This window comes from Vulpes vulpes, chromosome 13 (genome assembly GCF_048418805.1).
Source record: "Vulpes vulpes isolate BD-2025 chromosome 13, VulVul3, whole genome shotgun sequence".
NCBI lineage: Eukaryota > Metazoa > Chordata > Mammalia > Carnivora > Canidae > Vulpes > Vulpes vulpes.
The window spans coordinates 151,529,740-151,807,485 of record NC_132792.1 but is presented as its reverse complement, the minus strand read 5'-3'; the positions used below and the strand labels follow the sequence as shown (position 1 = coordinate 151,807,485).

Here is a 277,746-nt window from a genome sequence, read left to right as displayed (position 1 = left end):
CTCCATGAAACAGGCTGGCCATCTCAATAGTGAGGTCCTCAACGGTTAGTGCCCCACTAAGGAAGCCGCCTGCTGCCGGGCGAGCAACTCTACCCAGGTGTCACACTCGCCGCTGGGACCAACAGCTGCACTTGCTGGTCCCTGACAGCCCCTCACATCAGGTGCAGAATGACACATTCCTGGGCTGCTCCTGGCCAAGCAGGCATGGTCTTCAGGCTTGGGCCTCTGCAGCTGGCTGTGACCAGGTGGGAACTAGCTGCGGCTGACAGGGAAGGAAGGCAGTTTTGCCGCTTGGCTGCTTTGGAAGCTGTACTGAATTCCCGCCCATCTGTTCTCCCAACTGAGCCAGGGCCAGCACTATCTACCTCTTGGCAACTCAGGGAAGGACATGTAGATCGGTGTCCTGCCTGCCCTCTGCAGCCCGTCTCAGATGCCAGCGTGACTCCCTGCAGAGAGACGGCCCTGGGCCCACAGCTGGTGTGTGCCCACAGATGTTCACGGGTTTCTGCTTTTTGCAGTTGCCGTCATTTTTCAAAGCTGGCCCTGAGCGGGATGCTGCGACTGACGTTGCTGACCTACTGTGGCTCTGCACGGGTCCCACCGTCCCTTCTCTCCTCTTTATAAAGTAGGAAAGGATCCTGCTGGCCTGATAGAGGGACATGGGAGGATGTGGAAGAGGCTGCTGTTTGCTCTGTAGTCACGTCCTACTTCCTAGGAACAGGACCCTGAATTTTATTGGGGTGACAGTGCCCAGCTACAACTACATTTCCCAGTGCCCCTTGCAGGTGTGGCCAGGGAAAGGAGCACTAACCATTGCTCATGTGAGGAGAGCTCTTTAACACTTCCCCTTTGCCCCTTGTTCTTCCCGTTTGCCTACCTGGAACACAGAAGTGATGAATGAAGCTCTTGAGAAGACGGTGGAGCAGAAAGAGTGGCCTAGTCCTCTGATCGTACCCTGAAGGTGCCGTACCAGTCCTACGTGGCCTCCCTTTGCACTTGTAGGTAAAAACCTAAAGTCTTCATTTATTTAAGCCACTGAGGCCAGGCCTCTATGATTAGCAATTCCTAACTGATAATAGAGGACAAAAATGGGATCACAGAGTCCTGAAGTCCAGAGACTTTACCTCTCCTTTCTTCTGTTCTCTGCAGGGTCCCACATGGGGACTGTACTTCAGGGTTAGATGCCTGGCCACTCCATGACAGTGGGGAGTGAGCGCCAAGGTGACTGTGCTATCACTGCTGTCCCCTGCAGTCGACACTGGATCCATGTCTTCTTGTAGGATTTAATGGAATTTTGATAGTAGAGAAATAATTGGCAAGAAAACAGACTAGCTCTCTAAAAGCTGGTGATCACCTGCCTTTTATCTGTTCCGCTGTGTCTCAAGGCAAAATTAGGTAATGAATCAGGATCCCCAGTTGGGTAGGAAGTCAGAGGTCTCGTGACCCAGTCTGCCACTTGACTCCTGTGTCTGTTGTCTGTAGATCATCTCTGAGAGGCCGTCTGCAGCCTCTATGTGAATGCTTCCCAGGATGAGGCACTTCTCTCTCTCTGGCTCTTCTGATCTGCTCCGATTAAAAACCAGAACTCTGAAGCTTCCATCCATCCGTCCTGGTTCAGTTTCTGAGGTCAAACAGCACAACCCTTTCTTCCACTTGAAGAAACCCTTTCATCTATTTGAAGACCTTTACCATGTCTTCTGTGAGACTTCTTTGTTCCAAGTCAGTCTTCATTCCTTCAATAATTTTTCTTTTTCTTTTTTCTGGAAAAGGTTGCACTTTTGGTCTTCTTATTAAAAAACAACCCATAGGGGCACCTGGGTGGCTCAGTGGTTAAGCATCTGCCTTTGGCTCAGGTCGTGACCCCAGGGTCCTGGGATCGGGTTCTGCATCAGGCTCCTCGTTAGGGAGGCCTGCCTCTCCCTCTGTCTCTCTCTCTGTGTCTCTCATGAATAAATAAAATCTTTAAAAAATGTTTGTGTACCTGTTTGAAGTATAGGCAACGTTATTTTCCCTGTTCTGTCATAAAGGAAATTAGGGTTTAGAGATGTGAAGTGACTTGCTTAGTAACACAGCTGGGATCTGAACCCAGGTAGTGTGATCCCAAAAACCTACAATCGTTTTTCACTACAGATCTTCCCAGACTTAGAATGGAGTTATGTCCTGATAAACCCATCATAAGTTGAAAATACTGTAAATTGAAAATGCATTTAATATGCCTGCCCACCAAATACAGGTTAGCTTGGCCTATCTTAAACGTGCTCAGAACACTTGCATTAGTCTACAGTTGGGCAAAATCACGTAACCCAAAGCCCATTTTATAATAAAGTGTTGAATTTGTCATGTAATCGGAAACTATACTGAAGAGCCACGCAGTTCTGTGGGCACAGAGTGGTCATAAGTGTGTTGATTGTTCACCATCATGATCGTGGCCTGACTGGGCGTTGTGGCTCAGTGCTACTGCCCAGCATCACGACTGGGTAGTAAGTAGCTCAGGAAAAGATCAAAATTCAAAATCCAAAGTATGGCTTTTACTGAACATGTATGGCTTTCACGCCCGTAGTAAACTTTAAAAATTATAAATCGGGTCATTGTAGGTCAGCGACTGTCTGTAGATAATCGTTTCTCTAAAATGCAAAGCGAGCACTCAATAAGTAGTAGCTATAATTATCACTCTTCCTAAGGGAGAAACCTCCTGACTTGTTGAATTCTTAAAAGCACTGAGGGGATTATAATATTTTCTTGGGGGGAAGCTATTATAAACAAACACTAATGAAGTTGTTTTGAATACCATCCTTCTGGATTGTATGACATTCTTAAAGGTAATCAGGGCTTCTGGAAAGCTTAATGTCTCATATAGCAGAGGATTATTGAAGGCATATTTTTAACTTCTTTGCTGCTCTGTTTATCCTTGGTCCACCAAGCTTTACACAGAGAAATTAAATTCTTAATACAAAAACTATCTTTTCTTGAAACACACCAATATGGAAAAGCGGCATAACGGTGGTTAAAATCATGGGCACGGCAGCAGAGCTGCCCTGGTTTAAATCTTTGTTAATTTATTTTTTTTTTTTAAGCAGTCTCTACACTGGGCATGGAGCCCAACACGGGGCTTGAACTCACAACCCTGAGATTAAAACCTCAGCTGAGAGCAAGAGTTGGACGCTTAACTGACTGGGCCACCCAGGCACTCCTGCTTTGCTGCTTTAAGGCTGTGATTTTTGGCCAATTCATTAGACTCTGCGCCTCGGTTGGCACATCTGCAAAACGGGCGTGATAATGGTAAGACCTGTCTCTAGAGCTGTTACAATGACGAAGTTACTTAGCCCACGCTGGGTGCTACGGACACTGCCCAGCACGTAGGGCTCGGTCTTGCATTACACACAGACCTTCCCTTCCACGTTACAAAGCTCAGTGAAAGCAAAGGGAAATCAGCTGTTATTTTGGACTATTCTTGCTTAGAAGACTCCTACTTTCTCAAGTATAGGACAAAGAGATTCTGAGAGAGAATGCTTCCCAGGGTAGCTGGGGGGATCTTACTCCGTAATGTTCAGCTCTTTAAGGATGAAGCAGCTTGAATTTTCATGAGCCGTGGGCAGCAGGTGGCGCTGTAAACAAGCGCAGTAGCGGCTTCTCCCCACCCTTCTGCGGCCTCCGGGTGGCTGCTGTCCTGTGCTCGGAGCGGGAGGGACCCAAGCACCCACGTCCATCTGTCTGTCTGCCTGCCTGTCTTTCTTTCTTTCCCTTCATCTTCTCCTCCCTCTCTCCCTGCCTTCCTTCCTTCCTTCCTTCCTCTCTCTCTCTCTCTCTTTCCCTCCAACACATGGGAAATTCAAAGAGGATTCACAGAGATTCAAAGACAGTTGCAAAAACTTGCGGCGTGATTTAACTGTTTATAAGTTAACACTTTACAAAACAGTCCCAGATGCTGTGTTTATCCCCAGACACGTTTGTAGAGCAGTGGGCATGATGTCGTAAGAAATGGGAAATCTCCTAATAGGTGCAAGGCATAATGCAGCTTGCGAATAACTTTCAGAAGGTGACATTTTTTTTAAACCCTCAAGTATAGCAACTTTATGGATAACTTGTTTTGGAGATACAGCCCCATTTGTACGCCTGAGTCCCAAGCCACGTGGAGCCCTGGCTCCCCTTTACCACGCACTGGCAGCACCTTTTCAGTGGAGAAGAGACTGACCACAGACTTAGAACTTAGGGTGCTTGTCTGCACCGTCATCCCAGAGGGGCCAGAGTGTTCCTCGCCGAGAGGAGGGTTTTCCCTGCTGCATAGTTCCCTAGCCCGTCGTCCCTCCACGTGTCCCAGGCCTAGTTTGTCACTCCCTTCTGTCGTGACACTGTCCACTACAGCACCTGCACCAGGGCAGATGTCCCCTTGACGCTTCCTCCTTTGGTCTTCTCAGGAACAGTATTGCCCAGGTCAAATGACCTCAGGAGGCCATGGGAAAGGCTAAGTCAATTAATACTGACTGAACACTGTGGGCGGGGAGCCGTCTGGGTGCCTTCCCTACACCATCTCAGGACAACCTTAGAGCTAGGATCTGTCACCGTTGTGGGGGATGAGGAACAGATGCTCCGAGGTGTTAGTACTTCCCCCAAAGTTAAACAGCCAAAGCCATGTGTTTTTTTCTGTCATCCCCATGGGACTGGCTCCAGGCAGAAGAGAGGTCAGGAGCAGCCCCTGGGATGGAGAGGATCTGCACAGGGATTTCTCCCCTTCAGCCTGGCCGGGTCCGGTCGGGTTTATCAGTGCAGTGCCTCCGAGCCCGAGCTCCTCCCTTCCTTTCCCTTTCCCTTCCCACATTTTTACTTCATTCAGGCCTTTATTGCCCTTTTCCTGGTATAGTCCAGACTTTGGAAGCTGCTGGCCTAGGCTTTGATCCTAGCCTGCCTTTTTTCCGGGTGTGCAGTCTTTGGAAAGTGGCTTTGGAAAGTGTCTGACCTCAGTTTCCTTATTTGCAAGTCACAGATAACAATGCCTTTTGGGGGCACCTGGGTGGCTCAGTGGCTGAGCATCTGCCTTTGGCTCACGTCATGATCTTGGGGTCCTGGGATCAAGTCCCACATTGGACTCCCAGTGAGGAGCCTGCTTCTCCCTCCACCTGTGTCTGCCTCTCTCTGTGTCTCTCTCATGAATAAATAAATCTTTAAAAAAATGTCCTCTTGGGGAGTGATATTGTTAAGGATGGAATGAAACCACATACGTATTTATGGAGCTTACAGAAGTCCCCTTCTCTCCCTTTCGCCCGGATTGCCCATTGATTCATTTGTTCTACAAACATGTACGTGCACTCATGATGCACCAGGAACACTTCCAGGCACTTAGGACACAGCAGTAAGTAGGACAGACCTGCTCCCCGCACTCAGAGAGTCCGATTCATGGGGGAGACAGGAAGTAAACAATAAGCTACATAAAAGTATAATTGCAGATGGTGCTAAATGCTGGAGGAAAATAAAGCAAGGCTGGAGATCTCTGAGCATCCTGTTTCCTGTGCCCAGAGTGCCCAATCCCCATTTCTGCCCCTGTTCAACCCTTGCCCCCATTATTATTATTATTATTATTATTATTATTATTATTATTCATGAGAGACACAGAAGCAGAGATACAGGCAGAGAGAGAAGCAGGCTCCAGGCAGGGAGCCCAATGTGGGACTCGATCCCGGGTCCTCGGGATCACACCCTGGGCCAAAGGTGGCACTAAACTGCTGGGCCCCCCAGGCTGCCCCCCTTCTTGCCCCCTTTAGACGATCATCTTTGTGAAGTCGGCCCGGTTCGCCGTCACACCTCCTCCTCATGCCTTCCTTCGACTTTCCCATCGGTTTGTCTAAATGTGGCCGTGAGGCGGGGGACAACCACTTCCTCTTGCTCATTGTTGCATTTTTCCAAACCATTGTCCATCATGGAAGTTTCTTGGATATTCTGAAGGGGAAAACTGACACCCTCACCCCCCCACGCGACTGCCCCATGTGCCAGTTCCCAAGTGGCAAACAGGGGGAGCACTGAGAGAATGGGGGGCAGGGGGCGGGCATCCCGGCACCTCCAGGGGATCAAAGGAGCAAACTTCCAAACGAATGACAAAATGAAACATCACACCGTGGGATGTGCGCACGCGCGCGTGTGTGTGTGTGTGTGTCTGTCTGTCTGTCTTAGCGGTAGCAGTGAAGGCGGGTAGGGGAGGAAAACCGACATTTCCTAGCAGGAGGGATACTGGTTCTTTTTCCTCTAAGAAGCCCCAGAAGGCTTCCTGCAGGAGGCCACATTCCAGGGGCCGCTGGAAGGAGGGCTGGGCATCAAGGGGACGCGGTGGCCGGTGAGCCAGCCAGGCCCCCCCTGCGCCACCACGAGGGCAGGCTCGCCCTTTTCATCAGACACTCAGGGTCTCCCTGGGGTCCTTATCAGTCCCTGAAAAGTAGCCACGCCGGCCCCTGGAACTGGGTTTTTGGACTCCCCCACTGCTCCATCTCCACGGGGTGAAGAGGCGCCGGTGGGCCGGGGCGAGTGATGTGTCGCACCTGCCACAGAGCTCTTCCCAGCCACCGGGTGGGCAGGGAGACTTCTCGGTTCTGCTCCATACGTCATGCCACCTGAGGCAAAGACTAAATCTAGCCATGCTGACTTAGCTCCCAGGTCGCGGGAAGGGGTCACCCAGCTGCCGCCGGGCCCCCCGCAGGATCCGAGCTTGCGGGGAATGCCAGCTGAGTCCTGTCCTAGCTCCTACCAAGACAGAGTTCCAGCTGTCCCCTGTAAAAAGACAGCTCTGTGAGTGAAGGGAGTGTGGTACTTTCCTCACGCGCCATCAGAACAAAGCCAGGTGATGCTACTATATTGCTAGAATGTTCCTGCAAATTCCCACCAAGCAGTTAACCAGCCCTTTATGTTGTCCTTCCTTGGGGAGCTCCTGGGGGAAGGCAGAGCAAACCGTTTCCAGGAAGAGAACGTTGATGATTTATTCTGGATTTGGAGGATATTGAGGCCAGGGTTGGAGAAGAGGCAACAGCAGCCAAAGGGAAAGCATTCTGAGGGCTTGTTCTTTCCAGATTGGAAAAGGTATGGCAGTGACGCCCCCACCTGCCCCCACACAGGCTGGAAGCAACGCCACTGCCCCCTTCAAGGGCTCACACGGGCCTGGGAAACGAGCAAGTCAACAGGCCAGAGTAACTGACAGCCTTCCCCTAAATATCGTAGGCTCTAGAAGACCCCAGGATCTTTGCACGAACCTAAGACTGGCACTGAGCTTCTAGTCAACTAAGGAAGGATGAGGTTCAGAGCAGATTAAACCTATTGTGGAGAAGTAAAATGAAATATGTTGCTCATGCTCCTAAATTTTATGGAACAGGACGTATATTTGAATCAGAATATAGGTCTAGCGCCCCACACACTCACCCTGGGAGTAAACTAGAGGGCAGAACTGGGCAGCAAACCCCCAGGCAGGACTCCAGTCGCCTTCTTCTCAACCTTCTAAAAGGAAGGTGGGCATGAGTTGGAGGAGAAGGATGGGGGGCAGCATTCTGGAATGGGGAGTGTATTCGTTTGCTGCCACAGCGAAGTATCACAGGGAAGGTCACTTAAATAGAAATGTATTTTCAATTCTGGAAGCTGAAAGTCCAAGATAAAGGGTTGGTTTCTTCTGAGGCCTCCCTCCTTGGTTTGCAGATGGCCATCTCCCCTGTGTGTCTACAGATGGGCTTTCCTCTGTGTCCTAGTCTCTTCTTACAAAGACATAAGTCATAAGGGGTTAGGGCCCGCCCGAAGGACCACATGTTACCTTAATTGCTTCTTTAAAGGTCCTGTCTCCAAGTTAGTTACATTCTGAAGTGCTAGGGGTTAGGGCCTCAACTATGGACTTGGCAATGGGGAAGCCACAGTTCAGCCCTTGACAGGCAGCCGAACCCCCTTTCTGCTCAGAAAGGATTAAGATCCTCTTTGGATTAAGATCCAAAGACGGATTCACCAGTTTATCTGGAGGGAGCCACACCTCCAGGAGGAACTGACTTCTGGAAGAATTCAATACAGGCCGCCGTGGGTACAGTTACTAGAAAATGAAACTGAGAATTTGTCTCCACATTTACTTTTTGTTACTCCTGCAGCGGGTTGTAGCACAAGGGCGCCACCCCATAAGTCAGCCCTGTTTGTCTCCACCCACCCGTTCCATTCCGCTGCCTGTGGAGAGCCTGGGAGAACCACTGTGAGGTTTCACTGCTCTCCTTCTCCAGCCACCCTAAGGAAATGTTTGGGGGAGCGTCCTTGCCAAGGGCTGCAGTATTTCGCAGCATAAAAATACCCAAATCTCTTCGTAAGCAAATAACCTTCAAGACCATGTAGTAGGAAAAGCTGGCCCTAGGAGAGTGGGAGGGGTAGCTGGTCCCCATAAGAGTTATTGCCTCCGCCCAGGGGGCTAACCTGGATGGACTACATCTATGGCCCATCAGTGGGTGGCTCAGCTTCCCTGTGGGTTCTGATGAAGGGGTGGGGGGTCCCAGTAGATGAGAAGTGATCAACAGGAGGCGTTCATTCTCCTGGTGCCTCCCTGCTGGGTGCAGGTGGGCAGCAGGCCTTTCTCTCCTGCCGCACCCCACTGCCTGGGTTCCCTTCCCCCTTCCCTTGCCCATGGGGCATTCCACCTTGCAGGTTGCCCCTAACCACCACCTACCTTTGTGAATAGACATGTTTTATTAATCTCGCCTTAACAACTCATTCAAACGTGCCATCTGTTCCCCCCAGGACGACTCCGAACTCTCCTACATGCCAGGCAGTGTTATGAATATAAATCTTCTGGGCTGTGGTTTCTTTTAGAGCTTTATCAAGATAATAATTTATCGGACAGCCCGGGTGGCTCAGCGGTTTAGCACCACCTTCGGCCCAGGGCGTGATCCTGGAGACCCGGGATCGAGTCCCACGTCGGGCTCCCTGCATGGAGCCTGCTTCTCCCTCTGCCTGTGTCTCTGCTTCTCCCTCTCTCTGTGTCTCTCATGAGTAAATAAAGAAAATCCTTTAAAAAAATAAAAGTAAATAATAATAAAAGGATAATAACTTATCTATTATCCAATTCACTCATTTAAAGTCAACAATTCGGTTGGCTTCAGAACATTCACAGATATGGGCAGATGTCACCCCAGTCAATTCCAGAACATTCGCATCACTTCGAAAGGAAATCCCATTTCCTTGGGTACCAACGCTCTCCCCTCACCCTCCCCATCCTCCCCCCTCAGCCCTAACCACCACTAATACATTTTCTACCGAATGCCTTATTCTGGACATTTCACATGGACAAACTCATGTTGCGTGGGGTCTTGTGTGCCTGGCTTCTTTCACGTAGCATCACGTTTACAAGGTTCTTCGCATTATAGCGCTTGTCAGTACTTCAGGCCTTTCTGTGGCTAATAGTCCCCGACACGGGTACACAGGCTTTCACTTATCCATTCATCAGTTGATCCATTCTACCTTCCGGCGGTTACAAATAATGCTGCTGTGAATATTTAGGTACAAGTCTTGTGTGGACATATGTTTTCCTCTCTCCCAGACTGGAATTGCTGACTCATAGGGAAACTATATTTAGTCATTGGAGGAACTGCCAGACTGTCTTCCAGAACAGCTGCACCATTTTATGTCTCTGCTGTAATAGAACTGGAGGGTTCTGATTTTTTTTTTTTTTACATCCTCACCAATACTTGTTATTATCTGAATTCTTTATGCTCTCCATCCTAGTGGGTGTGAAGTGGCATCTCGTCGTGGTTCTGATTTGCATAACGGTGGCAAACATCTTTCTCTGTGCCCGTTGGCTTCTATGTCTTCTCTGACGCTCCCAGCTGCTTCGTGGCACAGGTGGGCTATTCCCTCCATTTTACAGATGAGAAGAATAAGGCACAGAGAGGTGAAGCGGCTTACCTAAGGTTTACAGCCGAGGAGGGCGAGGCTAGAACATGAACTCTAGGGTTGGCTTCCACGCTCCTACGTGCTATGCCACCTGCCTTTGCGTAAAACAAGAGGATTTGGAGAATAGCAGAGCAAAGAGGCTGAGGGGCTCAAGGCCTTTCAAAGAGAAGAACTGATTATCTACTACTCACTTTTATTATTTTATAATTTGAGGTTTTTATTTTTATTTTTTTTAGGATTTTATTTAAATTTCAGTTAACATGCAGTGTCATTTGAGTTTCAGGTGTACAATATAGTAACTCACTTCCATACCCCACCTGGTGCTCATCCCAGCAAGTGCACTCCTTAATCCCCATCACCAATTTCTCCCCTACCCCACCCACCTCCCCTCTGGTAACCATCAGTTTGTTCTCTATAATTAAGAGTCCGTTTCTTGGTTTGTCTCCTTCTCTGTCACTTTTTTCCCTTTGCTTATTTGTTCTTAAATCCCATATATGAGTGAAATCATATGGTATTTGTCTTTCTCTGGCTGACTTATTTCACTTGGCGTTATACCCTCCAGGTCCATCCATGTTGTAGCAAATGGCAAGAGTTCATTCTTTTTTTATGGCTGAATAATATCCCATTGTGTATATATACACCACATCCTCTTTATCCATTCATCAGTTGATGGACACTTGGGCTGCTTCTATATCCTGTAGAAGCTTCTATGGTAGATAATGCTGCTAATAAACATTGGGGTGCATAAATCTCCTTGAACTAGAATTCTTGTATTCTTTGGTCAAATACCCAGTCGTGCGGTTGCTGGATCAAAAGATAGTTCTATTTTTAGCCTTTTGAAAAATCTCTGTGCTGTTTTCCTCAGCGACTACACCAGTTTGCATTCCCACCAACAGTGCACGAGGCGTCCTTTTTCTCCACATCCTTGCCAACACGTGTTGTTTCTTGTGTTGTTGATTTTAGCTATTTTGAACAGGGGTGAGATAATATCTCATTGCAGTTTTGATTTGCATTTCCCTGATGATGAGTCATACTGAGCATCTTTTCATGTGTCCGTTGGCCGTTGGTATGTCTTCTTTGGAGAAATGTCTGCTCATATCTTCTGCCTGTTTTTAAATTGGATTATTTGGTTTTTGGGTGTTGAGTTTTAGAAGTTCTTTATATATTTTGGATACTAACCCTTTATTGGGTATGTCATTTGCGAGTATCTTCTCCTATTCCATAGATTATATTTTAATTTCGTTGATTGTTTCCTTTGCCGTGAGAAGTTTTTTTATTTTGATGTAGTCCTAATAGTTTATTTTTGCTTTTGTTTCCCTTGCCTCAGGAGACATAGCTAGAAAGAAGTTGCTATGGCTGATGTCAAAGAAGTTACTGCTTATGCTCTCCTCTAGGAGTTTTATGATTTCAGGTCTCACATTTAGGTCTTTAAACCATTTTGAGTTTATTTTTGTGTATGGTATGAAATAGTGGTCCAGTTTCATTCTTTTGCATGTGATTGTCCAGTTTTCCCAACACCATTTCTACTACTCAGTTTTAAACGGTTTATGTTGCAGGGCGCCTGGGTGGCTCAGCAGTTGAGCATCTGCCTTTGGCTCAGGACATGATCCCCGAGGTCCAGGGATAGAGTCTCGCAGGGAGCCTGCTTCTCCCTCTGCCTGTGTCTCTGCCTCTCTCTGTGTCCTTCATGATTAAATAAATAAAATCTCTTTAAAAATTAAATAAAATAAAAATAAACGGTTTATGTTGCTGCATATAAATCTCCTTCATCTCCATGTTTGAATGGTTATTTTGTGGGGAGGGGGCCAAGTTCTCCCACGCTTGGGTCAAACCCAGGGTGAGAAGAAAGGAATGGCCGTTAGATATAGGGCAGAGAACAAGGACTCAGCAGGGCCAGAACGTTGGTGCCAGAGCCGAACAAGATCATGTAGGTCCCCTAATAACTCACAGAAATTTGGGAAGAGGGGTCTAGTTTTTGAATAATCCATACAGTTCAAACAAACCTGATTTGGATCTGAAGGGGCCGGGAGACCCCAGCTGGGTTTCATCCGTAAAGCAGTTTCACAGAAGTGTGGCCAGATTTGCCTGCCCCTCCTCTCAGCTCCACCCCACCCAGTTCTTAGCCTCTTATCCAAACAAACACATGGGTGCCAAAGCCCTGTCCTTCCTCCTTCTCTGCTTGTTTTAACACCGTATCCCCTGGCCTGCTCTCTGACCTTGAAGAGACCGTAAAATCAGCATCACGCCCCTCAAATATTCCTCAAAGATGGGCCTACAAGATTTCGGAGGTTAGAGGACAGCCTGTTTAGGAGCTTTCTCCCCCAAACTCATCCCAGGAATCTTCTTCCTTTTACTCTGGGTGCTGCCCCCGCCCACACATGCACATGCATACACACGTGCGCACACACACACACACACACACTCCTCCTGGCTCACGGCCACAGCGCCTGATGATTCTCTCTGATGTGAGAAAAGAAGGCAACAAGAAGGACGGAATGAGTCTGTGAATCAAGGCATATTTTCTGAAATTCCATTCTGCATCCCCAACATCCGTCCGCCGATTCATCAAGAGGAGCAGCGAGAGTTTAGGAATGATGGACAGTCCTCTGAGGAAGCAATGCCAGGAGCATGATGAGCAGAAATGCTGAACAAGATGCTGGCTGGAGGGGAAATCAATCTCCCAGGCCGATGAGTTTGGGAGAGCGCCAAGACAGGCAGAAACCTGTTACGGCCACAGTCATCCTTCTCCCTACCTTTTCTTCTAGAGCCTAGAAAAAAATCAGATAAGCTACCCGGTCTGAACATACCAGAGCAATGTCTCAACACAGGTGACTATTATTAAAAACTGCGCTTGACTCATCTCCCCAGGTGGCCTGGACCATATGTTAGGACAGGGGCCGTGACCTTTCTTCTGTCATTCATGGACTAACCAGGACAACCCGGAGCGCAAAAGGTCACCAAGCAACTTGCTGAAGTGAATCGGCTTCGAAGTAGAAATGAAAAGAGCTTTCTTTTATTGTTTATTATTATTATTATTATTATTATTATTATTATTATTATTTTTAACACAGAGACTTGGTCTAATCTGTCAGCCGAGAAATGAAAGCCAGATGAGTCCAATTCGTTATGATGCATGGAAAATAGGACGGCTAACTGCAGACAGGGAAGCCACAGTGAATCTGGGAAGAGGGGTTTCTCTAGAACGTTAGAAACGTGACTCTCACACAGACGTCTCGTCAAAGATTGATTCAGTTCATTAGTGAGGGAGCCAGCAGGATGCCGAAGCCGAATCAAGGGAGGATGCAAGAGACTGTTTTATGTGATGCTGAAGGAAAGGGTACGAAAGGAGGTTCTGGAAGTCAGATAAAACTGGTTAACATCCTACGAGTGGTAAGATCGGACCCTTTGGGGTTATGCCGGCTATTTGATGACATTTATTTGCATTTCTACTGAATAAACGTCATCTGCAACTTGGCGGTGTTCTCAAGTTAGCACTGAAGTCTGCAGAGCCTGAAGTTTGCAGAGCCGGGGCCCTCAGCTTTCGTCATTAGTAGATCCCAGTTCCTCCCCTGGAGCACTGGGGGGGCCTCAGGTGGAGGACACATGGGGTGGCCCAACATCAAATGGCACACACAATAATTTTGGCATTGTTTCCAAGTTTGGGATGATTTTCCGTAGCGCGCAGCTCTGTGTGTGTGACAACATCGGCTGGTGAAGAAGTCACCCTGCCCTGGGCACGTGCAAGGCCAGCAAATGGTTTTCAGAAGAAGTTTCCTCACCCAAACCGCAAAGCCCGCTTACTCTTCCTCCCTGCCCTCTTTTGCCATTTTTAACCTTCCTCCATGTACCCCCGTTGCGTGGCAATAACCACCTACAGGGAGTGGATAGACTCCCCTCTCTCTGACTTATTCTAAGCCCCCGATTTATAAGCCAGTGTTTTCTAGCATGAACGCACTTGTTTAGCATGTGTTTGTCTTCCTTTTGCTTCATCCCTCACAGGCCAAAGGCCTTTTCTCTGGGCCCCAGTCAGGTTTGGGTTGGCCGTGCCAGAGCCACCCACTACAGCGGCTGTGTTTATAGGCCAGCGGAATCTGCTTGTTGAATGACTTGGAGCACATCCCTGCCCTGTTGAACTGGGGTTAATAAACTCAGCAATGGAGCTTTGGAGGCTTCACCGTCCACCTCTGAGGGCATGGCTCGGGAGGGGCCCAGACTCACCTCGATGGCACACTCATGCTGGCACCGGGAGGAGAGGATTAGCACTTGAAGTGTCATTGCTACCTGCTGTGCCAGCTGGGGATAAAAAAAAAACAACAACAACAACAACACAACAGCATTTCAATTGTTGAGTCCCATGAGCTACTACGAGCCCTCCAGCCCCTTCAGAGTCCTCTCTGCTGGTTCCAGGGCACCGCAGGAAGCATTTCACATGGGTATCTAGAATCGTCTTCTGGGTTATCGCTAGCATCTGTCCTTAATCTCCAGTCCTGCCCCAGCTTGCTGGGCTGAGCTCTATTAGAGAGCTCACCCGTGTCTGCAGGGCCACGTGGAACAACTGCAGGCCACCATGCACTGAGCCAAAGTCACCAGCGGCTGGGCCACACGGCTCCTGTGCTGTCTTATGCCCTCCAGGCCCTTGCCCGAACCCACTCAGTCTGCATTCCTTCCTTATTGCAGCCCTTCCTCTCGAGGACTCAGGCACGGGTCCCTATTGCCTGGGGAGGGAGGACCACCTGCCCCTCTCATGGGAACCCAGATTGGTGCCATTCTACACTCTGCTCCTTAAGTGAACTCTTTCCTGGAGGCTCCTGGGAAAGGCCCCTTAGGAGGCCCGTGCATGATTCTCCAAACATGCCCCAGGTCACCTGAATGCAAGGGGACAAAGCTTTGATTCAGGCTGAGACCCTGTCACTCCTTCAAATAGACATGTGTGGAAAAACATGACTTATCCATCAGCTCTGACAGGGAGCTCAAGAATATTGATTTAGGGCAAGCCAGGTAGCTCAGTGGTTTAGCACCGCCTTCAGCCCAGGGCGGGATCCTGGGGTCCTGGGATCGAGTCCCACACTGGGCTCCCTGCATGGAGCCTGCTTCTCCCTCTGCCTGTGTCTCTGCCTCTCTCTCTCTCTCTCATGAATAAATAAATCTTTAAAAAACAATAAAATAAAAAATAAAAAAAGAATATTGATTTGGCAAAGCAGAGGAACACAGGAGATGGTTTCCTGACTTTTCTGAATCAGATCCTCAGAGTGAGCTTTTGTTTTACAGGCGAAGAAAGAATGGGCTAGTCAAGAAGAGAAGCGACCTTGGAGACCTAGAGTACCGTCTCAGCTCTATGGGTAGAGTCTGGGCAAGTCACTTCCTCTTCCCGGCCTCACGTTCCTCACATATAAAACCAGACTGCTGCTCTGTCTAGACCAGGGATCAGCAAACCTCTTCTGTAAAGGGCCAGAGAGTAAATATTTTAGGCTCTGCAGATCATATGGTCTGTGTCACAACTACTCAGCTCCATAGTTGTAGCATGAAAGCAGCCACAGAAGATGTGTTGTTGTGTTCCAATAAAGCTTGACTCATAAAAGCAGGCGGTAGACTGGATTTGGCCCAAAACTGCAGTTTGTGAAGCCCAGGTCTAGATGATCTCCAAAGGCCCATAAAGTCTCAAGAATTTCCTTAGATTAAATTTTTTTTTTTTTGTAAAGATTGTATTTATTTACTCATGAGAGACTCACAGAGAGAGGCAGAGACACAGGCAGAGGGAGAAGCAGGCTCCATGCAGGGAGCCCGACGTGGGACTCGATCCCAGGACTCTGGGATCACAACCTGAGCCAAAGGCAGACGTTCAACCGCTGAGCCACCCAGGTGCCCGAATTCCCTTAGGTCAGAAGTGAATTTCTTGGACAGCACGCATACAGTACATTTAAATATAAAATCTCAAATATAACAGTTTAGTCGTTATTTTCGATAACGTCTTTCCTTCTCTCTCCTCCAGTGATAAATTTAATTTCAGCATCTTATCGAGAGCCTAGAACGTGCCAGGTGGTGCCCATACCGTTGGGGAATCTAACAATGCACACGACGAGATCATACACCTCAAGTTATTCACAGTGCAGGGAAAGAGGCATGCATGGAGCTCCGTAATTGCAAAACCCTTACAGTGACTGCTGTGATCATGCCATCATCAATGATCAAGACTTAGGTTCCATCGCATCCCAATTTCAGAGGCAAGAGGGCACCAGGGTCAAGGACGTTGCAGGGAAACATGTGTAGGTTATACAGAATGCTGGGGGAGCATCTGAAGTGCCTTTCTGTGAGAAGTGATGGGGCTGTGACCTCGCAGAGAAGTTGTGACCCAGAGAGGGACTGGTCCTCGGAGCAAGGCCGTGACAGGGTGCGCTTGAATCCGGACTGGTGGTCGTTTGTGCTAAAAGTCAGACCTTTGTTCCAGTGCAAAGAAGTGAAGAGTAGCTTGTGGCGCAGAACTGATGCAGAAAGCACTGGTCCTGCAATGCGGTACGTGACATTCCGTGTGAACAGGACACACCAGGGACAGCCGTCTTGTCACATTCCCACAGCATGGCCCCCACCTCCACAAAGCTTTGCGTTTCTTGGTATATTTCTTTTTTTCAGGAAGGTGAAGAGACTGGTAGAGGAGATGCTTTGACCACTAGCAAGTCACTGTGCCTAGAGTTTGGTCCTTGACACATTTATTCCTAAAATGTCATCATGACTTGATATATCCTTCCCCTAAAAGCCTGCAGGAAACGCGAACTTCCTTTGACAATGTGGCTGGCTGGAGCCAAAGGCTCATCTTCGCCAAGTCTTGAGTAGCCACATGGATTGGAGGAGCAACAGTGCAGTTAATTCAAAACACTCTCAACCTATTTCTAGTCGCCTTTGGGAGGTAGTACATTTATGCAAGAGTGAATTTACATTTTTCCTATTTATAGAATTGCAGAAGCTTAGAGTTCTACCAGGCCCCCTCATTTTACAGATGCTGTGAAAGGAACATTTAGAGAAGGGACATTAAGAACTTCCTTACGGTCACAGAGTTCATGGAAGAACCAAAATTAGAACCTAGGTCTTCTGATGCCAAAGTTAGAACTCTACGAACCACGGTAAGGACTGCGTCTTACACTGTGACTCGGTGTGTGTGCAGGGGCACCCCTACGAGTATAAACTGGCATTTTCTGTTCTTTGTTCCTCAATTGTTTCCTTTTATTTTATTTTTTTATACATTTATTTTTTATTGGTGTTCAATTTGCCAACATATAGAATAACACCCAGTGCTCATCCCGTCAAGTGCCCCCCTCAGTGCCCGTCACCCAGTCACCCCCACCCCCCGCCCACCTCCCCTTCCACTACCCCTAGTTCGTTTCCCAGAGTTAGGAGTCTCTCATGTTCTGTCTCCATTTCTGATCAATTATTTCCTTTTGGGGAGTGCTAGTCATGGCCCACTCGGTTGACTTCACAACCCACTGAAAGATTTCGGCTCAGCTCAGTTTTTGATTAACCCTGCTTTCTCATATGCCGTTAGAAGCATACACCAAATGGGAAGGAATACTTTCTTACCACACTGTGGACAAATATTTCCCTTTGAAAGATCACATTTCTGTGCCTCTTTTCATAGGTGAATGGGAAGAATTTGTGGCTATTTATTTGGTTTTCTTGGGGAAAAAAATTTAAATATGCATACAGGGAGTCACAGATCTGTCAAATATTTTCAAACCATGTTCCAAACTTGCTTTCTCCACAAATTCTTTCCAGTCTAAACCCATCAGGCTCTGATCCTCTCAACACTGATATGCGTTTTTTGTTTTGTTGGGTTTTTTTTTTTTTTTTTTTTTTTTTTTGCGATATATTCCATCACTAATCCTAAACCTTATCCTTAGGCCTTTCCTTTTAAGAAAATTTGGGGTAAAAATCCCATTGGTGCCTGGGAGACTCTTGCCCTGATTGTCCCGAGTCTAGGAGTGGGGATGGAAGCTTATATGCATGGTGTAAAATGACATGTCATCCATACAGATCAAAATTCTGTATATCTGAGTGCTAAAAATAGGAATGCAACAAAAATGTCAAAATCAAGCTGCTCCAGAACGGGGCCCAGGCTTTGAAAAAACATACATAATTCGATTTCCAGTGCAATTTTAGCAACTTTTCGGCCTCTGGACAGTAGAGCCCCAGCTGGATTCAGTCTCCTGCTAGTCCTCCACTGCAAACGTCCTTCAGAGTTATACACTCCCAGCAAGGATACCTTCGAAATTCATTTTGTTTTCTCAGTCACTGGGGCTGCAGGAGGTCATGGCTAGGGGCAAGGAGCAGAAGGGAGAAGCACAAGAAGCAAAAAGTTTGAAAAATCCTTGTACTGGAAACTCCTGCTACAAATTGAAGAATCACAGCCTGAGACCGTGGGTGGACTCACAGAAGACCCTAAAAAATAGCCCTTGGGCCTGATCTGTCTCCTTTCCCCGCTTCAACTGTTCTTTCCTAGGGTGCTTTCAGTTTCCTCCTTTACCAAGACACAACAGCAGAAAGAAGGGAGCCAGGAAGGCAGAGGCCAAATGCTCTTCTCAGCGGCTGCCCCAGCCCTGCTCTGACAACTAGCTGATGAGAAAATGGCTCCTAATTAAATCACTTCATAAAAAAGAGACCATTTTCCATCTGAATGCACTCCACAGTTCTCATGTCGGGTAATTTGTTGCTCAAATAAGCCAGAGAGGTTGAACTCCAAGATTGCAGCGGCTGACGGTCCACAGAAACAGGGACCATGTTTTGGCAATGCCCTCACCCCGGAGAGGGTAGCGAGGAAAACTGACAAATGATAAATCTCCTTATAAGGAGTCTGCTCACTGGAGACCTGGGGGCTGAGATTTGTGTTTCCCAGTCTGTAGGCTCAGCATGATTCCGTGCCACTAAGACAACATAAAAACAAAAACCAGAAAAAGCTCTTTCGCCTTTCAGTACCTGAAAAATAAGCAGGAGAGGACTTCCCTTTTGCAGATCTGGCTGTGATGGAGAAGGAGGGTAGGGTGCTCCTTCCATCCTATTTGGACAGAAGCATGGAGTATCTCCACCTTCATTAAGCCCCATGGTTTAGGACAATCAGCCGAGCGATGACACCCAGTTAGAGACTGTGGGCTCTGAAGGTAGACCAAGTGTCCCTTCCAACTCTAACGCTTCCCAGCTGAGTGACCTTGGACAAGCTGTGGCAATAGTCTAAGCCTCATTCTTCTCATCTGTCAAAATACAATAATAATATCTACCTCTTGGGGTGCTGGTGAAGAGTAAAAAAGATCCTATGTGTAGAGCACATATGTCTGGCAAGAGAAAGCCCTCGTGAAACAGAGAGAAAAAGTGTTTTCTACTTTACAGTTGAAGAAACGAAGGATCGGAGAGCTGAAGCAGCTGGCCAAGGTCATCAAACCTGTGAGTGCTAAGGTCAGGATTCTGTTTCACCCTAAATCCAGCAACACAGTTCCATTGTTGGTACAGATGGAAGCAAGCATTTAAATGCATACAATGTTGAGGGACCTTGGGTGGCTCAGTCGGTTGAGCATCCAACTCTTGATTTCAGCTTGGGTCATGGTCTCACGGTCTTGGGGTCGAGGCCCATTGCAGGCTCTGCACTCAGCAGGGAGTCTGCTTGAGACCCTCGCTGTCCCTCCACCCCTCCCCTTGCTCCAAGTCCTCTCTCTCTTTCTCAAATACATAAATAAATCTTTTAAAAATTCACACAATTTTATTGGCTGTGGACTGAGCAGAACCATTTCTGACATACTTGTCTAGGGCAGGGCAACCACAGAGTATACAGATTATACTCCTTAACGTATGTCTTGGCAAGGATGAGGCCAATTCCTTTGGTTCTTGGGCCGATCTTGCTCAAGGATTCCATTCTTCAGACTGCCTGAGCCCCTTTCTCTCTGAACTCCAGAATTTTGGTCTCTTGGGTTCCACAGCCAGCCTCTGCTACTTTAGCATCTAAAAAAGATTCGCTTATTTTCCTGAGACCCGAAAGAAAATTGGTGGTCCTGGCTCCCTGCCTTCTGACCTCCACTTCTCTCTCTAGTTTCCATTGTGGTTTGGTTTCAGTGGAAAATTCCACTGCAGCCTTGTATGGATGAATGCAGCCTTGTTAATTATATTGAATCTACAGAGATCAATTTTTATAACTCTAACAGGGTTAGCCCCTGAGTTCCTGTGACTGTTAGATGATCATGGCCCCGTTCCTCTGGGTACAGGGGCCCCTCAGGGAGGCTAATTGATGGAGACCAATCATCTGTCATGGGTCATTTCTATCGTGCTGGAAAATAGAAATGTATGGCTTTGATCAATGTCTTTCCTTAGGGCTCAGCATCTCCTGGCTCCCTTCTCCTGTTGGCACTCGGAGGCAGCAGCATTTTCCCCCTTTCTATTGGAATAAATTCTTCCTTGCCACTCTTTCTCTGAGGGCCTTGACTGCAAACGAAATCAGAAACTATAGCACAGTTTGGGCTGTGTATTGTTCTCTTTCTCTCTCATTCTGATTTCCTTGCTCTCTTCTTCCTGCCTCTCTTTCCTCCTCTCCTTCTTATCTTTTCTCTCCCTCCACTTTCCTTGCTTTCTTCATCTTTCTTCCTCCTAGCCTTCCTCCTTCTGTCTACCCTCCTCCCATCCTCTGTGTGTTGAATTCTCCTCAATTAAATACAAATTGATTAGGTACCCACTTGATCGGGTAAGGTAACTAAGCACTCAAAAATGAGCTAATCTCTGCCTTCAAGGAACCTATGGCTCAGTAGAAGCTTCCTAGTAGAAACTTCCTATATTGCTTTCTTGTTCCCAATTTATATGGAGGATTGAAAAATCTAGATATTATTTGGGGTTAGTAAAGACTGTCTTGTTGCGACGATTGTGTGTGGATTAATCATTTACACTTACTGTGAATTAACCAATAGAATTGCTTTCTTATATAACAAGCAGCTGTTGGGCAGCTGCCCTATAAGAATAAAGATTCTGGTTGGAAAAGTAGAAGTAGAGAATTTGGGATCATAAAACAATTTTGGAGGTTGGCAGCCTCAAGAAAGCACTTTGAAGAACGTAAAGACACTGTTCACTAAGATACAGATTCTTTTCACCCAAGGCTTATCAAACATCTCTGTGACCTATAGTTGTAATTTAAGCCAAGGCCAAATCAGAGTATTTCAAGGATTAGAATTTTTTATTTCTTCTGCTGTAAAAATCTTGGAGCCTACTCTCAGCAACAACAGTGGAACTTGCTTCTCCTGCTAGACTGTAAGGCCCATGAAATTAGGACCTGTCTTGTCCCTAACTGTGCTCACTGCCCAAAACAATGCCTAGTCTACATATAGTAGGTGTTCAATAGAGAATGAATGAATGAATGAATGAATGGGGTGACAGTAGGGTATAAATGCTACAGGGGTATAAAGGAGGAGAAATTTCTATCAGTTGAAAGATTTGGTTTAGAAAGAGCTTCATGGAGTAGGTAGCAACAGAGTCAGTGGACTGTTTGCCTGGAGCTCAAGGACAACTGGGGAGGAAAGTAACTTTGCTGAGAACAACAGGGAACATAACCAGCTAGAACAAAAACACTTTGTAAGCATGAACACTTTCACAATTAGCCCTTTCTTGAACACCATGGAAAGTACAGTCAGATGTGTGCATATGTGTGGGTTGGTAGGATGATTTTACCTACTTTCTGACCAGTCTGGGAACTGTCCTGAAAATGGAGGCAGCTTCAGGGCAAGAATAGATTGCCAGGGGCACTTGCCTGGTGGGTCACATCATGCTCCACAGGACACAGCCACCCACCGAGGGCTCCACTGGTTACTGGAACTCTCACAGAGGATGACAGGTACTGTGTTTCTGAACGGTTCTCATTTCTCCAGTCCAGGAACCCTCCCTAAATTTGTTCTAAGGGGTTGTGCCTCCCCAGAATGAGAGATGGAGGTGACCATGCAGCTCTTCTTTCAGGAAAGTCTTCCCAACCCAGGGTGCCATGGGTGTGGGTGGGGATGATTCAGCCCCAAGGCAGGGAGGAGACCAAATGTCCTTCAGGGAACCCATTTAGCCTGAGAATCCAGGATTATCAAGGGCGAGTGGCTGCATAATGATGACCTATTTTTCAGCTCCCTGAGTGATGGCAGGTGTAGTTAATGCGGCAGTCTTTCATCTTCTGCTGTGTATCACCATCCCCGCCCCCCACCCCCCCACCTAGACCTAGAGATTATTCCTTCCTTCCTGGTGTCCTTTTTCTTTGTCTCAGAATTAACGAGATGTCATGAGTCTGCCATACATCACCCTATCAGTAGCAAGTGGTGACTTCTGATTAGTGGGATACTACAGGAGCAGCGGGAGGGACCATGGCAACACTGGCTCCTCTGCCCGGCAGCCCTGTCGTCCCTTGGAGACCGGCATTCTGTCTGTGTCAACAAGAATTTGTCTGGGGATTATTCATGTAGCTGGACCTAATGAATTCAGCTGTTTGCTAGAGCAGCAAATGGGTTTTTTGCCAGTGATATTAGGATCAAGCTGAGTAATAGGATGTGTCCATACCAGAGTAATGTCCATTTATTAGCTTCTGTGGGAACACACACATTAAGGAAATCACATTTTGCATGGCTCTGTAGCTGAGGGAGCTGCTTGTTAAAAATTTCCACTCAAGCAACCTCGAGCTAAGGATTTGTATTCCAAAGAGCTGGACCTATTTCACCAAAAATATTTACTTGAGAAGTAGAAAAATCCTACAAGCATAATGAGCACGAATGACTGCCTTATATAAAATCTCTATATGGGAAAGTTAACCTCAGTCGAGGGGAAAAGCTGTAGGTCTGCGGAGAGGGCAACTCGGAGCAAATGGCTGACACATGCTGTCTCTCAACACAATGTCAATTGGCTTTTTTTTAACAGTGACCTCAGATCGACTTTAATGGCCTGTAAGGTTACACTGGGAGCAAGAAGAGATGTCTAGGCCATTGGGAGCAGTAGCTGCCTACTTCATTGCAGGGTCCCGGGGACGGTTCCTTCCATTCTCCTCAGACATCTCTTTTCTGCTTCATTGATGATGAAAATCCCACCATTTCAGGTTCATTCCTTGGCTTGAGCTTTGTCCTTGTCCAGTGACAGATATCACTAGGAAATGCCACACATTAGGCCTCTTGGAATTGTGCAGCACCAAGCTGGAAGGCTTTGGGAGGACCTGGTGGAGAGCAAAGAGATTATAGGCTGGAGGCCTGGGTGGCTCAGTGGTTGAGCGTCTGCCTTCAGTTCAGGATGTGATCCCAGCATCGAGTCTGGCATTGGGTTCCCCGCAGGGAACCTGCTTCTCCCTCTGCCTATGTCTCTGTATCTCATGAATAAATAAATAAAATCTTTAAAAAACAACACAAGGAGATTATAGGCAAGGTAGAGAGAGGATAGGTAGTAGTTCCAGAAAGGTAAGAAAAAATGGATTTGAAGACAAGGTTTGCCTACTTTGTAGCCTTACAAAGGAAAATTTAATAAGTAGAAGTCCCAATCTCTGTCATAAGGGAGCTTGTAAGTCTAGGATGCTTTGTAAGGTGCATCTCATGCAGCGTAGACATCAGGTCTCCACAGAGCCAACGTGATAGGCTTCAAAGTGTCCTCACGGTACATCTTTCTCCAGCTGGGAATGAAAAAGGAGAAATGAAGGGAAGATTCTCAGGTGAAACAAACTCACCTCTTCTTTCCCAACACAGAGGTCCTGAGGCAGTCCTGGGGGAGGGGATACTGAATGATTCCTTGTTCCACCATGAGCTTTCAAGCCATGTCTACCACAGGAGGAAGCCCCCTTGGCAGCAATGGCATTTGTAGCAGTTTTGTGCGATCTTATGAAATTATCTAAATTCCCTGGAAGACAATAAGACAGTGCCTTCAGCTCAGAAAACACAGGGGTCTACTGTCAGGCAAGCCCTTCCCTCAGCCCAGCTCCAGTAGCCCTGGTTCCCCTTCTGTCATCTTCCAGGTGCTCCTTCAGGGACCAGCTTGCCCTCCCCCTTCACAGACATCCCTTGTGCCTATTCAACTTCTCATCCCTCTTTTCTCCTCAAGACTAAGTTCTGGGTAGCTTAGTAGCTCATCACCTACACTCTCCTTTGCTAACCCTCAAAGACAAACCCAGAGGCCTTTTGTTTTTTTAACCAGTTGCCACCAGGAACCGCCAGCCGGGATGCCAAGACGTTACAAACATGGGAAGAACCCCAAAGTCCTAGAATTTTACTCGAGCTTCTGGTCACTGTCCCGCACCCCAGGCCCCAGCTTATCTTCCCTGTTACTGCTCAGTCCTTGGTCCTCTTTTCTTCTTAGAGCTGGACAATCACATGATCCCATTTCATCAGCCATCTCTAGCTGGACTGCCTAAGTCTCCGTCTTTGGAACCAACTCTTTGTCTCAGCGTGAAATTCCCACATCCAACTGCAAGATCAGCAGTCTCGCTTCAGTGTTCTCCATCCTGGGCCCACTCAGCATGTCCCAAATGGAATTCATAAAGACTTCCTCCGGAGTCTGCTCTTCCACCTGAATTTTTTTATATTGGCTTCAGCAGCCACCCAATCACTTAAACTTCAAGCCTGAGAAACTTCTCAGACAGCTTTTCCTCCTCCTTCCCTATGCCCCCATATCTACCCGCAAAATCTGACGCCTTCTTACCATCTCTGTTCTTGAGTCCTCCCTTCTCTACGATTGCTCCCCATTCCCATGCCAGTTAAGCCTTCACCATTTTTCTCTCATTGCTCCAATAGAAAGAGTTTCCTTGATCCGTTTTTGTTTGTTTGTTTTGGTTTTGGGTTCTTTTGCAGTGTTACCACAGAATGGTTCCCAGGAGGCAGATATGATCCTGCTATCCTCCTGATTAAAATCTTCAGCATACAGGGGTGCCTGGCTGGCTGAGCGGAAGAGCGTGCAACTCTTGATCTTGGGGTCATGAGTTCAAGCCCCACATTGGGTGTAGAGATTACTTAAATAAGCCTTAAAAATAAAATCCTCAGCCTACAATCCAAGCTTCTTAGGATGGCCTGTGAGGTAGCCCACAAAGTGTCTCTGCTTAACACTCCAACTTTATCTCTGTGAAGGCCCCTCTTTGCCTCATCCCACTTCCCTCTTGCCATATTCCAGGCTAACCACACTTCTTTATGCTTCCATACCTTATTTATGGCCTGCCCTCTGCCACTCATTGGCCCCACTAAGTCACTTAAAAAAAAAAAAAGGTTTTATTTATTTATTTATTCATGAGAGACACAGAGAAAGAGGCAGAGACATAGGCGGAGAGAGAAGCAGGCTCCTCATAAGGCGCCTGATGTGGGACTCGATCCCAGGACCCTGGGATCATGACCTGAGCCAAAGGTGGATGCTCAACCACTGAGCCACCCAAGTGCCCCACTGAGTCACTTTTTAATAAGAGGACCTCCATTTCTAGCAGGTAGGTCAGAAGTTAGAGTAGAACAATAATTGTGATGTAGTTGGCCATAACTCAAGACAGTTCAACAACCATCTCCATCTAAGGTCCATTATGGCGGTCTGACATAATGAAGGTGGACTGACCCTGTATTTTTAGTCTAAATGGAAATACACTTTAATATGAAGAGCTTAAATAGATAAAGAAGCAATCTCTGGAGTCAGAGTGCTTGGGTTTCTTTTTTCTTTCTTTCTTTCTTTTTGTGCTTGGGTTTCTAATGCTCATCATTTAACCTGTAGTTTCCTCATCTTTAAAATGGAAAAAATAATAATACTTGTCTCACAAGGTTGTTATGAGAGTAAAGCGATTAATAAAAGCAAAGATCTTAGATCTTAGAACAGTGCCTGGAAGAGAGTATGTGTTTGCTAAATATTAGTCATTGATGTTGTTATTAGCAGAATAGTAGAAATATTTATAGAATCCATGTTCCTTATCAAATCATCAGAAGGATTTTACCACCATCACCATTGGAAAGATTATGAGACTATGGGACTCAGCAGTTAAGTCTGCTTTCCAGGTGGTGGCAGAAACTGACAGGTATTGCTGTGCAAATGAAAACACACAACCCATTCTGCTTCACCCCATCCCACTTTATATTTGATAAAGGGAATCTGTGGCTTTGTAGATCTGATACTGAGTGAAAGCACTTCTTGCCTCTGTTTAGGCCTATGCCACCAGAGCCTTCCACAACTCAGCCAGAATCCGTGCCACTGCCAATCGCTCCATGGCCCTCCATCCCTGTGGGCTACAGTTTTCTCTTTCTTTCTTTCTTTCTTTCTTTCTTTCTTTCTTTCTTTCTTTCTTCTTTCTTTCTTTCTTTCTTTCTTTCTTTCTTTCTTTCTTTCTTTCTTCTTTCTTTCTTTCTTCCAAGGGAAGTGCAGAGGGAGAGGGAGAGAGAACCTCAAGCAGACTCTGAGCTAACCGTGGAGCCCGACAAGGGGCTTGATCTCATGACCCTGAGATCACGACTTGAGCAGTAACTAACAGTTGGATGCTCAACCAACTAAACCACCCAGGTGCCCGTGGGGGCTACAGTTTCTTTTTTTTTTTTTTTTTTTTTTTTTTTTTTATTTATTTATGATAGGCACACAGTGTGAGAGAGAGAGAGAGGCAGAGACACAGGCAGAGGGAGAAGCAGGCTCCATGCACCGGGAGCCTGACGTGGGATTCGATCCCGGGTCTCCAGGATCGCGCCCTGGGCCAAAGGCAGGCGCCAAACCGCTGCGCCACCCAGGGATCCCGGGGCTACAGTTTCTAAAGCACTCCCACCTGCATGATCTCCTGGGCTTCTCACAGTGGCCCAACCCCACCTGCAGACTGTCGCATGCCTCCAAAAAGGCTTTAGTTTCTGCCATTGAGATGGATGCTCATTAAACAGCTTTTTTTTTTTTAATGAAAAATAATTGCGTTGGCGATTTTGTATAGGCACAACCAGAGAGACCATGTGCAGAGAGGCTTAACCCAAGCCAGTGGCAGGGAACATACCTGGGAATTTGGCCTGGCTTTATAAGAAGAACCATAGTTTTCAGCTGAATGAGACAAATCTCAAAAAGTAGAAAAAGGAAGGAAGGAAACTAATGAGACATCTCTTGGCTCACGGATAATGTGGGCCGCTCACCCAGTGGTCTGCAGTGGCCACGCAGCATCTTTCACACTTCGGTGACAACCGAATTACTTGGAGATCATGCAACCATGATGAGACCCGAGAAGAAATGAACACAAACCCAATCGCAGCCAAATAGCACTGCTATCTATTAACAAATGATTATAGGCTGAGGCAGTCTTTAATGAGATTTTAACAAAAGAAATCTAGCCGTGTTCCTCTGGGGCAAAGAGATTTTATTATGATGTGAATGATGAAGCGGGCAAGGGGCCCTCCCTTGGAGCTTCAGGAAAGAGGGGAATGTGTATGAGGCCTGTGTCTTAGCTCTCCGAGGGCTCTGACTCCCATTGAAGATGAAAAGCTCTTGGAGAAAAGGACCCACATGACATACTGTTCCACAGGAAGTTTCAGTTTGGTTCCCAGCCTGGTGAGCCAAGCAAGTCATTTAGGAAAATTGTTCTAGGCCCGTGTGTTGTGATTCCAATACTTACTTCATTGTGCCTTTGGTTATCCTAAAGGGCGTCATGGCATTCTCCAGAGCTTCTCATCAGAAGGAATAGAGCATTAATTTGGAAGAACAATGGGGTGGGCTAGAGTCGGGGACCCGGTAAACCCGCTGGGGTTTCAGAAGAGAAGGCGATGTGAGTCTAATGGTTCAAGAGAGGAAGGAGAAAAGAGGCTGCACAGAGTGGGTCAGAGGGACAGAGGAACAAAGTGCAATTCTGGGAAGCCAGCGTGCCCTGCTCAGGAGCGCTGCGCTGCTTGCATGGAGTGGGTTTTCCTTTTATTACTTTCCCTACACCTTTCATTTATCCACTGAGTGCAATCTAAGAAATATCAAGGAGAGAGGTCACAGATCCTGAAGGAAACTGAGGAACAAATTCCAGTGATGGAATGATGCTTGGACATTAAGTAGTGTCATTCCTTAGGAAAGGGCCATGGGCACATAGAAGAATGACAAAGCAAGGCCGGGAGGTGGTCTCCCTCTCACAAAAATTCTTTTCTGACTAGTCAGGTTCCTGGACCTTCTCCCTAGGCCCATCCATGCACTTCTTGGTAACATTTAAGTTTAGCAAGAACCCCTGGCCCTTGACACCTGTTCGGGTTCCTCATCCTCTGCCATGGCCATCCCCCAGGTGGTGTTTGATCACCCTGGGCTTCCTTCTGCATGAATCCTGTTAGGTCATTTGGCCAGAATCCCCAGGCCCCTGATGTTTCTGCTAGTCATTGTCCATCCACCCACCCCCACCCTGCTCCTAAATTCCCACTTGCCCATGCTATTTTTGGAATTGAGCCTGGTTCTACACTGAGGTCTCTTTTTCCCTTTTTAAAATCACCCTGAATAAACTCTGTCTAAACCACTTTAATTATGTTCAGCTCTGGTCTCCTTTGATGCCTGAGGATGAGTCCTAAGGGTCCCTGGCAGCTGGGGCACAATATAAGACTATGGCCATAGACGTTGCTGGTGATATTCCCGTTGGGACCAGCGGCAGACACTGGCTGTTAAAATATTTAGTGTCTGATAATATATGATGAATGAGTAAAGAGTATAGTAGCACTTCCCTTAATGGCTCACACTAGGAAGGAAATTTAATAGAATTGAGGATGAACTTTAAAATGACACGGAAGATAAATCTCCAGAACATACATCTTTGGGATAGATAGCTCATTTTGTTAGACTATAGCACTATTATTGCTACTAGCTAACATTTATTAAGCATTTACTAAGTGCCAGGTGCTATTTTAAGGGTTTTGAACATGTTAACTCAATGCTTCCCATAGTGTCTGTGATGATGAGTAAGTACGTTTTTAAATTTCCTCTGTTATGGACGAATGCTTTTGTAAAAGTCAATAAAAATCAATTAGAAAAGTTAAATTTAAAAAAAATGCAAAATTCAAGATCAAGTGTTTGGTTTTTTGGTTTTGGTTTGTCTTTGTTTTGTGTTTACTGCTGGATTTAAACAGATTTAAAATTACTCTAGCAAATGGCTATATAAGTTTCTAAATGCTTCTTCTTAATTGCTATACTCCTCTCCCCATGGACCAGTAACAAACCTTCACAGACTGGTACCCATCTACAGACTGTATATTAGGAGTTGTATTACCTCATTTAGCCCTCATAAAAATCCTATGATGCAATTAATGCCTCCATTCTGCAGGTAAGGAAACTGAGGCACAAAGTAGTTATCTTACTAATGAGGCCAAATTAGATCCTTTAGCAGTCAATTAGCTTTGCAAACAGAAACATCTCTATTTTAGGACCATAGAAGTATAGCCCATCTACTCCCAGTAAAATCATGAGTAGCTTAAGAAAAGCCAGCTTTAATGAGAAAGTATGGGGTTGTGTGGGTTTTTTTTTTTTTTAATTTCATTTATTTATAAGAGACACACAGAGAGAGACAGAGACACCGGCAGAGGGAGAAGCAGGCTCCCTGCGGGGAGCCTAATGCGGGACTTGATCCCAGGACCCCATGATCATGACCTGAGGCGAAGGCAGACGCTCAACCACTGAGCCTCCCAGCAGTTCCAGTATGGAGTTTTATAATCTGGGCCTCTGTTGGGAAAACTGTGAAAGAAATAGCCAAACATTTTAGGAGTGTCATCTTCACTATATTGAGCAATATAGTGAAGTGTTCCAGAGTGGGCTTAGGAGCAAGGCTGCTCGTGTTTGTCTCCTGGCTTGCCTGTGAACTGCTGTGTAAACTTACTAGTTTCTACCTACAAGGATGGTTGGGAGGAATAATAATTGTTTAAAGATAGATAGATGATAGATAGATAGAACTTACTTAGAGAAATGCTTAGCACATAGTAAGTGCTCAATAAATGTTAGTTATTATTTTTGCACTTGAAAAACAATCCATTGAAAAAATTTTGGATCCTGTAAATGCCTTAACCTACAACGGCCTGACTTCAGACTGAACAAATCAGTCCTCCCTGCCTTAAACTGAAGCTACTGGTAGAACCTGACAATGCTGGGCGCCTGGGTGGCTCAGTGGTTGAGCGTCTGCCTTCAGCTCAGATCATGATCCTGGGGTCCTGGGATAGAGTCCTGCATCAGGATCCCCATGGGGACCCTGCCTCTCTCTGTGTCTCTCATGAAGAAATAAATAAAATCTAAAAAAAAAAACCAAAACAAAACAAAAACAAAACCTAACAATGCTCCAGTGGCTTCTCTACTGTGGCACTGCAGACATGTGTTGGGGCTGTTGTGTGCGCTGTAGGGTAGCAGCATTCCTAGCCTCTACGCACTAGATACCCGTATCGCTTCTTTTTGGTCGTGACAACCAAAAATGTCTTCAATCATTGTCAAATATCCCCTGGAAGGAAAAATCGCCCCCATCTGAGAACCACTGGTACAAAGGAAAGACAATATTAATAATAGTCCTACATAGGGGCACCTGGGTGGCTCAGTTGGTTGAGCATCACGCACTTGATTTTGTCTCAGGTCATGATCTCAGGGTCATGGGATCCAGTTCTGCACTCAGCGGGGAGTCTGCTTGAAATTCTCTCCCTCTGCCCCTCCCCCTGCTCATGTGCAGTCTCTTACTCTGTTTCTCAAATAAAATCTTTTAAAAAACCATAATAGTCCTGTATATTTTTACAGCTTTTCGGTTTAAAAAGTTTCAGATGTTTTTAATTGTGAAAAAGAAAAAAGAGAAAGGATGAAAAGATTTAAAAAAGGGGAAGAAAGAATGAAAGAAGGAAGGAAAGGGGAGGGAGGGAAAGCCTAGAGCACAAAGAAAAGAAAGGGCAGGACTCAGAAATGAAGGGATGACTGGACCCACGTGTGTTTGTGTGATCTCCCACCAGGGCATCTACGTTGACATGTCCGGCCAGCCCCTCAAATTCAACATGTTCAGATCTGAACTGAGGTTACCCCCCAAATACATGCCTTCTTTGCTGTTCTACTTTCTCTTAGTGACCTCACCATCCACCCAATCTCCCCTGTCTAGAAATGTGTGTCTTCTTGAAAGGACGCCTCCTACCAACCTTCCCCCTTCTCCAGCACTGGACTGACTACCAGGTTTGCTGATTATACTTCTGTTAGCTCTCTCAGGGACAAAGAGTCACATATTCCATTCACCTGATGTGGGCACTGGAAGGGACCTCAGAATCACCCACCACTCTGACTTCATAGATGAGGAAACTGGCCCAAAGTGGTCAAGGGCATGACCTTGGACAGATTACTCTGAGTCTAGATTCTTTGATTGTAAAATGGGGATCATACCGCAGGCCTTACTGGGTTGTGAGCTGACACAGACCTGATCTATCACCCGTGTTCCCCTTGTCTCAGGTCTCAGTCCGGGGCTGGGACCCAGCGCTCTTGCTCCTTCACCACACTGCCTCCTGGATCACGGTCCTGTCCCTCTTCTGTACCCAGTGTTCCTGTCCATTTGACCCCACCATCCTGCCCCTGTTGCTATTGCCCCATTCATGGCCAGCCCTCAGCACTGCGCACCTAGTATGTTGTGAGAGTCTTCTCCTTGGACTGGCTGGCTCCAGGCTCTCCCCAGGCCAATCATGGTGCACATCGCTGTCAAATTCCTGTCTTAAAAAAGCACTTGACACAGGGATCAAGTCACTTTAATTTTTAAATCCTGCACCATTCCCCATCACAAAATTTAAACTTCTTGGCCTACAACTAAATGTCACTCTCTCTCCCTTCTCCCCACTCTCGATTCCCCCTCCCCCTAGACTATCTTCCTACTCTTCATTCTACATTTTGCTTCTTATTCCTTATAAAATGAAAATGCGGTTTCTTATATACACCCTATGCTTTCCCGCCTCCGCCCTTTGCTCCTATTCATCTTCCTGGGATTCCCTTTCTAAATCCACACCCACGTCCTATTTCTACCCATCCTTCAAGACCTGTATCAACTAATTTCCTTCATGAAGTCAAATCTCATCTTCTCGGTTAATGTGTACTCAATCTCTCTCTTCTCTGAACTCCTGTACTACTTTATTTACATCTATCTGTAGCATTTATATCTTCCCACCTTGCATCATAAATATCTATGTACTTAATTTATTTCCCCCCCCTAAACTGGAGGCTCCTTAAAGACTCAATATGTACAAATTGATTTATCTTTGTATCTTCCATGGGGTCTAGTACAATAAATATCTGGCATATTTGGGCCATATAAATGACATTAACTGTCTACTTATTTATCCCTTATAGGACCCCTATCTATTTATTTATCAAACTAAATTTGACAGTGGTTAAAAAAAAACCCCTAGCATACCATAGCAGCATGAAGAGAATCCCTATGACAACAGAGATTCATAAAAGAAGCACGTGTAAGTCAGGAGATTATGTCAGATGAACAGCTGCACATGTGTGTGGGCACGGGCATGTGTGTGTGCATGCATACATGCATAGTAGGGTTTTGAAATCACACAAGGCTGGTTTCCAATCCTAGCTCTCTAACACTTTATAGCTATGTGACCTTGGACAATTTATTTTGCATTTCTAACTTTATTTTCTCACTTGCAAAATAGAGATAAAACATACCTGACAATGGTATAATGAGGATCATTTATTCATTTCATCAAACAACTATTTTACTAAGTCTTCACAATGTGCCAGTTTCCTGGGAGAAGCAAAATAATATCTATACTGTATTTACCAGAGGGCCTGTTATATTAAATAGTTTTGTGTGTTTAGTATTTTAACATTAAAGCAATTAGAGGACTCTTAGAGCCGCTACACCCTTGCTCATACGTGTGCCTATGAAGAGAGAAAGCTGTAGGTCCCAACTAAGAATCTTCGTTTTAAAATCTGGACAGAGGGATGTACAGTTTCATTCTTTATCCAGAATTTTTCTTCCTCGGGTAGCTTGAAGATTTTTTTTTCCCTATATATTTTCTTAATCTCCATACCTATGGAAAAATCAAGAGCTATTAGTAATGCTATTTGTTAAGTGCCTACTATTTGCTATCACTCTTTTTTTTTTTTTTAAGTAGGCACTACAACCAACTTGGAGCCCAATGCAAGGCTTAAACTCACAACCCTGAGATTGAGACCTGAGCTGACATCAGGAGTCAGGTGCTTGGGATGCCTGAGTGGCTCAGCGGTTGAGCGTCGGCCTTCAGCTCAGGGCTGAAGTTCCTGGAGTTCTGGGATCGAGTCCTGCATCGGGCTTCATGCATGGAGCCTGCTTCTCCCTCTGCCTATGTCTCTGCCTCTCTCTGTGTCTCTCATGAATAAATAAATAAAATCTTAAAAAAAAAAAAGAGTCAGGCGCTTAACCTACTGAGCCACCCAAGGTGCGTCTCTTTCCTATTACTTTTCCAACAACTCTCTAAGGAAGACAGCTGCTCTGCATTTTTATGAGCGAAGAAACAGACTTCGCGAGGGTAAGTAGCTTCCAAGAGGCACACAGTTGTGAATAGTGGGGTCCTCCTCCAAACACCACACTTTTCTCCTGCTCAGGGGTCTGCTGGTGAGATGTCCTAAATACTAGGCCGGGGTGAGGAATGATGATTTGCACCATCGATTTCTCAGAAGTTTTATCATTACTTCTCCCGGGTCCAGAATTCTCAGAAATATTGAAATAAGATAAGTTTCAAATCCTGGCTAAAGAGAAAAAGACCTCTTCTGTTGGAGGGAGAGTTCATATTACTCTCCCTCTGTTCCTACCTATTCCTAGAGGAAGTGATGCCCAACTGTGTGAGTCTTTACTCTCTACTAGTTCCTCCCCAGTGAGGGAAAAATGATTAATTCCTGACGTTTCACAGGGAGCAGGGTTATTGGCCTCAAAAACAGGAATAGGCCTAGCGGGTCATCTGGCATAGGCTTCCACTTTCTTTCTTCCTTCTGGGGTGGAGGAGAGCCCATTGAGTTTCCCTTTTCCATCCAATACAGAGAACTGGGTTTACCCTGCCCATGATGATGTGTGTGATCTACAGTGTTCAACCTTATAGCAGTTTGTTTGGCGAGTGCCCTTCAGACCCAAGCCCCCACCCCACCTCCTGGGATGGCTTATCCCAAGGCCCAGCATGGAAGTGAGAGGCCCACTTTGGCATTGGTTCTCAGCAGACTTCTCTTTTCTTAGTTGTCCCATAGATCCTTACCCTTGCCAAGTCACTAATAAAGTTGATATTTTCATTCCCTTTTGCCTAGCAGTTCTTATATGTAATATCTAATGGTCAGAACCCAGAGGGAGAAAGAGGGTCATTTTAGGGACAGAACCACTGGCTCTATTACTAGGTCAGGGGCGTTCCGCAAAGCTTTTTGCTTCTTTGTTCTACATCAAAGCTAACCTTATTTTCATAGATCAGCTAACCTGCAGCACTCTTCAGAGTGATTTTAAGCCATATACATAAATGCTGTCTAACAATCTACAAAAGATGGCCTGTCCCTGGAAACTTAGTCACTTTGCAGTTGACAAAGAGTAGGAGGATGGAGACTCTTTTGTTAACTTTTGTGTAAGGGCCCAGAATATAAAACTAAAAACTGTTTAATTTTGTCAGGAATAGCTCATACACATTAACCAAGTTAATTCTGACAAAAGTCAGTCTAGGCAGCTTTCCTTATATTTCTATTTACCATCTTAAAAATAAAGTTTTAGCCACAACCCACCCCCAAAGCCCTTCAACTTGGACAAAGTCTTCCTCTGGACCTCAGTTTCTCCTCTAAATAGTGGGTGTTCTGATCCAGACCATTTCTGACACCATTCCTTCTCTCACATTCTACTCATATTCAGAAGTTAGTATTTGGACCTGGATTGCCTTCAGGGGATATTGTTGGTTCTGAGAGGTTTTGGGAAATAAGGGAGTCTAAAGGAAAAATCTAATAAATAAAAAGGGAGAAACTTGCCAGATGCAAAGTGGGAGTTTATTCCAGGCATATTAAATTATCATGAAACACATCCATCTGCATTTATTAAGAACAGGAAACTCATCTCTGCTTGCCTAAAGCTCTCATTTCCAAAGCATTAACAAATTATTCATTTCCTTCATAAGTTTGTTAGTCCTTGGGGTATTTAACACCAGGAGTTTGACCATATTATCACTTATCCTCATAACATGTGATAAAAACGATACTAAATATTTAACACAAATGAGAGTGGATATGGCTTATGGATTCTCATTAATTTATTTTGCTTTTAGCATAATAACTTAATACTTTACTACAGACCTTTTTTCACCCAAAACTGAGGAGATATGTCTCAGATTTGCAGTATTATCATAGATAAATACCATACTGACCACATAACAAAAAAATTTCCCTTTCATGCAAATGTGTGTGAAAGATTATTGAAATGAGAAAGAGTTTTACTTTCTTAGCCCCTTGGAAAACAAGATCTGAAAGCAGGCCATATCACTATTTAGCTTTATTAATCTTCTAATGTTGCTGCATAACATATTGCCACAAACAGTCACTCACAGCAACAATTCAGTTATTAGCTCATACTTCTGTGGGTCAGAAGTCTGTGTGAGCTCTCCAGGGTTTTCCACCCAATAAGGCCAAAATCAAGGGTCGACCAGCTGGCTTTTGTGGTTGGGGGGGAGGGACCTGGGGAGGAATCTGCTTCTAAGCTTGGTTAGATTGTTGGCAGAATTTAGTTCTCATGGTTGTAAGACTAAAGTCCAATTTCCTTGCTGGCTGTTGGGGAGGGGAAGCTTTTAGTTCCTTCATGTCTCCACATCCTTGACACATGGACCTTTCCTTCTTCAAGCCAGCAATGGTGTGACAAATCCTCTCCATGCTTCAAATCTCTGCTTTCCTCTTTTGCAGCTCACTAGAGAAAATCCTCTGCTTTTAAAGGGCTCATCTATTGGGTCAGACCCACCTGAATAACCTTCATATGTCAAGGTCAGCTGACTTGGGATTTTAATTACATCTGCAAAATTCTTTCTTAGCTCTACCTACACTAGTGTTGAATGAATAACCAGGAGGCGAGAATCTTGAGGAGACATTTTTAGAATTTTGTCTACCACGTATTCTAACACGATTAAGCAAGCTACCTAATCTCCATAGGACTGAGGTTTTTCAGAATGCTACTCTGATACCTTTGATGACTAGACCTACAAAGGAATTATATTTACTATCACTTGACAGCACCAGCCAATTAAAAACAAAACAAAAAATATGACAAACCAAAAAAACCTTCTCAGACTGGGTCTACAAGGTGTCCAAGCACATGAATGAAAAAGAATCATATTTAATTATTATTAGTTTAGCTCAATGCTATTTCCCCAGCCTTTACAATAGCATCTGGCACAAAGAAGTGCTCGTTAAATATAGCGTTTGCTGAATGAAGGCATATACAGCACTAATCAGAGCCCTTTAGTTAAGTCTTTATCAGATGCCTACTGCACACAACACATTTGTGCCAAGTTTAGTGAAGAATACAAAGACTCATAAAGCTCCATCCTCTCCTATGAAGATTAATTTTATATGTTAACTTAGCCAGGCTTTGGCGTCCAGCTGTTTGGTCAAACACCAATCTAAAATATTGCTGAAAGTGAAAGTATTCTTTAGATGTGATTATTTGAATCAGGAAACACTGAGAAAAGCAGATTACTTTCCATAATATGGATGGGGTTATTTGAATCAGGAAACACTTTCCATAATATGGATGGGTCTCATCTAATCAGTTGAATGCCTTACAAGAAAAGACTGAAGTCTCCCCAGGAAGAGAAAGTTCTATTGACAGGCTACCTTCAGACTTAAGACTATAGCATTAAGAGAGAGAGAGAGAGAGAGAGAGAGAGACTGCAATATCAACTCTTCTATGGGTTTCTAGCTTGCCAGATTGCCCTGCAGAGTTTAGACTGCCAGCCTAAGTCATGTCAGACTGCATGAGCCAATTCTTTTTTTTTTTTTAATTTTTTCTTATTTTTATTTATTTATGATAGTCACACAGAGAGAGAGAGAGAGAGAGAGGCAGAGACACAGGCAGAGGGAGAAGCAGGCTCCATGCACCGGGAGCCCGACATGGGATTCGATCCCGGGTCTCCAGGATCGCGCCCTGGGCCAAAGGCAGGCGCCAAACCGCTGTGCCACCCAGGGATCCCGAACCAATTCTTTAAAATAAGTTTCTTTCCATGTATCTATATCTATACCCCTATCTCTATCTCTATCTGTATCTACACATATATATCCTATCAGTTTAAGAAGCTAGAGTAGCATTGGGAAGATTAAAATGTGTACAAGGAAAGTAATGAATAGCGGGTGATTACTCATAAGTGGAGAGGAATAAATTGTCTTGGATTTAATGAGGATGGGTGATCAAAGGAGGCTTTATGAGCAAAGTGGGGTTTAATCTGGAGCCTAAAGAATAGATGGAACAGGTGGAAAACAGGGGGTGTTGCACAGAAGCAGACCTGGGGAGGTGGGCAGAGAGTATTAGGTGGTGTTTACAAGGACGACAAGAGCCCAGCTAAAGAGTCCTAAAGGGTAAGCTCTTGGCTCTCCAGCTTTGCTCCCACCTCAGAGCCACCGCGCTGGTCCCCTCTGCCCATCAGGGCCTTGCCTCCGGTCTCCACATACTGGAGTCTCTTGTCTCAGACGTTGGCTCAGCCGTAGTCTTCTCAGAGAGGCCTTTCCAGACCACCAGCTCAGACACTGCCTCCTCCAAACCTGTCCTATCACCGTCATTTACTTTGTCTACAGCGCTTCCCAGTGTGCAGAATTATTACAATTGCTTTGCTTCTCAATTCCCAGAATGTGGTGTAAGTCCCACGAGAGCAGGATTCATTCCCTCATGGGATTCATTCACCTCCGGGGCTCCAGCCCCTTGAACGGTGGATGGTGCGTGTTGGCTACTCCCTCTCTAAACACGAACCGAATGAAGAAATGTTGACTTTAGGACTCGGTGTGTCCTGGCTGTGTCCCTGAAAGCAGAAGAGAGATCAAGAAGAAGGAAGATGCAGTTCATGAGGTAGAGCAGGGAGGCCTACAACCTGTCACGTCTGGGCCCGGAGGCTTGTTCTCTGTCTCCTTTCCCTTTCTCTCCAAAGCAGCTGCCTCCGGTGGCCCTGCTGAGGGAACATCTTGCTGGAGAAAGGGCCCTCCTAGGCCCAGCATCAGCCGCTCACTCGATTCCCCACGTTCCCCACAGTGTCAGCTTCAAACCAAAGCGCTCTCCCAAAGACGACAAAACCTGATGCTCCTCTCACCCAGAGGTCTCTTACCTGAAAGACTGCCCCTCTCCCCCCAATCCTGGCTAAAATGAAGGCTCAGCTTTGGTGGCCTTTGCTGTCCTTTATCACCTGTGGCCTTTGCTGTCCTTTATGACCAAATGTTTTGTGTTCTTACATTTTGTAAACAGTTTTATTGGAACGCAGCTATGCTCTGTCCTGACCAGTCATGGTGGCTGCTTGGCTGCTTTCGAGCCATGATAGCCCAGCTGAGAGGTTTTGACCCTGGATCACCTGCAAAGCTATATGTGTCCAGAAGAAGATTGTGGGGGAAAAAATTTTGCAGAAAACTTCACAGGGCACCTGGGTGGCTCAGTGGCTGAGCGTCTGCCTTCAGCCCAGGGCGGGATCCCGTGGTCCTGGGATCGAGTCCTGTATTGGGCTCTCCACAGGGAGCCTGCTTCTTCTTCTGCCTGGGTCTCTGTCTCTCTCTCATGAATAAATAAATAAAATATTTTTTTTTTTAAAAAAAGGAAGAAAACTGCAAAAGGAGTTGGCATAAGGCTGAACATGAATCAACAAAGGAGTTGAATTTAAGGGAGGGGTTTACTGCATTTATTTATCACGAATCTCATTTTCCCCTTTTCTGCCTTAACAGATGTGTTCCACTTTCATTCAGAGATTTCCCTCTTCACTTGGTCTCCTCACCCCTTCCTAAGTGACCTTTCCCTGCCTCCCACACCCTTCACGTGGCTGCCCAGGGATCCTTATGAAGCCACACCTCGTGTGGCTTTCTTGCTCTAACCCCTTCATCGGCTCCTGGAACTCAAATCCCCGGGTGGGGCGTGCAGGGCCCACCTGGTAAGCAAGGTGAGCTCACTTCTTCAGTCTGATTTCTTAGGCCTCCTGGACTTAAACTGGTCCCAAGGCACATAGGACATAAGTCATCGCCTGCAATTTTAATGAAGTGGAGCTGTTGGCCTGCCGCTGTGACAGTCAGACGTTTGACCACGGGGGATCTGGCGGAAAGGCATTCTGGAAGAGCAAAGTCCACTGCGTTGGTTTTATTTTTTTCCAGGATCAGTGAAGCCACCCTGTAGGGAGTCCGAATCCTGTAAATTCTTCTTAGCTGGCTATCCGTTTGAGTGTAGGCGTGTGACTGCGTTACTGACTACACAAAGCCTCTGGAATCAGGGAATTTATTTTATTTTTAAAGATTCTATTTATTTATTCATGAAGGACACAGAGAGAGAGAGAGAGAGAGAGAGGCAGAGACGTAGGCAGAGGGAGAAGCAGGCTCCAGGCAGGGAGCCTGATGTGGGACTTGATCCTGAGACTGCGGACCACACCCTGAGCCAGGGGCAGGTGCTCAACTGCTGAGCCATCCAGGTGGCTCAGGGATTTTAGATTTTAGAGCTGTCCATTGTTTTAAATGAGCCCAAGCCCCCTCTCTCCTCTCTCAGTACGAGTACCTGGAAACTGAGTGTTAGATTTGCACAAGGTGATAAATTCGTTCAACAAACATTGAGCAAATACTCAACTACTTAATGTATGCTACGGAGGCCAGCAGAATACACCGCTTTGGTGTATTGATGATATTGAGCTAGAGGAGCTTGAAAAAAAAAAGAACAGACACAGGGAGCACCCTGACTTCCCTCTTCCCTTCCTGAAAGCAGGGAATCAAACACCCATGTGGAAGATGCCTTTTTTGTACCAGAAGGAAAAGAACATTCTTATCATCAGAGACGGAGAGTTGAAGCCAAGAGCAGCCTGTACAACAGACCTTGTCAAAACCTTCTCTCCCTGAGGCCTTCCCATATATTTTTGTTACTTTACTTATTACCTTTTTGTTTAGTCTAGGACATAAACATTTAGGCCTAACTGCTTTTTTGGGGTCTTCATTGTCCTGTGAAGATTCCCATGGAGATGTAAAAATAATAAGAGTTGTATGCTTTTCTCCTTTATCAACTTAATTCTCAGGTCCAGTCGGAGACCCTAAAAGGGTGTAGGTAACGTGCTGCGTCTCCTACACTATGTGGAGATGCTCAGAGTATAAGAGGGGAGTAAAAACACGTACGTATCACTATTTCAGAAGAAGAGTCGTTATAATAAAGGCCTGCGCGATATTATCCGCGGGGAGGGAACAGAGAGGTGATGCCTCTATCACAATCTAAAGAGGACAGGGAAGGCTTCGTGGAGGAGGTTCCAGGACACAGAGGCTATGAATTCAAGGCAGGGCTAGAAAAGGAAGTAGGTTTTCCAGATGTTAACTGTATTAGGACTAAATTTGAGTAATATATTAAAACTTCACAATGGAACACTTTTTTTTTTTTTTTTTTTTTTTACCTTACTAGAGCTTTATTGCAGGCCAATGGGCCTGTGGAACACATTTTTCGATGCATTACTTTGGTTGTGCCAAGCGATCACTGCATGCTTCCTATTCCTTTGATCAAAGGGTCAACAGAAATCTGCCAGCAACAGCTAAAAGAACGGTTGCAAGGCATTGGTGTATCAGGATGGAGTTTTGATTTTTTTTTTTTTTTTGGAGTTTTGATTTAGAGAGACATTCAGGTCGTGCTGAAAATGGCAGCCTTGAAAGGTGGTGGCTGCACTTTAGCTAAAGCTGTGAGACAGAAGCAGAAGGAGACGTGGCAGGGCGAATGGCAGGAAAGAGCCCGGAGCACACCTCATGCTAGAGAGTTATGGGACTGGAGCCAGAGTCACTGAGGGAATTTTAAAATAGCGGATCCATCACGATGTTTCTGGAAGAGCACCTAATTCAACTGGAAGAGCCCATACACTTATAAATTATAGGGTCACACCATATAGACAAGGAGTTAGAGGGAAAGTGCCTTTTGTTAGAGGTTGGCTCCGCACCTCCTGTTCACCAATATGCCTCCTGCCTGGTGCATTTGCAGGACTCAGGCCATAGAGTCAGAGCAAGAGCACGTCCAACAGGGCATTGTGGGTCAAACCCATCTTGTTGCCAAAGGACAACATCTGGAATAACTGCCCCTAAAGTCATCGTCTAGGCTGGTAGAGGCATCCTGGACGTTCCTAACTTCTTCCTGGGAATTTCAGCTTGAAAGTATTGAATCAAGAGAAGTAAGCATTTAACCTGTTTTTGATAGCGACCCCACACTGCTGTGTCAGTCGCAGTGTGCGTGTGTGCCACCCTCTGGCAACCTCAACTGCGCTGCGAGGAGTAAGGTACTGAGTGAATAACTGATGGTTGCATGTATGGAAAACAGTACCTCAACGCTGGCTTAAGACACACTTCTTTGATTGCTGGGGTTATCTCCTTGGGTTGGCACAAAGCCACGGACAAGTTTCAAGAGGGGACGAGGGCATTTCCACTTGAATGGGGTCCCCGTTTAATGATTCCTCCCTTCTCTTCTTCATCCTCCAGAGGAATCAACATATCCAGTCACTGAGCTCTCTCACTCTTTCTTTTAATTCCAATTAGTTAACATACAGTGTAATCTCAGTGTCAGGTGTACAATTTAGTGATTCGACGCTTCCATTCAACACCTGGTGCTCATCAGAGCAAGTGCACGCATTAATCCCCATCACCTGTTTAACCTACCCCCAGCCCCCCCTGCAGCTCCTCTGGTAACCGTGTTTGTTCTCTGTAGCTAAAAGTCTGTTTCTTGGTTTTCCTTTCTCTTTTTTCCTCCATGATAATTTGTTCTGTTGCTTTAATTCCACATATGAGTGAAATCATGTGATATTTGTCTTTCTCTGACTGACTGATTTCGCTTAACCAAAATTCTCTCTGGCTCCATCCATGTCATTGGAAATGGCAAAATATCTTTCTTTTTATGGCTGAGTAATATTCCATTGTTACATATATGTGTGTGCATATATCTCACATCCTCATCCATTCATCAGTCGATGGGCACTTGGGCTGTTTCCACAATTTGGCTATTGTAGATAATGCATTGGGATGCACATATCCCTTCGAATTAATATTTTCATATTCTTTGGGCAAAAACCTAGTAGTGCAATTGCTGGCTCGTAAGGTTGTTCAATTTTTGACTTTTTGTGAAACCTCCATTCTGTTCTCCAGAGTGGCTCATTTAATTCCTTTTATTCTTTATTTCAAAAGGCCCTTACCCCTGTCTAACCCATTATTTTTAATTCCCACTACTACCATTGGTACAGTTCAGATCTTTAAAACTTAAATTCTGTGCTCTCCCAACGGTCTCCCACAGGTCTCCAGTCTTTCCCATGGTAATAATCATAACTCATTACTGAGCAGCTACTATGAGTTAGACTGCTAGGAGTTTTATAGACTTCATCTCCCAAGGCAACCCCATAAGGCAGATATGATTAACTCCATTTTACAGACGAAACGGAGACCCAGAGAATTAAGATAATCACCACAATTCACAACCACTACGAAGAAGAGCAGAAGTTTAACCTGAGTCTGATTCCAAAACCCGTGTCTGCATTGGGACACTTCTCTCAGAAGTCTTTAACCCATCTGTGCATCTCTGTACCTGTTATTACATCACCGTCTCCAAGCTCCAGACCCACCCTTTTATGCTCTTGCTTTGTGGGCCTGGGGCTGGGAATCCTGCAAACCGTATTCTGCTTTGCCAGCCAGCCTGGTGTGGGGCTCCGACGGTAAGGCAGTAGACGGACAACCCAAGGCCGGAGCAGGGAGGAGGGACTTTCTCCCTCCCACCTGTAGTTCCTGTGAGCACCAGCCTCCTGGTGCTTCCGGCAGCAGCAGTTTCTTCCCATCACAGCAGCTGAATTCATTTGGCAGTTTTCCCAACAATTACAGAAAAAGTTCAGCACATGCCCTGGGGATTCCAGCATTAGCCAGCAAGCACCGCTTTTGTGAGGTTCGAGTCTGAGCCCCACAGAGGCCCTCTTCCCAACTCAGAGACCCCAAAGTCTGAGCTTTAGATCCTCAGAGTGGCTCCTCTTCTGTTCCTAAGATTTAATGGCCCCCAACCTCTTCCATTTGCTCCTTTAGCAAATGGTGATTGCTCCTTGGTAGCAGTTCCTGCTACTGCTAACCCCATAATACCTTATAATTCTCTTTTGCTCTTCCAGGTACCTAGCGAACACCTTCACACCTTTTAATTCTGGAGAAGCTCTGGCCATGGAGAATTTACTCTGGGAAGCAACTGAACCTGAGTGATGCAAGGAGCAAACCTGAACATTGCTCCTGCCAGATGCCCTCCTCTGGGCCAGAGCAGGCATCTTCCAGAGGCCAGGAATATCCACTGCTGATGTCTCAGAATCATGGGCCACAGGGAAAGTGCCTCCAATGCAGGGAACTACCATGGTCAAGCCTGCATCCCTTGCTAGGGGTGGCTCATGGCCAATGACTGGCTGAAAGAGGGGATGTAAAGGCTAATCCCCCTTGTCTCCCTGTAGGGTCAGCTGATTCTCTGGAGCTACCTTGTCATGGGTCGCTTTCCCCCTCCGCACGAGCCTCCTTTCCTCAGTTTCTCAAAGCTCTGTCTCCCTAGAGTACTTCCAGTAAATCTGGGGCAACTGTCCATCTCAGTTTTTCTTCCAAGTATTCCCCATATGCCAACCTAAATGAATGATGCCTGCGGCTCTGGGGTCTGCGGAAATTCAGGGGCACACCACAATTGAGCGAGGAGTGGTGGAGGGCAAGTGCTGGGAAAATACAGCTGTAGGGACAGTTCATAACTGCATTGCCATAAACCCAAAGCAAAGCAAAAACAGGGTATAGGATTACAATTCCTAAAACATACCTGATGCATGGAGGGTGTGGGTGCTCTCACACTATGGCACTGGGGGGGGATTTCTGTTCTCCTGCATTTTCACCTACTTTTTAGCTTTAAGAAGTCAAATTGCCTCACTCCCCTGAGGCCAATCCAGAATGCATATGCCAAATTGGCACTGCAGAAATAACGCATCTTATTTTTCTTTTCCAGTGCTGATAGTTCTATAAATAAAAGGAAAAACAATGTTTGAGATTGCTATTTATTTTCAATTCACATTATATAGAAAAACATTAACTTCTGGTGAGAAGGAATCATTTTAAATTATTAAAACCCTAAAAATGCTAATGAACAAAATAGTCATCTCCCATAACATTATGTATTTTAGAAAGTTGCTACTTGAGTTTTTCGAAGCCTTATTCATGGGCTGATTATCTTAGTCTGCAAACAAATATAAGTGTTCACAAATGCCATTAAAGTTATATCCTACCATTTTAAAATGATATCCAATTAGTTTTTAATGAAAGGATATTTATACAAAGAGGATAAAAAATTCTCCAATTTATAGTATGGCCAATAGCCCAACAATGAATAAAGCTTCCTTGGGACACTTTTCATTCAAGAGAATGGACTATTTTTATTTTATTTTATTTTATTTTATTTTATTTTATTTTATTTATTTTTTAAAGATTTATTTATTTGTTCGAGAGAGAGAGAGCACACTCCTGGAAGTAGGTGGAGGGGCAGAGGGAGACAATATTCAAGCAGACTCCCTGCTGAGCATAGAGCCGGATGCTGGGCTCAATCTCATGGCCCATGAGATTATGACTCAAGCTAAAACCAAGAGTCAGACACTCAACTGATTGAGCCACTCGGGTGCCCCTAATTTATCTTAAATACAGTTATAAGTTATAACTATGTTTTGTTTCAGAGATATAAAAGCTTATATCAAATAAATATCTGGCTAAATTAACTTTGGTTATTTGACCAAATTTAGGATGAGGAGTGTTTAAAATATCACTTAAAATGAAGGACTTATTGGGACGAAGTCTCAATTAAATCCCAGTATAATGATAAATTCCATGCTTTAGCCCAATATGCTATTACTAGAAACTTAAGGCCTTAAAACAGTGCTATGAAACAGTCTAATCCAGGGATACTTGGCTGGCTCAGTCAGTAAAGCATGAGACTTTGGAGTTCAGGGTTGTAAATTCAAGCCTCATGTTGGGTATGGGGATTACTTAAAAAGAAAATCTTAAACAAAAAGTAACGTTCTAGTCTGCATATTTTTATAAAATCTGCATTTTAGGGGCACCTGGGTAGCTCAGTCAGTTGAGCATCCAACTCTCAGTTTTGGTTCAGGTCACGATCTAAGGGTTGTGAGATTGAGCCCCTTGATGAGCCCCACACTGAATGTGAAGCCTGTTTAAGATTCTCTCTCTCCCTCTTCCCCTTCCAGCCCCCCCACCCACATATGTATGTGCTCCGTACTTTCTCTCTCTCTCAAAAAAAATCTGCAGTTTTTTAGGATATATTTTATATGCACTTTTTTATACCAATGCCCTGGAGATTTCCATTTTATTTTATTTTATTTTTTAAATTTTTATTTATTTATGATAGTCACAGAGAGAGAGAGAGGGAGAGAGAGAGAGAGGCAGAGAGAGAAGCAGGCTCCATGCACCGGGAGCCTGACGTGGGATTCGATCCAGGGTCTCCAAGACCACGCCCTGGGCCAAAGGCAGGCACTAAACCGCTGCGCCACCCAGGGATCCCGAGATTTCCATTTTAAATTTGATTGTAAATCTCCTCCTAGTAATAGTTTCTTGATTTTCCTCTTTTCCATTTCTTTCCATTTTCTCTTCACAATAACCTCTCACTCTCTTGCCTTTGTGGACAGTACAGACAAGAAGATGCCCTGAACAAAGGGCCGGGGAAGGAAGGAATGAGAGTCCCGACAGAGGCACAGTGGCCAGTGGGGGATTTTTTTCCTACTCTTCAATGTCCTCACAAGCATTGAGAAAGGTGTGAAAAGGCGGCTATTCTTTCAGAGTAACGAATTAAGAAGGCTGACTACATATTAGCTTAGTTTCATATTTTAACCACGTGAGCCAAAGCTTCATGTATTAACCATAGTTTCATATTTTAGCCCAGTGAAAACTTAATGTATAGACAAACACAAGATTAATATGATTACTTGTTAATAGGCCCCATAGCAACTTAAAGTAATACAATTACTTGTTAAAATGCTACATAGCAAGTAGACCTAGCTGCTAATTAGTATATGTAAGTAACTTGTTTGAATGGTGTTGACTCCTTGAACTATATTTAAGACCCTCTCATAGTATTTTGTATGTATGGGTGTACTTGGGTATGTCTGTGTTTATACTGCTCTTCAGTCTACAGGAGACTTGAGGAGCCTTTCCAGAATCATATATACACTATGGAAGAGAGAAGTTGAATTAAACAAACAAAACAGTGTGCTGGCATTTGCTGGCTGCACAGCAACTAGCCCCCTCTATATATGTATACGGGTATAATACATGGGAATGTGGGTATAATAATATATACATGGTATTTGGAATCAAATGATACAGCATGTGCTAGGTGTTCAATAAATGATAGCTATGTTATACTCAACTAAGAAATAAAAATTCACAGCACATCCCCCCAAGGCCCAAGGATTCCACTGGTGGAAGGATTATGACCAACAGGAGGGATAAGATCCCATGGTTACTCTGGTTGTCAATTAGTAGGGTTATTGCCCTGGAAAGCAAAGTAGAATTTGGGGACAAGAACTATAGGACCAATGAGTATGGTGTGAAGCTTTTCTAATATTTTATCCATTTCTTAGAATACAGCTACACACATGTGGAAGACATATTGTCAGAATCTCCTACGACTACACAGTAGGGTAGTTTTGGTTCATTATTTCCATGGCAAAACATCTTATTTGTAGGTCTTTTATTTATACGCATATTTGCCAGAGAGCTGTAGATGTTAGCAGAATGAGGAGGAGAGGGAATACTTGGCACTGATGCACTGTTGTTTATTTTTCTTGCTGTCATGGTATAAATTGCTAAGGAAAAAAGATAAAGACGCACGTCCAAGGAGAATGTCTTAATTTTTCAGTTGTAGTGTATGATAACAACAGATCGCAAAGTATTCAGGTAATCAGAAGAATATTTATCAACAGGGAGCATACCTTTGTGATGTATATTGCAAAGACGATTACTTGGCCCCCAAATGTTCGCGCCCCTCTTATCATCAGAGTGTTTTGAAGAATTTCCTTTGTAAAATGTATAGGATGTAATTAAGTAAGCTCATGAGAAGAATTTTTAGAAATATTAATATTTTAGAGAAAATTATCAGAAAAAGAAAAGTCACAAAGAGAACAGAGTAGTGGCAGGCCTGCTACAGTGGCCCGTTCCAGCAGTTAGGAGTAGCACAGGTGCCACCCACAAGGGGTTATTCCCTCTATATTAATGTATAGACATTACATTACCCTGGCTGCTAGGGTAATCACTAGGCTTCAAGTCTAGTATGCTCAGTTATGGACATATTATACCTGAAAAGGGAAGAATGAGATTATACCTCGAGGAAGCTGCAAGAATTAGTGAGCATATACTGGCCGGTGCCATGGTGCCTGATTAAAGGAGCCAGAAAATAAGACTAGACAAGCAAGAATTCATTGGCTTGGGGCTACTTCTCAGAGGCAGAAGGGTAGCTCTTAGACACCTGGAGAAAGTGGTGGTTCATACTTGAGAAGTTGAAATGCCCAAGTGGCCATGGCAGATGGTGGCAGAAGAGATTCAAGAGCTCAGGAAGGTGAGCATGTTGGAAAATATATATTAGGTGAAGCCAGAAGACTTGCCAGAGGATTATGTTCTACAGAAAGACCTAGAAGTCACATCATTTACCAAACTATCAGGAATGTGCTAGCCAAGGTGAGTCCTGGCTCTGCTCTGTAAGCCAGGGCTGATGGTGGGCGATGCAGTCACAGAACTGGACTCATCAGTAGCAGTGGGGATGATGGGATTCTGAAAAAACAGAGGCCAGTTGGTGGCCCTTAGCTTCCAGAAGCCAAGGGAAAACAATTATGGTAATAATGACCAGTAAATATGGAGAGAAAGCTAAGGAGACTGAATCAACAAGGGACCTGTGGAGATGATTAAGTGAACAGGGCATCTCTAGGGATAAGATAAATGGGAACCCAGCAAGGGTGTTGCTTCATACAATGAGAAGAAAGAAAGAATGGGTGAGCAGAAGGCTAGGGCATTTGCCCCACTAAAAGTTGTGACCCTTTGCTCAGTTCCTAAATCACTTGGGCCTATGCCAATAGACCTGAAATCTATTGATTGCAAATGTGAAAAATATACGGTAAAGATTCTTCTAGTCCTTCCCCAAAGGACCTTCAGGCATTTAATCAGAGAAAGGAGAATGCCCAGACATTTTGGGGGATTATTTGGCACAAGAAGATAATCTGGGAAGCTAAAGTGTCATTGTGGCCCTCCTGTTACAGTGGTGGCATAGCCAGACCCATCAGCACACGTTCAACATGGAAGGGACCCCAGAACTGGCACAGGGGGCACATGAACAGAGTGAGAGTGGTGTCAGAGATAGAGTTTGTGCATGAACTCAGGAACATGGGGTCCTGCTTACCAAGGCCTATCTACCTACTACTGATTCTGAATGTCCAATCTGCCAGCCACAGAGCGTGATATTGAGCTCACAAGATGACACTATTCTTTGAGAGACCAATTTGCCACTCAGCTTAATGTGTAGTACACTTGCCAGTGATTCATTCTTACATGATAAGAAATTTATTATGGTCATAAATTTGCCTTTCCTGCCTGCAGAGCCTCAGGCAGCACCATTATTGACATTCCTTATGGAGATCCCAATTAACAAGCATGGAATCACTCACTGTATCCATGTGACGGGAGGTCAACTCATCATCTGACCAGGGGAGCAACTTCGCAGCAAAGGAGCTGCAGGGGGTGGGGGCGGGCACGACCGTTGGATCTACTGGTCATTTCACTTATCATACCATCCAGAAGCAGCAGGTCTGACAGAGCACTGGAGTTATAACTGAATGCCAGCTCGGAAACACACTTTGGAAGGATGGAGTATATGTACCCTAAGACGCAGTATATGTACTCATGTACACTGAATCAGGTTTCTATAAATGGCTTGGGAACCATGAGTGGAAGTGTGAGTGACTCTATTTACCACCATTTAAAAAAAACTCCAACTATGATTACATTCATTTTCCTGCAAATTAAAGTTTTAAATCTTCTTAGTTCTCTAGGTGCTCATCACTAATTCAAGACCATGTGTCTAAATACCCTCTTGGCACCCTGATGGCTCAGTTGGTTGAGTGTTCAACTCTTGTTTCAGCTCAGCTCATGATCTCAGGGTTGTGAGATCAAGCCCCACATTGGGCTCCGTGCTCAGCAGAGAGTCTACTTAAGATTCTCCCTCTCTGTCTGTACCCCCTGCCCCGTCACTAGTGTTTGTTTTGAAAACAAAAACAACCCTCTCAAGATGTTGAGGCACATGATTTGTTCTATCACATTCATCTTCACGAAGAAGTCTTTCTCTAGGAGCCTCTGACTTGGCCCATTAGAATTCATTAACTTCTATGCATGGTGTCCAGATGGCCTCCTGATTTTTAACATCCTTCTGGGATTCCAAGAGTTTCTCTTGCATGTTCAAGCTCCTGTTTCCTATCACCTGTATCTTTCCCTTTTTATGTTTCTTCAACGACTATGTTGGAGAACGTTCTCAAATAACTCTTTGAGAAAGGGTGCATAGGAAGTGAGATTTTTTTTTGAGACCACTGATATCTGGAATTGTCTTTATTACTCTTTCACTTTATTTTTAACTTGGTTGGATATAGAAGCTTAAGAATTAATTTTCCTACAGAATTCTGAAGGTGTTGCTTTATTGCCTTCTAGTTATAGTTTATTGAGCAACCATTATGTATCAGATTGTTCTACGTTTATCCTTGTGATACATCTGATATCTGATCTTCTTACCATTTGAATATTCTAAAAATTCATGAGCTGTGTTTTGGTGTACAAGGCCCTCAATTGTACTACGAACTCAGAGTAGCCTTTCAATCTGAAAAATCTTGGCCTTCAAATATGGGAGATTTTCTAGATTTTTTTCTTTGATGATTTCTTCTTCTCTTCCATTTTTCTGCCACCCTGTTTATTTGTACACTGGAACTTCCATGTCACCTTATCTTCTTTTCCTATTTTCTACAGCTTGGTCATTTTACTCAATTTTCTGGGAGATATCTTCAACTGTATCTTTCAGCCCTTATACTGAATTTCAAATTTATATTACTTTTAATTTCAAAAATGTTTTTTTTTTGTATACTCTAAATGTTCTTTTTTATCCTGTTCTTGTTTCACTGTTGAAATATCTTTTATCTCAGGACTAAATTAAGACTGGGAACAGGGCAGCTCTGGGGATGTTGGTATCAAGTTAGTGAACTTCATGCTAAACTCTAAGCTGATAGGTCCCAACTATGATGGTCTTTTTCCTTCTCAGTTCAAATGACAGAAGGGGGTTGGTTGGAATTGATTGGTCCTTCTAGATTAGGTAATACCTCAGCCCAATCAATTAGAGCCAGAGATTAATTACGCTATACTTGACTATACCATGCTTGCCTATACTAAACATGACTCCTAGAGTCTCACTATTAATAGTTGGGGAAACTATTCTCAGGGAGGGGAGATGTACCATAAGCAGGAAGATCTGTTTCCCAAAAGATTAGTTTCTCTGATGTTCCTTCTTGAGATACTGGGAAAGTATTTTTCAATACTTTTTATACTTGAAACACTTCAGTATGTGTTCAATTACTGAACTTAAAATCATCTATAGAGGGGGAAACACTCTGCATTTAAGATCAGTCTTTTCGGAGTAAAGCTTTGTTCTACGTAACAATCCCCTTGGAGGGGTTGCTTTTTAAAGATGTGCATTTCAGGCCCTAGCTCTAAAGGGTCTTACTCATTTGATAAGAGATGGAGCATAGGAGTTTGTGTATTTAACAAATCCGGGATGGTACTGATATAGTATTAAGAACCATACTTTGAGAATCCCCTGCAGAGAAAGCTTTTTTTATGCTTGTTACAAAAAAAGAAATCTGATTTTATTTCAAGAGTCAAGAAAACACATGAATTCATTAAGGCAGCTATATAAAAGAAAGACTTGGGGGATGTTTTGCTTAACTCACTAGTTTGGATGGCCACCAGAGTAAATTCTTCTTGGCAAGAGTTATGAGGTTGCTGCCAAAGGTTCTTAGTGAAAAATTCAAATTGAGAATTCAGATCAATGAGGGCACGGCACAATATCATAATTATCACAGCCACCTCATCACCTACTGGCCTAATCAATTTCCTGGGAAAAAGGTTTCTTACCTCTTAAAGAGGAGGACTTCTCTTTAAGAGAAGTCATGTATTTTTAAATTCTCTGTGTCCTCAAATGTATTAATGCTATAACAATGACATTGGACTTAAATTTTATGAGGCAAGGGCCTTATATGCTGTCATGTGACTCAGAAATGGGATTTGTGGAAGAAAATTTTTAAAAAATTAATCCACATTGAGTTAGCTTTAGAATGTGTTAGCATTCAATTTCTTCCTCTTCGTAGGTTTAACAACTATAATGACACATTGATAGGACTTTTTCCTGCTCTTCATTCATATTATGTTAGATATGTGAAATTATTACTTAATTATAACTTTGTTGTGCCCTACACACATACACACAAAAATGTTTATAATACATGCTTGCTTCTGTGTTGCTTAACCATCATTTTGGTTTTAATCTTGTTTAACCTTTGTTACCACAAATAAAAATACAGTTAATTTGAAGTAATTACCAAATTACATTAATGAAGGATGTGTGTGCTAGTAACAATTTCATATAGGCTATGCACAAAATAAAAATAGAGGAAATGGTCATCTTATTACAGTGTAAAAGCCCTATGTATTACCTTGGTAAACCGATTTTACATTCCATTTTCAAGTAGCAAGTCTATGTAGTATCTACATCTCATGCCTAAGACCTCTCACTAAGGTTCTGATTTTACTAACCTCAGTAATCTGTAGTACATTTTGATTTGGGTATCCTGTAGTGACTGAATCATCTTCCATAAAAGGTTTTTATCCCCATATTTCTGGTCTCTTGTGCTTATAACATTAGAATTAATTTGGTTTTTCCTATACTCAGTCCTATATCTATTTTGGTACTACGCTTATTAGTTAGGACTCTTTTTGTTGCAAGCAATAGAGTTTCCAATTAGCTTAAGGGAAAAAAAAAAAAGGAATTTGCTGGGGTGGGGGATGGTCTAAGGGTAGTTCCCAGAATCAAAGAAAGAGTTGCAAGAAGTGGAATAGGTCTAGGAACCTCTGGAATTACAATCAGCAAATTGATGCCGCTATAATGTGCTTTCTCTCTAGATGATAACTATACTTTTTTGGTATTTTCCACAAGGTTGAGAACCAGTAGAAGCCTTGATGTCACACAACTACAGCTCAATGTGCATAGGGAAAAACTGAGTTTGGCCTCCAGCTTAAATTCAACCAGTCTTAGGAAGGCATTCATATTGGTCTAGCTGGGGTCATATGCCTAGGACCAAGGTCATATTCCTTGGACCAATCGCTGTGGCTCGTGGGGTGCTGTACTCTGTTTGGGACTGGAAGTTGTGCTGGTTCATGCACTCTAAGAAGCAGATGTCCAAATGGGATTAGATAGGATTTTATTTGGGGGAAATGCCTTTATGTAAAGGAAGGAGCTGGAAATGACTGGGAAGCCATTGAGCATGATGCAGCCTGACCCTCAACAAAGGAGAGAGAGAGAGAGTGAGTTGGGCCCAGATTGCTGTACAGTCTGTGGAAAGTTCAGCAAGGCTATCAGGTGGTTCTCAAGCCAAAGTTGGCTGAAAAAGGAGTCTTTTGTCTCCTTGTCACCCAGGAACAGATCTACCTTGCTATTCCAATCATATTCACTCAGTGGCAAGAGCCCCCTGTGGGAAGTGTGGCCTCCATGCAAATACGAAGATGGATTCAGAAATGCAGCAGCTGGAGCTCTTAGGCAATTGTGCCCCCTGTAGTAGGAAGTCCATGAAGGGTATTTTCATGGCTTCACCTCCATCTTCTCCAGGATTGTATGGTTGGAGTGAGGGATGGGAAGATCCTCAAAAAAAAGTTGTATTTTTGTGGACAGATAAAACAATAACATCTAATGCATCAAGTATTGTCAAAACTCTTCTAACATGTCTCTACAACCCATCTCTTCCTTTTTATTCCCATAGCTGCTGCCATTGTCCATACTTCCATTATCCTATTCTTGGACTACCAGAGCATCTTCCAATTAGTTTTTGTCTTTATTCTCAACCTTTTCTCAACCAGTTCTATACTTGACTTCATAATTTTCTGACTAGAACATCACTTTGAACATATCACTTTCTTAGTAAAAAGATTTCAGGGCATCAGCCTTGCAAATTCTCAGTCTGGCATTCAGGACCTTCTAATATAATGCAAACTCTTCCCTAACGCAACTCCTGTATCTTGCAAACATCACCATCCTTCAAGCACGTCGCGTTCATGTGCACCCCAGCAGAGTTTTAGAATCATGGAGTCTCAGAGATGAGAAGTCTCATATGAGTATCAGTTGGTCTCTATTCTAGCTTTTTGACTCAGTGAGACTAGAGGTTCATCTTTGGGAATTAAAGCAAAAGTATAGAAGAAGAGAAGGGAAATAAGAGAGAGACAGAGAGGAGAGAGAGAGAGAAAGAGAGAGAGAGAGAGAGGCAGTGAGAAATGAAGGGGGTGGGATAGTGCACGTCTAAGGTCTGGTCCGTGGAACAGAACAGTATGTGGTCCTAAGGATTTTGAAAGCAGGTGTCTGGGATGAAATGAAGGCTACTTGGGGAGCTAGACTACGGGAGAAGGAGGGATGGAGAGAATACGGAATGGGTTTCAGAAAGGAACCCTTTAGAGCAAAAAGAAAGCTCACCTGGGAAAACCTCATCATTTCCAACTATCCCAAGGTCCTCCACCAACACAGGATTAAAAAAAAAAAAAAGCCAAGTGAGTATAAGGGGAAAGGGATGGAAGAAACGAGGGATGGCAGCTTCCCAAATCTTCCTTCCATCTAATGTTTCTGTTGACTAGGCCTGTTAGCATATTTCTGTTCCATTAGAGCTTGCATGTAGGGTATGATTACAATCTGGTTTACTGTGGTAAGAAATCCAATTATCTCACACACTAAACCAAGAGGGATTATTTGTAACAATAATAATCTGGGCATCAGGGTTTAGAACAAGCCAAGATGTGTTTCTGTGCAGCTGCCACCCACTGGTTTTGGCTCTAACTCTTGTGACCATACAGAATAAGCCTGATCCTTTTTCATCTGGCAACCATTCAAATATTTGAAAGCAATTATCATGGAGCCCATGAGTCATTTCTCTTTCAGACTAAACATTATCAGCTTTTTAACCTTTTCTTGCAGAATGTAATTAGAAATATCTTGCTGCTGAATTCACTTCAGGCATTTTCTTACTAGGTCAGAGGAGAGTGGGATTCCTGCTTGCTTTGTGATAGATAATAAACAACTAAAATTACAGCAAAAATCATGTCAATAATTTTAGTAGGCACCCTATATATGAAAATTAAACTTACTTGCAATGAAAACTCCATTCCTTTCCACTTGGGCTGCTCCTCACCTAGGTCTTCTTTACTGTTTTCTTTCATTTATTGAAGGACTTTATTGAGGACTTCTCGGTAACCACATTTTTACTAATGAGAAACCACTGTGGGCTTGGCACTGGGAGTGGGAAAAATTGATCATTATTGGGATCCTCTCCTATTGCTGTGATCTGAGGAAGCTGGAGATGGAAGGATCCTGGGTCAGGAACTAAGAATGAGGTAAGCGAAATGTCTAGGGTACAACATGTTAGGAGGACTCACTCTCAGGTTTGTACGAGTATGGTACAGGCAGTGTAGTACTCTGGACAGAGTTCTTATCCACTCTCTAGTTTGTTGCTTTGGATAATCTGAGCACATAGAGCAGGTAGGTTAGCTCAGGTGTTGGTCATTTTAACTACAAAACAAAGTTTTAGAGTTCATACTTTTATATCCAGCCCAAACAACACGTATGTCCTCTTATTGGTCTTTTATATCCAGCCCAAACAACACGTATGTCCTCTTATTGGTCACCTGGGTGGCTCAGTGGTTGAGTGTCTGCCTTTGGCTCAGGTCATGATCCTGGGATCCTGGGATCGAGTCCTGCATCAGGCTCCCTGTGGGGGCCTGCTTCTCTCTCTACCTGTGTCTCTGCCTTTCTCTGTGTGTCTCTCATGAATAAATAAATAAAATCTTTAATATACATATATATTCTCTAATATATGCAAGGGAATATGATAGTCATTATGTGGTATGTGGTCAGAGCGAGGGAGTTCAGACTACAAGATTGGGATTTTTCTTGGATCTTCCCGTGACAGGAAGGAGAGAGAGGAGAAACATACAAATCCAAACCTTGTCTCCAATTTGGACATTGCAGGTGTTTATACTCATGTTTCCTTTGGGCTGTGAATCCTTCCTATCATTGTCCAAATTTTTCTTTAAAATTATCCCCTGGCTCTAAGTCTCCCATTCTGCAGAGATGTAGCTGAGAACACAAAGTGATTTCCCAATGGCCAGCATCAAAAGAAAAGCTCTCCATGGGAGATCTGGAGAAAATAAAGAATTTCAGCTGTGATTATATAACTAAGCCTTAGACATGAAAGGAGGCTAAATCAAAAAGGAATGGTCCCTAACAGAGAGCAGTGAAACCCTTTCCAGGAAAACAAAGTAAAGGGAAGCACAGACAAAGATGGGTTGAGTGCATATTTCCTCCCTCAAGTTAGCTTACCCTGTTCAGCTTGAACCAAATCTATTTGAGGAATTCTCTATTTTAGCTTTCCTAGTGAAAGGGTACCAGGAAGATGAATGAAACAGGTAAGTATTTAGGACTCAGTGTAGGATCTATTCAGTAATGAGGGGATACTCTAAATTTTCTAATATTTGTAAAGGCAAAATGTCAGGAGAATCCTTACCTCTGATTGGGGAAGAGAGGGTTGGACAGAATCACAGAGGGGAAGGAGCCATTTGAAGCTTTATTTTCAGATAATAATTGTATACTTTCAATCTTAAATGCCACTCTTGATAGTTGTGAAAAATTCAAAGACCATGGAATGATAAAATATAAAGCAAAAGTCTATTCCATGCTTCTGGCCCTCCAGAGGAAATGACCATTAACAGGTTGGTATATGTCCATCCAATTCTGCCTTAAAAATGTATTAGTATGTTTGTATTAGGGAGATCCATATCTATATATATTCTCTTTATATGTATGGGGAGACAGGGAGGGATTATAAGGAATTGGCTCACATGATTATTAGTCCCCAGTTCCCAGATTATAGCCTTTTTTTTTTTTTAAATGTCTTACAGTTGTCTATCTGGAGACCCAGGAGAGCTGATAGTTTAAGTGCCAATCCAAAATCTGGCAAACTGGAGACCCAAGGAGAGCCAATGTTTCAGTTTACATTCAAAGGCAAGAAAGACCGATGCCCCAGATCAAGGCCGTCAGGCAAAAAGAGTTCCCTTTTATTCAGCTTTTCTGACTGAGAACTCCAACTGTTTGGATAAGGCTTTGCTCAGTCTACCAATACAAATATTAATCTCACCCACAACCTTCAAAGACACCCCACAATAACGTTTGACCAAATATCTGGCACCCCATGGCCCCGTCAAATTGACACATAAAATCACATCACTCATATTTATCATATATAATAAATAGGTTCCTAGACTATAAACTGGCTAATAATCTATGTGCATTATGGCATTGACATTAAGAACATGGGCTTTAAAAAGAAAAAAGAAAAAAAAGGAACATGGGCTTTAGAGTCAGTGGGTCTAGGTTTGAGTTGTGACTTTGATAAGTCATCAAATGGTTTTGAATTTCTATTTCCTTATTTTTTTAAAAAAATTATTTATCTATTCACGAAAGGCACAGAGAGAGAGGCAGAGACAGGCAAGGAGAGAAGCAGGCTCCCTGCAGGGAGCCCGATGTGGGACTCGATCCCAGAACCCTGGGATCACGCCCTGAGCCAAAGGCAGATGCTCAACCACTGAGCCACCCAGGCATCCCTGTTTCCTTTTTTATAATACTGACCTAATAACATAATATAACTTACAGAATTGTGATGAGAATTAAATATGTTGCAAATAAAATTGTCTACTGGAGACTAAGCCCTAATACACTGTGGATATTGTTGTATGTCAATAAATGTGGCTCTGCTTCACCGATTTTTGGTAAATGCATAGTATTCTATTATAGGGATAAATCCTAATTTATTTAACTAACTCCTTTTGATGGACATTTAGATTATCTCTAATTGTTTTCTCTTCTAAACAAAAAAGAGGTCTTCCTGCCAACTTATTTCTGTAGGAGGAATTCATAAAATTAGAATGGATGTGTCAAAAATATACTACATATCTTTAATTTTGATTAATATTGCCACATTGTTCTCCAGAAATGTTGTAGTGGTTTATCCCTGCCACTCCCTGCCCCCATTCCCACATTTGGGAGCATATCCAGTTGTCCATACCCTTGCCAGACCTGAGCACTATCTATCACTTACATCTTTGCTGATGATATTTAAGAGGAGTCTCATTTGTTTTAATTCCATTGCTTTTATAAATGGTAAACTTGAGCAAATTTGCATACTTAATGCCTATTAGTATTTATTCTCTTGACCCTTGTTATCTGTAACTTCTTTCCTAGTAGGCGCTAATGGGTTGTTTTCTTATTTTAAGTGCTCTTTAAAATCTTCAACAATACACTAATATCTAAAATGTATATGCCACTTAATAAATGCCAGGTACTGTTCTAAATGCTTTACAAATCCTAATTCATTTATTCCTCAAAAACATCCTATAAAGTTGTACTATTATTATTCCCATTTTACAGATGAAGAGACTCTGAGGCACATGCAAGTTAATGACTTGCCCAAGATCTTGCCGCTGGCAAGTGGTGAGTCAGTTGTTAGTAGGAATTGGTGAAAAAAAAAAAGTTGTTGGAGTCCATTCTGTACCCATTTCCTCTACTGCCTTCCAACCCTTTGTCATATATGCTGCAAATCTTTCTTTTCCCAATTTGTATTCCTCCTTAACCTTTGTTAATAGTGTTTTTCTTCCATACAGAGGTTTTAAATTTTTATGTAGTCAATTTTTTTTCTTTTTTAAAACGATTTCCTGCTGATCTTATTATTAAATGATGATTAGAAATTTCCCCAGCCAAGTAGATTCCTATTTTCCATCTTAAGACAGAAAGATAATCACATACAAAAGACATGCATGAAGGAATGAAAGAGCAGGTCACATTCAGATATACGAACTCTGAGAGACAAGATTAAAAAGGTCATTGGACAGTGGAAGTGGGAGCCACTTATTTTTTTTTTTTTTCAAGCAAAGCAGCAGAGGGAGTGGGAGAAGCAGGTCCCCACTGACTAGGGAGCCAGACTTGGGGCTCCATCCTAGGACCCTGAGGTCATGACCTGAGCCGAAGGCAGACATTTAACTGAATGAGCCGCCCAGGCACCCCATGTTTTTGTTCTTAACAAAAGTAAAACAGTCATGTATAGAATGGCATAAAACAAAATAAAAAGAAATATTTTCCAATTCGAACTCCCCACACACCTTGCATATTCCCAAGAGCTTCTTTTATGTTTTTGGTTTTGGTTTTTGCAACTATCACCATAATTCTAAAGAATATACTTATAATTCTATTTTTTTATTTGTAAGTTTAGACACCTATTAATTCCAAGTTATGAAAGAAGAGGAATTTAGTTTATACATACTATTTCCCACCACTTCTCCCTTTCCCTCTCCTCTTAAATATATATTCGATGCTATACCATATGTAAAAATGTTATTTAATACTATACTTATATATATACTTATATACTTATATATACTAATATATATACTTATATATAAAATAAGGTTTATTATATATGAACATGATATATTGTATATGAACAATATATGTATACATTCTATTGTTCATTTATATCAATTAAAATATATAAGGCTTCTATTTAGCTTCCATCAATTTTAAAAATAACGACTAATTCCTCATTATATAAGATGAGAGAAATTACCATCCCTAAACCATTCTTCACCTCTCCTCCCTTTGCTTCATTTTTTTAGCCCCTGATGGCTATATTCTTTCTTTGATGTTGTTGAGATTGGTAACATTTACATTTTGTTCTGTACAATATGGATTCCATACTTTTTCTAATACCTTGGAACACATAATATTATGATTAAATAAATATTATTTACTGTGATAAAATTGTATGATTAGAATTCTAAATTGGAAAATGGAATGCTATGTTGCTAAATCAGTGCTGACCCAAAGAGAATATTCTTTGGTCAAATGGATTTTCTTGTCTGAGACTCTAACAACTACTCAAAATCATGCCATATTTAACTTGTTTCATGTGTAGGCCATATGGATTCCCTCCCTAGAATATCTAATTGCCTTTTTTCTAATGAGGGAAGAAATATATGCCCATTTCATGATAATAAGATCTTCCAGCTTTGTAGCATATTCGTTGTTGAATGGAAAGAATTTTCTTCCTGAACACTTTCTCTAGACTTTTGTTTCTAATTTGAGTGTGTTGCTTTCTAGGCTTGCTGCCCAACTGTCATCCTATGATTTCTTTTCATTGTATTCATAGGTTAGTTTCATTGTTTCTTGGATCCCTAGCTTCCTGTTCCTTGGATCCGGTTCTCATTTTATTAGGCTATATCATCAAGTTAAAAAAAAATCCTAATTAAATGTGCATGAGAGTAATGTTTTTGAATTCATGCATTCCTTAAATGACTTAATTTTGCCTCATTCTTGATTGAGTTTGATTTGACATAGAATTTGAGCTTCATAATCATTTTTCCCTCAGTTCTCTGTAGGCTTTGCTCCATCCTTTCCTAATATCCGCTTCGCTGTTGAGATTTCTGATGCTAGTTTGAATCTCATTTTGGGGGAGTTGATTTTTTTGCTTTTTATGTACCTTTATTCCATCTCTGGAAGCTTTAAGAATCTTCATTCTTCCTTTTCTGAAATTCGGTGGGTATGGTATGTCTGAATATGGGTTTTTATTGACTCAAGAGCTTCCTTAGCTCTTGGAGGGCTCTTTCCATCTCAAGTCCAGAGGCTTTCTTTAGACCTGAGAAGTATCTTTCCAGTATTTAACTGTCGGTGCTTCATACCATCTTTTCTTTCTCTCTGAATTCTTATCAGCAAAACACTAGACTTCCAGGATTGACCTATGAATTTTAATTTTTTTCTCATATTTTCCACTAATTTGCTTTTTTCCTCTTCTATCTCTTGTTTTCTTCATATTCTATTTTTTCTTTTATTTATTTATTTATTTATTTATTTATTTATTTTTATTATAATTTTTTGTATTCTATTTTTTCTTTGTTCAAATACCTTTGTTGAAGCACATTTAACAAAAAATAAATTGCATATATATTTAAAGTGTATGGTTTGATAAGTCTTTGACATGTGAATATACCCATGAAACCATAACCACAATCAAGATAAGGGACATATCCATCACCACCAAAAGCATCCTTTTGTCCTCTCTCCTTCCTGCTCCTCCCTAGACCCCTCTTTCCCCTCTCCCTCAGGCAACCACTCATTTGATTTATGTCACTATAGATTGTCATTTGCATATTTTAGACTTTTATATAAATGGAACCACACAGTATGTATCCTTTTTTTATCTCTGAATTCTTTCACTTAGCATAATTATTTTAGATTCACCCATGATATTGTGTATATCCATAGTTCATTTCTTTTTAATTGCAAAGTGTTATTCCATTGTATGGTTATGCCAGAGTTTGTCTATCCATTCACCTACTGATGCACATTTCAGTTGTTTCAGTTTTTGGCAAATAAAGCTGCTATGAATATTCATGTACAAGTCTTTGTATGCACATATGGTTTCTTTTCTCCTGAACATGTATCTAGGAGAGGAATGACTAGATTGTATGGTAGGTATATGTTTAACTTTTCATGAAACTGCCAAACTGTTTTTCCAATGTCCTGGTGCCATTTCCATCCCTTCCAATGAATCTTTTGTTTCAACAAAGCATTTTTTTAAATGTCAATAAGACTTCTTTGTTCTTGGATTTTTCTCTGCTTATTTTTTCAATAGCAGTCTTTACTTAATGGCTTCTAATACCTTTCTGAAACTCTCTGAGTTTCTCTTGTGATCATTTATCTGGTTGCTCACTTAGGCCCTTTCCAAATGTCTAGAGACCCTGACTCTCTATTCATATTTTTAAATAAAGAACCAGGTTGAATAATATAGGTAGCTAGTGTATCAAAATATCAAGGGTTTATCTTGGGGTATCAACACTAGGAGCCTTATCCCTTCCTAGACAGATGTTATATTTCTTTAGAGTCTTCTGATTTTATCCTAGGTACAAATTCTACCTCTGGAGTTAAACTGGATAAATATTTAGCAATATAGGAATAAACTCAACCAAGTATTTTTTGGTTGGAGGAAGAGTCTGAATGGAGGAGAAAAAAGACAGGGCTTAGCATCTGAAAAAGTATGTTTTTCCCTATGTAGACTGATCACAATAAAATGCAGTAGACAGGAATTAGTAGAAGTGGTGGGTACCTTGATAGCTATATCTATTATTTGCGTGTAACCGTTTCTATTGAAAGTTTAACAAAATATTTGTGCATATTGTTTTAGGAGAGAAATTGGGTTATTTAAGGAGTTACTAGCAAATGTGTTTTAAATCAGATTTTTGTGGTGTTTTTTAAATTTAGTGAGCATCTTCATGAGATGAAACTTTAAGATAGCAATTGAAACCCCCCTATGATAGCCCCCCCCTAAATTGTGGGGGCTCCTGAGATGAAACTTTATGATAGCAATTGAAACCCCCGTATGATAGCCCCCCCCTAAATTGTGGGGGCTCCTGAGTGGCTCAGCCAATTAAGTGTCCAACTCTTGATTTCAGCCCAGATCTTGATCTCAGGATCATGAATTCAAGCCTGAGGTTGGGCTCCATGCTGGGTGTGGAGCCCACTTAAAAAAAAAAAGAAAAGAAAAGAAAAGAAAAGAAATGTAAATTGTGTGTAGGGTCTCATAATTCACTTCCAAACCTGAGCATATCATGTAAAACTCAGAAACTGTACTCTTACAAATCACTGTCCTATATTTGATTATTTTGGCCCATTTTTTGGATCCTCAAAAGATGTCCCATAATTCCATTAAAAAGTTGCTCCATCATAAAATTAAAAAAAAACTTTGTGGACTTTTTTTTAATGTCAGAGCATGGCATGTTATACGACACTAAACTCTGGAAATTTCTCCTTTCATTCATACTAGTATATGTTTAAGCAAAGAAAAAGTCTATACTGGGGAAACATAATTGGGAAGGTAAGTAGAAACACTATGCTAGATAAAAAGTTCTTTGAGTTTTTTTAAAAAGCTCTTTTACGTTTCTCTTTGCCATAATCATCAATGATGATTTTGACATTTTATCAGATTGTTATACAGATGTACATATTAAAATACAAAAACTAATATAAAGGATCCATGATACCTAAGCCTGTTACCATTTATTTATTCACTTGACAAAAATTAATTATCTATTTTTATACAAAGAATTGTACTTGGCATTCTTGTATTTGATGAGTTTAATAAGCAATAAAAGCTCTTAATGACCTTCTCTGAATTGGGCCCACACATTTATAGTTATATAAACTAAGGAGATTTAAATGACATTTTCTAGCATAAGACGATTTTCTCATCTAACTCAGATTATTCATTGATTTTTTTAAGTGTAGTATTCGATTTCCTTCCTGCATTTGTACATTCTTGAGGCCTTCTATAACTTGCCTCTTTCTACATGAGAGATGGCTGTATTTACTGGTGTGTGACATATTTATGGCATTTAAAAGATTTGTGGCATACTTTTTGACCTTTGAGTGAAAATTGTTATATAACTGTCACTTGTCATTATGGGAACATCCAGCTGTGAAAAAAGGTCTTAAATATAATCAAGTACTCCTACGTAGAACGAAATAATACATTTCTTTGTTGTGAATAAAAAGGTTTAGCTATTGCAGCTTGTATCCTACTAAGCATGTACTCGTTGGACATTTTGTGTGAAATTAGACTCTATGATTGGAAGTTCTAGTCACTTCTCTACTCTGACAGGTAAGTATTGTGCTGTGCTGCAGCTGTCTCAATAAACCACAGGGGACTACTCTGTGCATTTAGCCAATAGCAATACCTTCATTGATCAATAGGAAATTATAACAGAGATTACACAGGAGCATATCATATTTAGAGAGGAAAAGGAAAAGGGTGTAGGTGGCCCTTCAGTATGCATAAAAAGTTTCGAAGATAATAACGGCAGGAAAGTATAGGGTAATAATTAGTGTCTGTGCTATTTGCTCTCTTCTTTCTTTTCTCTGGTAGGGCTTCTGCTCTCTCTAAAGCTTTAGGTGGCATGAAGGAAAACTACCATTTGATCTAAGTGAATAAAAACAATTCTAGAATATTCCATGTTTAGTTTTTCTTGTAGCTATTATTGTGCTGCCTATGGTGGGGTAGGGGACAAATCTTGGGGAAAATAATTACTGGAGGAAGTGAAGGAGCAGAAAGAATTATCCTGATTTCTGTTTATTTTTACCTTTATCTTCCCATCTCAATCTTATTTACCTCCACATGGCATGATGGGTACATTTCTTACTGTACCAGGTCATAAGATAGAGTATCCACACGTGGGAAATTTCTACTGTCCTCCTGCCATCAGAGACATTACAGTTTATCCCACCAAGTACCCATTAAATAATCTTCTTTGGCAGTCCCTCCCTGCACACCACCATGTCACTTCCGTAGCTCTCAGGCCGTGTGGTCCAATAGTGTAGGCACTAACCACATGTGGCTAGTGGCCACTGTAGCACACAGCACAAATACAGGAGGTTCAGGAAGTTTTCATAGCCACACTCAGTTCTTCTGAACACCTATGCTTTAAGGGAACCTAAGGGAAACGTGCTGAGGTAGAGTACCCTTGTAGTCATCTCTTACAATTTCCCAATATGAGAATCCTCTACTGGGAACTATCTCCCCACCCCCTGTCATCCATACAGGTCCCATGGGGACTGCTGTAGTCTTCTATGACCCTGTCATTATGGCCACAGAGGATTTTTTTTTTTGTCAGAGGTGTGCACCTGATCCAAGCTGGGTCAATTTTAGTTCCTGGCCTCCTGATTGGTCTGGGGCAGGATGCTTTATTTAAATAGTGTTAATGACACCCCACCTTTTTTGGGAATTTATGGACTTAGGGGCCCAGAAAGTTGCCAGAATCTGTAAGCCATAGAGCTTGGAATTTCTCAGGTGTCATGTTTTCCACTGTAGGGAAAACACATGGTGAGCCAGAAAAATGAAACCAACATGCAGAGAGGGGTAGAGAAAAGAGGCAGAAATTGTAGTGATAGTATTCAGGTTCCCAAGTGCAGCTGATACTGAGGGCCAGGTTTATTTCTATACTCCTATCTTTATAATTATCTTTCCATTTCCCCTAAGCTAGTTCAAGCTGAGTTACTTTCATTGGCAAAGTTACCAGAACAAATAAGTAATATTATAACTGTTTCCATGACAGTAAGATTCATGAAAGAAATGTAATATTAATGGTTGTAACTAGATTTTTCATTAGATCCTTATATCCAGCTACATCTCAGATAATTGCTACGGCTAACAAAGCTTAAAGTTTAAAAATGTCTCTCTTGCTCAAAGAGTCAAAATCCCTGGGTAACATAATTTAACACCTACTAAATTTTCCAAAATATAAGTTTTTGTATAGGTAATTGTTAAGTGTCCTTTTTTATATATGCAGCTATATGTTGCTAGGTAGTATTTTTTCTGTTCTTTTAGTGGCTTTGGTCTTTTTCCATTGAATAGCTTAAATTATATAAAAGAAGGTTCCAACTTTAAAAAATTTTTGTTTCTAAAACGTAAATGCGAACTTTTATAAATTGGAATATATTTTCCATCAAGATATTATTGCTATTAATGGTGGTAGGTTATTTTGGTCAGCACACGAACATTACTTTACTAATGAAGGTGAAATTACCTTTCACTTACCCTTTGAGTTGACCTTTCCACATAATTCACTTTCAGTACTTTCTTACTAATGTTTTAGCCACACTGCTCAAAGGCACACGAGCTTTCTTGTGCCTGGAAGTCAACTATCATCTTAAATAATATTTCTGTGAAATATTAAGCTGAACCTTAAGTCAACTATCATCTTGAATAATATTTCTGTGAAATATTAAGCTGAACTTTAAAATACCAACAACATATTTCCATTACCAAATCACAAGAAAGGGAATGATTTTGACTTCTTTTAATTTTCTTTTTCCCATCGCAGCCCCTATCTCTGCAATACATGGTGGGAAAATTGGGTAGTTGCTTGAACTACATGTTTGGAAACTATTTTGCAAATAATTTATTAATAAAGAAGAATGAAGAATATACAATGCAGCAGTTCTTGAGTTCCCCTTAGTGCATATAGGTGTATAGACTAAACATATTTTAGAGATATGAGGTCAAAATTAGAAAAAATAATGTCAGTAGGTAGGATGAGTAATTAATAAAATGTAAAATATTTACATTGTAATTATATTATTACCCAAAATTAAGAACATCAAACCCGTAGCATATTTTAGAAATATGAGTATATATGCATAAGAAGATAAATCTCAATTCCAAGTGGCCACTAAGCAAATTTAGCAGCTATATGAAATATTGGAAAGTTAAAGTAAGCCATATGGTATTGTTCATGACTAATCTCACAGAAAACTTCCAATTAAAAATTTGTAAATTTGCCTGGGTGGCTCAGTGGATGAGTGTCTGCCTTCGGTTCAGGGTCCTGGGATCAAGTCCCACATTGGGCTCCCCATGGAGAGCCTACTTCTCCCTCTGCCTATGTCTCTGCCTCTCTCTGAGTCTCTCATGAATAAATAAATAAAATCTTTAAAAAAAAGTTGGAGAGGGACGCCTAGGTGGCTCAGTGATTGGGCATCTGCCTTCGGCTTGGGGCGTGATCCTGGAGTCCCGGGATCGAGTTCCACATCAGACTCCCTGCATGGAGCCTGCTTCTCCCTCTGCCTATGTCTCTGCCTCTCTCTCTCTGTGTCTCTCATGAATAAATAAATAAATAAAATCTTTTAAAAAAATTTGGAGAGCACTTTTTTTTTTTTTTTTTTTACAGGTAATGTTGGCAGGGGCAGTTCTGTATTCTAATCTGAGGGAAGATGTCATCACTACTGAGTAGCCTTGATCTAAATTCCCAGATCTGACAAGTTTGAAACTGAGGTTCACTACACATACACAAATTAATTTTCTGAGCAAACTGTGGTGATATTAAGCTGGATATGAAAGCTTAGATAGCTTGGTCATATATACAGTAACTTGTGTGTTGGCGATGAAATAACAATAAAGTTTTTCTGGCTTTCAATATGGAATTCTTAAAAAGGTTGAACAATCGGATTACTCAGAGCCAACCAGAAACCATGAACTCAGAACTGTCAGTTTCAAGTTCAAACTAATGCTTTGGAGTTTAAGATTTTTTTTTCTTTATAGGAGGTTACCTAGAGAACGTATCTTTGGCACTATACATATTTTATCTGCATCTCATAGATATCTAGGGTAAACACACACAAACACCGAGCTTTCCTGAAATGAACATTTAAGTTTTTTCTGGGTAGAATTCATTGGTTCCTTCAATAACAACTCTTGCTTATAACCGGCGTTTAGCACAGTGCCTGGTTCCACAAATATTCGCTGAACTAATGAAAATGGTAAAGAATGAATGTCTACTGAACATAAGCCATGACTGAGGAAGAGATTACATAAAAGAAATGAAAGACAGTTTCTGCTCTAGATTTACAGTCCAACCTCACTTACATAAGTGCAAAATCTTTTCTTCTTGTGTCGTCCCCAATATAGCTACTTTGCACTAGGAGTTAGCATTTTGTCTGCCTGGTGGAATCAGTAAACTCCCCATTCCTCAGTGTGGTGGATTGTCCAGATCCTCAGAGCAACCAAACGAAGTTGTGAGTTGGGTAAATGGTTGAGTGTGCCAGGTAGCTCAGGCAAAACATCAAGGGGACCCTCGAGGCCAGTGGTCCAGGCTGGCCTGTGACTGTTCATGACACCCACAGGTCTGCCAGTTTAAAATCTGTCAAAGCTGGGATCCCTGGGTGGCGCAGCGGTTTGGCGCCTGCCTTTGGCCCAGGGCGCGATCCTGGAGACCCGGGATCGAATCCCACGTCGGGCTCCCGGTGCATGGAGCCTGCTTCTCCCTCTGCCTGTGTCTCTGCCTCTCTCTCTCTCTGTGACTAGTATAAATAAATAAAAATTAAAAAAAAATCTGTCAAAGCGTCTGTCTGATCCCTACTTTCGCATGGCCTCAAAGGCGTGCTTGCAATGGGCAGGTAGGTGTCCACTCCTGTTTCCAAGGGGAACAGTGAGCTCGGGCTGGTGGCCAGCTCTATCAGGAATCTGTGTGTGTGTGATAGGGAGACAGAGAGAGAGATAGGGACAGGAAGCCGCTGTCCTTAGGACGCCTTTCTCCTGTTTGCCTTTTGCCAACTAGCTGGCCCCGGAGCAGGGGTCTGAGGCGGGTGCTGGACTGATTCAGGCAAAACCAGCGCCAGAGAGGCTGGGACGCGGAGCCCGGGCTGCAGCCTTCCAGGGGAGACCTGTCCGTGGTCCTGAAGCGCATCCCCGGCCCGGAGGGGGGGCCGGGGCCGCCTCTGCCCACCTGGGGCGCGGGGCCGGGGCTCCCGGGCTGGGCACCTGTTTCGAATCCGGGCGCGAGGCGCCGTGGGGGTGGGGGTGGGGGTGGGGGTGGGGGTGGGGGCGGGGGCGGGGGCGGGGGCGGGGGCGGGGCGGCGTCACGTGCTGGCGGCCGCGGCGGCGGCCCGGGAAGGTTCCATCGCTCCGGCGGCCGCAGTCGGGCGCTCGCGGGGGGTGGGGGGCTCCTCCGCCCCGCCCCGGCCCGCCCCGGCCCTCCCCGCCCCGCCCGCGGCTCCCCTGCGGGGCCGGCCCCGCCCCTCTGGCTGGCGGCCTCGCCGCGTCCTCCGCCCGCCGCCCCCGCCATCCCGTTGGTGCGGTCCAGGGCGAGCACATCATGGCGATTGAAGGTAAGTGGAGGCCGGCCGCGGCGCGGGAGGAGGGGCAGGCGGGGCGCGGGGCTCCGAGGCGCCCGGAGGCCGCGGCGGGGGCCGGGGGGGCGGGGGGGGGCGGGGGTCCCGCCCGCGCCTCGGGCCCGAAGGTCGCTCGCTCCGGCCCTGGCGGTCCCGGCGGCCTCGGCCCGCGGCCCGGCGCGGGGAGGAGCCGGTGCACGGGCAGGTGCGGCGCCCGCGGCGCGGGGGGGCTCGGGTGCGGGCCTGCGGAGGGGCCCGGGAGCGGCCGGGCAGCCCCGGGCACCCCCTCCCCGCGCCCCCCCCCTCCCCGCGCCCCCGCCCGCGGGCCCCGCCTTGCCGCGCACCGAGTCCAGCGTCGCCCGCTCCCGCTCCCGCTCCCGCTCGCGACCCTCCTTGGTCCCTTCTCCGGAGCCCTCGCTGCGGGGCTCGCTCCGTCCGCCCCTCCCCTTCCTGTGGTGCTGTAGGGCGGCCGGGAGATCTGGCAGGAGGTTAATTTCTCAATTTCCTCAAGCGTTATCCCTCCACCCCCACCCCCACCCCCAGCCCCAGCCCCAGCCCCAGCCCTCAAAACTGCTCCCCCCGCCCCCCCAACTAAGAGAAGTACATACACCCTGAATAACACGCGCACGCTCGTAGCACCCTGCAGGTAGGGCCGCTCCGCCGAGTGGTACAGTGTCAGCAGCTCTCAACAGCTTCAAAAAGTACCTTGGTTGTTGTTACCTAGCCACATGAGGTGCTTGGCATCGGGGTGTATCTTTCTCTTGTTGCAGAAACATACTATCAGTCCACTGAGTGTTACAGTGTCAGCAGCACTCAACATTTTCAAAAAAGTAGCTCGGTTATTTGTTACCAAGCCGGATGAGCTGGTTGGCATCAGGGTGTATTTTTCTCTTGTTGCAGAAACATACTATCAGTCCACTGAGTGGTACAGTGTCAACAACACTCAACATCTTCAAAAAGTACCTTGGTTGTTGTTACCTAGCCACGTGAGGTGCTTGGCATCGGGGTGTATCTTTCTCTTGTTGCAGAAACATACTATTGCTCCACTAAGTGTTAACAGTGTCAACAACACTCAACATTTTCAAAAAGTAGCTCGGTTATTTGTTACCTAGCCGGATGAGGTGGTTGGCCTCAGGGTGTATTTTCCTCTTGTTGCAGAAACATACTATCAGTCCACTGAGTGATACAGTGTCAACAACACTCAACATTTTCAAAAAAGTAGCTCCGTTATCTGTTACCTAGCCGGATGAGGTGCTTGGCATCAGGGTTGTATTTTTCTCTCGTTCCAAAAACATACTATCTGGAAGGAAGCGTCTGTGTTTTTGCTTTGTTGTTAAGGAGGATAGTGTAGACATTAACATCACACGTCTAGGATATTTATGTGAGAGCCTGCAGCGTCTTCCAGCTCCTGTCTCACTTTTAGCTTAACTCAGACAGTGAAAGTAGTCTGTAAAATTTACCTGTGTGGGTGCACGCGTGGATGGATTCACATCATCTGTACAGATGTTCATGGTACCTTTAGCTATATCATTATTAGCTTAATAATCCTTCCTTCCAAGTAAAACTTTTCAGAGGATTTCCTATCTTGGTGACTGGCTAGAAGGTAGGTAGCCTACCCTTCTGGAGGTTCCTTTTTGTCAGGTCCTGTGGTCTCCAAAATAACTTTAGCTGAGTGTGTATTTTTATTTTAAGAGACTGATTACCTGTTACATACAAGACACACATTCAGACACATTTCAGATCACTTCTTTAGCTAAAATGATGGGAAAGCACTGGAAGCAAGACCTGCTTCTAACTTTTGATAGTCCTGTTACCCAGAGTGGTACTTTCAAACTCTTCTCCTTACTGTATTTTTAACGAGAAGTTAAAAATCCAGAAACCAAATCACTAGTTAATTTTTTTTTTTTTACCTTATTTCTACAACCAGTCTGCGGTAGTATTTCTTAATGATGTGATAAAGCTAAAAAGTTTATGCAGAAGGTGAGGAAAAATTATCCAGATAGCATCTGGATCTGACCATATAACTTTTAATTTCTTGGGGTATTTTGCAGTTTTTTTTTCTCTTTTTCTCAGTCCTCTCCTCCCCTCCCACTCTACCCCCCCCAACCACCCAAAGTTCAATGTGATCCATTCCTTTTTTTTTTTTTTTTTAATGTCAACTGCTGGCTCTTTGCATGCCTATTACCACTTGTATGTTTAAAGAACAAGATTTTTGAAATTCTCATATTCTCTAGATTCTTCTGTGTTTCACATATTCACATCAGTTTTTTAATACGTAAGCATTCATTGAAGTTTTCATAATATAAAGATTAGGAATTATATGTTTTCTAGTTTGGTAAGGAGAATAAAGTTAATTTTAGCATTTCAAATAAAAATGTTGGGTCAGGTTAGTCTAACTGTGCTGTTGATCACATACCAGAGCCCATTCTATATACATACCATTCCCTTGCTGTTTGTTATGAAGCAAAATGAGCTCTTGATGAGGACTTTGTACTGGGGACACCTTAGAATTTTAGGGGTTCAGGGGGGCATCTCATTCAGCCTTCTTCCCAGTGAAGTGGCTCTTAAAGCATTCATTCCTTTCATTCACCTGTTAGTTCTGAAGATATTGAGCGCTAGCTGTACTCCGTGTTCTGTGCAGATTCTGTGGGGCCATAAAGATGAGTAGGACCACACTCCTTCCCTCAAAGCGCCCATGCAATTATGAGAGCACATGAAATTAGCCATGCAATTATTATATAGTGTGAACAACAAAAGATGAATCATCTTTTGTATAGAAACGTTCAATGGCACATGAGTTCATGAAACTCATGTGCCAGTGAACACTGAACAGTGTCTGCCAAGTGGAACTATTATTCTTACAGTTCACGAGATCTTTCAATCTGACCAAAAACCTGCCATTCAGTAACTTGTCTATCTACTTATCCTAGGTCTGCCTTCTGGAGCGAAAATTAAAAGTCCACTATTCCCTGTGTTTATGACATCCCTTCTACCGTCTGAAGACAGCTTTTGAGCATTTTCATTTATAGACAAAATATCCAGTTCTTCCTCTGGATGGTGTACAGTTGTATGTTCTAAAGTTTGAAATATGGCAATGAGCCATTCCATTCCAGATGTGTTATTGAGTAGCAAACATTTAAAACTGTTCTATCATTTCTTGTCTTGTGCACAATCCGATCAATGTAGCTTAATATTAGAATGGCCTTTTTGGAACTACATATTGGCTTAAGATGAGGTTAAAATCAACAAAACCATAGAGTCTCTTCCCCCTGAACTACATTCAAATTAGATGTCTTCAGTCCCCTGAATAGCAAACCAATGTTTTGAATCAAAGCACAGATGATTTTTATGTGTTAAGCATATTCTTATTAGCTGTGGCCCAACATTTTAGCCCTTGAGTTTAGATTTTTAAGTATTAAGAGTTACTTTTATTTCCTCCTCTGTGTAAAACCCATATTTTACATACTAAGTAATTATTCACTTCCTCCTTTTATCAGATAACTACTAATCAGGACTTCAAACAGATATAAGATGGTGGTGTTCCTGCACTGATCTAATATAATTCCAGTCAGAGGTGAAGAAGTTAGCTCTATCTTGGGTTAAGGTACAATTTTGTAAAAGTATTTTGAAATACTGAGTAGTTTACAGAGCCTTTTTGTTACCCTAGAGGTCTCGTGATAACTGGGTTGGGAATCATTGCTCTGCCCTTGCCTCTCAAGACCTGTAGTTGTCATCTAGGGTATTCACTCTTGTAATGTTAGCCTGGGTCAGTCTGACATTGTTAGCCATTTCCTGTTATTTTTTGAAATTTTCTCCTTCTCCCTTGATCACTTACTTCTCAGTCATCTTTTCATCTCCTTTGCCTAATGTTCTTTGTGTTTCCTTTCTTAACTCTGTTCTCATCCTCTTTACATGCTGCTATATAATTGCACACATTGGTAATTTTATAGTCACTTATTTATAATTTGTCTTCCCTGTCAATTTCTAGACAGTAATGTCTTGTTTATTTTGTACTTCTTAAATTTTGCGAAGTTTCTAAATATAGTATTTACTTAACAAATGTTTTTCTTGAATTGTTATAGTGGAATTCTATATATTATCTATGTTGATTGCATCTGTTGCCTGGATGTATTTGACCAAAAATCTGACATTCGGTAGCTTCTATCAATCTACTCACCCTAGTTCTGCTTTCTGGAGCAGTAAATTAAAAATGCACTATTTTTTTTAAAAAGATTTACTTATTATTTTAGAGAGAGAGAGAGCACATGTGCTGAGTAGGGGCAGAGGGGGAGAGAGAGAATCTGAAATAGATTCCTCACCTAGCGCAGAGTCCAGCTCGGGGCTTGGTCTCACAATTCTGAGATCATGACCTGAGCCAAAATCAAGAGAGTTGGTTGCTCAACTGAGCCTCCCAGGTGTCCCTAAAAGTGCAATATTAACACTTACAATGAGAACCAAGTGTTGAATGGAAGTGTTGAATCACTATATAGTATCCCTGAAATTAATACTACACTGTATGTTAACCAACTGAAATTTATATAAAAACTTTTAAAAAGTACACTACTAATAAAATTATGCAGAGTTTTCCTAATTTTTGTTTTCAGGTAGTAGCTAGATATCTTGAATGTTCCACAGCAATCCAAAACCTTCTACATGTCCCAAACTAAAGTTGTCATCGCAGCCACCAAATCCAGTCTCTGTACTCCCTACTGCATGCAGATTTACCATCTGAGTGGTATTTTTACATAACCGGATATCGGAGCCTGAAATCTGGAAATCAGTCCTGTCTTAAACTCACCCTCCCCTACCCACATCTTGTTGATCAGCCGTCTGCATCTCAGTTTATGATGCTCTGTGCTTACACTTCAGTTTATTCCCTCTCATTAAGAGCCTTGTATTACTTTCCTAAGCTGGTGTTGTGTTGTCGTTAGCACTAGTTTTAGGGTTCCTTCCCATTCATTTCCTGAAGTATTGCTGGTTACCCTCGTAAAACGCAAAGCTAAAATATAAACCCTCAGGATAGCGATCTTGAATGATCTGACCTACGCTCCTTCATTCAGTCCACATTTTTCTGACTTTTCCATAAGAATATCAGGACACTCCACAAAAACTTGTTTGCCCAAGTGAAAATATTCACCTCTGTTGTTAATGTGCTGTGTGTTTACTTAACCTCTCTGGGTAGCATTTTTTAAAGTTGTAAAAGAAGACTACATTAGAAGAAATCTGTGTTTGTGTGGATATGTGTGTATACATACCTATGCTCTTTATTCATAAGGCACTTTGTCATTTACCACACATTTCCAGGTACATATTTTTTAAATAATCAGTACAATTCTGAGGTGCTCTTAAAGACTTGTGGTGACTCTAAGATTTCCATGGCAGGATTTGGACTTTTGAAATATTGAATTAAAAAATCTCATACAAACATGTTACAGGATGAGTCTGGAGGGAGAGCATCACATCCTTCCTGCATTCCATGTTTCTGTTAGAGATCATTAGGTTGTAATTGGCAGCAATATAATGAGAAAGGCCTGTCTGTCCACTTTCTGTGGCAGAGTGGGGCAATTTATTGAATAGATTTTTTTTGGGGGGGGGGGATTTACAGTTTAGTCAGTGATATTCCTAAAAGGGATATTTTGACTTTAAGCAGGCATAATATTTCTAATGTTTTGCTGAGGGTTAGGATCCATTGAGATACACAGTATTTTATTCTGAGACCTGTCTCTAAGTACTTTGGAGTACCTGACTATCTGTTTAAGGATCCTCTCCTCATTCACTCAACAAAATTAGGAAAAAGGAGGGAAGGGGATCCCTGGGTGGCTCAGGGGTTTCACGCCTGCCTTTGGCCCAGGGCGCGATCCTGGAGTCCTGGGATCGAGTCCTGCGTCGGGGTCCTGGCATGGAACCTGCTTCTCCCTCTGCTTGTGTCTCTGCTTCTCTCTCTCTCTCTCTGTGTGTGTGTCTATCATAAATAAATAAAAAATAAATCTTTTTTAAAAAAGGAAAAAGGATGGAATAGAGAGATAGTTGTATGAAGAAATATTTCATATTTTGTGGTTTTGGGTAATATTAGAACGCAACAGTGCGTGCCAGGGTAGAAAGCAGGAGAAACACATGTTGGCTTGTTTATTTGTTGAGTAATACTGTTTGCATCATTGCTTACTTTAAAGTGATTATAATGTTTGTCCATAGCATATGTGTAGTGGCATAGTTGACTGTCTTCATGGATTTGGTTTCCATCTAGCTGACTTCATTCTTTTTTCCACTCCCAAATCCTACCTAGTTTACACCTAACGCGAAAGTAGTGCCTGTATAGGGAGAACGTTGGATTGAACAAACCGCTATCAGTGAGACACTCTAAACTTTTGAGTAAAATAATCATGTGCATATTTGGTATGCAAATGTAAAATCTTAATTGAAACCTAATAAATTGGAACTCTTGATATACCTTTTTTAAGAAGGAGGAAATAGCCACCTGGGTGGCTAAGCAGTTGAACATCTGCCTTTGGCTCAGGGTGTGATCCTGGGGTCCCGGGATCGAGTCCCACATGGGGCTCCCTGCATGGAGCCTGCTTCTCCTTCTGCCTGTGTCTCTGCCTCTCTCTCTCTCTGTGTCTCCCATGAATAAATAAATCTTAAAAAAAAAAAAAGGAGCCAAAGCTTTAGAGCTACATCTTCCTTTCTCTGTTTTCCTCTTTCTCTCTCTGTTCCTTATCATTAAAAAAAAAAAAAAAAGGAGGAAATAGTGATAATACAGCAAACTATCATCAGGAATTTATTTAACAGACTTCTAGGATTCATATGTGCACTCAAAAGAGTTTCTTTCACATTTTAGGGCCATATTAGAATTGATATTCACAGTAATATTCTGCATCCTCAGGAGAGAGAGGATTTTAATGAAAAATTGTCTTCAGTATTCTGAACTTACTAATGTAATAATGCATATTAATAGCTTTAACAAATGATCTGGTACAGTCGTCAAAACAAAAGATGTTCTCATTTAACTACAAAATTAAGTAGAATACTTTTTTATGAGCATACGTTTATTCAGTTTTATGGTATGATCTTAATGAGCTTCTAAAAGGTCCAAAACATAATTAGCTCAAAAACTGAATTAAAAGTTGCTCAGAAGTAGGAAAAATGGTGTATGTTCATGAATAATAAGTTTATTTTTAAGATAAAATTTGCACCTCTTGGAAAAAAATTATTGAATAAATTCATAGGAATTATACTGATCAAAAGATAAGACTGTATTTAGCTCATGGTTTGCAAATTACAAAGTACGCTAAGGTATTTTTATGAATAGAGGTATAGTTGGTTATTCTGCATGATGCTGGGGTGGCGGCAAGTATGTCTCAGAATTCAGGCTATTATATAGGAATATGATATATTAAATGACTTCGTAAAGGTAATTCTAGAGAGTACTTATTCAGATTATTTTAACTCTAGTAATTGCACAGCAACAACAAAAAAGTAGAGGAATTCCAATTTGGAAGGATAACTCCCACAGGACTAGAGGCCTAAAAGTTGTTTTTTTGGGTTTTCTGTTTGTTTTTTTAAGAAAAATTCTTTTTTTTTTTTTTTAAGATCTTATTTCTTTATTCATGAGAGAGAAACAGAGAGAGGCAGAGACACAGGCAGAGGGAGAAGCAGGCTCCATGCAGGGAGCCCAATGTGGGATTCGATCCCAGGACCCCGGGATCACGCCCTGGGCCGAAGGCAGACACTCAACCGCTGAGCCACCCAGGCGTCCCTCTAAGAAAATTTTAAAAAGGGGCCCCTGGGTACCCAGTTGGTTAAGCACCTGCCTTCGGCTCAGGTCGTGGTCCCCCAGTCCTGGGATCGAGGCCTGTGGTGGCTTTCTGCTCGATGGGGAGCCTGCTTCTCCCTTTCCTTCTGCCCTTTCCCCCTGCTCATGCTCTCGCTTTCTTTTTATTTTTTTATTTTTTTTTAATTTTTATTTATTTATGTATTATTATTTTTTTAAATTAATTTTTATTGGTGTTCAATTTACCAACATACAGAAAAACACCCAGTGCTCATCCCGTCAAGTGTTCACCTCAGTGCCCGTCACCCATTCCCCTCCAACACCCGCCCTCCTCCCCCCTTCCACCACCCCTAGTTCGTTTCCCCGAGTTAGGAGTCTTTATGTTCTGTCTCCCTTCCTGATATTTCCCAACATTTCTTCTCCCTTCCTTTATATTCCCTTTCACTATTATTTATATTCCCCAAATGAATGAGAACATACACTGCTTGTCCTTCTCCGATTGACTTATTTCACTCAGCATAATACCCTCCAGTTCCATCTCGCTTTCTTAAATAAATAAGTAAATAAATAGATCTTTAAAAGAAAGAAAAATTCTAAAAAGAGGACAAAAGAAGTATGAGAAGATTAACATTTATTTGGAAATGTTTACACAGGAGGAGAGTGTTTGAAATTAACTGATAACTAATGCTGTAGAAGAGAGGAAAACAATCTTTCCTGTCTTCAGGCTTAAATCTAAGTTTTCTTTGAATTTCATATTCTTCTTGTGAGGAGATGCTCACAATGGACCAGGCATCATCTCTCCATTATCTCAATCATGGAGAGCAAATGCATGGCAACCCTTCTCCTTCTTTTGACTATAGCAGACATCTGTTTTGTTAAAGTATCTTTTTAACATCTTTCCCTGCCAAATGTGGACTTGCTTTCAGAATCCTTCTCAACATTGCCCTCCACCCCCATTCCAGCAGCTACTTTTAATCCCCCAGAATTGGTATACAGAATGAAAGCTATTTTCCATCTTGGGATAACTATTATTACTATTTTACAAGTGAATTTAATTATTTTAATTTTTTCTTAACAAGCACAAAGTTCATAAAGACAGTACTAAGTGAGACTGTCTTTAAAATTGAAGCCTGGAGGTGCCTGGTTGGCTAGTTGGTTAAGCATCTGACTTCGGTGCAGGTCATAATCTCAGGGTCCTGCTCAGTGGGGAGTCTGCTTGGCCCTGTCCTGCTACCCCTCACCCATTGATGCTCTCTCTGTCTCTCTCAAATAAATAAAATCTTTAAAAAAAAAATTAGAGGCTCGCTCAATTCAGACCCCATGATCTTTCTATAATATGCTGCTTTCAGTTAGTTACTAAAATTGGGATCATTCCTTGAATGACTTAATTAGGGTCAAAACTGAAAGGTACCTGGAGATTAGTGACTATGGTCTAAATGGGCTAAACTGGTTGGTTGGGGGTGGGGGGAATTGGCAACATTAATAGGAAATATTTAATGTTTCACGCTTGTTATGTATAGTATAGGTGTCTGCTTAAGAATTAGCTGTAACAGAATTTATCGGTATAAAAGACACAGTTTCATTTTTGACTATTTTAGGGCACCTGGGTGGCTCAGTTCGGTTAAGTGTCTGCCATTGACTTGGGGCATGAACCCAGGGTTCTGGGGTTGAGCCCCACGTTGGGCTCCCTGCTCAGCCTGGAGTCTGCTCATCCCTCTCCCACTACCCCTCCCTCTGGCTCGTGCTCTGTCTCATGCTTTCTCTCTCTCTCAAATAAAATCTTTTTTTTTTTTTTTTAAGATTTATTTAGTTATTCATGAGAGACACAGAGAGAGAGAGGCAGAGACACAGGCAGAGTTGAGAAACAGGCTCCGTGCGGGGAGCATGATGCGGGACTCAATCCTGGGTCTCCAGGATCATGCCCTGGGCCCAAGGCAGGTGCTCAACCACTGAGCCACCCAGGCGTCTTTCAAATAAAATCTTACAGTTTTTTTTTTTTTACTACTTTCATGCATATGTTTTGCTGATAGACCTTTAGATAGGTAGAATTTAAGTTTTTTTTTTTAATTAGTTTATTTTTTTTAGAGAGAGTGCAAGAGTGGGAAGGTGAGGGGAGAGAGACAGACAGACGGAGGGAATCAGAGTCCTCATGGAGCAAGGAGCCTGAAGTAGGGCTCGCTCCCACAGGCCTGAGATCATGACCTGATCTGAAACCGAGAGTCAGACACTTAACCCACTGAGCCACCCGAGCGCCCCACATTTAAGGTATTCCTAAAGTAGCCTTGTGATGTTTGAGAAGAAATGAATAGAGCCTGTGAAGTATGGTGACTTAGTTTATTAGTAAAAATTAATATGGTGGAAAAAACAAAGTCAGTTTTAAAAAGGACTCCTAGATCCGTTTCAAATGAAGTAAATCTTTAGGTTTAATTCCATTTTTTGCATTCCCATTTTTTGATGGGAATGTAATATCACTGTGTGTTTTTCTTCTGTAGGCATCTGGAAAAGTACATACTTTATAAATCTCTACCACCCCCACGGCCCCTGCTTAAAAAGAAATTCCCATTTCCCAGGCACCCTCTCAGTCACGTGCATCCATACACAAGTCCACACATGCACACATTCATAGCATGTCTGTGTGTGCCCACACACATCTATTTCCTCTTACAGCATGTACTTAAGCCAATTGTAGAGGATCCTGCCAGTTTACATTATGCTCCTACATGGGTTTGCCTGAGGGAAAAGATGGTAACTTCGACTAAGCTTGTCATTTTCTATCTATTTCTCATTTCCATGTTGCTGAGATGATTATTTCAAATGCAATGCTGGTATTATCTCTAAGAATAGTTTTGAGAAATTGACTTTTATTTAAATTACCGTAGATTAGAAAACAATTTCATAATTTTTTTTTTCGTGAAAATGAAGAAAAGTCCATTTTTTAAAAGACAAGTTCATTTTAAAATTTCTTACTATATTAACTCTGGTGTCCTAATTATTTTTTTCTGGCAATAAACTAGTGACCCTGGGCAACTTAATGTTTGGTGCCTCAGTTTGCTTATCTGTAAGGAGCTAGACAAGTTTATTTCTGACCTCTGGTCGCTTTTTATATTCTACCATTCTCTTGGTCTCCAAGTCTTCGTTATTGTTATGTCTTTGAAGTAAATTTGATGTGTGAAAAATTGTATTTGTATAAGAGTTTCTTTGGGGGAGGATTAATCGTCTTAGTAGAAGACTTAGCTCTTTCCAAAGAGATTGACTAATTTATTACTTTAAATAATCATTCCCCCAAATTGATTCAGCCACTGTGGAAAACAGTATGGTGGTTTCCTAAAAAATTAAAGATAGAATTACCATAAGATCCAAAAATCCCACAGCTGGGCATATACCTAAAGGAAATGAAAGGAAAATATGGAAGAGGTATCTGTGCTTCCATGTTTATTGCAGCCTTATTCACAAGAGCCAAGATATGGAAACAAGATAAGTGTCCATCAGTGGATGAGTGGATAAAAAGGTGGTATATGTGTATACAATGAAACATTATTCAGCCATAAAAAGAAGGAAGCCCTGGCCAGTTGTGACAACATGGATGGACCTTAAAGTCATTATGTTAAGTGAAATAAGTCAGATGCACATGACAGACAGCATATTTTGTCACTTAAATGTGGAATCTAAAAAGGCTGAACTTGTGAAAGCACAGAGTGGAATGGTGATTACCAGGGTCTGGGAGATATGAGGGAATTGGGGAGATGTTGTTAAAGGGTAAAATCTTGCAACCAGTAGATAAATGCAATATAATGCACAGTATAGAGGTTATAGACAGCAATACTGTGTTATAAACTTGAAAGTTGCTAAGAGACTGGATCTTAATTGTGACTACCCCAGACAGGAAATGATAATTATGGGATGTGATAGAGGTGTTAGCTAATGCTATGGTGATAATCATGTCCTGATACATAAATGTGTCAAATCAACATGTCATACACTTTAAACTTACGCAGTGTTATATGTCAATTATGGCTCAATAAAAATAATCAATAATCATTCTATGTATTTGATATGCATTTTTGTTATACATGTGCATCAAATCATCTCACTGTGCACTTTAAATACCTTAGACTTTTATTTGTTCAACTTTACCTGAATAAAGCTAAAATAAAGAAGATCATCCTCTTGTGCATTATACTCTTAAAATCAGTAAACTGTTTTTTGAATTGCCACCATATCTCAGTCAAGAAATGCTTGCAGTGACTTATCTTTTGCTTACAATTTGATTCATTTGGAAACTTCAGATTTATTTTTAGGGATTTTAAAACAAGGCATGAAGTTCATACAAAGTTCACTGTGTCTCTGATTGAAAAAGTATTTAAGCCTTTTGACTCCCAAACACAATACATTAAAATGTATACAGTTAACATACAGAATGCATTTTTTTTTTCCTTAACACTCTTACTGGTCTCTGAAAGGATCGGGGACAAAAGGAATATTGATTTCAGTGTCCAATAATATAATAAATTTTATTTAACTTTCTGTATGTCTTTTGTACTTTTAGTAGGAAGATTTTTTTCCTCCTGAATTTTACTTTATTGCCTGGCATTTATTTATCCTTAATATTCCTTTTCATTTCAGTAATAATAGTGATTGTTACATGTACATTATTGAAATCTCACTTAGTTAGAATTTTTGGAACAAATAACCAGGAAGAGTAGAGCACAGTCTTGCTTTTTTGAGTTACATGGTTTTTGTGCATACTTTGACAAATTTGACAATTATCAATTGACTCTAATCTAAAAAAAAAGTAATTATTTGACTTAGCTTTAATCATCAGCTTTTATGAAATTCTTTCATTTGATATAGATAAATTGAACACTTTTAAAAGTGGGAGTTAGCTTTCATGGACATTTTGTAGAGAAAAGTCTTAGAATATAACAGTTTTTATTGTTATAATTAATACTAAGCCTGTATAAACTATGCCCTTACATTTAAGATAAGATGTGTTTACCAAAACCTAACCAATTTACATTAAATATGGGGCAAAGTCTAGTTTTAATTACAGGCTTTAAAAAAGTACAGTCTTATTAACATGAATTAAGTACATAAAGCAAACTACATTATAAGTGTAATTTTCTGGAGAATAGGCCTTAATGACCATATAAGAAATATTTTTATGTAGCCTCTGAAAACATCAGTGATGGCATTAGTGTATGTTATGTTATTGTTAATTATATGATTCTTCCAAACCCCTTAAAAATAGTTTCTTCTGTAATTTGGTAAATTTTTTTCCTTCTAGTTTTTGTGTAGAGTCTTCTCAATATTAAAGCTATGTAGTATACAGTTGTAGCTCATTCTTGCCCTTCAGCAAGTGATCAGCGGTTGCCCATTGGTAATACTCCAGTTAGTAACGTCTCACTGTTTTTACACTGAGGTTTGCTGAATAATAGTTGTTTTGTAATCATAGCTTTAAGGTAGGTATTTCTTCTTGCTAAGTGTATCTTCCTGATAACCAGTGATGAGTCAGTAGTGTTGATGATAATCACAAACCTGGCGTTGTTACAACCAAGTTGAAAATGTAGATCTAACCTACTTTAGCGATAGAAGTACTGTTTTATAGTTTTTTGGCTTCTTTCTCAGATGACCTATTTTTTTTTTTTTTTAGTCGCTGTCATGGTTTTTACCTCTCATGTTACTGCTCTAAGATATTTCTTTTTTTTTTATAGCTGTTATAAGAAATACACTTAAACTGTTCACAACTGTTCATAATCTTCTGTAATGAATTGATTAAATTATTTAATATTTCTATCATGCAAACTTTGAACATAATTCACAGCATAATTATAAGGTCATCGCATATATAGAATACTACAAAGCTTCATTTAGCTTACATTCATATAAAGCAGTGGTGGGAATCCCTGGGTGGCACAGCAGTTTGGCGTCTTTGGCCCAGGGCACAATCCTGGAGACCCGGGATCGAATCCCACGTCAGGCTCCCGGTGCATGGAGCCTGCTTCTCCCTCTGTGTCTCTGCCTCTCTCTCTCTCTCTCTCTCTCTCTCTCTCTGTGTGACTATCATAAATAAATAAAAATTAAAAAAAAATAAAGCAGTGGTATTATGTTTCAGAGTAAAGGAAATATCTATTTCTGTAGAGACTAATAATATTACTTTATTTTTTTGATATTTTATGATAGAGTAGTTTTTGTAATTTTAATCAAAGTAAGCTTTTGGCTAAATTTGTTTTTATCATCCAATCTATTTATAAATTTTGTCTTTTTTGCAGATGTGTAAGTGTGGGTAGCTGAAGAACAGGGAAAAGATAACATTTCATTTTATACCATATGAGTATATATGTGATAAAATATAAATAGTGCCTTTACAGGATTGACCCTTCCATAGCAACTGTATATATTAAACCTCAGATACAAAAGTGGCTTCTTTCTTACAGTGTTTCCTTCTAGATGATGTGAAGAGGTACTTAGGAAATGGTGATATGATATCTGCTCTTCCTCCCCACCCCCCATGATATCTTCTCTTGAGAAGATTGTCATTTAAAAATAACATGCTTGAGGGATGCCTGGGTGGCTCAGTGGTTGAGTGTCTGCCTTTAGCTCAGGGCGTGATTCTGGGGTCCTGGGATGGAGTCCCCCATCGGGCTTCCGACAGGGAGCCTGCTTCTCCATTTGTATATCTACCTCTCTCTGTGTGTGTCTCATGGATAAAAAAAAAAAAAAATCTTAAAAAAATAAAAATAACATGCTTGAATGAAGCTTCTTCATTCCAAGACTTTCTAAGATCTTAGTTTATGGGTTCAGGAAAATTCTGGATATCAAGTTATCATATAGTTGAGTTTAAGGTTAGTTAGGAAACATTTTTTCCTGAGGTCATTGGTAAAGGCTGATTTAAAACAGTTCTTTGTAATAGTCAAACTCACATTATTTCCTCTTTTTAACTTCTAACAAATTTTTTTTTAACAGGTGGAGAAAGAACCTGTGGAGTACATGAACTTATCTGTATTAGAAAAGGTAAGTCAATGCTCTGCATGGATATTTAGATACAAAATGAACACTTCACAGTGTCTGTTAATTTTTAGTAAGATGGCAGATAATTTGGATTTAGAATAAAATTTAATAAATACTAATATTTTTTTATTTGTATTATAGACTTAAGCATCCATAAAGTGCATATTGTTTATTATGTGGTTATTGAGAGTTGTTACTTTATATTGAGTTTTGTTGGGCTGATAAAGCCTGGTTTCTAGCATATTGGTTATTAGACATGGTGAAGAGGCAAAGAATGGAGGGTTTGATTTTTGTTCCCTTTCAGAATCTGGAATCTGAGTGCATGCTGACCTCCCATTGACTTCTGTTCTATTACTGTACCCCATCAGAGAGATGTGAGGAGTTGGTTGAATTTCAAATCGGGATCATGTCCAAAGACCACAACATCCTTTGACACCAACAACTGTCTATGCTTCCTTAGAAGGAGCCACCTGACAACTGGGTGGTTCAACAAGGTGGCCCCAGGAAAGGTAATTCAGTTATTAGGTGGGAGGCAAGGAATCAGGTATTCTCTAGATTTGGAAGAATCAGGAGAACCTTTGGGAATCCCCACATTCATGAGTAATGAGAAATCGGTGGAATGATGTGAAGAAAGGAGAAGAGACACCTGGGGAGATCAGGGGAGGAAATCCCTCATAAATTTAGTACTCTTTTCTATTTTTAAACTTGAGATACTTTATTTTTCTTGCATCTCTCTTGAAAACTGATTTGGCCCTCCTGAGTCTGGCCAGAGAACAGACTTCTCTCCCTAATATTTCACCCTAAGGAGGTTTGAGGCGGTGTCAGTATTTGTGATACATGAGTCTGATTGGCACGCCAGGGAAATGTCAGCATATTTTCATAAGTCTTCAACAGATCTGAAAAGCCTCAGCTTCTTGAGAGTTGAAAAAAATTTCTGATCCTTCTTAGGTGAACTTATGTGACCATTATTACATGGTCATACTGTAGTTGATGCGTCACTACCTGTGATTGCTATACATTTAAAAACAATCTCCCTCCTTGATTAGAGGGTAGTTTATCCATATACCTTTCCTCTGATAAAACAAAGGAGAAAATTGAAGTCCATTCCCTGAAATCTCAAATTTTTGGTTATGATTTTCATGCTATAACCATAGTTGATTTGTACTTCTTGTTTAAAACAGGGAGAGAGGGGGCAAACGTATACATTGTTTTCTTCCTTTATGTAAAGATTTCTGAAACTTCTTCTATAATATATTAATCCAGAATTATTAAAAATGTTTTAAAGAATTTTATAGTTATTAGCTTGTCCCACCAAAACTTTTTAAAACACAGAAGTTATTTGGTGGGACAGCAGAAGACACTGTATGAATTACTTGGAATCAAAAGTTGTTAAAGCTGTGGTTAGGTGAAGTGGGAATCAAGACAAGAATAGAGATAGCTAGAAGGGAGGGACATAAATGTGCAGAGGATCTCTTGTGGCTACAATGGGACCATAAAGCTACAGTAAAGAAAATAGTATAGATAGGGGTAGATGGTGATCTGAACATACCTTGTTATTATGGCTCTTCTTATTATTCTGTATTGCTGTCTTAATTCCTCTCCAGTAGTTCACAGATAATGCCTTGCCCACATTTCTATTAATCCAGCTTTTCCCCTTCCTTTCCACTTTTCTATAGAATTTTAAATCTGTGATTACAGTTTAAAAAAATTATCATACCGTAGCCATGTCACAGAAAGGTTTCCGAATCTGTGTATGCCCTCAGCATTCAGTATAGTGTCCTGTTCTAGTGGATGGATGTTCTAGACATATTTAAGCATTTCACAGTTAATGCTCAGAGCTAAAGCTTTTGCTTTTTAAGCTGAACTTCCACAGATTAGAGCATATGAAGGTTATATGAAGTCGAATAATCGTGATTATATCAGAGATTCTGGTAAAATAGCTTCTCCAGTGACACATCTGGCTTCTGTTTTACTTGTTTGGCTGTTCCTTCTCTGTCTCCTTTGCTGGCTTCTCTTTGCCAGACCTTCACATACTGGAATGTATCAGTTTGGTCCTGGCCTCCTTCACTTTTCTTTTTCCTCTGTTTGATTTTATTTAGTTTTCTCTTAAATGCCACACAGATTTATAAATCCAGCTCTGAGCTGTCCTCGAGCTCCCTGCTCCTCTACCCTGTATTTACTTGATCTTTCTCTCTGTTCTCTGGATGTCCATCAGAGCACCGATGTGGTTTGTCTAAATGGCACGTCTTGATTTTCTCACAGGTGCCTGTACCTTCCTCAGTCTTCCCCATCTCTGCTAATAAAAAGCCCAGTCTATCCAGTTGCTTAAGTCCTAACTTAAGGTTAGCTGCTTTTTCACTCATTCTGTCTTTCCCATTTCATTTTTAAAAATATTTTATTTATTTATTCATGGGAAACACACACACACACACACAGAGAGAGAGAGAGAGGCAGAGACACAGGCAGAGGGAGAAGCAGGCTCCCTCCAGGGAGCCCGACATGGGACTCGATCCTGGGACTCCAGGATCATGCCTTGGGCCAAAGGCAAATGCTCAACCAGTGAGCCACCCAGGCGTCCCCCAGTGATCTTTTAAAATACAAATCAGGTTTGCGTGTATTACATCTATATCAGGTCTTAAGCCTGTGTGCACTTCTGTGGATTCCTGTTCCACCTGGAATAAAATCAAAGAGCCTTACCCTGATCTACAAAGCCTTATGTAGTAGCATCAACCCAAAGTCCAAAACATCATCTAAATATCAACTCCTCATCTGAAATCATTTGTATCAGGTATGGCTAAAACTCTGGGTATGATCTGTCCTGGCTCCAAATTCCTTTCCTATGTGCAGATCTGTGAAACTAGCAAACACGTCACCTGTTCTCCAAATACAGCAATGGAAGAGGCCTAGAATAACAGTTACAGACATTTCCACCCCAAATGTGAGAAAATGCAAGGAGGAAAGGACTCATTGGTACTTAGCAATTTTGAAACTTGGAACTGGGAAAAAGCTTTAGGTTTCAAGGCCTGGGAATCATACTGTCTAGCTCTTGATCCGGAGGTCTGAAGCTCCACCTCCAGCTTTAAGACTCTATGCTTAGAGTCATCCTTCCTTTTTCTCAAAAGGTAGTGTATGTTTGCACCGATTTTTCTGCCTGTAGAATTTTGGTGGTCTATGAGTCTTTCTTTATTTCATCCTCTGAATCCTTTCGATTCAAGCTGACAGTGTTTATATATAATATTCTCAGAAAACTCGTGAGTATCCTCTGTATGTCATTGGGATTCATTCCATTAGACAAGATCCTCCTCCACAGGTCTTTCCTGGATTATTCCATCTCTGTTTTTGGCTTTTGCTCAGATGGGGGTAGGGGAGAACCAAGAGTAGGATATCTAATTTCTTCAGAGAGCCCTCTGTGTCATTGAATATTTGTTCATCTTGAGGTACTGGCAAAGGGATGTCTAGCTATACCGTTGGCTCCAGAGTGTGTTTTCTTGATGTTGATTCTCTAATTTTAGCATAATTTACAATCGAGATAGGCCAAGGATTTTCCAAATCATGAAGACAGAGAGAACACAAACAGAGGGAGCAGCAAGCAGAGAAGCAGGCTCCCCAGGGAGCAGGGAGCCCAATGTGGGGCTTGATCCCAGGACTCTGGGATCACGATATGAGCTAAAGGTCATCCCTGAGCCACCCAGGTGTCCTGAAGTCCTGGTGCCTTTTTACTTAAAAGTTTTTCTCTCAGTTTATACATTTCCTCCCAAGGCTTACTATAAGCAGCACAAAGAAACCTGACCACCCTTTCAGCACATCACTTGGAAATTTTAGCTAAATATCCAAGTTCACTGTAATTTCCATTTAACTGTAGGACATAATTTAGTCAGGCCTCTGCCACTGGGTCACAAGGATCTTCTTTCTCTAGTTTCCAGTAATCTGCTCTTCCTTTCTTCCTGACTTCTCACCAGCAGCACCTTTAACATTTATGTTTCTACAGTGGTCCCTTTATGACTGTTTAGTTGGGTCTTCTAGATCTAAGACAGTATAGGGTTTTTTTTTTTGTCCTACTTTGAGCCTTATTTTTTTCCTCAGTCCTCACTAGCAGAATCATTAACACCTATGTTTCCTTTTTTTTTTAATAATAAATTTATTTTTTATTGGTGTTCGATTTGCCAACATACAGAATAACACCCAGTACTCATCCCGTCAAGTGCCCCCCTCAGTGCCCGTCACCCATTCACTCCCACTCCCCTGCCCTCCTCCCCTTCCACCACCCCTAGTTCGTTTCCCAGAGTTAGGAGTCTTTATGTTCTGTCTCCCTTTCTGATGTTTCCACCCATTTCTTAACACCTGTGTTTCTACTAAAAGGCAATAAATATTCCTCAAGGCAATTTAGGCTTTTTCAAATGTCATGCTCCTCAAAATTCTTCAGACTTCTCCCCGTTACCTCATTTCAAAGCCACTTCTGTATGTTAGGTTATAGCAGCACCCCACTTCCAGGTACTAAAATCTGTATTTGTTACCTATGGCTGCTATAACAAATGACTACAACTTTGGTGGCTTAAAACAACACAAGCTTATTCTTCTACAGTCCTGGGAACCAGAAGTCCAGAGTCAGTTTCGCTGGGCTAGGGCCCAGCTTTTCTGCCAGAGGCTGTTTCCTTATCTTTTCCATGTAGAGGCCACCTGCATCCGGTGATTTATGGTCCCTTTCTCCCATCTTCAAATCTATCACTCCACAAACTCTGCTTCTGATGTTTTATTTCTGTTTTCTCCTACTCATTCTGATTGCCTACCTCCCTCTTCTGAGGACTTTTGTGATTATATCAGGCCTAGCAGGATATCCACTCTAATCTTGCTATCTCAAGATCCTTAACACAATGAAGTATGCAAAGACCCTTTTGACATTTAGGATAATATTTACTGGTTTTAGGGGTTGAGACATAGATATCTTTCAGAGGCCATTACTCAGCCTGACACATAATCTGAGCCCTGGTCACTTCATGCTTTTTGTTTTTTGTATACTGTCGCTTACCCACTGTGTTTCAGCTACACTGGTTTTAGTTTTCTTCATTAAATGTCCAGGCTTGTTTCCGACTAAAGATGTTATTACAGGCTATTTTCTCTGCCTGTAATTCCCCCCCCCCCCCCCACTAGCTCTTTGAACGATTGACTCCTCTAATCCTTTAGGTCTCATTCCAAATGTTATTTTCTCAGTAACAGATTTTTTACCATATCTAAAGTAGCCCTTTGTATTCTTTAATCTTAATTATATCATTCTATTCATTTAGTAACATCTATCTTAATTGGTACTTATCACTTGTATAGTTATTTACTGTTTTGCAAGGAACTCTATGTCCCTCCATCAAATATAAGCTCTTATTGTGTAGGAGCTTGGATTGATTTGTTCACTGATATATTCCCAGTGCTGAGAATTACAATAGGACATATGGTAGGTACTTAATCAATGTTTGTGGAATTATTGAATGAGTGATTGAATTGGATTTAGCTGAATTGATCTTGAATAATTTTATTCGATGCTTACCAGTTAGTTAGGCATTTATTGAATACTCTCTCTATGTAGGTACAATTCTAAATGTAATGACAAAGATTTCTTTTTTCAAGAATGTTTTAAACTAGATAATTTAAAATTTTCCGCAGCAAAACACCTAAAAACAGTGGAGAAAATATTAGAGTGTAGGCCTTTAAATGCATTTTTAAGCCCTTAGAAAAGTTAGGGAACCATCAGAGTTAAAAAATATGGAGGCTCATCAGGGAAATACAAATCAAACTATGTTGAGATACCATCCCACCCCCAGTAGGATGGCTAAAAAAAGACAACCAGTATTGGCGAAGCTGTAGAGAAATTGGAACCTCACATGTTACTGGTGGAATTATAAAGTGCTGCAGCCACTTTGGAAGATAGTTTGGCACTTCCTCAGAAAGTTAAACATAGAGTTACCAGATGGCCCAGAAATTTTATTCCTAGGTATAACCAAGAGAATTGAAAACTTATGTTCACACAAAAGCCTGTATTGTAATAGTCATAGCATCATCGCTCATAATAACCAAAGTAAGAGAAACCTAAATGCCCATGAAGTGATGGATGAATAAACAGAAAGTGGTATATCCATATAATGGAGTATTATCCAGCAATTAAAAGGAGTGAGGTATTGATACATGCTCAATACAGATAAACCTTGAAAACATGCCAAGTGAAAGAAGGCAGACATAAAAGGCCACATATTATATGATTCTATTTATATGAAATGTCCAAAATAAGCAAATCCAGGGAGACAGGAAGTAGATCAGTGGTTTCCAGGGGCTGGAGGAAAGAGGGAATGGAGAGTGACTGCTGATGGGTACAGAGTTTCTTTTTGGGGTGATGAAAATGCTCTGAAATGAGACAGTGATAAGGTCGCACAGCTCTGTGAATGTACTGAAAACCAGTGAATTGTATACTTTATTTTTATTTTATTTTTATTTTTTTTTATTTATTAGAGACAGAGAGCGAGAGAGAGGCAGAGACACAGGCAGAGGGAGAAGCAGGCTCCATGCAGGGAGCCTGAAGTGGGACTCGATCCCGGGTCTCCAGGATCACGCCCTGGACTGAAGGCGGCGCTAAACCGCTGAGCCACCCGGGCTGCCCCTGAATTGTATACTTTAAAAGGATGGAATTTATGGTGAATTATATGTCAATAAAAGTTAAAAAAAAATGGGAACTGAAACCTAGAGCTATAGATTCACAGCCATTGACTTCCCATATGGTGGCCAGTAGTCTAACAGGTAAGGGTAGATACTGTGTGACTTTTTAATCTACCCTTAGATGGAAGCGCACCGTATCACTTCTGCTGTACTATATTGCCACAAGCACTTGTAAGCCTGCTTGGGTTCAAGGGGAGGAGAGTCTTCATGGGAGTAGTGCCAAAGAATTTGTAGCCGTTAAAAAAAAGTTCAATATCCTATATGCTTACATTAGAAAAAAATGAGATTTATGAGACACGAGTTTAGTGTAAGAAATTAGAGCTATCCTCTCATAAGCTCAGAGAAAGCAGAAAAGGAATGACGAAAGATAACAAAAAAATTAATCAAATAGATTAAAAATGCCAGTAAGGCTTTTGGAAAGGCTTATGAAATAGTTGACTCTCTCATATGGCTAATTAAGAACATAATACAGAAGCCACAAGTAAATAATGTTAGCCTTGTAAAAGGAGTATAATTGCACTCACAAGTGAGCTTTCAAAAATCTTAAAAGTATTAACGACTTTTTTGATAGTAAATTTGAAGTCATAGATGACATGGACAATTTCAGAGAAAAATATAATTTAAACCAATAGTAAATGATTTTTTTTTTCAGGCAACTGCCATTCAGTCTTCAAAGAAAAAAGGACCCAACCTTATGAAAACTATTCCAGAGATTGAAAGAAATGGAACATTATCCTAAATTACTTCATGAGACTTAGAATATATAACCTTGATACTAATCCAGAGTAGTATAATAGGAGAGGGAAACACATGCTGATCTTACTTAGAAATATAAATGTAAGAATTAGCAAAACAAATCCTGCAGTGCTTTGAGGAAAACGTACAAACACATGACAAGTTGGACCAACCATCCCAAGAATGTCGCATGGGAATCTATTCATAAGGTTTACCATGTTGATCATGTTGATTGTGTGAGCATCTCAGTAGAAGCATTTGATAAAATTTAAAAGCTCTAATACTAATAATATATAGAAACTTCTTTAACCTAATAAAGCATATCTGTCAAAAATAGGTGAGAAACTAAATACTTAATGATTAAATATTAGAAGCATGAATGTTGCTGTTCAGCATCATACTGGACAATTTAGCCAGTAGTAAGCCAGGACAGAGAAATAGAAAGTACCAGTTTAAAAAGGAAGGTACAAGGCTAATATTATTCATAGGTGAATTTGATTATCTACGTAGAAAGTCCAAGAGACTTTGTAAACAAATTAATAGAATCAGAGACTTCAGTAAATTTTGTTAATGTAAGATCACTATATAAAAATAAGGCACATTTTTATATGTAATAGGCAACAAACAATTAGAAAATGCAATAAAAGATCTCTTTTAGAGTATTGTGGTGTCTTTAATATGCCTGGGAACAAATTGAACCAAAGATGTGTGACTTGTATGGAGAAAACTTTAAAAAGCTTTATATACAGACATAAAAGAAAACATGTAAATGAAGAGATAAATAATTTTTATGAGTAAAAACATGCAGTATGTTTAAATTGGCAGTACTCCCCAATTAAGCTATAAATTTAACGGAATTCTTTTTTTTTTTTTTTTTTTTTTAAATTTTTATTTACTTATGATAGTCACATAGAGAGAGAGAGAGAGGGGCAGAGACACAGGCAGAGGGAGAAGCAGGCTCCATGCACCGGGAGCCCGACGTGGGATTCGATCCCGGGTCTCCAGGATCGCGCCCTGGGCCAAAGGCAGGCGCCAAACCGCTGCGCCACCCAGGGATCCCAATTTAACGGAATTCTAATCTAAATCCCAACAAGAATTTTCAGGGAATGAAATTATTTCAGGGAAATAATTCAAGTTATTTCTTAAATGTATATGGCAGAGCAAATAGCCAAGAATAACTAAGATAGCTTTGAAGTAAAGGAATGTGGTAGGGGGGTGGTGTGTATTAATTAAAATTTTCATTTGGTTGCCTTATCAGAGATACTGAACAAGAAAGGTTTATTTCTGGGGCGCCTGGGTGGCTCAGTCAGTTCAGCATCTGCCTTTGGCTCAGGGCATGATCCCAGGAGAGCATAGCGCTCCCTGCTCAGGAGGGAGTCTGTTTCTCCTTCTGCTTCTCCCTCTTCCCCCGCCTAATGCTCACTCTGTTTCTCTCTCAAGTAAATAAAATCTTTTTTTTTTAATTTATTTTTCTCATAATGTAGAAGTCTAAGCTGATAGGCAGGATGGACTTAGCTGATTCTACTTAATGAATTTCGTTTGTCTTGTCCTGATGTGTCCTAGGATGTTATCTCCCTTGGCATGTTTGAGGTTACCATGTCCACATTCCAGTTGCCAGAAAGGGAAGGGGAGAAAGGAAGCTCTTTTTAAGGCTGTGATCCAGAGTTGCAAATACATGACTTCTACTCACATGTCATTGGCTAGAATTTAGTCACATGGCCAGTCTCAGTTTACAAGAGAAGCTGGGAGGTCCCCCCCGCCCCCCCCCCAAGCTAAATTTGGGAAGTTGATTCCATAACTAAGCAAGCGAGAAAGAATAGACGTTGGGTGGCATTTAGCCATCTGTGCTTCCGAGATTTGCCCTGCTGATATCCAGAGTTTCTTGTCAAGTTACGGTAATTAAAATACTATAGAATTGGCCCAGATATAGGCAAATAGTCTAATGAGACATGATAAAGAGAACAGAAGCAGATACTCATACACAAGGAAGCTCAGTTCACGTGAAAGGTGATACCACAATCCAGTGGAATAAAGATGGACTGCTTATTCAGTGATGCTGGGAAAATTGGTCACCCATATGGAAAAAATAAAAGTAGGTCTGGGTTTCATGCTATAAAGCGAAATACTATTTGGATCGACTTTAAAACGTTTAAGAGAATATTTGAAATCACTCTGATTTCAGAGTGGGGAACAAGTTCTCAAGTCACAGAAAGCACAACCTCTGAAGGAAAAGATTGATAAACTCTACCTTTTTAAAATTTGAAACTTTTATATAATAGGAGCTACTATAAGCAGGATAAACAAGACAAGTCACAAAATGAGAGGTGCTGTTGACACTGCGTATGGTCAGTGAAAGGCAGGGTTCATGGTACATAGTGGCCCCTGGTGTATACTTGGAGTTTACTTGTGTGTGTGTGTGTGTGTGCACGCGCGTGTGGCCCTGTTACCAGTGCTGGGAGTAGAACATAGCTGCCTTAGTGGAGCTTACCTTCTAGAGGAGGGAGATGCTAAAAAATAAGGAGAGTGTACGTAAGTGAAGCATGTAGTTTATCGGGAAGGGATAAGGGATATGGAGGAAGATAAATGATGAAAAAGACAATTATAGGGCTTGCAGCTCACCTCTTCAGCAGTTCAGGGTGGCCTGGGAAGACCTTTCTGAAAATATGAAAACTATGTAGTGATTAGAATAAAAGGAATAAGCCAAGCCAGTGTCTGAGGGGAGAATGTTCCAGACAGAAGGGATAAGTTTGAAGAGCCTGAGGTGGGAATGATCCTGGCTTGCCTGGAGAGAATAGAAAGGCCAGTGGGTGGCTGGAGCAGAAGGTCAGGGAAAGGAATAAAGGCACACAGTAAAGGATGAGATGGAATGGGGTCTTGCAGGTCATAAAAGTATTTTGACGTTTTGGAAGTGAAGCGGAAGCCATTGAAGGGTATTAGTATGTCTTGAGTTGTTGTATTTCCCCTTCATTCATTATGAAAAGTTTCAAACATACAAAAAAGAAATTAGATGGGGAGTCTCTGTGGATTCACTCAGAGGAGAAATTTAGAGAAATTCAAAAATTGTATTCATTTTCTGTGTTTGCTTCAGCTGTGTAGACTTTTTAAGAGACTAACCTAGTAGATTTTAGAATGTTCCAGTTCTGGATTTGTTTAATTGCTTATATATAATATAGGAAGATATATAACATATATAATAAGTATATATAAGAAATATACATAAGGCATATGAATAAGAATTATATGTATTATTTCTCCTTTCTACAAAAGGTGAAATATTATATATATTTGGTGTCTTGCTTTTTTTCCCCTTTAAACTACTTGTGTACCTCAGCATGAAATTTAAATCAGAACACAGAGATCTCAGTCTTTTTTCTGGCTGCATTGTACCTCATTATGCTAACATACTGTGATTTATTCAACTCTTTGCCTACCAATGGAAATTGCTTTGTTACATAATTTTTGCTATTAAAATAACGTCACAGTGAATAACTCTGTGCATGTGTTACTACTTATTAGTGGTCTATTTTTAGGTAGGTTCTGAAAAGTGGGGTTTCTGAGTCAAAGAGTAATTCTTACATAACTGCATTACAAATTGCAAAAATCCTGTCCTTATGCGTTGTACTTGGTGACTTTGAGATACCTATTTATTAAAGATATCTGGTGGAAGTTAGTTGGTTATCTGAATTTGGAATTCAGGGAAAAGATCAGGACAGGAGATATAAATTTGAGAGTACATAGTATTTAAAGCCATGAGGTTGGTTGAGATTGCCCAGGAGGTGAGCATAGGTAGACAATTGAAGATGACCAAGTATAGCATTAGCATGAATATAGGCTTATGTATGAAAATTAAAAGATATTTAAGTTATAGTTGTTGAACATGATTCGTATTGTTCCTTAATGAGCTTATTATCTTTGGAATTAATTAAAAAAGACAATAGTTGTCTTGCATTCTGCTAGGGATAATTGATTTTTGAATGACTTTCTCAACTACAAGTATCTTGCAGGAATAAATAATTGTTCCCAGTTGATTTTAATATAGTGGTTTCTTTTAGAGATTCTGACAGAGAGTAGGCAAGGTAACAAGCTAAGTCTATATACAAAGGGAATAGAAATGGTCTAATTGAGCACACCTCAGAGCGTTCTATTATACAAGGAGCTTGTATTAGTTTGCATTAGATCCACTTTTAAAGTCTAAACTCATGCAAAATTATGATGTAACGTGCGTCTTAATGATCTCTTTAACAATGAAAGCTCTGATATTTAAATCAAAGTACTACTTCTTACATAGTTACTAAGCGTTCCCTTAGCCCTCCCTCTGTGCCTCACACCAGTCCTGCTTCGCAGAGCCAAAGGCCTTCAACCTTTTTTAGCTTTTTTTTTTCCTGCTTACCTTCATGTTCTAAATAAAATTTCTCTGGTATTTCTTGATTTTGAAAATCTTTAGACATCTGTGGTTTTTCTGCTATGGTAGATAAAAGTTCTGGTAAATCGGCATAATGATTAGGTATGTGGTTCTCAAGTCAAGACCCTGGGTTCTATATAATGTTTCTACCACTTAACTAACTTTGTGACCTGGGGCAGGTTACTGAGCCCTTCTGTATCACTGTTCTCATCTATAAAAAGGGATGACGGTATTGTCTTCCTTATAGATTCTTATGTACATTTATTGAGTAAAACCAATCAAACTAAATAATAAAATTTAATAATTGGAAAAATTAATAATTGGAATTCTAACAAGAGTAATAAAATAATTACTTCATCCTCATTCATTTGTCCACATCCCTTTTCTCTAGTATAATGTATTTCAGTTTTGTTTAATAAGTCAGTTTTCAGAATTTATATTTTTATGATCAGTATTGTTTACAGTAAAAGTATTGCTTGCAGTAAAGCGTTGCTATACAGCAATTATGTTTTCTGTACAATTTTCACTTCTCTTCTTAAAATACTATCTCTCTCTCTCTCTCTCTCTCTCTCTCTCCCCTCTTTACTTTTGGGCACCCGCTTCATTAATCTGGTCCTCATTAACCAGAGTTCAAATCCATGGTGATTTCTCTGTCATTCAGAGTTTATTTCTGCTACCACCCTTCCTCTCATATTAGCATATACTTCTTATATGTTACATATCATTAGTTAAAAGTTTTCCTGCTTCCCTAGGAGATAACCAGCCAGCGTATTACTTATAGCGTTGTTAGCTGCTATACCAAGCAAACCCCAAACAAATAATGACTTGAACGGGATAAAGGTTTATTTTTCACTCGTGTGAAGTCTAAATCAGATATGTCAAATAGCCACATGGCACTCCTTTGAGCAGTGATTCGGGGATCCAGGCTCCTTCTTCCTTGTGACTGTGGCATCTTCAGTGTGTGGCTTCAGAGGTTGCTGGATTCATCTGCACCAGCAGATGGTAGAGAGGAGGGACTGGGAAAGGAGAATTGGGTCTGAGACGTTGTTATAGGCTAAGCCTGGAAGCAGTGCACATTCCCTGAGGTTCATATCCCATGTCAGTAACCCAGTCACGTGGCTACATCTAACCTCAGAAGAGGCTGGGAGGTGTTAGTGAGCCAGTGAGGCCCAGAAGTACAGAGAGGTACATTCTCTCCTTTGTCAGGTAATCCACCTTGCATCACGTGCCCACCTTTTCCTAGTCTTACATGTTTTGTTGATGTTAATGGTGACCATCTGGGTAAATGCCCTCTAGATGTAGTTGTGTAACTGCAACATGTGATTTCAGTGAAAGACTTGCAGGCTAGGGAGAAGAGGCTGATGTGGAAAAGATAGAGTTTTCGTTGTATTTTGGTGTGAAAGGAATTGCAAATCCTCTGTGGTTCTCTTGTCTTGCTCTACTCTATCCCACTTTCTTTTTCCCTTCTCCACCCGATTGCCAAAAAGCCTTCTCTCTCTGCATTTTTTTCTTCTCCAGAAACTATGAGTTACAGAGACTGCCCTGTTAAATCATGCTTCCCCCTTTAACCCACGTGCACTTTGAAGTTCTTCCCCTCTGCTACTCAAGTACTTATTTTTTCTTTAATGTTTTCAGACTTAGGATGGACTTACTTTCTGACAGTAGTTTTAGATCAGCCTTTGCCTTCCCCCATTGCTGTCTTCACTTTTCTGTCTTCTCAGCAGTTTTTGTTTTCCTTTGCTCACAACAAAACTTTTCAGCAAGGTTGGAGTGGGTAGGAGCATGAGAGGTTATGCCCTACAATTTGGTAAGTTTTGTATTTTTACTGTCAGTTATTCTGTAGTTTCAGCATTCTTTGTGCTCTGGTTAATTCTGAGGACATAGCTTTTATTTAGATTTACTTTTGTACAGTTTTACGGAGGACAAATTAGGAGTGGAGCCAGGTGGCTTCCATTTTCTTTAGATACTCAGAAGTGTCTATGAATAAAGTGTTGATGAATAAAAGTGTTAATTTAATCTGATTTCTAAATATTTTGTTTCTTTTCATTCTTTTTCTAGTACTCTTTTCTAGCACTCTAGCATTCTTTTCTAGCACTCTATATGTCAATAATATATTAATATGTCAACAATATATTATTGTCAATAATATATTATTTTTAAAAGTTTAATGTCTTACCCTAAACCTTAAAGTCATATTTAAATTATTGACCCATCTGAAATTAATATTTTATTTTATTTTTTTTTAGAGATTTTATTTATTTATTCATGAGAGACATAGAGAGAGAGGCAGAGACATAGGTAGAGGGAGAAGCAGGCTCCATCCAGGGAGCCTTATGTGGGACTTGATCCCGGACTCTAGGATCATGCCCTGGGCTGAAGGCAGGTGCTCAATCACTGAGCCACCCAAGCATCCCTTAAATTAATATTTTATATCCTTGAAATAAGAACCCAATTTCACTTTTTCTTTATGGATAACCAGTAGTTCTGATACATTTACTAAATATTCTAATCATTTCTCACTGACTGGCAGTGCCACCTTTGTTATGTGTCAGGTTTCTATTTATATATGGGTCTATTTCTCTGCTCTTCTTTTTGTTCTATTAATCCACACTTATCTATTCCGTAACTGTACCTCCCTATTCTAATTCGTAAAGCTCTTTGTTCTTCTTGTCTATTAGGGCAGATTCTCCTTATTTTTCTTCTTCATTGGTGTCATGATTATTTCTGGGTCTTTGTTTTTCCATATAAATTTTAGTGTCCATTTGTCCAGTTTCTCAAAAAGATCCTTTGAAATTTTAATGGGGGTTATATTGAATCTTTATATCAGTGTAGATTTAATATCATTATAATACTGAAACTTGTTTTTCTTAAAGATGGTGTTATCTTCACCCTTGTTTAATGCTTTTTGATAAAGTTTAAAATCTTGCTCTATAAAGATACTGCATGTCTTTTGTTAGGTGTTTGTACTAAATATCTCATATTTTTGTTGCTATCATAAATGAAATTTGATAGTCAATTAATTTTTGTGTACTGATCTTATATCCAGCCATATTGCTGAATTATTTAAATATTTCTATAGATATGTTGGATTTTCTGTGTAGATAGTCATGTCATCTGTAAGTAATGACATATTTACTCCTTTCCAGTTATACTTTTTACTTCTTTGGCAGCTTCTAATGAAAAATAAAATAGAGCCCAAAGGACATTGTAGTCCTCTTCCAAATAGTTGACTAAAGATGAACGTAAAAATTGATAATAACAAATGTTGGTGAGGTTATGAAGAAATTGGAATCCTTATGTATTGCTGGTGGAAATGTAGAATGGTGCAGCTTCTTTACAAAACATGTTGACAGTTCTCTAAAAAGTTAAAAATAGAGTTACCAAATGACCCAGCAGTTCCACTCCTAGGTGTGTGTATGTGCAAGAGAATTGAAAAAATATGTTCATATAAAACTTGTACACAGGGGGCACCTGGGTGGCGCAACAGTTAAGTGTCTGCCTTCTGCTTGGGTCATGATCCTGGGGTCATAGGATTGGGACCCATAACAGGCTCCTACTCAGGAGGGAGTGTGCTTCTGCCTCTCCCTTTGCTGCTTCTCCCAGCTTGTGCATGTGTTCTCTCTCTCTCAAATAAAAAAATAAAATCTTTTTTTTAAACTTGAATATGAATGTTCATAGCAGCATTTTTCATAAGAGCCAAAAAGTAGCAACAATACAAATACCAATTAACTGATGAATGGATTAAACAAATTATGGTGTATCTGTAAAGTGGAATATTATTCATCCATAAAAAAGATCGAAGTATTCTTACAAGCTACAACATGGACAAATCTCAAAAACATCATGCCAAGTGAAAGAAGCTAGACACAAAACGCCATATATTGTATGATTCCTTTCATATGAAATGTCCGGAAGAGGCAAATTCATAGAGGCAGAAAGTAGATTAGTGCTTGCCAGGGTTGGGAGGTAAAAGGAAAGGAGGGCTGTTGCTCATGGGTATGAAGTTTTCTTGAGTGGTAAAAATGTTCTGGAATTAGGTAGTGGGGATGGTTGCACAAGTCTGTTAATATACTAAAATCCAATGAATTATGCACTTTAAAATGGTGAATTTTGTGGTGTATTTTATCTCAATTTAAGAAATAAGCTGTTGCTTACATTGTGTAATTTTAGCCTTGTAGACTACTCTTTTTATGCAGAAGTTTTCATCATCTGAAATTCTGTTCCTTTGATGTTTATTCAGGTATTTTATGTCTTTATGAACTCCTAATTAAGATAATGGTATGCCTGTCATAGGTGAATATATATGTTAATATGTCCAAGTCATATTAACCTGGAGGGTGGTGTCTAGTTTTATGAGGCAGGACTCTCTGTATCATCCTATATATAGTATTTTCTATATATTGAAGGTATCTTCATGGCATTACTGAATATACTGAATGAGTGTACACAAATCAACATATAATATCCCAGCACATTTGTACAATCTGTTTAGGAAATTATAGGAAAAAAATTCTTGTAGTGGCTAGAATAGGAGATTACTGGTGAACTTTATTTTTTTTTTAACCTTGAAAAATGAAAATGCCTTTACTGAGTTCATAGAGAAGATGAATAGATGTTAGAATTTGTTACCTGCTATATTTTTTCTTGGCTAGATAAAATCACTTATTTAAGCTAGTAAATTATAAATATCTGGTCATACTTGAGAAATAGTAGCAGAGATAACTTATTAATCTTTCATCCCATTTGAACCAGACTGTCTTAAAGTTGTCACCTGGGTTGTGTCCTGCTCATTACTGGCCTAGGTGACCTTTATGATTTCTTACAGATATAACCCTAAATAATAATAACTTAACCTTCATCAATTAGCATCTTAGGGAGAGTAGTTATCACCTTACATAATTGCTGGCAGAGGATTGTGCTTAATAGCCGTAGGTTTACAAAGTATGGGCCTGGCTTACATAGTATCTTGAATCTGTTCAGTTCTGATAGTTTCTTATCCTAATACAGTTGTAAAGAGAATAACAGCCATCAGAGATGAGGAGAATTTTGAGAAGACAGCTCAAATGATTACAGTTTAATAGAACTAGCAGGGTATCTGAACATGGTGCTACTGACACTTAAAAGAGTGTTTCTGTATGTGCTATTCCTCGTTTTTTGAGGTGGCTGCTGTTGCTTTGTGCATGATGAATAATGATCCACTTAGGTTTTCATCCTTTTTACCTCTGGCCTCAGATTCTCCCTTTCAGCTGGTTAGACCTGTTCTCTTTCTCTTCTCCCCAGTGCATCCTGGGCTTTCCCCTCTTTGAGGTGGTGTTTTTAGCTGTCTCTTGTTGGTGGATGTTAGATACCTATCTGATGATATCGATGACATTTTTTGAATATAGAATTTGCACTCCCCAAGAGAGTGAACTTTTGGGGGGCTGGTATAGGGTAGGAATTTTTTGGTTAGTGACCAAACTTTTAAACCTTTTTTGGTTCTAATGATCCAGGGTAAAAGAATAATAAAGTACTTTTTCTGATTTCTGATCTATGGTAGAACTAGAATCTAGTAGAAAGAATACAGGATTTGGAATCAGGAAACTTGGCCTAAGTTTCCTGGTCGAGTGCTCCATCTAGGTATGACAACTGAGTAAGTCACTAAATTATTGGAGTCTCCTTTTCCTTATAAAAATAGTGGAGATACAGTTAACCCCATCTATACTAATTTTACAAGACTTTATGAAGACCAAATGCAATAAAAGTATATGAAAGCCTTTGTAGCAAGTAAACTGGCATATACATATTGTTATATCTTACTGAAGGAGATAAGGGAACACTCTTGGAACTTGTAGAGATGGGCCTGATGTATTCTGTACAAATCTGGAAGGTATGTTCTCATTGTTCCTATTGCTCATACTTTCAGTAGTGTGACATTTAGGAGTTTGGTGGTTTGGTTTTTTTAGGATTTTAAATGTGTGAGAATTACTAGTGAATTGGTAACATGAGCCCTCCAAGGTGTTCCAGTAATTCATGTTATTAGTGTTAATGAATTGATGTTAGTTGATGTTAATGAATGTTGGCATATAAGCCAACCTCCATCTTCAATTTCTATGCAAATCCAGTAAAATTGTTATTCTTCTATTGTTAGATCAAGCTCAAATATAAAGTACTGAAAATCATGTAAAAACCACAAATCTGTTCTCTTCCTCTACTTTACTTCTTTATTGTGATTACATAGTGTATTATAAATAATGTGCTCTTTTTCTAAGTATATAATTTAGTTTGAATTTATTTTTTTAAAAATATCCAGAGTTGTAATAGTCTCCCCATTTGTACTGTGCTGGGTGAACTGAGAAGACCCTGGGCTCTGGGGCCACAGCCCAACCCATCCCAAAGATGTCACTGAATGTTCTTGGTCTAGTCATGAGAAGAATTCAAGAACAGGCACAGCATAGCAAAGGAGAGACACAAGCAGGGAAAGTTTATTAAAGCAAAAGTACAGTCTCAAGGTGAGATGGGTAAGAAAGAGTGTGTGTGTAGGGGGGCTGTGCACATGCTGTGTGCCCTGGGTTTGGATTTCTGTCTTTTTTGACAGTTTTTAATTAGGGAGTGGAATATTCATTACTTGAGGCAGGGTTATCTTCGAAGCAGGTTATCTTTCCTTACCTTTTCTTCCTTATTTGGAGAGGGGTTTACTGTCATGGCACCTGCCACTTGGGCCCATCTGGTATGATATGGCTTCTTGTGGAGTGTTGCCGGGACAGGCTTCTTTGAGTTTCCCAGTATCTGGCCATGACTTCCTCTTCGCTAGTTTCCTGTTAGAATCTAACTAACTTCCTGGTCTAACAATATTATTTTCAATTTTTCTGGTTCTTAAGATAGCTAATCTTTCCCTTTGACATATAGCTCAGTGATTTCGAGAAAGTGCCAGTAAGAGTCTTGAATTAAGGAGACCAATAGATTTTTGTAGCTGCTCTGTTAGAATGTATTTTAAGCTTTTTTTTTAATTCTTTTTTTTTTCTGGCTCAAGAATTTTCAATTAGGTTGTGAATTTATAGAGCCTTGATGGTAACAAAGAATAGGGCGTTTGCTACTATAATTACAATGACACTTTCATTTACAATTTAATAGAAGGTGGAAATCATGGCACTATATTTTCTTTGATTCATTCTCAGCTTCCTTGAACTTCTTAATGAGAGGTTTATGTGCACCCAGAGGGAAAAGAGTCTACTGCATTGACTCATACTTGTTATTTTTAGTTTTATATTCCAAATTGAGACTGCTGCACATTAGTATCAGCATTAAGTCAGTAAGGCAGACCCTCAGTATTTGAAGAGGGGCCTGAATTTCAGGAGATAAAGGGAAAGAATATATTCTGAAGGTCATAGGAGTACAAGAATATGGAGTAATCATCATAAAAAGGAAGAGCGAAGTCCTCATGAAGACCATGCGAGAGCCAGTCCTGTACCTCACCAAGTCCTACCTTTCTCTGAAATACTTCTGTCTACATTTTCTCTCCTCTCCCCTTATTTCTTTTCCTAAAGCCCATGTTAGTTTGGGAGTCCTGCGAGTATAAAACTAAAGCATTTTAAAGAGTGATATCTGTGAACCAACTTCAGAAAACTAAAGCCTATTTTAGATTTTCCTAGCTCATAAGCATTATTCAGCTGTGTTATGTACTCTCTAATATCTGACACTGAAGAAGGAAAAGAAGTTCACTTACTTGGTGCCAGGACAAAAGGACCGGAATGGTTTTTGCTGCCCAACTCTTGGTGCAAGGGAAGTGGTCTTTTCATACTTTTGCTCAAGATAGATGTCTCATTGATCTGAAACTGGGATGTCCAGAGTCTGTGTACCTATGTTTTTTTTTTTTTTAAATCCTTGAGAGAAGAGGATTAGGGATGGATTTCTGATATTATCCTGATATAATTGATGTCTTACATGGTGGAGGTTGGATATATACTAATTAATTTAATGTTGGTTTAAGTACTTATTTTACTTAGACAATTTCACGCATAAAAATATGTTATGGCTGCATTCTTTTGATCAATAAATTAAATTTTCTGGTTATTTATGCTGGCCTACAACCATTTTCAAGAGGAGGGCCAATATCCACAGAGGACAGTCTCCATACATCAGCAGAAATATGCTTCATCTTTTGCACCTTTCAATCCCAGAAAATAGATAGCCACAGAGGAATTTTTTTAAGAAATGTATCCACAAAGTTAGAGTAATGTATTTGGTGATACGGGTTTTTGTTTGGAGATCATTTCCCTAAAGAATCAGTTGTTCAGCTCAGTGAATCTCTAATTAGTGTAAAATATGAGTGGGCATCTTTGGTCCACCTGGAATTTACTTCAGTCTATGGTGTGAAGGAAGGATCCAGCTTTACATTTATCTATATCTGATTAAACAGTTATACAAATACCAGTTATTGAATAATTCATCCTTTCTTTGCTAATTTGAAGTACCACTGTTATCATATACTATATTGTACATATTTGGATCAGTTTCTGTATTTAGATTTTTTTTCTTTCGCTTTTCTGGAACAACTAGTACACTGCTTTTATTGTTGTGGCTTTTGTTATCTGGTAGAAAAGGGCTTCTTGCATTGATGTTTGTTTGAAAATTTTCCTGATTATTCTGTTTTGTTTTTTTTTCCCAGATGAACTTTGGAATCACCTTGTCAAGTTTCCTCTCCTATGACTTATGTCCCACTCCCTTCCCCTAAAATAATCATAATGGGATTGGGTTAATTCCTAAATACATTTATCTTTCCATTCTCATGTATTTTCCAGTTCAGTTTTATAGGCATACACACTTCTTACTGTTATTCTGATTGCATTTTACATTGTTTTTGTGTGTGTGTGTGTGAATGGGACCTTTTATTTCTATCTAGTCCTTTTTTGCATAGAAAAGAGTTAATGATTTGTATATTTATTTTGTAACTGACCATGACTATGAATGAATACTTGGTTTAGTGAGGGAAACTAAACAGCATGTTACAGTGTTGATTTAATATTTTTTGTGTTATAAGATATTGAGTGTCCATAAGACCCACCTCTGTGTTTGAAGATTTGCTAGGACTCAGACTTAGCCTGTAGTTGCACTCATGGTTAAGATTTATTACAGCAACATAACAAAGATGCATAGTCAAATCATAAAGAAAAAAAGGACATGAGTAGAATTTGGGAGGATCTATGTGCAGCCTTCCTCCTGGAGGATGTTCTTTGCCCAGCAGAGAATGTGTGGCAACTATGTGCGATGTTTCTTTTTGCCTATTAAAAACTCCAATAAATATTCAGAGCTCAAGTTTTTATATGGGACTGGTCACATAGGCACCTTCTGCCTAGCATGTAGCAAAATTCCAGACTCCCAGAAGGAAAGCAGAAATTCCACATAAAACAGTGTGTCTACGCAAATAGTTAATTGTTGATTGGGAGTACTCTGAAAGCCAAGTTCCCAAATGCCAATAAAAGGCCAGTCTTGCAAGCAGATCTTTCTAAGGATAGCAGTCTTAAATCTGCTATGTTAGCTTTTTTCTGTTCAGAAAGTCAGTGCCAAAGAAGGGCATATTTTGAAGAAAGCCGTTTTGAGTTAATTTTTGTATATGATGCAGATCAAAGGTCATCTTTTGCGTATGGATATCCAGTTGTTTCAGCATCATTTGTCGAAAAGACTTGTCTTTCTCCATTGAAAATGCCTTTGTTCCTTTATAGAAAATAAACAGACCCATAAATATATGGGTATATATATATTTATATGGGTATATATATATTTATGGGTCTGTTTCTGCATACTCTATCTTGCTCTATTGATCTATTTGTCTGCCTTGTTGCTGATACTAAACTGTCTTGATTATTGTGGTTTATTATTACTCTTTTTAAAAGTTGTTATGCAATTGATATGTAACATAGTAGTTTCAGTTGTACAACTTAATGATCTGATAAATGTGTATATTGTGAAATGATCACCACAGTAAGTCTGAACGTCTTTTACCACACATAGTTAGAAATTTTTTTCTTGTGATGAGAACTTTTAAGATTTGCTCTCTTAGCAACTCTCAAATATACAATACATCTTATTAACTATAGTCCCCATGCTGCACATTACAAGCCCCCCAGAACTTTCTTATTTTACAACTAGAAATTTGTACCTTTTGACCACTGTGACCCATTTTGCTTGTCCCCTGTCTTGCCTCTGGCAATAATCTGTTCTCTGTATCTGTGCATTTCTATTGTTGTTGTTTTCTGTTTTGCTTTTGTTTCAGTTTTTGATTCTACATATAGTCACCATTCTGTGCATTAGATCTCCACAACTTTTCATCTTATAGATGGAAGTTTGACTAACATCTCCTCATCTCCCCACCCCCCAACTCCTGGCAACCACCATTCTGTTCTCTATTTCTGTGAGTGTGGCTTTTTTTGGATTCCACATGCATAAAATTATATATTCATCTTTCTCTGTCTGTTTCACTTAACATAATGCCCTCAGGGTCCATCCACATTGCAAACGGGAGGTTTTTCTTTTTTTATTGCTGAATAGTATTCCATTGTGTGTGTTAATATATACATATGTATACACATATATATACACACACACACATATACACCACATTGTCTTTATTCATCCGTCGATGGATACTTAGATTGTTTCCATATCTTAGCTGTAGTAAATAATGGTGCAATGAATATGAATGTGCACGTATCTGAGTTAGTGTTTTCATTTCCTTCAGATAAATACCCAGAGGTGGAATTGTTGGATTATATGGTAGTTCTATTTTTATTTTTATTTTTATTTTTTTTGTGGAAATTTCACACACTTTACCATGGTGGCTTCATCAATTTACATTCCCACCAGCATTGTACCAGAGTTCTGTTTTCTTCACATCTTTGCCAACACTTGTCACTTCTTGTCTTTTTGTTAATAGTCATTTTAGCAAGTATGAAGTGATATCTCCTCGTGGTTCTGATTTGTGCTTCCCTAAAGATTAGTGATGTTGAGTACCTTTTTATGTACCGGTTGGCCATCTGTATGTCTTCTTTGAAGAATGTCTATTTGGATCTTCTCCCATTTTTAAATTGGATTGTAATTTTTGGGGAGGCTATTGAGTTGTAGTTGTTCTCTCTCTTTCTTTCTTTATATGTGTGTATATATATATATGACATATATAACATGTATATATATACACATATGACATATATATGTCATAGATATGATATTAACTGTTTATCAGATATATTATTTGCAAATGTTTTTTCCCATTTGGTTGTTTGCCTTTTCATTTTGTTGATGGTTTCCTTTGATGTGTAGAAGCTTTTTAGTTTGATGTAGTTCCACTTGTTTTCACTTTTGTTGTCTTTGGTTTTGGTGTCAGACCCAAAAAATCATTGCCAAGATCGTCAAGGAGCTTACCACCTAAGTTTTCTTCTAAGAGTTTTATGGTTTCAGTTTTAATGTTCAAGTCTTTAATCCATTTTGAGTTGATTTTCTTGTATGATGTGAGACAATGCCCCAGTTTTATTCTTTGCATGTAGCTGTCCAATTTTTCCAACAGTATTTATTGAAGAGACTATCCTTTTTCCCATTATGTGTTCCTGGCTCCATTGTCATGAATTAATTGGCCATATACAGATGAGTTTATTGGCCTTCTATTGTCTTCCACTCATTTATGTGTCTCTTTTTATGCCAGTACCATACTGTTATGATTACTGTAGCTTTATAATATAATTTGAAATCAGGAAGTATAGAGCTTCCAACTTTGTTCTTTCTCAAAATTGCTTTGGCTATTTGGGCTCTTTTGTGATTCCATACAAATTTTAGGATTATTCTATCTCTGTGATAAATGCCCTTGGAATTTTGATAGGGATTGTATTGAATCTGGAGATTGAGCAGTGTGACATTTTAACAATATAATTCTGCTATTACATTAGCATGGAATATCTTTCTTTTTAGTTGTGTCCATTATTGCTCAAGTAGAATAAGTCCTCCAGTTTTGTTCCATTTAAAATTCTTTTGGTTATTCCAGATCCTTTGCACTTCTATATGAATTTTATTATTAGATTTTCAATTTGTACAGAAAAGCCTCATGGGTTTTTGAATACGGTTGTATTTAACTTGTAAATATGGGAAAAATTGATATCTTAATATTGAGTTGTCTGATCTATGAACATAGTATATATCTGCATATATTTAGCTCATTAATGTTTTTTTCAGATAATTTTGTAGTTTCTGATGTACACATCTTATGCATATTTTATTGGATTTGCCCCTAAACATACCATAATTTTTAATTTTCTTGTAAATAGAATTTTTAAAGTTAAATTTTTAGCTGTTCATTGGGAATATATAAGAATACAGTTGATTTTTGCATATTGTTTTTATATCCTACAACCTTGCTAGCTTGATTATTAGTTGTGGTAGCTTTTTCATAGATTCTAAAGGAATTTCTGTGTAGATGATCATGTCAGTGAATGAAGATCATTTTACTTCTTCCTTTCCAACCTGCATGTCTTTAATGTATTTTTCTTGCCTTACTATAATGAGTGGAACCTCTAGTACATTATTGGAGTAGAAGTAGTAAGAACATGTCTTTGTGATTATCCAGCTTGGAATTTCGTGACCTTCTTGAATGTTGCATTCATTTATTTCAACAAATTTGGGAACAGATATCTTTGCCTTGTGTTTGGGAAGTTTTTGGCCATTATGTCTTCAAATATTTTTTTCTGTCCCTTTCTCTCTCTTCTTCAGGAACTCCTTTGATATGTATGTTGACATACTTGATAGTATTCCATAGGTCTCCCAGGCTCTATTCATTTTCATTCTTTTTTTTCTTGTTCCTCAAAATGAATAGTACCAATTGTTTTATCTTCTCATTGTCTTCATCTTCAAAATTAATGCTTGTTTTCTTTTAATAGTTTTAATCTTTTAATTGACATTTTGTACTTGTTCATACATTGTTCTTCTGATTGTTTTTAGTTCTTTGCCCATTATTTCCCTTAGCTCATTGAGCATACTTAAAACTATTGATTTATCATCTTTGACTGGTAAATGAGTATATTTAAAACTGTTGATTTATCTTTTTTTTATGTTTTTTTTTATCTATTTATCTTTTTTTTTAATTCATGAGAGACACAGAGAGAAAGCAGCATAGACAAAGGCAGAGGGGGAAGCAGGCTCCTTGCAGGGAGCCTGATGTGGGACTCAATCCCAGGTCTCCAGGACCAGGCCCTGGGCTGAAGGCAGCGCTAAACCGCTGAGCCACCGGGCTACCCGATTTATCATCTTTGACTAGTAATCTTTGGGCTTCCTTAGAGTAATTAATGTCAAAATATTTTTTTCCTGTGAATGGACCATATTTTCCTGGTTTTTTTTTTATAGTGTTTTCTAATTTTTTGTTGAGAACTGGACCTTTTTTATACTGTAATGTGGTATTGAAATCAAATTCTCCTGCTTTTGAGGGATTACTGACTTTTGCGTGGTGGGGGCTGCAGTTGTTTATGTAATGCCTTTCCCAGACTATTTTTAAAAAGTCTGTATTCCTTTTTATATATGTCACTGAAGTTTCTTTTTCATTATATGTGTAATCTGGTCAGCCAGTGACCTTACAGAGTTTTCCTTATATGTCTGTATCCAAAATACCAAGCAAAACAAAGATGTGTGTATCTTCAGATCTTCCCAAAACTGTTGTCAGGAAAGTTGCTGTAGCATGAAGAGGCCAAAACAAAGATAAGCATCTATGCTGGTCCTTCAGAGAATTGCTAAAGTGACTAAGATTTGTATAACCCCAACTGTTTGGAGGACAGGGTCCTTCCTGCTAGCCCTAGTACCAACCAGCTTCTCTCCCCACTGCCACAGTTGGGCTGAAGATGGGGGATGATAAGTGGTTTGTGCACGGTGCTCAATGTAAATTAATTAAAGGTGAATTTCAGAAGCTTCTTCCCTCATCGGCTATGTCTCTGGTTGCTGTAATGTCCATTCAGATTTCAGAATATAGAAGTAGTTGATTCTGATCATTTTTTTTTCCCACTTAAAGGTTGTTTCAGTGGAAAGACCAATCCTTGAAGCTTCTTAACTCACATCATTTTTTGTGAGATTACTCTTCATTATGTTCTAAAAAATTTTAAATAACAAGACAAAAACTATATTTACCCACACATTTACAATTTCCAGTGCTCTGTATTCCTTTTCTGTAGTTGTAGGTTTCCATCTGGTATCATTTTCTTTCTGCTTGGAGGACTTCAACAAATCTCATAGCAGGTTTGCTGGTGACAAATTTTTTGGCTTTTATATGTCTCACTTTTTTGTTTTGTTTTGTTTTATTTTTGTTTTTCAAAGATATTTTTACTGGTAAATGATCCTAGTTAACATTTTTTTTTCCTTCTTTCAATAGCTCTACAGATGGTGCTCCATTTTTTCCTAGCTTGTGTTGTTTCTGAAGAATAATTTGTTGTTAACCTTATCTTTTTTCCTTTGTACATAATTTTTTTCCTGTTTGCTCTCAAGATTTTATCTTTATAACTAGTTTTAAGCAATTTGAGTATGATGTCTTTTTTGTAGTTTTCTTCATGTTTTTTGTACTTGGAGCTCACTAAGCTTTTGTTGGTAATTTGAATTAAATTTGTTAACATTTTGACTATTAATTCTTCAAATATTTTTTTGATTCTTCTTTCTCTAGCTTCGTTTTTCATGAACTCCAATTACACATATATTTGTTCACTTGAAATCCCACAGTTTATTGATTTTATGTTTTTTTCCTCAATCTTTTTTTCTTTATTTCACCTGCTTTTTATTGCAATGTCTTTTAAGTTGACCAATATTTTCTTTTGCTATGTTTAATCTGCTGTTGATCTCTTCTACTGTATTTTTATCTTGGGTATTGTAATTTTCATCTTTAGAAATTTGAATTCAGTTTTTTATTAATTTTTTTGAGAGAGCAGGGGAGGGGCAGAGAAAGGGAGGGAAAGAATCTTAAGCAGGCTCCATGCCCACTGCAGAGCCTGACACAGGACTTGATCTCACAACCCTGATCATGACCTACATTGAAATCAAGAGTTGGATGCTCAATGAACTGAACCACCCAGGTGCCCCTTGAATTAGATTTTTAAAAATGTGTTTCCGTGTCTCTTCTTGACACAGTCTTTCCTCTAGCTTCTTGAACCCCAAAATGTGTTTCCATGTCTCTTCTTAACACATGCAGTCTTTCCTCTAGCTTCTTGAACATCTTTCTGAGTCAATTTTCACTGATTTATTTTTCTCCTCCCCACCTTCTTCACATGCCTGATAATTTTTTATTGAATGCCAGACATTGTGAAGTTTCCCTTGTTGTATTTGGATATTTTTATTTATTTCTTGAGCTTTGTTCTGAAATGAGTTGTTTCTTAGGAAAATATTGTTCATTTTGGTCTTACTCTTAAATGTGTTAAGGGGAAACCCTACCTGTATGGTTAATTTTTCCTTTCCTCTGAGCAAGATCCTTCTTAGTACTGTAATCAGTACCCACATAAGGTTTGAGATTTTAAATTTTGGCTATTGAGAATAAGCACTGTTTTTTGTCCTATGTGAGATTGGATCACTCTTCCCTCTAATTTTTTTTTGGGGGGGGGTGGGAGTTCTTTGCCCAGCCTCTGATAGTTTCCTCACATGAATGTCCTGAGCAATCCTTACCTGTATATTCATGGGTGACTCTGGAGATATCTGGAGTTTTGTCTCTGTACAGCTTTTTATTTTCTGGGTTTCAGCCATGCAAACTTTAGCCCCCTTCTTTCTACTCCCAGGTTCATCTCAGCTCAGGGAGATCCCTGGGTTCTGCTTGGGTTCCGTCTCCCTTTGCTGCAGCCTGGAAACTTTGTCCAGGCTGGAAAATATTTTTTTTTTCAGTGTCTTGGTGTCATTCTTTCATATATTTTGTCTGATGTTTAGTGTTTTTGGGTGGTAGAGTAAATCTTTTCCCTGTTATTCTATTTTAACAGGAAATGGAAAAAGCGATAATCAGAATGAGGTCATTTTTGGTATGTAAATAGATGATACAAAAATCTGGAGCAGAGGATTTTAGGATAGAAACCAGGAAACTGCACTTTAAATTGATTAAGAGATTCTGGATTAGAGAACAAGATATGATGATATCTAGCTAAGAAGGGTAGACAGAAATTTGATTATTAAGAATTAGAAACTGGACAGTGTAGTTTTATGAATGAAAAGTAAAAAAATTATTAAAGTAGAAAATTAGCTTTATCTTACACTGACCTTAGAGGAAGACATTCTCTAGTCATCTGACCTACAACTTTTGAATCATCGTCTTAGAACATTTCAGTTTGATTTTGGGATGGGATTATTTACTTTAAATAATAATTTTCCAGAAATAGTGATACAAATGTAGTTGTCTATATCATTTTTCTTTATTTTAAAACTTAAATTTTAACCATGATAAGAGATCACGTGTATCATATGTACTTCAAAGTTAAATATATTTCATAATACGTTTTAAGCATGTGCGGAAAATTAGTTTAGTATACTAAACTAGGTTAGCTAATAGATATATGGTGCCATCTAATGGCTAATATGAAAATCTGTTTAGTAAATAGCATAATGCTTAGCAGTTTGTTTATATGCTGACTAAATTTAACGCCAAAATCTTCGGTGCTTTAAATGTTCAGGGTACAATTTTATTTATACATACACTAAAGTATATGTATAGTTTCATTTCAATTTATAGTATTTTTAAAATTCAACTACATCAGTTCTGATTTTCCTCCCATATGAAAGCATATGTATAAAATGAGCATATCTTAAATTATATTCAATATAAACTAAACTTATACACGTAAAACCAATTATAAGAAGCACGTCAAGTTTTTAGACCTTCCCATTTGCTATCGTTTTAAATTCTTGTTCCCTCTTCCTAGTCCCAATATATACTTACTAATTAATGCCTTATAGAACCTCACTTAAGCTGTAGACAGAATTTGTTCTTCCTCCTTCTCTCCCTCTTTTCTTTTGTATATTTTATAAAATATATCCAGAACAGGAAAAGAGTTGATTATATTGGCAGTCTTCAAGTGGTTCTCCAGATTCTTAGATTTCTGTGGAGTTACTAGAGGCTGTCATGGAGGTGGCTAAGGTTAGAAAAATTAGCAGTTTGAACCTTTAGAAGTCCTGCACTGAAGAAGACTGTTCAGTTCTGTGCAACCCTGCATTTCTTAAATATATTTCATAATAGACCCCTTGCTTTCCTTTTTAAAAAAAAAAACACATGTTAAAATCCTGTTGATTTTGTGTTCTTTAAACTTACTTGGGAATTGTGTTTCTATATTCTCTTTTTAATAATGAAGGGATCTTTCACATATATACTTATACACATATGTATCACAGGTTTCTTTTTGTGTTACCAAAATAAAATTTTTTGTTTTTTTCTGGTCATATAAAAATACTTTTTCATTATCAAAAATTTAGAAAATGCAGAGAAAGATTTAGAAAATGTATAGGACACATAATTGCACCTTCCCACAAGAGACAAATATTAATATTTAGAATATTAACATATAGCCTTTTAATATACATATATATGTAATTTAAACAAAATAGGTATCAAAATCTGCTGATTGTTTTTTATCTAGAATTTTCACCTACCTAATATTACATATGACCATTATTTTTGACCATTTGTCATTTTGTTTTATTGTTTATCTGATTTTTAATGATGGCATGGTTTTCCATTGTATGAGCACACTATTTTTTATTAGCCAATCTATTTTTGGACTTTTAAATTTATAAATTCTTGTACTATTACTAATAGTGCTTCAGTGAGTACAAAAAAATTATGATGTTTCTAATAGCTGTGATTATTTCCTTAGGGGAAAAAAAGTCTATTATATATACAAAAAATGTGTGGAAATAGCCTGTCTGGGTCAAAGAGTATCCTCATTTTTAAGGTCTTTTATACAGTTTGTAGCAGTTTACATTGATAATAATCAGATACAAAACTTTTTTCATTACTTGGTTAAAAAAATCTGTGAAATTAGTATCTGATTATTGTATATTACATTTCTTTGATTACTGTGAGGTTGGATATTATTCATGTTTAATGGTGACTTAGAATTCTTTGGAAATTACTCTTGTGGTTTTATTAATTTTCTTTATTTAAAAATATTAAAGATATGTCAAGAGTGATAACTTTTTTGGCCATATATTAGTTTTAGCCCTTCTTTGTTGTTTAACTTTGAATTTTGTGTTATCTTTTGATATACAGAATTTTCATATTTGTATGTCAGAAAAAGCTGTTAATTGGTTTTATTTATGGTTTGTTTTATGTTTATAAATTTTACTTAAAATAAAATTCCTTTTCTGGTTATAAAACAGCTATATATTCATTATAAATATTTGGGTAACAGATTAAGAAAAAATTAAAAATCACATGTAATCTCTATACCCAAAGATGACAGCATTGTTTATTGAGTAACCAGTAAATTTATGTTTACTTTACTCATTTGAAATTCCTTCTTCATCATATACAAACTTGCTATGTGTACTGGATTATACTTTTTATCTAGTCTATTTGGTTAATGTTCTACTGTATAGTTGCAGTTTGGTAATATATTTTAATATATATATTTTTAATTTTTATTTATTTATGATAGTCACACAGAGAGAGAGAGAGAGGCAGAGACACAGGCAGAGGGAGAAGCAGGCTCCATGCACCGGGAGCCTGATGTGGGATTCGATCCCGGGTCTCCAGGATCGCGCCCTGGGCCAAAGGCAGGCGCCAAACCGCTGCGCCACCCAGGGATCCCGGTAATATATTTTAATAACTGGTTTAGTGAAGCCTCATTATATGTTTTAACTATTTTCTTTCTGTGCCTTACCATGGTTCTTACAAATAAGCATCTTATATTGGGATTCTTGGATGGCTCAGTTGGTTAAGTGACCAACACTTGGTTTGGGTTCAGGTCATGATCTTAAGTCCTGGGATCAAAGCCTTGCTTTGAGTGAGTGCAAAGCGTGCTTATCCCTCTCCCCTCGCTCGCGCATGCTTTCTTTTCCCTCTCTCTCAAATAAATAGAATCTTAAAAAAAAATAAACCTCTTATATCAATAAATATATCTTCACAGTGCTCTGAATGAACAATCTTAATCCCTAGTAACCACTAATCTGTTTCCTAGTCTATAATTTTATAATTTCAACATACAATATGAAGAAAATTATATAGTATGTGACCTTTGTAGACTGGATTTTTTCACTTAGCATAATGCCCTCGATACCCACCTAGGTTGTTGCAGGTGTCAATCATTTGTTCCTCTTTATTGTCAAGAGCATTCTATCGTAGAGATGTACCACAGTCTATTTAACCATTTGGTATTTGAAGGACATTTGTGTGCTTTCTAGTTCAGGGCTATCACATTTAAAGCTGCCATGAAAATTCTTGTACAGATTTTTGCATGTACGTTGTGATTGTTAATTTTATGTGTCAGCGTGGCTAGTCTGTGGTGCCCAGCTGTTTTGTCAAACACCAGTTAAAATGTGAGGTGCTTTAAAAATATGATTGATGTTTAAGTTGTAGTCTTTTAATCCACACAAATTACCCTTCATAACGTGGATGGGCTTCATCTAATCAGCTGATGGCCTTAAGAGAAGAAACTGAGGCCCAGCTGAGAAAAGAAGGAACTGTGCCTTCTGACTCAAGACTACAACATCAGCTCTTCCCTGGGTGACTTGTCTGGATGATCTCACAGTTGTCAGCCCTGTGATCATGTGGTCCAATTCCTCAAAATAAAGCTCTCTCTATAAATATATCCTGTTGGTTCTGTTTCTCTGGAGAACCCTGACTTTTGTTACTCAGAGTGGTTCTAGAGGAATAGAGTCTTAAGAATGATTTTTCTAAATTTGTTCAGGGGTTTTGCCAGTTGGTTTCCTAATCTGACTTGGTTTAAAGCTACAGACTCTATTTTCAGTAGTTAAGAGAACATTGAGAGTCCATGGCATGATATGGCCGCAGTGATATGCAAAATCTCACCAATGTGTACTCAGATACTTTTGAGAGGCAAGGTTCTGGATGACCATATATTTTGATAGCTTAGAAAATCTTTATAATTACTGCATATAATGACATTGGCTTATTGCTCCTAAAGTGAGGAAAGAAAAGGATAAATTTAGGGATTTGAATTCTCAGCTTAAGTACCACCTAGATTACCACAGAGTTCCTATGTCTTCCCAGAAAGAATCCCTATCTTTTGTAATCAGAGGTTGTGCTTGCTGAAAAGCATATCCAAATTCACATCCTGTGAGTAGCTGGATTACAATGCAAATTGGATTCCCAACTTCATAGGGTGTCTGTTGAAATGAAAACATTGATTGGCAAGGAAGGAGATTCTGAAAACTAGAATGGGGACTTATGGGAAAATTCTGATGAGGTTGGGGCATTGAACTCCTACATTCTGCTGAGTCTTCTTTGTTTAGTAGAAGCAGCTTTTCTACTGTCATCTGGGGAGATTAGCCCTGCTTGGCCTGAAGAAACTGTAATGGCCTCTCCTGAGGTGGTTGCATTGCACGGCACTCCTGATTCTCCTTAGGATCCACCCTCACCATCCCGCTTTATTTCTAGACCTATAACTAGACTCAAGTCTCAGCAGGCCCCTAAAGGTAAGATGCAGAGTGTGACCCATGAGGAGATGCTCTATAAGAAAAAAAAAAATCCTTATGATTTTTCCACTTAATACAAACAAATCTAGGGAATGTCCACGGTAATGGATAAAGGTGTGAGATAATGGTGGAAGGAACATAAAGTTGAATCAGGCTGAATTTTAAATCTTGCTGGAATTTTGATAGGAATTAGAGTAAATCTGTGTATCAACTTGGGAAAAATTGTCCTTTTTACTATGTCGAATTTTCCAATTCATTAACATTCTCTCCATTTATTTAGATTTTAAAATCTTTCAGCAACATTTTGTATGCAAAATTTAAGTCCTGTTATGTATTTTGTCACATTTCTAAGTAGTTCATATTCTTTGGAATGATTATACATGGCGTTGTATTTTACATTTTGGTTTCCACGTATTGCTAGGTAATGGAAATATAATTGATTTTTCAGTGTTAACCTTGTGTCCTATGACTTTGTCAAACTCACCTATTGTAGTAGGTTTTATTTTGTCTTGGTTTTCATTTTGTTTTGTTTTGGATTTTCTATGTAGGTTATGTCATCAGCAAATAGGGACAGTTTTATTTTTTCTTTTCCAATATGTATGCCTTTTCTTTCCTTTTCTTTCTTTATTGCCCTGGCCAGAATTTTCAGTTGTATGTTAATAAGAGCCGTGAGGGCAGTTTATTCTTGCCTTCTCCCCAGACATGGGAAATCATTGAGGCTTTTACTACTAGCTGGATAGGGTTTTTTGTCTTGTTTCTTTAAATCAAGTTGAAGATGTTTCCCTTTTTTCTAGTTTTTTGAGAGTTTTTAAATCATAGATAGCTGTTGAATCTTGTCTGATGCATCACTTGTTAGGATCTTGTGATTTTTTTTTCCTTTGTAAGTTAATATAGTTAATATATTCTGTTTGATTTTTGAGTATTGAGCTATATTAATGGTGTATAATTCCTTAGAGATATTGCTAAATTCTATTTGCTAATGTTTTGTCAAAGATTTTTGTGCTTCTATTCATGAGGGTTATTTGTCTACAGTTTTCTTTCTTTTACTGACTTTGTCTGGTTTGGTATTGGGGCAATACTAGTATAAAATAAATTGAGAAATATTTTATCCTCTTTTGTTTTCTGGAAAAGATTAAGTAGAATTGGTGTTAAGTCTTTAAATGTTTAGTGTTCTCCAGTGAAGCCTTTCTGGACCTGAAGATATCTTATTCAATAGCTTTTTAAATTATGAATCAATTTCTTTAGTAATTAAAGAGCTATTCAAATTATTTATTTTATATAGTGTATAGTGTGTACCTTTTTCACCATGTTGTGAAATTTAGGTTTATAGCATTGTCTGCAGCATGCTTTTTATTGTCTTTTCGATGTCTATAGAGCATATAGTGATACCTGTTTTCTGTCCTGATAATGGTAATTTGAGCCTTCTCTCATTTTCTATGTCTGATCATACTCTTTTATCCAATTAGAATCACTCACTTATTTTACCCAGTTGACTCTGAATGTATTCAAGTTTTCACCCCCTAATTTATAATGTTTTGTAGGGTGCTTTTCGTCCAGTTTTGGTATCAGAATCAGGCTAACTTTGAAAAATAAATGAGGAAACTTTTTATCTTCTGTCCTGGAACGTATTTGGAAACTTCTTTGTGTATCCTTTTAGGCCTGTTACTCTTATTTAAGGTAGTTCTTCGATAATTAAGATTTATATTTTATTCTGATTTCATAGACATTTGGAAAAGTATCTGTGCTGAGGTGTTCAAAGTATTAGTCTTTACAATTTTAAATATCTCCGTGGTTATATTCTAGTTCTCATGTATAGTATTCTGGAGTTTATTGGCTTTTGTTTTTGTTTTTGTTTTTGTTTTCTCGTATTCTGTATTTTTAAGTGATATGTTGGTTCAGGCAGTGAGATCCCAATTAAATAAGGTTTTGCTTGAATCCTGACTGTGCCACTTAACAGTCCTGTGAATACTTCACAGGGTTGTGAAATTATTCAATTCATCAAGTTTTAGTTTCTTTTTCTTCAAGGGCAGGGTTGTTGTGAAAGTTGAGTGAAATACTACCTGTAAAATACTTGGCACAGGGCATGATTAGAGTAAGCCGTGACTTAATGTTTTGTTGTACTCATTGATTAGACTTGCTAAAGGTTTGTATATTTTCTTTTAATCTCCCTCCCCTCCCCATACACCCAACAAAATCTAGGAACTGTTGCTTTTATGGATTAATTGATGCTTTATTTTCATTTTTTCCTCCTCTTGCTTTCTTTAGGGCTGTTTTATGCCTTCTTTTCAAAATTTCTTTAGTTGAATACTTCATCATTTTCATCCTTTTGTGATTAAAAGCACAGCATTTAAGACTGGATTATGTTTCCATTAGCCTCCAAAATTGTCTACTGTCATAGAAGATCAATGATTCTTCTTTTCACTGAACCTCAAGAAGACTAGAAATTAATGTTTTGAATCTGAGATACCCTAGGATCTCTTCTTCAATTCTGAAAAGATGCAGTGGTAGTCAGCAGCTTTGCTATGTTCCTGATTTTAAAGTGAATACTTTCGGGTTGTAATGTATTATCATTCGTTTTGTTTGCTATATATTTTTGGTGGATTCTTTGTGTCAACTTTGTCTTGATGTATTATTTCTCCACGCATTTCTGGATTTGGTTTTAATATTAATTTTTTACATTTATGTTTGTAAGCGTAGAGATCAACTTCTGCTGCAGTAATGCTGCATAACAATCCATCCCAAATCTCATAAAAAATAAGCATTTGTTTTCACAGATATGAAAATATCTGTCATCTTGTCTTTTTGGTGCTTACATTCTAGTTGGGGAAGAGAGACAATAAACAAAGAGCAAAATTAAATTACTTGGTACTTTTGAAGTTATGGAAAACAGAACAAGGAAAGTGGGAGGTGTGGGTGGTAATGGATTGCATTTTTAAATAAGACTGTGACAAAGTTGCTCTCATTGAGAAGGTAACATTTAAGCAGAGACTTGCAGGAGGTAAAAGAATTATCTATGTGAATAGCTTGGAAAATGCCATGCAAGCAGAGCTAACAGCCAGGGAAAAACAAGCTGGCTAATATTTGAGGAATATTAAAGCATCCTGTGTGACTGAAGCAGAATGAGCTAGCAGGGAAGTGGGAGGAAATGAGGTCAGAAAAGTAATAGCCAGATCATAAGATATGGGAGCCATCCCAAAGTTTTGAGCAGAGGACATTTAATTCTGAGTTTTGAAGGGCTCGTTCTGGATCCTGAATTAGAATAGACAAAGAGGTACAGGATTGGAAGTAGGTAGTCCAGTTAGGAGCTCTTGCAGAACTGAAAAAAATTATCTGGTATCACTATAACCCCTATAAACTGCCCCTAAGGACTGTTCGTTGTGTCAGTTTTCTTCTTATTTGAAACACAATGGACGTAAAAAATAGTATTTAAAGTAAAGACTGACATAAAGTAGAAGGCTGCTATTCCTCTAGGAGTCCCGCATAAATGCACTTCCTGGTTACCACCCCCTACCCCTCTGCTCTTATGGAAATCACTTCCTGTTGTTCTTCATGGTTTTTACTACCTGTCAGTTTTACCTGTTTTTAACTTCATATTGGAATCTTGCAGTATGCACTCTTCAGCCTTATTTTTCCTCAGCCTCATGGTTATGTGATTCATTTTGTTGCATGTAACAGGTTCATTCATTTTAAGGCTGTATTATATGAAAAAAAAGGCTGTATTATATGCTCATATGTGGATATATGGATCTTCCTCAACGTCCGGTGGCATTCCATCCCAATAAACCCATCATAAGTTGAAAATATTGCAAGTCAAAATGCATTTAATTACACTTAACCTACTGAGCATAGCTTACCCTAGCCTGCCTTAAATATGCTCAGAACATTTAGAGTAGCCTACAGTTGGGCTGAGTCCTCTATTACAAAGCCTGTTTTATAGTAAAATGCTGAATATCTCACATAGCTTACTGAATACTGTACTGAAAGTCAAAAACAACATGGTTGTGTGGGTACAAAATGGTTGTAAGTTATCAGTTGTTTACCTTTATGATCATGTGCCACTGGCCAGCATCATGGGAGAGTGTTGTACCATTTACCACTAGACCAGGAAAAGATCCAGATTCAAAATTCAGTGCAATGCTGAGGTGGGCACTTGACGGGATGAGCACTGGGTGTTATTCTATATGTTGGCAAATTGAACACCAATAAAAAATAAATTTATAAAAAGCAATAAATCTGAAAACAAAACAAAACAAAATTCAGTGAGATGGCTACCGAATGCCTATCACTTTCATACCACCATAAGGTTGAAAAATTGTAAGTTGAACCTTTGTAAGTCAAGGACCGTTTGTACCATGATTTTTTAAAAAATATATACTAGTCATCAGACTTTTACCAGTTTGTAAGATTTCCAGCTGCTCCACTTTCCTGTGAATACTTGGTATTGACAGACTTAAAGTTTGGTCATTTTGGAATAGTGGTAGTGCATCATGGTTTAATTTGCACTTTACTGATTAATAACAAAGTTAAACAGCCATTCTTAATGTTTATTGGCCATTCTTATTTCACCCCTTGTGATAAGCCTCATCAAGATTTTGTCCACTTTTTTAAATTATATATTTATGTTACATATTATATGTATAAATTTGTAGGCATTCTTTATATATTTTAGACATGAGCCTTTTTTCCTTTATATGTGTTGCAAACATCCTATTCCTCAACTTGCCTTTTCATTATATGGTATCATCGATCAGAAATTGTAAATTTTAATGTAGTCAAGTTTATCAATATTTTCCTTTGTAGTTCTCTTTGTATCTTGTTTAATAAGAAATCCTTCTTTACCCTGGGGTTGTGAAGACGAGTCTTTGTACATTTTTCTAAAAGACTTATTGGCAAAAGCTTTTCACATTTAGATCTATAATCTATGTGGAATCAATTTGTATGTAAATTCATTTCCCCCCTCATATTTCCAGCACAGTGTATTAAAAAGATGATTTATCCCCACTGCTGTGCAGCCATCTTTGTCATACATCAGAATCCCTACGTGCATGTGTCTCTTTCTGGCCTATCTATTCTGTACTATTGGCCTGTTCTGTTGTCTATCCCTGTACCACTACACTTCATTTTAATTTTAGTTTCAAATTCTTGATGTCTGATAAAGCATCACCAGATAGGCTTTTATTCTGTGCTCACCACACAACTTTTTAGTTTCAGGTTTTTTAGGTACTCTGATACCAAGAAGATGAGTGTCCTGATTTGACATTCTATAAACATTCCTAGTATTCTAAAAGAGTTTTTGCCAGTGTAAGTTTTAAAAGTTGTTCAGATATCCTATCCCCATGTGAATTTGGCTACTATGTACCAGAATCTAAAAGATAGATTGATCACCTCTATGCCTTTGATTTTTTTCCTCATACAGGACCTCTAGGTCCTGATAAAAGACAGGCTTTTGACTTCTAAAAATGAGCACAAGATATTAGACAGTGATAAACTCCTCAAAGATAATGCTATCCTGGAAAGCTGCTTGTTGACCAATCACTTTCTGGCAATGCTCCTTAACTTGCTTCCTTTAAACCATTACATTATACTTATCAGTTTCAAATATGTAAGTAAAATGTGTGAATGTGAATTTTTTGAGCATAGATTGTAATTTTTTTATGAAACAAATTTATGCCTCATTCCTAAAAGAAATACTGAGTACTACCACTATTGTACTCCGCATTCAGAAGGGAACCAGTGACATTTTGGAAAGTCCTTGCCTTCATGGAGCTGTCTTGGAGGAGACATGTAAACTTGGAGTTTGATCCATTATGATATGTGCTATGAAAGCGTCATGTTCAGGGCACCATGGGAGTGTATACTTAAGACCTCTTGCCCATCTTTAAAGTCTGAGAGGCCTTTTTTTCTTTCTTTCTTTCTTTCTTTCTTTCTTTCTTTCTTTCTTTCTTTCTTTTTTTTTTTTTTTTTAAGATTTTATTTATTTATTCATGAGAGACACAGAGAGAGAGAGAGAGAGAGGCAGAGACACAGGCGCAGGGAGAAGCAGGCTCCATGCAGGGAGCCCGACGCGGGACTCAATCCTGGGTCTCCAGGGACCAAAGGCAGGCACTAAACCGCCGAGCCACCCGGGCTGCCCTGAGAGGCCTTTCTAAGGGAGTCCACTTACGAGCAGGATCCTGGAAAGTATGAGATTCAAATTGGCAAAGTCAAGTGAAGAGGGAAGGATGGCAGAGGAGAGCAGTTCAATCTCAAGTATGTGGGAAAACTTGGAGTGAAAGAAGAACTTGAGACGTATTGCAATTACTATGACAATATAAATCAACAACACTATCTTAGAAATTACGTTTCATGGGAGAAAACGTTTGCAAACAACATATCTGATCAAGGGTTAGTATCTAAAATATATAAAGAACTTATAAAAATCAACTCCCCAGGAAATAACCCAATTAAAAAATGGGCAGGGCACCTGAGTGGCTCAGTCAGTTGAGTGTCCAACTCCTGGTTTCAGCTTGAATCATGATCTCAGGGGTTGTGGGATCAAGCTCCACATCAGGCTCCATGCTCAGTGGAGGGACTGCTTGAAGGTTCTCTCCCTTTGCCCCTCCTCCCACTCTCTTTCTCTCTCTTTTAAAAATGGGCAGAAAACATGAGCAGACATTTCTCCAAAAAAGAACAGACTGTTGGTTACAGGATGAGGTGGGGTGGGGTGGGCGAGTGGGTGGAGGGATGGGTTAAATAGGTGATGGGGATTAAGGAGCACACTTGTGATGAGTGATGTTTCGAAGCGTTGAATCACTATATCGTACACCTAAAGCTAATATAATACCGTACATTAACCATACTGGAATCGAAATAAAGAACTTAAAAAAGGAATTTTAATTAATCAAAAAAGGTAAATATAAAGGATAAATTGAAAAAAATTATTCCCGATTAGAAAGTAACCAGCAATTGATCTTGGACAATTAGTAAAAGCTGTTTTTAGTTTTTAACAATGATTTTTCAGGGTCTCTGATTCTCTTCTTTTAACTGTAAAGACTATTTGCATATAAAACATACAAAGGAATTACTATTCTATTACATACCCCAATCCCTTTCATCTCTTGATCTTTTCACTCTAAAGATCTAGGAGGATAATGTGGCAAACTTCATTAATAATTAACTTCAGCCATCCATTTAACTAAAAGATAGTGACTAGTCCAAAGTAATATTCTAAAAAGTATCAAAGTTAATTAAAATCTAGTTCTCAGAGACATCCTGCTTCCTTTAGGAATGTTTTAACTGAGTTGAAGCTAAAGGAAGGCCTAGTGGAAAAATACATAGTCTTTGTGTGTTGAGAGGAGGAAAAAAGATGGGAAATAATTTTCAAATGGTTTTATGAGGTTTGACTGTCATTCACCTGAATTTGGAGAAGAATGAAGGGGAGAGACTTCAGTAAAAGAGGAAAGAATGAGACGAGGAGGTTGATTCCCTCCCTTTCACCTACTGGTCAGAGTTGTTAATAGGCCTGACCTGGCCTCCAGGGCTTTGTACCAGCAGAGATCTAGAACTTCGCTTAGACTCCCAGCAGCGGGTATTCAAAATTGCAAAACAAGAAATGTTTAGCAGGATTTTAAAAGTTTCTGTAAAGGGAACCATTCTATCTATACCCTACCCTGTTTGTGTTCTGTAACGTCCGAACCAGTTTCCCCTAAAATTCAGTAACTATTGCCATATCCTTACAAATACCAGTTTTCTTTATTAAAATATTTTCTTTGGTTAACTCAGTTTCATTGACAAATGTTTTTTTGTTTGTTTGTTTGTTTTCTTCTGCCTTTTGATTTGTTCCTCATTGTGAAATAGTCTCCAAATCCATTGTGTTCTTTCATTTTAACTTTTCTGAGTTACTGGATCCACTTTAGTGTTTTTATACAATTATAATTATCACCCATCACCAGTAATTTATTTCTCAGTTTTGAAAATTGTCAAAATTCCTTTATGAATATGCACTTTTAACCTTAGCCATCTGGGATTTAAAATAGGATCTCCTTAGCTTTTCTCTCAAGCAAATTATTAATCGGAGTCCTATAAATGTTATACTCCTCTGGTTTTTGTGGATAGCCTGTTTTAATTTTTAATCCACAAGGTTAAATAGTATTTCTGTAGTCAACTTTTTAGACTATCATTAAAGGTCACTGTCTTTTTTATAATCTCAGAGTTCTGTATTTTGTCCAGTTGATCTGTATATACTAACTCCTTTGATAAACACTTTACCATTTTTTTCTGCAGTATAAAGTAATTTCACCTTTGGCATAAGGCTTTTAATATATGTATAGTGAACTTAATTACTCTTCTCTGAACCTTTTTAGTGTTCTCGATTATATTTTGAATTTGGAGACCATACTGCTTTAATAGAAATCTGATAGTGTAATAGAAGGCTTAATTTTCACCTGTTAGAAACCTTTGTTCCTGATACATTTTACTGAGCCAGTATTTTCATTAACCTTTATCAGTGTTTGGCCCCTAGTGGGGTAGTAACTTGCAATTATCCATATTGATCTTCTTTTTGTTTTGATGTATTACTTTGTTAATATGTATTTTTGTTTGTGTGAATTAGCAACTGTGCCCAGCCTAGTTTGTAGGACCTTCTACAAAATTAATGAACATATTCTCAATTCCTTCATTCAGGTTAGGTAAAGGTATTAAGTAACACAGTTTTATAGAGTGATTCTCTTTAAACTAATTATGAGTCCTTGAGCTTGGAATGTAATCTTCTGTCCTTTTGTATAGTATATTCATTCTTTCAGTCTGTCTAAACAGTTACATACACAGCTGTTTGCTCTTCCCTGACTTCAAGTTGCTTCTCCAGAAAAAGAGACAAATTAGGGAGGGAGTGACTCACATGGCCTCTTTGGCATTAGACCTAGATACCAATAAAGCCAAATGTGATAACCCAGAAAGGTTGGCACAAGGCAAAAAGAAAAAAAAAAAAGTGCAAAACCAGGTCTTATACAAGTGCTTGCCTGAGAGAGAGCCTATGTGGTATGGCCTACCATGAGGTGACTTCCTTGATGGACTTTCAAATCTTTCATCTGAAATCTAGATCTTATCTGTAAGTTTGTTGATTAAACTGAAATTTCATTTTAGAGAAAATTGTGAGAGTTATGTAAGGAAGCCAGACATCATCCGTGTTTTCCTTGACAAACATGAGTCATTCTTTCACAGAAAGAAATTAACAAGTTATCTGATATATTTCGTTGAGACTCACAGATCGCTCCTTAGTATCCCATGTTTTTCTAGATATAGAAAGTTGGTATTTTGATAACTTGTGTTAATATTTTCTTACATAACTGTCATGGTTGTTCTTATAAAACAATAGTGTTTGGCATTTAACCACAATCTGTATTTTACTTGCTTGAATATTAATCTGATTTTTATACAGGGAAGGTTATTTGGTAAAGCATGTGTGTGGACTTCTACCTTTTCTTTAAAAAAAAAAAAGATTTATTTATTTATTTATTTATTTATTTATTTATTTATTTATTCATGACAGACACAGGGCGGGGGTGGAGGAGGCAGAGACACAGGCAGAGGGAGAAACAGGCTCCATGCAGGGAGCCTGACGTGGGACTCGATCCCGGGTCTCCAGGATCATACCCTGGGCCAAAGATGGCGCTAAACCACTGGGCCACTGGGGCTGCCCACTTCTACCTTTTTAATATATTCATAAAATCAATGAGTACTTTATGTTATGTTAGATGATAGTGATACAATGCCATGAATTGGAAGTTCTCTCTTTGTCACTTGAAATAGAAGCATTAATGGAGCAAATACAGAGAAAGTTTTTTAAAAATTAATATAGGACAGGGGTGCTGGGGTGGCTCAGTCATATAAGCCATCTGCCTTAGGCTCAGGTCATGATCTCAGAGTCCTGGAATCAAGCCCCACATCGGGCTCTCTGCTCAGTGGAGAGTCTGCTTCTCAGATCTCCCTCTGCCTGCTGCTCCCCATGCTTGTAGTCCCTCTGTCAAAGGAATTTTTAAAATCTTTTAAAATTTAAATAAAAATTAATATGGGACATTATATGTCTGTTTTTATATTTCCTAGTTTGTATATGTGAGACAGCCTAAATAGTAGGCTCTAAGAAGAGCCCCTCTCTTCCAGCCTGTTTAGTTGAGGCACCTAGCATGTCAGGCTATCATCACTTCTTACTTGGGTTACTGCAGTTCATAAACTGCCTCTTACTAGTCCTTCATTCCTATCCTTACTTGTACACCAGAATTATCTTATCATTTCCATGCTTGAAATATTTTATTGAGTCCTCATTGTCTTCAGGATAAAGTTCAAACTCCTTAACAATTTTTCTAAGATCTTTCATGATTTTGCTCTTGTGTACTCTCCTGCCTTATTCTCTTCCCTTAGCTGTGTCATTATCTCTTGCTTCTGGGCCTTTTCACTGTCAATATTCTTCTTCTCCACCCTCTGGCCCCCACTTTGCCCCTTTGCTCTTTCTTATTCTAGATTCTTTATATTTTAGTGTAGGAGTCACTTATTCCAGGAGGTCTTCTCTTATCTCCTTAGTCAAGGTTAGGTGCCCCTTTATACTTTCTTTATTAAGTCTCTGAGTTCAGGAACCACAGTTGTCTTTCTCAGGCTTCATTCTTATTGCTTAGTATTTATTGAATACATTAATGTACAGTTAGTACTTCTCAGACTTTTCCACTGGTAGAAAAGAGAACATCTATCTCTCATGAACACACAAAGATACTTGCTAAAACCAGGAAGGTTTCTTAAAGTTCTGCATTTATTTTTTAAATTTCAGAAAATTTTATTTTGCTTTATTGTCAATTTAATTATATATTTCCCTCAATCTCCCACTAAAATAGACACTTCTATTTGATGTGTCAATGTACAAATGTACAAATGTACAAATTCTATTTTTCAATTTCATCATTCCATTTCTTATCTTTTCTCTTTCTGGTTGGCAATTTATTTCTTCAGCTATGTGATTAATGCTGATTTTGTTATAGGTCATTGGTTCATTTGCAGCACCACTCCTTATTTTATAAAATATTTTAAGTTGAGGTTATTATCTACTTTAATGAGTTGAAATTTGTATGTACAACCTCTGAGGACCAAGACTCAGACTGCTTCCTACTTGATTCTGCCCCAGAACTGCCATGCTTGTTCAGTGGTTGTTCAGTAACACACTCTGCAGCCAAAAGTAGAGGAATGTGTTAGAGCTCTTTTGCAAAGCTTTTGGAGTAATTTTCCTTTAAAATTTCAAATATTGGGATCCCTGGGTGGATCGGCAGTTTGGCGCCTGCCTTTGGCCCAGGGCTTGATCCTGGAGTCCGGGGATCAAGTCCCGCGTTGGGCTTCCGGCATGGAGCCTGCTTCTCCCTCTGCCTGTGTCTCTGCCTCTCTCTGTGTGTCTGTCATAAATAAATAAATCTTTAAAATAAAATAAAATTTCAAATATTTTTGCTGTCATTATATCCGGGGTGTGTGTGTGTGTGTGTGTGTGTGTGTGTGTAAGGGTAGAAAGAGATCACCTTGAAAATGGGGCTCCACATTTTTAATTCAATTATTCAATATACATTGAGAATGCAAGTTAAGGATTAAGTAATCCTCAATCCTTAATTAAGTAATCCTTAACTTGAAAATTGCTTTATGGAAATAGGGGCACCATATGATGATGAGCCCTTATTACCACTAACTGAAGTGTGTGGGGCCTGTTTAGTAGTACTAAGAAAACATTGCTGTTAAGGCAAGTGGAATTTTGATTGCATACATATGTATTCAGACACAGTAAATCCATGTTTTAAACTGTATAGTGTTTTTGGAAAAGGCTGTGTCACCTCAAACTGGATCAAGTTTAGGGTGAACAAAGCTTTTAGGATGAACAAAGGATGTTTCATCACTCCAGGAAGAGATGTAGAGAGACCAGTATCAATAAGATGAGGGACTAGGAAATCCCAACACTCACCCCCCTGACAAAAACAATGATTAAACAACTTTTGATGCAAATAACTTTAGGACAGTAGTAGAGTACAATAGAGAAGCTGCAGCTGTCCAGTGGAGCACACAAACTGAGAAGAGTCACAGAAAAGTATAGGAACCATTTTACCTCCTCTTCGGCACAGCTTGCCACCAAGAGGGATCTTTTCAGCTGGTACCTCCCCTCAGGGGTGAAAGAAGAGCAGGAAGATGTCAGCAGCTTTCACCACTGTCAATGAAGAACCCTGTAGCTCTCACCACTGTCATGGAAACATCCAGTCTTTGCCATTGGTGACCTCCAAAATCTGGGATCCCTGGGTGGCGCAGCGGTTTGGCGCCTGCCTTTGGCCCAGGGCGCGATCCTGGAGACTCGGGATCGAATCCCATATCAGGCTCCCGGTGCATGGAGCCTGCTTCTCCCTCCGCCTTTGTCTCTGCCTCTCTCTCTCTCTGTGACTATCATAAATAAATAAAAATTTAAAAAAAAAATCTTTGTCACCAATGAACCCAGCTAATGAAGCTGCCCAGAATTTACACCACCAAGTCCTCTCAAAGGAGTCATCCCTACATCTCTCCCTGAACCCCTGGAAATAGAGCCATCTCTTTGCTCCTACCCCCTCCCAGACTGGGGTCAACACCTCCGTCTTCCTCACTTCCCCATCCTGGTGCTCCTGTGTTCATGCACCAGATTTTGGCTCCATATGTATTTGGACACTGGTACTGCAGCTGATCTGCCTGTACCTGTATCCTAGGCACTGGCACTGCCATGTATATGGTAGGCACACCCATGTCTAGGACACTGGCACCACTGCTGTAGTCATGTATGCCCCAATGCCAAGAGATACCCTTGATTACAACTGCCCCACCCACCCACCCACCCATTGGGGTAAATGATAGCAGGAAGACTCCAGCAATATTTGAAATTGCCCAGTAAGAAGAAAAGAAGGGGAAAAAGGATGATTGACAGTGAAGAAAGTCTATAGGATTTATGAGACACTATCAAGGGAAACAATATACTCATTACAGGTGTTCCATATGGCAGAGGGTGGGAAGTAGAGGTGGTACAGAAAGCTTATTTAAAGAAATAGTGACTATAACTTTCCAGTTTCCAAATCTGAGTAGGGAAATGGACATCCAGATTCATGAAGTTCAGATGTTCCCAAATAGGATCAACCCAAAGAAGACTATACTGAGACACATTATAGTCAAATGTCAGAAGTCAAGGACAAAAAGAATTCTGCATACAGGAGAAGAGAACTCCCTCACCTATCCACCTATCCACCATAGGTTTCTCAGCAGAAACTTTGCAGATCAGGAGAGAGTATGATGTATTCAAAGATCTTAAGGAAGAAAACCCTGCCAACCAAGAATACAATACCTAAAAAAAAAAATCATTCTTTAAAAATGAAGGCAAGATAACGTTTTTCTTGGACAAGCCAAGGAAGTTTGTCATCACAACATCTACTATACAAGAAATACATTAGGCAGTTCTTCAAATTGAAACAAAAATTCACTAAGTATCAACATAAAAGAATATGAAAGCATGAATAAAAATTTTGTTAATGGATACACTATGTAAAAATCAAAGTCTGACTTTAAGAACACAATGGGAGTAAAAGTGTAGGGTTTCTGTATGCAATTGAAGTTAAATTGTTAATTAAAATAGATGATTCTGCTATATATTTTATGCTAGCTTCAAGCTAACCACAAAGGTAAAACCTGTAATAGATACACAAAAGATAAAGAAAAAAATGAAAGCAAATTACTACAAATATAATCAGATAACAAAGGAAGCCAGCAAGAATGGAAGATAAGGATAAAATATCTGCATAATAGAAAAAAATAACAAAATTTCCATAGTAAATCTTTACCTGTCAATAATTACTTTTAATGCAAATGGGTTAAACTCACCAGTCAAAAGACATAGAGTGGCTGAGTGAGTAAAAAGACAAGATTTTGCAGTATGCTATTGACAAGAGCTTCACTTTAGATTTAAACACACATACAGGCTGAAGGTGAAGAGATGGAAAAATGTGTTTCATGCAAATGGTGAGCAAAAGAAAGCAGGAATGACTATACTTAGATCAGACAAAATAGACTCTAAAACTGCCTCTCAACACAAATTTCATTATATAATGATAAAAGAGCCAATTCAACAGAAAGAAATAACCATAAATATACACACACTTGTACATCGTTAGTGGGAATATAAATTGGTACAGCCATTATGGAAAACACTGTGAACTTTCTTAAAAAAAAATAAGCCTGAAAATAAGCATACTTGACTTACTTGACTTCATAAATTGGCTTTAACTAGAAGATTCCTCTGCAGTTGGTGTTGACTTTTCAAAATCTTACTTATAGTAACTCAGAAATGAAGATCTTACTGAAGAGGGAGAGCAAAGAATCATTGGCAAAGGACATAAAAATAAAACCACCCTATGATCCAGCAAAAGCAATTCTGAGTATATATATCCAAAAGAAATGAATCCAGAGTCTCTAAAAGACATCTGCACTTCCATGTTCATTTCAGCCTTACTCATAACAGCCATGATATGGAGACGACCTAAACATCTCTTGGTAGATGAAGTGATAAATAAAATGTGATGTTTTCATACAATGGAATATTACTCAGCCTTAATAAAGAAAAAAAATCCTGCCATTTGTGACAATATTGGTAAACCTGAAGGACACTATGCCAAGTGAAATAAACCAAACAGAAAGGCAAATACTGCACGATGTCATCTATATGTGAAATCTAAAATAGTCAAACCTGTAGAAGCAGAGAATAGAATGGTGGTTGTCAGGGGCTCAGGGTGGGGGAAAATGGGAAGATATGGTACAAAGTCTCAGCCATACAAGATTAATCAGTTCTAATGGACAACAGTGTGACTAGAATTAACTGTACAAAGTATCTTAACATTGCTAAGAGAATAGATCTTAAGCCTTCTCACCACAAAAAGGAAAAAAAAGGATACCTATGTGAAGTGATGTATATATTAATTACCTTGATTGTGATTATTTTACAACCTACATGTGTCTCATATCATCAAGTTGTACCTTACATGTATGATTTTCTATTGTTACATCTCAGAAAAGTTTGAAAAAAATGTATAAAAACAAAAAAGTTTTCAAAGAACAGAGCTAGTATTGACATAACATTAGAGTGTAGGAGGAAGGTGGTGTCTAAGATTAGAGAGAAACCAATTTCCATTTATCAGAATTTGGTGGTTTAGCATTAAAGCCTGAAAATAAGCATATCTGAAACTTGACTTCATAAATTGGCTTTACCTAGAAGATTCCTCTGCAGTTGGTGTTGACTTTTCAAAATCTTACTTATAGTAATAACTCAGCAATGAAGATCTAACTGAAAAGGAAGAGCAAAGAATCATTGGCAAAGGACAGAAAGAAGTGACCCTCTATTTGCCTGTACCATTCATCACTCAGATAATTTTGGAGGAATTCATACACATTGAATAGACAGTGAAAATTTTGAGGCAGTTAACCCTAATTTATTGTTCAAAAGAATGACTCTGCTTTGCTCTATGCAAATTTTTTTAAAAATTTATTTCTTGGAGAGAGAGCATGCAAGAAGTGGGGAGGGGCAGAGGCAGAGGGAGAAGCAGGCTCCCGGCTGAGCAAGGAGCCCAACTCCAGGCTTGATCCCAGGACCCTGGGATCCTGACCTGAGTCGAAAGAAGGCACTTTACCAACTGAGCCACCACAGCACCGTTGCTCTATCCAGGTTTGCCAGGAAAGTAAGTTTGTCTGAATCTAAACTTCATTGGAATTGTAATTTGAAGCCTTCCTTAAACAAGAGTATATTTGAAGAAAAATAACTTCCAGAGAATGTTTGAATTTTAATGTGAAGTATTTGATTTAATATATTGTGTTTATTGAGTGTACGTTTAAGTATATTATTATCAAGTCTAATTATGAGGCATATGGTTTAAATATATTATGTATTTGGTTTCCATACTTAATAAATGTTTGTGTTTTTTTTCCCAATTTTTTAAAAGACTGATTTAGGATTTTTCACTGTTGTGATATTTGAATGAAATTTCAGTGTTTTGCATGGTACTTACAGGAAATATTGGTTCAATTTATTGATAGTTTGACATTTAAAACAAGGTGGATATCGTCTGTTTCATCAACCTTGTCAGATACCTTTCTCCCAGAGGGCAGTCCTTTTGTTTGTAAGATTTTAGGCAGTGTCTCACATCACGGCCATCTGTGCCTTCCCCTCTTACCCCTTAAAGTTACTCAGCAGGGAATTATGTCACTTATGAGTAAATGCTTTTTTTCACTTTTTACTGTTAGATTTGTTAATGAAATCTAAACTTAACAATTATGTATCATTCCAGTTTTGTGTTATTTAGATTGTAATATAAAAAATTCTAAGGAAGGCTTTATCTGTAGAAGCAACTGAGATATTCTAAAAGGAGATATAAGCATATCAGGTTAATCTTTTTATTTTCCTACTTTGTTTCTTAGAAATACTGATAAATGTTTTATTTTATGTGAGATTTTTCTGGTTAGAATATCAGAAAAAATATTCAGGACTTATTAAATAGTAACCAAATATTTCTTCTAAAATGAAAGTTGACTTCTTGTATAATTCACATTTTATTCAAGAGATAGAATTACATCTATTAAATGAATTATTAAGGTCTCCATGACATGTAATTAGAGGACTAGTGTTTCATGCCAAGTAAGACAGATCAGCAATACAGACCTTATAATACAAATTGTAAGTGGTTCTCTTTAATCCTTCTTTTTTAAAGAATTATAAGAAGCATGGGTACTTTTTTGTTTAATTTTGCATTTAAAATATGATTAATAGAATGGTTTTATAAAATTCAACTTACAAATATAAATATAATATTTGTAATTAATTTGTTTTGGTACAGATAAACTTAAGAGCACAAATAACTTAATTGAAAATACAAAAGTTCAATAAATAAGTATCTTCCTTATACTTATTTTTATGTATATACTAGTATTTTTCTCATAAAACTTACAGAGATGTTTTCTTTGTGACAAAATGGAAAGCAGAATTTAAGTGAGTTCTGCAATATATTCAGAGCCAAAATGGATTTGCTCCTGCTTTTACTTTTTAAGACTAATTTAATCATTTTCCTCCTATGACCAATTTATCTGTAGAAATTTAAATGAATTGTATTGCTATTATTGAAACGTGAATTTTGACAAAAGCGTCTTTTGTAAATATATATATTCATTTCTAAATGTATAGTAAAGATAACCATAAAGCCAGTTAACTATATATAACATTAGTAGGTAATCATTAATCTTGGACAAGCTAAACTTTTTGTATTTCCTGGTGAGATATTATATGTTTTAACGTTGCAGTATAATCTTTACATACTTCATATAGGGGATCATATAGCTCACAGAGACTTTATAGGACTATATAAAAATAGTATATACTTCTAATGACCATTGCTAATGAATATCAAGCTTATTATTCTATAGGATACATTTAGTTTTTAACTTTTCAGACATGGCATGTAATAGGAGGATGTACCATTGATTTTGGTTTCTAAGTATAGTTCTATAATTAATTTTAGCATATTTAGGAAAGTATCTTGAATAGAAAAATTACTCCAGTTTTATAATTTATGTTTACTTTGAGAAAGCTTGAATCAGTTGCTATTTTTTAACCTATATAAAATCTAAATCATGAAATATTTTCTCTTAATGTATACAGTAAGCTGTATTACTATGATCACATAGCTTTCCTTTATATTTTATATTGCAGGTTGGCATGTAAAGAAGCAGTATTGCTTGATGTTTAAGAACATGGGTTCTGGAGTCAGAATGTCTGGGTTCAAGTCCAGATTCTACCATTTCCTATATTTGTGACCTTGTTAGACAAGCTAATTAGTCTCTGGGCCTCAGTTTACTAATCTAAAGACTAAGATGATGTATAGTGCTTACCTATCATAAAGTTGTTTTGACCATTAAATTTTAAAAAGAGAGATTATAGCAATGCCTGGCAAATAGGAAGCAATAGGGGTTAGTGTTTGAGACTTTGGCTCAAGAGTCAGTATGCCTGCCTTCAAATCAAGATTCTATCACTGAATAATAATTTTAAGATCTTGAAAATCCTGCTTAACTCTTTTTAGCCTCAATATCTGTATCTGTAAAATTGGGTTATATTAAAGAATCAGCTGGATAATGCTTGTAGCTCCTAAATGAAATGCGTAAAACGAGCAAAGGGAAAAAAGAGAGAAGAAAACCAAGAAACAGACTTAACTGTAAAGAACCAACTGATGGTTACCAGAGGGGAGGTGAGTGGGAGATGGGTGAAGTAGGTGATGGGGATTAAGGAAAACATTTATTGTGATAAGCACCGGGTGATATATGGAAATGTTGAATCACTGTATTGTACACTTGAAACTAATATTACAGTGTGTGTTAACTAACTGGAACTTAAATGAAAACTTAAAAAAAAAACAGTGCTAAACAAATAATAAGCACTCTTCAATATTTGATGTTGCTAATATTGTTATTATTTGATCTTAGTTTTATTGTTTATCACATGTGAATTTTACAAGTTTGGATTATGGGAAAGTAATGTATTAGTGAATTTTTGAGTCATTGATTAACTCAAGTTAAATTTGATTCAGTAAAAATTAAATTCCTCAAATGTATAATATTAACCTAAACTAATTATCTGTTTGCTGTTAAATAGATTTTGAAGGTCCTCCTTAAAAGGTAATATGCATTTTGCAATAGCATTTACTTGCTTGCATTGGCTAATCTAGAATTTGGGGAAAGAGTGGGTTTATTTACAGATAATTTAACCATAACCCTAGGAATACCTTTGCAGACTAGCTTTATAAGCATATTCATAATATAAATAAGATTTTAGGGGTAAATTCTTAAACTGAATGAAAATATATTTTATATTAGTGCTATCTAAGTTAGTGTAATTTTATTTCTTTTTTTTGTTTTTTTTTTTGGTTTTTTTTTTGTTTTTTTTGGTGGTGTCTTTAATTTCAGTGTATCTTCTATAGCAGTTTTACATACAAGTGGCCTTTGTCAAGTGTTTTGAAGTTTAGAACTGTTATGGCCAATTTATGGTATCATGTCACTTAAAATAGTAAACATTATTCTAATCCTGAGATAAGGATAAAAATTGAAGTCTGAAACTTTTTAATATTTTCTGTTAGAAAAGTTTTTTCTTGTCTACAACCATATTACTGTTTTAAAATTTGAATATATGAAATATCTTCAAAGAATGTAGAAAATGGGCATTTAGTCATGCAATGGATAAAAAAGGAGTTGTGTAACTAGTATATTTACTTGAGGCATCTTTCTCCTTTCTCTAATGGGGAAAGATTTTTTTTTGTTAAAAATTTATCCAAATTCACAGTATATATTTATCTAAAAACTTGTAAAATAAGATTTACCCATAATGTGCCAGTTCTATTTGTGTGTAGTCAGTGAAATCTTTCATGTGGAATAGGATGAATAAAGGAGCAAAACTCTTAAATCTTGTATAAGTAACCCAGCCATTCATCAGGATGAATAAAGGGCAAAACTCTTAAATCTTGTATAAGTAACCCAGCCTTCATCAGAGCACTATACTCATACTTCCCTTTTTTATTAGGTGTCCACATTGAAATAGTCTGATGTTTCTAATGTAACGTATAAAAAACTAGACTCATTATCTGCCTCTCTTTCCAGTTCCCTCTTAGCCCTCACACCCCAAACCATATGCCTTTCCTTTTACACTCTTTCATTTTGGCTCATGGCATAGCCATTAACTCGTTCACACAAACTAGAAACTTCTAGAATTATCTGCAACTTCTCTTCATCTTTACCTAATGCATCTGATCGATTAGGTTATTATCAGTTTTCCTTGAACAAAAACTAGAGTTCTCCACTCTTCTCTGTCATTTTAGAACTCATACTCCTAATCATAGGAAACAAATTGAGGGTCGCTGGAGAGGAGGAAGGATGGGGGGATGGGACAACTGGGTGATGGACATTAAAGAGGGCAACATGATGTGATGAGCACTGGGTGTTATATGCAACTCATGAATCACTGAACTCTACCTCTGAAACTAATAACACACTATATATGTTAATTAATTGGATTTAAATTTAGAAAAAGAACTCCTCGTGGATTACCACTAATCACTCCCTGCTCTATTCCAGTTTCCTAAGTGTCTTAAGCAATGTAGTTCTGCAAATACAAAATCTTTAGGATGGTATTCAAGGTTCTGTGACATTTTGGATCTTGCTTTAATCTCCAGTCTCCAGTCTCTCTCTGGTATATTTTGGATCTCTCTTGAACTCACGTTCATTCATTGATTGATTTACAAATGTTTATATAATGTCAGCTGTGTGGCATTGTGCGAGGTGCTTTGAGAACGTGGAAGCGAATAAGACAGACATGATCATTGCCCACTAGTGCTTATGGAGTGCCATGCACATTGTTTTTTTATCTTTTACCGTGCTATTTCATCAGCCCTTGCACTGTCTGATAGAGTTGTATTAATCTTTCATACCCTACTCGAGTGTTATCTCCTCTCTGTAGCATTTGTAACTTCTCCAGGTAGTGTTTCTTGTGTTCCAGTAATACTTTCTACTCTTACCTCTGTTGTAGCACTTACTATATTATACTTCTTTATAGCTGGTTCCCCACCCCCACCCCACCCAGGTTAAATTTTCACATGGGAGGGAGGGAGATGAAAAGAGAAACATAGAAATAAGGACTGAGATGAGATAGGAAGAGCCAAGAAGGGGAGAGAAGGAATACGGGAGAAGCAGTAGTTAAAAGCACAGGCCCTGTAGCCAGGCAGCGGTTTGGATCCTGACTCTTCTACTTTACAAGCTGGGCACATGATTTAATATATCTCCATATCACAATTTATGATGGGGATAATAGTATAATTGTGAAGATTTAAGAATTTTATGTAAAGTGCTTAAAACAGTCACAAGTATATAATATATATGTATTTGTTGCTATTTTTATCAGCAATAATTAGCTTTCTTAGGTGAGGCGAGCTATGTTTCCTCTCATTTGGTCTTTTAAGAGATGGGAGATATTCAGGTTGCATATTATCTAATAACCCTGTGTGTTTACTTAAATGTATCAAATTTGCAAGTCTATTTTGGACCAGGGGCTAAAAGGGGAGTTCCTATACATATGTGCTTACAGTGTAATATTGAATATGAGTTTATTAAGCATTTTGCCTTTTCTTATCAGATCCTGTCCTGCTTCGGACTTTCCTAGCTATTAGAATTGCTGATGATAATTCTTCTGTTTTCGTTTTTACCTTATCCTTCAGGCTTGATGCATGCCACTGCTTTTGATAATACAGCTTAGATTTTTAAGTTAAAATACTGGTTTCCCCCCCCCCCCCGCCCCCCCCAACTATTCTCTAACCTGAAAACGAGAGTCAGGGCTTATGTCTGGGCATAACTTCTTGTTTCTAGTAGCAGGATCTGTTCCTCGGCCTTGATGTTTAGACTGCATTTCTACTGTTCAGTCCCTTTTCTTCCCTGACAATGTCATTCTGCTCCATCCTCTGTCACAATACAGACTATATAGACTATGACGTTTTAGACTATAACGTCATTATCTGTTCTACACCTGGGATGGCTGACTTTGACAAATAAGGAAAAGTTAGGAGATGAAAACAGTCCTTCATTGGACTGGTTGGTGCCTTCATTTTAAACAAATGAGTTATAGATGCTAATTGCCATGGCTTTTCTGATTAGAGAAAGAATCTTGAAGGAGATGACATTATAGCTGCTGCTGGAGCAGTGGAAGAAGAAAGAGTAGATTGTAGGTTGTAGAGAATATTTGAGGCTTAGGATTCATTCTCAACTAATACTTGAGATTTAAATGTAAGGCACGAAGGATAAAAAATACAGTTCCCGTTTAACTCCAAATGACTGGTATGGTGACAAGTAATGCTAAGGTTGAAAGAGAGATTGCCTGAGGATTGAAGACGTTGCAGATTTTGTTGTTGTTGTTCTTACTATACAAAATCTCCATGTATTATTTCATGTATTCTCTTGAGATCAGATTCTCTTGAGAATCTGGTTTATTATAACAAAGTTCCATTGTGTTTCTGGAACATACAGTAATCTCTTTCTCTGGACCTTTGCACTTGCTGTTTCTCCTCCCTGGATGGTGTTAACTTGCTAACTCTTAATAATTCTTAGAATATAATCATAGAGCCCATAACTTTCAGAAAAGCCTACTGGATGCTTCAACGCTGGCTTAAGTGTTTCTGTGGTCTCATAGCTCCTGTTCTTCCCTACTCATATAGCCTTTGTTCCACTACTTGTAAACACCTTCACCAGACCATTCATAGAAGATAGGAGCTGTATACGTGATAGTGCCTGGTGTATGGCTGCTGGTCCAGAATGTTTGTTGATTGAATGAGTGGGATATCGTAGAGAGGATATTGTCATTCCAGGCGAGGGGAAGAGGTGAACAGAGACAAAGTGTGTGGTAATGCACATAACTGATTCTGAGACAGTGAGTGGCATCGTTTGATTGGAGTGTAATATTGAAAAGAGGGTGGAGCTTTGAATGCCAAGAAGTCCAGAGTTCATTAAATAAAAAGGGCCATTGAAACTTTTAGAGATAATAATAATAATATGTGTTCTCATAAATTTTGCTAAGATACCTGTGCATGGGAAATAATTTTTTCTAATTCTTGTGCTAAAGTTTTTGTAATTCTCGTAAATGGATTAAATATATTAATTTTATTTTATATTTTATATTTTATTTATTTTATAGATTACTGTCTTTTAAGATTGCTCCAGTATAATTTATACAGAAACTTTTAGATTTGAATAAGTACTGTTAAATGAATTGAACAGCTCATTAAGCAGTGCAGCTTGTTTTTCTTATAAACCTATGTAAACTATGACAGTTAAAACGTATAATTCAACTAAGGCAGTAGTCTAACATATGTGTGAGGGTTTCCTTCTTATTTGTAGCTTGGAGAAGAAGAAATGCTTACCGCTGTGACTTTTTTTTCTCTAGTATCTCCAGAGGCAGTTGGATTTTTGTCAGCTGTTGGGGTGTTTATTGTCTTGATGCTGCTCCTTTTTCTCTATATTAATAAGAAGTTCTGTTTTGAAAATGTTGGCGGGTTTCCAGATCTTGGTCCAGGCTCCATCACAAGGAAGGACTCACAAGGTAAAAGCTGTAAGTATCATTACTGCTTTTCTTCTTCGTTCTGTTTATCTATACCATTCTGTTACATTATTTTTTAAATATATATGGTAAAATATATATATATATATGACATTCTGTAAACTAACATTCGAACCACCTTTCTGTGAGTAAAAAAAAACTATTAAATTATGTTCAATTTTCTTTCTGTTGTTCATGAATGTTAATATATCACACAGTGATGAATTGTATACTATCAGAAGATGACATTTTTATTTTTCATATCTAAGGCATGCTTTTGAGACTGTAATGTGAGTCTATATGCTTTAAGAAGAAGGAAAGAACTTTCTGCTCTGTATAGCTTAAATCTTACTGTCCAGATAACTCTAGAGAGCTTTTCTCCCATATCCCCATAAAAGGCTTTTGAAAGTATTCACTCTTTTTCTTTCTCTGCTGTTGTATTCTCAGCTGGTGGATACTTTTACTGTGGAGAAAGTGGTATAGATAAAGTCTGGTTATAAAAGTTAGTGTTCCTCTCCCTCCCTTGGTACTATGGGCATTATATCACCTTCTATCACTTATTACTACTAGATACTAGGAGAGATGAGGGCTGTAATTTTGTTCTTTCTTTCATGTAAAGTGTTCTCGGAGTTAATTTTTTTTAAAAGATTTTATTTATTTATTCATGAGAGACAGAGAGAGGGGTAGAGGGAGAAGCAGGCAGAGGGAGATGCAGGCTTCCTTCAAGGAGCCTGATGTGGGACTCCATCCTAGGACTCCAGGATCACGCTCTAGGTCGAAGGCAGGCACTAAACCACTGAGCCCCCTAGGGATCCCTGGAGTTAATTTTTTTATATTATTTTAAGAGTTCTTTATTTGCTGTTTCCAAAGACAGGCTTATATAAATGGTAGCAGAAGCAAGTTGAGAATTATAAAGGCAAGGTGTTTAATTTAGAACAATGTTGGAGAGCATTAGCAGAAAAACCTGGCTTTTCTTCTCCATGTACTGTTTTGGAGAGAGGTTTTTTTGTACTTCTGGTAAATTAGAAAGTTTATAAAAATCTGTTGGTTATTGAATTACATCTATGACTTTTGCATCAGGAAACTCTAGTGCTTTTGTGATTTTGATTTAAGCTTAACATTTATCATAGTTCAGTCTTGCTTTTTTTGATCATTTGTGTAGAGTTGAACTGGTTAAAGGTATCTCTTTGGGCAGCCTCCAGAAGTCCCCTCGTTTAGCATTTCTGGTTTTTCTTTGGTCTAATGACTCCTTTACAGTGTTAAAAATTATTGAAGACCCCAAAGAGCTTTTGTTTATGTGAGTTATAGCTATTGATACATACCATATTAGAAATTAAAACTGAGAAAATTTAAAAATATTCTTATCAATTTATTTGTTTTTAAAAAAACCCACTGACATGTTGTGATAAGCACTGGGTGTTATACGTAAGTGATGAATCACTAAATACTACTCCTTAAACCAATAGTACCCTATATGTTAACTGACTAGAATTTAAATAAGAACTTGGAACAAAAAACCCACAAAACCCCAATAAGCCTATTACATACATGTTAAACCTAAGTAATATTTTTAACTTAAAAAACTATATATTTTCTACCTCCCCCCGCAAATGGTGTGAAGAATGCCACTGTTTCATATTTTTTGCAAATCTCTTTAATGACTGGCAAAGAAGAACCAGCTGTTATTCTCCTATCTGCTTCTGCATTCAGTCTTCCGTGTATCCTCTAAAAAACTTCAGTTTTCATTTATGAGCAAATGAAAATGAAGAAGTTAAATATCCTCTCACTGTTATTAGAAAAATAATTCTGGTGTTGAGGATCCTTTTGGAGACGTTTTGGGAATCGTCTTTCTTTTTCTGAGCCTTGTTTTTTTTTCACTTATTAAATAGGAATAATATTTACCTCTTAGAGTTGTTGTGAGATCAGGTATGATAAGACTTGTAAATCACAATGCCTTGCATTTGGTAGCCACTCTGCAGATGTTTACTCTCTGCTCTTTCCTCTATTCTGACCTCTGTGCAAATTGCTTAGATATTTCCCCCTTAATAGTTGTCTTAATTTGAAATGATATTGGTAGTTTGTTAATAATATAGGGTAGTTCCCCTATGTAGACTCTTAGTAAGTAAACTAAAAGTCCATAATAAAAATCCTTTTTATACTTCTTCTTGCAGGTATAGAATAAAAAACCAGTAGTATTTGAGGGGAAAATATTGTCTTGCTGCTGTTATGATAGCTATGGAGTGGGAAAAAATGTCATTACATTTAAGCCAAGTGGTTTGATTTTTTTTTTTTTTTGGAAGAGTCTTTGCTTCGACGTGTTTCTTTCAATGCATAATGCATTTACAGAAAGATTAAAAGCCACAATGCACAATAATAATACTGAGCTCATGAGTAACAACATTTAAGTCAATTTTAAATTCAGATTCCAAAGTGGTTGATATTTTGAGAAGAGGAAATTCCATTATCACATCTGTTAGGAATAAGGGATTAGAAAATGGCATTTTTCAAAACTTTCCAGCAGAATTTGCCTTCAGTGTCTTCTCTGGTGGACACGATCAGTAATGCTGTAGAGGACCTAACCGCGGCTGTCGGGGAAGTCGGCTACACTCTAACTGACTCGGTTGCTGAACAGGTAACAAATATGATAAATGGCTTTCGCCCAGAAGAAGAAAGCTCTGCAGTAGCAGAAGTTGTAGCAGATGCTTCTGAACAAGCAAATGCTGTGTCACCAGAAGTCTCCAAAGACACTAACTGTCAGAAAACACAGTCCAGTTTAGAGCACAGAGCAAATCGAAGCGGTTGTTACAATACTTCAGTTTCACAAAAGCAAGATCAAGGAATGAATGAAGAAAGAGTATTCACACATATTGATGGTAGGCAACAGTCTCCACCAAAACCTCAAGACAGCAGTAATGCTGGTAGTGATTCTTCTTTGAAAGGTCACTTGAGTGATGGTGGGATCTCAGTTATCAAGCAGAATGCAAGGGCTGGATCTGCTGCTCAAGAACTTGAACGTACTGACAGATGTAAAAAAATTGGATTAGGAATTCCTGATAATGGTAAGAATTTAAAGGAGGTAAGATCTCAAGAAATGAAAGAAAATCATTTAAAGAAAGCTGAAAAACATATTAAAAGTAAAGGATGCAAAGGGAATGAGTGGTCAGGAAATGAGTGTTCTCCAGAAGATATTTTGGCAAGCAACAGACATACGATACAGAAACCCACTATGAAAGAAGACATACATCCAGCACTATCAGCTAATTCTCAAGATAAGTTACACGGAAAAATCAAAGAACAAATAAATCCAACAGCATATTACAAAGTGAAAGGAGACATAAAAATAAAGAAAAATGAAGCCATTTCTGCCCACAAAGGAACAGCAAGGAGTAAAGATGAAAAATATTCTAAACTAATACCAGGAAAAGGTGAGGTCTCCTAATGTGGGTTTAAGTGATAAACTTTCTTCTTGATTTTTTAAGTTAAAAAAGCATCCAAATTTCCAAACTCCTCTACATGTGTATATATCTAATTTAAGATTTTCTTGAATCCTCTTATTGGGAGATGCTTTTAAGGTCATTCTTTTTTTTTTTTTCCTGACAATCAGTTTGAAAGCATTAATGTTCTTTGTACACCACTAAAAATTTGGTCAGTTTTTCAGTGACCCTAATTTTTCTTAATGATTGTTTATTATACAACCATAAACTACATAGTTTTCTTAAGTAGTACGCATTCTTTAGTTGGAGTGTATTTAGTATGCTATAGTTGAATTTTAAAATTTTATAATTTTGTTAACTAACCCCTGAGACCTTTATACTATTTTGCCCTTTGAGTCTATCCCAATAAGAATCTGTATCAAGTGTTTTATATTTTCCCTTTAGAACAATAGAGTTTATTTTATTTATTTATTTTTTAAAACTTTATTTATTTATTCATTTGAGAGGGAGAATGGAAGCAGAGGGAGGAGGAGAAGGAGAGGAACATGCAGACTCCGCGCTGAGCTTGGAGCCTGGTGTGGGGTTCAGTCCCCTGACCCTGAGATCATGATCTAAACCAAAATCAAGAGACAGATACTCAACTGGCTGAGCCACTGGGGCACCCCTAGAATTTATTTTATTGAATAACATGCTTCAGATTATGTGTCTATTCATTTAGCCACATATTAAGGATTTTATATGACTTCTGTGTTACAGTGAGCATATGTGAACAATCTATTATTTTTCATGAGTTCTCTATGTAGAACTAAGATTCCATTTAATCATTTATAGTTTTCAACCACAATATTTGTGACAGTTTTCAAAATAATGAGCTAACAGTTATTTGGTTTGGTTGCAGAATTGCTTTATACTACTAATGATTACTCCTGATAATCCTTCACTTATATCCATTTATTGTCGATCTGTTCAAAAAGCCAAAAGTATACCAGCTTTTACTTAAAAAATATGTATCTGACATTGTTCTATAAGTTTAGATTCTTATAAAAATAGAAATAATCTGAGTGGCAGTAGAAATGAGGAAGATTTTCAGTTCTGCATGACTTCATACATAATCAGGCTCTGCTATTTATCAATTATATAAATGATTTTTAAGTGATATTGTAGAGGCTGATCCGGGATGGATAGACTAATTTAAAAAGAAAGCTAGTTTTTGGAAATATGTCCCTGTTGGAGTGAGTCTATTCTTCTAGCAGTTTTTCAGTTATCAAATTCAGTGGTTTTGGGTAGCGTTGGTTTGGTTTTGTTAGCCTAATTATTTGAAGTAGCAAGAAGAAAGAAATAAACAAAATAAAGTAAAATACCTATTTTATTCAGAAAATAACAGTAGAAAGTAGTAATAAATGCTACACAAGTAGCAGTATAGAGTTAATTTTGTTTTGATTTGTTTTCATTCGGAAGCATGCTGGTTCCTAAAAAAACCCAAGTATGTCTCAGGTATTCTGGATTATGGTCAGTACTAAACTTCAGCATATTATGTTCTAAAAATCATTTGGAAATCATTTGACATGTAGATTACTTCTTCATATAGCTGAACTATAGTAGTATCAGTATTACTAGTGTTTGTGTTCTAGGTTTGTCCATAGAGCTCTCTATGAGAGAGAGAGAGAAAAGTTTCCTTCTATATTTCTGAATGCAGGACTGCTTTAGGTAACATTTTGTGGTAGACGAAGTGTGACAGCAGAATTTCTAATTACCCTTCTTAGAGCTCTCCTGCTTCTTAGAGACCACCACCATGGTAGCCCACAAAGTGCTAAGAGCTCTCAGCTGGGAGTCAGCATGCCCAGGTTCTACACCAGACCTGCCCAGGTTCCAGACCAGACCACTATCTAACAACACTTTCTGCAATGATGGAAAAGCTCCATATAGCCCACCTGGTAACCAGTAGCCACACACATCTATTGAGCACTTGAAATGTGGCTGGTAGCACTGGGGAAACTTTGTTTTAAAATACATTATTTTAAATTGAATAGCTACATGTAGCTAGTGACTGCATATTGGGCAGTGCAGAATACGACACTGGTCACAGTTTGACCCTTTTATGGCTTTCTCTTACTGATTAAAAAGGAAGATTTAGACTAGTGACATCCAAGCTTCCTTTACTTCTGACTCTAAATAGACCATTTCTCTACCATATTGTAAAATTACTTATTCTTTGTCATCTCACCTGAATTTCAAACCTTGATCCCTTTAGTATAGATGATCTCAAATGTTTATAAAGAGAAAAGTATCTAGACTGAACTAATAAGTCTACATGCTGTGGTTTCTGTATCTTTCAGGGTTGTTTATCATTCTAAGAAGGTTGCATCTTAGTTTAAATGAACCTCAACATAGTGCAGCTTCAGAATTTTTACTTGAAAAAAAATGGTAGCAACTCGTTGTTATTATTATACTAGTTTACTATTATTTTAAGAGTAATATAAGTTTTATATGTCCTGAAAAATTTCTTTTAAATTTGGTTATACTTAAGTAAAATTTTCTTAGTAATTCCCCCTTTCACACAAAATAAGCTTATATCCTTCCACATATTTTCATATGTGCATATGAACATACACTGCATGTGTCTTTGTGTATTGCATGTGGGAGTGTGTCTGTGTGTGCTTACATGAGAATATAGGCACACCTTCTGTTTTATAACTTTCTCTTTTCTCTCACCATGATGTTTTAGTTTTTCTACCCTGTGAGTACCTGTAAGTTCACCTCCTCATTTGCAGTGACTGTATACTACATCATTGCATAGATATATCATCATGTACTCAACCAAGGCCCAGTGACGGACCTTTAGACTGTATTTTATTTTTGTTTTCTATTGCTGTTTAACACAATGCAGTGAATTGTCTGAACTATATATCTTTGCTCACCTGTTAATTCTTAGGCCGAATTCTTAGAAATGTGATTGGTTAATTCCTAGAAATAAATCACAGAATGTGCAGATTTAAGAGTTTGTAATGCATTGCTGAATTAATCTCTGTAAGAGTTGTACCAGTGATATTTCCACCAATAGTATATGTCTGCTCATTTCTCTGTTCTACCACTCCTAGCACAAAGCATGATCATTCTTGAGAATTTGGACCCAGATGATAACCACAATGTCTCTAGTAACATGAATTATTTGAATCAGGGCCATATGTACTGGCAATACTTCTAAGTCTCTTTGTGTACTACTGATCCTTTAAAAAAAATTGTGTAAGGTGGTGAGTTCTGTTATTTCCTTGATCTCTAACATGATTGGAAAATCCCTGAGATTAACATTTTTTATAATTAGAATATACAAATTTATCTTTTTCTATTAAAAATATTAAAATATAAAGCTTCAGGCTTCTTAAATAAAAAAATTATACTTATTTAAATACACTTCTTTATTGTGTATGTATATTCATGTGTATATGGAAAAATGTGACATCTATCTCTTTGTGTGCATATGTGTGTGTGTATCAAAATCATTATACATTATTGTCTTAAAATTTTGATTTGCTCTCCCTGTCATTCCAAATAGATAATTCCTACATGGACAAAGATGAGCATGGTTCATCCTCTGAAAGTGAAGATGAAGCACTGGGTAAATATCATGAAGCCTTGTCTAGAACACACAATTCCAGACTACCATTGGCTGACTCAAGACAAAAGAACTATGCTTGGGAAACAAGACAAAAATACAGTCCTCTGTCTGCGGAGTATGATGGCTACAGTAGTGAAGCATCGATAGATGAAGGTAACACAGGTTACTTACTTTATTATTTTTTTTTTAGATCACACACTATGGTATTAGATTACTTGTGCCTAAAATTCTAGGCATCTGTGGCTGCATGGTGAACACGAGATAAACAGGGTCACAATTCTGTGAATATAATTTATTGAAATTTAGATCTTTGGACTGAAGCCCAAACCCAAAACACCTAAAAGCAAAATACCAAATAATTTAAATATTTAAATAATTCTGTTTCTCTTTACACAGTGTAAGCATGAGGCAGAAGGTGTGAATTTGCTGTTCTCACATGAAATCAGGCTCTAAATACCTGGCATAGGAACTCACAGAATCTAAGTATTTATAGTGTTGAATGTCAGTCTGGTGTGTCAATGTGTGCTTTTTCATTCAGTGTGGCCCCTAAACAGAAGTCAAATACTGGATGTGGCACACAGCAGAAGAAATGGTGATCTGGTCTGGGTAGGGGGAAAAATGACCAAGGTGGATTGAGAGCTGCTACTGTATTATATTTTGCTTTAAGGATCACCTAAGGAATTTTCAAGGATTATTTTGTCTCTAATTGATTTTTGCTTCATGTACTGACATTGGTATAAAACTCAACCTTTGTGGAAGATTCACATCCACTCCGACATGTTTTTACATTTTTCTATAAGGGAAATAAATTGCCGTTAATTAGAGCATATTTATTTCCACATTTTCAGTATGTTGCTCACATGCTTGATACAATCTATGAGTACTCCTAGTAATTATTATCCTTATACTCAGATATGAAGAAAAGAGCAATATATCTTGGGATTTTTATTATTACATCAAATGCAAACTGTCCTTAGTTTTATAGCTGTGGTTTGTATTTAAGGGCCTATTACTATTGATTAAAGTCTTACACCAGCATGTACAGTTGTCAAAGGAGCTAAATCATCTTTTTTTTTTTAATTCACCTTAATGCTAGCTAATGGTTGATGTACCTTCTTTTTATTTCTACTAGTACACAATTTATAATAAATTAGTCAAATGCTGAATATTACTATATAGAAAGCTCATTATGAAATACAAGGGAAGAAATAAAAAATATTAGACTCTACCCTCAAAAATACCTTACTCGTACTAGAGAAAATCAAACATGTGCTTACCAAGATAACTGAGTAATGTAAAGCAGTAAAGCCAGTGCCCACATATGTATACCTCTTACACTCCTGGCTCATGAATAGTAAAACCGAAAGAGAATGGGTTTTAAACCTGATCTTTGTTCACATTCTGGCTCTGCGACCTAACACTTAGTAGCTACAGACTTTGGGCAGTATAGTTATTAGTTTTTAGGTTTGTTTCATCATCTCTAATATGTGGATAATACCTTGCTAATAGGATTGTCATGAACATTAAGTGGTATAGGTGGCAGTTTTCAGCAGAGTTCTGGCCCCTGTGGGTAAGTGACCTGTAAATGGTAACTATAGCTGAGGGTAGTGAGAGCAGTGCTGGTGATGAGAGTGAGCAGTCATGAGCAAGTCCTGCATTTGTCGTTTGTGTCCCTAGATGCTTCCCTTTTTGCAGCTTAAGTTTAGAATTTTTATTTTTTTCCTCCTCACTGCTTCATCTCCCTCACTCCCTGCACTTCTGTGCTGTCTTGATTGCTTCCCCATAGTTCTCTTATTCTAGCATGGCTCTATTATCTGGGCGAGAAGTGATAAGGAGAGAAACATAGCCTCAGTGGCTCTTGTGTTCTTGCCCTAAGCTCTGGAACTGGTGCAAATGTCCTGGAGTCACCTTCTGTTTTCATTTTACCTGTATATTTAGGATCTATCTCTACTTTCCTACCATTTCTACCCTAACTTAATTGATAAGATACCGAGGATAGATTGATTTTCGGCATTCTGAAATTAGATTTATTTCATAAACATTTGTCGAAAGCTTTTTATGTGCCATACTGTATACTGTGGATGTAAAGATAAATAAAACAAAGTTGTTTCAGAGAGCCCACAGACTAGAGGAGGAGGACCATTTGACTATATGTGTAATATCATATGATAAGAGGTCTTTTAGTTTCATGAACAAAGTGCCGTAGACATACAGAGGAAGTGCCTCAGTTCTTGTTTGGGAGGTGGGGAAATTTACTGTAGTCTTTACAGAGTTGGTGAACTGGACTTAAGTAAACTATTTCAACAGCCATGGAATAGTGACTGCATGAGAGTAAATGGGAATATATTTTAGTGTCTTTAATTCAGGATCTGTTTGGAGAATGGGCAGGTAATAGGATTGAATGCCATGCTTGGGAGCTTATTGTATTATAGGAAATAATACAGTCCTGGAAAGTTTTTCAGCTGAACAATGTGCACTTTTAGAAATGTATTTAAGGAAGATTTAAATAAAAACTCTTTAACCATAAAAAAATAAGATTATTTAACTGTTGTAACAGAAAATGAATTGAAAGTAGGACTTTCGGAGTTAGAAAGGACCAATGAGATAAACAGTGATGAGATCTTCATTGGCAGTGAGTTTGGGGACACAGAGTTTGTGGATTTAAGGATGGTTTCAGTATATCTTGAATGATCGAATGTGTGCAGTGAGTGAAGAACCAAGATTTTTAATTAGTTCATAGAGCATTAGAGAAGTAAGTTTGTGTGGGAGGAAATAATTTAGTTTCCATCATGCTAAATCATAAATGTCTGGAACATCCAGGTGGAGATGGATATCCTTATTATTAAAATGCTGTAATTGGGATTTAAGATGGAGAGATGACCAAGTGTTAATGTAAGAAAACAATAGACTAGGAGAATAGTTCTGTATCAAAGGTTATTGCTTATTGAAAAGTCAAAGTCTCTTTGAGCTCAAAATAGTTTTAGTGGGAGTAGGGGAAGAAAGGAGAATTTGATTAGAGGGGGAGATTTTAGAGCTCTTAAGGTCTTAGGTAAAAGCAGTTTCAAGTGTTAATAAATTTTTAACATGCCCACATACAAAGATGCAGAAGTATATATAAAGTTCTAAAAAGTTTTGAGGAAAGGAGTAAATATCATCTGTTGCAAAAGTTGTGAGAGTACTTTAGAGAAAATGGCATTTGAATTTAACTTTGAAGAATGGGTATGAAGTTGGTGAAAAGACTAAGTAGAGGTATTTTAGATGGAACTTCATAAACCCCAAAGTACAAAGTGAAGTCCATTTGGCTCCAACATGGATGGATGGATGGATGGATGGGTGGGTGGATGGGTGGATGGAGACAGAGACAAGAATAGGAAGCAAAACTGAAAGAAAGATGTAAGTCTAACGTCTGGAGTACCTCCCTGACAATTGGATTTAATTTGTTAGCCAGTAAGAACTCGCTGGAAGTTTTTCACCAAGGAACCATAATCAGGGATGTGCCTAGAAAGATTAACTTAACAATAGGAAGACTATAGAGAAAGACACCCAATTATGGAGTCTTTGGAGTAGTTTGTGTGGAAAATGGTAAATATCTGAATTACAATAGTGATAATAGAAATACAGTAGGATAGGAGAGACATTATAGAGGTAGAATTTATCAGATTTAGGAGCTGAATGTTTTTGGAATGTTAGAAAGAAGGGAGGGTCAAAGATGACACTGGGTCCTAGCATGTGTGACTAGGAGAATCATGAGGTCATGAATATAAATAGAAAGTGCAGAGAAGGATCTCTTCTTTTGGAAGTAGGGGCTTGGGGGTGGGACATAGAAGTGGTTTTATAGATATAATGAAGCAGGACATTTAAGCAGTTGGAAATGACCATGGAGCTTGAAATCATGAATGGGTTTAGGGAGAAAAAGAGGTTCTCAGATGATGCATGCTAAGAAAGTAGAAATCATGGGCATAGATTTAACTGTTGAAGGAGGATGTATGGAGAGAAAAGATCAGAGAACCATTTCCTTTAATAGGAATCACCTCCTTTAACAGGAGAATTAAGAGTGTCACTTGAAAGTAAAGGCAATAAAATGGAGAATCAGGAGAATATTGTATTTTATCAGCCGTGGAAGGAGAGTTTTGAATGCTGCCTGTAGACTGGGGAGGATAAGAATTCAAACAAGCCCCCTTCTTCAATAGCAGTTGGTCAGTAATGTTCAATTAAAAATCTAGCTGCTTAAAATAACAAATTAGATCGAATGTTGTTAAGAAGAGAATAAGTGATCAGAAAGCCTACATTTGCTGCCCACACTTTCTTACAAACTACTCTTTCCTTTTCAACTTGCAGAATTGAGGAAGAGAGGTAGTGGAAGGGGGTTGTAACCATAGTGTTCACCTTCTCCAGCCCAACAGTGGTAACCCTCCTCTGGCATATATTTGGGAAGGAGATGGATTTGGTTTCAAATACACATTTGAGCCTCCAGCAGGTGGTTGTTCCTCTGCGTGGCTAACTCAACAGAAACACTGTTCACTTCATGGCTGGCCACCTAAGAGGACTGCTGAGTGTAGTTCTCTTGGTAGGATTTGGTTCATTTTTCTGAGGTAAGATGTAAAGGGATAGATATGGTAGGTTATGTTTCCTTTTGTTCTGCATATTATTCTGTTAAGTTTATAAGATCAAAGTTAACTGATACATAGATTGAGGGTAAGTAAAGGGAATTACAAAGGTAGAGGAAAAATATTCTTAAATGTACCATTTTTAAAAGACTTCATTTATTTATTCATGAGAGACACACAGAGAGAGAGGCCAAGACATAGGCAGAGGGAGAAGCGGGCTCCCTGTGGGGAGCCCGATGTGGGACTTGATCCCAGGACCCCAGGATCACTCCCTGAGATGAAGGCAGACACTTAACCACTGAGACACCCAGATGTCTCCTTAAACATACATTTTTTTACATGACATACTATTACCTCATTAGCGCTGTTAAGGAGCCATTAGTTCATTTCTCAGTATTGAATAATTCTAGTAGAGAAGCTTTGAAACAGCCAATACTGAAAGTATCTGTAAAATCAGAGAACGTCAGGGAGGGCCTGGATAGGGCTAGGAGAGAACAATGCAGAACTTTCTGACCAGGTAGTAAGAACTACCATATTGAGCTCCTTACTGTGTTCCTGACTCTTAGTTTCTGTATATACCATACTATTTAGTCTTCATTGCAAATCTTCGTGGTAGATAAGATTATCCCCATTTTACAGAAGTGAGAAGAGATTTTAGATTGAGTAGATAATTTTTAACCAAAGGTTACATGGTAGGTTATAAAAACTATATTTGTCATGTCCACTGCAAAATGAATGTTGTTTTAGCTTCTGTTTCAACCTCTTCAGGTGAGTCCTTTAGAACAGTTTATATACTATAAATCTGAAACACAGATACTCTAGAAAAAAGGTAAGAAAATGTGGTGGCATATTTGTTATCATGTTTTCTCCTCTAGGTGGCCATATTAATCTTCCAGTTTTGTGAATTACAAAAGGGAATGATATCTGTAAGAAATTTTTCCAGGAAAAATAAACATTAAAATAATATATCCAGTTTCCTTTGTTCACAATTTTAACTGTATTTTTACTGTGTTGTTCTTAAAATTAAAGACATTTTCTGATAATCCTGTTTTATTTTTAAAAGGCTTCAGAGTTAAGTGGTAGGCTGTGGATATCTTGTTTAAGAGTTGGTAAATATAGACTAACCTCTGAAATTCCGTTCATGCTAATTAGTGCTTTCCATTTCTATATTAGAAAAGAGAAGCCAATTAAAGATCTAGAGCAAATTCAGTGTAAAATTATTAGAATGTCTATTTTTTATAGCTTTTCATTCTTAGTTCACTATAGAGATTGCAAACTATTTTTACATATTGTGGCATAGCTACATAACTAAATCATAATGTTATTTTGGGGTGAGTTAATTAAAAATAGTATGTGAAATAATTTTTGGCATCACTTATTTCTTAGGATATGTGGCCCATACATAGACACACCTGACATTCTCTTTCTTACTGCTACTCTGCAAGCTTCATGCTATTAATTTTGATGTTATCTTAAAATTAGGGGCATTAAAACATATTGACTTATACATTTTTATTTAAATGTTACCTTTAAAATAATACTTAATAATGATAAATTATGTATACGTTAGATGCATTTTAACTGCTTTATAAAGATTATTCTATTACTATTCACAGTTTCTTTGTGGAGAAGGCAAGCATAAAAAAATTCTTTTTTCCAGATGTCTTCGCCACAAAAATGCTTAATGTCTTAGAACAGTGAAAGTTATATATATTAATGGTTTGTTGAGATTCTTGGTAAACTTTTTCTTTGATTTCAGGAGTTGTTTATGTACATTTTTTTTCTCTGAAGAATTTGTGTGTGTGTGTGTGTGTGTGTGTGTGTGTGTGTGTGTAGCTTTAAGTATGACCAGTTTGAAGAGAAATTGATCTTAAAGACTTCTGCATCTTTGTGTTTTGGAGATATTTTTATGTGATGAGATCAGTCGCTCACAGTACTGTAGTGTTCATTTATAGGGCTACTTTTGCAGGCCACCATTGACCTATAAGATGAGATGTCTTTGTGCAGTTCAGGTAAAGGTACAGCCTGCTGTGTAGACAGGTTAGAAAAAGGTATTGCCTTTGTGCAGACACTGCATCATGAGTGGTTAGCATCTACATAAGAGGAAAAGGCATCCCTTCTTCCAGTTGTAAGATTTGGCAAACCCTCAGGAAACTTTTTGCAGTGCACAGACTGCACAACCATACACAAGGCCCTGAGCACCTGTGTTTATACATTTCCAGTCTTAAAATGAATTGGTGGAATTCCTGTGTTTTCCATGGTGAAACTATTGATCCTTCACTTTTCTTTTTTGTCTGAGTACTTGTCTGGTAGTCGTTAGCTAGAATGATAGAAATTAAGTGATAGTCGTTAAAGATATCTTTGATTGATTACAATACAAAACTGAAACCCAGAGACATGTGATTTTACTAAGATTATAAAATTCATTAGTGGCAAAACAGAAGCTGTAAGTGTTGGAACAGGTTGACACCGTTAAAACGAGTTATTCCGACAAACGAAAAAATGACAACATAAAAGAAAAATAGGATCATAAATATGAAAAAAACAAACCTAGTAATTACCAGAGGGGAAGTGGATAGGGGGATGGATGAAATAGGTAAAGGGGATTAAGAAGTACAGACTTCCAGTTATAAAATAAGTAAGTCACAGGGATGAAAAGTACAGCATTGGGAATATAGGTAGTAATGTAATCACTTCATATGATGACACATGGTAACCACACTTCCGGTGGTAAGCATTTCGTAATGAATATGATTGTTAGCTCACTGTGTTATACACCTGAAACTTAATATAATATATTGTACATCCAGGCATCTGGGGTGGCTCAGTTAGTTAAGCATCTGACTCTTTTTTTTTTTTTTTTTTCTTTTTGAAGAGTTTATTTACTCATGAGAGACACACAGAGAGAGGCAGAGACACAGGCAGAGGGAGAAGCAGGCTCCTCCCAGGAAGCCCAATGTGGGACTCGATCCCGGGACCAGGATCATGCCCTGAGCCAAAGGCAAACACTCAATTGCTGAGCCACCCAGGCATCCCAGCATCCAACTCTTGATTTTAGCTCAGGTCACGATCTCAGAGTCTTGAGGTCGGCTCCACATTGAGCATGGAACCTGCTTAGGATTCTCTTTCTCTTTCTCCCTCTGCCTCTCCCCTACCCTGCTCATGAGGCGCTCTCATTCTCTCTCCAAAAAGTATGTGTGTGTGTGTGTGTGTGTGTGTGTGTGTGTGTGTTACACATCAACTATACTTAAAAATAAATTTTTAAAAGAGAGGTATTCGGTAAAACTAAGTGAATAGATAAGAGATGCACTATGAACTGAACATAGGCTGCATCCCTTGCTAGGGGTTGAGGCACGTCTGCTAAGTAGAGGAATAATGCTCACAGCAATCTGGCCATTATGAAGGCCTGACACTTTCTCTACGGGCTTCTGTTAGCAAAGCCCATAGGAGCACAGTCTCAGATTTGGGGAGCATGACATAGAGTCAGAAATGAACTGACAGGAGGAATCTTATTGCCCGAGGGCAGCAGTGACGGGAATATCTGTACTCACTGTCAACTCAAGCTTACCAATGAAGTAGATCTCATAGGAAACTGTCCCTAACGAGGGAGGCACGAGTCCATTTGTACTCCAGCGTGTGAGATAATATCCTTAGATGGTATAATAGAAACTTGAAGCTACTTCTAAAGACGGTGCCTAACATGCCTATCAAGTCTAGAGCCTGGGGAAGACCCTCACTGCGTTAGAGGGGAGTGGAGTTCTGGATGACAGTACAGTGGGTAGGCCTTAAGAGGAAGGAGCCCTCTAGCCAGAGGGCTGTTGATTATCGTGACTGTTGTAACATTTATTTTTATTGTCTTTTAGGCGCTGCTAAAGTCTTCACGTAGAATATTTAATTTTTATCTTCGCAGAAATCTTTTTATTTTGTTATTTATTTATCTAATTAATTAGTATTCCAGTTTTGAGAAAACCAGCAACTCGGGGGCGGGGGGCAAGTTAGCATGCCCTCATTTACAACCGCTCCAACAGCTGGGGTGCAAACACAGGTTCAGTTGCTTCCAGAGCTCAGGTGCCTGACCACTATAGCACACCACGTCAGGTGCTCTCCTACCTGGTATAAGGATAAAGAAACTATTTTTTTCTTCCAAAAAATAATGTCCCGTTGTTCTGAGAGAATTTTGTGACGCCTATGGCCTCAAGGGAGAGAAGGAATCCTACCACTGGGAAGGATCCAGGGTTTTGGTCTGGGGCTCCAAGATGAAGCAGTACTCGTGCCAGCTGTACGTAACCCAAGCCTTGGGCAGCCCTTCTGCAAGCTATACAGGGCAGGCAGTAAGACCGTAGAGCTGATTTGTGGATTTCTTATCCTCAAACCCAATACAGAAAGTTTGGGGGAAAACCAGTGACTTGTCATTTTATCTCTAGCCTTCTTCCAAGAAAAGCCAGCAGGGGCTTATTGAGATACTACAAAGCTTTTCCATGGTGGACTCGTGTTAGAGTTCACTTAGATAAGAAGAGAGATGTTAGGAGTTGGTTCGCATGGGAAGTATTCCACCTGGGATACAGGAATCCAGAACTAGTACCCAGTCACCTTCAGATCTGATCAGATTAAGGACACCACAGCGGGAGCGGAAGGGCCAGCCCAGGTGACTTGCCACATGTGCAGTGTCACACTTTAGTTTTATTGTTATTTTTTCACGTCTTGGCAGAAATCTTAACCGTAGACCTTTGATTTAGACTTAGGAAGCCCCATCTAATATTTTTAGTCTTTGTAACAGTCTCAGCAGTACTTAAAGATACCACTACCACCAGTATGATACTCAAGTATAGTTCCAGGTGCAGTATGAAAGCAGCTTTTGTAAATATGAGCATCTCCAGTAGCATTAACCAGTTTATTGGTTAATAAAAAGCTACACCTTACTTTTCAGTGGACTGGCAGGCACTTCAACAAATTACAAAGAAGTTAATGGCATTCACTCATGTTCATACCACTCACAATCAACCACCATTCATCCTTTAGCATTCTTCTTTCCAGAATTTTCTATGGCTGTAACTTAAAACAATTTATACAGTAATATGTAATACATTTTCCTTCAAAAATTTAACCTGTTAGAAAATTAAATGTTTCCTTCTCTTGATCCTTTCCCTCATTCCCAGAAGCAACCTTTATTACAAGTTTGGTATATATCCTTCCAGTCTTTGTTTTCATACTTTATAAACATGTTAGCTGCTCATAGAAAGTATATTTTTGTGTGTTTTTAAACTTACATAAATGGTTTTATCAGAGGCTTATTGAAGATGTAATGGTCCTTTTTCCTTGGGGAAAAAGGGAGTGAAGTAGACAGTGAGTGAAAGGAAGTCAAGAAATATCAGTTAACAGAATAGGCTGAGTAAAATTAAAATCATTCCTTAGTCCTCAACTTCTTAAGACCAGGGACTGAGTCTTCTACTGTTAAATTTCCTTTTCCTCCCATTTCCTCATGCATAACATCTGATTAAAGCCATTAAGTAATTTTCTTTGGTGAATTTATATCTTAAAGAGATAATTATTGTCAATTAATGTAATTTGTGGACCAGTAGGAAGATTCTTGACAGTTAGAAGTTTCTAAATTATCAGTCGTTGTCTTTCCAAAAAAAAAAAAAAAAAAAAGTTGAAAAGGAAAATGTAATCATTGTTAAAACATGAAATCATAAATGATAAATGTTTGTGATGTTAACTCCTCATATATTCTTCTTTCACTTTATTTTATAAGTGATAATGACTCCTTATACTGCTCAGTAAAAAAAATCTATCACTGAGGAAGAGAATTCTTATAAATGGACACTGGAAAGGGGAAAGGAAAAAAGATGAGTGGGAAATATCAGAAAGGGAGACAGAACATGAGAGACTCCTGACTCTGGGAAACGAACTAGGGGTGGTGGAAGGGGAGGTGGGCAGGGAGTGGGGGTGACTGGGTGATGGGCACGGAGGGGGGCATTTGATGGGATGAGCATTGGGTGTTATTCTATATGTTGGCAAATTGAACACCAATAAATAAATTTATAAAAAAAATAAACTGGAACTGAAGAATGTATTGATGCTATTGGTTTCTTATTAAAAGCTTTAGTGTGAAGGTGATTATTAGAAATTGATTCTATGTTTCTCACCCTGCACATTGTTTTTATGATACAGACCTAACTAAGCATCTGCACTGTTTATTTACATACTCTCTAAACTTGTTCACAACACTCCTGAAATTTTAATGCTTTTCTGTTTAAAAAAAAAAAAAGAAAAAAAGAGTTTGCCTTAATATTGAATCACAGTATGAGATAAGATCACTCAAATATATTTTCTTTCCAGTTTCTGCTGTAACTTGAGCTGGAATAAGAGTTAAGAGAGGGGAGAAAAAAACAGTTAGGACCATGAAAGAATGAACCAAATTGTTTACATGATAGTATCAGAAGACCATTTCCTGTCTGCTCCATGTTTGGGCAAATGTGAATCACGCTTTAGGTTTTGAGAAGCAAAAGGAAGAGGCCTGATGGATGCAAACTTACACTGGGCAATGGGGAGAGACGATGAAAGGTGAATTTAGAGATACAGTGGTACAGGTTACACACCATGGAATGTAGATATTCCTGCTTCATTCTTGTTAAATAATTACTGAGCTGTTTTCAAAGAGGTAACAACTTTATTAACAGTTTTTTTGGTAAAATGAAATTGAGATTCTATTTTAATTTTAAAATTCTGAAAAATCTCTCCTGTAAGCAATCTTGATGTGGGGCTCTCATTTTGAGACTTCCTGCCTGTGAGAAAATAAATTATGTTAAAATCTCTGATGAATGAGTCAAAAATTACCTTCAGAAGCTGAGAGATATTCTGATGCCTTGGCATATCTTTTCCCTTTTCTTGGTATGTACTCATAAAGATAAATATTTTCTTAGAAAATTTGATTATATTTAAGTCATCGAGGTATTCAGTAATGCCATCAACTAAAACTAAGATAATTTAAATGGATTTTGAGAATTAGTATGGTAGTTATTTAAGGCCTAGATAGTTATGAAGTCCTTTGCCTTCTACAGTTTACACAATCTTTTACTCATTGTGCCTGTTTGTTAGTTAAGGGGAAAACATTAAAGGATTTTGGTCAGTGGTAACTTGGGAAATGGTTAAGTATAAATTTAAGCATAATGAATACCTTTTTCAAGATGATGGATTAAAATATTTTTGAAGGTAAAAAATCTGTATTTCTCCTACATTGATAACAGGTTAATTACAGTTCCATAGACACATGAGCTATAATACAATGAATGATGATAAACACTATTCTGAGCACTTTACATAGATTAAGTCTTTTAACCTTCACAGTGACCCTAAGACACAGACAGGTTTTGTTGGTGTCCATATTTTCCAGAGAGGACACTGAAGCACAGTAAGGGTAACTTATCCAGGGTTAGATAGCAAGTATGTGAGGGAGCCAGGATTCAAGTACCAGTCCTCTGTCCTCAGAGCCTATCCACTGAACTCTCTCCTGAGAAACCTTGGATGATGTTCTGTGAGAAAATCCGTTTTTTTTAATGTAATTTTTACACCTAAATAAATTCTTTATTGCTGTTTTTAATGTGTAAGTAATACATGTTCTTGATAGAAAAATCAGAATTTATGGACAACAAAAAGAATAATTACTAAAAAAATAAATAAAATAAAATAAATTTAAAAAAAGAATAATTACTCATATTCCCATCATGAGAATTCTATTGTTTCTATTTTTTTGTATCCTTTCATGGACATTTTTATTTGCATACATATTTTTTAATTAAAATGGATTTCCTACACAGTGTTGTAATCTGCTTTTGTTCTACTCAAAAATATACCTTTTCTTGCCAACATATGCACTTCACAACATCACATATATGGATTGTACGATATAACAGTGGATTGGTGCACCAGAGTTATTTAACATTTTTTAGTTACTGATATTTAATCCGTTGCTGATTTTTCCTATGGATATGATTTTTCTTAATAATATCTTAAAATGATTTATTTTCTACCATGTTCTCTGGCATTTTTTGGTTTCTGATTCAAGAGTCTGACTTGAATCTCTGATCAAAGGAGTTCTTTTCATCTTTTAATAAGAGGTCTGGATGTGATTTGTGCATGTTTGTGTTTTGTATTCTGTAAATAATTCAAGGGGTTATACATTTGTGATGGCATTTTCTAGACTCAGATGGTATTAAAAATATTGAACTGGTATGATAATCTAATATATAATATCTATCTATAATATTTTTATATAATCTAGCTAATATATGAGTAAGGAGTAATTAAGTTGAATATATTTATTTGTTCTCTTGCTAAAGTTTATCTATAATAAAACTAGTTGCCAAAGGATATAAGTTGTAGGAAAAACTATCAAACTCTTCTAGAGATTTCAAAATCATTTAATTATTTTTAGAAACTGCTGCTGTGATCTTTGATTTGCTGCCACTGCTAGCTAAATGATACTCTTTTCTGAGCCATAATTTGACATTGGGAACTATTTCAAGCTCATCCAGTTATTTTTCCATTCAATTTGTAGTCATTAGTTGACTTGTAGTGACAATAACTAGAAACTTTCTCAAATAGTAATGATATTGTTTACAATACAGAATCCTTTATCAGCTTCTGCTGAACTGAACAATTACATGAAAATGTTTTCTAGCTTGCCATGCTGACAGGTGTTTTTATATATTCACTATCTCTGGTAACATCAAATGCAAAAAAATATTGGAATTTCATATTTAATAAGGTTAGACTTAATCCTTCAGGATAGATAAGAGAAAGAGAAAGTTAAAAAAAAAGGGGGGGGGTGGTGGTGAACCTGGGCTCTGTTGTTGAGCTGCCCACGTTTGATTCCTGACTCTCTGTGCTAATATTTTCTTATCTGGTAAATGGACATGATGATAATATAATAGATAATACCAAAATAAGCTAATATTTATTTATTACAGTGTCATTCACTGAACAAATGATAACTGTCATTTTTATTGATAAAATTAATATGATGGTGCTGACGTTAGCTGGACGTTCAGTGAGTTTGTGAAACTCAGCAGAGTATCAAAAAGGGGTTCCCTCTCCAGGGCATCTTCCCAGTCTCAAATCTCCAGGCTTCCATGATGTCCATGCTGTAACAGGAGCACTTGTGGTACAGCACCAAGACAGTGCCTATGGTGACTTCCATTACCACCCACTCCTCTGCAGTCCTTATATCCCAGTCCTGTAGAGGCTGTGGTCACTCTAAGGAGCAACATGAAGGGAAGTGGATAGGCAGCAGGTAGCTACAACCTGGCTAGACCAAATGGACTTTGAGCATTCATCCACTGGGCTGCCAGTGTCAAGGCTGTCTCCTTCTGTGGTGTCTGTGAGCCTATGTAAGGATAAGGCCTGAGCACTCGTGGGTGCTAGGGCAGCTTTAACCCAAGGAGCCAATAGGAGGCCTTCAGTCAACCCTCTTGAGTTATCGCAGTGCCCAGGAGGTGGGACTTGCGGTAGCTCCTTGCTTAGGCACCAGCCAGCCTCAAAGAAGCTTCTAAATGAGGAAACTGAAACCATACCGGTACTGGATGGCTGAATGTCAGCCCTGAGCTGATCACTGATTATAGTTTGATAATTGGTGGAATAGGTGAAGGCCTGTAATTTACCAAAAAATTAATTCCCAAAGAAGAGTGTTTGTGTGGAGATGTGTGTGCGGGCAGGGTGGTGGTATGTGCAGTATATGAATGCTTAACATTTACTCTTCTATTGAGAAATATCCAGCATATATTCAGTGGGGAAAAAAACCAAGGTGCAGAAAATTTTGTGTTCTCTATGATTTCTTATCTAAGAAAGAGGAAGTAGGTTTGTATTTGCTTATGTTTAAAAACAATGGAAGGCAAACAAGAACTTCTAAAAATAGTTATCTGTGAGGGAAGGATGGAAGCAACTTCTCTGACAAACCTTATTTTACATGAATATAAGGAAATTAAATTTGGAAACACACTCTCTAAAAACCAAAAGCACAGTGAAACAGAGGAAACTATGTATTGTTACCCTAACTATACAAAGAGAGATGATGTTTGGTTGTTTTTTTTTTTCAAAAGGGGAAATCGTGCTGATAGGAAGATGCTGTTACTATAATCCAAGCGGCATGTCATAGTTTTCTCAACTGCAGAAGTAGCACGGGATAGAAGTAGGGAGATTTAAGACATACTTTGGAAAGAATATCAACAAGTTTTAGATTCGGGGGTGGGGGTAAGAGAAAGTGAGAAATCCAGCGTAGATTCCTGAGGCTTTGGATGATCAGTTAGGAGTATAAGAAAGAGTAGGGCAAAAATAAGGATTTTGTGCACATAGACAACTTTGAGATATCCACTTAACACATTGATCATTCACTGGATGAGTCTGATTACTTAGGGGAACAGTCCAAGTTACAAATTATGATTTTGGGAATCATTATTGTATACAGATGGTATTTAAAACCAGAGACTCTTTTAGGTATACTTGTTTATTATATATTACACTGCAATCAAATCTGCCTGCCTGATAGATTATTCCAGATTTTTTTTTATTAGGAAAATATTGACAAGGAATGTGGATATGTAGTGTGCTAAAAAAAAAAAACAAAAAACAAAAAAAAACACACACCTTATACTCTTTGTTTCTGCTTCTCAATTTATTTATTTATTTTTTATTTTTTTTTTAATTTTTTTATTTATTTATGATAGTCACACACAGAGAGAGAGGCAGAGACACAGGCAGAGGGAGAAGCAGGCTCCATGCACCGGGAGCCCGACGTGGGATTCGATCCCGGGTCTCCAGGATCGCGCCCTGGGCCAAAGGCAGGCGCCAAACCGCTGTGCCACCCAGGGATCCCTCTGCTTCTCAATTTAAAGCATTTCTCCCTTCTCTGGGAACTCTCTCTAATTTCTGGGGCTGGACCCCCAGTGGTTCTGTGTGTATTTTCACAACCTTCCCCTTGCTGTTGTGCTTAGTTGTTTCAGTGTTCTGAAGAGGAGGTACATAGACTTCTACTTTTGGGTCCCTGGAAGGGTCCTGGTTAATGCCTTTTTAACACTTAGTTTTGCAATTATTTCTAGGATCATGTTACATAAATCCTTGTATTTTTCTTATACATTCATTTCCTTTGGCTTCCAGTAGCTCTGGTTGGTTCCTGTTGCTAATTAAGACAGAAATATTTGTAGTAGTCTTTTGTCTTTTAGTATATGAATCTGTAAGGAATTTAAGATAATTTTTTTAGATCATTTAGAAATTGCACATGAATCCCCTCCCCACCCCCCATTTAAGCTATTGCTGGACTGTATCCTTTGTAGAAATCTTCTATTGCTTGGGATGGTCTTTTAGTGGATCAAGGCCTTAGGATTCTTTTCTTTCACTTTTAAAACTTACCCAGGGTGCTGCTTCTAACAAATGTGATAGATTTATTCTTTCCAGATCTAATAGTGTTGATATTAAAGATATTCTGCTGCTCAGACATGTTCATTCTAAGGAGGGATAAAAGTATCTTGAAAATTTTCCCCTTCCTTAGAATTTCCAGAAAGCGATTCCCTTACTAATAGTGCATCTTCTTATTGATATTTATTTTTTATGTATTTCGATTTTAAAATAATAAGAGCATTCAGTGCTGCACAACATTCAGCTGAAAGCTTCTAATAACAGTAAAAATTGTAGAAGTTAATTTCATCAGTGTAAATTAGTCTACAAAATATTTTCCTAATGTATTATAAAACCTTGTTAAATGAAGATCGGTTTATTCAAAATAATGCTAAATACAAAGTAAATGCTTTTCCCAAATTAATTAGATTTCTATAAAAAATATATGAGGTGCGTTGAATGCAGTTAATTTGAAGTTCATTTACTTCAGAACCTTACATTTCAAATTAACACATTTTAAAATTTATAAGTTTAGTGTACTTTAAGGGAGGACATATTCTGCGTGTGTTTGTGTGTGGTTTTCCTTTTTTGCATTCAGATAAAATGTACTTTAAAGACTGATTAATGCTACGAGCAATACAAGGAATACTGTTTCCTCTGAGGTGAAGCCTTTGAAAAAAGCTTCCTCTGGCCATTTCACATCTCTGAAGTAATGGTGAAGTTACATTAATAAACAAGAAGGATTTTTACCAAGTGAAACACAATTTCTCATCTTCTGATCTTTGGTTTAGAATAGCATTTGGATGAAATCTACGCTCTTAATAAAAATGTCTTAAAGATCTCCTGTTATTGTCTTAGCACAAATAAAGGGAGGGAAGGGATGGGAGCAAAAGGAAACTTTCGGAGATGGTGAATGTGTTTATTACCTTGCTAGTGGTGAGTTTCATGGTGTATTCATATGTCCAAACTCATCAAACTGTATCCACTAAATATGTGCAGTTTTTAATATATCTGTTATACCTCAAAAACTTTTAAAAAATTAAGATTAAAATAGCATTGATAGGTAGCATTTTGGAGATGTCATTCTCCATAATAAATAGTGGGCTCTGTATCTGAAATCAAATTAATGATAAATGAGTAAAGTCATGTTATGTTAAAAAAAACTAGATTTGGTAAGTTTTTAAAAAGGAAATATTTTATATTTTGTTTCTATTCTAGGTAGAACATTTTCCATATGATTTTAGAACTTCTGAGTCTTTAGAAAATAATCATATCTTGATTCTCAAATATGTAGCAAATTTTATGTTCTGTTTGTTTTTGGGAAATATATCATTTATATATTTTATTTGTTAGATAATATAAAGTAGGAAATTACTTGATTTATCCTAAAAAAGTTATTTTCACATATAAAATGTGAAACAGTTTTCTTGAAGTTTTTTACAGATAAAATTTACTCATATCAAGTGTATAGTTAATTCAATGATCTTTAGTAACTTTCCTGAGTGGTACAGCTACCACTATCATTTCTGGGAAACTAATTTAATTCCCCAGTAGACCTCATGTACCTACTTACAGGAGCCCCGATTCTCCCAGTCTCAGGCAATCACTAACCTACTTTCTATAAATTTGCCTGTTCTGGACATATACAAATGGAGCCATGTATGTATGTCTTGTGTATGGCTTCTTTCAATCAGTATGATACCTTAGACATTCATCTGTGGATATAGATTTGTCAGTAATTGATTTCTTTTTATTACTGAATTGTACTTCATTGTATAGATTTACCATGTATTCCCTATCCATTGATCCATGGATGAACATTAGCACATTTCTAGTTTTTGACTATTACAAACAGTGCTGCTATGAACATTCTCTTGCAAGTCTTTGTGGTTGCCAGTAAGTAAAATCTTTTCATGTCCATTAATACATTTAATCTTTACAACATCCCTGTAAGTTTGTTTTAGCATTCTCAGTTTACTCTTTTAAAAGATTTTATTTATCTGTTTATGAGAGGGGGGCACATGAGTGGGGGAAAGAAGCAGGGGTGGGGAGAGAACCTCAAGCAGACTCTGCATTGAGCATGGAGCCCAATGTGCGGGTCCCAGAACCGGAGATCATGAGCCAAAATCAAGTTAGACGCTTGACCAAGTGAGCCACCCAGGCGCTCCATCCCCATTTTACTTTGGGCCCAGGATTGGGCCAGGCAGCTTGATTCTAGATCTCTCTCTCTCTCTCTCTCTCTCTCTCTCTTTTTAAGGATTTTATTTATTCATGAGAGACATAGGGAGAAAAGCAGAGACATAGGCAGAGGGAGAAGCAGGCTCTCTGATGGGAGCTCGATGCGGGACTCGATCCAAGGACCCCAGGATCATGACCTGATCTGAGCAAAGATGCTCAGCCACAGAGTGACCCAGGCATCCGTAGATCTCCTATTCTTAATCATTATATTTTCTACCTCTGTAATTGATCAATTAAAAAAATGTTTATTTTATATTACTGTGGCCTTATACTGATTAATATAAATGATGATTCTAATGAATTTAGATCCACCAGTATATAGTCCTTTTAAACCAGATTTTAGATAAATATTCTTTCTCATTGGATTTATTATGATTTGGAATTTTTATTAAAAGAGTAAATGTGCCAAGTACTTTGCCATATTCATCCTTGTTTGCTTGGCACCTGTTGAAGAGATTAGCACAATAGAAAGGTATCCTATGAATGTGCATTGAATTAATGTAGCCAAATAAAAATTTTAAATTGTTTAGATTTTTCTTCAGCTTTAGGTATAGTTTTTCTGCCTTTATTATGTATTCACCTTTTTTTCCCTATAAATCCTAATTTGAAATATTTAATGTAAATATTATTTTCATTAGGTTTATTGTTAAATATATTGAGAATGTCGGATATTTTAAAATGCAAACATAGGTCAGCAAGCATAGGTTGACTATATAGCTCAGGAATTGGGAATGCTAGTTACTGTGGTTATTTATCTACTTGGAATAAATGTTCGGTTCATATTTTTTGTTTCTGTTCTGTTTTACAAAAAGAAGTGTGTGTGTTTTGTTATTTCCCCTTTGTTGTTATATAAAAGGTAGGATATTACATATGTGTGTATGTATTTTGTGTGTATATGTATATTTTTTCTTTTGCATCTTCCTTTTGCCACTTAATTATTTTGGAAATCACTCCATGTGAGGTCATAGAGATCTTCCTTCTGTGTAAGATCTAGGGAAGGAGCACCTTTTTTTTTTTTAAGTTTATTTATTTATTTGAAAGAGAGAGTGCAGGGTTAAGGGGCAGAGGGGAGAATCAGTGACAATCCCAAGCAGATTTCTCTCTGTGTGTGAAGCCCGACTCAGGCTGATCTCACAACCCTGAGATCATGAGCTGAGCTGAAAATTAGAGTCAGCCGATCAACCCACTGTGCCACCCAGGCGTCCCAAGGTACCCTCTTGAAAGGAGGAGATACCTTTCAGACTACTTTCTGTAGAATATTAATCTCAAATTTCTTTGAAAGACTAGTTTTATATGTTACTTTGTTTTCTTCGTATTTAATAGAATTAGATTATTAACTATATAGTTGATTTTAACAGATTAACTTTTCTGTTATGTATGTTAACTTTTGAATCCTTTTGCATTTATATAGTCAAATTTCTTGATTGATTTGTATTCTAAACTGAAATTCATTAGGAGCATTGTTTCAGACAAATTGTTAACAATGACTTACTGAATTCTTCCCCCCCCCCACCCTCTAGCAACCCTCAATTTCCTGTGATTAAGTGTCACATATGGTTTGTCTCCCTCTCTGATATATTCTTGTTTTATTTCTTCCTCTCTTCCCTATGATCCTGTGTCTTATTTCTTAAATTTTACATATGAGTGAGATCATATGATAATTGTCTTTCTCTGACTTATTTTGCTTAGCACAATACCCTTTAATTCCATCCATGTCATTGCAAATGGCAAGATTTCATTGTTTTGATGGCTAAGTAGTATTCCATTGTATATATAGGCTACATCTTCCTTATCCATTCATCTGTCTATGGACATCTGGACTCTTTCCATAGTTTTTATATTGTGGACATTACTGCCATAAACATTGGGGTGCAGGTGCCCCTTCGGATCACTACCTTGTATCTTTAGGGTAAATCCCCAGTAGTGCAGTTGCGAGGTTGTAGGGTAGATCTATTTTCAACTTTTTGAGGGACCTTCATACTGTTTTCCAGAATGGCTGCACCAGTTTATATTCCCAAAAACAGTGTAGGAAGGTTCCCCTTTCTTCACATCCTCGCCAACATCTGTCATTTCCTGCCTTGTTCACATTAGCCATTCTGACTGGTGTGTCATACATTGAATGTATAGATTACTTGAGGTAGCTTAGACATTTTAACAATATTTGTTCTTCCAATCCATGAGCATGAAACATTTTTCCATTTCTTTGTGTCTTCCTCATTTCCTTTCATAAGTGTTCTATAGTTTTCTGAGTCAGATCCTTTGCCTCTTTGCTTAGGTTTATTCCTAAGTATCTAGTGGTTTTTGGTGTAATTGTAAATGGGATCAACCCCTTAGTTTCTCTTTCTTTTGTCTCATGGTTATTATATAGAAATGTACCTGATTTCTGTGCATTGTTTTATATCCTGCCATTATGCTGAATTTCTGTATGATTTCTAGCAATTTTGGGGTGGATTCCTTTGGGTTTTCCACATAGAGTATCATGGCATCTGTGAAGAGTGAGAGTTTGACTTTTTCTTTGCCTTTTTGGATGCCTTTTATTTCTTTGTGTTGTCTGATTGCTGAAGCTAGGACCTCTAGTACTATATTGAATAGCAGTGGTGAGAGTGAACATCCCTGCCCTGTTCCTGACCTTAAGGGAAAAGCTCTGTTTGATATTCACTGTGGGTTTTTCATATATAGCCTTTATGATATTGAAGTATGTTGCCTCTATCCCTACATTGTGAAGAGTTTTAATCAAGAAAGGACACTGTACTTTTTTTTTCTTTTATTTAAATTCAGTTTGCCAACACATAGTATAACACCTAGTGCTCATCTCATCATGTGCCCTCCTTAATGCCCATCACTTTGTCACATGCTTTTTCTGCCATCTGTTGAGAGGATCATATGATTCCTGTCCTTTCTTTTATTAATGTAGTGTATCACATTGATTGATTTGTGGATGCAGCACTCTTTGCAGCCCAGAAATAAATCCTACTTGGTCGTGGTGAATAATCATTTTAATATACTGTTGGATCCTGGTGGCTACATCTTGGTGAGAATTTTTGCATACATGTTCATCAGAGATATTGGTCTATAATTCTCCTTTTTGATGGGATCTTTGTTTGATTTGGGGATTAAGGTAATGCTGGCCTATAGAAAGAGTTTGGAAGTTTTCCTTCCATGTCTATCTTTTGAAACAGCTTCAGAAGACTAGATATTAGTTCTTTAGATGTTTGGTAGATTTCCTCTGGGAAGCCATCCATCCCTCGACTCTTGTTTGTTAGGATATTTTTGATTACTGCTTCAATTTCCTTGGTGGTTATGGGTCTGTTCAGGTTTTCTATTTCTTCCTGTTTCAGTTTTGGTAGTTTATATGTCTCTAGAAATGTATCCATTTCTTCCAGATTGTCTAATTTGTTGGCATATAGTTGCTCATAATATGTTCTTACTGTTCTTTGTATTTCTTAGGTTTTGGTTGTGATCTCTTGTCTTTTATTCACGACTTTATTTATTTGGGTCCTTTCTCTTTCTGTTTGATAAGCCTGGCCAGGGGTTTATCGATCTTATTAATTCTTTCAAAGAACTAGCTCTTAGTTTAGTTAATCTGTTCTATTCTTTTGGTTTCTATTTCATTGAATTCTGCTCTAATTTTATTAATTCTCTTCTCCTGCTGGGTGTAGGCTTTATTTACTGTTTTTCTCCAGCTCCTTTAGGTGTCAGGTTAGATTGTATATTTGAGACCTTGCTTGTTTCTTGAGAAAGGCCTGTATTGGATCGCCTTTGCTACATCCTAAAGGTTTTTGAACAGTTGTGTTTTCATTTTCATTTGTTTCCATGAATTTTTTAACTTCTTCTTTAATTTCCTGGTTGACCTATTCATTCTTTAATAGGATGCTCTTAAGCCTCCATGTATGTAAGTTCTTTCCCAGTTTCCTCTTGTGACTGAGTTCCACTTTCAAAGCATTATGATCCAGAAATATGCAGGGAATCACAGTCTTTTGGTACCGGTTGAGACCTGACTTGTGATTGATTCTGGAGGATGTTCCATGTGCATTCGAGAAGAATGTGTATTCTGTTGCTTTAGGATGAAATCCTCTGAATATATCTGTGAAGTCCATCTGATCTAGTGTGACATTCAAAGCTCTTGTTGCTTTGTTTATCTGCTTAGAGGATTTGTTCAATGTGTGAGTGGGTATTAAAGTCCCCTCCTATTATTGTATTATTATCAATGTGTATCTTTAATTTTATTATTAATTGGTTTATATAATTGGCTGCTCCCATGTTAGGGACATAAATATTTACAATTGTTAGATCTTGTTGTTGGATAGACCCTTTATTTATGATACAGTGTCCTTCCTCATCCCTTATTACAGTCTTTGGTTTAAAATCTAATTTGTCTGATATAAGGATTGCCACCCCAGCTTTCTTTTGGTGTCCATTAGCATGATAAATGGTTGTCTGTCCCTTCACTTTAAATTTGGAGGTGTCTTTGGGTCTAAAATGAGTTTCTTGCAGGCAGCATATCAATGGGTCTTGCTTTTTTATCCAGTCTGATACCCTGCATCTTTTGCCTGGGGCATTTAGCCCATTTGCATTCAGAGTAATTATTGAGAGAGGAATTTAGTGTCATTGTACTACCTGTAAAGTTACTGTTTCTGTATATTGTGTCTGTTTCTTTCTGGTCTATTTTACTTTTTGGCTCTCTCTTATTTTAAAGGATCTCTTTTAATATTTCTTGCAAGGCTGGTTTGGTGATCTCAAATTCTTTTAGTTACTGTTTATCCTGGAAGCTTTTTATCTCTCCTATTTTGAATGACATCTTAGCTGGATACAGTATTCTTGGCTGCATATTTTTCTCATTTGGCACCCTGAATATATCATGCCAGTCCTTTCTGGCCTGCCAGGTCTCTGTGGACAGGTCTGCTGCCAGGCTAATGTTTCTACCCTTATAGGCTTATAGATCTCTTGTCCCAAACTGCTTTCAGGATTTTCTCTTTGTGATATTTGCGAGTTTCAGTATCATGTCAAAGTGTTTACCTATTTTTGTTGATTTTTAGGGGAGTTTTCTGTGCCTCCTGGACTTGAATGCTTGATTCCTTCCCCTGATTAGGAAACTTCTATACTTTGCTCCAGTATACCTTCTGCCTCTCTCTTTCCTCTTCTTTTGGCATCCCAATTATTCTAATGTTGTTTTGCTTTATGGTATCACTTATCTCTCGAATTCGCCCCTCATGATTCAGTAGTTGTTTATCTCTCTTTTTCCCAGTTTCTTTATTCTCCATCATTTTGTCTTCTATTTAACAAATTCTCTCTTCTGCCTCATTTATCCTAGTAGTTAGAGCCTCTATTTTTTTAATTACATCTCATTAGCCTTTTTTATTTCAACTTGATTAGATCTTAGTTCTTTTATTTCTCCAGGAAGGGATTCTCTAGTGTTATCTATGCTTTTTTCAAGCCCAACTAGTATCTTTATAATCATTATTCTGAACTCTTGTTCCAACATCTTACTTACGTCTATAGGTCCCTCCCTGGTAGTCAGTATTGCCTCTTGTTCTCTTTTTTTGAGACGAGTTTTTCCATCTTGTCATTCTGTCCAAAGAAGAGTAGATTAATGAGAGAACAGATTAATAAAATGGCAACAACGACCCCAGAGAAATATACACTAAACAAATCAGGAGAGACTCAAAACCGAAAAAAATATATAAAAATTTAAAAAGAGAGACTGAGAATATTATCAGACAGGTGGACAGAACAGAGCAATACACTGAATCCTGTGTGTATTCTGTTTGTTAGAAAACTAGAGCCCCAAATTGTAAAGAAAGAAAACATATATATACAAAAATAAAACTCAGTACATTGGAAAGATATAATGTAACTGTAAAGATGAAAATTTAAAAAAAACTTTAACAAGAACAACAAAAATCGAACATGATCAGACAGGTGAAGAGAACAAAGCCATACACTAGATTCTGGTTGCATTTTGGTCTGTTTGTTAGAAGAAACTATACCCCAAAATTGTAAAGAAAAAAAAAACTTTTATATATATAAAGACAAAATTAAATGCAATGAAAGGATGGAATGTAACTGTAAGAATGGAAATTTTTAAAAAGGATTTTAAAAAAGAGTTGATGAAATAAAAAAATCATTGAAAAAGGCAAGAGAAAAAATTAAAATTGATAGACTAAGGAATCATGGAGGAGAAAAACATCAGTTCTATGTACTGTTTTTCCCTAGTGCCAGAGGCTTGCAGTTCTCTGTGATTGGTGAACTTGCTCTTAGCCAGATGTTCTTCTAGGGGAGGGGCCTGTTGCACCGATGCTCAGGTGTCTTTGCCTGGGGCAGAATTGCACCGCCCTTGCCAGGAGGCGAGGCTAACTAATCTGCTCCGGGTTGTTCTATATGGCCCTTGTTCCCGGAAGGCTTTCTGTGCAGCTTTAGGAACAATTTATTTGAATTCTAATTATAGAATTTTCAGTATGTTCAGAGTTTGGAGTCCTCCTCATGGTAACTACTTGGAACTAATCTTAGGTATTAAAACTCGTTAAGCACAGAAACAATGGCATTCATAGGTAATTTTAAAAATATTAAAAAGTTGACAGGCAGGAAGCATTCTGAATGTTTAGAGATCCATTCAACAGGTTCTTAACAGGAAATTAATGGGATGTGTTAATTTAAAAAAATAGTTCCATTTGTCTATTTAAAGTTTATGTATTTCCCTTTTTAAAAAATTAAGTCCGTGTGTTACTTTTGTTTTAGGTGCATCATTAAATGCCTTATTCTCCCCTCTTCTCATTTTCTTACAATCTGCAGTGTTACAATTTTGTACAATATCTGCATGACTACAAGCCTTCCTTTCTTTATTTTCATATAAATACATAGCCAAGATCAAAAATGCCAAATTATACCAAAATGGAGAAATTTTATATCCATACATATACTATTTAAAAAAAAAAACAAAAACACTTGAGGTGCCTGGGTAGCTCAGTCAATTGAGTGTCTGACTCGGTTTCGGCTCAGGTGACTGAACCCAGGGTTGGGCTCTGTGCTCGGTACAGGGTCTGCTTCGATTCTCTCTCCCTCCCCTTCCCTGCTCCTTCTCTCTCTTTCTCTAATGAAGAAATAAAATCTTTCAAAAAAAATTTTTTTACTTAACTTTAACTTTTTTATGTTGATACATAGAGGGTATGATTATATTCTAGCAGACTCTTTTTTGCTCTTTTACTACAGTGAATCACTAATTTATGCCACAGTATTTTTTGGAATGCCAACTGTGCTGTGCACAGAGATGGGAAAAAATAGCTTTTTAAGAGAAAATGAACTTTCTGCTGAGTCTGAGAAGCAGCAGGTGGTCATGTGTGGCTGGAGTAGCAGTAGTAGTAAAATATGAGACTGCAAATTAAGTTGATACAGATCATTTAGATCTTAGCTGCTGTGCAAAGCGGTTTGGACTTTTTTTTTTTTTTTTTGCACTGAAGAGAAATTAGAAAATTTTTTAAATGGGAGCATTACATGACCTGACATTTGTTCTAGGAACAAGGTATATCAAGAATGGATTAGACATGTGAGAAATTGGAGAGAGGAAGAAAAGTTAGCAGTTCAGGCAAGAAATTTTTATGGTTTAGTTCAGCAGTAATAGAAATGTTGTCAAGTTGCTAAATGTAAGAATTCCCGCATTCATTCGGCAATTCTGTGGATTATGTCTATAGAATGAGTCCTTAAATGTTCAACTTCTGCTACCAGTCTCACTAAAATCTAAAGCATTGACCATTATTCTGACCCTGGTCTTGTCATAAGAGCACCTTTTTAGGTTTTATGAAAGTAATTCATGTAGATAAGTACATAAAAGATCAGCAGTCTTTTTTTTTTTTTTTTTTTTAACTTTCTCCTTTTGGTGTAGGACATATCTTCCAGTAGCTTCCAGAGAATTATTACATTGAGGGCAAGCCTTTTGAAGTACTCTGCTTGTGAAAATATTTTAATGCCAACTTCCTAATTGACTGTTGGTTTGGCCAGGTACAGGATGCTAGTTTAAAAATCACTTTCCCATGGGATCCCTGGGTGGCGCAGCGGTTTGGCGCCTGCCTTTGGCCCAGGGCGCGATCCTGGAGACCCGGGATCGAATCCCACATCAGGCTCCCAGCGCATGGAGCCTGCTTCTCCCTCCGCCTGTGTCTCTGCCTCTCTCTCTCCCTCTCTCTGTGACTATCATAAATAAATAAAAAATTAAAAAAAAAAAATCACTTTCCCTTAAAATTTTGAAGACATTGCTCTGTTTTGTCTTTTACAGCATTGCTTTAAGAAGCTTCTGCCACTGGGATCCCTGGGTGGTGCAGTGGTTTAGCGCCTGCCTTTGGCCCAGGGCGCGATCCTGGAGACCCAGGATTGAATCCCACATCGGGCTCCCGGTGCATGGAGCCTGCTTCTCTCTCTGCCTATGTCTCTGCCTCTCTCTCTCTCTCTCTCTCTGTGACTATCATAAATAAATTTAAAAAAAAAATAAAAAAAAAAGAAGAAGCTTCTGCCACTTTAGTTCTCAGTCATTCTTAGATGACTTATTTTCTCTGAAAATGTAAGCATATCCTCCTTTTCTCCTATGTTGTAAAATTTTGTAACGATATACCTTGGGCACAACTTTATTGTAATTTATAGTCTCTGAGGCCATTCAGTCAATTTTTCAGAAGCCTCCATCATCCTTTTTTTTTTTTTTTTTTTGTAGGTATGTGGCATATATTTGAGGCTAGCAGTCTTGGAACTAAGGAATAAAACATAGCTAAGCATCTCACCATTCACCATATAGATTTCTACTTAATTCTCTGTTTTCCATAGGATGCTTCTCCTCCTTTTCCTATGCCTGAGGTCCCTCTGGATGCTTGGATGCTTAGTATGGAGGATGCGATTTAGGGTCTGGAATGTTGTTAATTGCTTATTATCGAAGCTTTCATCCATCCACCTTTCTTGTTTTTAGCAGACACACCTCACCACCTTCCATAGTACCTGAGCCTTTCTGGTGCTCTGTGGAATGAATTGGTTTGTTTCTTATCATATTCTGACTTAGTCACATAGTCAGGAAATGAATACCCTGTGGAAAAACTGAATTCAAATCCACCCTTGATTATGATCATCTCTGTGACATAATTAACTTCACTGAGTTCCTTTTGTAAATGTAAAACTTAGCTAATAAAACCTACTTTAAAAAAGCTAATAAAATCTACCTTTAAAAAGCTAATAAAACCTACTTTACTGTGAGGAGTAGAAATTCTGCGTATCTTTGGATATAATGATTCTGAGTAAATGTTTGCTATTAAACATATTTGCATATATGAAAGGTCTTTACATGTATAAAAATTAAATCACATAGTTACATATTGCTCATTTGTTGGCAAAATAGAGTCTGTAAACTTTGAACTACCTTAAAAGCATCATGACTGTCTTTTTATTGATATTAGTCCAAAGGACAGAGTATCTCATTTTTTCCCATCCCTATCACAATGTTACTCTTAAAAACAGAATCGTCTTCCATCCAAAAAGTTAATTCCAGTCACAGCTACTGGTTAGATAGCAGTTAAAGTCTAAATTGAGCTCCCAGGGACTATTGCTACTTGACCTCTGACAAACCTTTCAGAAACTATTTCTAAAAATGATGTCTCTCTGCATACAGAATATTTAAACACGCTGTATAAATAAGATTTTTGATGCTGTATTTAAAAAATGTTTTTACTCTTTTGCCTAAGAGTAACCTGGGTTTTGGTAAAAGCTCTGTGATTAAACAGGTAGAAGCAAAGTTTGCTTATTTTCAAATCACTTAAAACATTGACTTGTTAGACCCAGAGCCTTATTCTCATGAAGTTTATGTTCTTTAAAAGTACATTTGATGACATCTTTGTATTATGAACGTTGTACTGACAAATATTGCCAACATTTAGCATTATGGGGCTGATGTGTCCCAAGAGCTTGCAATGAAACCATGAGTAAAGGAATCTGTTAGGGTATGATAAGAATTGGAATGACTGGAAGCTAGTTGAGACCCAATACACATTATAATTTTAAACCTTTCTTCATGAATGGGTCCTATAGATCCTTGGTAGTAGTTTCCCTAGGAGTAAGATAAAATAAGGCATGGGGAATAAAATGAGAATAGAGATCCAGCTTCTTTATCTCTTTCTTCTTTTTTCTTTCCTTTTCTCTTTCTTTTTGTTTAAATAATCACTTTGATGTGGAGTCTAGAAAGCGAACAACCAACAACAAACAAAACAGGCTCTTTACTATGAGAACAAACTGATGGTTGCCAGAGGGGCGGGCGATCAGGTTATGTGTCAGATAAATGAAGGGAATTAAGAGGAAAAAAAGAGAAGAGTGCACACCACATTTTGTCTCCCACTCAAAGTTCCATGAGCAAAAGTGTGGTTGGCATCCTTGGGAGGGAGTTCTAGTGCTTACTATGTAACAGGCACTGTTTTAAGCTCTCCAGCTAATTCATTTAATCTCATAACAGCTCAGTGAGCTATGGATTGTTATTAACTCTCCTTTACAAAACTTAGGTCTAGAGTTGACATTTGAGTTTGGCCTGGGGATAGAGTTTTAAAATTCTACTGGCTTGAGATTCTTTACTCACGGGAAGTGACCAAGGGTATCTGAATTCCACCCCAAGGTCAAATCAAGGGGATGATGGAGAAATTCAGTCTTATACAATCAAAAGAGATTAGAGTGAAAATTAAGCTGTTTTATGTCCTAGGCCACTGAACTGAGACTGTTGGATAAACTACTCACATATTTAAAGTCAATGGGAGTCAACTTTAGTATATTTAAAATACATGTCATATATATAAACATACATAGTATATCATGAAAAATCAGCTGTCTTAATCTAAAATTAATGAAGTACAGCATTAGAGTTATAGAGAGCATCATTTTCTTAATTTGTGAATGAAACTGGGAGTTCAGACTTATTAAATTCACCCTTGCTAACCTGCTGACAGAAATTGTGCCTGTGTCTGTGTATACTTGTATATAGATATCCAAAACATTGACAAGTTTCTTCATCATATGAACCCAAATAGAATCGCATTAACATTAATGTTCATATCTTAATGATGCCAGCTCTGTCTATTCACAGAGCCTCTAATCTCTTATATACCCCATTCCTTCAACTATTTCAGGGCACTCCCAAGGGGTGCCATTCATCAACTCACAGATTAGTCCAGCTTGCTGCTCCCTGTCTTGACCGGTGTTGCTCTAAACTGTCCTTCATTCACTAGTTGTGCCACCCAAGACGTTGTCCACACTGCTCTTAAGCGTTCTAGTTGGCCTCTCCCACCATGGCACTAGGTTATCGTTGAGACGTGACAGCTCAGCATTCTCTTGTAAGCGAGACAGAGAATTCTCCTTCTGCATTAGGCTTCATTTGGGGAATTTTCTGCCAGAGTTCTGGGTTCTGGAGTGTCCAGAGAGTCTAAAGAGGCCCTCTTTCAGTTCACGCACAGCGTGTTGTCTTCCCAGAATGGGAATACATGGTCACAATAATTTGGCAGGATGGCTTCATTTACTTGTCCTCACCTGCATGGAAGCCTCTCGTTATCTCTGGCTTCAGGCCCCACAGCTTAGAATGGCTTTCTCAGGAAGATACCTCCTTCCCTTATTGTGAGTGGCAGGAATCTGATTGCTCCTTTCAGAAATTTTGATTGTCTCAGGCACTTTCTCCTCTTATACACCAGACGTGTTTCCATTTAGTCTAGCTGAAGATATTTTCCTGGGAGGCTTCTCAGCCTGTATATAAATCACTATATAAATCATGGGTTGCAGGGAGATATATGTGGTTGTGGAGAGTGGGAGTTGAGCAAGTTGGATAATAAGGGGTGTCAACTAATTTCACCTATAAACTGTACCTCAATCCTAGCTCTAGTCTAACTTTGGCTTCTGTTATATCTGTATTACCATTAGAACTTTACCTGAAGCTTCTTCTTCTTCTTTTTTTTTTTCTTAAACCTACTTCAGGTGAGTGGTTCGAACCACCACCATGTATGGTTGAACAGATCTGTACCCAGCAGCCTCATAAGTGGTAACCATGGCTTCTAACCATACCCTTCCTATAAGCTCTTACTCTGGGCACATCACAGGCTCTCTGTGCTTCCGTTTGCAAAAAATGTTGGGCTTGGGCAGATTGACCTAAGGTTCATTCCAGATCTCACATTCTGAGTTCATATGTTCCTAAGTAGAACTCTTAAAATTTCATTTTATTGCCTTTATAATTTTCAGTATAATATGTAAAGTTAGTTGTGAAAAATAATTTATGTATGCAGTTTATAGTCTGTAATCATTCTTACAGTTCTTTTTTTGTTGGCTACTTTGCTAAAACCTATCATTAGTCTCTATGTCAAAATTAATATGAAAATACTCGGCTCTTTGAACTTTATGCTCTTTGAACTATTGCACTATACCACAACTATTCTCCAAAGTAGATTTGTAAATAAAGGAAGAAAACTCTGACCTATAAATGATTTTTCTTTGGAGAGCCTTAAAAATGTTACATGGTGGTAATTTTGTGGGCAAGAAGTATGGAAATTTAAAGGGACATATCCAAAAAATAAAAAAATATAAAAAAATTAAAAAAAAATAAACGGACATATCCCCAGAGGAAGGGAAAATATTCAGTCCATGGTTCATGCCAATATTATTGCTTTGTGAGATTGAACTTGCCTTCTTAGGACAGTTTTTCATTTGCTATTACTTTTATAATACTGAATTTCTGTGAATCAATTTCTTTATCACTAATTGGTAGTTGAATTGCTATAAAACTTTTTTTTTCTACTCCTTTCGTGCAGAATAGTTATTACACTGACATGACTAACAGTGTTATCTATATGCTCTGAATTAAATTCAAATCTTAATCAATGAAGACATCTTTGACTTATCCACTCTGTCATCCGAACTTTTGTTTAAATTTTCTATCTCTACAAGAAAACTGAAAAGATATATTCTGTGTACCTGAACTAGATTCTCTGTCTTCATTGGAAGGACTTCCATGCCTTTACCGTATTTCCCAAAGGTCTGCCATTTAATCTTTTTTTTCATTATCTTAGATACCATTGAATCCTTTCTCTCTATCCCATTAATTTCATCCTTCATATTACTGCACCTTGACATTAATAGACTGTCATTGTAAAGGATATTATGTTTGGTACGCCTGTGATATTGAATAGGACTAATACGAAATTTTCATAATTGAGCTGCCCGAGCAATGATGTCATTCATATCTGGAGGGTTTCTTTAAATGACGAGTCAAATCTGAAGCTTCCAAGAGGAAAAATTATCAAAATATAATATAATTTATTCTTGCCTATGAGAATTTTAATCTGGATCAGTTATGTGTTACATTTCAAGTTATTGGTAAACACTTATGTTTTTAGAAGCCTTAAAAGTAGACATTTGTAGATAAGACTCAGGATCTTTATTTTCTTATTTTTAAAAAAAAATCAGATCTCTACTGTAAAGGTGACAGAGGCTAGAGTCTGGTATTGTAGGTATTCTGGGCTGTATCTCAACATACTTAGCCAATAAACCTCAATTTACATTTGGTAGACTCAAGCTTTTCTAGACCTAAGCCATTTCTAGACATATGACTAGTTATAGAAATTCAGTAGTGGAGTTTTTATTTAAGGAATTTAAATGAAACTTACTTTATAGTTATTAAAACTGTAATCTGAATTTAAGTGTAAAAAGAACTTTCATTTCACAGTGTAACTTAGATCCTTGGTTTTGTAATTTTATGTACATTATGGTTGTTGGCAAAACTTCATATAATCAATTGTTATAAGCTTTGCTATTTGAATCTTGTTGAGCTTGATCTCTTTCACTATTTAGAATTAATTTCCTAAGACTACTGTAGTTGCCTTATTTATTTTTTCAATTATGTCTTTTTTCAATACCATAAAGATCTATTATACAGTGGCTTTGCATTTTTGGCATTCCATTGCAGCAAGTATCAATTTGTCACATAAAAAGAAAAATTAGATATACTTTATTCATGTTAAAGTCACACCCTAGCTTTTTTAAAGGCAGCCTTGACTTAGATTTGCAAGCCTGAGGATATTGATTTGAATTATGCATGACTGTCTGGTGTGCAGTTGCATTAGCCTGCTGGATGGATAATGTAAACATGTTCTGAATTTTAAGTACATGACAGTGTATGAGTGGCAGGTTAAAAATAGAACTAATAACCAAGTGCATATTTGGAAATCTGATTTTTACAGTGTAAAACTGTACAGGGATGATCTCTGCAAATGGTTGACTGCCAATATAATAACTTGTTTTGTATATTACAAATATGAAAGATGCTATCTGATAAGTTTACTAGGTCAGTGATGTTTTTTCTAATTTGTTGAACTTTTGACAATAGAAAACAAAAACCCAGTAATGTGCAAGTGAATAAGGACTACCTTTCACAGATTATGAGTTGATTGCTCAGGCATGCTGTTTCTTTTTTGAAATAAATAGGCAGCAAGCTTTTTGTTGCTAGTTATAGCACCCTACCATCAGCATGTCCATTTTGAATTCTAGAACTGCAGTGGGTACAACTAAACATTGTAGTTTACAAATAACATTTGACATTCTAGTCTCATAAAATCCTGTACCTTTCACTCCCATAGAAATTGGGGGAAAAAAACAGTCAGTTCTAAGGACAATCCATATCCTTGACACCTATATTTTATATTACATTTCTAAATATAAATTCTCTCTAAAGCTATAATAGCTGTTAAATTGTGAAAAGAATAGTTCTGGGATTTGATATTCAGTGTTTGGTTTCTAAAGTTTACATGCTTATATTACATGTATGTGTGTGTGTATCTGCATTTGTGACTGTTGGCAAATTTGACTCATTTTTCTTTTCTATTGATATTATTTTTCTTACTAATTCATAAGAGTTCATGGATATTAAGAAAATTAGCCTTTTTTATATGTTAATAGATATTTTTATAGTTGATTTTTTTATGTTATTGATAGTGATTTTCCAACCCAGAATTTTAATATTATGCTGATTGAGATTTTTAAGTCTTAATTTATGACTTCTGGATATTGTGTTATGTTTAGAAAGACCTTTCATATTTTAAGGTTTGCAAAATTTTCTCATGTTTTCTTCTAGTATTTTTATGGTTTCATTTTTTTACATGTAAATCTTTGATGCAGCTGGGATTTATTTTGATGCAAGAACTGAAGTGATGATTTAGCTTTCTTCTTTCAAATTACTAAATTTCTTTTCCAAATTTATCACTGTTACTTACTGAAAAATGTAATATTTTAACCACCAATTTGAAATACTACTTTTATCATATGCTAAATTTCTTTTTGGATTTGTGTCTATTTCTGAACTTTATTCTGTTTCAATTACTTCCTCTGTTACAGTGTCTAATGATAAATTGTAACATATTTTTTGTCAAATTTTTTCTCATTATTTTTTTACATTAATTCTTCCAGATGAGCTCTAGAACAATTTTCATGCTATTTGACTAGGATCACATTGACCTTTTATCAGGGGTGTTTCTTGACTTCTTTTTAACATTGAATTTAATTATCAGTGTGAAGTTTTTCAGTGCCCCTCCTTTGGGTTATCAAAATACCTTTTTATTTTTATCTGTCATCTCTACTTTATATTTTAGGAGTCAAATCATTTTTCTATGCCTTTGCTACTTTCTCTCCTTGTCCAGTGCTGCTGGACACCTTTCCTTTTTTTATTTTTTTGTGTGTAAGTTACTTTCCATGATTCCCTTCCTCCTCGTCCTCCTCCTCCTCCTCCTCTTCCTCCTCCTCCTCCTCTTTCATCATCATTGTCGTCATCGTCTTCTTCTTCTTCTTCTTCTTATTTTCTTTTTTTGAGAGAGCCTCCTTGTGCGGGGGACCAAAGGGAGAGAGAGATAATTTCACACACGCTCCATACCCAGTGTGGAACATGCAACACAGAGCTTGATCCCACAACTGCAAGACCATGACTTGAACTGAAATCAGGAATTGGACGCTCAACTAAGCCACCCAGGCACAAATCCCTCCCTTCCATTCTTTTTTTAAGATTTATTTATTTATTTGTAATAGAGAGAGAGCGAGAGAGAGAGAGAGACTGGAGGAAGGAGAAGCAGGCTCCATGCCAGGAGCCCAACGTGAGACTCGATCCCGGGACCCCAGGATTGCGCCCTGGGCCAAAGGCAGGTGCCAAACCGCTGAGCCACCCAGGGATCCCCCCTCCCTTCCATTCATAAACATTCCTAGGTCTCACTACGTGAACACTGTCCATTCTTTTAATCTCATCTTTATGGGATTTTCATTTTGTTTTGTTTTTAGTATTCGGGGTAGCATCCTAATCTTCTGAGTTACCCTGAACTAACACCTCTTTCCTTTCAAGTTCTCCTGAAAACTAGTTAACAGTACCTGTATATCTTCACTGAGTGTTAATTCCTGTCTCTTGAGGCTGGATTTCAACTCTCACACTAGTGAAAATTTTTAAATTTAATTTTGTTATTGTGATAAAATGTACATAGCAGAAAATTTACTGCAAAGAAGTAGAACTTTATGGGCAGCCCGGGTGGCTCAGCAGTTTAGTGGTTCCTTCAGTCCAGGGCATGATCCTGCAGACCCGGGATCGAGTCCCACGTCGGGCTCCCTGCATGGAGCCTGCTTCTCCCTCTCTCTGCCTGTGTCTCTGCCTCTCTCTCTCACTCTCTCTTTCTCTCTGTCTCTATGAATAAATAAAATTTTTTAAAAAAAGAAGTAGAACTTTATATAAGTGGAATCATGGAATCATACAATTTTAGTCTTTTGTGTTGGTTTATTTCACTTAGCATAATGTGTTTGAGGTTCTACCCTGTTGCACCTTGTGTCAGAATTTCATTCCTCTTGATACTGCACTCTGTGTGTGTGTTTGTGTGTGTGTGTTTTATGACATGTTTCTCCCCCTAAGGCAACATCTCTGAGCCAAGACTTTAGAGATGGGGGTGGGAACTTGGGGGTGTCACACTTCTCTCTGACTGATACTCCTGATCTAAGAACTGAGTATTCACTGTGGGAGAAGCAGCAGCTTGAGGTACCTTTCCCAGTGTGAAACTATGCCTCACAAGTGGGGCAAAGCTGATCAGAGCTGCAGTATTCTCAGGACGCCATGCCTTATTCCATGATTGAAGGCAGGGCAGAAGAAGGAAGCCAACCTCTCAGTTGCGCTTCCCTGAGACTTCGTCTCAGCAACAGGCAGCCGAGGACAGGACAAAATGCTGACATTTTGCTTCTCCAGGAAAAAGCCCTCCATCTGGATGATGAGAGAAAATGAGCTCTCCATTCTTGGCTACATCAATCTGGAGTAGAGTCTTTGCCTTGCTAAACTGGGAGGAGTGAGTAAAGGAGCAGTCTTGGTTCAAATACCATAGACCCTTGTCTTTCATAGTGAATTTTCATAGATCTTCTTGAATAGATGTTTCTTCGTTTGCTGTTCACTTCCAATGACTTTAAATGGTCTTTTTTTAAATATGTAGGATTTATCAGTTTCACTGGGAGTAGATCAGTGGAGGTCCTTATAATGTCATGTTAATCTTCTGTTCTGTTTTTAAATTAAATGTTTTAAGCATACATATAATTTCATCATGATGCCGGCATTACTAGTTTTTTTTTTGTTTTGTTTTGTTGTTTGTTTTTTTTTTCTTTAGATTCTAACATGTGGGATCCCTGGGTGGCGCAGCGGTTTGGCGCCTGCCTTTGGCCCAGGGCGCGATCCTGGAGACCCGGGATCGAATCCCACGTCGGGCTCCCGGTGCATGGAGCCTGCTTCTCCCTCTGCCTGTGTCTCTGCCTCTCTCTCTCTGTGACTATCATGAATAAATAAATAAAATCTTTAAAAAAAAAAAAAGATTCTAACATGTTACTATATTCCAAAACCTTTTCTTAAAGAAATGAGACATTAGGTAGGTTTAAAGACCTCTATAGACACCTTTACTGCCTATAATTTGGTGTTTATCATTCCCATGCATTATTTACATTTTAAAAAGTTTACCTTCCAGTAACAATTGTAAGCATTGTTATAGGACTTATATCTTCATTCATCAATCCTTGTAGTTGCCAGTCTTAGGCATTTTTGGCAATCTAGTGGATGATATTCAGCATTGTGGTGGAGTCCCTAGGAAATAAAATTTATAGAGATCTAAAAAGAAGTAATAAAACAGACATTGTTGGGAAATGATATGATTACTTAGAAAAGGAAAGAAACTATATAGGCAGATTATTATTGAGGAGCTTTGCTAATTATTCTAATAATTTGCCTTTAGCTCTGGCTAGGAACACCTGTACAGTGTTGAATGCTAGTGACTGCGTCTTGTTCTGGTTTTAAAGAGAATGCTTTTAATGTTCTCCTTTTGTGATGTTTGCTGTAGGTGTTTGGAAGATATCATTTATTTGAGTTAAGGAAATTTTCTTCAGTTCCTCGTTTTGTAAGACTTTTTTAGTTATCAGTGGATGTTTAATGCTCTCAGTTGCTCTTTCTGATCTAATGAGATCACATGGTTTTTAAGTTTTAATCTACTTCTTTTATAAATTAAAAGATAGATCTATGTTAAACTAACCTTGCATTCCTGCTATTGAATCAAATCTGTCATACTGTATTTGGCTTTACTCTTTTGTTTCCCCTTGGGATTTTTACAATTATGTTCCTGAGGGAGTTTACTGTAAGAGTCCCTTCTCATTGACCTTGTTTGAATCCTAGAATCAAGGTTTTACTAAAATCATAAAATAGGTTTTAAATTATTTCCTCTTTCTCATTTCCCTAGAAACATATGAAATTGAGAATACTGTTCTCTAAATGTCTGACAGAGTCAATTTGTAAAATCTACCTGTACCTTAAGATTTTTTCTGAGTAGATTATAATTTAGTACTTAAATGTAGGAATAATTGGGTTCTCTATTTCTTCTTGAGTCAGTTTTGCTAAATTATGTTTTCCCAGGAATTCTCTATTTTAGAAGTTTTTGAGTCGTGGTAATGCAGTTATTAATCATATTTTTTGCTTAATCCTGTTAGGGTTTCTCTTTTTTCCTTAGTTTTTTTTTCCCAAGAAATCTGGTTTAGTTTTTATTGATCTTCTTTGTTGAATATATTCTTAAATCGCATTAGCCCTGTGTTCTTTATTTTTCTTTTTTCCATTTTCTTTGGACTTTTCCTTTCTTTTACTTCTTGAGTTATATACTTTATTATCTTTTTTGTTTTCTAACACATGCACTTAAGGATATACATTTCTTTTTATTGTTTTAACGGTATCACACATTTTAGTATAGTATTTCCATTTTCATTTGTTTTTATAATTTTCCTAATTCCTATCATAATTTTTAGTTATCATGTCCTGAAGTTTAAAAAATAGCCAAACATATAAAAAATTTCCACTTAAAAAAAACTCTTCTTATTCCTGAGTTCTAAGTAATTGTGTTATGATCAGATAATTGATATTGACTCTTGCCATTTGTTAAGACTTCTTTTTTGTAACTAATAAATTTATTTGGGAGGAAGGGGAAGGTTGTCAGTGTTCAATAAATCCATCAAAAGAATATGTAGTTTTAAATTCTTGGTTGCAAGATTCTATGAATGTACTTTAGCCAAAGTTATTGTATTTAGATATGCTGTATCCTCCCTAAATATTTTTCTGTTTCATGTTTTTTTGTTTGTTTTTTTAGGAGAGACATGTTAAATTTCTCAGTATGATTGTGAATTTGTCAGTTTTTCTCTTGGAATTCTGTCCATTTTTCTTTAATTATTTTAAAGTTATGTTTTAAGGGACTTACATGTTTAGAAATTTGTATAATTCAGATAAATCATCACCTCTAACATTACATGGTATTAACCCTCCTTATTCCTTTATTTTTATGCCTTTTGAGAAGAGTATCAAAATCTATTTCATTTGGTATAGTATGCCTACCTATACAGCTTTTTCTACTGATATTCTCAAATATGTCTTTTTCTTTGCTTTAATTTTCAGCCTTTCCATATTCCTCTAATATATTTCTTAAACTTTAGTTCCCATATTTATTGCAGTACTCACTATAATTATTCACATGTCTGAATTTATTTCTGCCATATTATTTTTCTATTCACTCCACTTTTTCTATGCTGCTGTCTTCCTTTTCTTGCTTGTGTCTGATGGGATTTTTGTAGAACTGCAGTAGTTCTTTTCTCAGCTCTCCCGTCGATTTCACAGATACTCAGAATGGTTTGATCACTATCTGAATTCCAAGGGGTCAGATGAAATTCAGGTCCCCTACTCCTCCACCATCTTAACTCATCCTTCAGATAGAATTTTTAAGAACATAATGTAGTGTACAGAAAGTTTTGGTGGTCTTTACATTTGGTAGCCTTTACATTTGGTGGCATCTATATCTCTAGATATATCCCCAGAAAAGGGTATATTTGTCAATGTTCTAAACAACTTTAGAAATTTAAGAACAAAGAAAACACTAATGCATTTGCATTTCACATTAAAGTTGAAATTGCTGATAAGATCTAGAATAGTATTAATGTAAAATGTCTGCAAAATTTAATAGTCACTTAGATTTCTTGGTATAAATATCTTATTTTCAGGAAGGAAAAACATTTTTATTTTTTCCTCTTTTAATCTTTACAGCAACCTTTCATGCTCAGTTTTCCAAGTCCTTTTGCATTGTGCAATCACCATGCATTTAGTTGTTGAATCCCAAACCAGATGGGATCTTGAGAGCTAGTAGCTATGTCTCATGTATCAAAAGGTAAAATAAGAAAGATTCTCTACTTCCCTTTCATAGTCTATTGCATCATTAGTTAAGAAAAGTAATGCCTTATTTTATTCCAATCCAAAATGCAGGTGTTAGATATTACAGATTCATAGTAGTTAAAATTGCAGGGATCTTTCTTTTATTGTTATTATTGCAGGGGTCTTGGTGATTTAGCTCATTCTCTTCCTTTTCTGAACATAGGCATAGAGTTTAAATGCTTACTTAGCTTCTTAGTAGAAGACCATGGACTCAGATCCAGGTTTTCTTCCTCCCTGTTTGGTAGTGTTATTTTCCTTATCCCTGACATAAAAGCTTCACCAGTTAGGTTTTCTTCTGAGTGCCAATAGCATTTTAGTACCTTAAATATTGCCTGCCACAAGATAGGTACTAAAATAAATGCATGTTATGTACCTTTTCCTGGGAGAGAAAAACAGGCAAACTTGGAATTGCTCTGTTTTAGGTGGTTTGCACTTCATTATGCTTGGGCAAAAAAGAGGCACACTGAAATTAGATGGGCTCTTTCAAATAAGGATCTACATGTTATTCCCCCAAACCAGTCTTAGCAGAGCATGGTTTTGGGTCTCTTGCGCCAGTCATGAGAGAAGCTCGTTTAAGAGGATAAATTTTCTCCGCTCAACTAAATTCAACAAGAATAGAGTATCATGTTTTCCACCGACTTTTGCTACAGTCCTTAGTGATAAGGAAAACAGATACTAAACATTTCCTTTGAGTCCTTATAAGAATTTCAGAGATGTATTATTTTTCCCTCAGCTAATTCTGATTTAAATGAAGTAATCCTATTTCCTTTAACTGTTCTTATGGCTTCTATTTGGAACTTTTTATAATCATTCAATAACTATAAAAGACGCTTTCCCCCTCTACAGATGGAGAAATTGAGGTGTTGTGAGGTTTGACTTATAGCCTCTGTGTGGAATTCACTGTATCAGACTGGATTTGTATCTTAAATGTACTGCTTATAATTCAGGAGCTTTCCCTTAGTAAATCATGTATTCACATATTAGGCAATAAAAACATTGTGTTTGCTTAACCTATATGATCTTTAAGTCACAAGTCCTTGTAGATGGAATAATATGTATTACTAGATTGAAGTTTTTTAATCATAAAAGTTAGAATAATTAAACATTCATTAAAAGGCCATATCTATCTACATTTAATAACATAATTTTTGCGAGTCATGTTGTACCAAGAAAATGAAACCTATGACTTGTGTGTCTACATTTGTTTTAAAAAATAAAATTCTAGGGATCCCTGAGTGGCTCAGCAGTTTAGCGCCTGCCTTCAACCCAGGGCGTGATCCTGGAGACCCGGGATTGAGTCCCGCATTGGGCTCCCTGCATGGAGCCTGCTTCTTCCTCTGCCTGTGTCTCTGCCTCTCTCTCTCTCTCTCTCTCTCTCTCTCTGTCTCTCATGAATAAATAAATAATTTTTTAAAAATAAAATAAAATTCTGTAACTCTGATAGATAAGCTATCTCACCATTCCTTACATATTTATATAGTTTTTAAAAATGTAAGTCACAAAAGGAGATGCTGAAAATATTTCTTCTTGGAAGTCAAGTTCAATACTCAGTTCTTGATTTTTTAAAAAGATGTTTTGTTTAGTAAAATGCTTTAACTTATGAAGAAGAATTAGACTGCTTACAGTAAGAAAAAAGAACAGTTAGAATGAGATGGTTGCTGACATAGACTAATTTTTACTCGTAATTTTGCCTGATAATAAAAAAAAAAAGCATTCTATTTAATTTTGCAAGAATGTTTTTGTTAACAGTCAGCAGTTAACCCTGGACATTCTAGAAGTTCTCATAAACGACTTCTGACATTTTCTATTGTGGGCTGTATGATACAAGTGTTCCTATTATAGACTATCTTTAAAATAATTAGGAGTTTTCATTACTGAAGATCTCAAAACCCAAGTTTATTTTGGGCTTCAGGTTTCCCTTTGGACCCTATGAATCACTAATGGACTTTTATACTGGTCTCTTTTAATGTTTCTATCTTTTCTTTTATAATCTCTTATTTTTTAATCCAGTGATTTTGATATCTACTCAGATTTTACTGAGTAAAATCAATATGTTACTGGTCACCTGGTTTGTTTAATTTAAAATATATATATTTCTATTTTCTAAAAAGCATGAATACTAGTATAATTAGAAATTCATGGTGTCTAGATGGCTTGATTCCTGCCATGTCAGTTTTCTTGTGTTTGATGAGACACATAAAGCAGTTGTGGGAGAATGCTTGTCACTGGTATCCATGGTAACTCCAAAGATACTTTGGAACTCAGATGGATAGAGTAAGCCACAGTAATAGGTCTCATTATAAGGGCAAAATACATAAAAGGTTCAGGCATATGCTTTTAATTAGTTTCCAAAAATAGCTAGGACTGGAAAGGATGCTATGAAATAATATTTTTCATTGTTAGAAAAGGTATGGACAGCATATGAAATTTAATGCTTGTCTTTTCCTAAAGTGGGGGAGTTGTACACTCTGAGTACTCACAGTAGTGTAGTTTCTTAATCACAATTTGGACATAGGAGTGCACACTGATAAAAGGGAAGCTTAGTTTCATATTGATACAAATGTTGAATTTGTTTATTGCTTTTAATTTTTATTTCAACAACATTGTTTATTCAAAACAAGACCCTTTAGACTTTTCCTTGTGGATTCTAATGAACCTAGGAAATATAGTCTCCATCTATGCAGTGTGCAAGAAGGAGTCCATGCATTTTTATTTTAAAATGCAAATAAGACAGTAGCCAAAATTTTTACTGTTCAGGTATATTAAATTTTCAGTCTTCTTTGGAACATATTAATTTGAATGCGTTAAAACAGGATTCATGGAAAGTAGACTAGAATAATTAAGTATTTTCTATAAGAGAATTATGATGGATAAAAGATTAATAACTCTTTTAGGACAAAATTCTTTAAAGATTTTTCTTTTGAATTGCAATCTGTAAAGAATAATCTTGTATTGCATTGCAATTCAACACATTATTTCTTCCTGTTGCTATAGAAACTAATTCTGGTGCAGCTGTGATTGCTAATCAAAATTCTAACATTATACAACCTTTTCCCCCTTAGTGCTTCATTTTATTTTTAGTTATAAAATAATAAATTTCAATGGTGAGTTCATAACAATGGTCAAAACATTAATGCAAAGATTTTTAAAAATTTGAGTCCTTTTCTGTGAAAATAAAGAGATATTCTTATCGTATAGTTTCAATATGAGTAACAAGAAAACAAAGCCTTTTTGCTGAATTACAAAGGTCTATAATTGCTATATTACATCAACATTGTGAAGCACTTAACAGCTTCATAATCCTAAATTGCTACTATTTCAACCATCTATTTTTGAAATGTCTGGTTACTGGTGTGATAAAAATGAAAAAATAAAAAAGTCCTAAGAATGCCTGAAGTCTTTTAAAACAAAATGGGAATGAAAACTGCCTTATTGTTTTATCCTCAAAGAATTGAGATCACATCCCCAGTTTATGTCACAAGTAAAAGCTACTTAGTTGTTCTCATTCTTGTCTGTATTAGTATATAACCACCCCACCACCACAAAACTACACTGTTAACATCATCCAGTGTAGATCTGTGTGTTTTTCAGGCCCGAACTGAATTACATTTTTTGTCTTTCTAAGAATATTGGTTCTTTTCCATTTCATAAAACAAATATAAAAACTTCCCACCAAATTATTCATAGCAAAAAAAATGTAATATATCTCAACAGGGCTTAAGCTGATTCTAAAATTAAATCTTTGGTACGTGTTACAATATCAACTACAGTATAGTATTTGCATATATAGCTCTTACGGAATTATATTTTCTGATTCAGTATATCAAATAAGGCAAATTAAGCTAAAATATATTATTTCAGATTATTGATTGGTTTAAATTAAAACTCAGACATATGAAAAAAGCTACTATTTATTTTCTTTTATGTTGTTAAAAGAAAACAGTAGGAGATGTAGCAGATCTGATTTAATAATATAATTGTATTAATTTTTTAACTTTTACTTTCTTACTCATTAACTGATGAGCATATTTTATGTGCTGATAGGAGCATGTAAAATTATAGGAGTACATAAATGTGGGAGACTTGAGAAAGTACCAGATATCAAAAATAAATTTGAACTTGGAAATAAAGTCAGCTATATTTTATTAGATTTGTTGCATCTCTGATGTAATTTGAATACCGTAAACCCCTGGCTATCTGTATACCTCAAAAATAACTGGAAATGCATACCTTAAGCATGAGAATTCTTTAATATCTAAATAGAACCCTTATGATTTATATTTTATACTTAGCTTAATTGAATCTTTAATGATAATATAGGGTCAATATTAGTATTGATTACTAGGTAGATTACTAGGTAGTAAAAGTTGTAAATTAAGATGCTTATGCTAATAAGGATATAAGGATGGCATGGAGTATATATATTGATAATTGACATGCGATGAGCAGTAATCCTGTATCTTACTTTTTGAAAAATCCTTGTTTGCTTACTTTTTGTCATGCCCTCTTTCTTTATATGGATGGAGCAAGATGACATAATGTTCTGTACAGTTTAACAGGGTAGAGTTCCTGCAAAATTAATCTGCAAACAGATTTAGAAGTCCTGCTCCTTTTCCTCAAGAATACTAAAATAATTAAAACTATCTGGGTCTAATTCATTTACCCTTTCTGAGTCTCACCTACCGTGTTGGGTTATTGTATTAATCAATGCTATTAAATAACTATAATAATAATATTTACTGTTACTCTGAAGCACTATCCTCAGCACTTAAAGCATCTCAGTTAACTTTCAAATATCCCAGTGACACTGGTGCTATTACAATTTTTAATTTACAGGTGAAGAAATAAAGGCATCAGAGATGTAGATAAATTTCCGGAGTCACACATCTAGTAAATGGCAGATGTAGAATTAGAACCTGGCAAGCTAATACCAAAACCCACATTCTTAAGTATTAAGTATTTTTAAATACTATATAGACCATAAATTATAGTATTGACTACTTGAGGTAACTCATATAAATAGAATCATACAGTATTTGTTCATTTATTTCACTTAGCATGATGTCTTCAAGATCTATTTGTAGAATATGCTAGAATTTCATTCGTTTTTATGGCTGAATAATATTTTAATGTATGTATTACCAGATATTTTTTAAAGATTTTATTTATTAAAAGAGAGAACACACAGGAGAGGGACAGAAGGAGAGGGAGAAGCAGACTCCCCACTGAGTAGGGAGCCTGACACAAAGCTCAATGCCATGACTCTGGGATCTCAACCTGAGCCGAAGGCAGATGCTTGACCAACTGAGTCTCCCAGGTACCCCTGTATTGCCATATTTTTGCAGTTTTGAAGCAGTATATGACACACACACACACACACAAACACATAAATATGTGGTAGACATCATATGTGGCCTCCAAAGTCTAAAATATTTATCATATGGTTTGTTACAGAAAATTTGTCAGTTCCTGATATAGGTAATTACATTAAATATAAATGGTTTAAATATGCCCATGAAAAGATATAGGTTGTCCAATGAGATTTTTTTTAAAGCAAGACCGCATATAAAAATTAAACCTAATTTAAATATAAAGACATAGATAATTCAAAAGTTAAAGGATAGAAGGGCTCCTGAGTGACTCAGTCACTTGAGCATCTTATTCTTGATTTCAGCTCAGGTCATGATCTCAGGGTCGTGAGATTGAGCCCTGCATCAGGCTTCATGCTGAATGTGGAGTCTTTTTGAGATTCTCTCCTTTTCCTCTGTCCCTCCCCCCTAAAATAAATAAATAAAATCTCTTTTTAGAAAAGTGAAAGAATAGACAAAAATGATACACTATACAGACATGAATTCAGAGAAAGCTGAGATGGCTATATTTGTATCAGACAAAGAAGACTTTAGAGCAAGTATTATTACCAGGGATAAAGAAGATAATGAGTCAGTTCATCAAGAAGACATAACAATCCTAAATAACGGCTTCAGTAAACTTGAAGCAAAGGATGCAGGCATTCATAATTATATTTAGAGATTTTTAGTACTTCTCTCTTGCTAACAAATAGGAGAAGTAGAAAGAAAATCAGTAAGGATGTAGAAGATTGGAACAACAGTATTCACCAACTCTTCCTAACTGACGTCAATAGAACACTCCACTCAATGGTAGCAAAATATATATTGTTTTTAAGAGTGCATAGACATTTTCTAAGAAACACCATATTCTGGGCCATTAAAAAAACAAACTCAGTAAGTTTTAAAAGTATTGAAATCCCATATACTGTGTTCTCTCTCCACAATGGAATTAGGTTAGAAATCAGTTGTAGTAAGATATCTGGAAAATCTGTAAAATATGGCCATTAAAAAAACTTATAAATAAGTTTTCATAGTGCTTATTTCCTTCAAATAAACAATCATAAGGAAAATTAGCATTTTGAACTGAATGAAAATACAATATGTGCAATACAGTTAGCAATGCTTTGCCAGAAATCTATAACATTAATTGCTAATAGTAGAAAGGAAAAAAGGTTGAAAATCAGTCATGTAAGCTTTTTCTATAAGAAATTAGGAAATTTAAAAACAACTAAGTATAATAAAGGAAATAATAAAAGTAAGAGTGGAAATCAAATAGGTAAATGAATAAACAAATCAATGCAGCCAAAAGCTGGTTTTTGAAAAAACTCCAAGTTTATAAGTCTCTACCCATATTGACCAGGAAAAAAAGAAAGAAAAATAATCAACATCAAGAATGAAATTGGTACATTACTGCAGATCCTACAGATGTTATAGGGATCGTAAGAGAATATTATGAACAACTTTATGCCAATAAATTTGACCTAATGAAGTACACAAATAGACACAAGTAACCAAACCTCACTCAAAAAGAGATAACTTCAGTTGCCCTATATTTACAGTTAAAAACTCTCTTGTAAATAAAATGCTAGGCCCAGATAGTTTCATCAACGAATTCTACTAAACATTTTTTAAAAGAAATGTATTACCAATTCAGCACAAACTCTTCCAGAAAATAAGAAGAGGAGGTAGCATTTCCCATGAGTCCAGAATTACCATGGTCGCAAAAACTAGCAAGAGCCTTACAAAGAGAAAAAGGTCAGTGTTACTCATATGGCTAGATGCAGAATCCTTTAAAGATACTAGCAAGTTAAATCTCACAGTAAAAAAAGAATAACTTATTGTTACCAACTAGGGTTCATTTTAGGAATAAAGATTTAGTTTAACATTGGAGGATCAGTCATTACATTTCCCCACATAACAGAATAAAGTAGAAGATCACACAATCATTCACCGTACTTGAGGAGAAATGTGTTTGACAAAGTTTAATTTCCATTCATGACAAAGTTCCAGCAATTTCTTAATTTCTGATTCTAGGCTCTAACAAAACATAACTTTTAAAAACCCCATAAGGCTGACATTTAGTGATGAAATTTTGGATAGTTTTTTTTTTTTTTTTTTTTTTTTTTTTTAGGATTTTATTTATTCATGAGAGACAGAGAGGGGCAGAGACATAGGCAGAAGGAAAGGCAGCCTTTCTGCGGAGAGCCTGATGCAGACTGGATCCCAAGACCCCGGGATCCCAACCCGAGTCAAAGGCAGATGCTTAGCCCCTGAGCCACCCAGGCATCCCTTGAATGTTTTGTTGTTTTTTTTTTTTTTTTAATACAACATATGGCAAAGATTCCCTCTCTCATTATTATTCTGTTTGGTGTCTTAATCCAGGGTCTAGCTAATGCAGTAAGGCAAGAAAAAAATAAGTCCTAGAGATTGAAAAGTAAGAAACCAAACTATCTTTGTTTGCAGATGACATGATTATGTAGAAATTTCTAAGAAGTCTGTAAAGAATTTTTAGGATATCAGGTCAATATACAGCTATGCAAATATCAATACTAGCAAAAGTAATTGGAAAATGCATTTTAGAAAAATATCATTTATAGTAGTATCATTAAAACAATTCTTAGGAATAAGAATAAGCAGTGTCTTTACACTGAAAACTACAGAACTTTTGAGATAATTTTAAAAAGATTTAAATGTGTTGGTTTATCATGTTCATTGATTAGAAGACTCAATATTGTTAAGATGTCTGTTTTTCCCAAATTGATCTAAAGATTGAATATGATCCCAGTTAAAATTCTAGGAAGTCTTTTTTTTTCTTTTTTTGTATCCTATGACAAGCTAAAATTATTTATGGAAATGAAATGGGCATAGAATAGTCAAAAAAAGTTGTGGAAAAGAAGAGCAAAATAAAAAGACTTACACTCTCTGGTTTCAAGATTTAGTATAAAGCTACAGTGATCAAGAAAGTGTGATATTGGCACAAGGCTAAACATATAGGTCAGTGAAAGAAGACAGAATCCATAGGCAGAGCAGACCCACACACGTGACAATTATTTTCATCAAGGCACCCAGTTAATTCAGTGAGGAAAAAAAGCTTTCAACAAGTGGCGCTGGAACAACTGGAAATCCATATGGAGAAAAAGGTGTCAAGTCTTACCTCACACAATACACAAAAATTAATTCCAGATGGATTGTAAGCCTAAATGTAAAAGCTAAAATCAAATAATTACTAGAAGACCTGGAAAATCTTTGTGACTTTGGGTTAGGAAGGATAGGAATCAAAAGGCATAAATCATAAAAGAAAACTGGAATAATGGTGACTACGTTAAAGTAAAAAACACTCCAAAAGAAACTATCAAGAAAACGAAAAGGTAAGCCATCGACAGGGAAAAGTACATTTTATAAAGGGCTGTATCCAGATTACATAGAGACCTCTTATGAGTCAATAACAAGAAACAAACAACCTGACTAAAAATGTGCACATTTTTGGACAGATGCGTCACTGGAGAAGAGTTATGAATGGCAAATAAGTGCACGAAAAGATGCTCAAATCATTAGTCATTTGGGAAATGCAAACTAAAGCCACAATGAGATAGCACTACCCAGCCAGTGACATGGCTAAGATTTAAAGGACTAGCAATATCGGGACTCCTGGGTGGCTCAGTCCATTAAGCATCTGACTCTTGATTTGGGCTCAGGTCTTGATCTCAGGGTCCTGGGGTGGAGCCCTGTATTGGGCTCCCTGCTCAGTGGGGAACCTGCTTTTACAACACCCCCCCCACTCTCCCTCTGTCTCTCAAATAAATAAATTTTAATAATAAATAATAAATAAATAAAATAAATAATAAATAAATAAAAGATTAACAGTACCAAATATTGGTTAGAAGATAGGACAGACGGAGCTCTCATGCCTTGCAAGTCTGAATGCAAAATTGTACAGCCTCCTGGATAGCAGTTTGAAAGGATAAATTGTATCCCTACAGTAGAATACAACTTGACAAAAAAGTATGCAACAATAACAGCTGAATGGCAGAAGCATGTACAGGAAGTACAAAATGCCAGACACAAAGGAGTATATACTGTATGGCCCTGTTTGTATGAGATTCTATAAAGGGCATAAATATGGTGAAAGAAAGCAGGTCAGTCGTTGGCCTGTGGCTGGACCTAGGGGAGATGAAGGAACTTGAGAGAACTTCAAGGCATGGAAACCTCCTATGTGTGCCGGCATGAAAACAGAAATTGCTTAATATTATTTTTAATCATTCATTAACATTAAATATTTTCCATAGGTAAAATTGAATAGCGTTGAACACAAACATAAAATGGAAAATGAGGAACAAAAACATTGATTGAAATTGGCATTGTAATTATGGGCGGGCTTTAAAAATTCATCTAGGAGTCTATCAAGACTCTTGCCTTTTTCAGTTTGGAAAACAATTAGACTTAAAGTCATATGAAGTTAATTTGAGAAGTCATGGTATTTGATGCATATTTGTGTTTCAAAAATTGTATTGGGGATGGAAATATTTTCAGGCCCCACAGCCATTCTCGGTGACACTAGTCTGCCAGTTTCTCTCAAGTCCTTACATCCAGTCTGACCATTGGCAAGCCAGTAATTGATATCAGCTCTTACTCTAAGCAAAGTTGAAAACCAAATGGGCTACTAAGAATTTTACCTCCTGAGAGGATTTTCCTTCCATATTATTTTTCAGGGCCTCCTCTGAAAGGATTATAATACCAGAACATTCCACCTCTGATGGTTTTGAGTGATCATTAGACATAATGTTTTAACCCTCAGTGTACCCATGAGGCAGCACATGCAGGTTAAGCAAAATACAGCAGGCATTACTATAATACCTGGTATCGTAGGCAGGGATTATAGGATACCAAATATTATAGGACCAGAGCTTACTTGGTCCTCATCCAGTATCTGCTAGTTTCCCTTGATGTTGGAGTGTATGTAGCGTGACATCCCCAACTTTATAGCTGGATGATCATGTGCTGTCTACTTCATACTGGACGATTAGGATCGTGTAGCTCCCTGGTATCTCTTGATCCTCCAGTTAGTTTCTGTTTGGTATCAATAGTAGGCCAGGAGTTGTTTCTCAAGAACAAACAAACCACTTTTCATTTCATTTGAGCAGGTTATGATCTTTTATCAAAAGTCAAGAAATGAGAGACGGTGAATTGGTTTTTCACTCAGAAAATAGATGTACTGAGTAGTAAGATTGTACCGGTAGAAAGTCAGAAGCTATGTGTGAAGTATGTTTGATTCAGAAATTATTTCAAACATCAGGAAAATAAGGTGAGAAAGAATAGTAAGAGTTTTAAGGCACGGTTCAAAAATAATCTGAACCCTGTCTTATAATAAAATGTGCTTGGAGGTGCAAAAACAAAAAAAAAAATTTAAAAATCTATTCAGGTCCTCTGCCCAGTTTTAATGGTTCTTTTATTATTGTTTTTGTTTTTGTTTTCTTCTTTGTGCTGAGTTCTGTAAGTTCTTTGTATATTTTGGATATTAACCCCTTACCGGATATGTCATTTACAAATATCTTCTCCAGTTCAATAAGTTGCCTTTTGGTTTTGTTGATGGTTTCCTTCACTGTACAGGTTTTCAGTTTTGTGTGATCCCAGTTTAATTTTGCTTTTGTTTCCTTTGCCTGAGGAGACATAGCTAGAAAAATGTTTCCATGACTGACGTCAAGGAAATTGCTGCCTATGTTTTCTTCTAGGAGTTTTTTATGGTTTCAAGTCTTTCAAGTCTCATTTAGGGTTTTCTTCCTTTCTTTCTTTCTTTCTTTCTTTCTTTCTTTCTTTCTTTCTTTCCTTCTTTCTTTTGGTGTTTTTTTGTTTGTTTTGTTTTTTTGTTTTTTGTTTTGTTTTTTTTACCAATTTTGAGTTTATTTTTATATGGTGCGAGGAAGTGGTCCAGTTTCATTCTTTGCAGGTAGCTGTCCAGTTTTCCCCAACACCGTTTGTTGAAGAGACTGTCTTTTCTCCACTGTATATTCTTGCCTCCTTTGTTGTAATCAGCTGTAAGTATGAGTTTATTTCTGGGCTATTCTGTGCCAGTGATCTCAATGTCTATTTTTGTGCTAGTACTGTACTATTAGCTTTGTAGTATATCCTGAAATCTGGGATTGTGATACCTTTAACTTTGTTCTTCTTCCTCAAGATTGCTCTGGTTATTCAGGTGTGTGTGTGTGTGTGTGTGTGTGTGTGTGTGTGTGTGTGGTTTCATACAAATTCTGGTTTTATTCTTTTCTAGTTCTGTGAAAAAAAGGTTGATATTTTGATAGGAATTGCATTAAATATGTAGATTGCTATGGGTAACATGCACCAAATACCCATATTAAGCACAGTGCTTAATATAAGCAGAATATTACAGTACTTCAAAGAGGTAAATATCCAATGGGGACCATAGAGAAATATAAGTGGTTGATAAAGATGTGCTCCTCCCTACATACAAGTGAAGTGCAAATTAAAACAAAATACCAGCTTTTACCCATGAGACTGGGAATCAGATTTAAAATCTTAGAAGCAAAAATGTCAGCAAAGATACAGCAAAAAAATAATAATTAAATAAATAAATAAATAAATAAATAAATAAATAAATAAATCTAGAGTCCTCCAATGCAATTCTAGCATCAGAGCTTCTCAGTACTTTTAAGCATCCTCACCTGCTACAGGTATTTGAAGACCATTTGGTTTCTGAGTCTTTAAAGGTCAAGTGTAAAGCTTACTCCACGGTACCCTTGATCATTTGGAAAGACTTATGCTGCTCTGGGTGCTACTCAAAGCTGAAAGCTTTTTATTTACCTTATAGAGGGATCAAGGCTGTATATTCCAATACAGAATGTGCTGCTTTCAGAATATAAAAAGGCCAAGCAAACTTTTTGTCTCCTCCTTAGTGGGACACGGACAAGGGGTAGTAAATTCTCTTTGACTTTGGGAGGAATATTCCATCACACTCCTGTATCCTCAGGCACTTTATTGAGGAGGCAAGCCCCTGTATTTTCACAAGATTGAGTTCTCAGTTTTGTCACACGTGTGTGTTTTACCAAGGCACTTCAACCTCTCAACACTCTACTCTCCGGGGCCAAATAGCTTGCTGTCGTTCAGAGGGGGATCAAGGGGAGGGAGTAGGGAATGTTGAGGCAGCCAAGGTCTCTGCAGAGCAGATTGTGGCATAGAACAAGAATATTTTATTCTATGTTTCCCTGAAGCTGGGAAGTAGAAGTATTGCTGTCTTTGCCAGGTGAAAACAACATGTTACTTTTGTTCCCTCTGGATTGTTACAAAGGAAAAAGCATTTGCTACGTAAAAGCTACATATCAAATACCAAGGCTGTTTTAATTTGCTTAATAAGGAGACTCCATCTGGAGTGGCAACTACAGTTAAAGTCATCTTCTAATTAGAAGTTTATGATAATCTGCCATCATTTTTTCAAGCTTATTAATTTTCACAGTGACCAAACTAGTGAAGACAAACTTGCAAGTCCCAAATCTCTGATGGTAGGCTAATCTCTCCTTTTCTCATGGGATGATGACTTGTTGCTAGAGAAAGGAAGCTCAGGGGCTTTTTAGCAGTCCCTTCCTGTACCATGTAGCCATTGCACTGAAAGCAGAAGTGCTGATTTTGCCAGTCGCTAAGAGTATACATTTTAATTATAAACCTCCAGACTGGAAAAATAACAGCAAAGTGATTGCTTAGATTTATTCTTAGATATTTGGTGTTATCTGGTACCATTACGTGTGGGATTGTTTTGAAATTTCACTTTTTAATTTTTCATTCATATGTGTACAAATTTGATTTTTTTTTTACATCGATACCATATCCAGTGACCTTGCTAAGTTTATTTACTAACTCTAATAGATTATCCCTAAAGTATTTGGAGATTTCTTTATCTCATTCATCATCTGAGAGTAATAACAATTTTACTTTTTTTTTTCTCACTTATTGCAATGGCTAGAACTTCCCATACATTGTTGAATAGAAGTGGTGATAATAGTCATCCTTGTCTCATTCCCGATATCAGAGGTAAAGCTTTCAACATTTCACTGTTAAATATGTTTGCAATAGGACTTTCAAAGATACCCTTTATGGGATAAAAGAAATTCCCTTTTAGCCCTCACTTGTGCAGAGCAAAGATTTATCATGAGTGGATAATGAGTTTTATCAGGTGCTTTTAAAAAAATGCTTTTTAAAAATTGATCACAGTTATCACATTAATTTTTACCTTTATTCTTTTATCCAGTACATTAGATCAGTTTTCTACCACCTTTCATTTGTATAATAGCTCTTTATTCCTAGTATAAACCCAAGTTGGTTGTGATGTTGTTCCCTGTTTCTGTGATTTGGGGTTCATTTGCTAATATTTTGTGTAGAATTTTTATGTCTATGTTCATACGAGGGATTGGCTTATTCTTTCCTTGTAAGAGATTTTATCTGGTGTCAAGTTTGTGCTGGCTTCAGAAGATAATTTCACAAGCGTTCCCTCTTTTTTATATTATCTAAAATATTTTGTATAAAATTGGTGATTTTTCTTAAGTGGTAAATTTACCAGTGAAGCCACGTGGGCCTGGACTTTTCTTTGTTAGGAAGGTTTTAAAACACGAATTCAATTTCTGTAATAGGCATAAGATTGTATAATTTTCTTGTTTCTTCTTGGATCTGTTTAGGTTTTATTTCTTCAGGAATTCGTATCATAAGAGTTTCAAATTTTCAAAAGATACGATGGTGTCTTTTTATGGAGAATTTTTGTAAACCCTCACAAAATTAACAAAAGTTGGAAAAATAGTACAAAATCCTTTTTACCCCTTGCGCTATTTCAGAGTAAGTGGCCTGCTGACCTGATGCTTTATCACCCACAAGTACTTTAGTGTATATTTTCTACAAGCAAGAATATTCTCTTACACAACCATAATATGACCATAAATATAAAGACATTAACATTGCTTTATTAATGCCATCTCATCCTCAGAATCCATTCATGGTCAACAGTTGTCCACATAATGTCTGTATAGCAAAAGAATCTAGTTCAAAATCATGCATTGGGGATCCCTGGGTGGCGCAGCGGTTTGGCGCCTGCCTTTGGCCCAGGGCGCAATCCTGGAGACCCGGGATCGAATCCCACATTGGGCTCCCTCTTGCATGGAGCCTGCTTCTCCCTCTGCCTGTGTCTCTGCCTCTCTCTCTCTCTCTGTGACTATAATACATAAATAAAAAATTAAAAAAAATTTTTTTAAATCATGCATTGTCCTATCTCTTTAGTGTCCGTTCAAGCTAGACCAGTTGTTCAGTTGTTCCTTTTGGAAGATTATAGGCCAGTTATTTTCTAGAATATCTGTGTTTGTCTGATATTTCTCATGATTAGATTCAGGTTATGCATCTATAACTGGAAGACCAAGGAAGTGGTGCTTATTCCTCATTGCATCCTGTCAGGTGATGCACACTTTGATTTGTCGTGTTACTCATATTGTTCACTTTGATCTTTGTTAAGGAAGTATGTACTCTTGATAGTCAAGTACTTTGTAACTATATAATCTATTGTTAAAAATTCTTTCAGTTTATTCATATATTTACATCTCGTTGGACTCAAGTTTTCCTCATTTCCTCAATGTGTTATAATCAGTTACTTCAACTATTGTGAAGCTCAAATTGTGGGATTTGTTCACTGCAAACCCTTCAAGCTGGCTTCTCTGCCTTTTTGACATGTCCCCATCATTTTTTTTTAAGATTTTATTCATTCATGAGAGACACAGAGAGAGAGGCAGAGACACAAGCAGAGGGAGAAGCAGGCTCCATGCAGGGAGCCCGATGTGGGACTCGGTCCCAGGACCCTGGGACCACGACCTGAGCCAAAGGCAAATGCTCAACTGCTGAGCCACCCAGGCATCCCCCCATCATTCTTTGAATATATTCTTACTCTCGGCTTTCTTTCATAGCCGTGAAATTTGCTGTTTCTTCATGGAGTCCTGGTTCCTTTTAGCAAAGAATTCATTTAGAAGTCAAGATCTGGGCACTAGGTGTGTACACTGCTTTTGAGGTGTTGTTCTTTTTTTTTTTTTTTCTTTTTTTTAATGGTAAACTGTGCCTTAGTACAGGCACTAGGTCTCGCCCATGGTGTTCTTGATGTATAAAACCTGGATGTTCTGCTAGTTCCTCTTGAGCAATAATATCAGGAAATTGACAGCTAAGTGGATGTTGGACGCAAGCTCATCATCTGTCATCTTCACATGGCCAGGGTCACTGCCAAACACAGCACCTTCTTCATCTGGAATTTGCTGGTGGACTTCACTTCATCCACTTTGGCCACCATGTTCTCATTGTGGGTCAGCGAGGAAGAGAACTTGCCAACCTTACTCAGGCCTGGGCCCAGGATTCATGGGATCTGCTTGAGCAGAGATTCTGAAGCCAAAAAGCCATCATACTTCTTGATCACCTTCTAGCTGAGCTTCTTAAACACAGGATTTGAACTCAAAACCCTGAGATCAAGACCTGAGCTGAGATCAAGAGTTGAACGCTTAATCAGCTGAGCCACCCAAGAGCCTCTGTTGAGATGTTGTTCTTAAACCCTCTCATTGGACAGAGCTAGGATACTTAGGAATGGGTGTGTATATGTGTATGCTATTATATGCATATTTATGCCAAATTTACATTATGTTTAAAAGCTGAGTTTACACTAATATCCTCAGTTCCATCCAAGAACACAGTTCTAGATTTTTCCCATTCCAATATTTGTAACTTCTTTTTCCAACACTGAGAGACAGACCTGGCTTCCATTAAACTTAACATATTTATTATTCGATTACCCCCCCACCCCCAGTCTGCATGCATGCCCTCACCCTGTTTGGGCTCTGATATCTCCTGTAGCCTTTCCTACTTGTGGATGTCCTCATGACCCTCAGAATGTGGGTTCTGACACACCAGACCAGCTTACCATCAATATTGGATGTCCTCACCACCCTACCAAAGCTCTGACTTCCTGTGCGGGGTCTGGCACTATGCTCCAAGACTCTCCCCATACCCCACACAGGTGTCTTCCTCACCCTACTTGGGCTCTAACACCACACTCCAGGTTAACCTCATACATGGTTACCTTTCCATCCTGTTTAGGGTCTGGTTTTCCTGTATCAGGCCAACTGTTCTGGTGCCTTCCACTCTGACCAGGCATACCTCTTTGTGGGTTCCCCTGTCAGTCTCACTGGGCTTTGACAAACCATGCCAGTCCCCTTCTCCATGGCTCTGGTCCTACTCAGGCTTTGACCCCTTACTTCCTTCATTGAAGACACTCTGCTCACCCCCATTGGGCTTTGTTGCCTATGCCAGGCTGCCTCACCCTCTTGAGGCTCTGGCTCTCTATGCTGGGCATTTCTCACCCAGCCTGGGTTTCATATGCTGTTTAAGGGTACCCCATGGTTGGGTGGCCTCTTTACCCCATTTCGGCTGCGACACCTCAACCCCCTATATGGACATGGATGCCCTTCTCATCTCTCTTGGGCTCCAAGATAGTATGCTGGGCTTCTCCCATAGGTAAACCACCTCTTCATCCCACCCGGGCTCTGACATAGGGCTCTGGGCCATAACAGCTTCCTGGGCAGACTACTGCCTCCTTCCACCCCCTTGATAAGCTTTAGGACTGAAATTTTCAAAAAGGAAAAGACAAAGGAAAAGCTTGCTATCTTTTACATATCTGAAGGGTTTGAAATGATGCCTTCTTTTTTATTCCTGATATTAATACCATCTCTCTTTCTCTTTCTGACTAGTCTCTTCCAGCAATTCATCAATTTCATTAGTGTTCTCAATGAATTTTATTTTGGTTTACTAATGCTCTCTATTGAGTGTGTTTCCTATTTTATTTCTGCTCTTTATTATTTAATTCTTACTCCTTTCTTTGAGTTTAACTTGTTTGTTTTTTAAGTTTTTAACTTCTTGAAATGAGTAGGTCATTGTTTTCAGCCTTCCTCACCCCCCCTTCCCTCCCCAACATACACACTTAGGCCTGAAATTTGCCTTCTAAGCATGGTTTTAGCCACATTCCACAATACTTACACAGATTATTTTTAGTCATTATTTTCAGTACATTTTCTAATTTCTCTTGTGATTTCTTCTTTTGCCCATGGATTACTTAAAAGTGTATTTTAATTTCTGGTTATTTTATCTAGATTTCTATAGTTTTTTTTAGTTATATTTTTGTTTGTGATTTCTAGTTTAATTTCATTGTGGTCAGAAAACCTATTTATACTCCCAGTTTTGTGAAATATGTCAAGCCTTAAGTCCTTATACATTATATGATCAGTTTTGGCAAATTTCCACAGATACTTGAAAACTGAAATCTATAGATGTAGAATGTTCACTACTTTCTAGAGCTGAGGTTCTGAAACTTAGAAAACTGCTGTTAAATATGTTAAAAACTACAGGTCATATTCCAGATATGCATGCCTCCTGGCTTTTTTTTTAATAAGGTAGGAAGATAATTTGCCATCTTTTGTGGGTGCTCTACAAAATGCAGATGGTAATATAAAATGTTTAAAATATTTCCATGTGTGAGCCCTTCAATGCATATATCATTTCCACAAAATAGGATGTGGAATTAGGTTGTAAAATTAGGGAAAAAGTAATAGTAGGGCATCATCATTTTGATGGTGTAGATTCCACATATAAGTGACATTATATAGTATTTTTCTCTTTCATCTGACTTATTTCACTTAGTATAAGTGAAATACCCCATTCTGAGGGTCATGAAGACACCCTCAAGGCTCATCTGTGTTGTCGCAAATGGCAGGATTTTCTTCTTTTTGGTGGCTGAATAATAGTCCATTGTGTGTGTGTGTGTTTCTATATATCTTCATCCATGGATAAAGAAGATGTGGTCTATGTATACGATGGAATATTACTCAGCCATTAGAAACAACAAATACCCACCATTTGCTTTGACATGGATGGAACTGGAGGGTATAATGCTGAGTGAAATAAGTCAATCGGAGAAGGACAGACATTATATGGTTTCATTCATTTGGGGAATATAAAAAATAATGAAAGGGAATAAAGGGGAAAGGAGAAAAATGAGTGGAAAATATCAGAAAGGGAGACACAACACGAGAGACTCCTAACTCTGGGAAATGAACAAGGGATGGTAGAAAGGGAGGTGGGTGGGGGTGGGGGTGACTGGCTGATGGGCGCTGAGGGGGGCACTTGATGGGATGAGCACTGGGTGTTATTCTATATGCTGGCAAATTGAACACTAATAAAAAATTTATATAAAAAAACAAATATATCTCTTCATCCATTGGTGGACACTTAGGTCATTTGCATGTTTTGGCTATTATAAATAATACTACAGTGAACATGGGGTAGAAGGAGGTCTTTATATATTTTGAGTTTTAACCCCTTATTGGGTATATGACTTGTAAATATTTTCTCTCATTCCATAGGTTGTCTATAATTTTTTTGATAGCTGTGCAGAAGTTTTTTTTTTATATAGTCCCACTCATTTATTTTTGCTTTTGTTGCCTTTGCTTCTGACATTGTCAAGATCAGTGTGAAGGAGCATATTCTCTATGTTTTCATTTAATATTTATAGTTACTTCTCCAACTTGGGTGCCTTTTTAAAATTTTTATTTATTTATTTTTTGCTTAATTGTTCTGGCTACAACTTCCAATTCTATGTTAAATAAAAGTAGTAAAAGTCAGCATCCTTGTCTTGTTTCTTATCTTAGAGGAGAAGCTTTCAGCTTTTTACTGTTGAATATACTGTTAGCTGTAGGTTTGTCATATATGGCCTTTATTATGTTGACTAACATTCTCTCTCTACTCGAGAGATCAGTTGCTCAGCTGGTCTACCAGTTGCTTGAGAGTTTTCGTCATGACTGGAAGTTGAATTCTGTCAAATGCTTTTTCTGTATCTACTGAGATAATCATATGATTTTTATCCTTTATTTTGTTAATGTGTTATATTACATCGTTGATTTATAGATGTTATACCACCCCTGAATCCCTGGGATAGATCCCAGTTGATCGTGCTATATGATGCCTTTCATGTATTGTTGAATTTGGTTTGTTGATATGTTGTTAAGAATTTTTGCATCTATATTCATTAGGGATATTGGCCTGTCGTTTTCTTGTAATGTCCTTGTCTAGCTTTGGTATCAGGGTAACACTGGCCTGGTAAAATGAGCTGAGATGTGTTCTCTCCTCTTCTGTTTTTTGTAAGAATTTCAGAAGAGTTATTATTAATTTTTCTGATGAAACCATCTGGCTCTGGACTTCTGTTTGTTGGGGTTATTGATTACAGGTTTTTTTTTTTTTTTTTTTTGATTACAGGTTTAATCTCCTCATTAGTTACTGGTCTGTTCAGATTTTCTATTTCTTCATGATTTGGTAGCAAGTATGCTTCCAGAAATATATCTGTTTCTTCTAGGTTGTCCAGTTTGTTGGTATATAGTTGTTCATGATAATCTTATGGGCTCTTTTGCATCTGTAGTATCAGTTGTAATGTCTCCATCTTCATATCTAATTTTATTCATTTAAATCCTCTCTCTTTTTTCCTTGGTGAGTGGCATCTACCCTCTTCCATGTAGATACAGACATTGAAGCTGACTGCATCTCCATCTTCACCTTGATAGCTTCTAATTAATCTAAGTGAATTATGGTAATCCCATTCACCCATCAGAGATGGTTTGAGGAGTAGGTATGTACCCATTTCTTTCCAGTGCGATCTGTGGGATAATAAGCTGAGCAATCTGAGATCTGAGAAAAATCACCTCTTTTTATTTATTTATTTATTTACTTATTTATTTATTTATTTATTTATTCATGAGAGACACACAGAGAGAAAGAGAGGCAGAGACACAGGCAGAGGGAGAAGCAGGCTCCACACAGGAAGCCCGATGTGGGACTCAATCCCAGGACTCCAGGATCACACTCTGGGCCAAAGGTGGGGCTAAACCACTGAGCCCCCCAGGGATCCCCTTTCTTTTAAAAAAAAAAAAAAAGCTTGGGGCACCTGGGTAGCTCAGTAGTTGAGTGTCTGCTTTGGCTCAGGTTGTGATCCCAGGGTCTGGAGATCGAGTCCCACATCGGGCTCCCTGCAGGGAACCTGCTTCTCCCTCTGCCTATGTCTCTGCCTCTCTGTGTCTCTCATGAATGGATAAATGAAATCTTTTTTAAAAAATTATAAATTTTAAATAATAAAGGTAAAGGAAAAGATGGTAGGCTGACTCCTAAAACCACTACATTGGGAAATTTTTAATTGACTTAATGTTACAGCAAATATTAGGTATTATCATTTAATTTATAATTCAATGGCTGGTTAAATATACATTTTTATGAGGGGAAGATACTGGTTAAATAATTTTAAAAAGTATCAGTAGAGAATATATTTGGAAACAACAGAAAATCCAACTATCAGTGTTTTGTTATGTTTTTTAACATAGAGGGTTTTGTCTCAGGCTTCTAGAAGTTTAAAGATAGCTACTTAGTAATGTTTCAGTTACCCAGATACTTTGTATCTTTCTACTTCTTCTTCCTTAGCCCTTATTGTCATGCTTGTTACTCGGTAGTTACAAGATGGTCACAGCAGCTCCAGGCAGGAGGAAGGAGAAAGAACAAAAAGGGCATGCCAGCTCTGCCTGCTTTTATCAGGAAAACCAAAGGTTTCCTGGAAGCCCCTCTCTGAAATCTGGGATATTGTGTTTTATTTGCTATTCCTGGAAGCCCCTCTCTGAAGTATGGGATATTGTGTTTTCTTTGTTACTAAGTGCAGTATATCAGTTCAATCTATCTTCCTTCTCAAATTTAGCTTCCAGTATATTAATTCAGTAACTTTTTTATCTCTTACGTCTTATAAACCAAAGTTATATGTTAGACTGACTAGGTAAGACATTTAGTTTTCTTTTTCTAAAATTAGGGCTTCTGAGCAGATATGTAAATTTGTGCTAAGTTCATGCAAATTAATATTTTTCATTTGAACCAGGCATTGTGATAATTTTTAAATGAGCTTTGTATTTCTTATGTAAAGTTTTACTGTCTTAGGAAGAACAGAAGACCTATTGAGCATTTGAACTGAACTCCATTATAAGAATTATAATACAAAATACCTTTTTTTTCAGGGCCCCTTTTAAGAACGGAGATTCACAGTCCATTAAAAGAAAAAATGAGCAGTGTTTAAATTTAATACCTGATACTGCATTCAGGATTTATCTGCAGAGACTTAGCTACTCTTAAATTGTATAGTCAACTCTATTTTTTTTTTTTACATCTCCCACCTCCCCCACCTCTCTCCTGTTCACAGACGTATTTATTCTGAGTTGCTGAGACAGATCATTGAGGTAAAAATTAAAAGGATCATTTAAGACAGAAAGAAAACGTGGTTTCAGATTCATTGCTGGTGGTAGCGATGCCTGCTGTAGACAAGGTGGAGCCGTGCTTTAGAAGGAGTGGGGATGCAGGGTGTGGTGGGGCAGGCAGTGGCCACCTGATGGTGGAGACAAGGCGAAATGCAGTATCCGGTTTCTGCTCTTCGATGGGGATTAGGCCTGGATTCACAGTGCACTTCATTGTAGGATTCCAGCTCGAGGGTGAATGTGAAAGAACGGTTTCTGACACTGCTGAGCCGGTTGCAAGTTTAAGTTCATCTCAGTAGTTGAAGAAAACAAATGACACTTTTATGTTTGTTGTACCTCGAGTGGCAAGAGAGGCCACACATCATAGGGGAGTGTGTAAAATATATGCATGCTTTCAAATTGTTGTGAAAGAAAGAACTAAGTAAATAAGCTATTTCCCTAAGACTTACCACTCTCCCATTTTTTATGGTATATACCAGCATTTCTCCGAGTATGTGACTTTTATGTCTCCTAATCCTACTGTGCAGGAGAGGAGTGGGAAACCAGACTATTTTATTTCGGCCCCTCTCAGGAAAGAAAGAAACTCATGAGTGGATCTAATAGTTACCTTGCCACAAATTTTTTTAATCCATTTTTTTTTAAGTTATATACAGTAATTGTGGACTGTACTGCATGTTGAGGCTAACTGGAAACAGTGACCAGATTCTTAATCATTGTCAGGAAACTGCATTCAGAGAATGAGAAGAACACCCCCACTGGATGAATTGCAGCCACCACCATATCAGGATGACAGTGGTTCTCCCCATCTCTCATGTACGCCCTCAGAAATTGGGGACAGTAAATGTGAATTTTCCCACTGCAGCAACAGTCCAAGATGCTCATATAACAAGTGCCCAAGTGAAGGAAGCACAGGTCATGAAGTAGAAAGTTTTCCTAATAAAGGATACGAAGAAGATGTTCCAAGTGACAGCACTGCCGTCCTGAGCCCTGAAGTAAGTAACACAGTACACAGAGCCTTTTACATGGATGTTACTGGAGGATGATAAACCTGTGCAGCTCCTCTTGGTAAGAAGGTTTGACCATTGTCCTGTCCCTTGTGGCTTACGGTCAGTATTATCCTTGATCTCATCTTTATCCTGCAGACTTATCAGGACTGTCCCCACCATTCTTCACCCTCCCCTCTTTTCCCCAAAGGGAAAAAAAGGAGAGTAATTCATGAGATACTGAACCAATATCTCCCCCACACACTCCAGTTTCAACCTCAAAATAGGTCTGTTTTTATTTTCACGTTTTATACAAAACATTCTGGAATTACTTACCTGCTTCTTTCATCTTGAGGTCCCTATTTTTGTGCTTTTTATTTTTTTAATTTATTTTTTTAATTCTTTTATTTTGGATATTTTTACTTTGGGGGGTCACTCACTCATGTTTTATGGGTTTTTCCAAAAATAATGTTTTTGCATTTTCATATCATGGAATATGGAAGGGGTAAGTGATGCTCAGCTTTACTAATAAACCTTGAACGCATCATGCTTTTAGAGTTGTTGGTTGGTTGTGTTTTATTTCCTATTTTGAAACCAAAGTGTGAAAATGACAACAAAAATAGGTGTGTTGAACTTTTGAAGTCTTTCCATGTTCTTAAAAGGATTTGTTTTAATCTTCCTTTTATGATGATAACTATAAAGGTAACTTAAAGGTTTCCATTAGGTGGCATATACTTTTAAGAACTATTTCTTTTAGATTGCAGGTTTTTACAACTTTTTGCCCAGACAACATTTCATAATATGTAGTGTGTCAGTGTTCTTACTGGATGAATTTTCATCTGTTGTCAAAATTAAATAATGGAAGTAGAGCTATGAACAGAATTCCCTTAGTTTTTAGGTTTTTTTCTTATATGATTTCTAAACCCACATTTTATCTGTTACTACTTTTCTACTATTTCTACCATTCTAATATTGTATCTAACTTAGGAGAAAATTCCACACTGGAATTTTCAGTTTAATGCATCAATATTTCATGATTTTCTGCAAAGAATATTTCTCTGTGCCCCGTGCCTGAACATATATGAGACCGTAATTCTAGAGGTTTACACACTGGATAGATAGCCAGCAAGCTAGCAGTGAAGCCTGGATTGCAGAATTAACAACAATGATGGCTGGCAACGATTATGCCAGCAGCTTTGCTATAAGCCTTCCAGTCAGCACATTTCATTTTAGTAACATCATCTTCAGGAGGTTATTTCCATTTTTCAAAGGAAAACATTAAGACTCAGAGAGCGAAGCAGTTTGCCCACGTATATGCACCTCTCAGATGGTAGAGCTGTCATCCAAACCCAGGTGTGCCTGACTGCAAAAACAGTGCTCTAACCAACTGTATTCTGTTGCCCCTCCTGACCTAAATCATTGCGTGGGAAATTACGTCAATGTGTTGGTACTCTCCCAGTACACCACCAGGGAAGCTATTTCAGAGGACTCGTGGACCGAATTCATATGCTCAGATTACGTGTGTGTGTGTGTGTACGTGTGCGTATGTGTTAATCTATTTCAGATATAAAGCAAGAAGTAAGAGGAGCAGGATGAGATAGGTTAGCACACTTAGGATAGGATGCCAGTAGGTACAGGTGGCAGGAACACACTGTGTGAGCCTTGATTTAGGTAATGCCCAGATGCCCTGTCCCTCTTTATGCCCCATCATTGTTTCCTTTATAAGGTGTGGTAACTAGGACAAGAGTTGAGATTTTTGTAGATAATCTGTACACCCAGTGCAGGGCTCGTACTCATGACACCCAGATCAAGAGTCGCACACTCTCCTGCTGAGCCAGCCAGGTGCCCACGAGTTGAGATTTGAACAGGGGTGCCATGGGCCAAAAAGCTGGCTTTCTGGGAGAGATGCAGGGACAGTACTTCTGGTCATTGGTGATCCTTGCCAGTTAGACTTTTTAATTTGCATCTCCATATGAGGAACACATGGGTGACAGAGCTATTAGCTCAGAGGTGACATGATCATGGTGTGGGCCTAACAACCCTTTCTCTAGGTAGAACTCATTTTTTCTGTGATATTTTTGACTTACTGACCTATCTTTGGCATATATTCCGAGTTATTAATGTAGTTACTGTCTGTATTTACTCTATCTTCTGAATTTTGCCTGTCTCTCAAATTACTGCCTTATTCATTATTTATAGTTAATATAGCCTTTGAGCTTTGCCCATATTTCAGAGGCTGCCAGCTTGCTCTCTGCTAACACTTATGAGTCTCTTCTATCCTGCTTGTTTTCGTGTCTCTACAAAAGAATGGAATATATTCAAATACTGCAAATGCACATTATATCAGCATCTAGATGCTTTTATAGCCCATTAGTATAGAGTCCAATCTTGTGTTTTTTTCAAGTTTATTTTGCTTCCTACTGTTCCTTTAATAGATGTTATTTATCAGATAGAAAATTCTTACTTTCCTCTTGTTTTTTCCAGGATATTAGCTGTGTTAGAGCCCGTCCACATACATGACTGAACTGGGGTAGGAGTGAGGGTTCCAGAAAGTTCCCTGGCACGGAGGTCACAAACTCTATTAATGACCTATTGCTAGCTCACACTGATTCAAAACTGTAATTCAGACCCCTTGAAAGGAAGAATTATTTTCTAGTTGCCTGTCACAGAACCCAAATAGTAGTTTTTATCTGTAAAGGACCCCCCTTTTAACCCTCTCTGGGACCCTATGAAATTTTTACTTCCTTGAAAACCGTAGTTATTATGATACTATTTTAGAAAGTATTTCATTGAAAAATCAAGCCATGTAATTAATCATCTTTGATTACCAATTACAAAGTGGCATACATTGAAACATTGTGCTCTAGGCTGTCAACTTTTTTGACAAAGTAAGAATATGGAAAAAGTAAGTAAAAGTAAGTAAGTTTATGACAAAGTAAGAATCAGGAAATGCACATTTCCTGATTTCATCATATTACATTTAAAAAACCCTGAATTCTTCAATAAGAAATAATTGTTCTTCATTTGTTATCTTTCTTTTTTTTCTACACGGTACCAACCAGGTCAACATAGTTAGACATGTAAGATTTATGATGTAAAGACTTGACTATTTCTGGTTCTCTACTACATCCCTACCCCCACCCCCACCTAAAACATGGCCTGACCCGTAGTGCCATAGTTAGGTACGTGTTAAGCTGCTTTAACAAGAGACTAATACAGTGGCTAAAAACCATCAAAGATAGTCCGGGGTGAGTAGGTGGCTTTGCTTCACCACATTATTCAGGGGCCCGGGGTTTTGATGTCATTGTTGTTGGTTGTGATCACTTTCCTGTCCCCTAAAGTACTGTCCTAGTCCACGTGGTCCAGGCAAAGCCACGCATCCTACTTGCATGCCTGCTTGTGGGAAGACTGAGAAAGAGGGTGAAAGACAAGTGATTTCTTCTGTGAACATGGTCTAGATGTTTCACACATAACTTCTGTTTGCTTCCCATTGACCGAGGCCAAGTCTCATGAGCGTAGCAGCCATTAGGCAAGTTTTGAAGCATAGGCTCTTGCCAGGCAGTGTTTTTGCACCTAAAACTAGTTCTTAGGCAAAAAGGGAAGACTGGGACCTACTAGTTGTAACCACTGCCATAGGCACTAAGGACATATTCAAAAACAGGAAATTATAAAATTGGTCCACATTTCAAAATAAAAGACATTTAAGATTTCTTAAAATACTAGAAGGGGCAAAGTGGTAGAGTTGCAAGGTCAGAGACCTGGGTTTGGCACTGTCGGTAATTAGCCAATTCCTACTACATTCCAGAGGGCTGGACTGGCAGGAATGCAAGACAACTCCAGGTGGAATGGGTGTGATTTCTTTCAATATTATAATTAAAATATATACCTTCAGTCTTTCTTGAACTTTGGAAATGTGTAGTCAGCAATTTTCGACAGTAATTAGCATTAGAAAATACATAGTTTTTCAAATTCAGGTTAAAAATTAAAGTGTAAATAGTGTGTGTGTGTTATGGAAGTAAGTGTTTGGCTGCAAATATTTTTGAGGCCTTTGGATTTATCCTTTCATATTTCATATTTCCACTGATTTCCAAGCCTAGATGTGTTATTATTGTGTTGCAGATGGGGGCATTTTAGAATAAACTTTGAAAATGGGACCAATGTTTTCAATGGCATTGCACTCATATTTATGTCCTCTTTCTTGCCAGCCTAAATACTGAGCTGTCAGTTGTGTTGTATATAATGCTCGAAGTGAGATGTAGTAGTTTCCTACAAAAAGAAGAGAGATACACATTGAAGTGTATATTTTCAATTCGCATCATAAAGACGTATATCCAACTTTCTCAAATTGTGATGGGGAATGCTAAATTCTTTGTCTTTGTTACAATAAGTTTTTGAGTTTAACCTACCACTTTTACTACTCTGGCCCTGTAGAGTAACTTTTGATCGTAGTTAACTATTAATTACTATTACTTTCATTGTGACAGCAAATCAAGACAGTTGTCACATCTTCCTAAAGAAATATCAGGTATTTATATACATGCTAGATTAAATAATAGAGTTAAACACTGAAAACATTTAAATTTGCTTTTCTTAGGATATGTCAGCTCAAGGATCATCTTCACAGCTTCCTAAACCTTTTGATCCTGAGCCAGAAGCTAAATATGGCACACTGGATGTGACTTTTGACTATGACTCACAAGAACAGAAGCTTCTGGTAACAGTGACAGCTGTCACAGATATCCCGACATATAACAGGACAGGTGGCAACTCATGGCAAGTACACCTTGTTCTTCTACCTATAAAGAAACAGAGAGCAAAAACCAGCATCCAGAGAGGACCATGCCCTGTCTTCACAGAGACATTCAAATTTAATCATGTTGAATCTGAGATGATTGGAAATTATGCAGTTCGGTTTAGACTGTATGGTGTACATCGCATGAAAAAAGAAAAGATTGTGGGGGAAAAGATTTTTTATTTAACAAAATTGAATCTTCAAGGGAAAATGTCATTACCTGTGATATTGGAACCTTCTTACAATCATTCTGTGAGTATCTGATCAAATAGCCTGAATACGGTTTGTGTCGTGGTATATCACATACATAATTTTTAAAATCCTTGATCAAGCCAACCAGTGTTTACATTTTTTATGTAATAATCATATCCTTAGAAAATTTCTAAGCCCTGGATAGGTAGGTATAATTTCTTCTCATTCTCTAGAAGTTGCCCCTGAAGATTATATGTGATTAATTTTGTGTATTTTATTTTATCCTTCACAGAGTCGAGTCCAGTGTTTTACACATTTGCTCCTTTGTTAAATATTTATTAGATGATTGGTTATGACATCAAATGAACTTGTTATAGAATTTATTGTTTTCTTTCCAGGTTAAAACTTAGTGATACAGCAAGATCTAGCCTCATCTCTTACGTATCTCTTTCGGCATCTCTTACTGCCGAAACTATTTGCTTTTATAGGATATATGCTGCTGCCCAGGTCATGACTGATTATCTTCCCAGAACTCCTGTGAAATTATTTTTAAAGATTCAAAAGAAAATCTGGTCTTGCTATACTCTGTACCCTTTTTCAACAAAGATTTTGCAGTATATCTGAGAGAATACTTAAGTTTGGTCTATGAGCTGTTCTCCCTTTTCTCTTTTTTTCTGCAGGTTCTGATCATATACAAGTCTCTCTCTCCCTCTCTTCACATTTTTAACTAAATTCCCATAAGACATTGCAAATCACAGGAGTGCTGAACTGCTTCTTTATTTTTTTAAAAAAAATTTTTTTTTTTTTTATTATTTATTTATGATAGTCACAGAGAGAGAGAGAGGCAGAGACACAGGCAGAGGGAGAAACAGGCTCCATGCACCGGGAGCCCGATGCGGGATTCGATCCGGAGTCTCCAGGATCGCGCCCTGGGCCAAAGGCAGGCGCCAAACCGCTGCGCCACCCAGGGATCCCTGAACTGCTTCTTTAAAGTGGGGAGATACATTATACCACATAGTTATTTAGATTATGAGGAAATCTGTAATATGCTGTAAATGTAAATTATGAATTATATTTATTCCTCTGTTATATTGAATTAAAATCATTTTTATAATATAAATACAGAGATTTTAGATTGGATGTGTATTTTAAAATAAAAATATAATATTTTAGGGTTGTTTTTAAGCTTTTGTAGATATAAGCGTAAGTTCAAGATCAGAGCCTCACTGAATTTATACCAGACAGCATTTGATCTTATAGGACCATCATTTACATTTATTTTCCAGCATACCATTTTAGCTGGTTGATTTCAACAGTTTTAAAACCAAAAGGTGATAATAAATATAGTATATCCCTGTGGGTTTGTAGGATAATATTTAGCCTTTATTGATAACTTGTTAGAACTGTAAGTTGTAGGATTACCATTTTGGGGAAATGTCCTTTTTAAAAATACAGTATCAGTTTATCAGAGGAAAGAGAAAAGAAACTCCAGGCAATATTTCAGAAGGAAAAAGATAATTTTTTATAAAATTGAATAGTCTGCAATTCTTGATAGAATTTTAAGCTTTTTCATGATTTGGTCTGAGTGATGACTAGTTAACCTATAGAAAAATACATTCTTTTAGAGAAATACCTGATTTAAATTACAAGAGAATGTATCATCATGAGGTATGTATTTTGTGTTTATTTACTTCAAATTATCTGTTCCCGATTCTGAATTGATTATATTTGTTACACAAAGAAAAGGAAGCCATAGAAAATAATATGATTTTATCTCTGGTCAGGCTTAAATTATTTCTGTACACACCTACATTACGTGTATTAGCTTATTACAGTCATCAATTCTCTATTTCTGACAACCAGTACAATACATTTCTGAGGCGTGTTCACAAAAAGAAAAAAGTGCTAGACAAACAGCTTCTAAGACATAGCATTTAAATCTGAATAAAACTATCCATCTTCTGCTCTTAAAGGATTTTTTTCTCTGCACTGCCACACTTTTCAAACATAATTCCTGTTTTTCATTGTTCTCTCTTGCCATCTTTCCTGTCCATCTTCTCAAAATCTCATTGCTTGTTTTTGGCTTCTGTGCCAGAAACAATTCGGCACACCACAGTTGTAAGGTCAAGACTCAGAATTCTATCAGTTGTCATAACAATAAAATACTTCTAGAATGTGTATGTTCTGTGTATGCTACAGCATTAATGTTCCCTTTGCTTCAGTTTAGTACTAACCATATGGAGAAATCATGTGATTATGGATTACATGGGTGATTTTAGCTTCAATTCTGTAAGATGGAATATATAGGTAAGAAGTTCTTTCATAATGACACATTCTTGTAGTTTTGAATAATTATTTGTTCTTGTTGCAAGAATATGAGCTGTTAGGCAAAGGACGGTTTTAATCCAGTGAAAAAATGTATATACTATGATTAAAACATATTTGAAGCTTAGTTACAGTTTACCTTCATGGGTAATAATAGAAAAATAGAGTTCTACAATGTAACATTGAGCTTTATAGCTATTTTGGGGGGAACTGATCAGATCAATACATTGAGAGAAAAATGACCACTATCACCTAATGACTTTTTGAGGAATAAATCCCGAGTTTACCTTAGGGTAGGCTTTAAGTTGAACCTTAAGATAAAGATGCAGTTTGATCACTGAATGATAGAAAGTATACACAGGGTTGAAAAAACATGAGTTGTGTTTACTAACTAGTTGTGGTTATAACCTTGGATAAATTATCCAATTACTTTAGACATCAGGTTCCTCATTAGTAAAACTAGGGAATTTAACCAAATGTCCCATCCATCTCTGATATTCCAATTCTATTAATATATATTGGAAAAGATGTTGGTTAAGAACAGAAATGGGTGGATTTTAGATGGGTTTTGTATGCCAAATGTCTGACATTTTGTTCAGATATGTTTTTTTACTCTTCCCTATCTTTTCAACCATCTTCTAATGTCTGAAAGCGTCCCAACAAATAGGCCCACCCCCCAAGGGTAAGCCTTGAAGTTCACTTTCCCAGTCTGACTGGTAGCTAGGTCAGGAGCCATGCTCCCTGGGCTCTGTCACTCTTAATCATTTCCAGGAAACCTCAGTGCACACCGGACAGAGAATCAGGTGCTGCACTCACCTCATGTCCGCATGAGGCTCATGGTGGAGGAATCTGATCTTCAGAGTCAGCAGTAATTCTGAAATAGCTTTGCTAGTGCAGGAATAGTATTGGTGCTAGATAGTGACCATTGCAGGAGAGAAAAGACCATGGCATATAAGTGTCCAGGGCAGGGAGCAGCAGCAGAATTTCCTCACCAGGCCAGTTCTGCAGGATGGTTTTAGGCTTTGTTCTGGAGAAACTTACCCATAAGCCTGTTCTTTAGTCTTCCCTATTCCTTTAGTAAATTACTCTCTCACTTAGAGTTAGCTACCAGTGTTTTTGAATGGATCCCTGGCTAATAAATGTAGAAATAGCCATATGGTTTATTATTTACTTGTTTTAGTGATCTCTTAAGCCATAGCCAACAGCTACAGTGTTATAGTTACCCTTCCTACCATGGTGTATCCCTCTTAAAATTGGAGTTTTTCTCACGTGAACTCAACTGTGTTCATATGGCACTCTTTCCAAGTGTGGAATCTGTATTTTTGGCCTTGTATTACTGTGTGTTAACAGTTGCCTGGAATAGCCTTTTCTCCTTCCTCATTCCAGTTGTATTTCTCATTCAACTTACTAGATTCTTAATATAATTTTTAATATTGACACCTTATTCTCAATAATGAGACCTTATTCTATCGCTCACAAACATACACAACGCTTCCTAAGCAGACAGTATTTAGTTAGCGTAATGTACACAGCATGATAGCTATTAATGGGGGCTTAAGTCCCAGAGCTGCAAAGCACTGTGTTCAGCTCACATCTTGAATGAGCTCAGAAGTAGACTCTTGGCCAAAGCCTCCAGGTACTAGCCCAGCCCAGCAGAAACTTCGATTTCAGTCATGAGAGACCCTAAGCAGAGAACCCAGCTGAGTTCATTTGTGGATTCTGACCTACAAGAAACATGATGAAACTGAAGTCGTAATGCTACAGGTGCTTTATATGTGCCCAGACACCTGTCTTCCATTAAGTCTGGTTCCGCATTATATTTCTGTGTGAATGCATAGCATCTGTAGTAAGTAGACATGGGAGTGGGTGGGTTTGTCTAATGGGTGAGGAGATCCTCAGGAACTCCCAGGACTTAAAGACTGGAGAAGGGAGGGGCTAAGTTAGGAAGAGAGAGAGAACAAAATATCACAGAAACCAAGAAGCAATTATGAAGGAAGGAATAACCAAATGCTTTGTCAAATGCTGCTAATGGAACCAATAATCTAAGTATTAAAATTATTCATTGAATTCAGAATATGCAGGTAATGGGTAGTCTTAAAGGGACCAATTTGGGTAGGGTCATGAGGGCAAAATCCAAACTAGACTGGCAATCATGTGGACAACTTTTACACCAAGTTTGTCTCTGAAAATAAAAAGGAAGAGGGGATGGTTTTTGGAAAGAGGGGCTTTTGGAAGATGTTTTTGAGGTTAGGAGAGATGGGCATGCTTATCGTTACTGATACCACTAATGTCATCAGTGGTGGAGTGTACGAGGGGAGTGGCTAATTGAAGATGGGCATTCATGGATTGGTCTGGGATGAACAGAGAGGCAAAAATGTTAAGAGTATTTTGAAGACACATACTTAAATTGTGGACCATGAAATCTCAGTTGAAGAAAGAAGTGAAGCTAGTAAGGGACTGATATACAGGGGAAGGAATGAAAACCCCAAGGATATCAAGGGACAGATAGAGTGAAGAAGAAGTATGGAATGATGGGAATGTGGTGTGAGAGGAAATTGCTTTCAGTTCTGATGATGGATGGCAAGAGTGCAGAGTGAGCATCTGAGATGGAATAGGCGGCATAATCACCGGAGATGGCTAAGTTGGTTAAGCGAAGCCAGGTTCTCTCAATGTCCATGTGGTGGCTGGGTTCTCCACATGGACATTGAAGTCACAGAAGATACTGGCAGAATTGAAGTGTCAAAGAAGATCGAATTAAAGATTATTGTTCTCAAGGAATGAAGAGGAAAAGTCCAGGACAGACTATGGATAAGGACAGGATGACATCAGTCTTAAAGAAGAATAGTTATTCTTCCCTATAAATTCAGAGGAGGACTATTTGAGAAAGCAACAGAGAACTTTGCTTTTTGACCCTGAGTCACGTCAGGTATGAGGGAATAACTAAGATGAAGAGTCTACAGAGGTTGATGTATCCTCAAGGAAGAATTGGGTTTATCAGGAGTACGAAAAGGCATAGTGAAAGGATTCAGAAAAGGAGGAGCTTGATGGAAGTGTGTGGTAGTGAAGAAGTGCAGAGAATAACAGAATGAATGTTAAAGTGAGAGACCTGGCTGGTATCATCAGGGACTTGCCTTGATTTAGGTTGTTCTAAAATGTCAATCCCAATTATAATTTGAATCTATTTAAATCTCAGATGATATTTAAAGTATAATTTAAGTCTCATCTTTATAGAAATGTGTTAGATCATTTCTTTTTTTTTATCATTTCTAATATAAATTTAAATTAGTTGATCATATCTTTGTATACCAAATATTGAGTACTGGTTATTGCTGTATCAATGTTGGTTGGATGGATGGGTGAGTGGGTGCGTGTGGTACATGTTATTTCTGAGTTACTACCTTTGGTGCTTGCTTCTGTGGCTAGGCATACGTTTTCTTATCAAACTTGTTCTGTCTTCCTTCTAGATTTTAAATACTTGGAGAATAGAATCTGTGTGTTTAATTTATATGGTTTTAGTTATACTTACTTTTCATAGAACCTAGAATGTAGGTGTTCAGTGAATACTTGTTAAGTTGATTCATTGACTTGTTCAGGTAAACCCAATCATTCTAAAATTCTTCCTAAGGTCCATGTAACATTATTCCCTAATAGTTATCAATATCCTTAAAAACAGCTCTCTTAGGAATCTTTTATGATCTACAATCCAATAAGCATGATCTTAGGGTAATTAAGTAGAAACATATCACAAAGTGTTTTATTTTTTTAAGATTTTATTTATTTACTCACGAGAGACACAGAGAGGGGCAAAGACATAGGCAGAGGGAGAAGCTGGCTCCCTGTAGGGAGCCCAGTGCAGGACTCAATCCTGGGACCCCAGGAGCACACCCTGAGCCGAAGGCAGATGCTTAACCACTGAGGCACTCAGGCATCCCATGAAGTATTTTATTTTTAAATAATCAACAAGGGACATGTTCATATAATTTCCCATTCAGGAGTATAATGCCACAGTCTTTTAGAATGATCAACCTTCCTCATGTCTTACTGAAATGATGATCTTCTTTTAGATACACGTAATTTCAACCTTTAATTCCTAAATTCCTATATCTCAAAAATAGCCTATCTTTTTTGTTAATAGACTGAATTAATTTAGTTTGATATTTATACTGTGACTTTAATTTTTAAGACAGGTAAATTATTGCTTGTACTCTATAATTGAAATATGTGTCCCTCTAAGAATCATACTTCAGTCTGTATTATTAGCAAATGTCTTTAAACTTGGCTTCATCTATTTTCATATTCACTACATTCACATATTACCGTTGTCAGAAATTTACATTTTCTAAATGTAGATTACACTTCTTCATCCTAAAGCAATTTAAAGTAGGTATTTCATGATAAACTAATGATCACAGTTTTAAGAGTTATTACATGAAGGAGAAAGCTGCATATGTGCGATTCAAGTCCCCAGACGGTAACACAAATATGAGTCATGGCTCACTTTAGTGTAAAACTAAGTAGTTACAGACCTATTTAGAGACAGTTATTCAAAGTAGGTGAGCATATATTATCAGTAGAGAGGAATAGCTCTAGTCTCACATGAAGAATTGTTATTATCAGATAAATATTTCAGTGAAAGAAGTTAAATTAGAGCATAAAAGGAAGTTTTCTGTTTAAATCAGATTCTTAGTTTACAAGACAAAAAGAAGTCAAGTTTAAGTCCTATGTCTCAAGAAATTTTGAACATGCAGAAAAAATCAAGTGGGAAAAACTAAAATTTCAGTGACTAAACTGTTTGTCCTGTATATTGAGTATAGGGAATAAAGACCATCAACTCAGGTGGGATTCATTTAGTTTAGACATCCAAGTGCTAAACTGTAAACTACGAAAGACCAACCTATGCTTCATTCTTGTTTCGTGTATATTCATTTAAAAAAATAAGCTAGAAAATTAAAGAATAAGCCTAAAGTACAGGTATTCTGTTCCTTTTCTCCTATAGTTTATGCAATTTTCCAAAATACTGATTTCAATTATTTGTAATACTAATGAGAGAAATTAACAAACGCCTTATAGCAAGATAGCACTATTTGATAAATTTAGAGTGGAGTAAGGATTATGACAGATAAATTTGGGTTCAGGAGGGCAAGCATGTTCTATAATTAAGGACACTCTAAAGTACATTAGCAAGAGGGGATAATATAGTGTACTTTACAGAAACATCATGGAAAGATTTAGCATTCAAATTACAAATATCGACCACTATTTTTAAAAATTATTCTTGTGGACAGTCTAGATATTGGACATCCTAAATACATGCCTTCTTCATTCATTCCAACCAAGAGTTATATGTACTTCCCTTTAAAGGTGCACTTTAGTGCATTACCATGACCAGTTCCCTGTCTTCTGGGTTGTTGAAAATAATAGAAGAGTTATGTCCACAGTGCTTTATATGGTAGGTGGCTGATAATTAATGAACAATAACACTGGATGAGGTTGTTCTTGAGGGCTACCTTTTACAGATAAAATAAATAGCAAACAGAAGCAACATTTAGTTTTTTCTTGGGTCATTTTCCTCCATCACGTTCATATCAAATAGTGGGGCAGTATCCAGTGGACAGATAGATGCGTTTCAAAACCCACATCCTTAATTTTAGGATTTTCACATTCAAAATCTTGACAGATAATTTAAAACATGAAGTTCTTCACTGGGAAATTTATTAAAGTGGTACTAATTTTAAAACGTGGTAGATATGAAAATGTATTTTATCAGAATATATTTTATAAACCAACCAACTCTCATGATCTTGCTTATAGTCTGTCCATCTGAATTAATAGTATTAAGATGCCTCTCCCAAAAGAGTTGTGGTTTTATCTGCCGGGACATTTATTTTGGAGTTGACAGGGTTTAATGCTACTTTGCTAGAGTAATGCCTATTTAGGCATACAGTGTGAATTTAAAGAGAAATGATAAATACTAATTACAAAAATGTTTTTCTCACTAGAAAATTTGAAATTTAATTTAGAAAAGAAGCAGTTTTACATTTATGCATTTATGTTCTTAGGATGGAATATGAGTTTAAATACTGAACAGGCCTAGGACAGAGGAACTGAATTTTTAAAAATTAAAGTTGAAGGAAATCTGTTAGTGAGTTTTCAGTCTGATTATAACATTTGTTCTGTGGACTCTGCAGGGACCTGTAAGGAGCCAGAAAAAATATCCATTTGACAGTTACATTTTACTTAATTCTATGCAGAGCAAAGAATAATTCTGGTCAAAAAATGATAGTACATGATAAGCCTGAATATCAGTTCCTGATGCTGCTTCTATTAGGCAGATACATTTAAGTGATTTCTATCATCCTGCACATGCCATGTGTGCTTATTCATTACTTGGAAGCTTCTGTTCAAGTGAAATGCATATTTCTAAGTGTTGAGCATGCAAATATACTCTTGGGAAAAACCTAATTCTCCTTAGTGTACATGTTAGCACCTGGGATAGGACTGGAATATGTGACCTGACTACTTCATAATGTTGGGATGAGTAAATGAATGAGCTACGTGAAAACCTTTGTAGACTAGAAATATTAGTTGTTAACTTGAAATAAAATAAGTTATCCTTAATTTAATTTGAATCATTCTGCCATCATTTACTATTTTATAAAGATACTCTCATGATGCATGGATGGTTCAGTCGGTTGAGCTCCTGACTCTTGATTTCAGCTCAGATCGTGATCTCAGGGTTGTGAGATCCAGCCCTGCGTAGGTTGGGCTCTGCCCTGAGCGTGGAGCCAGCTTGGGATGATTCTCTCTCTCTTCCTTTCCCTCTGTGCCTCCCACTCATGCACTCTCTCTTGTTCTTTAAAAAAAAAAAAAAAAGGTACTTTCTTGTCTTACAAAAAATAATGTCTTATCTTTCCTTTATCTAATGTTAGACCTAGAATTGTTTATATAGGCTATATCTTACCAGATTACAATGATCTTTTTATAGTCTTGTCACTTTGGACAACTGATGACTAGAATAGTACTGATTTTATTGTTTCTAGCAGAAAAAGCTGGTAGAGCTGATAGGAACTGATAGGAACTGAAGACTACCTAAGTTTAGTACACACAGTTTTTATTTTATCTGATGTATCATCGAAGTATATAATTTATATAATCAAAATTATATATCTCTTAATAGTCCCATATTCTACAATAAAAAATAAAGTGAAAAAAAATAAAGTGAACTAATTAAACTTTAACTTGGCTCATTTTTCAAAAACTAAGATATTATCTAGCTCATAGAAAATAGCATGTATTATAAGTACATCTTTCATATTAGCTTAATTTGGGGAGATACATTTTTCTTTGAAATGAAAGCTGGCATTGTCACTTAAGCTGTATTCAAGTTATAAAAAATATTTCTCTATACTAACTCATTTGTGATTTTTCATAAAAGATTAAATAATTACCAGATAGTGGAAATCTAGGTTTTTTTTATTATTTATTTATTTATTTTTTTTTTTGAAATCTACAGTTTTAATGTGAAACTTGTTAGGCATCCAAGACCAAGTTTATATTTGCATTTGTGTGGGTTTACATAACAGGGAGGTTGGGAGCACAGAGGCTCTGCAGTCCTTGGTTTCATGTCTTAGTTCCCCAATTCTTCCTGACTTGTGGTCTTGGGTGACTACTCAGCTGCTCTGTGCCTCATTTAATTCATTCATAAAAGGGAATAGTAACCATAATAGCTGCTTCATAAAATGTGTGTGAGAATTAAAGGAGATATTCCATGTAAAGAATTTAAAACATCATCTGGCACAAAGTAGGAACGTGACTCTGTTAACTAATTTGGTTTATTTGTTTTTATTCATGTGTGGAGACATTTAGTGTTCTGATTCACTAGCAATCTTCACTAGGTGCTGGTCCATAAGTAAAAATTATTGCATTGTGTTTTTCAAGTTTCAAAATAAGAAGGAACATTTGCAATCTGGAAAAGAGGAAAGTAAAAGTGTTGTTTTTTTTGTTTTTTTGTTTTTTTTTAAGAGAAAGAGTGCATAAGCCTAGGGGGAGTAGAAAGGGGCAGGAGAGAATCTTAAACAAGCTCCATGCTCAGTGCAGAGCCTAGGCGGGGCTTGATCTCATCACCCTGAGATAGTGACCTGAGCCAAAATCAAGAGTAAGCCGCTTCACCAACCAAGCCACCCAGGTGCCCCAAAGCAAAAGTCCCTTAATTCAATAGTATAAAAATTGTTTAATCTGACAATACAAATAGCTAGCAAAATAACTTTTATCAGGAACTAAATATAACTCAGGCCTTGAATGTTTTTAAGATACAACTGTCTTGAAATATACTTTGAGTAATTATTTAAAAGTCTGAATTATAAATATTCTTTCAATAAATACAATTTTATTATCTTCAGTCATGTTGAGTAACTCATATTTCCTTAGCAAAATGTCCCCGGCAGTTTAGGCCAGGGTATTCTGAGACAACAAACCTTGAAACTTGTAATGTTTCATCAACAAAGAGGTTTCTTTTTCACTGCACTGCATGTCCACTGTAACTCGGTTAGGGCTCTCTTTCGTGTCGTCTTCACTCCAGGATCCAGATGGATAGAGGAGGTTCTTTCTGAAATTTTGCTGCTAGTTAGATGACCCAGCAAACTAATTCTTGAGCCTTCAAGTTTCTGCCCAAAATTAACACATGCCACCTCCATTAACATTTCAGTGTCTAAAACAGGAGCTGACAAACTTTCTGTAAAGTGCTGGAGAGTTCATTTGTTTTAGGCTTTACAGACCACAGATGGTCTCTGTTGCATAGTCTCTCTCTCTTTAAAAATGTAAGCAAGGGGCAGTGAATAATAGTGAATAGTATTTCATACAAAGAATTGCTGAGATTAATATCTGTAGGTTAGCGCTATTTATAATTGCACATCAGTAGCTTATAAGTAAAGTTTTGCTTTTAAGTATAAAAATTTGCTCTCTTGGGACAAACATTCAGTCTTATTTTAGGGGGTGCCTGGGTGGCTCAATAAGTTAAGCCTTTGCCTCCAGCTCAGGTCATGATCCCCGGGATCCTAGGATCGAGCTGTGTGTCAGGCTCCACGCTCAGTGAGGAGTCTGCTTGAGGATTCTCTCTCTCTCTCTCTCTCTCTCTCTCTCTCAAATAAATCTTTAAAAAATATTTTAAAAAAATAAAAAATATTATTGAACTTTAAAAACTTAGATATATGTCAAGTATTAGTATATATTAAACAAGTTTACCTAAACTGGCAGTACCAGAAGACAATGCAAGGAATGGTTTTGTTTATTCCTAGAGTTAAAGATAGTGGATTAACCACATATATTTATTTCTTCTTCCTGTAATCTCCACTTCAATGGTTGTTTCTTGGTACACATTGGTACCCACAAGCTCAGAGAAATGGAATCAGGGCATCAGCAAAGTGGAGAAAACCTCGTGAAAAGTGCACACAGAGGAAGGAGAGGACTGTTGTAATCCCCAGAACCATACACACTTCTGAGCACAGCAGAGGTTGGCGTGAGTCTAGGGATTAAAAGCAATAGTTACTACAAATCTGTAAAATGTGCAGTTATATCTACCTTCTGGCATAAAGAAGAGAGCCAGGCTTGTAACTAACTCTAGGAATATCATAAGTTTCTTTGGAAAAACTCAGCGATTCCAAGCTAAGACCTTACTTAACCTCATAGTGATATTTTAGAGGAAATTGCCTGGCCCCCACCTAATCACATTGATGCCAATCAGTGAGCAAACTGTTTATTTAAAAGTAGAGAGTTTTTGATCAGCCTTTTAGTGATGCATTTTTGAATATGAACAGGCAGGCATAGCTCAGGAGACACTAAGGGAAAACCTCCAACAGGAAAGAGAAAACCCAGGATAAAGAAACATTAAAAAAAAAGAATTACCCTTCAGGAAGAGTACATATTGCAAAGATGATAAGGAAAGTAAAAACTAATCCTAATTAGTTTATTCAGTAGGATTTGATAAACATATATATTTCAAAAGACCAAATATCCTTTTAAAAAAAAGGAACAGTCATAAAAGAAAAGGCTTTTATAAATTATATAGATTGGGAATGGCTGTTGAGTATGAGTATGTAACCAAGAGCGTTCACTGTGGTTTATAACCAAGGATTTTGGTAGCAGACTTCAGGCTTACGTGTTCATGAGTTCACATTTATGTGTCTAACATAGACTTATCTTTCTGGAAGAATATTCATAAACTGAATAGTTTCGCTTTTAAATTTCTCCCTTATTTTCAAGTATTGCAATATTTCATATCTAAAATATGATTTATCATTTATATATATATGACCATTAATTATTTTCAAGATAGATTTAGAAGTGTAGTCTGTTCATTGGGCTTAACACTAGGGCCACTGAACCACATCCACTGAATCAGAATCACTGGGAAACAGCCTTATAATCTTTCTTTAAAGCAAATTTTAGAATTTAGAAGTGGTTAAATATACTAAAATTCCAAGGCTGCTGGTATAGAAAATGTTTTCCAAACACATTGTGACTGCAAGTGATTTGAGGGATAGACTTTGGGGTAATAAGTTCAGAGGATATATTTTTGTCTGTTTTGTGTATTTCATCAGATCTTTTCATCTTTTATTGTCCTTGGTTTCCTCTTCAAATATTTAGCAATGTATCTATTCTTTGGGTATTCAGAAAAATAACTCAGGGGAATAGAATTACAAAAAAGTGTCCATGAAATTACAGTAAAAATATGACGAGAATTTTCTTTTAAGAAAATTCTATGCCCTCATTTAATTAACTGAAATTGCCTAAAAAGCACCAGAAATTACATTGAATAGATAATAAAATTCAATCAGTTTCAAGTGAATACAGACCAACTCAAAATGGCTTGAGCAATATGGGACCATCTGGAGAGTTGGTCTGTCTTCAGGCATGGCTTGATCTAGTGATTCAAATAGTACCACTAACGTCCTAGTTTCTCTCTCTTTCTACTCCTTCCACTGCTCCCCTACCCCCTCCCACACACCCCGTCTTCCATGTGTCAGTTTTATAATCAGGTTTCCCATAGTTGCCCTCTTGAAACTTCTTGTGTCTCACTAGGTTACCTGCCCATCCCAGAACCAATCACAGGGATGGGCAGTACTGATTCACTTCAGCCCTAGAGTTGGGTCACCTCCCAAACTACATTAGGTAAGAGGTGGAAAGGATTACATTCACTATTGGAAGGAATTGATGAATGGATGCTAGGAAGATAGCTAATATCCAATATAATGTTTATTTAAATTTCTTAAAAATAAAATTCATTAGGGGCATCTAACTCTTGATTTGGGCTCAGGTCATGATCTCAGGGTTGTAAGATTGAGCCATGCTTTGGGCTCTGTGCTCAGCCTGCAATCGCTTGAGATTCTCCGCTTTTCCTCTGCCCCTCCCCCCAAATTAATTAATTAGTTAATTAAATGATTAGTGGCAAGAATTTCTCTTTCACATAGGCAGTTAATTAGTTAAACTCACCAAACTTATGTTTACCAAAACATTCCATGAGTGACATCCGATTTAGTCAATTTGATAATACCTCAGAATTAGGCGTACTTTTCTGTGTATTGTTTTAGGAATACTGATTTCTGTGTTAAACAGTGTCTTTCTAATATGCTTAATTGACTATGAGCTAAATTCTGAAAATTGTGATTCTCAATCCTGATTAACATGGCTTGGGGAGTTTTTAAAATAAAGATGAGTAAGTTCCCACTTAGATCTGTTGAAACAAAAACTTAAAGGAATAGGACCAGACTATTCATATCTTTAAAAAGCTCTACAGGAAAAAACAAAAACAAAACAAGTTCTACAGGAGACACTAGTATCTAAATAGTATTGATTACATTGCCCTATGGCATCTATCGTATGTCCACATCTTACTCTTCTTTGTTGTTTCCTGGATAGCCATAGGAGTAAAATGAGTCCTTGCGAAGTTTCAAAACATCTGATGAGATTATCATGAAACTAAAACAAAACAAAAAAAAAAAAAAAAAGAGATTATCATGAAACTAACCACATCTTTAAGAAGACTACTGTAAGACTTGTTAATAGTATAAAATATTTTTCCAAAACTACTCAAATTGCAACCAAGTAAACTATTTAAAAATCACCTTTAGTACAAATGATTTTATATAAAATACTTGTATAAATTGTACAAACAATTTTATAAATTGTTTTGAAATAGTCCTGAATAGTAAGAAATGGTTATATCTACTAGTAAGTGTTAACTTACATTGCCTTTGGCTTCTTTCAAAACTTTATATTTCAGATATATTTGTAAAATATTAAAATTACTTATCTCCTTGATTCATTAGAAGTTTGATATATTTTCAGAACAGAAGAAGACGAGAAACATCTTAAAGGGGATTAAAGTCATTATGGCCGTAAGAAAAACTATTTTACCAAAAAACATTCATTATATGTAACCTTAGAATGTTGTAGATTAGACTTTCTTTGGATTCAGTTTTATTTAAACAAGTTTATTGTGCCACCAAAGACATTAGAAGTAAATTTTCAGAAATTGGCAAATTCAACACTTCTTAGGCCTCATTGGTCTTTTAGGAATGTGAATTTGGGAAAATATACCATGTGGCCTATTAACAATCCTCAAGGCCATCTTTATAGTGTAGTCCCACCCAGACCATCCTACAATCACACTGTAATATGGAAATAGTATAAAATATTTGTTCTAAAATGGTACACATCGTGATAAAGTGAAATAAAAAGCACTGCTATTTCTATAGCTCTTAACATTTCATTTCCTGGAAACTGCTTTGAATGCTCTATGAGGAAACGAACAAAAACAACAGTAATAACATCATGTGAAATAACTCAGGTAACTGGAGAATTCACTATGAAGTTGCGTTAAAGATTCTCAGAAATATCCTTCTATATTCATATTATAATGAACATATAAATCACATTTTGCTGTTTCATTTGTCACCAAATTATTCATAACATTCAACATTTGAATCAGAACTAATCTTCAAATAGTCTGTGTTGTGGCATAAGAGAATTGTTACTACCATTTTGAAGTTTAAGAGAGGAAATTTGAAACTTGAAAGTGTTCATAAATTTAAACTGAAATCATTACCTAATGCCTTGGTGCCAGTGTCTCTAAGAATTTAATTTGGATAAAGCCGTTACACAGTAACTGGGACTTGGTGAGCCCTCAGTATGTATTAGTGGTACTAATATTATCACAGGATCATCACTACATTACTGCTACTATCACCACGGCTACTTTTACCTTTTCATGTTTTTTCCTTAAAAATAGAGTGTGTGGTTTAATTTGGTTTCTTGTTGGTGAGAATCCACACTTCATTACCTCCACTATCTATTTTGTCCCTGTTAACATTGTACATGGATGATTTTTTTTTTAGTTCTCCCCTTGACATGGGTAGTTATATTAATAGACAAGTAGAACTTGCTATAAAAAAAGAACTTGCTATAAAATATTAAAGAAATATAAATTTTTGAAGTTTTCATTTTACACTAGCACCCTATAAACCATACTAAATATCTTTCATGGTAAACCGCTTTTTCATCGAGGCAAGACATATGAAATATCTATTCTGTTCTCTTTTTGAGTATGATTATTCTATTACTATATATGTATATATATATAATTATATACACATATACATACATATTTACATCTGTATTTATTCCTCTGTTTATTGAAAGCCCTGCATTCATATTGAGCTCACCAGTTCCAGTGCAGCACCACAGGGTTCATCATGATCTGTAACTACCTTCTTTGATGGAAGCCTGCCTCCCCTCCTCAGTGTATCAACCTATTTGATCAGTCCCTTTGCATGTGACTCAGGTTTCACAGCAGCCATCTGCTACTCCATTTTCATACCCTTTTACCCAAACTCAGACTCTAAATCCTTGTGTCTTTTTGCTCCTTCTGCACAGAAGTCCTCACTGGGCTTGACACCTCTGACACCTATTCCAGTCTGCCCAACCCCTGTCCCTGATGGAGGGACAGCTGACTTACTCTGGTAGGGCTATACCACACCATCCTGGACCACGTTTCTGTGAAAATAGCCTCTTCATCCTATTTAGGAACTAATATCTCATACTGACCCTCTTCTCTGAATGGATGCCCTTACCCTGCTGAGGCTCAACAGCCCATTCTGTGTTATCCATCAATGCCCTCAGCAGGATGTCCTTCTTACCCATATGGGGGAGAAAGGGGCGCAGATGAGGCTCTTACACCCCAGGCTAGGCCATCCGTCTTTGGAAATGGCCTCTTCATTCTGTGCTGATTCTGGTAGCTACCACCAGGCTGCCCACCCAAGTTCCCCATCACCACTTCATATATCTTCCCCACCCATAGGAAGTACAGAGTCCTCATCCTGTCCAGGCTGATATGGTACTCATCCAAGAGGATACCCTCCTCATCTTGCTTGGATTTAATGGATTTTTGTAAATCAGTGATCAGTTGACGGTCCCTTAGTGAGGTTAGTGAAAACAGTGATGATAGCAACTAACTTATATTGGCCAGTAATACATAACACATGGTCATTCTCTATATCACAAATAATTGAGGTATTTATCTGTAAAATGGCCACCAACTATACAAATTCAGAGTACTGCCACTAAGTTCAATTTCTGGAATGAAAGGTAGAGAAACCACTTGAGCCATGGAACGAGCCATGGAACGAGCCATGGTACCAACACATTCCTGGCCTCTCTTGGATCCTTGTGTAGCTGGCTTGAATCTTACTTACCCTCTGTTACAGGTCTAACTATGCCTGTTACCTGTTCCTGAGATTTTTGTCTTTTTTTCCAGCTTTGTTGGGATATAATTGGCATAACATAAGTTGAAGACCTACATTGTAATGATATGATACAGTGCAAAGTGCTTACCACAATAAAGTTAGTTAACACTTTTTTTTTTTTTTTACCTCATGTACTTATAATTTTTTGGTGCTATGGTGAGATAATTAAAGCTCTACTCCCATAGCAGTTTTCAAGCACACAATACAGTGTTGAAAGCTATAGTCACCATGTGGTACATTAGATCCATGTATTCATTTCATAACTGAATGTTTGTGCTCTTTGACCAACATTTCATATTTCCTACACCCCTCAACCCCTAACAACCCACCATTCTACTGTCTGGATTCTGTGAGTTAGATGTTTTTGGGGGTTTACATGTGAGATTATACAAATATATATGTATATGAGGTAGTCTATACCCAATTTTCCCATCACCATTTATTTTTTTAAGATTTTATTTCTTTATTAGAGAGAGAGAGAGAGAGAGCACAAGCAGGGGGAGCAGCAGGCAGAAGGAGAGGGAGAAGCAGGCTCACCACAAAGCAGGGGTGGTGATAATACGGGGCTCCATCCGAAGACCCTGAGGTCATGACCTGAGCTTAAGGCACATGCTTAACCAACTGAGCCACCCAGGCACCCCCCAAATCACCATTTATTAAAGAGACTGTCCTTCGTTGACTATTCTTGGCTTCCCTGTCAAATATTAGCTGACTGTTTATGTTTGGGTCTATTTCTGGGTTCTCGGTTCTGTCCCCTTGGTCTATTTGTTTTTATGCGACTACCATACTGTTTCAATTATTATAGCTTATAGGATAGCTTGAACTCCGGAAGTATGAAGCCTTCTGCTTTTCTCAGGATTTCTGTGGCTATTTGGGGTTTTTATGGTTCCATATAAATTTTAGAAGTGTTTAAAATGCCATTGAAATCTTGATAAGGATTGCATTGAATCCATAGATGGCTTTTGGTAGTATCAACATTTTAACAATATGAATTCTTCCCATTCAGGAACACAGGATACATTTCCATTTATTTTTGTCTTTGATTTCTTTCATCCATGTGGTGTAGTTTTCAGGTTAGAGATCTTTCACGTTCTTGGTTAAATTTACTCCTAAGTACTTTATTGTTTTTGATGATATTGTAAGTGGGATCTATATATTTATTTCTTTTTCAGAAAATGTATTCTTAATGTATAGAAAAAGTCAATTTACAGAGAAGAAGAAAATATTCCCAACAGACATGTCTGACAGAAGACCTGTATCAAATATGCAAAGAACTTGAGATGTCTGGGTGGCTCAGTCAGTTAGGCATCCAACTCTTGATTTCAGCTTAGGTCATGATCTCAGGGCTCTACACTGGGCAGGGAGTCTTCTTGGGATTCTTTCTCTCTAAAAGATTTTTTTTTAAAGAATATATAAGGAGCTCTTAAAAAACAATAATAAAATGATAAACAATATGATAATTCATAAAATAGGCATAAAATTTGAGCACATAGTTCCCTAAGGAAAGTATGCAAATGACCTATAAGCATATGAAAAAAATTGCATCATTAACCATCTTGGAAAATGTAAACTAAAACCACAAAGAGATATTATTACACAATCACTGGAATGTCTAAAATTTTAAAAACTAACAATTAAAAATACTAACAATAACAAAATTTTAAAAATTTTGCATTGCTGGGGCTGTGGAGTACCTGGAACTCTCATACACTGTTGGTGGGAATGTAAAATAGTACAATCACTTAATTTCTTTTTAAACTTACCCTTATCGTGTATCCTAGAAGTTCCTAGGTATGTATCCAAGAGAAATGAAAAAAATTTCATTAAAGATTTGTATCTGATTTTTATTAGCCAAGAATTAGGAACATTCCAGGTACCCATCAACAGATGAATAAACAAACTGTTGACTAGTCATACTGTGAAATACAAATCAATAATAAAAATTAATGAGCACTGATACAACAATACAGTTGGATACCGGAAACATGCTGAGCAAAAGAAGGCAGATACCCAAATGTATATACCATATGATTTCATTTATATGAAGTTAAAGAAAAGTAAAACCAGTTAATAGTGATAGAAATCAGATTGGTGGTTGCCTGGGCTGGGTGGGAGAGTTGATTGGGAAGAAGCACTTTCTGATGACTTAAGTATTCTATATATTGGTTGGGAGGTGGTTGCACAAAAATGTATACATTTATAAAAATTTATTGAACTTGTGCACTTAAAATTGCTACACTAATATCATTGAATGTAAATTATTCTCCAAAAAGGTTGATTTTTAAAAATCAAAAAAATACGTAGGAAGGAAAAAAATAGCACAAAAGAGGGGCGCTGGGGTGGCTCAGTTGGTTAAGCGTCCAACTCTTGATTTTGGCTCAGGTCATGACCTCAGAGTTGTGAGACTGAGCCTGGCATCAGGCTCTGCACTAAGCATGGAGCCTGCTTAAGATTCTCTCTCCCTACCCCTCTCCCTCTGCCCCTCACTCCCACTCTCTCTCTCTCTCTAAAAAAGAAAGAAAAGCACAAAAGAATATGACATCTCAGTAATAACATTATGTGTAAATGGACTAAGTGCTCTAAAGATTCTCATATGAATTTTTAAAAACTGTATGTTATTTCAAAGAAAGATACTTAAAACATAAATGTACTGTTAACTGTAAAGGGGCTGAGAATTTGACCTACTTCTAGCTGACAAATGAGCCCACCACATCTTAGTGGAGGCCAGCAGTAGAGGGCTTAATTGTTCTTGACATAGTAAGCAGCATTAGCATCAGCAGGTTTGCATCAGTTCCCCTGATTCCATAGGGGCAATGCACATAGACCTGCATGGTTGCCTGCCCATGAGGTTGGATAAGGGGGACCCTCTACTCCACATGTTCATTCAGGAGTCCATTTTTCTGTCATGATGTTGCTCTGCCACCTAGGACAGAGGTCCCTAATTTTTTTTCTGTAAAGGGCTAAAAAGTAAATACTTTAGGCTTAGCCAGTGACATATGGTCTCTGACATATTCTTCATCCTTTTTTTTTTTAAACAATCTTCAAAAAATGTAAAGTCTATCCTTAGCTTCCAGGCCATAGAGAACAGGCCGCAGACCGGATTTGGCCCACAAACTGTACTTTACCAACTCTTACTGTAGGGCATTGTCATTATGTGATTGTTCAAAGCTTGATCTCCGTTGCACCCGGGTTCCAAGTGATGGGAGAAAGGAAAAGAAGATAGGCAGGAGGCTTGCCCAGTGTCTTGAGGTTCAGGCCTATGTCTTTTCTGTTTACATTTCATTTTCAGTCACATGTCCATACCTGACTCCAAAAGAAACTGGAAAACGTGGAAGCCATGTGCCCAGAAGGAAATGGAAGATAGATTTTTGTTCAGAATTAGCAGTCCTTGTCACAACTAGAAAGAGGAATAGAAAAAGAAAGAAGAAAAAAAGAAAAAGAAGAAAGAAAGAAAGAAAGAAAGAAAGAAAGAAAGAAAGAAAGAAGAAAGAGAGAGAGAGAAAGAAGAAAGAAAGAAAAGGAAGGAAGGGAGGAAGGAAGGAAGGAAGGAAGGAAGGAAGGAAGGAAGGAAGGAAGGAAGGAAAAAAAGAAAGGTGCGCAGGTGGCTCAGTCAGTTAAGCATCGGCCTTTGGCTCAGGTCATGATCCCAGAGTCCTGGGATCAAGCCCTATATCGGGTCCCTGCTCAGAGAAGAGTCTTCTTCTCCTTCTCCCTCTGCCCCTACCCCTGCTTGTGCTGTCTCTCTCAAATAAAAATAAAAATCCTAGAAAACAAACAAAATGAGAGGGTAGTATCACAGAAACCAAGGATTAGGTTTCAAACAGAAAGTAATTGACTGTATTGAATATTAATTACTACATGGTTAACTAAGATGATTCTAACACCAATTAGATTTAACATGGTCTCATTAGGTGATCATAATGAGAGTAGTATCGGTGGAGCAGTGGGAGCACGATGAGCTCAGGAGTGAGTGGGAGCTGAGTATATGATGCTAAGGCAGTCGAACTCTTTAATGAGGGCTGGCACTGAATGGGGAAAAGATAGAAGAGAAAGGGGGAAAGAGAATAGAGTTATCTGGAAGAAGGTTTGGGATCTAAAAAAAGTTTTTTAAAAATATGAGTGAGACTTAAGCATGTTTAAATATGGATGGGAAGAATCCAGTGAGGAGAGATATTTAGGATATGAGAGAAATAGAGATATGCAGTATTCTTAGCAAAGTTTGAGGACTTTGTGGAGAAATTGGTCTGAAATAGGGATACTTTCTCTTACAACAATGGTAAGAAAGAAGAAGAGGATCTAGATGTAACAAAGTTTATAGATATTTTGGCAGAAAATTGAGGAAGATTACACGGCATGTGTGTGTGTCTGTGTGTCCATCTGCGTGTGTAGAAGGAGGTAAAAATGAGGAAGGAGAAAAGAAATGGGGTCAGGTGATTTTAGGAAAATAAGAGATTTAGAATCATTGAGAAAATGGAAAAATAAATTTACTAGAGAAGCATAATAAGTTTATAAATATAACCAGATGATGGCCCAGACAAGGTGACAGTCCACTCCATTGTGTGATCATCCCCCCAGTACAGTGAAGGAATTGTCAAATTCATCCAAGGTTAGCATTTTGCTAGCCAGGCAAGTGTGTTGACTAGTTAGAGAGCAAGGATGTTTAAGGCAAGAGAATGATTGAAGTGATGAATCTTGGACTAGAAAATTGATGGGGGAGGAAGTAAGGGCAGAAAGGGGCTGATGAACAGAAACTATGGTGGCAGGAGACTAGAGGTCCAGTCATAGTCATGATAGTCATGTTGCGAGAGGAGTTGAGTGATAAGATCACATGGATAAGAACTTGTGCTTCATTAGCACCTGGGATTTTTACTTAGTAATTTGGGTGAAGACCTAGCCACAGCCTCCGATGATCCTGAGATCCAAGAAATAATGACACTAGAAGGCAGAAATCATTAAAAATCATTTAAAAAAATCAAAAAAATCTTTCAAAAAATATTTGAAAAAATCAAATAACTTAGTGCCCAGGATTCATGTAGAAATGTAATGCACTTGAAGTCTGAGAGAGGTGGGGTAAAGGAGCAGTCTGTGAGCCAGTTGAAAATCCTCAGTAACTGAGCAGGCCTTACAAGACAACTGCTAGTTGAAGTCACCGCCTAAGGGGAAAGGATGGCGCCGTCAGATGACAGGAGCTTCACATTGAAACCTGTTGTACGTGAGTGATTCACGGATCCTGGAACAACTTAACAATTTATGAAAATAAATTTGTGTCAAGACGCCTGGGTGGCTCAGTCGGTTGAGCATCCAGCTCTTGTTTTTGGCTCGGGTGGTGATCTCAGGGTCCTGGGATCAAGCCCCACATCAGGCTCCATGCTCAGTGGGGAGTCTGCTTGGGATTCTCTCTCTCTCTCCCTCTGCCCTTCCTGAGCTTGTGCATGCTTGCTCGTTCTTTCTCTCTCTCTCAAATAAATAAATAAATCCAAATAAATAAATGAAATTTGTGTGTTATGGGCGGACTTGAGGGGACTTTATCCTGTTGCATAATTTTTACCAGCCCCCCACTGAAAGCCATCTCAAATAATAACAGGAACTCTCAGGAGGAATAGGCTGTGGGCCTCACGATTGAGAGGGAAATCCTCAGGCCACAACCTCCAGCCACTGTGTGTTGCTTTCTTGATGAGCTGTTGGTACTGCCCCTGCCAACGTCTCCATCCCCATCTCATCAGTGCCTGTCCAACAGTTGCTGCCCATCTTCTCTAGTGGAATTGTTGGGACCTCATGGCTCTTACCAGTTGTGGAGGGAAAAACTATTAGAATGAAGCCAGATTATAGAGATCCTTGCAAACCAGACTGGGGAATATAAACTTGGTCGTGAGAAGGACTATGATACTAAGAATCCTGAATTCAGAATCCTGAACCTCAGTTCATTTTCTGTAGGATATAAAACTTTGAGAATTTAAATATTTAGCCTGACTTACTTCATCTCTAAGATAAGCACAGTTAGGTAAAATAGGTGGATTTGAGCCATGTTCTACAGAAATACTTTTTGGATTCTGGAAGTTTCCTATAACTTCCTTTTTGAAAGTGGGGCTGCCTGGGTCGCCTCAGTCAGTTGAGCATCCAGCTTTTGGTTTTGACTCAGCTCATGAGCTCAGGGTCCTGAGATGGAGCCCCATGTCAGGCTCAGTGGGGTGTTTACTTGAGATTCTCTCCCTCTCCCCCTGCTCACATGTGTGTGTGTGCACACTCACTCTCTATCAGATAAATCTTTTAAAAACAAATTTCTTTTAAAATGAGAGTATAATTTAAGATTGTAAAAATCAGTACAAATACATGCTATCTACTCACTTTTAATTCAGTGGAAGCTATTAACATGTTAACCCACACTATGTACTTTTTCTTCCCTGTAGATTTATTAATCAAGCTGCCGTTACCTCTCTATATTTGAAATCCTTGTAATTATGTCCTTGCTTAGGAGTATTATAGCTTGGTATTGATGTGTACTGGTTAATTTGGTCCAATCCATGTCTGCCCATAACAGTTTTACTAAGTTGATGCATTACAGTCAATACTAGTGAGTGCTTTTGTTGTATTACAATCTATTACAATCTAGTAATAGATTGTTTTAATGAATTGTGTGAATTCCGGGTAATACATTCTTTAAGATGTGCATAATTGCTAGATACCATTGGAGACTAAACTTGAAAAGTTTCTTTAATTTTAATTTTCCATAGCTTTATCTTTCCAGCTTTATCCATCAGTTAAACAGATTAATATTCTGACATAGCAAGCCATGGTAATTCACAATTTATCAGGACTTTATTAATATTGTACATAAAATAAAACAGCAAACACTGGATGCCAACCTAATCCATAGCTGCACTGTTGCCCACAACCTTACTATCAAGTTCTGTTTTTAACCAAATGGCCTGTTATAAGTTAGAACTTGATAAGTGCATTCAATATGACACTACACCTATCTGTTTCATGGTTGAACTTGAAGTAAGATTTTATTATTTTCAAAGGCGACCGTTAGTAAAATATTTGAAAATCACTAGATTAAATTTATTTGAGACTCATTCTAAAATTATATCATGCTGATATATATGGAGCCCTTAAATAATTTTTCATAACAACTATATTGAGATATAAATCAGATACCATGAAATTCACCCTTCTAAAGTATACAAATCACGTGTTTAGAATATTCACAGAGAAATGCAACATCACTACTATCTAATTCTGTATCATTTTTATCATCCAAAAAGAAAATCCTAGCATCACTTGCATGGCTCTGTCGGTTAGGCATCTGCCTTCAGCTTGGGTCATGATCCCAGGGTCCTGGGATCCAGCCCCGTGTTGGGCTCCTTGCTCAGTGAGGAGCCTGCTTCTCCCTCTCCTCCCTGCTCCTGCTCCCTCTCTTGCTATCTCTCTCTCTCTCTCTCTCAAATAAATAAATAAATAAATAAATAAATAAATAAATAAATATTATTTAAAACAAAACAAAAAACCAAAAGGAAAATCCTGTACCCATTAACAATCACAGCCCTTAGCAACCAGCTAATGTGCCCTCTGTCTGTATAGAGTTTTGCCTCTTCTAGACATTTTATATGAATGGAATCATACAATATATGGTCTCTTGTGTCTGGCTTCTTTCACTTAACGTGATGTTTTCAAAGTTCATTCATGTTTCAGCATGTGTCCACACTTCCCTGCTTTTTTTAGGGTTAATAATATTGCTCCATGTTACGAATATACATCATTGTTTTCTTTTCTCTTAAGTATACACCTAGTTCTGGAATTGCTGGCAATTCAATGCTTAACATATTTAGAAATTGCCAGTTTTTCAGAGTGGCTGCACTGTTTTACTATCCCACCAACAATGTATAAGAGTTCCAATTTCTCCACATTCTCTCCAACACTTCTTATTGTCGGAGTGTGTGTGTGTGTGTGTGTGTGTGTGGATAATAATATACATATTAGCCATCCTAGTGGGTGTAAAGTAGTAGCTCACTGTGGTTTTTTTTTTTTTTTAAAGTTTTTTTATTTTTATTTATTTATGATAGTCACACAGAGAGAGAGAGAGAGAGGCAGAGACACAGGCAGAGGGAGAAGCAGGCTCCATGCACCGGGAGCCCGACATGGGATTCGATCCCGGGTCTCCAGGATCGCGCCCTGGGCCAAAGGCAGGCGCCAAACCGCTGCGCCACCCAGGGATCCCTCTCACTGTGGTTTTGATTTTTATCTCCCTCCTAAAGATGTTGGGTTTCTTTTCGTGTGCTTATTGGCCATTCATATGCCCTCTAGGAGAAATTTCATTAAAATCCTTTGTCCAAGCTTTGCACGGTGGCAGTATCGTAGCCAATGAGGTTTATCCGAGGCACGATTATTGCTAATTAAAATCCTTTGTCCACTTTTAAATTGGCTTATTTATCTCATTATTATTGAGATGAAAGCATTCTTTATATATCCTGAGAAACAAGCCCTTTATCAGAAAAATGATTTGAAAATATTTTTTCCCATCTATGTGTTGTCCCTTTACTTTCTTGATGATGTCCCATGAAGCACAAAGTTTTTAATTTTCAGAAAGTCCAATTTATTTGTCCTCTTGTTGTATGTGTGTTTAGTGTCATAGCTATGAAATCATTGCATAATCTGAGGTCACGAAGATTTACTCCTATGTTTTCTTTTAAGGATTTTATACTTTTAGCTTTTAAATTTTGGTCTATGATCCATTTTTAGTTAATTATTTTATATGGTGTAAAGTAGGAGTTCAAATTAATTCTTTTGCATGTGAGATTTCCAGTTGTCCCAATACCGTTTGTTGAAAAGATTACTCTTTTTTTTTTTTTTCATTTAATTGTGTTGGCACTCTTCAAAAAAAAATTAACCACAAATGTAATTTTTCATTTCTGAACTCTCATTTATATTCCACTGATCTATATGTCTGCCCTATGCCAGTACCACACTGTCTTGATTGCTGTAGCTTTGTACTAAGTTTAAAATTGGAAATGTGAGTCCTTCCAACTTTGCTCTTCTTTTTCAAGATTGTTTTAGTTGAGTCCCTTGCTACACATGAATTTTAGAATTGGCATCTCCATTTCTGCAAAAAATACCATTGGAATTTTGATAGAGACTGCATTGAATCTATTGATTGCTCTGGGAAGTGTTACTGTCTTGTTAAGTCTTCCAGAGGCGCTTCACTGGCTCAGTTGGTAAAGCCTGTAACTCTTGAGCTTGGGGTTATGAGTTCAAGCCCATGTTGGCTGTAGAGATTACTTTAAAAATTAATTAATTAATTTTAAAAAGGTGGAATTCAGGGATCCCTGGGTGGCGCAGCTGTTTGGCGCCTGCCTTTGGCCCAGGGCGCGATCCTGGAGACTCGGGATCGAATCCCACGTCAGGCTCCCGGTGCATGGAGCCTGCTTCTCCCTCTGCCTGTGTCTCTGCCTCTCTCTCTCTCACTGTGTGCCTATCATAAATAAATAAAATAAAATTAAAAAAAAAAAAAGGTGGAATTCATAACTTAAAAAATAATAGTAAAAAACCTTTCAAAACATTAATAGGAAATGACATTTCATTTATTTGTCTCTAATTTCTTTTTTTAAAACATCTTGTTGCTTTCAGTGTATAAAACTTACACTTCTTTTGTTAAATTTATTCCTAAGAATTTTATTCTCGTCGATGCTATGGTGAATGGAATTGCTTCTTACTGTTGTTTTCAGATTGTTCATTGCTGGTGTATAAAAATACAATTGGTTTTTGTATATTGATCACATATCTGCAACCTTGCCTAATACATTCACAGGTCTAATAGGGTTCGTTGTTTGTTTGTGTTTTGGTGTATGTTAGGATTTACTATATACAAGACCATGTCATTTATGAATAGAGAAAATTTTACTCCCCACCCCCAGTATGAATGCCTTGACAGAGACTCCCTCCTTCAACAAATTTTAATCAGGCTCCCCTGAGCCCTCTTTTTGACTAGGCCTCAACTTGATGGTTGTCCTGTCTTTGACCAGCCCTCCTTTCATAGCTGATCAAGTTTCTCATCCTCACCTTGGTGTAATAGTTCTTGACCTGCCTTCAGTAAAAATGCTGTTAGGTCAGTTTAACAAGAATTTTCCCATCCTTGTGATGTCTGAAAATTTTCATTCACTGATCCCCTCATTCTCTTCATTGGCTATAAATCCCCACATGCCTCTGCTGTATTTGGAGTTGAACTTTCTCCCCAGTTGCAATAATCTTGACACCTATTTTGGTAGTCCTGAAGACAGGTTTACTTCATTTTATTGCACTGCACTTAATTGTGCTTTGCAGATACTGCATTTCTTACAGATTGAAAGTTTGTGGCAACCCTGCATCGTCTATTGGCACCATTTTTTTTGACAGCATTTGCTCACTTTATGTCTCTGTGCACATTTTGGTATTCTCATGGTATTTCACACTTTTTGCTTATCATTGTATTTGTTACAGTGATCTGTGACCAGCAACCTTTGATGTTACTACTGTAATTATCTTGGAGTGCTTGCTACAAACCACACCCACTTAAGCCCACACACTTAATTGATAAATGTTGTGTGTGTTCTGATTGTGCCACCAATCAGCTCTTCCCGATCTCTTTCCCCCCTCCTATTCCCTATGACACAACAATATTGAAATTAGGGCAATTAATATCCCTGCAATGGCCTCTCGGTGTTCAAGTGAAAGGAAAAATTGCACATCTCTCATTTTTTTAATTTAAATTTTAGGTAGTTAATATACAGTACAATATTGATTGCATGTCTCTCATTTTAAATGAAAAGCTAGAAATGAATAAGCTCGGTGAGGAAAGCATGTCAAAGGCTGAGAGCTAGGCCTCTTGCACTAAATAGCCAAGTTGTGAGTTCAAAGGAAAAGTTCTTGAAATTAAATGTGCTGCTCCAGTGAACACATGAATTATAGTAAGAAAGTGAAACAGCCTTACTGTTAATATGGAGAAAGTTTGAGTGGTGCAGGTGGAGGATCAAACCAGCCACAGCCTTCCCTTAAGCCAAAACCTAATGCACAGCTAAACGCTAAGTCTCTTCAATTCTGTGGAGGCTGAGAGGTAAGGAAGCTGCAGAAGAAAAGTTTGAAGCTAGCAGAGATTGGTTCACGAGGTTTAAAGAAAGAAATTTCCTCCATAACAGAAAAGTGGAAGGTGAACCAGCAAGTGCTGATCTAGAAGCCTCAAGTCGTCCACATCTAGCTAATTAATGAAGGTAACCACACTAAACAACAGATTTTTAATGTAAATAAAACAGCCTTGTACTGTAGGAAGATGCCATTTGGACTTGAATAGCTAGAAAGGAGAAGTCAGTGCCTGACTTCAAAGCTTCAAACAACGGGCTGGCTCTCCTGTTAGGGGCTAATGCAGCCGAAGCCACTGCTCACTCACCATTCTGAAAACCCTACAGCCCTAAAAAATTATGCTAAATCTACACTGCCTCTGCTGTATAAATGGAACAACAAAGCCTCGATGACAGCACATCTGTTTACAACGGTTTACCAAATATTTTAAGCCCACTGTTGAGACTTACTGCTCAGGAAAAAAGACTCCTTTCAAAATATTACCATTTGTTCATAGTGCACCTGGTCACTCAAGAGCCCTGGTGGAGATGTACTGTCAGATTAATCTTGTTTTCATGCCTGCTAACACAGCATCCATTCTGCAGCCCAGGGATCAAGGAATTGTTTTGACTCCAGGCCTCCAGACATACGTTTCATAAGGCTAGGGCTGTCACACACAGTGATCCCTCTGGTGGATCTGGGCAAAACAAGGTTAAAACCTGGAAAGGAGTCTTCCTTCTAGGTGCCATTAAGAACACTTGTGATTCATGGGAAGAGGTCCAAATATCAACATTAAGGGGAGTTTGGAAAAAGTAGCTTCTGACCCTCATGGATGACTATGAGGGATTCAAGACTTCCATGCAGGAAATAAGTGCAGATGGGAATAGCAAAGAGAACTAGAATTAGAAGTAGAGCCGGAAGCCACAACTGATCACTGCAATCTCACGATAAGACTTGAATATTTGAGGAGATGCTTCTTATGGAGAAGCAAAGAAGATGGTTTCTTGGAATCTACTCCTGGCGAAGACACTGTGAAGGTTGTCGAAATGACAACCAGGGATTTAGAATATTACACAAATGTATTGATAAAACAGCAACAGGGTTTCAGAGGATTGACATCCAATTTTGAAAGCAGTTCTACTGTGGGTAAAATGCTGTCAAACAGCATCACATGCTACAGAGAAATCAGTTATGAAAATCAGTTATGAAAGGAAGAGTCAGTGATGCTGCAAGCTTCATTGTCTTATTTTAAGAAGTTGCCAGAGCCACCCCAGTCTTTGGCAACCACCACCCAGTCACTCAGCAGCCATCGACAAAAAGATTATCACTCTTTGAAAGCTCAAATAATAGTATTTTTTAGCAACAGAGTATTTTTTTAGTTGAGATACATACATTATTTTCTTAGAAATAATGCTGTTGCACACTTAATGGACTACAGTATAGGGTGAGCATAACTTTTACATGCATTAGGAAGCCAAAAAATTCATTTGCCTTTATTGTGATACTAGTTTTATTGCTGTAGTCCGGAACCTAGCCCGCAATATCTCCAAGATATACTTATAAAGGCTTCTTTGCTGTGTTAACAGGCGTCGGAATAATTTTTAACAGCACTTTATTTGTCTCACTAATTGTCCTGACTAGATACTCCAGGACAATACTGAATTGAAGTGGTGAGAACAGACATTTTTATCTTATTTCTATTCGTAGGGAGAAAGCATTTTAATCTTTGACCACTAGGTATGATGTTAGTCAGCTGTAGGTTTTTCATATACGTCCTTTATCAGGTTGAGACAGTTTCCTTGTATTCCTAGTTTGTTGAGTGTTATTATCATGAAAGGGTGTTGGGTTTTGCCAGATGCCTAGTCTGCATTTATTGAGATGATCATGTGGTTCTTGTCCTTTATTCTGTTATTATGGCATTTTTCATTGGCTGATTTTCCTATGTTAAGCAACTTTAGATTCGTAGAATAACTCTCAATTATGATGTATAATCCTTTTTATATGTTGCTAGATTTGGTTTGAACATATTTTATTGAGGATTTTTGTGATGTAAGAGATACAGATCCATAGTTTTGTTTACTTGTGATGTCTATTCCTGAGTTTGGTATTACTGGTCTCAAGCAATAAACTGGGGAGTGTTACCTCCTTTTCTATTATTTGGCAAAGTTTTTAAACATTTGGCGGTGTATTGGTTTGCTAAGGCTGCTATACCAAAGTACCACAAACATGGTGCCATAAAACAACAGAACTTTATTCTCTCATTGTTCTGGAGGCCAGAAGTTCAAGTCCAAGATGTTGGCAGGGTGGGTTCCTCCTAAGAGCTCTAAGGGAGAATTTGTTCCATGCTTTTCTCCTGGTTTCTGGTTATGGCCACCGTCATTAGCATTCCTGGGCCTGAAATAGTTGCATCAGCCCAGAATCCACCTCCATCTTCACATGGTGTTCTCCCTGTGGGTCTTTGTGCCTCTCTTTGTCTTCTTATTAAGGACACCGCTCATACTGGAGTAGGGTTCCATACCATACTGCAGTATGGCCTCCTCTTAACTTACCTCTTAGGAAACCCTCAGAGTCCCTGTTTCCAGATAACTTGACATTTAAGTAACAAGCATTAAGGTTTGAACATTATCTGTAGGGGGCACATTCAACCCACAACAGATAGAATTTACCAGTGGGCTTTCCTTTGTCAGAAGTTACTAATTCAGTCTTTACCTGTTATAGGTATAGTCAGATTTTCTGTTTCTTCTTGAGCCAGTGTTAGTAGTTTATGTCTGTGTGGGAATTTTTTTCCATTTCATTTAGATTATCTAACTTGTTTAATTGTAGGAAATGTTTTCTTAAAGTCTTTTTTACTTCTGGAAGTTCAGTAGTGATGACCCTCTTTTATCTTTTTAGTAATTTAAGTGCTCTTTTTCCTTGATCGTACTAGTTAAAGGCTTGTCAATTTTGTTGATCTCTTCAAATGATAACTTTTTTGGTTTTGTTAATTTTCTTTGTTGTTTTTCACATCTTTCTATGCCCATGTTTATAATCCCCCTCATTTTCCTTGCTTTAAGTTTAGTTTGCTCTTTTCTAGTTTTGTAAGGTAGAAAGTTAGGCAGTTGATTTGAGATATTTCTTCTTAAAAACAGAATTTCCCTCTACACTAGCTTTCACTTCATCCCATACAATTTGATATGGTGTGTTTTTGCTTTTATTCCAATTTTTTTCTAGTTTCCTGTGATTTCATCTTTGGCCTGTTGGTTATTTAGGATTGTGTTGTTTAAATTGCACATATTTGTGAATTTCCAAAATGTGTTTATGTTAATGATTTATAATTTAATTCCTTTGTGGTTCAAGAACATAATTTGTGTGATTTTAGATTTAAAAAAATTTTTTTTAAAGATTTTATTTATTTATTCATGAGAGACACACACACACAGAGAGAGAGAGAGAGAGGCAGAGACACAAGCAGAGGGAGAAGCAGGCTCCATGCTGGGAGCCTGATGTGAGACTCATCCTGGGACTCCAGGGTCATGCCCTGAGCTGAAGGCAGACACTTAACCACTGAGCCACCCAGGTGTCCCAGTTTTTAAAAAAAAAATTATTGAGACTTGTTTTTAGTCTAACATATGTTCTATCCATAAAGAATTGTTCCATGTGCACTTGAAAAGAATGTTCATTCTGCTCCTGTGGGTTTGAGTATCACATAGATATCTTTTGAATGTAGTTGCTTTCTATTTCTTTATTGATTTTCTGTCTAGTTGTTCTATCCAGTATTGAAAATCAGGTATTGAAGTCTCCAGCTACTATTGTTTGAATTGTCTATTTTTCTTCATAATTCTATCAGGTTTTGCTTCACATATTTTTGGGTTCTGTTATTGGGTGCATATTTTTTTAAGATTTTATTTATTTATTCATAAGAGACACAGAGAGAGAGAGAGAGGCAGAGACACAGGCAGAGGGAGAAGCAGCTCCATGCAGGGAGCCCGATGTGGGACTCGATCCCAGGTCTCCAGGATCAGGCCCTGGGCTGAAGGCAGGCACTAAACCGCTGAGCCACCCAGGGATCCCCGCATATATGTTTTATATATTCTTGATAGATTAACTCTTTTATTATTATAAAATGAGTTTTTGTCTCTAGTATTAATTTTTCCCTTATAGTCTATTTGTCTGACATTGGTACAGCCGTACCAACTCCCTTTTGGTTTCTGTTTGCATGGTAGGTCTTTTTTAGTCATTTTACTCTCCATCTATTTGGATCTTTGAATCTAACATACAACTCTTGTAGACAATATATAATTGGGTCATTTTTAAAAATATAAATATATAAATATATTTAATACAAATAATTTATTATATATAATATATAATATAAATAATTAAATTATATATGATTTAATATAAATATATAAATACTTTTAATATTAATGTAACATCTGATTAATAAGACAGATTCATAAAAATTAAACATTTTACTATTAATTTTAATTAACATAATTGCTGATTATTTTAATTAAAATTAGCCATCTTATTATTCATTTTCTATATGACTTATGCCTTTTTTTTTGTTTTTTTTCTATTTCTCCACTATTGCCTTCTTTTATGTTAAATAGTAATTTTCTAATATACCATTTTAATTGCTTTGTTTCTTTGACTCTCTTTTTTTAAGTTCTTATTGGTTTACCTGGGGATAACAATTAACAAGAGGAAGAGAATGCAACTATTAAAGTTTTTGTTTACTACTGAAATTAAGTTGGTATTAATCTGAACTAGATTATATTTATTATTTATTTCATGTCTTTTAAATAAGATAGTGAAAAAGCTTGGTGCAGTGGCAGTATCATAGCCAATGAGGTTTATCCGAGGCACAATTATTGCTAATTAAATAATAGTGAAGAGTTATGTATTATATTACTGTTGCTGCTGTAACAAATTGCCACAAACTTTAAAACAACGAAAATTTATTATCTTACAGTTCTGGAGGTCAGAAGTCCAAAATATTTCAGAAGAGCTGTTTTTTCTGAAAGTACCAAAGAGACCTTGCTTGCTTTCTTCATTCATTCAGTTTTCTAACTTTTAGAGGCCATCTGCATTTTTTCATGGGTTTCTCCTTCCAGTTTTTTAAAAATTTTTTTAAAAATTTATTTATTCATGAGAGACACAGGCAAAGGGAGAAGCAGGCTCCCTGCAAGGAGAGTTATGCGGAACTCAATCCCAGGACCCCAGGATCACAACCTTACCCAAAGCAGACACTTAACTACTGAGCCACCCAGGCGCCCCTCTTCCTCCATTTTCAAAGCCAGCAGTATAGCATCTTCACGGTTCTCTCTCTTTCTTTGCCTTCTACTCCTCCGCCTTCCTCTAAGGACCTGTGATTACATCGGGCCCTTTCAGGTAATCCAGGATAATGTCCTCACATCAGGCTCCTTAATCTAACCCTATCTATTAAAAAAAAAAAGATTTTATTTATTCATGAGAGACACAGGAAGAGAGGCAGAGACATAGGCAGAGGGAGAAGCAGACTCCCTGCAAGGAGCCTGATGCAGGACTCGATCCCAGGACTCCAGAATCATACCCTGAGCCAAAGGCAGATGATAAATGCTGATCCACCCAGGTATCCCAAACTAATAAAGTCACTTTTGTTGTATAAGGTAAAATATTAGTAGATTCTGGAGATTAGGATGTGGACCTCTTTGTTGGAGGCATTACTCACCCTCCCACAACTTTACAAACTAAAATACATTTATATTGTCTTCTATATTTACCTATGTAGTTAATTCTCTTTGTGTGGTTTGAGTTATTTTTTCTTTTGAGAGAGAGAGAGCTCAGAGAGAAAGAGTGTGTGTGTGTGTGTGTGTGTGTGTGTGTACGCATGTGTAGGCTTTGGGACAGGAAGGAAGGGCAAAGAGAGAGGGAAAGCCACTGGAGTCTCTTCAGTCAGATTAGTTGTCAGCTAATGTGATTGGACCAAGATTTCCTTAAATGCTTATATAACATCTCCTAGCATTTGTGTGTTTGGCATGCCTTCAGTGCACCAGCAGCAAGTTTGTAGCTGTGCCTCATCTTTCACTTCATGCATGCACTGAGCCTCAGGGTCAGCCAGAGATGACTTTAGGAACTTTCCAGGGCTTTCTTGGGCATGTGCATAGCCCTACATATGAACATGGATTTTTGACTCCTAGGAATGTTTTGGAGCTTATCAAAGTCCCCAGTGAACTTCTCATTCCCGAGATTTTTATTGCAGCTTTTTCATCCACCTCTTGTTTGCTCCAACTAGTCCTGCTTTCTCAGTTGGCTATGATGTTTAAGCAGTTGCCACTAATTGTTTCTGCAAATTTCCTTAGGATACAGATATACTGTACACATATATCAAGCTTTGAGTAAGGTCAAATCAAAACAAAGCTTGAGAATGAAACTTTTCAGGGACCTCTCAGACAAGTCAAGTAATGATAGTTCTCTGAGAATCAGGTTTGGGGAATCTCCAAACCTTTTCTGATCCCTCCACTGTCTGCTAGGCTGCTGTTTCTCATGGCTACCTTAGCATTGTGAAACTGTCGATTTTCTTTTTTTTTTTTAAAGATATATATTTATTTTTTATTTATTTATGATAGTCACAGAGAGAGAGAGAGAGAGAGAGGCAGAGACATAGGCAGAGGGAGAAGCAGGCTCCATGCACCGGGAGCCCGATGTGGGATTTGATCCCGGGTCTCCAGGATCGCGCCCAGGGCCAAAGGCAGGCGCCAAACCACTGCGCCACCCAGGGATCCCGAAACTGTCGATTTTCAAGGCTACCATGGAACTAGAGACTGGAAGATGGGAATAGGGTAACAACAAAGCTTGTTGTTCTTACTGGTATTCAGCCATTTCTCTTGCACAAGCACTCCTTGGATGATTGCAAGACTTTGGTTAACTAGGAGTTCTGGAAAAGCTGATTTTGACAATTTTTGCCAATATCCTTTTCACTTGAATGAAGGAGCAGATTTTCAGAGGTCCTTACTTCACTATTCTGCCCTTAACTATATTTGAGAAGAGGTACATCACCACCAAAGCCAATTTTATGGAAGTGTGGGTTACTAGTGTCTGATGTCTTTCCTCTGGCCTGGAAATTGGTGACACAGAGTGTGGTAAGCTGACTCAAAATGGTCATCGAAAGACCTAAGAACATTACAGACGAGAGTTGTAAGGCTGAAGTTCAAAGAATCTAAAGTAAGTAACAGATTGACTGGACAAGGTAGTTGACTTAACTGAACAAAGAGAATTTCTTCTCTGTCTGCTTTCTCCCCATGCTTCCCGTCCTCCATTTCCCACTCCACACCCCCATGGCGGAGTACATAGATCTAGGTGCATAAAAAGCAATAATATGGGTAAAAGCTAACTAAGATGCTATTACCTTAAGAAATAAATTGTCAGAGTGATCTGTTTTCAAAGCACTTCTTTTATGCTATCTCATGTAATCTTATTACTAAACAGGACATGAAAAAGAGTCTCTATTTTATAATGAGGAAAATTGAGAATTTCATTAGATAAGTTACTGAATGTCTTAGGGCTAACAACAGGTAGCATCGCTCTTAGCTCTTTTGATTTCTTGTCAAGTACTCTTTGCACTATTATGTGATAAGACTATTAGAAGAATTTTTGTAGTAAGGATGAGCCAATTTTGAGATAATTTCTGGAGGAAAAAATCACGAGAATGTGTCTGGTTGGATATATGAGATTAAAAGGGAGAAGATGCCCAAGATTTCTAGCATGGAAAGTATATATTTAGTACATTGCAACTAGTCAAGATAAAAATGCTATTCTAATGGGAAATAAAGATCAAGCTGCTGTTAATTCAATGAAAGAATCAGGGAAATAATTATTGAGGATTTAAATGAAGCCAAAATGTATATATTTTGCTCATTTTCCACAAGGTGTCAGCAACACTTAAAACAATAGCAATTGTAACGGTTATTTGGAATGGGGTATCTAAATTTGTTAAAGATTACACAATTAGGAGTTTATTATTGTATTTATTTGTTCCCACCATGAGGTTGTTTGTACTTCAGTGTCTTGACAAACTTCAGACATTATTTAGAGCTACATATAATATTTTACCATCTGCATCATTATTGTCTTGTAGCCTACCTTTGGGTTACTTAACCATTATGCTAAAGTAGAAATTTTGACTTCCCCAGACTCAAAATATGTTGGAGAAACCAAGTCAGCAGGGGGCAGCACAGTCTTACAGTGTTTCAAATTTGGTCATTTGAATGGACCATTCACAAACCTAAGGATATAAAGATAGTGTGGTACATGGTGTTCATGCTTTTCAAGCATTCACACCCTGCATGTCAAATGGAATATTATTTGTAACCCAAATATATAAAGCAGATGACAGTGATACTTTACCAACAGAAATCTTATTTTATAATATTTTGCCTACAACATCAGACGCTAAAAATAACGGAGCCATTTTAATAAGCAAAAGATTTAGAATAAAACTTTTTTTTAAGGTGTAGTACTAGTTCTGTCTTCCTTTTACAGATAAGGAAATTGAGGCTGAAGCAAACGTTAAAACATGTCCAAAGTCACACAGATGGCAAAATAGCAGAGCTCACATAGAAGCCCAACTGTCTTACTCCAGAGCACCTGTACCTACGATTATACAATTGCTGATAATATGTTTTAGTCTTACTTCAGCCCTGAATCCAATTTCTTTCTTTTTTCAAATTGCACCATACAGAGAAGACTCTGACTGATGCAGATAAGGGGTTAGAAATGGTATCTCTCTTTCTAAACAGTTTACTCTGCAGTCTCCAGAAACTTCTCAATTCAACACAAATGTTTAGCCCAAAATACAAACAATGTTGAGTGAAGTCTGCAGTACAGATGCAGGCACTGTTCTCTTGTATGTTAACAAGTGGTAGAACTGCTAAGGAAGTGAACAGTTATTCCACATCTTTTAGACAAAAAAAACAAAATAAAACAAAAAACCCTAAAACATGGAGATGCTAAGTACCATATCCAAAAGTCACATTCCCATAACTGACTTACCCCGACTGTCTCACTAGTTTTCCTTTCCTCACCTGCACGTTGTACTGCCTCTTTGTGTTAATACTCATTTATGTGCTTGTCCTGCTATTATTTTTTTTCTTGAGTAGGAAGGGGCAGAGGGAGAGAGAGAGAATCTTAAGCAGGCTCTACTCCCAGTAGGGAGCCCACCATGTGGCTTAATCTTGGGACCCCAGGATCACACCCTGAGCCGAAATCCAGAGTTGGAGGCTCAACCTCCTGAGCCATCCAGGTGCCCCTGTTGTTTCATTTTTAAATAGATAAAACTATATTTTAAAAGTAAAATTCAAGGGACACCTGGGTGGCTCAGGAGGTTGATGTCCATCTTTAGCTCAGGCCATAATCCCGGGGTCCTGGCATCAAGTTCCACATCAGGCTCCCTGCTCAGCAAGCTTCCTGCTTCTCCCTCTCCTACCTACTTTTGCTCTCTGTCACTATCTCTCAAATAAATAAAATCTTTTTTAAAAAAGTGAAATTCAAGAGATTCCACTAACCACAGTTGGAAAACCAGGAGCCTGTGGATAACAGAATATAATCCCAAACCTAGAAGGTATTTAGAAATAATTTGAGGCTGTTGTTTTCTAATTATCATTCTATTTAGTTTTCCAGTAGTTAAAAATATATAGGTATATATATGTTTCTATTAAAGACTTAGATTTGAATCATCTTATTTAAAACAGACTAATTAAAGGGAACATTTAACACATCTGGAATACACTAATTTGCACAGGAGTAACTGTGAACCTAGCACTCATTAAGCTCAGTGACCAGTTTTAAAAAGCTCACACCTCCCCCAGATGTGTTATACATGAGGGCATCTCTGGGGAACAGTCTTTACTAGCTTAGCAACCCGGTAAGTATTGCCAGTGACTCAAACATCTCAGAGAAAGAAAGCTTTTGCATGGGGCACCTGAGTGTCTCAGTCAGTTAAGTGTCTGACTTGATTTCTGCTCAGGTCGTGGTCTCAGGGTCATGAGATGGAGTCCCGTTTCAGGCTCTGTGCTCAGCAGGGAATCTTTCTCTCTCCCTCCCTCTCCTTCTACCCCTACCCCCACTTGCGTGCTTGCACCTGCACTCTTGCTCTCTCTCTCCCCCACCCCTGAAATAAATAATAAAATCTTTAAAAGAAGAAAGAAAGAAGAAGAAGAAGAAGAAGAAGAAGAAGAAGAAGAAGAAGAAGAAGAAGAAGAAGAAGAAAACCTTTTGCAATTTTCAGAAATGTGATAGACCCTAAGAAGACAGGGAAGTCAGTCAGCTACCTTAATTTTGAAACAAAAGTCATAGTTCTTAGTATGTACTGAAGTTGTTAGGTTACAAAAATCCTTCATGATTACTGCCACTATAACATGCTTCTAGATCTCTAATTAGGATCAGTGATTATAAATTTGATTTTTTCAAAGCCTGATGTTTTGCTACAAGGTGAAAAATTGCAATTTTTTTGCTTAAGATGTAAGATGTACACAAAGACAGACCGTGAGTACTGTCTCAAGGAAAGACTTAGCTATCATAGCACAAGGTATGCCCTCTGCCCCAGGTGCCCTCTGCCCCAGGGTTCAGTCCTGCCACGTGTTTGGCCTTAGGTTATTTTTCTAAGACAAATCTGAGCCTGTTACTCCCCACTTCAAATTGCCTCTCCTGTTTTCCACTGCTTGTAGAGCAGGTCCAGCTTTTCTCGCCACCACGTTTCATGTCTTTCACAATTTATGCTTCTCATTCAACAGTATTTATTAAATGCCTGCCAAGTGATAGTTGGGGGCATACAAAAATAACTAGAACCAAGGTTCTGCCCCCAATGGACTTCCAGTCTGGTAGGAATGACACACAAAGCAAAGGTTACAGTGCAGTATGACAAGTGTCTGATAGAAGTCGTGCTAAGTGAGTAAATTTGGCTTGAACTTTCCTTTGTAGCTATATTTTTTACTCCTTTCCCCCACATACACCAGCCAAACCGGATCAGTTTACATTTGCCAAATGCTATCTGCACGTGGGCCTTCGCTCAAATGTCTGAAATGCCATTCCCCATGCCTATTGAAATCCCTCTAGGGCCAACTTCCAATATCTCCTCTCAGGAATAGAGTTTCTGATAACCCAGAATTCATCAAATCTACCTTTATTCTCCCATAAAACTTCTCAAGGCATTTTTTTTAATAGTCTGCCTTAAAATCAGTTCATCTTTTTGTCCTACTACAGTGCCTTGAACAGGACAAGCAGCCAATAAACTTTTATACTAATAGCTGTTTTGCCTCTATTCTTTTCTGTTTCTTTTAGTAAGAAAAACAGTGTATACTGTTTATAGTTACTTTTTTTGCAAGTAGCCTGAAGTCTGGTCACAAATAAATCAGGACTGTGAGATGAATATGAGTGATTCTAAAAACCATTAAACAAACTGAGAATAAAAATATTAGGTATACTGGTACTATGGACACTGTTGGTTTTCTGCCAATAATGCTATCCCTATTACTTCCTGCTTCTTTCCTTGAATGACATCCTGTTTTGTTCAGGTAGCCAACCCCAGACCATACAGAATTCCTACCGGAAAAAAAAAATGATCCACCATGAATGATAGTCAGGAGACCCTAGAGGTAGGTATATTGGCGTCTCTAGGATGTAAACTAATAGAACACTGTGAAAGAGATTATAAAATAAATATGCTTTAAATGAGTAAAGAGCTAAAAGGAGTAATAGAAACCACAAGGAAAGAACAAGACAATATGGAAAAGGAGGCAGATTTAAATAATGACCATATGGAACTTCCAGAATGAAAAATAGAGTCACTAAAAATAGAATCAATGAAAAACATGAATAAGAGGGTCAGGAAAATGAAGGGTGGAATGAAAATGTTAAATATATTTTCTTATAAGAAATGCAGAATGAGTGACTGTAGAAAATGAGAGACAATGTTTGAAATACTTAGGTCATCAGATTGAGTAAACACAGATCCTACACAGGATTATCAAAATGAATGCACACCTATAAAAGTTACAGTGAGGGGCACCTGGGTGGCTCAGTTGGTTAAGCATCTGCCTTTGGCCCAGGTCAGGATCCCAGGGTCCTGGAATCAAGCCCCACTAAGCAGGGAGCCTGCTTCTCCCTCTCTCTCTGAGCCCCACTCATTTGTCCTCTCTCTCTCTCTCTAGCCTCTCTCTCTCTCTCTCTCTCTCTCTCTCTCTCTCTCTCTCCCTCCCTCCCTCCCTCTCTCAAATAAATAAAATCTTTTAAAAAAAAAATTACAGTGAGGGGGCAAAAGCCCAAACACAAAACAATGGAAGTAGCCACGGAGAAAATATAAGGGAACAACAGTTCCTCTAACAGAAGGCTTCTCAACAGTGCTAAAGACCAGAAGGCAGTGGTATAGTATCTTTAAGTTGCCAAGGTAGATGATTATACCAACTTAGAATATTATCACCACCTAAATTATCACTTGGAGAAGAGAGCAAACTCCAGATATTTTCAGGCAAAGGCCAAGAGAGTTTACCACCCATAGATCATTGCTGGAGTAACAACTAAAGCATATACTTTCATAAGAACCTTGAATTCAAAGAAAGAAAGAAGGTGGAAGAACTGATGGTGAGCCGAGAGATTGTTGAACGCTCAGAAAATCGAAATAAGCAGGGATAGATAGATCAAGGAGAAAAATACAGGTAAGGATATGGAAGCTTTGAGTAACACTTAACAAGTCTGATTTATATATGAGACCTCTACTTAATAAATGTAAGCATATGTAGAACAGTTACAAATGGCAACCATATGCTAGGCCGCAAAGGAAGTCTCCCCAAATATCAAAGAATCAACATCATATAAAATTCTTTGACCACATTGCAATGAAATTAGAAATTCATTCAACATACATCTATTGTACACATACTTTGCCAGACATTGCTCTAGTTATTTGGTGTACATTAATGAAAAACAGAAATAAATTTTGACCTGCATGGAACTTAAACTGTGGGGAAGGGGAGAGAGACACAATAAACATAATGAACATAATAGGTGTACAGCATACGAGAAGATTATCAGTAGTATGTGGGAAAAAATAAGACTAGTGGCAAAGGGATAGGTGTAATTTTATTTTTTTTTTAAGTTTTTATTTAAATTCCCTTTAGAAACATACAATGTAATTTTACTTTCAGGTGTACAGGTTAATGATTCAGCACTTCCATACAATACCCTGTGCTCATCACAAGTACACTCCTTAATCCCCATCACCTATATCACACATCCCTTCACCCATCTGCCTTCTGATAACCATCAGTTTGTTTTCTATAGTTAAGAGTCTGTTTCTTGGTTGGCCTCTCTCTTTTTTTTTCCTTTTACTCATTTGTTTTGTATCTTGCATTCCACATATGAGTGAAATTATATGGTATTTCTCTTCCTCTGACTGACTTGTTTTACTTAGCATAATACTCTCTACCTCCATCCATGTCGTTGCAAATGGCAACATTTAATTCTTTTTTATGGCTGAATAATATTCTATATTATATATACATACCACGTCTTCTTTATCCATTCATCAATCGATGGATGCTTGGGCTGTTTCCATAATTTGACTATGGTAGATAACACCTCTGTAAACATAGGGATGCATATATCCCTTTGAATTAGTATTCTTTTGCTAAATATATAGCCACGCCATTGCTGGATCATAGGGTAGCTCTATTTTTAACTTTTTGAGGAACCTCTGTCCTGTTTTTCAGAGCAGCTGCACCAGTTTGCATTCCCACAACAGTGCAATAGGGTTCCCCTTTCTCCACATCTTCACCAACACTTACTGTTTCTTGTTTTGTTGATTTTAGCCATTCTGACAGGCATGAGGTGACATCTCATTGTGGTTTTGATTTGCGTTTCCCTGATGGTAAGTGATGATGAGCATCTTTTCATGTGTCTGTTGGCCATCTGGATGTCCTTTTTGGGAAAATGTCTGTTCATGCCTTCTGCCTACTTTATTTTGGATTATTTGGGTTTTGGTGTTGATTTATATAAGTTCTTATATGTTTTGGATACTAACCCTTTATCAGATATGTCATTTGCAAATATCTTCTCCCATTCCACAGGTTACCGTTTAGTTTTGTTGATTGTTTCCTTCGCTGTGCAGAAGCTTTTATTTTAATGTAGTCCCAATAGTTTACTTTTTATAGACAGGAGACCTGTCTAGAAAGAAGTTGCTGCCTGTGTTCTCTTCTGTGATTTTGACAGCTCCACATTTAGGTCTTTCATCCATTTTGAATTCATTTTTGTGTATGGTGGAAGAAAGTGGTCCAGTTTCATTCTCTTGCATGTTGCTCTCCAGGCTTCCCAACATCATGTGTTGAAGAGACATTCTTTTTCCCATTGGATATTCTTTTCTGCTTTGTTGAAGATTAGTTGACCGTACAATTGTGGGTTCAGTTCTGAATTTTCTCTTCTGTTCCACTGATCTGTGTGTCTACTTTTGTGCCAGTGCCATACTGTTTTGATTGCTTCAGCTTTGTAATAGAGCTTAAAGTCCAGAATTGTGATGCCTCCAGCTTTGATTTTCTTTTTCAAGATTGCTTTGCTATTTGGAGTCTTTTGTGGTTCCATACGTATTTTAGGTTTGTTGGTTCCAGCTCTGTGAAAAATGCTGATGGTATTTTGATAGAGATTGCATTAAATGTGTAGATTGCTTTGAGAACTATAGACATTTTAATAATATTTGTACTTTCAAGCCATGAGCATGGTATGTTCTATTTCTTTGTGTCCTCCAGTTTCTTTCATCAGCGTTTTATAAAAGTTCTCAGGGTACAGAGTACACCTTGGGTTAGGTTTATTCCTAGGTAGCTAATTGTTTTTGGTGCAGTCATAAATGGAATTGATTGCTTAATTTTGCTTTCTGCTACTTCATTATTGGTGGATAGAAATGCAACAGATTTCTGTACATTGATTTTGTATTATACAACTTTACTGAATCCCTTTATCTGTTCTAGGAGTTTTTTAGTGGAGTCCTTCAGGTTTTCTATATAATCAAGTCATCTGCGAGTAGTAAAAGTTTTATTTCATATTGATTTCGATGCCTTTTATTTCTTTTTGTTGTCTGATTGCTGTGGCTAGGACTTCCAGTACTGTGTTGAATAAAAGTGGTGAGAATGGACATCCTGTCTTGTTCCTGACCGTAGAGGAAAAGCTCTGTTTTTCCCCATTGAGAGTGATATCAGCTGTGAGTTTTTCATAGATGGCCCTTATTATGTTGAGATATGTTCCCTGTAAAGCTACTTTATTGAGGGTTTTTATCATGAATGGATGTTGTACTTTGTGAAATGCTTTTCCTGCATATATTGAAATGATCATATGGTTCTTATCCTTCCTTTTATTAATGTGATGTATCATGTTGATTGATTTGCAAATATTGAACCACTCTTGCAACCCAGGAATAAATCCCACTTGATTGTGGTGAATAAATTTTTTAATGTATTGTGATATCAGTTTGCTAGTACTTTCTTGAAAATTTCTGCTTCTGTGTTCGTCAGGGATATTGGCCTGTAGTTCTCTTTTATAGTAGTGTCTTTACTGCTTTTGATATCAGAGTAATGCTGGCCTCATAGAATGAATTTGGAAGTTTTACTTCCTTTTCTATTGTTTTGGAATAGTTTGAGAAGAATAGATACTAACTCTTCTTTAAATGTTTGGTAGAATTCACCTGTGAAGACATCTGGTCCTGGACTTTTGTCAGTTGGGAATTTTTTGATTACTGAGTCATTCCTTTGCTGGTCTCTTCAAGTTTGAAGTTTTGGTAGTTTATATGTTTCTAGGAATTTATCCATTTCTTCTAGGTTGTCCAATTTGTTGACGTATAGTTTTTCATAATATTCTCATAAATGTATTTCTTTGTTGCTGGTTGTTATTTCTTCCCTCTCATTCGTGATTTTATTTATTTGAATCCTTTCTTTTTTTCTTCTTGATAAGTCTGGCTAGAGATTTATCAATTTTATTCATTTTTCAAAGAACCAGCTCCTGGTTTCAAAGATCTGTTCTATTGTTTCTTTTAGTTTCTGTATCATTTATTTCTGCTCTAATCTTTATTATTTCCTTCCTTCAGTTGTCCTTAAGCTTTGTTTGTTGTTCTTTCTCTAGCTCCCTTGGGTATAAGGTTAGGTTATTTATTTGAGCTTTTTCTTGCATCTTGAAGTAGGCCTGTATTGCCATACACTTCCGCTTAGGACCACTTTTGCTGCATCCCATGGTGTTTTCGTTTTCATTTGCTTCCATGTATTTTTTATTTCTTCTTTGATTTCCTGGTTGACCCATTCATTGCTTAGTAGTATGTTTAACTTCCATGTATTTGTGGTCTTTCCAGATTATTTCTTGTGGTTGAGTTCTAGTTTCATAGCATTGTGGTCAGAAAAGGTGCATGGTATGACTTCAGACTTTTTGTCTTTGTGGAGGCCTGTTCTGTGACCTAATAGGTGATCTATTCTGGAGACTGTTCCATGTGCATTTGAAAAGTGTGTATTCTTCTGTTTTAAGACGGGATGTTCTGAACATATCTTTTAAGTCCATCTGGTCCAGTGTGTTCATTGTTTCCTTGTTAATTTTCTGTCCATCGATGTAAGTGGGGTATTAAAGTCCCTTATTATTATATTATTATCAATTAGTTCCTTTATGTTTATTATTAACTATTTTATAAACTTGGGTGCTCCCATGCATTGGGTACATAGATATTTACAATTGTCATATTTTCTTATTGGATTGTCACGTACCTATATGAAGTAGTATCTTTGTCTCTTGTTACAGTCTTTGTTTTAAAGTCTAGTTTGTCCAATATAAATATTGCAGCCCTGGCTTTCTTTTGACATCCATTTGCATGATTGATGTTTCTCCATCCCCTCACTTTCAATCTGAGGTGTCTTTAGGGCTAAAATGAATCTCTTATAGGCAGCATATAGATGGATCTTGGTTTTTTTATCCATTCTGACACCCTGTGTCTTTTGATTGGAGCGTTTAGTTCATTTACATTCAGAGTAATTGTTAATAGATATATGTATTATTGAAATTTTATTACTTGTATTGTCATTGTTGCTGGAGATTTTCACTCATCTTTTCTTATCTTTCTCTCATGTTTTGCTGATTTTCTTTAGCAATATATTTGGATTTATTTTTCTTTATTCTTTACATGTTTGTTAGTGGGTTTTGATAAATGGCTACCTTTAGGTTTATATATAACCTCTTCTGCAAATAGCAGTTTATATAAAGTTGGTGGTCGTTCAAGTTTAAACCCAGTCTTTTCTCCTCTTCTCCCCATGATTTAGGTATATGTTATTATATTTTACATTTTTGTGTGTGTGAGTTCCTCAGTTGATTTTTACAGAAATATTCATTTTTACTGTTTTTGTGTTTCCTGCCTTTATAATGTCACTTTTGGTCTCAGGAAGGTATAGTTTTAAATGAGAGGTAGGATAAAGCTTATTGGGATTTGGAAGAAAGGAGTAGTTACTTATGTGCATATCTGGGGAAAGAACATTGCAAGCAGATGGAAGAGCCAATCCTGAGAGCCCAGAGTATGTGTGTTGTTAAAAGGAACAGGAAGGAGGCCTCTTTAGCTAGAACTCCATGATTAAGAAGTAGCATATTAGAAGGTAAGGTAAACAAGGCAGTCTCTTACCACTCCCATCCCCCAAATCTGTATATTTGGATACTCAAACAAACAAACAAAAAAACTTTCTAAATTAACTCAGAGGAAAAAACATAATGGAAATGAGAAATAGTTAGAATCAAACAAATGAAAACACTATTAAATTTGTGTGTTACATCTATAACAGTATTAGAGGGAAATGTATAGCCTTAAATATATTTGTAAGAAGATAAGAAACAGTGCAAATTCTTCCACCTAAGGAAGTTTGAAATGAAGAATTATTGAAAGAAAAATAGTAAAGAGATTTAACAAAAACAAAGTTGTTTTTTTTTAATTACTAATATAATAGGTAAACACCTGGAAGTATTTATCATGAAAGAAAAATAAACAATATGTTAAATGAAAAGGAGGACATAATCACAATTCAGTGGAAATTTTATTTTTATTTTTTTGAAAATTTTGTTTAATTGAGAGAGATCATGTGTGCATGCACACAAACAGGTGGTGGGGAGTGAGAAGCAGAGGGGGAGGGAGAGAATCTCAAGCAGACTCCATGCTGAGCCTGGAGCCCCAACAGAGCTTGATTTCACAACCCTGACATCATGACCTGAGCCAAAATCAAGAGTTGAGTGTTTACTTGTCTGAGCCACCCAGGTGCCCATCAGTGGAAATTTAAAATCATAAGGAGAATAACTCTAGGAAAACAAACTTGAAGACTTTTTGAAATGGGCAATTTTTTTGAAAAATATGAATTTCTAAGAAGTGATCTAGGAATCATAGAAAACATGAAAAGACTTGTTACCATTAAGAAATTCAATCAGTCATCAAAAAAGATTCTCATAAAAGAAAGAGAAAAAGAAAAAAAGATGGTTGAGTTTCAGAGGCAAGTTTTACCCAACTTCAGTGAACAAATAGCTCTCCCAAAATAATGCCTATTTGATGAAAAACATACATGTATGTATATATGTATATGGTTACATATGTATATGTGCATAAGTGTATATATTTTTTTGCTCAATTCAACTTAACTGTCTAATTTGGGATTTCTGCATATATGTTTATAAGTGAGATTGGCTTATAATTTTCTTATGTTCTTCTTGTCTAGTCGGTGTCAAAATTATACAAGTCTCAAAAGAGAAGCCGAGTACTTTTCCTTTGCATCCTCTGAAATAGTTTATATGGCAGTGGAGTTATCCGAGAGCATGAGAAAAATCTATGAACTTTATAAACCAGTCTTACAAGCGTATATACAAGAATGTCAAATTAAACATGTTCCAATTGACCACAGCAAGAAAAATAACATATGCATATATGTGCATATGTGTATATACATACCTATATATGCATCTTAAAGCAAGAATTTTGCATGACCATTTCTACGTGATGCTGTCATCAAGTACTGAAAATATAAAATATTTTACTTTTACTTGTTTTACAATTAATTTTTTTTTAAGATTTTATTTATTTATTCATGAGACACCCAGAGAGAGAGAGACAGAGACACAGGCAGAGGGAGAAGCAAGCTCCATGCAGGATGCCCAATGTGGGACTCGATCCCAGGACTCCAGGGTCACACCCTGGGTCAAAGGCAGGCGCCAAACCGCTGTGCCACCCAGGTGTCCCTACAATTAATTTTTCTTATATCTCAAACCTTATCAATGCATTTTCAGTATTAATATGAGATGACTTTGTGAGAGAGAAAAGGAGAATTTACTACTTTTTCTTTCACTCTCCATCACCTAACCTGAATGTCAGAGCTGTGCCCCAGGAGTATAGTAGCATAACAGTCCCTTTTGCTGAACCATCTTTTCCTCCTCCTTGGCTCTCACAAGGCTGATGATTGCAGACCCCAGCCAGCAAAGGGCATGAGGGAAGTAGCCACAGGCCACAGCAGCATCATGAGTGGTCCTCAGGAATGTGGGTGACAACCCTCACAGAAGGCCGAAGGGAGTAAAAGCAGGGACGAATGACCTAGCACACACACCTTCTCCTTGTGGTCACAGCCTCCAGATTTTGCTTGGGAGACCAACCCACCTCTGTACTTCTGAAGTGACTTTATTCCAAAGCCCTAGAATTAAATCTCATCGTTCTGCTTTGAAGCGGTCAGGATGCTGTCTACCTGAGAATAAAGCCAAATTTGGGTAACACATTCGTAAAATGGACAAGGAGAACTAGTTCCTAGTGGCCTGGGTTAAGGTGTGGATCAATGAGTACCTGAAGCCATCTCCTCACTAACTATTGTGTTATGGATACACAATAGTGTAGGCCAATAAATTCCCTTGTGCCACTTAACCTAGTTGGATGCTCTGGCACTTGCAACTGAAAGGATCCTGATTCCAACACTATGAAATTTAAGCTGTCCACACACCCCTGGCTCACTTGTAAGTTATCCTTTGGGGTCATTCAGTATCTTTACCCCTACTCACATACAGAATGCTTCTCCTTTACACTGGACGGGGGAGGGAGTGGAGGCAGAAGTGGGGCAAGATTTGGAGCAGTGACACTTCCCCGAAACTGCCTCTGCTTATCTCCTCCTTCCCTAGCATGATGACGTTGAGTATCTTGGGGCTGGGAAGGGGGCCCTGGCACCACTGTGTCAACAATGCAGCGGGTGACTTCCCTCTGGTCACACTACAGCACCCTCTGCGTCCTCATCACCCCATTTCCAGAAGAGTGTAATGGAAGCATTTCATGTGTAAATTACATTAAAAACCAGAGAATATCTTCCAGCCACAGTGAAAATAAATTCAACAAATTATTCAAATTTATAGTAATTATCATTGCACAGCTCAGCAGCTTTACCTTAAAAATACTGGCTATAAGTGGTTACAAGTAAGGTGGAATCAATTTAGTATTCATAAAAAGCCTAGTACATTTCCTTAATAGGAATTATATTGTATTTTTGATCTTACAGTTTTTTCCCTCTATATTTGCAAGTTCCCACCTAATTTTAACCTATTAGCAACATTAAGGACATGTAATGTGTGTCATAACCATTAACAATGCTTGTGATAAACATTAGATAGAGTTTACTCATTTCTCTGAAAAATTCAATAGACTTCTTTCTGTTTTCACAGAATTGCTTATAATCCTCCACCCTGGGGCAGAGGACTGGGGGAGGGCACGGTGGGGGGGGGTGGCGGGGGAGGAGGAGAGGAAGTATTAAAAAGAAATTTTAAAAAACACCTATGTTAGATGGAAAGAAGATATACTTTACTTTGGGGAGCCTGTGGGACTATTCCTTTAAGTAGACCTAATTATGATTGGGATTTGTTTGACTTTGGGTTAATCACCCACAGTTACTGCAACCTAGGCAAGCCCCAGTTATAAATTAATGATGGGGTCTGCAGAGAGAGGAGACATTCCTGAGCGTAGACCTAATGGAGCAGCATGCCCTGAGGACCAGTCAGAGGAAAGATGCCACTCGGGTATATAGGATCTGTATTTAATTTGCCTTTCCTGCAGTTGGTCTATTTCTATAGTTATTCTGCACTGTTCCTCTTGCACTCCGGGATCTCCTCGGGCTGCCACCCCTCTGCCCATCTCGGATGGGCATTCCACCAATGGTGGTGGGAAGGCCACAAGCTTGGCACTTTTTCTAAGGTGCCAAATAAATTCAGAAGGAATTATTTTAGACAATAGTGTTCTGTGTTTTGTGTTTTGTTTGTCTCTTAAACACTACTATATTTCAGCAGGGCTTCCTGAAATAGAATGTGATCACCAAGGATCGTATCACTCTTGCTTTTTTGTTGGGCTTGGAGACAAGGACATTTTTGCAGCAGTAAAGTGAGAACAGAAGTTGGCTGTTTTCCTTAGAAGCAAGAAAGGCCTTTCCCAGGACTTTCTTGGTACATCACTTTGTGGCGCAAAATTGGCAGTATGACCTCTGTGTTAATAAGAAAATACTAGATTCACGTGTTATTATCTGACAGTAGGTTAATGTGAAAAATACTGTATTATGAAAAATGTATTTCACAATATTCTAACAGATGCTGCTAGTATAATGGCCTAATGTAGCAAATGCACCAAATGTGCTTGAGCATGTTTTTGACACTATTTTCATAAGTGATGATATATCCTAATTGAAACTTACTAAAATTATGTTTTCTCCTCCAACTGTCATGAAAACATACCAAACTATGTGTTTTGTATACCCATGATTTAGGAATATAAGATGTATATTCCTTTTGGCTTTCTCCTCTGTAATTGAGAGTTAGATTTGAAAATATGAGATGTTATCCCTCTGAATACTTGTCCAGTGAGTCAATTCAGTTCCCAGGTATGCATTTATTCTCCTTAACCACTTGTACAGCCAACAGTAGACTCGAAGATTTGTAGAAAACATTTTTAGATTTTTTTTTAATCTGAAAAATCTACATCTAAAATGTTTTAGATCTAAAAACCCATTATAGAAAATAGTGTTATCTTTTTTTTTTTTTTTTTGAACTCGTGGAGTTAATTCCCTTAGGAATCTTCAAAGAAAGTTCTAAATATGTATTTTTATCACCACACATTAACTTGTGTATATATTGTGTCCTTGTATTGCATAATTCTTTCATTAAGCCTTTTATCTTTTGAAATCCAGTGTGCATTAGAAAAGTATGAAAAACAGGGCAGCCTGGGTGGCTCCGTGGTTTAGCGCCGCCTTCAGCCCAGAGCGTGATCCTGGAGACCCGGGATCGGGTCCCACGTCGGGCTCCCTGCATGGAGCCTGCTTCTCCCTCTGCCTGTGTCTCTGCCTGTCTCTCTGTGTGTTCTCATGAATAAATAAATAAAATCTTTAAAACAAAAAAAAGAAAAAGTATGAAAAACAGAAATGTACAACCCATGTAATTTCAATCCAGGTCAAGAAATAAAACATGACCAATACCCCCAGATACCCCCCTCATGCCCTTCCCAATCACTGTATCTTCTCTCCCTCATCCCTAGACTTAATCAGAATTTTGACTTTTACACTAATCAACTTTCTTGATTGATTTATACTTTCACCACCTATTTATGCATTTGAAATACTATGGTTAAGTTTTGTCTGGTCTTTGATTTTTGGGTTTTTTTTGTTGGGGTTGCTGTCCTTGAAATTTAAATAAATGGAGTTAATACAACGAAGTATCCTTTTAGGTCCAACATTTTTTACTCGAAGTCATGTTTGTAAATGTAGTTATAATTAGTTTTCATTGCTGTATAGCATATACAGTATCATTGCTGTACTGTATGAACTCACCACAAATTATCCATTCTGCTGTTTGGGGCTCTTGTGAATAATACTGCTGTGGACATTCTTTTGTATGTCTTTTGACAAACGCACAAATTTCTGATGGGTATATACTGACAGGTCATAAGGTATGTGTATTTTTAACATTTTTTAAAGCCGTATTACTCTGCTACCAGAGGGATCATGCAAGTTCCCATTATTCTGTGTCCTCACCACACTACTGTTTTAGCCTGTTTGTTGTGTAGTGATACCTCTTGGTTTTAATTTCCATTTCCCTGATTACTAATAAAGTTAAACAACCTTTCATATATCTATTGGCTGCTCTTCTGTGAAATTGCTGGTTCAAATATCTCGCTCTTTTTATATTGTGTTGTCTTTTTCTTATTTGATTTATAAGTGTTCTTTATGTATCCTGGATTTGAGCTGATTGTGCACTATAATGTGTTGTACACGTCTCTCACACCCAGTTGTTTGCCTTTTCACCATCCTAAACGTTTCTGCTGAAGCTCAGAAATTCTTAATTTTAATGTTTTCAGGTTCACCAAGTTTTTCCTTTATGATTAATGCTTTTCTGTCCTCTTTAGAAATTCTTTCCCTACCCTGAGATTGTGAATATAATCCCTTATGTTAACATACACCTCTATCATTTTGCTTTTTATTATTTAGATTCAGAATTGACTTTGTTATGTTTTGAGGTAGGGGTTAACTTTCATTTATTTCTGGTTGGATAACCAACCAGTTGTCTCAGCACTATTCATTAAAAAGTTGATACTTTTCCCACTGCTTTGTAGTTCCACCCATGTTATAAATTAAGGGTCTGTGTGTATCAAGGTTAATTTGTAGGCTTTCTGTTCTGTTAGTGTATTTTACATTGTTTTTATCACATCTTAAATAATGCAGCTTTATGATAAATTTTGATACTCAGTAGAGCAGTGCATTCTACTGTTATTTTATTTTATTTTATTTTATTTTATTTTATTTTATTTTATTCTATTTTATGGTGGTAAAAACATTTAATGTGATGTCTTGTGCTTTAACAAATGTTTAAGTGTACAATACAATATTGTTAATTAGAGGCACTACATGGTACAGCAGACCTCTAGAACTGATTCGTCTAACATAACTGTAACTATACTCATTGAACAGTATCTCCCCATTTTCCGCTACCCCCACCCTTTGGCAACCAATATTCTGCTCTGTGCTTCTGTGAGTGTGGCTATTTTAGATATCTCATATAAGTGGAATCATTCAGTATTTGTCTGTGCCTGGCTTATTTCACTCAGCATCACGTCCTCCAGGTTCATCCATATTGTCACATATGGCAGGATTTCCTTCTTTTTCTAAGGCTAAATAATACTGTGTTGTATGTATAGACCATGAGCACTTCAGGATTCGCTTGTCAAGCTCCACAAAGAAATCTGTTGAGATTCTGACTGTTATTCTATTTAATCTATAGGTCAATTTGGAGAGAATATTACAAAATTGGGCTTTCTAGGGATGCCTGAAGGCAGCTCAGGGCTTGATCCCAGAGTCCCGGGATTGAGTTCCACATCAGGCTCTTTGCATGGAGCCCGCTTCTCCCTCTGCCTGTGTCTCTGCCTCTCTCTGTCTGCCATGAATAAATAAATAAAATATTTTAAAAATTAAAGAAATAATAAAAACAAAAAACAAAATTGGGCTTTCTAATACATTACCATAGTATTTCTGTGTAGCACTTCTCAGTTTGCCTCTATCCAAAGTGTAGAGACCTCACATATCATTGTACATTTATTCTTAGATATTTTATATCTTATGCTCTAATAAATGCTAATTTAAAAATTTTTAAGAAAATTTAAAAAAAATTTTTTTCAATTTTTATTTTAAAAAATAAAGTCCCACACCCAGTGTGGGACTTGAACTCATGATCCTGAGACCAGGAGTCACACACTTGACCGACTGAGCCAACAAGACACCCCAAATGCTATTTTTGAATAAATTTTATTTTCAGATTTGCTGGTATATAGCAATGTATGGAATTAAAATATTTACCTTTTCATGCAATTGTAATTCATCTATGAACTTGTTTAGATTTCTTTTGTACATAATTACATAATCTGCACATAAGGACAGTTTTATCTGCTTCCTTCCTTTCCAAATCATTATACATTTTGTTTTGTTTTACTTTATTTTATTGTGTTTAGTAAGGCTAGGACCTTCACCAGCTAGAATCTCCACTACAGTGTTGACTAGATTTGGCACCATTGTCACATCCCCAATTTCAAAGGGGGAACATTCAAAAAATTTCAATTGAGTACGATGTTACATTTTGCTAGATTTGGTTTGCCAATCATTTATTTAGGGTTTTAAATCTAAGTTCATGAATGAGAAAATTCTGTAATTTTATTTTTTTATAATGTCCTTGTCAGGCTTTGGCTTTAAGGTTTTGCTAGATTCTTAAACTGGAGAGTGTTTGTGTTTCCCCTCTTTCCCTGCTATCTAGAAGAGCTTTCATAAGACTTCCAGTATTCATTAGAACTCACTAGTGAAGCCCTCTAGCTAAAGTTTTTTAGTTTTGTTTTTTGTTTGTTTTGGAAGGTTTTTAATTATAAATTCAATCTCTTCAGTAACACTATTCAGATATTCTATTTCTTCTTGTGTGCATATTGGTTAGTTACAGTTTTCTAGGAATCTGTCCATTTCATCAGAATTTCAAATTTGTTGGAAGAAAGTTGTTTTTACTATCCTTTTTTGTTTTCGTGGTCTATAGCATATGTAGTGATGTCTCCTTTTTCATTCCTGATATTCGTTATTCGTGCCTTCTCTCTTTCTTCTTAAATTAGACTCTCTAACATTTATCTATTTTTATTACTCTTTTCAGATAACTTGTTTTCATTATCATTTAGTTACCATGGGTTATTTCCAAATATATAGGGACTTTCTTCTTTACTAAAAGGTAGTTTTGATTTCTAGCTGATTAAAAGACCTATTCTGAATGATTTCTGCCATTTGAAAATCCTTGCTATTTGCTTTATTTTTGTAAATTTGTGAAAATAACACTGCATGTCTGAGAAGATGTATATTTCATAGTTGTGGGGTATGGTGTTCTACAATTACCATTAGGTCAGTTTTGCTTATTGTGGTAGTCAAATCTTCTGCATATTTACTGTAATTGTCTGTTTGTTTGGTCAGTTGCTAAAAGAAAGTATGCTAAAATCATCCCCAGTGGTTGTAGATTTGCCTGTTTCTCTTTCTACTTCTGGCAATTTCTGCTTTCTATATTTTGAGCCCCTGTTACTAAATACATGCAAATTTGGACCTATTTTATCTTCCTGGTAAGTTGCAAGTTCAAATTGAGTTTTTACCTCTTCATCTCTAGTAATGGTTATTGCCTTAAAGCTAACCTTGAGTGTTACTAATGTAGCTACAATTTTCTTGTGGTTATTAATTGTATGATAACTTCCCACCTTTTCAACTTTCTATTTCTCAGTGTTTTACATATATTGATTTATAAATAGCAGATAGTTTTTTCTTGTTTATTTAATCAAAGCTTACCAATCTTTGTCATTAAAGATACAGTTAAGACATTTACACTTATTGTATTAGAGTCTAAGTCTGTGTCAGTCTTTAAAAGTAAGTCTTTAAATGACAATTTTTCACATTCCAAAAATAGTTCATTAACACCTATGAGTTTAAGAAATTTATCCTCTCTGACTTGTATATAAATGTGTAGGGATTTACATAACCTTCTCATGTCCTGTTATTTCTTTGACTGCTATAGAATGAAAAGAAATCCAGGGACTAACGTACACTAAGAACAACATATCTAATCTAGAGTTTTGGGAATTTCGCTTGCAGCTCTTGTCTTTGTGATTTACCTAATTCTAATAACACAGCATTAACGATGTATCTCTTAAAATATCTTTTTTACAAAACACTATAAAGATTTCATTCTTGATTACAGGGCTGTGACTCCCAAATGAGCGTGTCAGAAATGTCCTGTAGTGAAAGTACATCCTCATGTCAGTCTCTTGAACATGGCTCAGTTCCAGAAATTCTCATTGGCCTGCTTTATAATGCCACAACTGGAAGACTATCCGCAGAAGTGATAAAAGGCAGCCACTTCAAAAACTTGGCAGCAAACAGACCACCCAGTGAGTGAAAAAAAAAAATTTTTTTAATTCCTATGTTTTCTGCACTTGTGGGACTCTCAGTGTTAGGGACCTCAATACTATCATTTAGTCTTAACCGATCAAAATGAAATGGTATAATCATCAGCTAATCTGTTTCATGTTTTCTATTCCCAGTCATTTGGGAAGTAGACAAATTTGAAATTCAAAATATTAATTGTAAGATGACAAGACTTTTAATTTTTCATAGTGTCTGCCAAATAAATTATCCCTATCAGAGCCATTATCTTCCAATGCTAGAAAAAGTTAAAGGGTTTTTTAAAGTTAGTAGTATTCCACAGATATGGTCAAGAATATGTATGGCTATTGGTGTCAGCTGAAGAATGATGTTACGTTTTCTGTCTGTATGCAGTACTATGAACTAATGTTAATATTTCTGTATTTTTTTCTCTTTTCTCCATTAAGATAATTTAAGAAGAAACTATTTCTTCACGCTTTTCCTCCTTTAATATTATACATCAGTACTGCCAGCAGAGTCTTTTCTTAAATAGCTTGGCTTTTCCTTTACCAGGACAAACAAAATAAGGAATAGTTTGACATTTCCCCTAGATGCGAGAAAAGAGTGAGATGGTAAATCTGTGCCCTGGTCTATATGCCTGTCACTCCTCTCTCCTTATCTCTCTTCCTGCTCATGGAGGTGGGGCCGGATTATGGGAGTGCAGAGAGATTGTCACTCAGTAGACCGCAACACTGTTGGTCAGTATCTAAAGAAATAAGCTGGGAATGTAGCAACTTCTTTATACGTCTCTGAAATTAAAGATGTTAGTGCCCAAACTAAAGAGTTGAAAGGAAACCTTGCATAGTAGTAGTGGCCACCTTAAATTTGCTTAAAGATTTCTCTTAAGGCCATCTTTTTACTCTGAGTCTCCAATAATTATTGAATGAAGGGAAACTTCTTCCACCCTTGAATTAAATTATTTACCTCCAAATATCCTCAACATTGTCTTTTTAATTCAAGTGAAAAGTCACAAAAATATATTTGGTTTTCCCTAAGTAATATTGGAAACCATGATTCTTACAGATATCATAGAGTGTATCTATTCCTGAATTCAAAGTCAGAAGGCCAAAATTATGTTTATCTTTCTACCCTTGGATGAGTAACTCCCCTAAGTCTGTTTTCTCATAAGTCAAATTAAGGTTGTGACTGTGAGACTCCAATCAGATAAAGATGCATAAAAGAAAGATGGACTTATTATTGTCCCCTTTCTCCTTTCAGAAGGAAGAATTCAGAGGGAGGAAAAAACCAATTCAATTATTAGAATAAGCAGCTTTGGAAGTGGGACCTGGGTTCTCTTTATTGGTACATAGAATGCAAACTCAAATGACCTGGGAAGTAACTTCAATGAATAAACTTGGCAGGTGAAAGATAAAGAGTGTGGGGAGGCATGTGACAAGTGCATACCCTGCCTCAAGACATTCAGATTCGAAACTTTTGAACACTATAACAGATAAACAAAATATCTTGTGGGGATACATCCTGCCAACAGCTATCAGTTTGCCATTCCTGCTTTAGCTAGTGGTTTAATTTTTTGACAAATATTTAACTTGAGATGCTAAAAAAAAAAAATAGCAGAATGGAATGATTTGTTTGCCTTCCTGTCTTTGCTTGTACCCACTCTGATAGAAACAGAAAGCAGAACTAAAATGAAGGGAAGGGGCAGTGGAGGCAGAGTGAATAATAAACAGGTTGAGAGATTAGCATCCACAAGACTTCGAGCAGGTGTTTTCAGGTTAAAGAGTAAGTCAGAGCAATTTCCCTTATTTTAGAATTAGATCTTCAATATCAGGGTCGTTAATGGTGTTAGCTGGGAGGCAGCTTGTAGGTAAATATAAGTCGACATTAAAATTAATTGTATGAAGTGGAGTATTTATAAAGTAAAATATAATGCAGTTTCATCAATCTGTCTTAAGCTATATATATTCTATGAGATTGTTCTAGGCCTTGAACTGTGTTACTGACTAAATAATCCAAACAAACAATGGGAACATGCCAGAGCAAAAATTTAGATAGTCCTATTTTATTTTGTTTAACTTAATTTTATCTTACATTGAAAAGTAATGGAAGTGTTTGAAATCCTTAATATTGCATGGATAAACTTCAGTACTTCGCATAATAGTAATCCTGTGATAACTTTTATTCAGTCTTTTATAGTCTGATAATTTGCATGATTCTATGTTCAATGTGCTTTAGACCAAGAAGATATCATTATAAAGATGTTCCCCCTTTAAAACAGTGTAATTTTTGTCTTAAGATTACACAATGACCTTAAAAATTCTCATTCCATGAAATTTACCCAACACCCCTTTTGTTCAACCCCCCTACCTGAATTAAAATGCTAAAGTTTTGTGTTCTTCCACTCCAGTGAACAGTGTTTCCTCTTTAATTCTAACCTTTGACCCTCTTTCACCCAACAATTGACATCTGGTCATTATTTCTTTTACTGCTTTCCACCCCCTGTTGTCAGATGGACTGTTCTGTTGTCTAAAACACTTGATAGGTGGACAGGTTTATATAATCCGAGGTGAGTTCCTGTAGAGGCTAATTGGATGTTGTCTTTTCATGCAAAAACAAAATACCCTAAAACTTGCCAGCAGTGAAGCTGTCCACCATGTTGGTTTCCAAAAAAAAAATGCACATTTATTATCTGTGGTACTTTAAATAAAACTAACTTAGAATTTATCTCTGATTATGGATGATGGTATACAGAGTACGTATAAAATAAGCAAAACTTTTTAAATTAAAGGTTTTATTTTTCATTTATTGTATTTTGATTCATACAATAGATATTTCATGAGAAATATTGCAATTTTCATTAAAATTAATTGAAATTTTGATATGAAGTACACATGATGGATCACCATGCTGAAGATCATTTGCATGAGTCTAAAGAACTTGAAAACACAGTTGTTTGAAGAGAGGGTTTATCTCCCAAATAATCAGCCAATGAACTGTTATGTTTCACTTTGTACACTAAACATCACATCAATTTTTTTTGTAACTCATGAAAATAGTTAAGAATACCATACTTTTAAACTTCACATTAAATTCTGCCAAAAAAGAATCCTACAGTATTTATTTTAACTATCCAAAAAGCACATTAAATGTACTCTTGCATGAAATCAGGAGAAAGTTTTACTTGATTTGCTAAACTTTGAGCCCTTAATGCATTTGGCTTCATTTTGGCCCTTTTAAATGTTTTTAAAATATATTTAAAAACCACATCCATGCAGAGATTTTTTTGACATTTCATCCTAAGCTGTTTTGATGTCATCTTTGCATTCTTGTCTTCTTTTCCTCTTTACCATTTGCCTTCATTTCTATTTGTTTGTTTATTCTTATTCTCTGAAAACACAGTGGAATGCTTGACAGTGTTGTGGCTAATTGAGCTTGCTAAGTGTTTATTAATGCTATGACGTCCTGCTTAGTGAAGCTAAATGGGGATGGGCTTGGCGGGGGTGGGGGTGGGGGGAAGGATTGAGGGTGGGAGGGTGGAGGAAGGATTATGAGGTATACCTTTCAATTCTAACTGTAATGCAGAAATAGTGAAGTTGAGATATTATAACCCACAGAAGATTTTATAAGCATCTACATCAAAATGGAATTCGTTGAATTTCCATTAAACATGGTATACACCATATCCTTATAAAGTATGAATACTTCATGTTCTCAGCAAATGTCACAAGAAAGGTGTTTTGAGTTTGTTTCAAATGATATTTGTGGTATGTTGTTTTGTTTTGTTTTTTTCTGTAGATACGTATGTTAAATTAACTCTCCTGAATTCCATGGGTCAAGAGATGTCCAAATGCAAGACATCCATCCGCAGAGGGCAGCCTAATCCAGTATACAAGGAGACTTTTGTTTTTCAAGTGGCCCTATTTCAACTTTCTGATGTGACACTCATACTGTCTGTGTATAACAAACGCAGCATGAAAAGAAAAGAGATGATAGGCTGGATTTCCTTAGGTCTGAACAGCTCTGGAGAAGAGGAGCTCAATCACTGGACTGAAATGAAAGAGTCGAAAGGACAGCAAGTGTGTAGATGGCATGCGTTACTAGAGTCATGATGAATAGGATAAACGAGCAATTACAATCCAAGGCAGCATTATCTCTGATTGCAGCGTTACTGTTTTTACCTAGTCACCATTAGAAGAGCTGTTCTTTGAAGCCTCATCCTCAACATTCTACCAGAATGCTTTAAGTTCTGTGGAAAGAACATCTAATATTGACACAAATGAAGAAAAGATGTGTCTCTGGTAGAGCTTGTTTGGGAAATGAGACACTTGCATCATCATTGTTAACAGTCCTCCAGAGTTTTAAGAGCATGCTTTTTGTTTGAAGTTAATTTTACTTTAAAAGCAGAAGAGCCAGTCATTTCATGAAAAAAAAAAAAAAACTATAAGTGATTTTTTTTTTAATTAGAATTTTTAGTTGCAACACTGTTTTAGGATTGTCCTGTTAACCAGGAAACTTGTATTTTGACTGGCTCATCCTGGTGTTGGAAATGTTCCTTAATCTGAAAAAGTAGGTCTCAGCTCTATCATGGGGCATATCCGATGGTGAGGGGTTTCAATTACATAGAAAATTGTTTTATTTCAGACATTTTTCCCTCTGTGCACTTAGATTCATTGTGCCTCGGTTCTTCTCAACAGCACTAAATCTCAAGTGCAAGCAAGTATTCATTTTCATAAAGGAATTTTTTTATATGTTATTTAAAAAAAAAAAAAGCTCATTTCTTCATTTGCCTCTGCTTTTGCCTGATCCAAAGAGACCCAGTCACTGGACTGGTCCCTTGCAAGTCTTTTAGACAGGTTGTACTGTAGAACTACGTAACTTTCTGTTGAAAGCACTTCCTGTATTCTTGTATTCCAATGTAGGAAGCTAATAGAGCAGGACTTTACTTTAAAATTTCTTTCAACAATTGACTCTTTAAAAATTGTAGTAATGTGAAAATACATTTTTTTTACGAACTAATACAGTAGATAAGCCGTTGAGAATTGAAAACCGTTCAAGTTAAAGAAAATGTTAATTATCTGCTCTGAGAATGGAGTGACCAACACTGCATAAAGCAGGTAGCGTTCCAGTAAGAAACTGTTCTCTCTCTAACTCTTCTTCACTCTTACTTCGATTTGTACTTGTGATCTAAAGACTCTCCAGTTCTCAGTTTCAATCAGAACATCATGTTAAAAACAGTTCTGAGATTCCTTATGAAATTTCTAGTGACCTGTGACTAGATTTTATGAAATTTACAGATACGTTCTTCAACGTGACGTCATCCTGTGCCTTTCATGTAAGTTACATTTGCTCATACAGCTTGAAAGTTGTATTTGCAAAATTAGGCCTTCGATTTTTATAAATGTAAAGATTCCTCAGAACAATGTCACAGATCTTTATTTCCTCTGAAGTATGTAAAAGTTGTATAATGTGCTAATTTTTTTAAATGGCAAGGCATTTTCATTTGTTGTTTTTATATTTAGGAACTCTAATTAATCAGGAATATTATAAGCTGTTTTCTTTTTAATTTAGCTTCTTACCCAGTATATAATTTTGTGCATATACTTTATTAAATAGAATATGTTTCGTATATATGAAAACTATTTTCTTTCTTTCTTTCTAATTTCTAATTAAACTAGACAAAAATATACTATTTACCAGTTATTAAAAAGCAGCATACCATTATTGTTCCTAGTCCCCACTAAGCACTATATATTATTGTAAGCTGAGGACTTGTTATTGCCACAATAACAAAACCATGCATAAACATTATTACTTCAGCTTGGCTGTACTGAAAGGCCTTAAAAGAAATCCAAAAAGACAGTGAACTCCTAATATTTTTTAGTTTAAAAAATGGCAGCTCTATGCACTCATATACATGAATTATAAGATAAAATACAAATGCTATCTTGGGTGACATGAGGTTTAAGAATGTATGTTATAAAGTTGCATTAAAGAGGAAAACCCATTATTTTATTGTTACACTAATGAGCTTTTTCCAGGGTTGCTTTTTTTAAATAAATGAGTTAAGTTATAAAGTTAGAATGTGCATCAAATGGTGAAATATCTCGTGTATGTAGCTTCAGCAACAGTAGGGAAAGGGATTTGAAGAGAGTAGGGTGTAGGCCCCAGTGAGAAATTTTATTTAAGCATTTAATGCTACCGGGATCTTTTCTGCCTTTGAAACAACTGACTGCATTGCTAAGAACTGGGATCTGCTAATGGAAAGGGTTAGTCTCATTTGTAGCTGTAACAAAGCCTAATCAATAATTGAACACATTATGAGACCAGTGTGGTGCTTTCTCCTTCAGTGACAAGAAGACCTAACTAGCTATTATTTGCTACATCTGTCTTTCTTCAGCCTCTGCCCAGAACTATGTGTGTGCTTTTGATCTATCTTTACGGGGTTATCTGGTATAGATATCAATTCCAAAATGGCTTAATAATTAATTAACAATTTTAAAAGTTTTCAAAAAGGACCCTACCTCCACCCCAGCTGCCAAAGTCCTCAAAGATTATGAATTTCTATGTATGTGTATCTGTATACACCCACATGCCTACACACACATACACACACACACACTTTTAAAGGTGAAGGTGCCCTGGCTTTTTCAGATAAATAATTAGAAGACCATTTATTGAGTTTGTGGATTATTTTTCTCCTCTCTATATTTACTAGAAATTATATTTGGTTTGGGGTGCTATTTGCTGCCGTTCTCCTCTACACACAGCAAAATGTGTATCTTTTTATCGTGTGGATTGACACAACTTAGAGTAATTATTCTCCAAAATTTGTCTATTCTTTTAGAAAAAGATTAACTAGCTCTCGAGAGACCCACTTCACTCTACTGAATCTACTGTATAAGACAGCACTACTGCTCTTTTGTGTGCTCAAATTTGCATGGAAGCGTAAAGGCAAAATCTTACATCTCAGCAATTTGCAGCAAATCGGGACCCACCAGTGGGCAGCAGGTGCTGTTTCAGAAACTTGAGAAAGACAGCCCACTTTCTTATTGTTCTCTTAAAATCCCCTAAGTTTTATAATAAAATGAGATAGTCCAAATATGGCAAGTGACTGACGTTCACGGGAGCTTCCAAGCCTAGAATTATAGGCTCTGTCTGTCTCCCAAATGAGCTGCAAAATGTAGTTGTTTATTACTGCCCAGGAAACAAAATGTATTTCAGATCAGTAAAGAATTTGTTTAGTAGAATATCGTCTTACCTTTCAGAAGCTTTTTCTATACTCTTGTGTCTTCTGTACAGTCCACATTTTGTGTGAAATCTATTTATTTGCCTGTCTTCTTACTACACATTCAGTGGATTCTCAATAATGCTGTATTTAGTGACAAAAATAATAAATTGGACCACAATTTTAAAAAAGAAAAACCAGTAAGAAAATGTCAAAGCTACCTTGATTGGTATACACATGTTGAAGTTCAGGGCCTGGTAGGGTGGTTTCATCCAGCCTGGTGCAGAGAGATGCCCAGGGCTTCCTCTTAAATCATACTCTTGACACCATCATTACTTTCATTTACTTATCAAGTAAATCAGAAGCATAATCAATGATTGCAAAGTAAAACAGCACCCACGAGGGAAGAGGTCACAGGATTGAGGGTGGTAAGATGAAGGTGGAGACCAAATGATATTGTAGCTTTTTAAGTGAACTGAAAGCCTATTTGAAAGTATCAATTTTAGATGAAGTAAGAACAGTAGTCACCAACAAATTTTTCCCAGATATGAATAGAAATGACACAGACCTAGTCGCCTAAAATTGCGATTTGCCTGCATGGACTAGATGGGCAACTCATAGAGATTTTTCTCATCAATAGTCACTACATTATTTCACACTGATATCTATCACCCGGAAGGTTTTTTTTCAGTTCACAAACCATGGCCTATACCGGAGGTAGCCATCATTAACCCCACCAACTAAACTCAATATTTAGCAGAAAGTTAGATGCGCTATGAAACATTTTTTTTTAAATTAACTTTTAAAGCATCATCAGTTCCCACTAAAATGTATAATAATGATGGTGGTATCTGATATAATGTATTAAGGTCTAGCCTAATAATTTATTATTTTGTTTGATTCTCACAGCAGTGCTATGAAGTAAGTAATACTTTCAAGTTTTGTAGATGAAGAAACTGCAGCATAGAGATTAAGCAGAATTGCCCAAGGTCGTCCAGTAGGTAAATAGGAGACCCGGGATTAGAACCCAGGTATAAATTACTCTAAAACCTCTACTACATGTGTACTGCAGTGGCATCCCTCTTCACCAGTTACAAGAAAAGGAGTTAGGATAACATTGCACTCATCAGTCATCCCGCCCACTTTAACGGGACGGCAGAACTAGAAAAAGAGAAGGAAAAATCAGAGCTTGAGAAAGAGAAACACAAAAGATCAGGGATGTGTTTTCTCAGGATACAAATGGTACCTCTGTGTAATACTTTGTATATGACTTTGATTTACTCTACAAATTCAGCCTATACTTAAATTCTGGAAGTATGTTAACCAATTTGTTCTGCTCCTTGTCCACTTTTGGGAATCTAAGATATTTTAATTGTATATGATCACCTTTCTATGAAGTGGATATCCTGTGTCCTTCAGCAGGTATCTTGCCCATATCAGTCGTGAAAGGAAAGACTGTGTCTTCCTCTGTGATCTCATTATAATTTATTTGCTTCTTACATACCTTTTATCAAGGTTTTAACTGGATTACAGCTAATTTTATTACATGTCTTTCTCCCTTAATTTTAGTTAATGCCTTGTCTTATTATCTATATGTGCCCCTTTGCTCATAGTAGGCCTATAATAAATACTGAGTCGAACTTAATTTCCTATAGAAGAAATCAATAACACTGTTATATAGGTCTCAATTTTTTATGAATCCTATGTAATGCATGGATTTATTTATTCATTTATTTTACAAGAAGACCTACTATGAGTCAGGCATTGTTCTCAGTGCTACAGGTGTAGAGAGAGTATATTAGAGAGACAATCTTTTTCCCCTCATGGAGCTTACATTCTGAGCTAGGAAGACACTACAGAATGATACACATTTAGTGGACGGGTACAACATGGGATCAGAACAATCTTCCTGGGAGAAGATTACCCTTGAGTTGGATCTCCAAGAACAAACATAAGGAATATATTCTCCCCAGGGGCAAAATTTGAAACAACTATAGTGTGTCCCAAACTACAGTGTGTTTCAGAATCATTTTGAGAGCTTAATTTGTTTTCCAAAGCCCCACCTCCAGAGATGTTTCTTTCATCTGGTGTGGAGTGGAACCCATGAATCTACATCTTATTAAGCTTCCCAGAAAACTCTATCTGAGATACCTTGGTATAGAATATTGAGCTCATGATATATAATTCCTCATAGCAATGTTTCAGTGTCCATAGATTAAGTTTAAGTGTAATAGGGCTAAATAAGAGCGAGATTATGACTAGGATTAGTGCTCCTCGTATACTATTTGTGCTTCCTTAAAAAGAAAAATAACGAAAACATTAAAAGTGATATTTAATTATGAGTTCCTGTACATTCACATTCAACAGGACTTTTTCAAAGTGTTCCTTGGACTAATAAATTCTATTATGTTGGTTTTATGATTCCTGAAAATTACTTTGGATTATGGTTCACATATTCCCCCGGAAGCTGTCTTTACAGTGATAAATATAAGGCAAAGAGAGTCTGAGGAGTATTTGCCGATGATATCTTCGTCGGTATTCTCAGTGAAATTAGGCTGACCCCTAGGTAACTATAATAACCGTAGATGGTGGCATTGTTTATTGTGTATAGTAAGTTTTGTTGCCTTTTATCATCATCTTCAGTGGCTTCCCTGACCTCACACTCCTCACATGAACCCCCTTGCTGGCTTCTTCCCTAGCAGCACCAATGTTTCTGTCACCTCTTCTCTGATCTCTATTTCCTTGATTGTTTTTGCTTTCTTAGGATCTTTTATTTCAAATAGCAAATTAATACAGCAGCCTCACGCCTTCTTCTTTCTCTAAAAATAAATACTGTGTATACAGTTCATCTGAGTTTCTATCCTCCCTCATTTAAAATGCAGACATACCTTCTTCTCTGCTGTAATATTTCACATGAATATTTTTTACATTTGGAAAGATTTCCCCCCCAACAAAGATCTGTGATTAACCCACTGAAAAATGAGGTTATTTGAATATTTGAAATGATCTGATATGGAATTGGTCTGTTTTCATAACTGCTGCTGTGTTGTGGTGTTTGGTCTGGTTATAACCTGAGGTCTGGTTAGTGCAAGTTTAATGTGGAAGCATGTGACAGACTGGAATTATCAGCGTGTTATCAAAAACGAATCTTGCTCTTTTCTCTCCCTGCTTAGCCAGGTATGTTTCTTCTTACAGTCCTTCCTTTT

The 277,746-nt window shown here is 37.9% G+C and overlaps 1 protein-coding gene, 1 non-coding gene and 1 pseudogene across 6 annotated transcripts; all 3 read left to right on the top strand.

The window, feature by feature from the left end:
• The first annotated feature begins 67,918 nt into the window (after positions 1-67,918).
• SYT14 (synaptotagmin 14) lies at positions 67,919-276,956 on the top strand. 5 transcript variants are annotated; one of them, XM_072733348.1, is made up of 10 exons: positions 68,006-68,053; positions 82,788-82,835; positions 83,137-83,341; positions 138,290-138,454; positions 145,430-145,645; positions 206,910-207,181; positions 211,767-212,216; positions 267,134-267,323; positions 269,825-269,881; positions 271,111-276,956. In XM_072733348.1, the coding sequence occupies exons 4-10, from the start codon at positions 138,343-138,345 to the stop codon at positions 271,422-271,424; spliced, it is 1,611 nt and encodes a 536-aa protein (XP_072589449.1). In that variant the 5' UTR covers positions 68,006-68,053; positions 82,788-82,835; positions 83,137-83,341; positions 138,290-138,342; the 3' UTR covers positions 271,425-276,956. The 5 variants fall into 5 exon arrangements, with proteins under 5 accessions (XP_072589447.1, XP_072589448.1, XP_072589450.1 ...); XM_072733346.1 differs by lacking the exon at positions 83,137-83,341 and having other exon boundaries at positions 67,919-68,053; XM_072733349.1 differs by lacking the exon at positions 269,825-269,881 and having other exon boundaries at positions 67,993-68,053; positions 271,111-275,710.
• Positions 237,612-237,755, top strand: LOC112907175 (U4 spliceosomal RNA). Its single transcript, XR_003232730.2, has one exon. It is a non-coding gene; the product is annotated as a U4 spliceosomal RNA (small nuclear RNA).
• Positions 245,167-245,297, top strand: LOC112907176 (U4 spliceosomal RNA; annotated as a pseudogene).
• Positions 276,957-277,746: the final 790 nt, after the last annotated feature.

Coding starts and splice junctions, on each gene's coding strand:
- SYT14 (XM_072733350.1), top strand. CDS start 140,937: ATGGCATTTTTCAAAACTTTCCAGCAGAATTTGCCTTCAGTGTCTTCT. Junction 212,217..267,133: donor AACCTTCTTACAATCATTCT/GTGAGTATCTGA, acceptor TCTTGATTACAG/GGCTGTGACTCCCAAATGAG. Junction 267,324..271,110: donor GGCAGCAAACAGACCACCCA/GTGAGTGAAAAA, acceptor TTTTTTCTGTAG/ATACGTATGTTAAATTAACT.